The sequence below is a fragment of the Hemicordylus capensis genome, chromosome 1 (assembly GCF_027244095.1).
Source record: "Hemicordylus capensis ecotype Gifberg chromosome 1, rHemCap1.1.pri, whole genome shotgun sequence".
Classification (NCBI taxonomy): domain Eukaryota; kingdom Metazoa; phylum Chordata; class Lepidosauria; order Squamata; family Cordylidae; genus Hemicordylus; species Hemicordylus capensis.
In genome coordinates, this window is record NC_069657.1 from 376,908,923 (window position 1) to 377,197,280 (window position 288,358).

Below are 288,358 nucleotides of genomic sequence, written 5' to 3' on the forward strand. Positions count from 1 at the left end.
AAAGGAGGAATGTGCCAATTAGTTCAACAGGAAAAACAGATAAGGCTTGCAGAGGTAGATCTCCCCCGCCCCCGTCCCCCACACACAAGAGGTTGAGCAAGCCATACGAACTTAAAAGATACATCCATCAAAAATACTGATTAGATTACTGGACTTTTCCATTTCTGCAGATGTCCCTTCTCATGTCTATGCACTCTGTTTCCATGACAAAAGCCTTGGCATAATTTGGCAATTCCCACATTGTTACACTCAGGTAGATCAGCAACAATGGGATCTCTGTCAGTTCCGCCCTACACACCTGTCAGACAGCAACAGTCAATTGGAATTTGCCCCTAGGATATGATTTTGGGTATGAGTCCCAATTTCATGATCCAGTGCGCTCCCTTGTACCCTTCATGTGGGATTCCATTGCATATTCCTTGTGATCTTCTTGCTCTCCACACACCAGCTACCTTGGGGTTACCAACAGCTTTTTTGGGTGATTTACTGTCCACCAGCCACCACTCAAGGCGGTGTTCAGTACTTCATGTCACTCTCCAGAATGGCTCTCTTCCCCAACCTGGTCTGCTCAGTCTTCCTTGCTACCGTGGGAAACTGGATCTAAGAGGGAAGCACCTCTTGGTGCTTACAAAATAGCCTTTGCATGGAGATTATGGGAGTTGTGGTCAACATCTGGGAATCCATGTTAGACGTTGCCAATCACCCAGGAGCAGTTCCCTTAACACTGTTCAAGAACGAGAGAGGATGAGGAGATGCCCCTCCCACATAGCTTTCATAAGCCTTTGCAGGATTGGCCCTAAGGGCAGGTGGGAGAAGCAGCCCAGCCTTGGATACACTTCCCCACTGAGGAAGAATATGGTCTCAGGCAGAATTCATTGTTTTGATTGGTTCCTGTTGCTGAGCCAGGCCTTTGTCCTGGTTTCCATTACTCAATCACCTGTCTGAAGTTAGGGCATGTGCCCTTCTCCTTCACATGTTAGGGGAACATTCAATCACAAGATGGTGTGACTTGGGTTCCTTTTCCCCTTTATAGAAAGAAGAGAACTACAGTCCTTGTGTTAAGCCTTCCTAGCTGAGCAATTTGGAATGGAAGTGTTACGCCAACAAAACAGTTTGTACCAGATGCTAGCGACAGATTTTTTTTTTGTTCCAATTCCCCCAATCTAGCATAGCCTCCCTGAAAGTATGCTGAGAGGATTCTTCAGAGAGCCAACATCTTTAAACAATACATGAACATCAATTAGGGGCCTTAAAAACACATACTCTCCCCTCAGAATTATAGTTAGAGAGATTAAAATCTAACTAATTAACTAAATTCCCATGTTACTGAACAGACATATTTGTTCCACTTTAACAGGTGCCAACATCTATCTATATATTTAATTCTCTAAGACGTACCTGTGGCTAATCCCATGTGTGGCAGCTTTCGCGAGAGTTTGGACAGCTGCCGGATAGTCACAGGATGGGTGGGAAGGAAGAAAATTGTGGTGGCGGCTGGCCAAAGAAAACTGGTGGGTGGGTGGCCCCAACTGGGCAACAGGCGGGTGGCTGCAACCAGGCAGGTGGTGGGCAGTGGCAGAGACCAGCAGCTAGCTGCGCGGCAGGCAGGCAGAAAATGGCAGGTGGTGGCGGCAGACAATAATATGGCGGCTGCGGGTGGGAGAGAAGACGGCAGGCAGGCAAAAAAGGGGTGGGTGGGAGAAAGCTGTGGTAGCATACTAGGGACACAGATGCTCTGTGCCGGCTCAGCTAGTTTTAAATTTAATACATAAAATCAATGTCATGTTTTTGTATAAACCCACTATTAAGATAGTATTGGCTGGTGGAAATCCAGGTGATAGTGCAGACTGATATTATGATCTTAGCAATATCCCTACATGCTTTTCCATTTAACAACAAATAAACCACCCTGAGCCATTTTTGGAAGGGTGGTATAGAAACTGAATGAATGAATGAATGAATGAATGAATGAATGAACGAACATTACCATTTATTACCAGATCATGTCCTGGGTATGCATCTTATGACTCATCAGTGATGGGAAATCAGAATCTGTTATCACAATATTCAAATTCCATTGTTACAAGCAATGAAATACCAATGACAGACAACTTTGACTTTTAATTTTTTTTAATACATCAAATGTCATCCTACCACTAAATAACCTGCATAAAAATTAAGGTCACACATTGAAGACCGTTAACTGAACAGTGTACCAACTTAGTCTCTGCGCAATGGAACAGTTTCCTCTTTAATTCCATCTTTAGTAATAATGCAGATTTTCAATGCATCCCCAGTGTATACATCTCTCTCTGCAGCAGAAATAAAGACATCCTTTACTAGCTGCAAAGCCTTTTCCAGGGACAAAGCCACTTGCTCTACATTTTGCATATTCTTGAGGCCAACCTATTTAAAAAAAGAAATGACATTAGTTTTTCACTTTTGACACTTAGGATGACTCTCTACTGTGACTTAGTAAGTTCTACAGTGCTATACAAAAACACCAAGATGAACAGATGGTTGTTTTAACTGGCCAAGCTTTATCACTCAAAAATACAAACTATGTATAAGGAAGCTGCCATACAATACCACTAATAAATAATCACAGATTAATTTGTGGGAAAGTGATGCGGACAATAAAACAGAGGCCAAAATGATAGTTTACCTTCAGTTCTCATTGCTAAATATTAATGAAGTGATAATTGTATGAAATGACGACAAGCTGCAGCAATCCATGACAACTGATCATGCGATTACAGGAATTTCACATATTCTGGCAGTCAAGAGAGAAATCTAAACTTTTTCCTCATTTCCAGATTCAACTGAATATCCTAACAGGCACCATTTTTCCTCCTTCTACTCAGGTGACCTTCTGAAAAGCCAAGCATGGCTACTGAAAGCCAAGCATGGAGGCGATCAATAGCACAATTTTAATGCTTCAGAAACTAAGCTACTTACACATTAATGTACCACTGACCAGAGAGAGTAACGCCAAAACTATTTTACCTGGTTGTCCAGAAGAGGCTGCAGCATGGCACTAGCTGATCCACCAGCTTTGAAAGTATCTCTCTGGTAGGAACCTACTGGATCAAAGCTGTATACTGCACCCTTCCCTTGAGAAAAAAAGACATTAACTTTCTTAATAATAAAATAATAATAATAATAATAATAATAATAATAATAATAATAATAATCTTTGTTAGCCACTCCATAACAAATTGTTCAATTAACAATTTGGAACAAATTGACCCAATTAATATTAGGATCATATGCAGCAATAGTGAAACTAAGCTCAAACTTCACTTGTTCAGAAAGGTAAAAAGTTATTTATCCTTCAAGAAGTACTGAATGCTCTTGAAAACAGAACTCTTGTGCAATGAAAAACTGAAGTTGGAGCTCTTTTCTATAGGAGGTTTAAAGTTACCTACTACAACCCTTTTTATCAAAACTGTATTACTGCAGAACTTTCATTTTTGCCCAGTCCAGTGAAAAAATAGATCACAACCTTTTTTCCCCTTTGTACCTCATTCCAAGAGCAACATTTGTACTACAGTTCAGGAGAAGTTAGAAAGCCTATCATTTATAGATACCTAAAATCAGAAAACTCTTAGATAAATGTTATTAGTGCGGAAATATCCTCAAAAAGCATCACTTGACTGAACACTGTATTGTTCTACATCATCCACAATGCTAACTGTATCATACTGTTTTCCTTCCCCAACCTAAACCTATTACCCAGCATCTTCAGGAGAAACCTCTAGTCTCATATCTTATTGGGAGCACAAAGAAGATCTTACCGTCTTCATCCAATCCACCAATTATGTTGTAAACATAGTAAGGGAAGAAGCGGCGTGAATATAGGATTGTCGAGAGCATGGCTGCAATAGCCCCTGAACTCATAGACTTATTATTGGAATGCTTGTACATCTGGAAACAAAGTGGCAGAGATGTTGCAACAGAAAAGGGAAGTTCATGTTAAATGTCTCAGCTGAATGAACAGCAGAGCATGTAGTATCAACTTAGAAAGTGGCACAAGAAGACCAGCCCCACTATCAAGCAAAATGGCCACTTCAGCCTACCTTTCATTAAAAGGGCAGCAAATTGTCAGTTTGTTATACTTTTGCTGCTCAGAAAAGGAACTGAGGGAAGGAGTATTTGAACATTCCACCTCAAGAACCAACATGACTGCATAACATGGTTTTAAACTAAAACCATTTAACTGTCACACAAAAGGTTTTTGAGTTTTGGGGGGTTCTTTTAAACTTTCACAAAGGATAGACAAAGAAAACAACACATTTACCATGTATCTAAAACAGTACTTCACTAATACACTGAAGTCAAATAAAGTGCTTCAGCCAAGGTATATGGGGAATAAATTCAGAAATACTGGTATTTCATTACATTTCATCACCACACCTAGAGGAAATTCTAGACTTAGATTATTGCTTTCATTGCTGATCTAACGTTTGGCCACCTTCAATTACAAAAATTCATGATAATCATCTACCTTTAATCTTGCTTCAAGAATTTTAGTAAGTGTAAGACAATCTCCATGAAATCCACTGCAGCCAATGACTGTTGTGTCTGTCCTGTAAAATGTAGCATTGATATGATTTCAGTAATCTTTATAATATGTGCTGAAGCAAGGTATTTTCTCAACTGCAGATTTATGTTAAGAGTTTCAGTTGTATATTTCAGTTGGTATACCATTGCCTAAACACACATAGATCTAAACATTCCCAGTCAGGTGTTTTTTGGTTTTTTTTTTAAAATAAACCAGTGTAGCAATTATAAGCTTACTATTTGACATGCTAGATTAAAGGTTGATATAGATTTAAGTGGACCAGTGCTGCTTTTACTTGACATGATGGTAGCTGGCACATACCCATGAACACATGTAAACCAGCCACAGTGCGAGCCAGTAAGTACTTGCATATATCAGTACACATAACTCTAGCAATTATGTGGTATTTACTGGCTGGCATACTGCACAAGTCACAAATTCAAGAGGGACACAGGCTCGCTACTTCCGTGGCTGTGCCAGCCAACAGCCTGTACATGCAGCTGAGGGACTGGCGAGGCAGGGGGCTGCTGCAACCAATTCCCAAGAGTTGGTTGCCTTCAGGAGCTGTGTGCGCAGGCTGTTGCTGATACGGAAGCAGCAAGCCCACATCCCTCTTCTGTGCGTGGTTCACTGTACAATAAGTCAGTCACTTTCACAAAATGTGTTAATGGCCACTAAAGGATTAGAGCAATTCATGGAGGATAGATCTATCAGTGCTCACTGGCCATGATGTAGAACTTCTGTCTGCAAAGGCAATATGCTACTGATTATCAGTTGCTCAGGAGCAACACCACAAGGCGCCTACTGCCTTCATGGCCTGCTTGCATATTTCTCAGAGGCATCTGGTTCGCCACTGCAGGAAACAGGATGTCAGACTAAAGAGACCTTCTGGTCCCAGCAGAGTTCTTAATTCCATGAACCAGTTCCAAGTGTTTTGGTAGTTCACAGGATGCATCTTCCATGAGATCACAAGCACCTGCAAGTACCACAATATTCCATGGAAGAAACGCAGCAGTCTTGCACATCTGAACCAGCCCCAAGACTAACTGTATGAATAAGACCACACCCAGATCTCACCACTTTCAATTATTGCCAAGTGGTTCTCAAAAAAGGGCACCAAGCATGGCTACTACACAACCTCCATTCATTTCAGAAGAGTTTCAACAATTAAATGTTTGACTTATACCACTGAAACCCCAAAGCATTTTGTAAGTGAATATGCACCATGACCAGGATACAACTGTGAAACTAATTCTATGAGTCTAAAAAGGAACTTAATCTTGTTCTTCCTTGTGAAAGAAATTTTTTTTAAGCTTGTGACTGGATGAGTGGGTGTCAGAAAAATCAGCAGGCATGTCCTTTAGCACCCAGTCCATATTAGCTACATTATCAGCAGTTTCACTTTCACTATCAAGCCTGTCTAAGATTGTCAGCATATTCCTTTTGGATAATGCTCTTAAAATTTATTCAGAAATGTATAATGTAGGCTTTGTAGAAATTTCAGGCTGAGCTCACTGTGCCTACTTACTTTTCTTGTCTTGTGTTTTCTAGCATTACCTTGAAATAATCCGTTTGTACTATGACATTTATTGTTATTATTTATTACATTTATAAACTGCCCCATCCAAAGGATCTGGGTGGTGTACAACTTTAAAAAGACCTTCTAACTTTCAGACACAATTCAGACACAATTAAAAACATTTAGGCCATTAAGATTTAAAAGCCTGATTTTAAGTTATCAGTAGTAGTGTTCCCTCCAACAGGGATTCCCAGATGTTGTTAACTACAACTCCCAGCATCCCCAGCTGCAATGGCCTTTGGCTGGGGATTATGCGAGTTGTAGTCAACTACATCTGGGAATCCCTGTTAGAGGGAACACTGATCAGTAGTCCCTCTTGTCTCACTTTTCTAAAGTATTTTTTCATAGTTTGTGGTCAAAAGAGAAGTGCTAAACTGGAGAGAAGTTTAAAATAAGATATTTGACCCACAAAACTACGGGTGGGGTGTGCATCAAATATCTTGATATACAGCTGTATAAGACTCAAAGCAATAAAACTAAGACTATTAAGTATGCATCCCCAGTTGAATACCATGTGAGCCTTCTGACAGGAAAACTAGAAGGGTACTAACATAAATTAAGTGAAATTTATGCAAGGAGTAGTGAAGCTAGAGCTACAACTTGCACTGCAGGGCAGCAAAATTATCTCCAGTCTAGCACTTCTCCTTTGACTTAGCAAACTGACAAAATATTATGGAAAAATGTAGTCAAGAGAGTCTACTATTGTTACTTTCAAATCAGTCCTTTTTACCATAAGAGACTAAATATCAAAGTATACCCAGATTACATCAAGGTAATGCAAAGTAATACTAGAAAAGAAAAAAGAAAAGTAAACATGGTGAGCTCATAAAAATTATTTTACTTTTGCAGCCTGAAATATCTACCACATCTGTAAGTATGAAATGGTGTAAGTTTCTAAGTTTAAAGAGAATTATCCAACGTGTATGCATTGGCAATCTTAAGACAGGCTTGATAGTGAAAGTGAAACTGCTGATAATTTAGCTACTGTTACTTCTTGGAGCAAATGGGTCTTTGCTCACCTACCCAACCTACCAAGAGGCAGAGACAAAGATCCAAAGAGTTACTAGTAGTGCCCACAGATGTGTGCTCTGCAGGACTTTTGACTTGAGCAGCAGACAAATGCCTACCCATGTTTTCTGTTTTTACAAATTGTCCTCAGTTTCAAAAACTGCTTGCCATATAGTATGGGGTGTGCGTACTGCTGCTTGGGAAACATAATCCCAAAGCCGCCTGACAGAATATCCGTATATTAGAATTGGATACATGTCATTTCAAAAAATATACCAGGGATAGGAAAAGTTCTTTACTACAGCAGTATAATTTGGTAATTTTAAGTAGTTCTAAAAACTGAAACTTATAAGAACTCTAATCATATTTATAAAAATATCAAGTGTCAATAAAATTTCATTTCAAAAGAATATTTCTTTTAAAAAGAGATCTGTAACAAATTAAACTAGCAAATTATATCACCACCAAAAGTAACTTGATATTTATCACTACGAAGGACACTTAAATAGTTGCAGGCTTTCTAAAGCCAAACTTACAGCTTGTAGCATTTTGGACTGTCCCGGCTATGGACTGCATAGTCTTCACTCAGTCGGGTGTCTGAGGCAACAATAGAATAGTCTGCACCAGCAATTGCCAAAACAGTCCTTTAAAAGAAAGCAAACAGATAATGTTTCTGAATTCAAAATTTACTATCTTTTTTTTCTTTTGGGGGGGTGCTTTTTCTTTCAACAAACAAGTTTGCTGTCTTAAATCAACTCTGGAACCCAAATATTATATCTTGCAAACATGTATCTTAGGTTTTGCTTTCAGTTTTGTTTCAATACTGTAGAGTTACAGAGGCTATCCTGAAACAGGACACTTATCACAACCACAGGAACACACAAGATTTTTGTTTAGGTGATGTATTAATTTTCTTTGGAATTTTCTTTAAGTTCTTTTCATTTGTGTTTATGGAATGCTATTATTAGGCAGCGTCAGTGTTCTCTAATTTTTTACATCTGTGTGCAGAATTGAGTTTTGTTTTAGGCGACAATATCAAACCCTTGGGAGTAGATGGTCCTTTAGATATTCAAGGCCCAACTCTTAAGGGCTTTAAAGGTCAAAAACAGCCCCTTGAATAGGACCCGGAAACAAATTGGTAGCCAGTGCAGTATGATCCTAGTGGGCAGCTCCGGTTAAAATCCTAGCTGCCACATTTTGCACTAGCTGCAGTTTCTGATTATTCTTCAAGGGCAGCCCCATGTAGAGTGTGTTACACCAGCCATGCCATGACTAATATGTGGGTAACTATGATCAGATATGCCTTCTTGTGAAAGAGACCCAGCTGGAGCAGTAGCCAAAGATGTGCAAGAGCACCTGCAGCCACCACCTCCACAAGCAGAGCCAGGACCAGCAGTACTCCCAAGTGGTGCACTTGCTCTTTCTTCTTTTCCAAGAAGAGCCTTTTATACCAAACCTCTGTATTATAATGCTTTATGTTAGATTATGTTAGACAACACCCTGGCAATGTTCAGAAGATGTTTGTTTAGCATTACGGAGCTTCTGACTGGGATAGCACAAGTTCCTGGCAGGCAAAAGCCCACTTGTACAGAACAATCTCAGAGACATAAGGAGAATCAAATGCATTCTGATGGCAACTCATTACCTTGAGCCACAAAGTGCCTTAGGACCATTTTGCTGCAACTCTGCTCAACGACAGGGGGGGGGGGGGAAGTAACAATGTTTACACACTTCCCTCCATGTAGAACTATACCACACAGCCAAGAATTCTTACTACTTTAAAGAAACAGTGTATAGGAGTGAGCAAGGCAGTGTCAAAGGAGCACACCCCCAACTTTAGACCTCTGAAAAGCATTTCGAAAAAGCCTCCAGAGTTGGAAGACTTGCATGAAAGAACATCGCTCTAACCTATAAATGAAAACTGGATATTCTCAAACTACCTTTGTACTGATACAAGAAAAGAAGCAGGAAACTGATCTGTGGCAAAGTAAAATAATAAAACGGAAAACAACTCTCGTCTCGGGAATGGGAAGCCCCAGACTCCACGAGGAGAGACTGCCCCGAAGGGACCGAAGGGTGGGGGGAGGTGCGGTCAATCTTGTGCCAATTCAGCGCCATCAGCTCTCTTTTCACGTCCTGGCGCGGGGTCGTCGCAGAAGCGGACGGCGGGCGCAACCCCGATGCCCCGCCCGCCTTCAGTGAACGTCTGCTCGGAGGATGCGACCCGGGGCTGGGGGGGCACCAGAGAAGGCCCGGCCAGACTGCGCGCGTCTGCGGCGCAAAGAACCCTGTCGCGGTTTGGCCCGCAGGCCCGATAGCAGGGTCGGCGTTAGGGGGAGAAAGACTCGACTCCGAAGCGAACCTACCCGCCGTTGAAGGTGTAGGGGGAGAATCGGTGTTGCATGGCGGGAACCCGCTTAACCTCGTGCCCCAACCCGAGAGCGGAGTCGACGTAGCCGGCGGTTGACAGCATCATCGCTTTAAGAATCCGCCGCTGCCCCGACTACTCCTGTGCTGTCTCATGGAAAGATGGCGGCCCCGGATCCGGAACTGGGCTCTTCTTAGCTCCTCCTCCTTCCTTCCGCTCGCTGGCAGAAGGTCAATTGCGCGCGACACAGCGCGTGGGAGGGATGGAAACTAGGAAAGGCTGTTCCGAGTCGGTGTCCGCTCCTGCTTGCCGACCACAGAGCCCTGCAGGAGGGATTTGTCACTGCCATCTCCCGCGGGCAGTATGAGATGATGCCTTTCAGCACCTTCTTATATCGCTGCTGCCCGATTTTGGTGTTCTCCATAGTCTGGGAAACACACCAGCGAGGATTCAAACCAGCAACCTCTTGCTCCCTAGGCAAGTTACTTCCCAGCTGCGCCATTAGGTGGCACCAGACTCCTAATAGTCCTATTGAAAAAAACCTCTCTCAAACGCAATGTAAGAATCGTCAAAGCCAGCGAAACTCGAGTTTGTGGGGTTTCTGGAGGACTGGCGAAGAATACTCAGTCTATGAGAGGATTCGCACCACTGTGGGATACACATCCGAACATGCGCGCGCTGTAACTAGACAAAGATTGTAGGTGCCTTGATCATAAGGTATGGACAGAGCTGTTAGTAGCTGTTAATGAACGCTCTGCAGCCTGCCCGCCCCCTTGGGCTACGACGAGGCGCGCTCAGAGCACGGTGCGCCTGCGCATTCCCTGCGCTTCCGCTATCTGCCTCTCCTTGGACGGTTACTGCCCGAAAGAAAGTTGGCGCCTGAGGTGACCGAAAAGGGTCGCTGCGGATGGTGCTGATGACGTGCTAGAAGCGCGCCGGCCGCTGGAGGAAGAGAGAGCGCGGGGGCGCCGCTTGGGTGTCGAGAACTTCTGGAGCGGTAAGTCGATGGCCTGGTGCTGCTTTGCCTCCGCTCTCCTCTCCTCAGAGCAACGGCCGGGGACTGCGGGCCTCTGAGGAAGGTCCCCGAGCCCCTTCGCCCAACGGGCCTGGCCGGGCGGCGGAGGAACCGCTGCAGGAGACGACAACCCGCGCTTCGCCGCTCCTCGTCTCTCTGCACGCCTGTAACGTCAGGACAGAGAGTTGACGGGTCCGTGCACCGTGTGAACCCCGGTCTGGGCCCAGCAGCCGCGGCTTGCTCGCCCCCAGGCCTGTCTCTCCTTTGCCTCAAGTACAAGGGCGGGCGGGAGGCGGCCCTCTTCTCGAAGGCTCTTCGAGTTTTCTGGGGCTGCCTTTGCGGGGTGGATGGTCCGGCTCCCGTCGGCGTCCTGCCTCAAGTGCTGCCTCTGTGGTTCCCCACCCGTGAGAAAAAGCCTGGGAGGCTGAGAGGTGGTGGTGGTGGTGGTGGTGGTACTGCACCTCGATTAGATATCAGCTCGATGTCCTGCATGTTTCCTCGGAAGTAAGCCTTGCTCTCTTCGACGAGACTTACGGGAGGTTGTACACAGGGTTGCAGCTTCTTGGTGGACAAGATTTGGACGGTGAAAAGACGCCCACTCGTCTTCTGTGACTCTTTCTTGTAACACAGCGCGACTTGCGTCCGAGTAAACCTATATACAGTTAGAGCATGTGAGGCTGAAGCTGGGGGATCGCCCAGCTTCCTTGAAATCTCTGGAAGGCGCACTCTAAACTGGAGGGATAGTGCGGTGTGGTTTCTGACATTTTTAGTTAAGTTTCAGCGGGTCTAAATTAAATTTGGATACTCTGATTTAAATGGGTTATCCTTCTCTGGACCAACATAGCAACAAGGAGTCAGGTTATTGTTTAGTACGGTCATGGTTGCACAACTTCTGTCCTCCTGCATATGTTGGACAACAACTCCCAATCATTCTTGACTACTGGCCATTGGGGATGATGGAAGTTATACTCCCAAAACAACTGGAGAGCCAAAGTTGTGCAGTCCTGGTTTAGGCGTTAATACTATACTAAACTTTCTTATTATGCTTAAATGCCATTTAAAATCCTGCTGCAACTGGTAAAGCTTATTAGTAAAACTTCTCTGGTGCAATGTAAATGTGTTTGGTGGAAGTTAAATGAATGTAATTTGCAAGACCAAGTACTCTTTCTGCATGTATGCTGTGCTCAGAGTCTGGATGCAGAAATGAAAGCTACTCATTTGTTATGCAGCAGTATAATCACCTCTGTGGAATAGTTTCTGGGAAGAAGAAATTCTGTCTATTTTTTATTTTTGCTACAAATTGAAATATTTGGTGCCACATTGGCAAGACCATTATATATTCCTGGCACAGTCCTTTGTCCACAAAAAAAAAGTGCTGTTGGAAGATGGCCTTCAGTTACTACTACTGTAATGCAGCCCTAGAGGAAACAAGGGCTTAATAAACTTATTACTGAATACAATGAGCTATATAAACCTGTAGTTCATGAGAAGCCCTAAGCATGTAATGTGTTGCAGAAATGACTGAACTTACAGTGAAGTTCTTATTTTATAGTCATTACATATTACTAAACCCCAGAGATGTGAATTTTGGGCAGTATAAAAATTGTTAAATAATTAATATTTTATAGTGATGGGGAAATGCTCCCCATTACTAGTTTTATCAAAGAAATAACAGCCTGGCCTTGAAATTCTGCACAAGCATATTGTCTAGTAGTGTTGCTACACCATGATGTTGGGAAGATGAGAGATAAGATCAGACTAGGTCTATCTCGTATGGCAGCCAGATGCTTCTGGGAAACCCACAAGCAGGGCATGAAGGCAAAAGCTCTCCACCTCCTTTGCCCCCACACCTAGCAACTGGTATTGGGAGACATACTACTTCTGGACCTGAAGGTTCCATTTAGCTTTCTTGGCTAATTGTCATTGTTTGACCTATCTGGCTTTGTCTTGTGAAGCCATGTAAGTTCTTGGCCATCACATCTTGTGGCATTAAACACCATAAACTTGTTTTATGGTGTTGGGAAGAAGTCCTTTTTTTGGTCTGTCCTGAATCTAGTTTCATTGTATGTCTGAATTCTAGTGTTATGGGGGAGGGGGTGAAATCTGTTCACTTCTTCCAACACCATGCAGCATTAAAAAAATCATGTATCTCTTTCCCTCCACCCCTAGCTAAAAAACCACCAATGCTTTAGCCTTAACTCATCAGGAAGGTACTTCTTGGTTGCTCTTTTCCAGTTCTGCAGTATCCTTCTAGTGACGGGACAACTTGAACTACATGTAGTACTTCATATGGAACTGCACCATAGATCTGTACAAAGGTATTACGAAAATTGTCCTAACCCTGTTCTGTGCACAGCTTTGTTCCATACGTGCATCACTTGTCTAATACGGATATGTTCAAGTTGCCTAGCAAAATAGTTTTAGGGCATGATGAGGTATCGTAGTCAGTCATTCTATTCATTTCTCTCACAACCTTGACAGTTTTGTGTCTTTAATAGTACTTTCTACCAGTTTGCCCTGAACAGATGTAAAGCCAATTGGCTTGTAATTTCCTAGTATCCTGGACTTGCTTAAATGTATTGTGTTGGCTACTTTCCAGTTCTCTGGTATGAAGGCTGATTTCAGTTACAAGTGTTACATTTTTGTTGGACCAGAAATTTCGCATTGGAATCCTTTAAGAACTCTTCTAAAGTCCAACAGCTTCCCTTGGTTGTTTCCTGCTTTGATATATTTCAAGAAATTCTTGTTGTTTTGTCTTTAGCAATGTGTTCCTTTTTTTCACTTGACCAATTTTGATTTCATTTGTTTTGCCAGATTCATATATGTTTTTTTGTTCTCGTTTGTGCAATACTTCCACATTTTCAGTGAAACCACCCTGCTTTTTATTGTTTTCTTGGCTCTACTTGTTAACCATGGCATGCTCTTAGGCTTGTTTAGTATCTTTCCTGATCTGTGGTGTACAAGCTTGCTGACTACATTGTTACTATTATTGTTAGACTTTTTAGAAATGAACATTTCCCCACAGAAAAATATGAAATTCTTATTCATTCAAAGAAGTTTCCATTTTGGAAAATGTACAACCCCACTTTAAATAACTTCCAAGTATCCTGAAGAGATATATATTGCATAGAACAGCAGCCGGATCTGTACAGTTTATTCCAAGTAAAGCCTTTATGAACTCCTTTATCATATTTGAAAATTAAGCCATATGAATCACAAACCTGTACAAAGAATTTACTCTGAGGACCTCTCCTTTCAGTACTACTACCAGTCACCCCCCACCCCGCAAAAAGGTAAAGCACAAAATAAGCAAATAATAGCAAACAAAAACTGGCATAAGGACTATAGAGTGTTGGAGCTACTTGACTATTTTGGACTGGCCTGGTTTCCAAGCTGTGCCTGTTAGGGTGCCCATGAAGAGAAGGCAATCTCAGAATTCTTAAATAAAAACACATTTGTGCGTTAGAGAGACACATTTCAAACAGGATAAGTTTGAAGATGTCAGATTAATGTTCATTTAAAATGCCTTGTTTTATTTGAAAGCTATAACATCCATTCCTCTCTTTTACCTGCCAGAGGTGAGAGTGTAAAAGAAAGATAAAGGACCTAGCAAGAGGCTTTGCTTAAAGTCCCAGAAAAACAGGGAAGGCTGCTTGCTTGTTAGTAGAATAACTATGCAGAGGAAGTGCCAGTCCTCACTTTCCCCCTCATTCTCTACATCTCTGAATTTTGCTATGATTTGCCAGTGGCATTTTTAAAAAGAAAAGAGCTTCCAGCAAATGCTGAACAAATCCAGTACCTCCTGAGGGCTTGGTCATGGTGCTGAGTGAGGGGGAAAGGGCTGGCTTCCCTCTGGAGAAAGGGAGGCTGAAAAACGTTAGCCAGGGCTCCTACCTGTTCTGAACTCTGTTTGCTTACAGACTGGGTGCTCCCATTGTGCACATAGATCTACAGAGAGCCTGCCTAGAAGGACCCTGGGAAATCTGATGACTGGGCTGGCCTTGTTTACTGGCTATTGGTCAGAATGGGTGCCTGTAAGCTATTCTGACTTCTGATTGAATGGGGGCTGGGCTAGCCCCTGCCCACTCTTAGGGAGCGGAGAAAAGAAAGGCACATCCTGATTCGTGCTGAGGCACTAAATTTTCCATTTGGGTAGTGACGAAGTATGGTAATTACTTCATTTGGGGGCAATGGATCCCACTGAACACCCTAAGACAGAGAGCCAGTGCTATCTACTGGCAAGCAGTGTGAATGCAAAAGCAACATTCATGCAAAAGAGACAGACACACAGAGAAAGTCAGAGAGGAAGAGATGGTATGTTTGAGAGAATATGGTGTGTGTGGCAAGAATGAGGGACTGGCAAGTTGAGAGGCAACACCCCCTCTGCCCCAAATGAGGATCCTCCTCTGTACTGAAGGAATGATGTAATGCAATTTAATAAAACAAAACTCAGCTTGCTGTCATATGCTTAACTATAAACAGTCTTTGTTCTAGTATTACTGGGCTTAGGAAGAGACAAAGATCAAGTATCTGCTGTCTTTACGAGAGTAGATTTCTCATTCTTCCAAGGTGAATGATTTAGTTTAGAAAATTGTGGGTATGTTTTTTAAAACAAACCGGGGGGGGGGGGACACCCCATGGCTATCTATCTGTAGGCTTAAATGTAGTATTAGATCTATGTAGAGAGCAACATACAGTTAAGTAATGTGGGAGCTCTGGAGAAAGATTTGCCAGTTCAGATATGTAGGTCTAGAATGCAAGAGCTATCCTGCAAAGGTCTCAGCTGATGTCACTGATAGGAATCTGAAGGAAGCATACTTGCCAGGACAGCATAATCTGAATAGTGAAAAACGATCTGATCTGGTGCAGAGCATCTGCACCCCTAGTTCTCCCTGTCTCTCCTTCCCATCTTCATCCGCTGCCCTGCAGCCCCAGTTCGTTCTCCCCCTCCCAGTCTACTTTCCCTCACCAGCTTGCGCTTTCCCTTGCCAGACAGCCTGGCTGGTGCTTTCTAGTTCTCCCCACCATCATCTCCTCCCTCGCCCTCCCCATTGCCGCCACCATTTTCTCCCACCCACCCCCGCCCTCTCCTCATGCCCTCGCCCACCATTTGCCCGCCACTGCTGTTATTTCACCAGCCAGGTGGCTACTGCTGCCACCATTTTCTTCCCCCTTCCCGTTCCCGTCACTATCCAGCAGCTCTCCAAACTCCCATGAGAGTTGCCACACATGGGATTTCCACGGGTATGCCTTAGTGAATTATATATAAAGAAGATGTTTCACAGGTAGCTGTACAGCAAAGCATTATATGTAATGACTTTTACTGTAAGATAGGCACGTCATGAAGCTGTTTCCCTTTCAGGCTTGGAATCCTTACTTTAGACACCTGTGAGCTGGTATTCTTCCAAATATGACAAGACTCTCTGCGTAGCTAATAGCTGGGATGTTTTAGGAAAGAGTTCCCCTTAAGGCTGATGGTGTCCAGCTGCTTTTTGGACTAAACTTCTGGAAATTCTTGCTGCGTGACCAGAGACGAGACTGCTGCCATGGATCAAAACAACAGGTTACCACCCTACGCCCAGGGTTTAGCATCTCCTCAGGTAATGAATGTGCAGCCTTGGGAATGTCTGGAAAATGAAACCTTTAGAGCAAATTATTTATTGGTGCCTGGTTTAAAGACTGATACAGTTGAAGAGGTTGGCCTTTCTTACTTCCCATCATTCAGTGGGAGAGGTGTTGCTAAGTGCTGACACAATTGCTAGGAGTCAGGAGCCTCTCCAGCAGTGTCTACATGGTTCTCAGATGAACAAAAGCAGTACGGCCATTCTGCTCTTGGGTCAGTGGAGTGTTGTGTTTTATGTAAACCTGACCTTGTTTCCCCTGAGCCACACTTTAAACCCTCTTGGTAGAGGTGTAACTTTGCCCCACCTTTGCAGCAGATGTGTTTGGATCATTCTGTCATTCCTGATGTGTTACAGCAGAATTATATGCCTTCAAAGGAAGTGCACAGACATACAAGGGTAGAATTCTTCAGGGAGCAAATTGTTCTTTTATACACTGTTAAAAATAAACTTTTACAGATATAAGGGTAAAATGTGCCTCCAGTTTTTTAATTTTAGGGAGGAGAAGGATACTTTCACTTTCAGAAGTGTTGCAAACACTAGCTTAAAATGATTTCAGTGTTAGTGAAAGCATCTTTGGGATAAATCCTCTTTTGATAGTATTTTTTAAGTTGAAAATTTGATTCTGGTATTGGTACCCAAGAATGACACAAATTCAGATTTCTCATATAGGATTCAGAATGAAATAATGTGACTCCAAGGAGCCAAAAATGACCTTGTGAACGAAGTAAGGCACTCTTCCCTGAGGATTGTAGTTAACAGTGCAATCCTAGTCATGTTTATTTGAAAGTAAAGTCCCATTGAGCTCAGTGGGGCTCACTTGCTCGTAAGTGTACTTCAGTTGCTTGTGCATTTGCATTCTGGTCATACAAACTTGATCCTCTTTATGAAAGTTGAGAAATGTCAATGGTCTGCAGCATGCTTAATTGTATTCTTTGCTTGTAGAGTGCAATGACTCCTGGTCCGATGATTTTTAGTCCGATGATGCCTTATGGCACAGGGCTTACACCCCAACCTGTTCAAAGCACCAACAGCTTATCTATTCTGGAAGAGCAGCAGAGGCAGCAGCAGCAGCAGGCAGCAGCACAGCAGTCTACATCTCAACCAACACAGGGAGCATCCGGACAAACACCACAGCTCTTCCACTCACAGACACTTACCACAGCTCCTTTACCAGGAACCACACCCCTCTACCCCGCTCCAATGACTCCCATGACCCCAATAACTCCTGCAACACCTGCTTCTGAAAGCTCTGGGATTGTACCTCAACTACAGTAAGTGCTTGTCCTCTTTTCTCTCCTGCCACCTCACAGTGGTGTTTTGATGTTTGCATTAGTCAGCTATTTAGGCAGTATGAAGGCTGCCTACAGAACTTGGCTAGCAAAATATCTCTTGATGGCTTGGGTCAGGCTAACAGCACAAATAAAATACTCCATTAAAATGGTTAAAGCCATTTAATCACTGACCCCCATCCTCACACCAGCCCAAATAAGTCTTGCAGATATTCTTGGGTTTAAACAGGTATTCAGGGAGTCACTGAGATATGGCACTGTTGCAGAGAACTTATCTACATGCACTTGCTGTCCAGATCTGGTAAATGCATAGAAAATTCACAAAGGTGCTCTTGGTCATCTTATAATGGAATATAGGACGGAAGGTGACCTTTTAAGTATACAAGTAAGACACAAGCTATTAATGCACCTGCATGTTGGACTGAATGAGCTTCTATCGTTTTATGATAGTTCAGTTCTTCTTCATTGGCAATATTCAGACTATGGTTTGCCATCACAAGGAGCAACAGCAAGCCTTGGATCCCTGCATAAGGGACAGAGATCAGATGCTTTCACTTCCAATTGGCAGCAAACCATAATTGGCCACTGCTGCTGAATACAGCCATGTTTCTGAACCTTAGAATATTTTGGGCTAATGTTTTTCATGGTAAAAGCAAGACTGGTAAAAACTGTAGTAAATATAAAGTTCTTATTGTCACAGCTGTCTAGTGAATTCTAGGCAGTTTGACTTAAAAATGAATAAAATGAAAAATATTTATGGGAAGAAGATACTGGCTAAAGGATTTTTTGTGTACATCTCTATGTTCAAGAAAACCTAAAAAATACCGAAAGAAGGAAGGAAAGAGTTGGAATAAACCAGAAACTTATACATTTCATTTCAGGTTTTTAAACAGAAATTCCTGACTGCTGCGTCTGTGTCTCTAATGTCCTGTCAATACTGTAGCTACAAAGTTGTGCCTACTGTGTTCATAATCACCGTAATTATTAAAGTCTGTAGGATGTATGTTCATGTAGATGGGCACAGGACAGTTGCTCTGAGTCATAATAATCCCAGATGTAAATCTGACAAGCCAGAGTTGTTGTACTTTCATTGCTTCAACTGTAATGGCAAAACATAAATTCCAAATATGGAGTAAACCTAGTTTGGCTAACATGTTTCCAAATTGTTTCTAGGAATATTGTGTCTACAGTAAATCTTGGTTGCAAACTTGATCTAAAAACCATTGCTCTTCGTGCTCGAAATGCTGAGTACAACCCCAAGGTAAGAGACAATGGAAAGCTGTTAACACATTTTGCACACTGGCCAATAGTGCTCAGTGGTGATTCTGCTTTTGATAGCTCATATGGCTTTAACGTGAGTCTCCTTCAACTTATCTTCAACTGCAGTCACAAAGGAGGCGTCTTTGTGTCAATCAATCGTCTTTATTTACAATCATAGACCAGCATAAGAAAGAAAAACTACAACACCATCATATTTATGCTAACTAAACTAAACTATAATTTTAAAACCCATGCTAGCTAAAAAATAATTTTAAAACTCAATATGATTTTAAGATGCTTAAAATTGATAAACCAACAAAGCACTACAAATCTCAAAAATAGAGAATGGATAAAATATCGTATAAAAGCCACATAAGGGCAATATAAAACACTGTAAGATAAGAGAGCAGGCAGAGATTATAATTCTGCTGCTGGGAATGTTACCTGGCTATTACGTGCATCTCCACATAACAATATAAAAGACTGTGATATAAAACAAATTTAGATTAAAATTATACGCGATCCCGTAAAATACTCAGTAATGGAAAAAAGGCCTGCTGCCAGAGATGTTAACTGGCTATTAGACCCCAGCGAATCATGCATGCTTCCCCACAGAACCTGGCAACATTGTATGTGAGCAACCGATTGTCACCAGAGAGCAGTAACCTGGTGCAGTCTTGACTGGAGTGGCCAGGGGGCGTCTTTGTATGCATTGTGAATAAAAGTTGCAGGAAAAGCAGACCTCCAGATACCATGGTTCAATCCTCCTGGCTGGGGTTGTAACAGCAGCATTAAGAGACAGTTATGCAAAGTTAGCAGTATGATCAAGACTTGAAGTGCTCAGAAGCAGGCCTTGATAAATTTTATTTGGATCTGGAGCCAGCACAAAAATGTAGGACATTTTTACCAGACTTAGTTACCGACATTGCAGAAGGGGAGTCAATAGGATTTTCTTTATTCCCTTTACAAGTAACATACTTAGAACAGAAACAAGGCTGAGACAAATAAATGATGCCTAGACTAGAGCTTCAGAGGTAGCGTTAGTTCATACAATGACTCTACCTCTGAAGCTCTAATCTAGGCACCATGGTTAAATTTCTAAGCTTCCTGGTACCTGAGAATGTGTCAAGCATTGCTAATGGCTGTTCTAATAGAACAAACAGGGTTTGAGACAGACCCATCAGGACAAATGTTCACTGCTAGGTGCCAACTGTACAGACTATACAAAGGAAAAATGAATTGATGAGAAGTCAGTCAAAACGGTATTAGGGTACAGTGAATATAAAGCAGTGATATCAGTGAATATTCCTTGTCTAATACCGTGAATATCAAGCATAAAGAGAATTGCAGTTTGTTCTTCTTTCTTAAGCTTCTTGAAAAAGTAGTATTCTGGTTGTGCATAAAATATTGTCCAACCCAGACATTTCCTCTCAGCTGTACTTGTGGAAGCCAGGAGGGGAAATAGCTTTGCTGTTGGGGAATGGGAAAATTGTATTGGCCACTTCAGTGGGGGCAGGGAGCACCATTCCCTCTAAGCTGCATGCATGCGCACACACTCCAAGCCCCCCCCCCCGGCACAGTGATCCCTAAGGGCCACTCATTCACTGCTGCTCCCCTCCTCCCATAAAGTGCCGCCTCCTCTGTGACTCCCTCACACCGCCGTTCCCCGTTGCCTGGTATTGCTCCTGGACAGTTGCTCCTCTTCCTGTCCCTGCCACTTGGGAATTGGCTTGGCTCCCTCTGAGTCCCGTTTGCTGTCACCGCTGCCACACAGGCTCTTTCCAGAGCAGGATTGATCTTGCAGGGACAAGAGCCCATGCCTCTGCCTCTCCCTGCAGTTTGAGCTCTTGTGCAGGGAATCAGCTCAATCAGTGTCTCGTTTGCTGCCACTGCAGCCAGTTTTATTTTAAAAGGTTCCAGAAGTAAAGGCTGGTGTCAGCATACTGGGTCAGCTTGCGGGGTAGGGGTGGGCAGTGGGTGGGGAGGTATCAAACACAAGGCAGGTTGCAATACATATCTGGCATATTGAATTTGGCCCCGGGACTGCAACACTGGTACAGTGCATAATTGTTCTATAAATGAGGCATGAATTTCTGGTCATTGGATTTTTCTATTTAGGGAACTAGCTGAACCTACACAGAGCATCTGTGCGCTAGGACTTTGTTAAACTCCTTGCCCTCTACCACAGCCCCTGCTTTAATGCTCAGTGTCAGCCACCCACACTGAGCTGCTGCTCACTCGCCCCCTCCCTTGAGTTAGTGGACTTGCAAAACGCCCACTATCTTAGTGAAATATTTTTCTAGGACTTGGTTTGCCTCTGCAAGTATTGCTTGGTTGACTTATGGGTCAGGGTGCATTCAGAGTTCACCATAATTGCAATTTTGCAAAGGGATTAAGCATTTTTACCTCTTGGCACTTAGCAATGACTACCTCTTGTGTAACGCCTCAATGTGTTTTGTAGATGACCTATTGATCAGAGTGCATTCAAAGTTAACCATAATGGCAACTTTGGAATCTCACCTAGCAATGATTACCCCTTTAATACCTAACAGTGTTATCTGACTCCTGTGTCACTCCTGGACACAGGAAAAAGTCATTATCCACTGTTCTCAAGAGGAAGGAAGGAACCTCTTCTTGACCATGGCATTCTTGCCAAGTCACTGCACTCTTTATCTTTCAAAATAAGAAGTCCCATGTCAGCCAGTCATCATTGCCTATAAATATGGGCTCCATTGCCCCTTTCCTACCAGCAAGGGCCAAAAAGTAAATAAGTGTGAAGATCAAGCAAGAGAGGAGGAGGAGGAGGAGGAGGAGGAGGAGGAGGAGGAGAGCAAAGCATAATGGATGCCCCTTCAACAGTAAATATGACTTTGTACCTTTCCGCCATGGTTGCCAAGGCTGGCCAGTATGGGCTACAGAGTTACCCCTTAACAGTGTTTGCATTTTATGACATCCAGTGAAAGTTAAAATAACCTGAAATGATTTAAGACAGAGTATACATCTTGTGATAAGTTTTTTCTACAAAATCTGCTGGACAATCTTCTATAGTGCATGTGAAATAACCGCAATAAAACCAGTATGTATGTATGTATGTATGTATTTATTTATTTGTAATCCCAAGGCGGTTTACAGCAAAAAAAATTTTAACACAAGATGGTAAAAAAGACACAATTAAAATATTAAGTGGGGAAAAATATTAAACAAATCTGATTAAAAATTTAAAACAAAAGCATAAAAGCAATAAAAGCTATAAAGAGCAGCAGCAGAGAATCAATTAAATACCTGGGCAAAAAGCCAAGATTTTACACTTTTTCTAAAAGCTGTGATGGAGACCAAGGAGCGAATAACCACTGGGAGAGCATTCCAGAGTCTGGGGGCAGCAACAGAGAAGGCCCTGTCCCGCGTGCACGACAACTGAGCCTCACTCATTGTCGGCACCCGGAGCAGAGCCCCCTCAGATGACCTTGTCAAGCGGGCAGCAACCCTTGGAAGCAGGCGGTCCTTCAGGTATCCCGGGCCCAAACCGTTAAGGGCTTTAAAGGTCAAAACCAGCACCTTGAATTGGATCCGGAAACAAACGGGTAACCAGTGCAGCTCTTTCAAAATGGGTGTGATGTGCTCCCACCGGGCAGCTCCAGATAAAACCCTAGCTGCCACATTTTGCACTAGCTGCAGTTTCCAGATAGCAATAGCACTTACATTTATATACCGCTCTATAGCTGGAAGCTCTCTAAGCGGTTTACAATGATTTAGCATATTGCCCCCCAACATTCTGGGTACTCATTTTACCAACCTCGGAAGGATGGAAGGCTGAGTCAACCTTGAGCCCCTGGTCAGGATCGAACTTGTAACCTTCTGGTTACAGGGCGGCAGTTTTACCACTGCGCCACCAGGGGCTCATGTTCTTCAAGGGCAGCCCCACGTAGAGCGTGTTACAGTAATCCAGCCTTGACATGACTAAGGCATGGGTAACTGACCAGATCTGCCTTCTCGAGAAAGTTAGCTGGCGCTCTAGCCGAAGCCATGCAAAGGTACCCCTGGCCACCGCCTCCACCTGAGCTTCCAAAAGCAGAGCCGGGTCCAGTAATACCCCAAGCTGCATACTTGCTTCTTCAAGGGGAGTCCAACCCCATCCAGAACCAGTAAAATCTCCTCATCCCAATTGGCTCTTCTACGGACCAACATTACCTCCATCTTGTCTGGATTCAATTTCAGTTTATTAGCCCACATCCAAACTATCACAGCCTCCAGCCCCCTCACAGCCTCCACCACCTCCCTAGGATCAGGTGACAAGGAGAGATAGAGCTGAGTGTCATCTGCATATTGCTGACAACTCAGTCCAAGTCCCCGGATGACCTCTCCCAGCGGTTTCATGTAGATGTTAAACAGCATGGGGGACAAGACCGAACCCTGCGGGACCCCACTGGCCAATGGCCATGGAGCCGAGCAGTAGTCCCCCAGCACTACCTTCTGGACCCTCCCCCCAAGAAAGGACCGGAACCACTGCAATGCAGTACCTCCGATTCCCATATTCAAGAGGTGGCCCAGAAGGATACCATGGTCGATGGTATCGAACGCCGCCGAGAGGTCCAGCAGAACCAACAGGGACGCACTCCCCCTGTCTAGTTCCCGGCATAGGTCATCCACTAGAGCGACCAAGGCAGTCTCAGTCCCATACCCAGGGCGGAAGCCAGATTGAAAAGGGTCCAGATAATCTGTATCATCCAAGACCTTCTGCAGCTGGGATGCCACCACACGCTCTATCACCTTGCCCAAAAAGGAAGTTGGGCTGCAAAATGTGTCATCTGGTCTTATAAAGTGAAAATGATGGCTACTCTAACTACCTTACTAAACTCTGACAAGGAAAACATCTTTGGAATCTGAACCTATTGTATTAAAATATTGCACAAGTTAACTCTCAATGCTTCCAGAATTAAGGCGGCAATGAATTAGTATAGTACAGAAGCAGTTAGTGGCAGTGTTCTCTCTAACAGGGTTTCCCAGATGTTATTGACTACAACTCCTCCCAGAATCCCCAGCTGCAATGGCTTTTGCTTTGGGATTATGGGAGTTGTAGTCAGCATCTGGAAACCCGTTAGAGGGAACACTGGTTAGTGGTAGTACAAAATAATTTACTAATACCCTTGAGATTCTAATACTAATAACTTTTTTCTGTTCCTTTCAGCGTTTTGCTGCTGTAATTATGAGAATAAGAGAGCCACGTACCACTGCCCTTATATTCAGCTCTGGGAAAATGGTGTGTACAGGGGCTAAAAGGTATGAGCATCAATACAGTACAGGCAGTCTCCAAGTTACAAATATCTGACTTATATCCATCCATAGAAACAAAGCTCCATAAGACATTACAGAAAGGAAGCCCCCAACTTACACACACCAGTCTACACATACAAACAAGTTGTTACTCTTGGGAACTATATATGTTCCAGGTAATGAATCTCTGGCTTACAAATGGGTTGTATTCCAGACATTTGTTTGTAAGCTGGGGACTTCCTGTATCTGTGCTATATCTTTATTCAGCACTATTGTTTTCATTTGATTCAGGATCCAGGAAACAAGCACACTTTTAACACATGCAGTATGTACAACACTTTACTAGTATTTACTTGGTGGAATGATGATCTCTCTCTCTCTCTCTCTCTCTCTCTCTCTCTCTCTCAGTGAGGATCAATCTAGGTTGGCTGCCAGAAAGTATGCTCGAGTTGTGCAGAAGTTGGGCTTTCCAGCCAAATTCTTGGACTTTAAGATTCAGAATATGGTAGGAAGCTGTGATGTAAAATTCCCCATCAGGCTGGAGGGATTGGTACTGACACATCAGCAATTTAGCAGGTAAACAAAAGGGAACTGTTCTTCTTGACTGAAAGCTGCTACTTTGTACAAAATAGTGATTAGTAGTGTACAAAAAATACTCCTCTTAGTAGTTAAATTAGTGAAATCTATATCAACCCTGTTTGGGGGTAACAAGTACCCTGAGTTACTCAAACACTTAAATCTGGGGGTTGCATTAAGCATGACACCAGTGTAAAAAAAAAATCTACACTTTATTCCCTATTCTACTTTTATGGGGAGCAGTAGAACAAAGAAGAAAGCATTGGAGCATGTATTGTATTGCCACGGTGCTGTTAGCAATACTAGTACAGAAACGGTGGGGGCATAATGTACCCCATCACTATTAAATATGAAAAGACTCATAACATGAACATAGGAAAACCATAACCTGAGCTGTAACATGCAGTAACATAATTTGTCCATGCTAAATAGTCGAAACACAAGCAACACAATTCACCACTGTGTGAGTTTTTAAATGGGCTGTGATCTACCCCTGTTCCTCCCAAGCAGTAAAACAATGTGTTGGAGTCATTGTTGGGTGAGGTAATTTGGTGTAATTTCTGATTCTGACTTCACTACCACCACCCTGGCAGAGTAGACCCCAGAAATATCCAATGAGCATCATGCCCAAGTGAAGAATTACATACCTTCAATGTTGCTTTCATGTTTGTTGTTCTCTTCTTTCAGTTATGAGCCAGAGTTGTTTCCTGGTTTAATTTACAGAATGATCAAGCCAAGAATTGTCCTGCTTATTTTTGTTTCTGGGAAAGTTGTTTTAACTGGTAAGACAATGAAATATCTACATTGTTTGTACTTAGCTCTTTAAGTTGTAGTAGCAAGGGAGAATTCCCAAGAGTAATTAATGACTTAAGGAAAATTTAAACTGTTTGTGTTGGTGTACACCTATAATATTTATTTATTTATTGTTAAATTTATATATCGCCTCTCATTAAAACAATCCCAAGGTGGTTTACAGCAAATATAGTACATGTTGGTGATTTGGCTAGATATTATCTGGGGTATACCACTCTTCAACCAAAGTTCTCCAAGCAGTTTACATTGTAGTACATTACATACTACATTGTATCTAACTGTAGTAATAACATGCTGTAGAAGTTGGTGAATGCTTTCCTCTGCATCAACTATGCTAGGCTGTAAAGTGCTTGAACTGTGAACCTTTGCCATACAAAGAAGGTATTGAGGTCATTCACACAATCAAAAACTGTGTTATACCTGGATCTGTGAGCTGCTTGTGCTTCCGATTTCCAGTTGTGTGGAAGCAAAGTAGGAGGAAAAGCTACCCAGGCTTTCCTCCTACCTTGCTTCCACACAATTATTTCTACCCAGGTTTACCTCGTACTGTGCTTCCACACAACTGAAAATTGGGAACACACACAGAGCTCCCAAACCTGACAACTGTTTTTGATTGTGTGAATGACCTCATTGTCATGTCTCACAGGAAAAGAACAAGCCAGTGAAACCAGTAGCATCATGTTCTGTAAAACAAATGTATGCATTGGCTGTCATCCCAATGGTGCACATGTGCTTTTAACAAGCACAGCTGTTTAGCCCACAGATGTGTTTCTGTGTGTCAAAGAGCGCTTCTGGAGCAAGAAGAGAGTGGTGAAAATAGTCTCCCTCATGCACAAGAGCACCCATGCTTCAGAAGCAGGAAGGTTAGCACATATGCACTGTTGAGAAATTGGCCACTTATTTTTCAAAGATTTCTGTATAATAAATGTGTCTTCCTTCTAGGTGCAAAAGTCAGAGCTGAAATTTATGAAGCATTTGAAAATATATATCCTATTTTAAAAGGATTCAAAAAGACAACGTAACAGTTCCCTGTGCTTATCCCAGAAGTTGGGGCACATTAGAAAAGGTATTGATTATGGCACAGCAGTAAGAGACTTGCAGACTGCAACATCAGGACTTGGAGTATTTTTCCAGTTAGTGCCTACTTCCCTGATCTTCATGGGAAGGGAAGTGCTCTCTCTGTATTACTTCGGTATTGAATTACTGTGACTTGTTTCGGTGAGCTCTCTGAAGAAACAATTGTTTTATTTATATTTTAGCTTTTAAACATCTAATCTTTATTTGCAAATCTTACACTGGCAAGTTGGTTTAAGACAAACCATGTTGTCCAATACTTAACCCATTTTGGTTACAGTATTAAGTTCTTTTAACCATGGATTTTATAACCAGAAATTTTAATATTATGTTTTTAGACCTACCTTGTGCCAGATACATTCCCTATTTCCAGTGTTCAGCAGGACAGAATAAATTTGCTAATGAATACAGATGGCTGTATATATTTCTCCATTTGAGTTCTTAATGTATAGTAATTGCTGTTTCTAAAATGGGGTGGGGGGAATTAAATAGTAAAATCTGACTGCCTCATGCTGCTGTTTAATGTGCTAAATGCATGCTTGTAGAATGCTTAAATGTATTGAATTGGTTTTTATAAGACTTTTTCTTAACAGTGCAGTATTAAAGCAATGTGTTTTGACACTTAAAATCACTTTTTGATTATGTTACTTAACTTTGTGTTAGTATATAAACAGTTAGGTCTCAGTTCATACTGGCCCAAGCTGGTGCTCTGTCAACTAATTCTTCCTCACAGAGACAAGGTTTAATGAAAACTGGGTGCCTTGTACAAACACCAGATTTGCACTAGTTGCTACCCCCAAGGTGAGGAGGTGGCGGCAGCAAACTTACTTCATTACCTGAAGGTACTGCAGTGTTAGTACAAATCCTAAGCATGTCCCTGGCTTGGCTTTCAACTTGCCACCTTCTGGTAATCAACTTAGTGTAGACATGACCAAGTAGATAGACTTAATTCATATGACTGCTGGGTCATGGGTTGCAAAGATGGATCTTATAGAAGAGGAAACATTTCTAAAGACAAGTTGCTAACCTGATCTCCATGACTAGAATGCAGTGAGATCTTTTTTCCTTTTGGTATCTGTATATAGTTTCCTACATCCTGTCTAACACATAACCATAAATTATCACTAGCATTAAACACTAAGCTTTTCCCTGGAGTATCAGAGGTGAAAGTTGACTCAGATGTACTAAGCCAGCCCAGGTTTTGTTAAGCTAAGTCACATGAAACGGAACAAAAAGGCTTTACTTCCTGGTATTCATATTCCTAAAGAACATGTTAGCTTTCATGCTTATAAAGTAATGCAAGCGTCCAGAGTATGATCCACATACAGTTCATGTTACAGTTGAATTGCAACTGAAATAGCAAGACACCAAAGACTTGGGGCGGGAGGGACAGAATGTGTCTAGCCAAGAGACTGGTAACCTCACTTTCAATAATTGTGCTAATTTTATTCCACATTTTGGAAACAGATTACAATAAAGCATAAAGGACCACTGTAATATCCTCAAGCATGTCTTCTATCCATCATGTTTCATGTCTTGGTTCACATGTGTGTAGGTGATTAACATAATTATAGTGTTCTTCCTGAAGTGAGGGTTGGTGTTTATTCTTTAGTATTGTCCCTCTGAAGTTTAATTGTATAGAAATTAAACAGAGCTTGAGATGTCCTGCTTCCAAATAAACTCTTCAGTGTAATGGTTGCCCAAACTACAGTTCTCAGCACAAGTATAAATAGCCAGTATTCCCCAGTCAATACTTTCTTCAAGGCTGTCGACTTTTAGGTGATTCAGGAGTTGTGGCATGACCTTACAAACATAAGACAGAACCGTTAAATCCATATAGAGAAAGCTCAGTTGTCTGACTGCATATATATTCTTCAGAATCCTAACATTAAGCTGTGTATGACTAACACTAAAAAGTTTCAACCATACACTTCAAGCAATAGGTACAGGGTTTAATTTTTTTTAATTTAATTTAATATAGCCACTTTAACTTTTGCCAAAGTTGCAGAAATTAGCTGTACTACGTAGTTGTCTGAGCATTCCTTATGTCAGGACAAATGCCTACGGTTACAATCCAATACATGGTTATACTTAATTGTCAGATTTACTTCTGACTAAAAATGCAGAGGATTGAGCTGCAAGTTGATTGCTTAGGTTTCCAAAGACCTTTAAGATCTAAAGAGCTATGCAACTAATTCTACCCCTAAAGAGGCTCTTAAGTTTCTCAAACAATAGCCCTGCTCCCCCAAATGTTATAAGGACAACTATAGCAACCTTGGCAACTGCATTGGGTGGGGTGGGGTATCCTCTTGAGGGAAAACTGTTCAAGTCCCACTAGGCTAGTAACAAGTCCTGGATCCCAGAACCAGTTTCTTGCACTGGAATATTCTGTGCTCTTAGCTACACCCTCTAATGTAATAGACACAAGAAATGTAACTTAAATATGCCTTATTTTGAAACATATTAACCAATTGCATTGATTATTCCAATGTATTGGTTTGCAATTAATAGTTTTTATACAATTAATCCCTTGCCGACTGCGTGAGGGGGGTCAGAAACCATGATCACAAAAACACCAAAAAATAAAGGGGGAAATGCAAAAAAAAAAAAAAAGCCCCTTAATATTGCCAAGAGTCATCCAGAGGAATTAGTAGATTGAACCTCTGGAATTTTTTGACCCCTGCCCCAAATCACTCAAAGGCGTTTTAAATCACAAGGAGTGGGCAAGGGTCAGCAAAAGGAATGAGTGGATTGAACCTCTGAACCCTCCGAAATAGCTAATCCTTCCCCCATCGCTAAAAAAACCCTTATCCAACTGCAGATACTTAGGGTGCAATTGGCGAGACCGGACACAATTTCCCAGTCACGGATCCTCAAAACTGCAGTTGGCGAGGGATGACTGCCGTTTAAAACCTTCTGGCATGAAGCCCACAACTAACTTCCAAATTTTCTAAAAGCACAGGCTAGGAGTTACTGGACAAGATAGCTTTTCTTAATGTAAAGTTGTGCTGTCGAGTTGGTGGCACCCACAGAGCCCTGTGATTTTCTTTGGTAGAATACAGGAGGGGTTTACCATTGCCATCTCCCCTGCAGTATGAGATGATGCCTTTCAGCATCTTCCTATATCGCTGCTGCCTGATATAGATGTTTCCCATAGTCTGGGAAACACACGAGCAGGGATTCAAACCAGCAACCTCTTATTCCCTAGGCAACTTACTTCCCTGCTGTGCCATTAGGTGACTGCTTTCTTGATTAGACTGAAAAAATATATCTATGCTGTTTCATTAGTAGAGTCAGGTACTCAGTTTGACAAACAGAAGTATAGATCATTCAGTTTTCTGGTAATGACAGAGTTGGCATATTCTGAATTCTGGAGCTACAATGACTCCTTCAGTAAGAATCCCCACCAAAAACATAGTGGGTTGGATGTAGTTTTTGCTCTGCTCCCAGAGCAAAAACTTTAGTTCCAGCTCAATGTCATTCAGAAGTCTGGAAAGAGCTGGTCTTGTGATAGCAAGCTTTACTTGTCCCTTAGCTAAGCAGGGTCCATCCTGGTTGCATATGAATGGGAGACTTGATGTGTGAGCATTGTAAGATACTTGGGATGGAGCCATTCTGGGAAGAGCAGAAGGTTCCAAGCTCCCTCCCTGGCATCTCCAAGATAGGGCTGAAAGAGATTCCTGCCTGCAACCTTGGAGAAGCCGCTGCCAGTCTGTGTAGTCAATACTGAGCTAGATGGACCAATGGTCTGACTTGGTATATGGCAACTTCCTATGTTCTTCCCCACCTCTTTTTAAAAAAAATGTAGAAGAGAAGCCTTCGGACTGTATTATCGCCTTCTATCAAACAGGTTACTCTTAACACAATTTCCACATCTTTTAAAATCAGGTTATTTTTAGACATTCACTGAAGTTCAACACAAATAAAATTTTGATTTAATATTTGGGAAAGGGAGCTGCTAGTACACCTTAATTAAGTTTAGTCCATCTGTGTTCATGTTAACAGGAAGGTGCATGTTCTCCAAATCACTCAATCTCCTAGAAATAATATTGAGTTTTAAAGGGGTATTTCTAGTGCCAATGCTGTATTAATTACATTCACATTCAAAAAGGTATTAGCCAAAAAAAGTGGTGCCACTTGTGAAAGCAAGTTAGTTTATTGGTTAAAATGTAGCTCTGCCCTTCAATTCTCATGCACACAATTTAAAAAATAAATAAATCAATTTTACATACCTGGAATTCAAATACTCTTTTACTACCACATGGACAGTTTGGGATCTCTGTCTCTTGAGGAACATTTTCCCCTGAAATCCAGATGGGACCCTCTCCATCTCTGCAGTATCTGATTATCTGAAATTCAACAAATCAGGGAACAGGAGATTAAACTAAGTTAACTGCATTTCAGCTCCACTGAAATCAGTGTCCAACATACAGACTAAATATACACTGACGCACCAGTGGTTTGTTGCACCAGGGGCAATTCTCTTATAGTGGAGGAGTATATCCAGATATGGGTTGCTCCTCCCACTTGCTCCCAGGACAGGAACAATCAGAACTTGAACTTTAGCTTTCACAGATATGGAGAAGTTCCCCTTGAGCCCCAATTCTGGCCCTGTCTTGTTCCAAGAGCTGGATAGTCACAGTATTATTATTTTTACATTTATATCCCGCTCTTCCGCCAAGGAGCCCAGAGCGGTGTACTACATACTTGAGTTTGCCTTTAACAACAACCCTCTGAAGTAGGTTAGGCTGAGAGAGAAGTGACTGGCCCAGAGTCACCCTGCTAGTTTCATGGCTGAATGGGGATTGGAACTCAGGTCTCCCCGGTCCTTGTCCAGCACTCTAGCCACTACACCACGCTGGCTCCTGTACAGCACTCTACTGGTGTCTAATGTCTTATTCCTCCCCTTGCCTACTGTAGAATAGACAGAATGGGAAGGGAGGACAATCAGATCACTAAGAGCCTCTTAATCCATATATCTTTGACCACACCCATAGTGGCAAGGGAAGGGATGCAGGAGAAAGAAAGCAGCCCTCTCTAATGAACTGTCCTTCCCCACAATGGGGAAAGTGCAAGGTGGAAGTGGAGATGACGCCAGCAGCAAAGGAGAGGCGGGAGACAAAGGTGACAGCACACACCTCACCTCCCCACCCCCACCCCCGGCTGATTGGGGTACAAACTTAAGCCTAGCAAATGCTGGCAGCCTCTTTGCCCCACAGGAACCAGGTGCTATTAGGGATTCACAGCAGCCTGTGGCCCACACCCACAAGCAGCATGCATACAACCCAGAGAAGGTAAGCTGCACAAGGCTCAAAAGGGAGAGGGAGGCAGCTTGCATCAGAGCCCCACACAACACAGCTCCAAATGGGCGGTGGCATCATCTCTAATAGTACCTGTGCCTGGCTCAAAAGGATGGTGGCATAGATAGATAGGGATGTAGAGGGTCTGATGTTTGTGTGGTGCCCCACCGTACAAGGCCGCTGATACCTCACAATGGGGCAGGCTGATTTTAGGCAAAAAGCCTCACTGACACACACCTACACCACAGAGGTGCAATCAACCAAAGAAAAAGGCAAAAGAAATCTCCCTGTCCCCCCATTCCTCCAGTGCACAAATCCACTGTGAAGGGTGGGGGGGAGGAGGATTCACTGCATTGTGAATTGAATCACCACTTGAATAAAGGGGCTGATTTGATTGCAGATTAAATCACCCCTAATTTGCACTGATCAATTCACTAGCTTTTCGTTTAGTGGATGCCATTTTGTCTCCGTACTTTTCAAATGCTAATTGGTCTCCTGGCACTGGCTTCCAATTGGCTTGAGATCTCCTTGCTTCTTGGTTGGCTAGTTGTCTTTCGAATCAACTGTGGCCCCATTGGTTGGGGGGAGGCCAAAGGAGGGAGTTTCAAAATGTATATATAAGGGGCTGCTTGGGGGCAGAGAGAGCCATGGCTTTTGTGCCTCAGGAGAGGAGAGAACTCCTCTAGAGACAGAGAGAGACTGGTCTGGGCCTGCCTGGCCCAGCAGTGAGAATTTAACCTTTTAATTGCAGTGCCTGGCAAGTGCCAACTGCTTTATTCCCCCCCCCCCCGCCACACACACACACACACACACACTTGTTTCCAGCAGCACCAGTGCCTTTAACTGGGTGCTGCTTGGAATTTTATTATAATCTTACTTATAGCCAGCTCCACACCCAGTGACAAAGCCTGCTGCTTTGTTTGGGGTGTGTGTGTGTTAATTTTTCAGCCTTCTATGTGCACCACAGTGCTATAAGTAGTGCTGTGTGTGGCACAGAGCATACATATACCATCCCTGACACCACACCCCCTTAAAGGTGCTTCTTCTCCACCCCAACCCACCACCATCAGGGCTAAGGATTAAAAATGGTAAAGCCCTAAGATGTCTGGGAGGGTGCGAAGCTATGATGAGAGGGACCTACTTTGAGTTGGCTGCAGGCTCACCTATCCGGTGGAGCCTCACCATGCAGTACAGCCGCCTATGGAGCCGGAGGTGAAAATCTTACCACCAAGCAAGATGCTATTCTTCCTGTGGCAGCAGCGAAGGTGTCGATGGCTGCTAGACGAGCCAGATTGCACTAGCCATCCTCCCCAACCCCATGCGCGGTGCAAACCCCCATCCGGGACTGAGGAGGAGCAGGAGAAAGTCATTCCTGTTGTTCCTGGACCTCAGCCCCAGATGGAGGGTGGTGGTGGTGGTGCGGCCCCCAGAATGATTCAGCAGCCCCAGTACCACCACCAAAATGGTCTTGGACTGATAGCAGCATGGTGTGGGACCACTTGAGCTCTGCCCTGCTGACCCACAACATGCTGTCTGCAGCAACTGCAGGACACGGGTCAGCAGGGGTGAGGACCCCAAACATCTGGGAACAACAAGGATGCTGCAGCATCTGTGATAGCATCACCCAAGAGTCCCTACTCCTGTTGGCAGCCATAGGCCTGGCGTTTCCTCTGCTAGTGGCAGCAAGGCACATGCTCCTGCTCTCAAGCAAGGGAAGTTGCCTACACAGTGGGTGCAACCAATGGGCAAGCAGTCTGGGTCACCCAGAGCCTCATCTCATCACCCAGGCCACTGGGGAGATGGTCGCTTTGGACAACCAGCAATTCCAGGTGTTGGAGAACGCCGGCTTTTGCCAGCTGCTCTAACTGCTTGCCCCTGACTACCAAATCCCCTCACGCACCACCTTCAGCGGTGTGTGTATGTGGGGGAGGTGCCCTCCCTGTACCGGGTGTGCAGGGAGGCCATGTTTGGGCAGAGATCCAGTTGGCAGGGACTAGAGACAGGGCCTTTTCAGTTGTGGCCCCTCAGCTTTGGAACGCCATCTCTGAAGAGCTTCGCCATGAATTGCCAGGTGGAGGAAAGGTTGACTGGGCAGACAAACCTTTGCTGGGAGGTTGTGGTGTCAGACAATTCTGCCAACATCACTAAGGCAGGTGAGCAGGGTCAGTTTGTGTCCATCCGTTGTATGGCGCACACGCTGAACCTAGTCATAAGGGATGTGCTTGGTTCTTCTGGGGCTGCAGCCAGGCGAGACATCCCTGCTGAAGAAACTGAGTGCCAGTCTGTTGCTGCCACGGCTGCTCTTGTGGAGAAGTGCTGCAAGACAGCAGCTTACTTCCACCGGAGCAAGAAGGCTAGGCAGATGCTCAAGGAGAGGCAGCTTTTGCTGGGCCTACCTGAACACCTGATCCCTGAGGATGTTCTGAGCGGGTAGAACTCCACCTTTCTCTTGCTGTAGCACCTGTAGGACCAAGAGCTGGCCATCCATGCCCTGGCAGGGAGCTGTAGCTTGGAAGCTTACGACCTTTCCAAAGCAGACTGGGCGCCTGCTTTCTGAGGTTTTCTTGTCACTCAAGCCATTCTATGTTGCCACAATCAGCTTGTGTGCCGAGACAGCAACAGCGAGCCAGGCTTTGCACCAGCCGCTCTTCTCCTCAAGAAGACGATGGGTGAACTCCAGACCACACTGACCACTGAGGAAAGAATCGCCTTGGCAGGTCAGCTGAAGACTGGAGTGATGGATCGTCCCATGACAACCTTGCGTTCATCAGCAGCACATGTTTTGTCCTACCTATGTGACTCAAGAAGGAAAGGCGAAGCGGGCACCCCTGACCAGCTGCAAAGGTGGAGGGACCTCCTGATTGCAGAGGTTAGGCAAGGAAAACAGGCTTGGGTGCAACCAGGAGGGTGGTACTGGAGTGCCTACTCCTAGTACGCATTCCACCCCTAGCAGCAGCACTACTATCACTGCCACTTCCAGGTCCAGCAGTGTGGTGTCCCTGGCAGGGCCAAGTGAGCGGCCGGCAGCCCCGCCTCTGCAATCCACCCAGTGGTTCATGGCGGGGTTTGTTGGCACCTTGCTGGGGGTACAGGAGGAGCCCACCGAGCCCTGCAGTAGTGCTCAGCAGTGTGGGAAACCGGTCCGGCGGGGTGGCAGCGTACCTCCAGGCCGCCCCTTCCACTCCTCGGACCGGAAGTAGCATGTGCTAATAGTCTTATATTTTGTCTAAAGAAATGGCAATGTTACCATTCAGTTACCCTTCGCTATAGCAAAGTTAAGTCCCACTAAATCTATTTCTATTAAGATCTCATTTGGGCCAAAAATCATGTATTTTATACATGTATTTTAGTGTCACAAAGGCCCAAAGTCCATACTGATGGTGAGTAGTTCAAAATCAAAACACCTCTCAAACAGTGTCAAAATTAGGCATTCATAGTATGTAATTACTATTAATCAGATTCAGCACCAATATTTTAAATCAGGCAAAGGAGAATGTCAAAAGTGCAGATTAAAAACCTGTTCTGGTTCCAAAGAAATTCTCTCCTTGAATTTTTGAAAAATCTTGTCTTCCTGGGTTTCATGTTTTGCCATTTTCTCCAACAATTTCTCATCCAGGGATTCAGATATTTCATCTAAAAAATAAACATAGATTTTACAGTTTTAAAACCAATATCAGTCAGTATGTCTTAACATGGGTCTATTGCTTCAGACACAGCTGAAATATGTAGGCACTAGGTACTGTAATGAAACTTGATCTATAGAAAGCTTGAGAAGTAAGCAACAATAATCCATATTCAACTTGGCAGGTTGCAATAAGGTGCTGCCTTTTTAAAGTCTATTGAATTAGCCAGCTCTATTAGAAATAATTAGCTTTTTTAAATGTAAGAGCATAAAAGATAAGTCAAGCTGAAGACAACTAGTTTAAAGAAAGTGTGTACATTTTGTACAGGAAGCTTATGTGCACATACATACATGATCCTTATGAATTTTCTTAAATTATCATAGGACCAGTTGTCAGTCTATCAGACCCTACTGCATTAAAAAAAATGCGAGTTTTATAATGGCTAATCAAGATCACATCAGTATCTTGTGCTCACAAAACCATACCCTGCCTTTGTCAATTAAATAGATACCTCAACTTTTATTCATCAAAATATGCCACTCCTCTGGCCATTGTACTGTGCGCCATTTTCAAATGTTCTTCAAAGGCAGTCCCATCCAGAGCAAATTGCACTAATCAAGTTTGGATGTCTCCAAGGCTTCTGTTACTAGGACTAGATCTGGTTTCTCCAGGAAGGATCACAGCTGTCACACAAGCTGAAACTGCACGAAAGCGCTCTGGCCACTACTTGTGCCTAGGAACATGGTTGGGTCAAAGAGCACCCTCGGAGTACAACTCTGTCCCTAACAGATCAAATGCCCCAAACCTGGTTCAGCTATCTTATTAAGCAGCAACATCTTTTCCTTGTCTGGATTAAGACTTCTTAGTCTTCTTCATCCAGCCTATTACAGTCTACAGACACTAGTTAAGGGTATTTATTGCCTCCTTAGGATCAGATGGGAAACAAGGTAGAGCTGGGCATCACTTACATATTGTTGGCACCATAATCCAAATCTATCAACAACCCCTCCCATCAATTTCATATAGATATTAAACAGTACATGGGACAAGATAGAACCTTGAGATGAAAGAGCAGTTCTCTAGTACTACCTTCTGAAATTAGTACAATATTATGCCACTCATTCTCAAACCAGCCTTGGTCCAGGAGAATATCATGGTTGGCGCCAGTACTGAAAACCACTGAGAGTTCCATCAGAACCAAAAAGGACTCACTCCCAGCTAGCTCTCAAGACAGTTTCAACCCCAAAGCCAGGTCAACCAATATCGCAAGTGATTCGTTTCATCCAAGACCAGGAGTTGAGACACCACTACATTTTTGAGCATCTTGCTCCCAAAAGGGAGACTGGAAAGTGGCCAATAACTATCCAGGGCAGAGGAATCCAGAAAAGGCATCTTCAGCAAAGATCTCACTTTGTTCAGCCTAGATGGTACTTTACCCTACTGAAGTGAAGCATTTCCCCTGTAGCCAGTCCCCCACTGACAGCTTTAATCAAGGCTCAAAAGCAAGTGTTGCAAACCTCCAAGATAATGCTCCAAGCTGAACTAGATGAAACATAGCTATAACAATAGGACAAGTAGTTGCACTGGTATGATTCAGTGGTGCAGGCAACACTGCAAAATAACCACATCACTTTTTCAACTCCCATTTTCAGAACCAACTTGCCTGCCTCAAGCAGGCAGGAGCTGAGATGCAGTTAATGATTTATTTTTAATGCATCTTAATCACAAATTGGGGGTGAAGGGCACCAAAAAAACTAACAGCCAGTCTGGGAAAGTAAAAGCTGAAACACATGATCAAGAAGATCAGAGAGTTTGATAGCTCCCATTTTAAAGAGGAACTGTCACCAAGCTCCACCATCTGGAATCTGCCTGAGAGATAGGAGCGGAACCACTGCAAACCAGTGCCTCCTATCCCCAATTCCCCCAGGCGATCCAGAAGGATACCATGGTCGATGATCTCAAATGCTACCGAGAGATCCAAAAGAACCAACAGAGTCACACTCCCTCTGTCGATTCCCTGGTAAAGGTCATCCATCAGGCCGATCAAGGCAGACTCAATCCCATAGCCCACTCTAAAGCCAGTTAAGGTCTAGATGGGATCTAAAACCAGTTTAGGTCTATTATCAGCCAAATGGGTCTAGATAATAGGTTTCCTCCAAAACTGCCTGGAGCTAGTTAGCCAATCACTAACCAATCACCTTGCCCAACCATGGGACATTGGAGACTGGCCTATAACTATCCATCACTGAGGGATCTAGGGAAGGCTTCTTAAGAAGTTGTCTAATCCTTGCCTCCTTCAAACAAGGAGGCATCCTACCCTCCCTCAGAAATGAGTTAATGATATTAACAAGGCCATCTCCAACAATCTCCCTGCTAGATAAAAGCAGCCAAGTCGGGCAAGGATCCAGAGAGCAAGTAGTAGGCCACACTGCCCCAAGCAGCTTGTCCACATCATCAGGCATCACAGATTGAAACTGATCCAATCTAATACAACAATAGGCAGTCCAAGTCGGCCCAAATACAGGAGATTTTGTCCACAAAGAACCCATTAAAAGCATCACAACAGAACAAAGTCCCTGGGGATTGGTTTGAATAGGAAGAAGCCTGAATCAAATGCCTCACAACCCGGGACAGCTCTGCTGGACTCGAACCCGCAGAAGCAATGCACACAGACCAGAATTGTGTTTGTGCCTCATGCACCGTCTCCACATAAACCTTCAAGTGGGCTCTATGCTGTGTCCTGTCACATTCAAGCCGGGTTCTCGTGCACTTGCGCTCCAGTCGCCTGCCTTGCTGCTTCAGACCCCATAACTCCAAGGGGCCACTTTTAAATCAGATTGGAAGGGACGCTTAGGAGCAATTGTGTCTACTGCCCTGGTGAGTTCCCTATTCCAGGTTCCCCCCAGGGCATCGACAGAATCACTTACAGGACCAACATCAAAACCCTCCAAGGCTTTTTGGAATCCTACTGGATCCAGCAGCCATTTCAGGCGGACCATCTTAATAGGTCCTCCACCCCTGCAGGACTAGGCTGTGGCTATGAAACCAACCTTAACCAGGTAGTGGTCCGTCCATGACAATGGAGAAACCACAGGATCCCGCACGCACGAAACACCCCCCTGATCTGAACAAAATACCAAATCAAGTGTGTGGCCAGCAACATGAGTTGGTCCTGAAACTAGTTGGGATAGGCCCATAGTTGTCATGGCTGCTATGAACTCCTGAGCCGCACCAGACAAGCCAGTCCCAAAGTGGATATTTAAGTCCCACAGCACCAAGAGCCTGGGGGACTCCAACACCAACTCCGCAACCAGCTCCGTCACCTCAGTTAGGGAGTCAGTTGGGCAGCGGTGTGAACGGTACACCAACAGAATCCCCAATCTATCCCTAGTTGCCAGCCTCAGAAAGACACACTCAGTGTAAGTCAACTGTTGCACGGGGGCCCTGGTAAGGGAAATGGTATCCTTATGGACCACAGCCACTCGACACACACACACACCCGCCCACATCCCCTAGCCTGCTCCACAACAGAGTAGCCTGGTGGAAGAAGCTGGGCCCAAACTGGGCCACTAGCCTCCCGCATCCAGGTCTCAGTTATACAAGCCAGGTCGTCTCCCTCATCCATGATCAAGTCATGGATGATTTCAGTCTTGTTCTGAACCAAGCTGGTATTGCAAAGGAACAAGGCTAGGTTCTGCGGGAAGTTGGAACTGCTCCCCGAGGCCAGAGAGCTGACAGGGCAGCTGGAAGTTGAAACAGTTACTAAATTACTGGTTTCCCTTCTCCTGTAACAGCCAGCATTATGGGAGTTGAAATCCAACAACATCTGGTGACCCAACGCTGAAAATCCCTGCTCTAGAATAGATGCAGAGCTAGCACTTCCTCTGATTAGTTGCCTCGGTGCCATTAGAAGCATATGTTGCCACAGGTGCTTCACCCTTGGATGCACACATTATTAAGGGCTACTGCTCACCCAATAGGCAAATACCTAGATGAGATGGGCCAGTGTAGTGGAGTGGTTAGAGTGCTGGACCAGGACAGGGGAGAACCGAGTTCAAATCGCCATTCAGCTATGAAAGTCACTGGGTGACTCTGGGCCAGTCATGTCTCTCACATGCTAATCTACCTCACAGGGTTCTTGTGAGGATAAACATAAAACCATGTATACCACTCTGGGCTCCTTAGAGGAAGAGTGGGATAGAAGTGTAAAAAAGAAAAAAATATTTTCACCAACTGAAACCACATCTGATTTCTATTGAGCTCTAAATCATCAAGGCTTGCATAGTAAATTAGAACAGCAGAACACAAACAATAGGATTAAGACTTTTCAAATTACTTTTTACTTAAAGGTCATACTAACATTAAGATTTTCCTGTATATACAAGTGTATGTAACAACGTTATGAAGATAAATGTATCGAAATCACAATTCCACCAGGGTTCCCCCGGCCACCTACCGCTATTATTTTCAGCAGTATCCTATAGCAGCGATGCACCACTCAAATGCCCCAGTAGGCCAGAACCAACCATGACTTGGTATGCAGGGGCCAAGGTCAATTTTCAGCACATTTATTATTACATTAAAATTAATATAAGCAATTATTAGGTACTTGTGGTTCTTCCGCCTCCACATCAAGGACCCACAACTTTAAGCAAGCATAGGGGTCAGAAAATAGGTCCTGTCCCTGCTCAGTCAGTGGGGCACCTGGAGGGCATGCCAGCCCTGAACAAATGCAAAGTCCTTTTCTCTCCCTAGATCACTTTTGCTGCGATCCTAGGCATCGGTACTTGAGAATAAGCCTCACTAGATACACTGTGGGGCACGTGTACCAAGTTCCAAACAAACATGCCTAGGATGGTGCTGGAAGGCAGTTTCCAGAGAGGACAGAGGATGGTCCCACACGGAGAAGAGGGAACTGTCCAAAAGAGTGAGCCTCGGCTTTTCTGGGGCACATTCTGCCTGTACCCACCTGATGCTACTGCTGCCACTGTTCCAGCCCACTCCATCCATTGCTACTACAGCTGCTCAAGCAGCAGCAATGGGCTCAGCTTGTTGGTCCATCACTGCCATGTGCATCTCATCTGGTTCTAAACAGCCAAGTGCACTGAGCTGCTATTGCTTGTTAGTGGGATAATCCAAAAGCTCTTTACAACTTCTGCTGCTGCTGCAGAATATTCCTACCTTGGAGCCAGCAAAAGCGTCCCCGTGGCCCTGATCCAGCCCGTGGGCCTTAGGTTGTGCAAACCTGTGCTATAGGCATACAGCATTTTAAAATACTATGCAAATATTTCAATATGCAAAACGAAGTAGGTTTATTCTAAAATACCTCTTGGAGCATTGAAACTTATTCTTACTTGTAATATCTGCAGATGTCAGTTCTTCATTTTTGTCTATATCTTCCTGTTTTGTTTTACTGGCATTTGAGTCTATTTCTTCAGGCTCTATTACAATTTCATACTCGGGGAAAATAAATTTATGGTCAGGAATTGCAACGTTCGTTTGAGCTACAAAACAAAAATCCAAATGCTTTTTGTTATTTTTTTGGTATTAGTCTTTTGTATTGTATATTAACCAATTTTAAAATTATTTCTTGAAGGTAGATATAGAATGAAATAGTGAAGAAAAAATATGCACAACACAGTATAAAGGATTTAATTTAGTTTTGTTTTAAAACAAACTTAATTTTAAATGAGCCAATAGTCTTCTAAAATTTGAAATTTTTTAAAAATGTAATTTTAAATGTGGTTTTAGCTTGCCAAGTAGATAGTAACTGGAGGACTCTGAGCTTAATCTGGTTCTTTGACCTTCCCAGTTGCATATTCATCCTTTTCCACCCCACCTTTCCTCTATGCTTCTTGATACTGCTATGAGGAACTGGAGAGAAAGAAATTAAACAGAAATATATATTGGTTTCTATCCCTGCTAATCAGAGAAAAAGCTTAAGAGGACAGTCAGAAGATGATAGAAACAACAGGACCACCACATCTTGCTCACTCAAATGCTTCCATTCCCTACAAACTATTTCATACAGTTCAGAGAATAAGGCGGAAAGTGGTGGTGGTGACTGACCTTGCTAGCAAACCATGGGGGGCGGGAGGGTATCTTCCATCTCCTCCAAATAGAACCAAGGTGGTAGAATAGTTAGAGAGTGTCAAACTCAGTCATATAGCTCACCAGATGGCCAATCTGCCTCACTGAGTTGTGAGAATATAGTAGGGGTTGGGAGAGGGAAAGAATGACCTTGTATGCCACCCTGACCGCCTTGGAGGAAAGGCAGGATGCAAAATTCTTTTTTGTCAATATAACAACAACAACAACAAATATCCTGCTGAAAAAAATGGCTGCTGAAACACATAAGCATATCGTTGCAACAATAGCACTATTCACATGTTTTTGTACGAGTACAGTGCATACAGATACAGAGCTGTACACAGGGCATCCTCCAAGTGCCCCTGCCAAATGAAGTAAGGCGGGTGGCTACTAGGGAGAGGGACCTTTTGGTGGTTGCAACCCACTTATAGAACAGCCTCCCCAGTGAGGTTCAACTGGCTTCATCACTTTGTTCTTTTAGACGCCAGGGAAAGACCTTTTTGTTCACTCAGGCCTTGGTTTCATTTTTAACTGATTCCCACTGGTATGTTTCCCAGACTATGGGAAATACCTATACCGGGCAGCAGCAATATAGGAAGGTGCTGAAAAGCATCTCATACTGCGTGGGAGATGGCAATGGTAAATCCCTCTTGTAGTCTATCAAAGAAAACCACAGGGCTCTGTGGTCACCAGAAGTCAACACCGATTCAACGGCACAATTTTATCTTTAACCTCAGCAGAGCCAACAGCTTAATTTTAAATCACTTTCAGTGGAAATAAGCTGTTTCAGGAAATAAGCCAACCAACATAAACCCAAGTGCTATAGATTAATTTTTAAGGTGTCTCTTGAAGTTTCGTTTTGGAACACTCTTGTAGAAATTCATGTAGTTTTCTGAAGATCCAAGACTACTTACCAGACTCTGTGCATGATACTTTGTGTCCTGCTCTCCAGTCCATAGCCTGGTGGTCTTTACTACAGTAGTGAGCTTTGTGACATCTGGAGCATCTTTTAGAACCCAAACACCCACAGACTCTGCACAGATGAGCTCCACATTTAAGCTGCAAATTCACACATGTCTCCTCTTCTACAGGTGGATCTTCAGGTGGGGGGTCATAAGAGTAAGTGTCATTCTTCCTTGGTAACTGATTTCTAAAAACTTGAAAGAGAAGGAATACAAAAATAAATGCTCAGCTATCTGAAACATAATATGACATATAATTTCATCTTTCATATTACATTTTTATTCTGCCTGTCTACTGAAGAGGAAAAAGCAGAGGGCCCCAACAGCCTAACCGATTTATTGTGACAATAGCTTTCTTGGACTAGGGACACTACATCCAACACCATGAAGTGGTATCCTCAGTTTGCCAGTACACATGGGTACCTGGGAAGGAATGTAAACAGCAGGGTCAAAAGGCCACAAAATACAAGGAGTATAGGGATAAAAGCTATCACAATCCGCCAATCACAATCCACCAAATTAAAACAACATTTCATGCATTTTAGGATCATCCATGAGAGCTTCCGTCATCCTAAATTTGCTAGGCTTGAAGGTATCAGATGACTGACGCAAGACATACTAACTAGGGAGTAACAACAACAACAACAACAACAACAACAGGCCTTGCAGAATATATCAAGGACAGTGAAGAAGATGCACTTCAAATGGTCAATAATGAGAAACTATTCAACACCAATGAAAGAAAGCAGGCCTACAAGAAAGAACAAGTCAAGAACTGAGCAGAAAAATGGAAAAATACGCCACTGCATGGTCAATATTTGCACAATATAAGTGGAAAATCAGACATCACCAAGACCTGGCAATGGCTTAAGAATGGCAACTTGAAAAAAGAAACAGAGGTTTTAATACCGGCTACACAAGAACAGGCACTAAGAACAAATGCAATAAGAGCAAAAGTTGAAAAGTCAACTACAAACAGCAAGTTTTGTAAAGAAGCAGATGAAACAGTGGACCACCTAATCAGCTGTTGTAAAAAGATCACACAGACTGACTACAAACAAAGGCATGACAAGGTAGCAGGGATGATACACTGGAACATCTGCAAAAAATACAAGCTACCTGTAGCCAAAAATTGGTGGGACCATAAAATGGAAGAAGTTGTTGAAAATGATGATGCAAAAATATTATGGGACGTCCGACTACAAACAGACAAACATCTGCCACACAATACACCAGATATAACTGTAGTCGAGAAAAAAGAAAAACAAGTTAAAATAATCGACATAGCAATACCAGGGGATAGCAGAATAGAAGAAAAAGAAATAGAAAAGATCACAAAATACAAAGATCTACAAATTGAAATTGAAAGGCTGTGGCAGAAAAAGACCAAAATAATCCCAGTGGTAATTGGCACCCTGGGTGCAGTTCCAAAAGACCTTGAAGGGCACCTCAACACCATAGGGGTCACAGAAATCACCATCAGCCAATTACAAAAAGCAACTTTACTGGGAACAGCCTATATTCTGTGATGATATTTATACCAACAGCAACAACATTGATAATAAAATTTAGCCATCCCAGGTCCTTGGGAAGGACTCGATGTCTGGATAAAAGAAACCAGTCAATAACACAGTCTGACTGTATAAACAACAATAACAAACAATAATAATGGGACATCTACTTCCATTAAGAAGTCACCGGCGAGTCCCCGTCGCTTTCTAGTCCTCACCTCTCAGGCAGCCCGGGGCGGAGCCGACCGAGCGATAGCAGGAGGGCCGGCGGCAACCAAAGAGGAAGAGGCTTCTGTGAAAAGCCTCCGGCCGGCCTTCGATGGGCGCGTAGAGCTGAAGCAGGAAGGCGCACGGCTGCTCGCAAGCGCCGCACCGCAGCTCCGAAGGGCCCGGCAAGCCGGCCTCGCCCAGCCAAGCGGGCCTCCCCCCGACTTTGCAAGGGAACTGGTCGCTGCGCAGCCGCCAAGCAGCAGCCACCGCCTCCACGAAGCCCAGCTCGACCGGCCGCCGCGAGCTCATTTTCCTGCCGAGCAGCCCCGGCACGCGCCCAGCAGAGCGGCGGAAAACAGCGCGAGAAGAGAAGAGGTTCGAAGGGAGAAAGTGGAGTCGCCGCCGCCGCCGCGCTTCAGGACTCCAGCGGAAAAACAGCGCCGCTGGTGGATCGGCGGTGTATGGGGCTGCTCTTTGCGTGGCGAGGTTATTAATTCGATCTCTTCCCGCTCCACAGTCACGTCACCAAGCCACCCACCGGAAATTCACGGTTCAAAACAGTTCCCGCAAACAAAGCACCGAACTCCGTCTCTCCGCCCGTCTTGTAGCGCTCTGCAAAGTCGTGATCCACCTGCGTCTTTGCACAGTCAGCCCCCGCCTGCCCCCCGGCCATGAAGGGACTTCTCCCAGCCCCAAACTGACATGCAGCCAGTTGGCGCTCACGTCCCGTAAAGCTTGACAACCCCTATTATCCAGCCGCGGAAGCTGCTCTATCGCGCCGTCGAAGAGCCTAGTGGCCGAAGAGAGCTCTTGTTGCGCAGGCGCAGCCTCTGCGTGGGTCTTCTTCCTCCCTGCCTGCCGCTCGGGCTCTCGCTGCTGCTCCGCGGTAGTCATCATGGCGCTGCTGCTGGGCGAGCTGGTGGCGGCGGCTGCGGCTCCTGCCGGCGGCGGCGGCGGCGGGGGGAGCCGCTTGAGGCGGCAGCTGGAGTCGAGCAGCTACGCGGCCGAGGAGTACGTGAAGGTGCTGTCGCAGCAGTCGGACGGCGACCGGGACCTGCAGGAGCACCGGCAGCGCATCCAGGCGCTGAGCGAGGAGACGGCGCAGAGCCTCAAGCGCAACGTCTACCAGAACTACCGGCAGTTCATCGAGACGGCCCGCGAGATCAGCTACCTGGAGAGCGAGATGTACCAGCTGAGCCACATCCTCACCGAGCAGAAGGGCATCCTGGAGACCGTCACCCAGGCCCTCCAGCTGCAGCTGCAGCAGCAGCAGGCCGGCGCCGCCGCCGCCGATGAGCCGGCCCTGCTGGGGGGCGCCCGCGGCCGGGCTGCCGCCGCCGCCGCCACCGCCGACCCCTTCCTGCTGCCCCTCTCGGCCAGGGACGCCGCCGCCGCCGCCCAGGAGGAGGGCGGCCAGCGGAGCCTCACCACGCTGCTGGAGAAGGTGGAGGGCTGCCGCGACCTGCTGCCCGAGAGCCCCGGCAAGTACCTGGTCTACAACGGGGACCTGGTGGAGTACGACGCCGACCACATGGGGCAGGTGCAGCGGGTGCACGCCTTCCTGCTGAACGACTGCCTGCTGGTGGCCGCCTGGCTGCCCAACCGGCGGGGCGCCTACCGCTACGACGCCCTCTACCCGCTCGACGGGCTGGCCGTGGTCAACGTGAAGGACAACCCGCCCATGAAGGACATGTTCAAGCTGCTCATGTTCCCCGAGAGCCGCATCTTCCAGGCCGAGAACGCCAAGATCAAGAAGGAGTGGCTGGAAGTGCTGGAGGAGACCAAGCGCGGCAGCCGCCTGCTCAGCGAGAAGCGGCGGCTGCGGGAGCAGGAGCAGGCGCCCCCCGCCGCGCCCCCTCTTCCTCGGGCGGCGGCGGAGGCGGCGGCGGCCCGCAATCCTTTCGAGGAGGAGGAGGAGGAGGAGCCCGCCGGCCCGGAGGCGGCTGGAGGGGTGGAGGTGGACCTCTCCCTCGAGTGGATCCAGGAGCTCCCCGAAGACCTGGACGTCTGCATCGCTCAGAGGGACTTCGAAGGGGCCGTGGACTTGCTGGCGAAGCTGAACGAGTATCTGGCCGAGCAGCCGGCGACTGCGCCCGTCAAGGAGCTGCGCGCCAAGGTGGAGGGCCGCGTCCGGCAGCTCACCGAGGTGCTGGTGTTCGAGCTGAGCCCCGATCGGTCCCTTCGCGGCGGGCCCAGAGCCACCCGCCGGGCGGTGTCTCAGCTCATTCGCCTGGGCCAGTCGACCAAGGCGTGCGAGCTGTTCCTGCGCAACCGGGAAGCCGCCGTGCGCACAGCCACCCGCCAGCTGCGCATCGAGGGCGCCACTCTGCTGTACATCCACAAGCTCTGCCACGTCTTCTTCACCAGCCTGCTGGAGACGGCCCGCGAGTTTGAGACGGACTTTGCGGGCCACAGTGGCTGCTACTCCGCCTTCGTGGTCTGGGCCCGGACGGCGCTGCAGATGTTCGTCGATGCCTTCAGCAAGCAGGTCTTTGACAGCAAGGAGAGCTTGTCTACTGCTGCCGAGTGTGTAAAGGTGAGAGGAAGCCCGGACTTCAAAGGAGGGGAAGGGGACGGTTCAAAGCTTGCTTCACATGCTCAAACAGGCTCCAGTCTTTCCAGGACACTGCAGCACTTGAACCAGGGATCTGATGCAGTCACCACCTCTGGCAGAAGATCCTGTGCTGTCAGAAAAGAGCAGCCTAGATACCCTTGCGGTGTCTGCACAGCATGATGGGATCTAGATCAGGGATTCTCAACGTTGGGTCCCAGATGTTATTGGACTTCAACTCCCATAATTCCCAGCTACAGTGGCCTTTGGCTGGGGATTATGGGAGTTGAAGTCCAATAACATCTTGGGACTCAATGTTGAGAATCCCTGATCTAGATGACCTGCTGGTTTAGTGACATTAGATTAGTAAGTTTAGTGACATTAGATTAGTCACAACTGATAAAACTGGCATCAGCTTATTACATATCATATGGAAACAGTACTGCCTACTAGGGATATGCATGGAACCAGGCGGTGGTGGTTCAGGGGTGGCAGGGTGCTGCTTTAAGAGCATGGGAACTTAGGTGCACTTACCTCTCCCCGCTCTTCCCTGCCGGTGCTCCTTTTTTCTAAAGTTCACCGGGGTGGCGGCATACCTCCCTTCTGCCCCGTTGCCCCCATTTACCGGATACTGGAAGTATCCAACACGCCTCAGTCAGATGCTTCCGGTTGTATCTGGTAAATGGGGCGCTGGCAGGAAAAGAGTGGAGGGAGGGGTAAGTGCACCCTCCCCTGTTCTTAAAGCAGCACACACACACACCCGCCATCGAACCGGCGGAACCAGCTGCCTTTCAAACCAGTTCGGAGGCCCATAAAGGGCCTCAAAACCAGTTCTGTGCACAGCTCTGCTACCGTCTTTTCTCATCACTCTTTTTTAGCTCTGTCCCCAAATCAGAGAAAGTTTGCCACTTGGGTGCTTTCCTGAGTATAGTTGCTGTTCATGCCAGGCAAGAAGACAAGTGGCAAATTGCAAGTTGCCAAAAAGATTTTTTTTTTAAGCCAAAGAAATAGATTCCATAACTTCGTTAAGTAAGGACAAAATGGCTGTGGGGAGTAGACTTAAACTGCTGATAGAACAAGACATTTCTAAAATTATTGAAGCCTTGTAGTCAGTGTTTTGTGTTTGTCTTGTTTAACTTGTTTAATTGTTCCTACTGTTCATACTGGTATGCAATTATCCACCTTTTGGGTGTTACGATGCCTCTCTGTTGTGCAAGAGCCTAACAGTGTAGTGTGATTAATAATGCAACTTGTTCTTGAAGGTGGCAAAGGAGCACTGCAAGCAGCTTAGCGAGATTGGTCTGGACCTGACCTTCATCATTCATGCCCTGCTAGTGAAGGATATCAAAGGTGCTTTGCAAAGCTACAAGGATATCATCATTGAGGCCACGAAGCATCGCAACTCTGAGGAGATGTGGAGGAGAATGAACCTGATGACCCCAGAAGCTCTAGGCAGACTTAGAGAGGAGATGAGGAGCTGTGGTGTGACCACTTTTGAGCAGTACACGGGCGATGACTGTTGGGTGAATCTCAGCTACACTGTGGTGGCCTTCACCAAACAGACGATGGCCTTTTTGGAGGAAGCTCTCAAACTGTACTTCCCAGAGCTCCATATGGTCCTGCTGGAAAGCCTAGTAGAGATCATCCTTGTGGCTGTCCAGCATGTTGATTACAGCTTACGGTGCGAACAGGACCCTGAGAAGAAAGCATTCATCCGGCAGAATGCATCTTTCCTGTATGAAACTGTCCTTCCTGTCGTGGAGAAGAGGTTTGAGGAAGGCGTTGGAAAGCCAGCAAAGCAACTGCAAGAGCTGAGGAATGCTTCAAGACTCATGCGTGTTAATCCTGAAAGTACCACCTCTGTGGTGTGAAATCCCTTGGTTCTTTTCATACATCTTTGATAGCAACACACACCATTAACACTCTTTTTTAAGGGATCGTGGCCAAATTGATTTGACTTGAATCAAATAATTTGATTTGAGTGATTAGACCTCTAATCGAATCACCGAGGACCATCTTGAGGATGCTTACGAGATTCGAGGTTGCATCGAATCACCCTTGATTCAAGCTCAAACTGATTCGTTGATTCAAGCCTCCATTCCCCCCCACCCCCCAGCGACTTCCATTTTGTCCCTCCAAGCTTTTGCCATCACTGCCGGGTGAATTTTTAGGAATTATGTGCGGATTCTTGATTGTGAAATGACTTCTTCATAAGAATTCCCTATGAAGAAGTTATTTCACAACTGAGAATCCACAACACATAAATATTCACCCCTTTGCCCGATTCTTTTGGGGGGTTGGGTGGCAGTTGGCACCCATGGGGCCCCACCACCCAACCTGCTTTGGTGTCCCCTAGCTCTTAAAAATTAGGCTGAATCTATTCCACTTTGAATCAAATCTATTCAAATATGAATCGAATTGACACAGATTTGAGCTCAAATCAAATCAGGCTGATTCGATTTGAACTAGAATCAAATTGCAAAAATCAATTTGTGCACATCCCTACTTGCTTCAGCTAATTATGCCCTGCAAGTAACTTGGAGGGCAAAGAAAAAGGGAGAAAAATGAAAGCAAGTACTGTAGTTGGGAAGCCACATACAGCAGACCGTTATTGTAACGGTCTGGTTGTGGCATTCTAAGTTCAGGAGATTGCTTGGGGACAAAAGCTAATGTAATATTTAAATATGATAAAGAATACCTTTAACAAGTATTAGTTGGTTTTGCAGAAATAGAAATAATGGGATATACCCAGTGGTTCTATTGCAGGGTTTCTCGACATGTGGGTCCCCAGATGTTATTGGACTTCAACTCCCATAATCCCCAGCCCCAGTGGCCTTTGGTTGGGAATTATGGGAGTTGAAGTCCAATTACATCTGGGGACCCACACGTTGAGAAACCCTGTTCTATTGTACTGAATATCAGAACAAGCGTGGCAGATGTTTAATGTCAGATAGCTCTGGCTCCCCCTGCTCATTTACCCTGCTAACTGTGCAAAGAGGCGCATTTTAAAGTGGTGGATGTCTTCTATTAAGCAGGGGGAGATCAACTGTCCCTATCCGACCTAACACAGCATCCTTTCAGTGGCTGTTGCTAGTGTCTGCCTTATGTTTCTCTTTAGATTATGAGCCCTTTTGGGACAGGGAGCCACCATGTATGTGCGTTTTGAGAACTTTTGAAAAGCAGTATATAAATGGAAATAGTAGTAGCTACTTGGAGGCTTTGTTGCAATTTTACCACAGCAAAGTTTGAAATCCTATATATAAAACAGCACTGAACTCCGAGAGGTGCTGTGTCAGAAATTGCAGAAGACTTGGTGGCTGCACATACAGTTCTCTTAGCACTGGTTGCAGCCCAAAGATGTGTGCATTTGTTGAAGGAAGCGTATATAACCTCAAAATTATTTGCTTGACAACTCTGAAGCGGAGGGTAGTTTTACGTGCTGCCTAGTCAGCCTGATAAAGGGACTCCAGGAGTTGATTTCAAGATGTGCAAAATGACCAATTTATAATCAAGCGGTGAAGGGTGCAACTGGGGCGGAGATGTGATCTTTTATAACTAGCAAGCAGCTTTGGGAGTAGAGCCACACATGGGATGAAGGAGTGAAAACCTAAAAGCACTGTAACTGAGGCCTAACCACACCAGCCTTATCTTCAGCTCTGCACACAGTTGTGACTGTGTACAATATGGGTAAAGAATTTTTTTTCTTTTAAAAGTAGCTTGGGCTCTGTCTTCAAGCCTCATCTTGCTTACTAGAGGGGGAAATTCTTACCAAACTGCAATACTATGATTCCCTCATTGGCTTGTACCAGAATTAATGACACCAAAAACATATTCAAATTAGCTGTTAAAGGAGCCTTATGGCCAATGTTCTTCAACAAGCTATAAAATGAAATGCGTGTTTCATTTGCTGAAAGGCCATTTATTCATTTACTTAATTACAACTGTGTAAGTAGATATTATACTTTTATAGCATACCTTTCAATATTATGGAAATCTGTTGCCCCTGGACATGAGGGATATAAGCTTCATCTTTGAAACAGCTGTTTTCTGAAAATGTACTCTGAAAGATAGAACCTAGTTGTCCCAGAACAAGGAGATGGGAAATCTTTCTTCCCCAAATTTGAGAAATATTTGGTCCAAACAGCTGCTTTGTGTGCTGTGTATTACCACCATAGGGCAAATTGAATCTTGTAAAAGGAGGACTAATCTTGTCTCTTGCTGGCAGTGGCTGGAAGGCTACCATGATCACAAGAGTAGCTTTCATCTTTATTTGCTCTCCAAAGGAAAATGCTTTAGAACAGGTGTAGGCAACCTTGGCTCTCTAGCTGTTGCTGAACTACAACTCCCATCATCCCCAGCTGCAATTTATTGTGAGTTGTAGTTCAGCAACAGCTGGAGAGACAAGGTTGTCTACCCCTGCTTTAGAGGATAGGGAATCACTGGCACAGACACTGATGGAATATGAGCATTTACTCTAAAGGAGACTGGGTAGAATTGGGACTACAAATTCAGCCGCCTCGTTATACCTGTCATTTAACTAATGGACAAGATCCTCATCTGATGTTCACCCAGTTTCTTGAGATGAACCCCCAACATATTGTGTATAGAGTGGTTTGGGGTATCTGAACACCACTAAATAGTGTTGGTGTTTTGTAATTTATTATTTTGTTATGCCTGAGAATGTATGGAGGACAAATTCTGTATGAATGAGAACAATGATATATCCTTAGACTTGCAGTCTTTGTATGTTAACACAAATTTACTACCACAAGTAACTATGGATTAAAATAATCCTTGAAACTTTTTAAAAGACACTTTTGTTTTCTTAAGTCTGTGCATGTAAGGACAATGAGTTTTAAGCTTTTGGTTTTAATCAGATGCAGTGATATTTTACTGGCACAGTTGTGCCAGTATATTGAAGATGAATCTTTTCAACATTCTGCCATCATGAGCCCTGAATATTGTATTGCTTGTAAAGTCAAAAGTATCCAGCCAAAATGTCTGAAACTGTGCACACATCAACTAGGGGACAAGGGATACCACTCCATTGCAAAATGACTGGGATATAGCAGTTTAGGTTTTTTACTCCTAAAAAGAGGTTTCAAATTTTGGTGACCATTTTTCACCACATTATATGTATTTATATATTTTAAATGTCTTTTTAGCATTCCCCCAAAATTCATGTCCATACAGGACAGGGGCCTTTTGCTGATTTGAAAAACATCAATTACCAACTGCCTGCCTGCCTGCCTGCCCTCTAACTAAAATGGTAATTGGAGTAAATCAGCCTAGTCCCTCTCTGATTGGTTTACAGCATGTTTTATGACATGTCATTTTGGGAATGGGCTTTGCATACAGTTCAAAGAGAAAAGGAGAGAAAGCAGAGATTGCATTCCTCCCTTTCAAAGAAGCCAACAAAGGATCAGATTTCACTTTGCAAAAACAAAAGTGAGCATGCTTATTGGCTCCTGCCTTATTAATAGTAATGTTCTCGGCTGGTGTAGGAGGTCACCCAACATGGGATTACATCCCTCCACGTGCTCCAGAAGGCAGGAAGTAGTCATACTTAGAAGATCCTTAAACCCTCTGCATGTGGGTGGATCCTCTCAGTTCTACTTCCTGCCTTCGCTCCAGAGGTAGCACTCGCTCTCAGCTCGCTTCTCCTTGATATAGCTTCCTTCTTATTCCTACCGTCAACCTTGTTCCCTCGGCTCTTTCTTGTCCTTCTAGTTTTCTCCCTCCTCTCGCCTTAAAAAAAAAAAAAAGCTTTCAATCTTTTTCTCCCTGCCTCTCCCTCCCTTCCTCTCCCCTCCCTGCTTCTTGGGCGAGCGCCTCTATCGAATGGCTTCCAGAAAGGGAGTAGGTCTCCTCGCAAGGAGGGAATCCGCAGCACGCCAGCGTTCTTTCCCGCCCAAACGGGGCGTTGTAGCAGAGGAGGATGGCGTGTTGACCTCCAGGGGGAGCCGCTCCGCAATATCTGAACCGCAGCGTTCCCCTCACCTTCATGGCAGCCGGGATCTGGATGCTCGCGCTCAGGCCGGGCACGACGATCCCCACACCCCGCTCTCGGCCAGAAAGAAGAAGAAGACGCGGCGATCCCACAGGGAGCGTTCCCCATCCTCCGTTGGGCGCCAGCGGGCTTCACAGCCTCCCACGGCCGCGAGACCTGTTCTGGAGGCGGCTGCTACTCCTCCGCCCCACCTCTCGCCGGCGGCCGCCCGTTCGGCTCAGCAAGTCGAGGGCGAGCCCAGTTTTGAGCGCCTTGGATCCCCTCCTCCACTCGGGGACGATAGCAGCGCTGAAACGCAGGCTGCACGAGCGGCAGCAGGGGCGACTCTCGGACCAACATCCGGCAGCCAGGAGCAACTGCAGTCCGGACTAGAGGTGGTGAGAGCGGGACCTTCGAGGGGGAGCGGGGAAGAGCTTAGTCACCCCCCTCCCCGGGATCGGCAGGGCTCCCCCCGGCTGGGCGAGCAGCTGACTGGGGCCAATGTTGAACTTAGCTCTGCAGCTTTGAAGGGCCTTATTGAGGAGGCAGTGTTAAAGACAGTTACTGCTGCTCTTCAGAAGCGCCCCCCTTCAAAGTCCTCTAGGAGACGGAGGGCTAGGTCCCCCTCCTCCTCCTCGGGTGATGGGTCCCCCACCCGTAAGCGCCTTCGGCGCGCCTTGAGAACCAAGCCCTATTCTGGCCCTTGGGACCGCCATTCCTCCGCTGTTTCGGGGGAGGAGTCCCCTGATGTGTACCGGCCCGATCCTCCTCCAGTCTCTGGCCTTGAGGGCGAGGAAGTCTCTCTCTCGTCCTCATGCGAGGAGGGGGAGCTCCCCCAGGGAAGGGAGCAAGGATCCAACTATCAGAGGCTGTCCCTATTGGAAGAGGCACAACCCGTCATCAACCAGTCCCTTTTGGCCCTGGGCCTTAAGCCTGTATCTCCCCAGGAGCCGGACGCCTTTTCTAAGGGTGCGCTTGTGCTTCCTCAGTCAAAAGTTCCCCAACACAGGGCTATTATGCCTGAGGGTTTTACTGCCTCCATCAAGGAGGAATGGGAGGCCCTGTCATCCGCCAAGCGTGCCACAGCCTCGGCTGCTAGGCTCTATAATTTTGAGGATGACACCATTCAGCTCTTAAAGCCCCCCCTCACTGACGCTCCCTTTGGGGCTCTTCTTAGTGGGGTGGTGGTCCCTAAGGATGGGGATTCTACATTTAAGGACCCTGCCGATAAAAAGGCGGAGGCTGCCCTTCGTAGGGCGCACGAATCTGCAGCCATGGCCATTCGGGCCGACACTACGGCATCCCTCGTGTCTAGGGCTTCGGTCCTGTGGCTGGATGAACTCCTTAATGACCCCCCCGGCGGATCAGGCTAAGATGCGCAAGAAGCTGCTACGCCTTCAGAAGGCCGCCGCCTTAGCCGCTGATGCCACGTTTGACAGCGTGCGTTTTTCCGCTAGAGCCATAGGTGCCGGTATTTCAGCCAGGCGTAATATATGGCTGAAGTATTGGAAGGTGGACAATACGTCCAAGTCCAACCTCGCAGCGGTCCCTTATACAGGAGGCAAGCTCTTTGGCGATGAAGCCCTAAAGGAGGTATTAGTTGAAACCAAAGACAAAAAGAAGGTGCTCCCCGTGGCGCCCCGTAAGGAGGATAAGGGCTCCTCTCGTAGGTCTCCCCAGGCGAATAGGGGTTTCAGACCTCAGTTCAGACAAAGGGACTCCTTTCGCCCCTTTAGGTCCCAGTGGGGTAGGACCCGGGCCCAGGGTAGACAGGGTTCCTCCTATCAGGGCCGCCAGCCCTTCCCTCCCCAGGGTAGGGGTGCCAAGCAGCACTCCTGACAATCAGGGCATCAGGGTGGGGGCTCGCCTCTTGGAATTCTTGCCCGCCTGGAAAGACTCCATCTCAGATCGGTGGGTCCTCTCCATCATCGCCCAGGGCTACGAAATAGAACTCACAAGGACTCCAAGAGACAGGTTCCTGATCACTCCTACGTCAAAGAACCCCGTCAAGCACAAGGGCCTATTGCAGGCCATTCAACACCTCCTGGACTTAGGGGCAGTGGAACTGGTGCCCCGGTCCCAGAGGGGAGCGGGGATTTACTCTATCATTTTCACCGTTCCAAAAAAGGACGGCTCGGCCAGGGCGGTTCTAAACCTTCGCCCAGTCAACAAGTACGTGGTAAAAAAGCGCTTCCGGATGGAGACCCTAACCACCATTGCAGAAGCCCTTCAAGCCGGGGACTTCTTAGCGTCCATAGATCTCCAGGACGCATATCTGCATGTCCCTATCCACCCCCGCAGCCGTCCACTTCTGAGATTCTGTTACAAGGGGCGTCATTACCAGTATCGGGCCTTACCCTTCGGCCTGTCCTCGGCGCCTCGCGTTTTTACCAAGGTACTGAGCCCCCTGGTGGCCACCCTACGTATGGAGGGAGTCCACCTTTATTGCTATTTGGACGATCTGATGATCAGGGCAAGATCAGCGGAGGAGGTGGAGTTAGCTCTAACCAGGACAGTGTCTCTTCTGCAGGCCCACGGTTTTCTGATCAACAAGGGCAAGAGCCACCTCGTTCCGGCCACGCGTCTCCGTCACCTGGGAGTGGTCATAGACACTTCCGCCTGCAGGCTTTTCCTTCCCCAGGACAGGAGGGAGGTCCTCATCTCTCTGGTGCGGGAGGTCCTTCGTCGTCCTTCTTCCAGCATCCTGAAACTGGCGCGTCTCCTGGGCCTCATGGTGGCGGCAATGGACTCAGTCCCCTGGGCGAGGTTCCACCTACGCCAACTCCAATGGGTGTTGCTCCCCTTTCAACACAGGATTGCTGCCAAGCGGGACAGGTGGATTCAGCCGGAGGTCCGTCTGCGGCAGTCTTTAGTTTGGTGGACCCAGAAAGAGAACCTTCTGCGAGGGAAACCTTTCCTAGAGCCAGCCCGGGTACTGGTGACAACGGACGCCAGCCTCTCTGGCTGGGGGGCTCACTGCCTCAACAAAACAGCGCAAGGTCTCTGGTCCAGAGAGGAGGCTCGCCACAGCATAAACTGGCTCGAGCTGGGGGCGGTCTTCCTAGCCCTACAGGCTTTTCTCCCAATGGTGGTGGGCCAGCATGTGTTGATCCGCACGGACAACGTGTCTACAAAGGCACACATCAACAGGCAAGGGGGGACGAGGTCGAGGTCCCTTCACCTTCAGGCGGTGGAACTCCTCTCTTGGGCGGAGACGAATCTCCTTTCCATTCTGGCTCATCATGTCAGCGGAAAGTCCAACGTTCAAGCCGACTGGCTGAGCAGGCAGCGGATACACCCGGCCGAGTGGAGTCTTCATCCGTCAGTCTTTCACTGGGTGACCCAGATCCTGGGCTCCCCGCTAGTAGACCTGTTTGCCACCCCTCAGAATTCCAAGCTGCCCAGATTCTTCTCTCGTTTTCCGACTCGGGGAGCGGAGGCGTCAGACGCACTTTCGGTGCAGTGGCCACGGTCTCTACTGTATGCTTTCCCCCCGTTTCCCCTTCTCTCCCGTTGCCTGAGGAAGCTGCGAACGTCGGGGGCCACACTCATCCTTATAGCGCCGTACTGGCCCAGAAGACCGTGGTTCTCCGAGATAGTAGACCTAGAAGGGCCCTTCAGGCTACCGTCGCGCTCAGATCTGTTGCAGCAGGGTCCAGTGTTCCACCCGGACCCGGATTGGTTACAACTGACCGCTTGGAAGTTGAAAGGTCGTTGTTAAGGAAGGAACGTCTGTCAGACAGTGTCATCCAGACTATCCTAGCCTCTCGTAAGCCTTCAACCAATAAGATCTATCAATCCACCTGGCGGTCTTTCCTGCGCTGGGCTGCCAGGCGCTCCTTGCAGATCAGGGAATGCAAGCTTCGAGATCTTCTGGATTTCCTTCAGGATGGCCTGACGTTGGGTCTAAAGCCTAACACTTTGAAGAGACAGGCGGCTTGTCTGGTGCAGATGCTATTTCCCCAACGCAACTCCTTCCAAGCCAGGCACCCCCTACTGCGAAAGTTTCTGAGGGGTGCAACCCACCTGTCCCCTCCAGTGTGTCATCGTTTTCCATCTTGGGATCTCCACATAGTTCTGAGGGGTATGCAGTTCCCACCTTTTGAGCCTCTCCGTTCGGTGTCCTTACAATTGCTCTCCTGGAAGGTGGCCTTCCTTATCGCCATTACTTCAGCTAGGAGGGTGTCGGAACTTCAAGCTCTATCGGTCAAGAGCAACCTCTGCATTTTCTCCAAGGACTCTGTGAGATTGATCCCGGACCCGTCATTCATTCCTAAGGTGAACTCGTCATTTCACAGGTCCGCCGACATTTATCTTCCATCTTTTTGCCCGGACCCAAAGCATCGGGCGGAGAAGGAGTGGCACCGCCTGGATGTCCGCCGGGCGTTACGGATTTACCTAGACAGGACGGAGGCCTTCCGAAAGTCTGATGCACTATTTGTGGCGTTTAAGGAGGCGAAACGTGGGTCCAAGGTGTCTTCCTCCATCATTGCTAGATGGGTGCGGTCATGTATCCTGGAGTCATACAAGGCACAGAATCTACCGCCGCCAGGCCATGTCACGGCGCACTCTACCAGATCGGCGGCTACATCGGCCGCACTGTCGTCTCCAGCCTCCTTGGATGAGATTTGCAAGGCGGCAACGTGGTCTTCACCATTCACGTTTTCAAGGCATTATAAGCTGGATGACCATGAGGCTTCCAGGGCTGCTTTTGGGCGGAGGGTTCTCCAGAGGGTCCTTCCTTCCCAGTGATTTTCTTCTGCCTTTTTTCTGTCCCGCCCGTGGTGGGTGCTTTGGCATCTCCCATGTTGGGTGACCTCCTACACCAGCCGAGAAAGGTACATTGGTACTCACCGTGAAGGTGTCTTCTGGCTGGTGTAGAAGAGGTCACCCAAGGCCCACCCGGGTAGTTCTTCTGAGTCTGAGTTCTTTGTTGGGTCCTTTGCGGCCTCGTAGTTCTGTTGTGTGTGTTGCTGCTCTTGGTGTTTTTTCTGTATGGGTGTCTCTGAAGCTTGAGCTGTTCTAGGTACTGAGAGGATCCACCCACATGCAGAGGGTTTAAGGATCTTCTAAGTATGACTACTTCCTGCCTTCTGGAGCACGTGGAGGGATGTAATCCCATGTTGGGTGACCTCTTCTACACCAGCCAGAAGACACCTTCATGGTGAGTACCAATGTACCTTTTTAAAAGGTCTAGGGCTTTTCATTTGTTCTGTGCAACCGTCACCCATCCTCACAACTCTTAAAGCAGCAGCAGGAAACGGGGGGGGGGGGGCAATAGGAACAAAAAAAAGAGGCAGAGACAATATGGCTGACTTAGAAATGTCAGGTGTGTGCTGCCCACTTTGCCCATGGATAAGATCCACCACTGCTTTCATGGGCATTTGTTTTCTCCCTCTGCCCCCTTTCACCCCTACCAAAGGGTTAGTAATGTGCGCGGAGGTGCAGTTCAATGCCGGCGGGGGGCTCTCTTTAAGGGTGGGGGGGTTGCACTTACCCTCCTGCTGCTTTTCCCCCACTGGTGCTCCGTTTTTGAAAAAGGTTTTCGGGGCTGCAGCGTTCCTCCCTGCCACCTCTACCCCCATTGTTGCCTGGAAATAGTAGAAGTACGGGCTGTGTGCGTGCCTGCCGTGCACATCACGTGTTACGTGCTCCCATCACACACGCAACGTGCAACATGTGCAGCAGGCGCACAGCCTGTACTTGCAGTATTTCCGGGCAACAATGGGGGGCAGGGGTGGAAGGGAGGAACACTGCCGCCCCAAAAACATTTTTTAAAAACAGAGTGCTGGTGGGGGGAAAGTGGTGGGAGGGGTAAGTGCAACCCCACGCCCTTAAAGGGAGACCCCCCCCCCCACTGCCTGCCGGTGTCGAACTTCGAGCTGGCACCAGCACGAACCGGTTCAAAGGCCTCTTGCATGAGGGTGAAGCAAAGTTCTTCAGCACTCCCAGAAGGGTGGAGGGGATCATTTTAAGGGACAGGGAAGGTTCTTCCTACCTATCCCTCCCTGCCCCACCGGTCCCCCCCCCCGAGCTTGCTTAAACCACGTGGGCATGGGACTACAGATCCCTGCTTGCAACTCCGTTCATCCTTGCCCAGTGTTGCCATGCTCATGGCCAATGCATGCATGCATCGGCCATGAGTGTGGCGATGCTGAACGGGGCTGAAAGCAGGGAGCTGCAGTCCTGTGCCCATGCAGTTTAAGTGAGCGGGGGGGGGGGGGGTTGTAGGGAGGGACAAGTAGGAAGAACCTTCCCTGTCCCTTAAAGTGACCCCCACCCTTCGAACTGGCTCAAACGCCAGCTGATCGGACCGCTTTGGCACGCCAGAAGAGGAGCACCGAACTGGTTCCATGCACATCTCTATTGGTTACTCTTAAAAATTAATGTTATGAGATTTGGGGGACCAAGTGTGTTAAACAACCATGACTGTGGCGTGGGGGGGGGCAGAGTTGCTAGTATCACTTAAGTGGAAGCAAAATACCTTTATTACAATTTCCAGCTTACAACTGGGATAAACATTGTACATCTTTCACTATACGAATTGTGCTGATATCACTGAAACTTGAAATGGCACATTAGGTGCTTCTAGTAGTAGTACTGGAAATTCCAGATGAATAACATTAGCTGTGCCTATCATTTACATGCCCATCACTTATTCATTTATTTGATCAGAATAATTGCCTACAGGAACAACTAATTGGAAAGTGACATGTACTTGCCTTCTCTTATGGGGGAGGCATCAATGGAGTGTTTTTACCATAGGGAGTGGTGCTTCTAATTTTAATATTTGACAGCTCTGAAAAAAGCAAGGACTTTTAGTCTTGGAACAGTAAGTGGAAAGACAGGCTTCCAACAAAATTAATTTAATATTCACTATATATTATGTAAAAACATTTGTTTTGATTATTTTGTTTTGACTGATTATTTTTTATTTATGATCAGCAACTACATTGGCTCAGATCATGTTGGATTAAAATGGATGTATAATTTTAATGGGAAGTACTTTTCTATAATCTTAGCATTTCGAACTTGAGAAAGTTTTTAGCTAACACAAATCCTCTGCATGCTTTAACTGTTATATTTGGCCTAGACCTTATTCACATACTACACTTCAGGATCTTGCCTCCACGAAGCTTTTAATTTGTGAACAAATAGGGTATGCATTGAGTTACCCTTTACTCCTCTCTATAAATGAGTGCATATCAGTTGCAGGATTGGATAGACTATTATGCTATGAGTGTTACATAGTAGGGCCCCAGCAAAATCGGCTTCAGACAAAATTTATGTCTTGACACTTTCTAATAAAAATAACATCCAGATGATCTTTTTTGCTGTATGGTGTTATATTGTGATATGGCAATCTGTGCAAACAATTGACTAGTAAGGGTAAAGAAAAAACCCCACAAATGCAACATGGGTACAGATGAAGACAATGGACATTGTTTCTAAGTTTCAGAATCCATTATGCATACAATACTTATAGAAAAAACAATCAGTCCATGAACTGTTATAGTTTTCCTTAAAAAGTACTTTAAAGTTACCAAAAACTGCAATCCTGGAAACAGAAAATACACCCCCATTGGCTGATGCAATTATGACATTACTTTCCCATCTTCTCTGGGGCAGATATGCTGCAGTTCATTCTGCTGTGTTTTCTTTGCTGCCAACAGCCCCCCCCCCAATTATTAAGGTGATAAATTACATGGGGAGGGGATGGTGGAGGATTCATCAAATTTTGCTACCTACTAATGAGGTGGTTGCAACTCTGATTTTGGTGCAATACTGCTGGGGTGGGGGAACTGAGGAACTCTCTCTGATACTGCAGGCCCTTTGGGAGTGAGGCAGTGGCAGTTCTGATATGGGGGGATACTGGAGTGGGGCTGAGGAACTCTCTCTACCACCATCTCTAGTAATTCTGGGGGTGGAATTGGAGAGGGGGGAAGCAGAAGGCAAGCAGCAAACAGCAGCTGGGCAATGGGGTAGTTACACAGAAAGACCAAGGAAGCTGTGTCTTCTGAGTCTCTCCTTTGTTCCTAAATGGAAAATGCCCTGAGCTGGGAGGGCTAGGAAGATGAAGAAAGGAGCAGAGAGAAGGGGGCTGGCTGACAAGTGTGCAGAGAACAACACCTCTTGCACCAAAGGCCTGCAGTATCTGAGAAACAAGGAGTTCCTGTTCCCCTGCCCCAAATGCTGTCTGTTGCTTACTTTCTGCTCCTCCCATCCATCCACCAAAATTCTTTGGACATATGTCTCCTTTTTCTTAACTCAGGGTAGTAGGCTGTACACTGACATGTTGAAGGTTCTCAGAGGAGTAAACAGATCCTACAAGGAGTAGGAATTGCTTCCACTGTTACAATAGATGCTCATGATACTGCAAGTTGCCAATCTGAACCTTGAGCTATATCTTGCTGTAGGAGTAGGTCCCTATCCTCTGAGAGCCAAAGCGATTTGTATTCCAGAGACAGACATGCAAATCCGTCCTTAACTATTGCAATTAAGTCGCAGCATGGAAAAAAAGTGATTCCTTCAGTAACTCTGTTCTCTATGATCAAAGATTTTCTATGTTTCCAGCTGTAGCATATCAGCCAAGTGTGGCACATCTCGATCCTACGCACATTTATTTAGACGGTAATGGGATTTACACTCAAGTATGTCTGCAGAAGACTGCAGCCTCAAAACAAAACCCCAAGAATCAACTTTGTAATATTCATATATGAGACACACAGAGAGAGCTCAGGAAGAACATAACTGGCAAAATGTTTTTTATAAATCTTCACAGCAATAAAGGAACAGCAATGCTGCACAAATTATCACACAGAAGTCATCAAAATGCAACAGCTGAAAGCAGCAGAAGTTATTCCTTTATTAGTTTTTAAATGGTTAGAGAGTTGTATGTACAATTGCCTTTTAAAAAACAGTTTAAGAATTGGGGTTTCGTGGGATTAGTTCCTTTAAAGGAACATAATATCTTCATAAGTACAATAGCAACCAATGACTTTTTCCTTAAATATTCCTTTCAATGTCACATTCTTAGTTGCTTAGTTACATTTTTAACAACACAATTGTGTATATAAAAACCAGCCATTTCCTTATCTTGACATAAGTTTCAAATGTTCCTGTGCAGTTCTCCCAAATACTAACTGTAGATGAAAGAGAGGAGCAGTGCTTAAGAGAACATCAGTGTACAAATAATCCTAAATGTCAATGTTGACCAAGTTCTTAGAGTGGGGATGAAAACATTCTGACTCTAGGCATTCTTCCCAACCTTATGTAATGGGAACATTTCAAGGTAGAGTGTTCTTTAGTCTTCTGTAACCTTTTGTCTATAATTTCCTCCACAGTTGCAGTGTGCATGGGGCAAGTCACTCAAGACTCCAATTAAAGTCTTGCAGCCACCAGTTTCCTTACAGGCATCCTAGATTCTAAAGAATGGGAATAAAGAGCACAATAGTTCTGAGGCAGAGATATTAGAAGGGCTCACTCTATAGTCCTTTACAATTATTTTGTCTCACCTTCCAAATATTTGGATTTTGTTCCAAATTTTGGTTTTATCTGCCTCCTATCTCTCAATGTAAAGATCTCACTTAATTTTGTAAACTGGCATTTATTTATTTTTAAAGACACAAAACAGAACAAAAATAGTTTCCAACATCCAGAGCAAGGACTGTTCGCAGAAAGACGCTGCACTAGTGAAAAACTGCTAGCTGTGTTGCACTACTGCAAGCATCCTTGTGGTTGCACAACAACAGCATGCCTGATTTGATTTAATTGGGACATTTGTGCAAGAGAACTCTAGCACAATAGTGTAATTCTGCAACTCCCCACTTTTAACACCAATACTGTAAGCTGATGTCTTACACTAGCACAATTTTGCTCATTCTGCCAGAGGTTTGTTGCTCTGGATGTCAGCCAGTAATCCAGTAGGATTACTAAACAGCCTCTGAAGACATGCAGCTAGTGTCTAGAGTCTCAGTGCTCTGTAGGAAAGATTTCAGGACCCTGCACTTCAGGACTCCCCATCTCTTGCCATGTTTCTTGTTTGCACTGCCTTCCATCCCCTTTCTCAGCCTTACACTGCCTTGACCTTTACAATTCTACACTTTGCCAAAATATTCCAAGTTCCGTGGAATATCCAATAAGACCATACATACTGTATATAAACAAGAATCTGGATTCTCTTGCCAAATCCAGCTCAATCTTTCATTGCTGTGGGCAGGAGTAGAGGTGTGATGGCCTGATGGAAAAGCTGGAAGTTCTTTCCCCAAGCCTTCACATCTCTAAGCAGGAGAATGAGGAGCTTCTTTTTCAGGACAAGTAGCCTGAGTAGCCTTGCTGTATAAAATGGCATGAACATCAGTCTGCGGCTCAGTAGCCAAAATACTGCACACAGGGTTACAGCAGTCAAGGTGGGACACAAGGTGCCACATTTCCCTCTACAATGAGGAACAGCACGTTTTTCTACTAGAACTGGAAATAAACATACAGTGAAGAAATATGTGAAGTCATATAACAGGATGGGGCATTTGTACTTTAATTTGTACATTAGACCCTTGCTAACTGGGCAAAGAGGCACCTTTTTAACGTGGTGATTCTCTTTATGTAGCAGGGGGAGAGTAACTGGCCCTATCCACCCCCAGCACAGTACTTCCAGTGACTGTTGCTGGTGTCTGTCTTATGTTTCTTTTTAGATTGTGAGCCCTTTGGGGGACACGGTGCCATCTTATTTATTTATTATTTCTCTAGGAAACCGCTTTGGAAACTTGTTGAAAAGCGGCACATAAATATTTGTTGTTGTACTGACAATCATTTGCACTGATTCTCATAGAAGGATCAATGGAAACATGTGCTCTTAAGGCCCTGTCTCTTTAGAAAAATCTGCCTCATATTTCACAGTACCCCACTCGTTAACAAGTACACTTACCAAACATTCCTGCAGTTTTACTCAGAGCCTCTTTACTTACACTGTAAGTAAACCCTTTAGTCCTGTGGGGAGAGAAAAAAAGAACAATCTTCTAATTCTCTGGCCAAAAACAAATACAAAGTGAGGAATACTTTCTTGAGCATCTGAACAACAGTACAGCAAGACTGCCTTTCTGCATTCAGTTTTACACACCAGCTGATGCAGTATGGCCACTTAAAGCCATTCCTCTTAGGAATAATTAAGTTTACTGTAATTATACCTCCCCGCATGTTTGGTACTCTGACACAAAAAGAACTGCCAATATTTATTTTGCCTACCAAAGTTGTTGAACAATTGTATGCCTAGTTAATAATGCCTTGAGAACTATCCCGAAAGGGAAAGTGATAGCAAGTGTAACTACTGATTGCAGTCTGGAAGAGTTCAGCATGATCAACCGACAAGACCCCTTTAAATTCACCATCTGTATACATAACTCAGGGGGTAAGGACCCCAAGGATTGTCTAAAAGACTGTCCCATCTCTGCATATCTCCCTAGAAAATGGGCAAAGGAAATGTATTTTTAGGAGCAATTCAAGCAAAAACCTTTTTTAAAATCGGATTTCGGTAGGGAGCCAAAATAACTAGTAAGCTGCTATCCAGCAGTTAAACTGATGAGCACTTAATGTTATTTGTCATATTTAATCTTTCCTTCTGCATTTGATTAGGTATTTTTACATATTCATTTTTCATTAGGGATTTTGTTTATATCTTCTTTAATAAGTCAAAATCATTTTTACAAAGTTTTTTCTGGTTGGTATTCTGCAACAAAGTCCAATTATGAAAGGCCTTACACCTTAACTATCTTCTGAACAATTCTGAATACAGAGAAGTTGGGTCTTCTTCTGTGAGCCCCAAACATGTACTCACATCTTCATTCTGGTCACAGCACCAAGTCGCACAAGAGCTGCCAAAGCATTTTTCTGCATATCTGAAGATAGCACCTCATAACACTGTGTGCTTCCTAAGCAGGAAGAAGAAGAGCAATTAAAACTTAGTTCTGATACTCAAGAGCAAATAGAAGTAAGATGTTGCACTGTCCAAAGAACACACACCTCTCTCAAGAAGCTGAGAAACAAAACTTCGAACTCCAAGTATAAACTGCTGCTCAGTAAAGACCTCATTTGCTTCCTTAGAAAGGTACCTGCAGATTATCTAAGAAAAAAAATCAAATTGTTGTAAATGAGCAGTTTTTCTTTGTTTAGACCACTGGTCATCTATATTATTAATTCTCCTGGGTGAATTAATTCTCCTTGGAATGTGTGTCCCAACACCCAGCTGATTGGCTGAGGCGCACCCAGGAAGCAAGTGGCGGAGTTGGACGGGGTGAGGGGGGGGAAGAGGGAGGACAAGAGAGAGGAGGGAGGGCGGGCAAGAGAGTGGGGTGGGAGGGAGGGGAGAACAGCCGGCCCCAAAGAGCACACAGATGCTGTGTGCGGGTGGGCTAGTAACAATGAAATCCTTGCATTACTAACTACATTCCTTTCCCACTAGGAAAAAGGTTCTTTAAAAACAACATAACATTCGAGCTGAATGATAAATTCTTCATGGCATTTTAACAAGCTGAACCGGGTTTTAAAGAGCTACTTTAAGGATCTCCAAGAGCTTGGAAATTCCTAGTAGGATTTTTTTTTACTCCCTTCAATCTTTTGAACTGCAGACCCCCATTGCCACTGTACAATGTATCACAATCTGCTTTTGAAAATCTTCAAGTTTCCAGAGTAATATGCCATGTGATATGGGGTGAGGGGTTGGAGAGTTGGTGTTGGAAAAACAAGATTTCTTGTGGAATGAGGATTCAATCACATCAACAATATAGCATGAGTCAAAAATAAGAGGAACTAGTCAGTTAATCAGGGAATGTAACCCCACATAAAAAACAGATGTATTTTTGTTTCCCTCCTGGTCATATCTGTGCTAATCCTTAGCACACCTGTGGTAGAAGTTTTAAACTTTTAAGGCCCTAAAAAGCTTAGTTCTCTAAGGGATCTGCCATTCTGCTACGATTGCCATTGGAGGGCCTTCTCCAGATGCCCCTGCCATCCCAAGTTAAGTGGAGGGCAACCAGAAAGAGATGTTAAGAATATGACTCCCATTATTGTGGTGGTGCCCCAACTCTGGGACACTTCAAAAGCCTCAGGGAAAATAATCTGGTGTTCAACGTGATGAGCTTTTAGGTGCCAGGCTAAGATTTGCAGTGCATAATCTGACGCTGCCAAGATTGTGTTTTCTCTGCATATTTTATTGTTGCCTTTATTACTTACGGCTTTTATTATTTCAAAATTGATTTTAGAGACTTTTGGTGTCATTTTTACATATATTACGTGCTTTGAAAATTCTTAGGATTATAAAAGTAAGATAATTTTTAAATTAAATACCTAATCTTAACACTAAACTGTGTCAGATACTTCTCACAAAAGGAAAGGAATGGAGACCGGAGGAAAGAACTTGCAGTTAATTTCATACCTGGTAACCTTCCACAAAAGGCTTGAACATTGCTGTTATGAAAGTGATTACAGTGCTCCCTTTCTCTGTAACAAAGATTTGCTGTGGTGTGATTTGAATTGCATCACATTTGGTAAGCAGGAAACAGCCTTCTTCAAAATCCTAGTGGTTAAAAAGAAGATAGGTTATTGTTTTCCCTAGTGGGCCTAATGCCATGTTGGCAACTACAGGCATGCAACACCCATATTTCTGCCAAATAAGATACAATAAGTGGGTCTAACAATTTTATATATATATATATATATATATATATATATATATATATATATATATATATATATATATATAAAACTAATTTTAAAATTATATTTAATTATGCTTCCATTAACATTTTATTTCAGTATTTGGGGGCAGGGAGGTTGCAAATGTATCAACTACCCTGAAAAAAAAGAGTGTATAAGCAGTTTAATATTCTATTGTAATTAGCCTCTTTGGAAATATCAAAATGTGTATGATAAACTGAGTTGAACTGTATGCACTTGAAGCAAAATCATATAATGGGAAGTGGAGTTTGGTTAAACAGTTCCAAATCAAAACCAATTTTTCAAGATGAGAGTATCTAAGGCACATATCTTGTCTAATATGGTGCTATTATTTTATCACCTCTGTAGATCACATTCATAGTGATTTATTTTTTTTTTAATTCTGTTTCATCTCTGCTAGGGTGATCAATTTTCAAGTTAAAAAAGAGCTACAGATTACAAATTGGATTACAACCCAAGATTATTCAGACATTGCACAAAAGGTTTCCTGTACAGTGAAAAGAGAGTGTCTGGTAGAATCATAAAGACCAACAAATGTATTGTGCAAGAGGTTTTCAAAGGATGGAGCTTACTTGATCAGAAACAAAGTATTGTCCTCAGTTGTCAGATATCTATATCCACACACAGATGCAGAAGAGGGATGGGGCAAATTTTTACTACAAAGTGAAGTGAGAAGGTCCAGCAATGAAAGGGATAGGTGTACCACATTATGGTCAGAACACAGAGATCCAACTCAAAAACTAAAAGCTCCAGTCAGAGTGCGTGTGACCCACCCCCCCATCTCCACTGGTAAAGAATAGCAAAGCAAGATTAACAGGGTACAAAACCCATCCAAAGAGGGACAATTACTTTCTGTAATGAGATAACCACTCCCAGTCTCATCTAAGACAGAGTAAAATATTTGCAAGTAAGTGCTAGCAATGCCCTTCTGCCAATGACATTGGCCAAACTGGGCACAATTTAATTTAATTGGATATTAAAAATGGTTACACTCAGAAACAACGGGGAAACATTTTAATCTCTCTGGATATCCAGTAAATGCGGGCCAAACCAGATGAGATATTCACTGTACAATTAGGGCCTGTTTATATTATTTTTTAATGTAAATAGCAGACATATGAGGCCACCCAGCTCCCACCATGGTTGCAATCTGAATTAGGATTCCACATGGCTGCTACTTGCATTTGAATAACTAAGCATGCAGGCCTTGCTCATACAACAGACATATCATCCCATGCAGAGGTGCTCAACTCCGGTCCTCCTGTAGATGTTGGCCTACAACTCTCATCATCCCTGACTATTGGACACTGTGGCTAGGGATGCTGGGAGCTGCAGTCCAAAAACAACTGGATGGACAAAGTTCAACAGCCCTGATTTAATGAAATATATTATTAGTTGGGATTAGACAACATCCACACTGATTGGATATTTCATGCTTTGGGCTGGATTTTATTTTCATTTCTGCTTTGCATTGTTATACAACATGCCTATATATTGCATTGTTGTGCATTATGTGCCCACCACAACCATTACACACATCTTTCCCCATATACAAATTATGAGTTTGGTGGTCTATCAGTATAGTAGTGAAATGGACCCACCCATAGTCAAGTTAGAGTTTTCAGCATCCTTAGGAGACTCTCCAGATATGCAGAAAACTATTACTGTAATTCTGGGCAGAAACGCCACATGAGCGTGAATGCCGCAGTAAGGGGGGAAAAGGCTGAAAAACTGCAGAAACGCCACATTGGCATTTCAGTTAGAGGCATCATGCACTATTTTTTTGGTTGTGTTGTACGCTTAAAATGTTACTACAGTTTGATTCTGAATTCTAGTGTAAATACCAGCTCCCATAATCCCCAGCCTCAGTGGCCAATTGTCAGGAATTATGGGAGTTGTAGGCCAACATTTTAAGGAGGGCCAAAGTTCAGCAGCTCTGGGCTAGATAATGGCTTATGCGATACTATAAATAGTAGTACTGAGTTTATGAGACTTGCATGGAGAAAGGCAAGACTTGCATTTACCAAATAACCCACTAGATTTTAAAGCAAATGCTTCTTTTTAAAGCCAAGAACATAACTCCTTAGTTGAAAAGAGTGAATAGTAAAGATCTGCCAAACAAATAAAACCAGAACAAAAGAGACCCCTCCAATAGGAAAAGCGAATACATGCAAGTTCTTCTTTCTCATTTACATTTGGCACAATTCTCTGATGCCAATGAAGTTAATGAGAAAGTTTAATAAACAATAGCTCATGATTTCACAGAATATTTTACCTTAAGAGGTATTCCAGGGAAAAAGATGAACTCATCAGAAAAAACATCATGCCAGAAAGCAAAATTGCTATAGATTTCCTCTGAAAAACAATTTTTTTCTTTTCGTAAATTAAGTTCTTACATCAAAGCACTTTGCTATTAAGAGAGAAATTCTGTAAGATGCCATTTTAAAGAAAACAATTGTTGACCCGATGACAAAAAAACCTGAACTATACTATACATGAATGCCTGGGCCACTAGAAAACAGAAGGTTCAATCCATTAGATGTTTCTCCTGCACAGGCCCTACTGAAATGGGAGCCGCACTATTGTCACAGACGAACTGTGCTTAAACAACGAGAGTTTGCGACTAAAGTTTTCAGCATCTGAGCCATCTCCATGAAGAAGTGGCTACTGCAGAATGACTATTTGCTAAACAAAGGCTGGAATCCTGATCACATGGCCTAAGCAACAAGAGCCTCTCTCCATCACTATAATGAACTGGAAACTGATGCATGCTTCATATTTTCTTTACAGTAAACTAAAATAGTTTGCACTCATGGTGGACACCAGGTCATGGTGAAATGAATACATCCAACTTGATAGCTTCCAAAATAGCTTATAAAGTGGTTTTCTTTCTATAACATAACCATATTCAACATTGGCATAGGGCTGGTTCAGACAATTGTATGTCCACACATGTGAGCAAGATGGGGCCTGTCCTGATGCTACTGCAGGACATCCCAGCACACTGCCGGGACGTCCTTTAATTGTGCGAGAGGGATGTGCATCTGAATTGCACCTCTACATGTGTACCAAAAACCCAGGGTTTGGGTGCACCTGTAGAGGGCCGATTCCGATGAAAACCCATCTCGCACAATTAAAGGATGTCTCATAGGATGTCCTTCAGTGACATCAGCCTAGGTATGACCCTGTGCTGCTCACCTCACATGTGCTAGTCAGCTTTCACCTGCACCAGCCACTAATCTGTTCTGTAAAAAGGCAAAAGGACATAGACCCTTATTGCACAAGGAGATCGTTCTGCACTAAAAATTCTTTACCACCATTCTGAATGTGTAGTTCATGGAGACCTACTTCAGCTCTCCACAGACACAGAGCCCTCCAAGGCTTTGTTACCCAAGTAACAACTGAATAGCCTCAAAGTCTCAAAACCTGTCTGTTTAGGAAATATCATAATGGAATAATGGCATTCATTTTCAGGGATTCATTTTCCGATGTATGATATAACACAGTGAACTTGCCTTTTCTGGAAGAGTGGCTCATTTGCAATGCAAGTGCTACAAGGGCTGGTCGCACAAAGATATTAAGCAATTGGTTCCTGTAGGACCCACACAGGAGGATCGAGAGGGCTTGTTTAAAGACAAGATCCTCTACAGCAGCAGGTCCCATTTCTTTGTCATTGAGAACGACTTGACCATTGACAAGGCTTGCAATATTTGCGTGTAGAGCAAGGCTGGATCTCACTGCTTTGTTGGCACACACGTTATCTAGTAAAAAAACAAGTAGTCAATATATATCAATGGGTTGGATCCAAACTAGAATTTCCTCCACTGGAATGGCATTTGCACTTGTAGAAAAGGGGGGGATTTTCACCAACAAACCCCTCCATTGGCAGCCCATTGCACCATACCCCGCACTATTCCCAAGAGTCCCTCGACTCTCAAGACTGATTTTTCAGGGGATGCTGAGGGCTTCAGGCCAGAGGAGGGGACAGGAAAGCTCCATTCCATAAGTGGCATACTGTTCACAATTCTCTGGATCCATGCAATATCTAACACATATGTTTTTGCTTCCTATTGTGCAGTCATAGTGGTAACCCAAGACCACAGCACCAAATGCTACCTCCCCACTGTGGGCTTCCTTTTTTACTTGCCCTGGCAGCAACAGCTACCACCACTTCACGAGACATTTGCGCAGACACAAGTGTGAAACACTCTCCTGTGCCTCCTGCCCGGAATGCACCCTCTTATCTTCCTGTGCTAGGCTAATAATAACAAGGAGAAGAAAGAAGAGGAGGACATTTCTTTATATTTAGGAAGGACCATGGTCATACACTGGCATCCTATAGCGACCTCATGTTGTTGTTTAAGCTAAGAAAATATAGGTTCTATAGTTCCCAAAAGAATATTTTACAGCAGCAATTCTAGTGATCCACTGTCCAATAACGGATTCTGAAGAGTGACACACATTGCATTGCCCTGAAAAATGGAATGTAGATATGTGATTCATTTCATACCAGGCCAATCAAGAAATCCTCCAAAGGCCTGAGTTAAACCTTTCAGCCAAAGAGTTTTTTCTACCAGAAGCTCAAAGTCTATGGCTGGTAAATTCTGGAGCAGGACAGCAGCAATTAATATCCATGGACTCAGAACCATGTTCTCTATCTGTAGGAGCTCCATTTTGTAGGCTACATCACTGACAAATTTTTGGATTTCCTCAGATGGCTTTTGGGGAATATGCCTGAAAGGGAGAAGAAAATCTCATTTCAGCGTCATTCAATGTGAGCATCTTGCTTTTTGAAGTAAGGGAACTTTTAGCACATTTTCCCCACAACAATTCCTCATCTATCCAATGGTCCCATGCATTGTTTTGCATATTAAAGCACATCTTCTGGATGGATTTTATGACACTTCAGTAATAGCAGGAAAATTAGTCAACTAAAAGTACAAGCATTTAAGCTTACACAACACATTTCTAAAGAGAAAAATTTCCTCCCAGCAAGTTGGAGGGGAAATTTTTGGAAGAGACTGCCTGGTGTTGGGGACTTTAAAAAACAAAAAAACAAAACCTGACAACATTCTCCTTATTGGAAAGGAATTTTAAAACACTTCTGAGAGCTTCAAGCAAAGATGATGTTCAATTTCCCTTGGCTCTGAATAATATTCATGGACTAACATTTATTTCATCATTTACAAAAGAAGGCTTAATTAGGATAAGTCAAGGCTTTCCACAGATTGCACTCCTGTGGCTAATATGGGACAGCTTATACTTTCAGCAATGACGACATTTGTATGCTGGGGAAATGCCATCTCTTCCAAAACAGAAGTGCTTCCTTAAAGACGCAACACAAAGATGAACCACAACTGTGCATTCATTGTACTATTGGAAAGTCCCATATCACCTAAGCCAGCAGGAAAAGCAAGGCGGTAACACAGTAAGGAAAACTGAGATACTGCAGTGGTTCATGAAATCTCCAAGTCATATATTTAGTATCATCCATCATCATCACTAAGAACTGTACTAACTCCTACATTTATGTGTCATACTTGATTGTATTAATGGAGTTAGTTTACATAGTCCCCCCGCTCCCCATTTCGGGAATATTTTCAGCTTTGGGTCAGTACACCCATGATGCATTTAAACTAGATTTTGTTGGCACTGTGACATCTCTTAAGCATCCAGATCTGGCCAGTGTTTGAGATAAGAGAATGAAGGTTGGATGAATAAGTAGATGAACTGGTCTAGCAACACAGCAACAGCAGTGTTGCGGTTCCTAACAATTAATTAATTATCATACTTTTATACCACCTGATATGTAAATCTCTAGGTGGTGTACAAATCCCAACATTAAGATCACAAGTGAAAATACATAGAACACGATAAAATAAAACAAATTATTAAAAGTATTAAAATCTAATTAAAAGCTTGCAACAGGAAAGTCTTGAGGGTCTTCCTGAAAACAAACAGAGAAGGAGATGCTCTTATTTCAGCAGGGAGCATATTCCAAAGCCCTGGGGCAGCCACAGAGAAAGCCCAGTCCCAAGTTGCCACCAAACAAGTAGGCAGCAACTGCAACCGGACCTCTCCAGATGACCCTAATAGGTGGCAGGGTTCATGACAAAGAAGGCGCTCTCTTAAATAACCATTGCATTAAAAAGAAAAGAAAAGAAAAGAAAAACCTCACTATCTAAGTATCTTGTAATTTTAGAATCTAGTGAAAAATGGACCCAAATCTAATGTTGTTCACAAACCATTAAAAAAAAAAAAATCAAGTATTGTGGTACCTTGGAACCAGGTTATATGGACATCTGTGGATTCTCCCTGCTGCCAATGTTCTGAGTGATACAGGTTGTCCAAAGTACATATGTATACTTCCAAAATCTTCACTCAGAATTTTTCTAGCTTTTAACAATCCCTATGCAGTAAGGATAAAAGTCAGCTTAGGCACTGCAGGTATGCTACATATATTATCATTGTTTTTATAGCACCACATCACAATTTTCAAAGTGCTTCATGCTTCTTACCCCAGTCATCTTCACACCAGCTCTGTGAGTTTTGTCACTATTACTTCTGTGTTTTATAAACAGGAAATCAAGGCTGGTGAGAAGCAACTTACCCAAGATACATTGTGGCCGTATTGAGACTTAACAGTGGACAGAGAGAAACTGTTATCCTGTTCTCATAACGCTAGAACCAGGGGTCATCCCATGAAACTGAAGGCCAGGAAATTTAGGACCAACAAAACTTTTTCACACAGTGCATAATTAATCTATGGAATTTTCTGCCATGGGATGTGGTGATGGCCACTAGCTTGGATGGCTTTAAAAGGGGCTTAGACAAGTTTATGAAGGACAGGTCTATCAATGACTCACGCACACCACAGTTTGTCTAAATGTGACCAGTGTGTTTATGGCCAAGCTGAAGTTTGGATCTGGAAATATTTATAACATTTCATCAACTGGGCTATACTAACACAAGCCTGTTTTCTTACCGATGTAGATTCTTTTGGTTTTGGGACTCCTAAAAGTTCATATGTGTAAAGGGATTCTTCCAGTGTTCTCTCATAGCTGATACTGATTGGAACAAGGTAAATATCAAACACTTCCCTTTTAAGAAATGGATCCATCACAATATTGAGGAGACCTGTAACAAGAAAAAAATGCTATTTTTAAACTAAAATAAATGCATATCTTCAAGAAAGGATTATACCAAGGTGAACTGCTTTCACAGCTCAAGATATATTTCAGCATCTTGTGCTGAACACATTAATGACTCCTGACTTTGCATAAATCAACTAATTCAAAGGCTTTAACATTCTGACCAACTTACCATACTTTGGAGTCAAAGTCTTTGCAGTGCGGCTTCTTGTTCCTTCAAGATAAAACTCAACAGGGGCGTACCCAGTCTTCAGGGGAAGAAACACAAGACGGTTACAGTAAGCAAAATATATATTCTTTTTTTAAAAAAATCAATTGCTAAGCTGCTGTGCAGGGCACATTTGCTAGAGAGCAAGTCTCACTGAACTTAGAGGGACTTAATTCTCAGTGCAAATATTTAGGATTGCACTATAAGAAATGCTTATTTTTGCAAGATACAAGTTTTTAAGCAGCAGCTACATGGGTCCAACAGCAAGCAGCACAAAATTCAACATCCCTCACAAGCAAAACAATTGCTTAATCAAATACAAAAATAAATAAATAATGGCAGTGGCCTAATGTTCACAGCAGAGACATTTTTATATATTGCAATGACCAAAGCTAAAAAAAGAGCAAACCTTAAAACTCATTTTTAAGTTATAGACAATTGTAATGATGTTTACCTTTAACATAGTTTTCACATATTCAGCAAATACTGCCCAATACAGTTTGTTCCCACCAAACGTACGTCGCATAAAAAAGCCACCCCCTTTTCGTAGCAGCTCACCGACCACTTTCATTCCCAGGAAATCTAGCATGGACACATAATGCAGAGCAGCAAAGTTAATCAGTGTCCGTCAAGCAGTCACTTCAGTAAGTAGCATAAAGCATGGATTCATTTTGGGAATTGTCAGTTTGGGAAGTGCATTGAAAGCAAAAGAAATACACAATAATAAAGTTATTATATTTACATCTCGCCTTCCCATTTCATGTTAAAATGCTTAAAGTGATTCACAACTTGAAATAAAATATGGTAACCGAATATATAAAGGAATTATTTTTTTAAGCATATGCAGACTATGTATCTCAATCATCTGGACTCTCTCTGTGTGTGTGTGTGTGTGTGTGTGTGTGTGTGTGTGTGTGTGTGTGTATAAGAGCAGATAAGTGGTGTAGCATGTTTTGAATGCACAAAATTCCAGGTTCAATTTGATAAAAAGTCTCTCAAGTTGCAGATCTGGGAAAAACCTCTGACAATGCTGATCAAGAGGAATCACTAGTCTTAGGATATGCTATTTGGATTCTCTGGATTCTGTTTGGGGCACTGGGAAATCCTGCCTTTCTTTCATGGCACACTTGACTGTTTATTTATTATTATTATTATTATTATTATTATTATTATTATTATTATTATTTCTTGTTTACACAGTCAGACAGGTGTTATTGTTTTGTTTTATCCAGACATCGAGTCCTTCCCAAGGACCTGGGAATAATAATAATAATAATAATAATAATAATAATTATTATTATTATTATTATTATTATTATTAATTCAATTTATATACTACCTGACTCCAAAGGCTCCAGGTGGTTCACAAAATGGACTGGTTTAGACATGTCAGTAAAAGTCTAATCCCATCTAGTGCTCCTAGTATATAGCAGTCAACAATCCAAATAATCCTGCAATTTTAAAAAAAATTCTAGACTATTAATAAACTATACTTGTTTGCATCATTTCCTTTTTGACAGGTTATCTTTAAGGCAAGATTGGAGTAACTATCCACTGCATCCAGTGCCTAGAAGTTTTAGCATCACAAGCTATTTCATTCATTTGATTATTTGTATACCTCCTTTGAGGCCCAAGCTTCTCAGAGTCCAATTTACACACAGCGAGAACACCACCAACAAAATAATCAGCTTTCTGGCTGCAGCTGCTGGAGCCTTGGTGTAATTAGTCCCTAAGGAAGTGGTCCAGCCTGGTAGGATCACAGGCAGCATCCAGATCTTTAGCAGAGTGGTACTTTGTTGGCAGAAGATTCTACCTTGATTGAGGAGAGTTTGATTGTGCAAGGTCTCCTTAAATTAATGTAACTCTCCTTCCAGTTCCATTCACAGAAAAGGTTTCCACTGATGAAGCACTGCTCTGCTAAAGGTCTGGCCTTACTTAAATGTCAGCCTTACTTCTCACATTTAAAATACCTTAAGATGTTTTCTATACAAAATGCTTCAACTATCTGTTCAGTAAAAATAACTAAACATGGATGTAGTTGCCTCCTTTCCTTCACATACCAATGCCAAATCTTGGCCCAAATGTTACTGTAAGGTACACATTACTGTACTCCATGATACAGAATATTCAGTGTTCTACCATGGCTTATTGTTGTTTGTGATACGTTACATGATCATTTGCCCCTCACTTTTATTAACGCTTACAATCTCCTCTGTATAAGAGAGAATCATCTTGAAGATCAGCATAGATGATCCCAATCACAGGCCTGAATAATGAAATCCTACTATAACTTTCTCAAGAAGGTTATTGCCCTTCTTGTTCCAGGACAGAATTATATTCAGTGAGCTTTGAAATTTTGGCACGCCTCCTGTAACCCCTAGTTATGAAAAGATGTGTAAAAGATGTGTAAAAAAAGTTTTGAAATCCTATTTGCTGAAATCCCACCCAAGACCCTGTTGGCCAATCCAATTTCAGCTAGTACAAGATTCTGGCTGTTGCAAGAGCAAGTTGTTAAAGTAAAATATTTACCAATTCCTGCCGCAATAACAGGCAAAGCCATGTCATACGTGTACAGCACATATGATAACAATAGAAAATCTATGTAGCTCCGATGACTAGGCAGCAGGACAACTGGATGCTCTTGAATTGCCTGTTGTAACTAACCAAGAACATAAAACAACTGGTTATTGTAGACATCAAGAAGGCTTCTGAGTAACCTTTATTTCAATACAATACGTTTTACAATTATTTCAGGATTTTCAGAGATAGTTGGAAGAATAAATTAAGATAAAAAGTTTGCATACAAATACTTACTTACCTGTGTGGAAATGCATACTGTACTTCAAAAGCATAGGGGCAGACAACTCTTTTCTTGGACTACTGATTGACTGATTGATTGACTGAGTGCCATCAGCTGAATCATTAGGGTATTCACTGCCCTGTCATCCATTCCTCTACAAGGGAACAGCCACAATGCTGGACTGCCTTAAAGATATCTTAGAGCAGTTATAAAATTGATTCAGAACCACCTCATGAGAAACACCACCAAAAAGAAGTACCCTTGTGCTTTGCCTTTCAAGAGCAGCAAAGTGGCAGTAGTTTACAAAGACCACCCGCATCTCCTGCAATGAGAGGTGCAAGCCATCACCTTCTCTTTCAGAGAAGCAGAACCACACTGTTGCAAAACACTTTTCACAAGGAATCCATTCTACCCACATGCTGCCATGGAAACAGCAGATGTACTGACCTGGGGAACATCAAGCTGAGGATGGTTCAGAGGGATCAAAAATACCTACTCTGTCCAAATTCCCAGCCCTCTGGGGGCCATGGTAACACAATAGAGAGGGGAAGGAAACTTAAGGATAGATGCAACAGAGGACAGTTGCTGATGTCCTCACTAAATAAGCCCATAGAAATCCTATTAACACGAAACAGTCCTTTACAGTATCTCCAGAGTCATACTATTGAGCAACTTGGTCTGGATGTCAATCAGTCCAGTCTTTGTACAAGGCTGAAACGGAGAACTGCTCCCAGATCCAAAGATAAGATGTTGAGCTTTCACAAGGCTTAACTGCATGTTTCTCTTCTGGGATATCTCAGTGGAGATTAGTAGCAAGTCTAGTAGAGACTTTCATAGATTCCTCTAAATATGCATGCATGCCTATTGCTTTAATTCATCACACAGTACATCCCTACTGCTTGATGAGAAGCAGATTATTTGCTCCATTTTCCTTTTTAAACACAATGGGTAAAGTAAAAGGAGTGTGTGTTTACTGCTTCCACAATGGGTGTGTATGGCAATTTCCAGCAATTTCCTCTGCAGCCCTCAAAATACATCTCAGAGGGTTGGAAGGCACCTCCCCTCACTGCACAAGTGAAAGGGTTCCTCTGACACAACCTTTACTCTGGATGCTACCCAATGCTAAACAATCACTAACTGGTTGAAAAATTGCTTTCAGATGTCCAGTTTATTATGGAATCATTTTTCAACTACACCTGGCTGTTTTCTATTCTCTCTTTGTTCTATTTGCTCAATTTCTGTGTCCAATATTGCAAGTTCCAATGTCATTTTCAGACTTTGCTCCATAATTACTAGAACAAGAACCTGTTTTGCCTACCTTATAAGATGTGGTTTCCCCAGCCATTACAACAGACGGACTTTTGTACATGTGTTTAAGGAATGTGAGTCTTATTAAGCAAATAAAATCCATAGTTGACACAATGCCATTTTATCAGGCACACACACAAAATTGACTCTAAAATTATTTTAGAGGTTCCTCCTCCATAGTCACATCACACCATTTAAGCAACGATGAAAACCATTAATATTTAGTGGTTTCGTGGAAATATCTTATACAACATAGGAAGTATTAATCTGTCACAAAGGGGATTCTGTCTTAAACAAACTTTGTCATTTTAATACAAATTATTGATGATTTTATAATGGAGATAATCTAACCAACACTTAAACCATTTTTACTCATTACAGTAAATAGTATAGCATAGAAATAATGTACAAAGCATACTGTAAACATAACCAGTTCTCTCCACACACTGATTATCCCAATACATTTATATATAGGTATGAACTGCATGTTTTTTAATGACAAAAGACTGTGAAAATGAAGTAACAGGCCTCTTCTGGCACATATGACAGAAGTGAGTTGCCATTTATCCCTTTGATTGCAACCACGGGATGGTTTCCCTTGGGTTTACATTTTAAAGAATTTATCCAACCTGAACTCATTCACAATGATACAGTTTTCTTATACACAGTATAGACAAATTTCTCAGTCTCTTGACATACATCCTTTTCAGTTGTACCCAGTGAGACAAAGACTTTCTAAGCCTTTAAATTCTTTTCAAGGATGGAAGTTAGCTTCACCTTTGCTTTTGCTGAATAGTAGTATAATCACATCCAGTCAACTGCATGAACAGCAGAAGCAAAAAGTTGCTTCTGAGATAGAGCGTCTAACAAAGGGCATCTATCACCATTCAACATCTTCTTGTGCAATGCAAACACTTTATCCCTTACATAAATATTCATGTCCTTCTGGTTCAGTGAATGTTTCTTTCACAGCTTTGTCTATCTTGTGAAAATCTTGGAGGAGATACATCCTGGGTTGAAATTCAACATTCTTCTGTATGGCATTTCCAGTGTGTGCAAAAAAATTCAAGTGCTATGGAGTGAACATTCCTGCTGCATTTTCCTATTCCAGCTATCCCACATTATTGAAGTCATGGACTACAAATATTCTTGAGCAGAAAGGCTTCTTCTTGAAGGATTTTCTCATCTATAAAAGCTCAAATTCTGAGAAAAATACCTGCCTGATCTCATGCCACAGTGCTTTCTGCTTTACATTTTGGTCGTGCTTTTCAATTTGCTTCTAATACTCAAGTTGAAAGATCTTGTGGTAATAAATCACATAAAGCTAACATCTTCTCATGGACTTGACTTCATTCTTAAGAAGCTCTGTATAAGCCTTCACATCAACCTTGAAATTCATTTCTTCACATGGGATTATTCTTCGTTTCTCATGAATTTGCCTTGTTGTAGTCGTAGCACAGAAAGCAAACCCAACAAAGATATGGAAAACACTTGCACAGAAAGTGTGATCAGCTTCAGTCATATACTGTATGAGGTGCTCAAGAGGGCATCTGACTGGGGGAAGCCCCACTAAAATAATGCTGGGTTTTAAATTAGGACACATTTCCACAATTAGCATTGGTTTCAGCCAATGTACTGTATAATATAAAAAGAGCTTATTGGAAACAAGAACAGTCTGAGGATGTCCAATTTTGGCAAACCTCACTACTTTTTTTTCTGATTTTATACTGAAAAGAAAGGACACATTTCTAGACAAAACATTACAGATCTCGAACCTCGAAATTGCTTAAGACAATTCAAATTTCTTGTATACATGTAAAAGAGGCCAGCTGTTGCAATGGTTAGAATATACATATCTTATCAGGTACACAGAACCATCATGGGCTCTTGGATTATAAAAAAGGAATTAAAAGCAAAGTTTACATTGCATACATATGACAATATTAAGTCTAGATGCCCAATCAAACAACAATATAATTTAAGTATTAAGTGTTTGGTGGAAAAATGCAAATCCTTCTTGCTGAAGAACACTGACTTGGATCCAATGATGCCTAGCACAAACAAAAAGGCAGTTCTGCTCATGCATGGGGGGGGGGTGGTTTTCATGTTTTCTGCTGACTCCTCCCTCCATCAGCTACCCCCTACACCATATCCGCCACTGTACCCAAGGGTCCTCTGAACCACAGAATTTGCTGGGGTGGGTGGGTACTGGGGATACAACAGGGAGCAGAGAACCCCATTCCACAAGTGAAATACCACTTGTGGTTAGAGATGTGCACAAACCGGCCAACGGCCAGTTCAATGGCGGGGGGGGGGTTACCTTTAAGTAGCAGGGAGGGTACTCTTACCCACCCCCGCTGCATTTCCCCTGCCGGCACTGTGCTGAAAATTGCTGGTGCGGGGTGGCAGCGTACCCTCTTGCTGCCCCAGTTAGCATCAGACCAGAAGTGGCCGGTGCGCATGTGCCACACGCACCGGCCACTTCCAGTCTGACACTGACTGGGATGGCAAGAGGGTATGCTGCCACCCCGCACCAGTGATTTTCAGCACAGTGCCAGCGGGGGAAATGTGGCAGGTGGTGGTGGTAAGAGCACCCTTCCTTCTGCTTACAAGGTAAACTCCCCCCACCGCCAAACTGGTCCGGACATCTGGAAAAGGGCCTCCAAACTGGTTCATGCACTTCCCTACTTGTGGTTCTTAGAATCATTGTGTTGTCTCAAGTAGTAACAATATGCTTCAACAGGGACATGCAAAACATTTTGACAGCGAAACGTTTCGACTTCAAATGGGCTGTTTTCAAGTGTCTCAAGCTCGAAACAAGATGTCCTTTAAATTAAGGGACTGTTTCGAGCTTGAAGCAAAACAACCCCATCTCAATTTGAAACATTTTGAGTGTCATTTTGGAGGCCTGTTTTTCCCTTGCTGATTGATACTGATGGTTAGCCCCACCCACTGCAATATCACTGGCAGTTCGCCCCACCTTGGTCAACTCGAAAACCAGATGTATCACAGACTGCCCATTAGTGCTGCTGACACACACAGACACGCACTCATGCCACTGCCATGGCCATGATGAGATGGACTGGTGCCCTAACCCATGTGTCAGGCTTTCAGCCGGGGCCCAGCACCAATCTGAGGCCATGGTGTTATCCAGACACAGGCAGACAGTTAGGCAGCAGTGCCACGGGATATATGCTGGAGAAGAAGAGAAGAAAGAAGAGTTCTTCCCATGGTAAGAGTCAAGAAGCTTTGTTTCTTGTCAGAGCATTGCTTCATCTAGCTCCGTATTGTCTACAGTACACAGAGTCAGACTTCTCCCTGCTTACAGGCAGGAGTCTCTCCTTCAGCCCTATATGTGGAGATGCCAGGGATGGAACCTGGAACCTTCTCCATACACCCAAGCATGCAGATGCTCTTCCTGGAGTGGCCCTATCCCACATCTATCTTGGAGTGCTGTACACATTTCTTCCTGCTCCTTCCATCCTGTTCAGAGTCTTCAGACAGCTGAGCTCAGGAATGCCCAGGCCATGACTGCTCCATTTTCTTGTATCTCTGTGGCAGGTAGGCAGGATGGAAGGAAGGTTTGATTTTCTGGTTTTCTCAGCACCGAGTATAAAATAGTGCTATTGCTGCTATAACTATCTGGTTTTGCTAGATCTCAGAACTTGGATGTCTGCCTTCCCTGAGTTGTGTTTTGGTTTAGGGATGTGCACGGTCCGGAGCAGTCCGGACCGGCACCGAAGGGGGGCCTTCCTTTTAGGGCAGGGAGGGCTTACTTATTCCTCCCGCCTCTTTGTCCCCTCCAGCGCCCGTATTCCACAGAGTAACGGGGCGCTGGAAACCAGCCGCCCCCACCGCCGCGAGCAGATTAAGCCAAAAACTAACACTGCCGCCGTCGCCCGCCAGCCAGCCAGCCAGCCCTCCCTCCCTCCCAGCCGCCCGCCCGAGTCCTCACCCATGCTGCTGAAAACAAGGAGAGGAGCTACCGAACAGAGCTCCTCTCTCTTTCAAGTCCTGTAGGCTAATGAGGCTTTGTGCGCGCGCATGCGCGCGCCGCAAAGGACTTGATCGCCGGAGGCCCGGTCTACCCGCCGGGAAAAGGCCGGGTAGACCAGGCCTCCGGCGATTGGAGGCCCGGTCTACCCGGCCTTTTCCCGGCGGGTAGACCGGGCCTCCGGTGATCAAGTCCTTTGTGGCGCGCGCATGCGCGCGCACAAAGCCTCAGTAGCCTACAGGACTTGAAAGAGAGAGGAGCTCTGTTCGGTAGCTCCTCTCTTTGTTTTCAGCAGCATGGGTGAGGACTCGGGCGGGCGGGCGGCTGAGAGGGAGGGAGGGCTGGCGGGCGATGGCGGCAGTGTTAGTTTTTGGCTTAATCTGCTCGCGGCAGGGGGGTGGGGGGTGGCAGCTGGTTTCCAGCGCCCCGTTACTCTCTGAAATACGGGCGCTGGAGGGGGCAAAGAGGCGGGAGGAGTAAGCAAGCCCTCCCGCCCTTAAAGAAATACCCCCCACCCGGACCCGGACCAGCCAGGACCGAACCGGTCCGGCAGTTCGGCCATTCTTTAGAATGGCCTCCGGACCGGTTCGGACACACCCCTATTTTGGTTTGTTTGTGAGATAGTGCTGTGGCAAGAAATGGACAGTAGCAGCTCTGTGTATATGTGTAATATTTCTTAGTGATTGCTGTGAAGAAGCTCCATGTCTGGCCTTGAGACTAACTTGTGTTTCACTCACTGCTCTGATCTGCTCTGCAATTTGCATTGCAAAGTGTACACAGTCAAAATGTAACTGAAGTTGCTCTATGCTTGCTGCCAAGGGCCCTGCTGTTGCGATGCTAGGAAGTAAGGAGACATAATTGTGTGCGAGAGCGCAACTGGTTCCAATGAAGTTACTGCAGCACAGGCACAGCACAGCTTTGGGTCAGTGATTCTTTTTTGCCATTTTTGGACTGTCTTTGAAATGTGTGTTCTGTGTTTGGAGGGACAGATTTCCTTTTATTGTGTGCTTCTGCATTGTTTTTCAAGGCAGGGTTGCAAAACACATTACAAATTGCAATGCAAAACTTGTGTGCAGTGCACTCTGAGAGTGCAGCTTGTTCCGGCCATAGGGAAAAATGGGGAACTCTAAACACCCCATTGTTCTCCATAGGTAGTTCCTAGGGACACCAAAGCGGGTTGGGTGGTAGGACATAATGGCTGCTCCCTACAACCCAACCCACAAAAGAAAAGGGCAAGTGGGTAATTTTAAACAAAATTGTAACCTTTCCCACAAAACCCCATTGGTTCCTATGGGAGTTTGAGGAAAAGGTTAAAAATTGCCAGCTTGCCCTTTTTTTGTATGGGTTGGGTGGTAGGTAGCACTCATCATGCCCAACTCACTTTGGGGTCCCTAAGAACTACCTATGGAGAACAATGGGGTGTTTTGAGTTTCCCATTGTTCCTTATGGGAAAACACTCTAAACATTTCAAGGTTTGTTCTGTCAAAACAACTGGGTTGACCGGTTGTCAAAACAACCATGTTTCGACAAAATGTTTTGGCTGTCTGCATTTCGTTTTGAGCTCAAAACAAAAACACAAAATCTGCTTCGTGCACATACCTATGCTGAAATACTAATCCAGCAGAAATTCAACATACCAGCTGAAATTTTTTTTAATAATGGAATCACACAGCATATTCCTGCAGCAAACCCCCAAAAGTCTTTAGTACTTTTACACCTTCATTTTAAACATATTTTTATCTGAGTTTGTTTACAAAGTAAGTTCCATTGAGTTCAGTAGGACTTATTCCCTAGTAAGCATGCTAAAGATTGCAGTCTTTTCTGAAAATAAGTCCCACTGATTTAATGGAACTTGCTTCTAAGAATTTATGTTTGGGATTGCATGTCGACATGCATGAAGATTTTAAAAATGACAACAGATATACACAAACATATAGGATGAGAAGTTATTTTTTAAAGGATGATACGAGTTTTTTTTACAGCCTCTTGGAATCTCATATGGACACCTACATGTTAATAAATAACATTTACAGCTGTTGATGTTTGTGAATGAAAAGCTATTGAATGCAGAAGCTCCTTTTCTTTCTTTCTTTCTCCATTGCTAAAACAACTATCTAGCCCATTTCAGATGCTATATGACTCCAGAGGGAAGCAGGAACGCACGGGTCTGACCTCTACGTGTTAATGTGGAAGCTCTTCACAGACCACAAAATGAACGTGTGGAGGTCAGGCACATGCAATTCCATTCCCCGCTTCCCCATGCATTCACAGAACGCCTGAAAAGAGTTCCCATCTTCAATTATACTTTTATCTAGTCACTTATTTTTACATCTTGAGGTGAAGAATCTAACATTGTTTTAAATTGTTTTAATGTTTTAACTTTGTTTTTAATCTGGGTTGTTTTATTTAAAACCACCCAGAGATGCAGGTTTTGGGCTGCATACAAATATACTAAATATCACCCCAAACATATCTGCATAGAATTCTACCTGTTTATGCAAGTGTTCATACCATTACTTACTTTCTGCATGCCGTCTTCATTCACAAAAACACTCTTGAAAAGGCATTTAAATAGTTTGCTCAGTGTGAAAGCAAAAAACCGTATAGCTCCCATATGCATGCTGTGGCCCATCTCATCCAGAATTTCTGTTGCTTCTTCTTGTATAATGTCAGGTGATTCACCTGTCTCTTTTGACAGCTAAGCAAAAAATGGACACAGTCGTGAATATCAAGACACTCCTTGTAGTCATTTTGGCCCAGAGCCTTAACAACAAGACTTGAAAATGGCTACACCCCCAAATCAGAATTGTCTTGAGGGAACCAAAGGTGTCTTTATACATTGCTTCCTTCCTTCCCCACTTCCCCCACTCTCTCTCCCTGTAGTTCACAAATGAGTAACATAGATATCTATAGGAGGGAGACCTTTTTGTGAGCCAGTAGGTTTTGTGGACGCTGTTGCAATACTTTTAATACAGTTGCCTGAGCCCAATTTCATACACAAACTTGCAGGGCATTATCTTGTTAACCCAAGGTGAGCATAGTTGTATATATCAGGAATTAAGTCTAAATATCGTATATCTGCGCTTCTCTGCAAAACTCTTTTAGGATCTGGATATCCATTGTGTTACTAAGCTAACAAGTGGTTGTTTTCACCCATTAGCATATGAAGTAGAACCGGTCTGTAGGCTTTTCCTTGGCATTCCTCAACAAGTGACCATTTCAGCCTCAATGCTGAATTCCCATTAATTCTTCCTCCCAGCAGCATAGTAACAGCCATGTTGGATGAGGCTCAAGGCCCATCTTGTCCAGCATCCTGTTTCACACAGTGGCCCACCAGAAGCCTTTCAGAAGCTCACAGGCAGGGGGTGAGGGCTTGCCCCCTCTCCTGCCATTGCTCCTCTGCAAGTGATATTTAGCAGCATCTTGCCTCTGAAGCTTACTTTTTACACTTTGAAACAGCAAGGTCAATTTGACTAAAGCTGAAACTGTTGACTGGGTTTCCTAAGAGCAACACAAAACAACAACCTAATTAGTAAATGGGACATTACAAAGAGAAGATTCATTTTTGCCTAGCTAGACTCAATCTCTGTTTATTGAAGGAGGAGGAGATGTGTGAGCATTCCATCTAGCAAAAAGATATCACCAGCCTTTTCACTCTATCCAACCAAAAGACCATAACAGGAAAATTATGCATTGCCCAAGTAGACCATCATCCTGGAATGTAACCTCTATCTTGGCCCAGAAAACTGCCACATGAATCTGAGTTTGTGCTTTGAGGGTCAGCTTTCTGGCAACTGAGATGGTCAAATTGGTAGGAAGTTCACCTAGTGCTCTTGCATTTTTGATGAAACCAAATTGCCAGTCCTGCAGGTATAGGTCTTGGAACAATGGGGAAGTTCCAACTGCCCAACTGACTACACTCTAATGCAGTCAGAGCAACTCCTAGCCACTGATTGAAGCGGCATGCCTAGAGCCCTGCTGCCTTTGTGCTCCTGCCAGATGTCACTGACCACCAATGCAAGTAGGGGTGTGCACAAAACCGCAGAGCTGCGGTCCGGCACCGGGGTGGGGGGTTCCACTAAAGGCGGGGGGAGGGTTTACTCACCCCTCCCGCGCTTTCCACTTTAGTGACCGTATGTATTGTAGTGATTGGGCGGCAGGATATCGCCCTGCCATCCGTTTCCCCGCTTTGGCTGCTGCTCCTCTGCTGAGAAATCGGGGGCAGTGGGGCAGGATATCGCCCTGCCGTCTGTTTCCCCGCTTTGGCTGCTAGCCTGCTGAAAAAGGCTTTGCTGAAAAGTAACGCAATTCTAAAGGCGGCAGCGGCAGCAGAAGAGGAGGAGAAGCCACGGGGAGCTAGGACTTCCCTTCTTCTGCCTGGGCAGAGACAGAACGCGCGGGAGGCGCTTGGCCGCCTCGCTTAGAGCTGAGGGAGCGCGTGTGCACGCACAAAAGGCTTCTCCCCGCTTGGCTCCTCTAATGAATCAAAATATTGTCTTAGAAATAAAATCAGAAGTGCCTCTCAGCAATGTGATGGATGTACACGCCCTGCCTGCTTTAGGTGGTTGGCAGCAGCGCCCTACCCTCTTCCTGCCATCTCATGGGCCGCTTCGGTGCTGTTGCAGTCCTTGGGATCCATTAGTGAAAAACCAGGTGTTTCCTCGGAGGAGGAGGCTGCTTCCTGCAACCCAGCGCTGGAACCCATGCAAGAGATGCTGCATAACTTGCAAAAGGGCTGGCCGCTGATGCACATGGGTTCAAATGGCTGTGCAAGAACTCCAGCCAGGTTGCTAGAGGGTGTGTGCACAAGTAGTTGAGGCAAACTGAAATTTCAGAAAGAGTGCAGGCAGCCGCAGCTTGGGGAGGGGACACAACCAAATTCCCAGCATCTGGAAAGGGGGAACCAAACTGCTTCTGTCTGAAGTTTTCCAAACTAGGAAAACCAACTTTACTTCCAGGAGGTAGAGGCATTACCCTCTGTTCCCTGGCTGGAAACATTAGTCGCTCCGCTTCTGTCTTCAAGCCACTTGCAGAAGTGAAGAGCATTTTTTGCGCGTGCGCACGCGCTCCCTCAGCTCTAAGCGAGGCGGCCAAGCACCTCCCACGCGTTCTGTCTCTGCCCAGGCAGAAGAAGGGAAGTCCCAGCTCCCCGCGGCTTCTCCTCCTCCTCCTCTTCTGCTGCTGCCGCCGCCTTTAGAGTTGCGTTACTTTTCAGCAGGCTAGCAGCCAAAGCGGGGAAATGGACGGCAGGGCGATATCCTGCCGCCCAATTACTACAGTACATACGGTCACTAAAGTGAAAAGCGCGAGAGGGGTGAGTAAACCCTCCCCCCGCCTTTAATGGAACTCCCCATCCTCCCGAACCGAACCACCCCGTGTCCGGACCGGTCCGGAGGCTTATAGAATAGCCTCCAGACTGGTTCGGGCACATCACTAAATGCAAGTCTCCTGCAGCCCTGCTGGATAAGGCCCGCCCATGGCCCATCTAGTCCAGCATCCTGTTTCACACAGTGGCCCACCAGATGCCACTAGGAGCCTACAGGCAGGAGTTAAGGGCATGCCCTCTCTCCTGCTGTTACTCCCCTGCAACTGGTATTCAGAGACATCTGACTTTCAATAACAGTTTACTAATACAGATTGAGTATCCCTAATCCGGACATCTGAAATGCTCCAAAATCCGGAAACCACCACGGCGTACGTCTGCAGCACCAACAAAACATTATTTTCACATGAAATCTAAATTTCATCTCCACCTAAAATGCCATGTTTGAGTCTAACATTACCAGCAATATTATTGCGTTGAAAATTTTCTCGCAATTAGTTTCATTATATTTACAGCTACCTGAAGTTATCATAAATTCAATGTTTGTTTTATACTTTAAATAAAACCTAAAAAAAATAAAGTACAGTGTACAGTAACCTTTCGTGTTTAGATCTGGATCCCATGCCCAAGATATCTCATTACAGTATGCAAATATTCCAAAATCCAAAAAAGTCCGAAATCCAGAACACTTCTGGTCCCAAGCAGTTTGGATAAGGGATACTCAACCTGTATGCCTTGTTTTCAACTTTCAGAGCTCTGGAGCTCTAGAATTCAGCAGACACCATGCCTTTGTTCTTTGCTGCTTTGAACTGAAAATTGGACCAAGCACCCGAAATTCCAGATCGCTTTGCCTGAGATCCACTTATTTTCTTTGGCTCAATTTACAGCAAGCTAGAAGAGGTTTAAACCACTCTTTCTTTCTCCCTCCCACCATGCTACTTTTTTTTATTTTTCCCCACAAGCAGCTTGAATACATCCCCCACTTTTTATTAATTATTTATCGTTCAATTTATGTACCGCTTTTCATTAAAATCTCAAGACAGTTTAAAACATAGTTAAAACAATACACAATTAAAATACAGAAAGTACAGTGATTAATATAAATATAAAAATAATATCTATTTAAAATTTTAAAAACTGATATAAAACAATAATACAGAAAACACAGAGCAGCAGGAGTAAAAATTAATCTCATTTAAAAGCCTGGGTAAAGAGCCACATCCTTACTTGTTTTCTAAAAACTGTGGTGGAAGCGGAGGAGCGGATGCCAGCCGAGAGAGCTTTCCTCCTCTTTCTTGGAACAGCCTTCTATCTCATGATTGCAACTAATGCTCATTTATTGTGTTGTGGTTTAGGTAAGACTAATTCCATTCTTTGAAAAGGTCCTTGCCTTCTGACTCCATTTGCACCTCTAAGGAATGTCTCCACTGCCAAATTCGATGCAAAGTTGCTGGTTTTGTGCTGGTCAATCTGGGCTGACTCTACCAAATGGATAGAAGCCTGTTTCCCTGGCTAGTAGAATTGATGAAAAGGGGTCCTCTGGCATCAGAGTAATTCCCCCAGCTTCAAAGTTGAAAAATTTCCCTGAAAATCTGTGTTGAGTTACAGTAGCCATGTGTTTATGAGGCACAGATCTGATCTAGCATGGTAACATACATGCCATTGATATGTATGTTACCAAGCTAGATCTCTTTACCATGTTAAATCCCTTAAAACAACAAGTTTGAAAACAAAACTCAGATGAACCACAATTACACAACTCTCATCTGACTCTCTCCAGCTAACTTTCCAAAGGGCCAGAGCCTGGAAAACAGCATGGACAATTATCCCATCTGAAGAATCTCTATTACCTGCCTAAAGAGAAAACAGTCAGCCAAGGGGAAAAGTATCTTAGCTGAAAAATACTGTTCTATTTGGCAATTAACAAGGATGCTGCTGCTCAAGTCACTATTAAGAGAGAACAACAAATACATTAACCATTGAAGGAAGTTTATCCAAAGCTTTGCCCACCTGTTTGATAACATATTGAACTTGTTCAGACTGCAGAACAATAGTTTTAATGGCACTTGGTTTGCAGGGAGAAAGTCCTTTATAAACAACAGGAGTGTAGCATCTCATGGCATATCTGAGGTCACTAGAATGCCTCCTCTCCTCCAAAATGTCTTCAAAGTCATATTTTTTCTTTGATGTGAGATTCTTCTGCTGGGAAGATAATGAAGAATTAGACAGTATCTTGAGCCACAATGGCTTTCTCAGGCATGTCAGAAGATGATTTATTTCTTCTGTCACGTAATACCTTTATATCTGTTTATCATTTGTACCAAGAGTTTATGAGCCACAAATGAGCCACAAGGCATACAGTAAGTAGGCCTTACAGAACCTGAGAAAGCTTCTATTGATACTAGTATCTGGGCCAGAAGGGTTGAGTGGTACATTTTGACTGAAGAAATGGAGTAGTGTTTTTTTAATTGCTTTCGACCCTAGTAGAATTATTAGCCATAGTGGCATTTGATAATGAGTAGCTTCCCCCCTCCCCAAAAATAGCTTATTATGTAAAAAATAGCTTTAAATGTGTAATAAGCAATAGTAATAAGCAATGCATAATAAGAACACGGCAAACATACATGAGTTACCACCTCTAATTGATGTGTTACCCCGTTGGCCCCGTTATAGCTGCAGAAATAATGAATTTAATAGGACATTTAAAAATTGGGAAAGCCCCTGGTCCAGACCTTATTCTTCCCGAACTATTAAAAGCTAATATAGAATGGTGGGCCTTAGTTTTAGCCAATTTATTTATATCTATTAACAGCACAGGGATTATAGCAGAGCAATGGAAAACAGCAATAGTTGTTCCCATATTTAAAAATAGTTCTTATTTAGATCCATCTAATTATAGGCCCATAAGCTTGTTGTCCGTGGTTGCTAAGCTATATGCTCTTTATCTATTGGACAAGCTTGAGGCATGGATCTCAGAGAACCAGATTCTTGGGATTGAACAAGCAGGTTTTAGAGAAGGCCGCTCTACTCTTGATCACTGTATGATCTTGTATCATCTAGTGAAGAAATATTCTAGTGGCCCTAAAGGCAAACTTTTTGTTGCTTTTAGAGATTTAAAATCTGTGTTTGATTCCATTTCCATACACTTATTACGGTCCAAACTTGAAAAAACTACAAAAGATAAGCGACTGTTATTTCTGATGATGCAGCTTTATTCCGTATCTTCGTTACGGGTTAGATATGCCACTAATGGGGCTCTAACTGATTTAATTCCTTCTGCTCGTGGGGTCAGACAGGGCTGTGTCTTGGCCCCTACACTGTTTAATCTCTTTATTAATGATTTGGCCCAATGTCTGGGAAAGGTGGATTCACATGTACCTAAGCTGTCTGATAAACGAGTGCCAGCGTTGTTATATACGGATGACACAGCTGTATTATCTCAGACTAGACTAAGTTTGCAAAGATTGCTGTATGCTTTTGCCTGCTATTGCAACGATAACAAGTTAGTTATCAATTATAAAAAAATCAAAGGTCCTGGTTTTTTCTAAATCCAGAAAATCATATAAATGGGTAGTAAATCAGAACCGTACTGAGCAGGTTTACAAATATAAATATTTAGGCATTTCCCCCCCAATATAATCTTAACTGGAATACTCACAGGCTGTCCTCCATCCATATAGCCAGTAAAACTCTTAGTGCCTTTTTGCGCCTCTACTATTCTAAAGGAGGCCAGTATATAACTATGGCACTCCAGGTATTTCGGGCTAAGATTTACTTACTTTTTCACTTACTTTTTGGAGCCTCACTATGGATACAGGGGGTAACAACTGAATTGGAGAAAGTACAGTCTATATTCCTAAGAGCAATCTTTGCAGTGCCTAAGTGTGTGTCATATTCTGTTCTTTGCCTGGAATCTGGGTCTTTCTCTATAGCCTGTAAAGCTTGGGAATTTACTTTTGCTAGATGGATTAAACTCTGTTTAGAGATCCGGGAACTTTCTTTCTTCCGTTATTTATGGTTGGACTCTTATCCAAACACCTGGCTATCTTATGTAAACAACAAAATAATGCAATTGGGACTTTCTCCTTCTGAACTACTTACTCTGGAGAATAATACGGTGAAGGAAATACTATTTCTACAGTTCAGGGGCGTAACTATAATAGGGCAAGGGGAGACAGTTGTCTGGGGGCCCACTGCCTTGGGGGCCCCCCAGAAGCAAGTCACATGAGTGACTGCCCCAGCCACGCACTCACCTGGGCTTTCTTCAGTTGTATTCATCCTCTGAAACTGATGTGAGTGTTAAGACCTGGAGTTACCAGAACAGCATGTCTTTCTCTAGTACCATTAAATGACTTGCATCATCCACAATTTACAAAACCTTTTAAAAAATAATTTAGGATGATGTTCTATTGTGGCACATAGGAGATATATATATAAATTTTACTATGCTTTTTTGTTACCACTATTCAGCCTCATTTAAGATTTCTTTACTTCATGAGGTGAGCTTCAGTGAGGGGGGCGGCATTTTAAAATCTTGTGTCTGGGCCCACTCCAACCTTGCTACGCCCCTGCTACAGTTGCATGACACTGAACGTCAGGAACTTACGTCTTCGGCTAACAGGACCTGCTCTCCCCTACATTTTGGGATTCCCCCCCCCCCCCCCGGGAGACAGAGGTGCAAATTATCTAACAATGCTTCACTTTTCCAAGTTTCGGGTTGCGTTTGCTTGGGCTCGCTTAAATGTGCTGCCCTCCTCTCTTTTGGCAAGGAGGTTCGCTAAGGATTCTTCAGCTACGGTTTTCTTCCCCTTTGGCTCTGGCCTCCTGGAAACTGTTACCCATGCTCCGTTATATTGTTCTTTGTATCGAGGTGTCAGAGAAGAACTTATTCCCCCCCCCCCTTTTAGTTAGATTTCCTGGAATGTGTGAGATTTTTATACACAATATTGCCTTGTGGATACAAGCTGTGAGATTACAAAAGTGGTGGCCAAATTTTTTTATATTGCTATGAGATTAAGGTCTCAATTTTAGAAGCTGTTTTACTGTTTTTAAAGTAATCTATCCTGGATGCTTGTATACTGTTTTATTGTGTGTTATTATCAGTTACTATTTGTGTGTATTAGTTATATTTGTTATTCTGATTTTTATCTTTTGTCTGGCCAATGGCTGTAATAAAAAATTGATAGACATACATGAGTTACACTATATAGTCTTCTGTGCAAAAAAAAAAAAAAAAAAGTGTAGTAGAGGGGTAGACAACCTTGGCTCTCCAGCCATTGTTGAACAACAACTCTCATCATCCTCAGCCACAACAACAAAAGTTCAACAGCTGAAGAGCTAAGGTCCCCTACCCCTGGTGTATAGCATCACATCAACTGCCACCTTGTTGTGACTCCTTGCAACAGCACATTTGCTATGTTAATTACCAAGGTTTATTTGGAAAAACTGCTTGATCCAGTTTCCAGAAATCTCTAGTCCAAACAGCTGTGGGTGGAAGAATAGTAAGACAGACTTACTATTCCTGTTTACTAGCTCCTGTTTCAGTTCTTGAACTGTTGTCTTGCAGGTGCAAACAGTCTTGTGCTGGTCTCACATGTATTTGTATGAAGAATGGTTTGGCATGCACAGCAATATGCCACACAGAGAAACGTGACAACCAAGCTGGCAAAGATGAGGTTGACTGGATGATGACAATGACTTTTATGATTAGCTAAAATAACTTTACTTGAAAACTTTGCAATTTCCTACAAATTTCTATAGAAACACTGATTTTAATATTTTCTATAGATTAATGTTTTCAAAATACTAATAAAATAATAAATATTGCCATGGGAAAACCATCTTTTTCATTTTTAGCCACCAGTCTGTTACTTCAGAGAGCAAATGTTGGATTAGTAAATTTGTTTGGCCATCTTACAGTCATTGTTGCTTATTATGCATTTTAAAGCTATTTTAACATAATAAAAATGCAAAAACTACTCATTATCAAAGACCATCATGGTTAATAATTCTACTAGGGTCATAACTAATCCAAAAAACACTACCCCAATTTTTAGATTGTGAGCCCTTTGGGGACAGGGATCCATCTTATTTATTTATTGTTTATCTATGTAAAACACTTTGGGAACTTGTTGAAAAGCAGGATACAAGCAAATCTCGTTATTCACGTTTTCACATATTCATGGGTGTCTAACTGGCACCCGATTTCATTATCAGCGGATACTAAAGGGTTAAAACCTGCATATTTGCAGTTCCTAGAGGACCAAAAGTGACTGCAGAGATCACTTCTGGCCGCCATTTTGTCTGCAGGAGCCATTTTTGTGGCTTATTTTTATTTTTAAAGCATTTTTCCCGTGGTTTTTCACAGTTTGGGGTAGCATTTTGCAGTTTGGGGGGCATTGTCAGGTACAGGCAAGGCACAAGGAGATCCCATGAACCACAGTACAGTAAATGCCTTTCAGGGTTTTTTGGTCCTTTTTTTTCATCCAGAAACCTAACTCCCCATTTTCCATAGGCAAAATGCCTAGTTACTTGTGGTAGTAGGCAAGGAACACAATCCACATGAGTAACAAGGTATACCTGTATAAATATTTGTTGTAGTAGTAGCAGCTGTAATAGTAATAAACTGTTTATTCACTCAAAATGTACTGATCAACGCATTTTTAGGCCCTTGGCCCATAGACTATACTGCCACATCTTCCTTCATAAATAAATCCATCACACTTCAAGCACACAGATTAGCTACTAGTAACACAGTAGCAGCATAGAACTGAAAGTCAGTAGCACAGACCTGGCAAACCAAGAGTAGCATATACCCGATGTATTTAGGATGCAATCTCCCGAAGAACCTTAAAAACCAACTTCTTAAAACATGTAAAAATTATGGAGCAACGCAAGAGTAAAGATCCATGGCTCCCCACCACCTGAACCCTGACCATTTAATCTGTCTGGAAGATGTTGCCTCTGGCACTATCTCAGCATCTACTAATTTAAGCAGCATTTTACAGACAAACTAGAGAACAAACAAGCAAGCAAAGAACTGGCTCCTTGATAAATCAGTCTCTGAAATTCATCCTCCTGGTTCTTGATCCTCATTGCCAAGAGTTATTATCGGGGCACAATGCTGTTGTGACAGAAGAAGTCACAACTACCCAAAATCCCCTTCTATACAAGTTTTAAAGGGCTCACAGAATGTGAGCCCTTTGGGGACAGGGAGCCATCTTATTTGTTATTTCTCTTTGTAAACCGCCCTGAGCCATTTTTGGAAGGGCGGTATAGAAATCGAATTATTATTATTGTTGTTGTAGTAGTTGTTGTAGACATAACAAGCCATTGCCATCTTGACTCCATGATCCTCAACCCTTCATTATTTCCTTGTATGTCCATTTCCTTCTGCCTTATGTGAGGCTTTACTTCAATCTCACTTTCTCTTTGGCATTTCTTATCGTCAAGAAATATCTCCCCCACCCATGGATTCTTCAGGTCCCCCATTTTTCAGCTTACTTCATCCCACATCTTTTAGCCACATTTTCTAAAACTCCTAACTCTCTACCCACTATTAGCACACAGCTCATATGAAGCTGCCTTCTACCAAGTCAGACCACTGGCCCGTGCAACTCAGAATGTGCTCTATGACTGATTAACAGCCAGCTTCTCCTGTCATTTAAGCACTTCAGAGCCTCCTCATTCCCTACAAAAATCTTGACAGCATTTCCCCCGCAACAGTCTGGAATGTTCACACCAAGGTAGCCAATTTTTAGAAAAAAGGTAGCATATAAATCAAATAAATCAATCAGCAGATTTCTCTCTGCATGAAGATGTTTTATATCAGGTGGTTTATAAAACCAATAAATAAATAATACAAAGCAAATTATGTACCCCCAAATATAACACACTAAGGGCCATCTAGATTCTACAGACAAGAATGCTGTGTATCTGAAATTATTCTGTGCACCAATACAGGTAGACTTACAGATTGCTCAAACTTTGAAAAGAGGCCATAGCTCAGTGATAGGGCACACTTTGAAGGTTCCTCAGTTTCAAATCCTGGCATTTCCAGTTAAAGGATAGCAGGTACCATTGCTGGAAGAAGTCCCCTGCTTGAAACCTTGGAGTGCTACTACCAGACAAGAGAAGACAGCATTTGGACTAAGTGGACCAATGAAGTGACTCAGCATAAGGATACTTCAGTGTAAGTAATTGCCACCCACACTGTGCAGTCCTCAGGAGTCTCAGTTCCATGTTGTTGAATCCAAGCACAGAAGGTAAATGTTGATAAGCGGAGCGGGGGGCTTAGCACCAGGTCTTCTTAGTTTGTTTTGGATAAGAGCAGTTCTGCACAAAAGAACTGCAGGAGGCAATAAAGAACTAGGGATGTGCACAGAACCATGGCGGAAAGGCTCAAAGGCAGCGGGGGTCTACCTTTAAGAGCGAGGGAGGGTGCACTTACCCCCCCCCCGCCACTTTCCCCCCACCAGCATCCATGTTTTTCAAAGCCCATTGGGGCGGCAGCGTACCTCCCTGCTGCCCCGCTGCCCTCATCTTCCGGATATGACTGGAAGTCGCCAACGTGCCTTAAAGAGGCAAAGGCCAAGGAACATCGAGGCCTCCCTCCTAGAGGCCTGCTGCTGCCATGGCTGCTTTTATGGAGAAGTGCCTCAAGATAGCACCTACTTCCACCGGAGCGAAAAGGGCAGGCGGATGATCAGGGAGAGGAGTTCAGGCACCTACCTCAAAACCTCATCCCTGGAGTTGTTGGGCCAGGGCTCGGCCAACATTCTGAGGCCAACTCATTATCCAGAAATGAAGAGAAGAAAATATGTAATTTTCTCTCTCAGCACTGTTTATCATATGCTTGCTGAACTACTGCTGCTGTGATGCTTGCTTATGCTTTCTCATCTTATGCTGGATCTCAGATGGAGAAAGGCAGAACTTGGGTGCCTGCCTGTACATTCCTGGAGTTGTGGTGGCTTCAGGCTTAGTTTGTTTGTGAGATGTCATGGTGAGAGATGGACAGTGGCAGAGGTGTGTGTGTGTGTTTGATTTTTTTGTGGTCACTGCTGTGAGCTCCATGTCCGGACTTGTGCTTCACTCTCTGGTGGCTCTGCTCTGCAATCAGATTCTGCATTGGCATTGCAAGGTGCACTATTATTCTTAGAATGTGGCTGAAGTGGAAGTTGCCCTCTGGTGGTCTGCATCATGCATTCTTCTGCATTGCAAGGTCAGGTCACGTGCACTTAGTCAAATCTGGCTCTGAAAAGATTGTTCCAAGTTAGGAACATAGAAAGCTGCCTTCTACTGAGTCAGACCATTGATCCATCTAGCTCAGTATTGTCTACACAGACTGACAGTGGCTTCTCCAAGGTTACAGGCAGGAGTCTCTCTCAGCCCTATCTAAAGATGCCAGGGAGGGAACTTGGGACATTCTGCCTATAAGCATGCAGGTGCTCTTCCCAGAGTGGCCTCATCATCTTACAGCACTCATATGTAGTCTCCCATCCAAATGCAAACCAGGTCAGACTCTGCTTAGCAAAAGGGACCATTCATGCTCGCTACCACAAGACCAGTTCTCTTCCTGCTTGCAAAGGGTGCTGTTGCAATGGACTGGAGTAATAATTGTGTATCAGTGTGTGAAAGCAACATGTGCCAATGATGTAGCGGGCACCTAGCACTGTGGCTTGCAGATTCTGGGTCAGATGCAGTGATGAGCTGGCTGCCTCCTTTTCTGGACTGTGTTTTGCACCGTGCTGGATGTTCTGTGTTGGGATATTAGCCTTTTCTGTACTGTCTTATGCTGGTGTCGCAGTGTACTGTTTCACCCATAGGGAATAACGGGGAATTCAAACTGCCCCATTAATCCCCATGGGTAGCACCTATGGATACCAAAGCGTGTTGGGTGTTAGGGCATGATGGGTGCTGCCTACCACCAACCCACAGAACAATCGAGCAATCAGGTGATTTTTAATGTATTTTTATTTTTATCTCTAGGTCATTACAGGCCATTGACCTACTGACCCAGATAAAATAAATCATTTAAAATTGTCCGATTACTTTGCAGGTTGGGTAGTAAGGGTAGTAGACACTATGCATTGAAGTAATAGGGTGGTTTGAATTCCCCATTATTCCCTATGGGTGAACTGGTTCAACAACCAGACTAGGGGCCAGTTCAGTTGAACTGGTTCGCAAACCTGTGGTCCAGTTTGATTTGAACCGAACTGTGGAAAACTGTTCAGCACACACTCCTAGTGGGTGAGGATGTTATTTCAATGACTGTCAGGTTGCTACAATTTAAGCTTTAGGCTTTAAGCTTCCTCATTCTGGAAGGACAAATACCACAGGTTATAAATTATAACTGCTGCAGCTTTTATTCTTGTGAGAATTTCTCTTGACAGCACAATGGAAGATTATTACTGTAAGTCTCAAAAACTGAAATTTTCAAAGTCCTAAAGATATGTAATGAATGGGTAGAACTTGAAAGTTTTCTTGGTTGCTGAGTATTCTTATATGCACACAGATAATATTACTCTCACCAAGCCTTTCCTATTTTTAAGTATTTCTGAGTTGCAGATAGTAGGATATTACTACTAGCATATAAGGATAGCTACCAATCATAACAGAAGTACACATACACTTCCACATATTTCAAAGCAACATTTTTGAGATCTTGTTAAGTCAAGTATTTGCAGTTCTCTAACTAGAGCACACATAAGCTCAAATTTAACTATACTGAGTGGGAAATGTACAACTGTTAATCAGCTATGCCTGTGGTAAAAATTGGTTTAGGACAACATGGGAAGAAAATGGAAAATACTGGCCAGTATTGTCCATGTTCTTCAACAGATCAAAAGAATTCAGATAGTTTGTGCCGTTGGTGGAGAATAGAAGTTCAACGGGGCTTCTTCCCCAATAGGTGTGCTTAAGAGCGCGGCTTTAACGTCATCAATATCTCAAAATGCTAATACTTATTCCCAGGCTAGGGAGTCTACTGCATTTTTGTCATAAAACATTAGAACACACGGAAGCTGCCGTCCCGCTTTCCAAATGGAAGTCTTTCACAGCACCGGCGTTCCAGAACTCATACACTGAGCTCGAGTAGACTTGTACTGCAATAGCCCAAAAAGCATGTCTGGCATGTCAGCGCCACGACGTCGATTTGCCACTTGTTTATCAAGAACGGCTCTGTGTGCGTTTAGCAGCAGCTGCTGAACAGGCAGCAATGCAATAGGTGCAGCAGCTTCCCCTCCCAGCATCTCCATGCCGAAAGCGGATGCACCTACTGATCTGCTACCTGTCAGGCAGCTGGAACGCCGATCTTCTACTCACATGCAAGAAGAAATATATATATATACACACACGCAGCCTGCAATCCCAAAGGGAAAGGGAGGCCCGCCGCCAGCTCCGTGGGGTCGGTTTCCTCCGCGACCATTCGGTAAGCGCAACCGCGCTTGCCAATCACGACGCAGCACCGCCGTCGTCCGAGGTGCTGCCGACCCTGCCCCTGGTGGGCAGGAGGTACCTACCGAGTACATGGGGGTCCCTCGCTGGGCTCTGCCGGACCCCGCGACTGTTGCCGTCATCGCCAGCTTCTCCTGCCGGCGGCCGTTGCTGGCTGAGTTCACTCCTTCCTAATCGGCTCCCTCAGTGGCGTCCATTAACCCGCTGCCGCCGTCTCCTCCTGCCGCTGCCGCCCTGTCTCCTCGCCTCCCTTCCTGGCGGCTCCTCAAGCCAAGCCCAAGGAAGAGGGGGGGAGATATCAGCCGTGGGGGAAGGGCGGAAGTAGCCCATGGGTGCCGCCATCTTGGTAGAGACGGTGGTCGCGTGAGGCCAAATTGCATTTTGTGCAGTCACATGTCGTTCTGCTCCCTTTGGAGAGTTAATTGAACGGGGCCGCATAAGCATTTTTAGCATGGCAGCAGGAAGCCGGGCAGCTGAACAGGAGCTGGAGAAGAAAGAAGAAGATCTCGCTTCCGCAAGCTGCCTGCTGGATACTGTCCTAAGTTCCTTGTATGACTTTGGTGCGTAAAATGCCGCGTAGCTCTTTAGGCAAGGAGTTTGTGTTCCGTAATTTTCTCCAGACTTACTTGCCTCGGAGCTTTTGCAAGTTTCTCCCGGATGCCAGCCTCTCTCTGCACCGTGCAGGGAGTTTGTCCACAGTGCTTCAGGCGTTACAAAATTGCTACAGGGAAAGCAGTCTCTGGTGTAACCACTGAAGTGCGATCTCGATGTAATGATCGGCTAGGATTTGTTGTTCACACTAGCTTTTGGGAGGTCTGGGGATCTATTGTGCAGCATGCCCTGCGACAATTGTTTTATATTATGTGTTATATTATTATTGGGCAGGCTCCAGACTAACTTAGTCATGAATAAATCCCGTTGAAATGAATGGGACTAATAAATAACTTGTCTCATTGATTTAATTAGTCTGCGTGGATGCGACTCAGAGGCCTGCCTGGAGGCCTGCAATCTGAGGCTGCAATTCCGAGCACACTTACAAGGGAGTAGTAAGTTCTATTAAATTCAATAGAAGTTACTTTTGAGTAAATGTGGTTTAGATTGGGCTCCACAAATTCATTTCCCTGAAGGAAAATGCTGTGCTAACTGGGCAAAGAGGCACCTTCTTAACGTGGTGATTTTCTTTATTTAGAGGGAGAGAGTAACTGGCCCTCCACCCCCAGCACAGTACCTCCAGTGACTTGCTGGGGTCTATCTTGTGTTTCTTTTTAGATTGTGAGCCCTTTGGGGACAGGGAGCTATCTTATTTATTTTATTTATTTCTCTATGTAAACTGCTTTGGAAACTTTTGTTGAAAAGTGGTATATAAATATTTGTTGTATACATTGAATGGCACAGTGGGGAAATGACTTGATTAGCAAGCCAGAGGCTGCTGGTTTGAATCCCCACTGGTATGGTTCCCAGACAGTGGGAAACACCGACTCGATGGCACACTCTACCTTTATGCATAAAGTAAAGGTATGCTGTCGAGTCAATGTCAACTCCTGGCAACCACAGAGCCGTGTGGTTGTCTTTGGTAGAATACAGGAGGGGGTTTCCATTGCCTCCTCCCACACAATATGAGATGATGCCTTTCAGCATCTTCCTATATCGCTACAACCCGATATAGGTACCAGCGGAGATTTGAACCGGCAACCTTCTGCTTGTTAGTCAAGCATTTCCCTGCTGTGCCACTTAAGGTGGTTACGCGTTTTTTATATATATATACACACACACGCACACACATCCGCACGCACACACGCGCATACACATACACACATTCATAGGGTAAAGAAACTCTAGATTGCAAAATCCCTTGTAGTTTTTATTTTTAAAGTTAGAGATGCATTTCTATATATGCATCTCTAAGTTTAAATATAAATATAAACTCTAACTCTACAAGGGATTTTGCAATCTAGATTTTCTTTACCCTATATTTTTGTTATATATAGAAACAATAGTGAAAACAGATCCAAAAGGCTTTTAAAACTGGACTCTTAAACCACCTATTCTAAAGTAGCTGCTATGCTAAAGTCAGTGTGAGGGTGATTTTAAGAGTTGTCGCTTAAATTAGATCTTCTCCCCACCCCACCCCCCAAAAATTGAAACAAAAAATCCCAAGGCTGGTTTTTTGTTTTGCTAATATTAGAAAACATAACTGAAGTTGATAGCAAAGTACTTGCAGTGGCTGGAATACAAAAATTTCTTTTGGCATGCCCCATGGAATATTTGAGAGTTTGATTTGTTTGTTTGTTGCGAGGAGGTGGCGAAACCTATGTCATATTGCTTTGAGAATCTCAGTTTCGAGAGAAGCTTGCATGGCTGTTTGAAGCTGGGGTGGTGGTGAAAAATAACCCAAGTCCCTTTGGGTGTGTGGAATTAGCTGCAGGATTCTTTGTATTCCAGTGGATAGAATTTTTAGGCCACTGCAAAGATTTGGTTTTGAAAGGCGAAAACCTAATCATGTGCTCATTACTCCTGGCCCCGCATGGAGGCAGCCATTTCTGCCAATTACCTCTGTGTAGTGTGGTCCCGTGCACAGCACCAGGGATTTATTCCTTAATAAAGGAAAATAGAGTGCTGAGAAGCCTCACTGGAGTCTTGGAAGGATTGCAGGAAGGCCCATGGGGAGCACTGGAAAATGTAGTCCTTCCCAGCGCTTTCCCATAGAATGCTCATTCTGCCTATCTGCCCATCCACCCATCCTTCCTGTATGGTTTATTTATTATTTTATTTTATTTTATTTATTTGTTCGATTTATATACTGCCCTTCCAAAATGGCTCAGGGTGGTTTACAACAAGATAAAAACAATTAAAACAAGCAACAGTTAAAATCAGAACTATAAAAACAAAATAAAACCAATTAAACAATTCAACCGCTAAAATGCCCTGGAGATGTAGTGGTTAGAGTGCTGGACTAGGGGAGACCCGAGTTCAAATCCCCATTCAGCCATGATACTAGCTGGGTGATTCTGGGCCAGTCACTTCTCTCTCAGTCTAACCTACTTCACAGGGTTGTTGTCAGGAGAAACTTAAGTATGTATTACACTGCTCTGGGCTCTTGGAGGAAGAGCGGGATATAAAATAATAATAATAATAATAATAATAATAATTGTCTGTAAATACAAAATATATGGTATCCAAATCCCTTCCATGTTCTTTTAGTTTTAAAAAAGAGATTAACAAATGTTTCCTTTAAACACAGGTGAATCAGTACTGGATGCAAACAAAAAGAGAAAAGGCAAAAAGAAGAATTCACAAGGGAAGTTGGGAGGAAAGACCGGCAGTAATCTATTGGAAGACAGAGACATGAATCTTGAATCTGACACGGTAGCCTCGGGCAAGAGGAAAAATGCCTCCAGCTTCTTTGAAAACCTGAAAAATGAACTGGCTCATGAGTGTGCTACTCAGAAAAGGCCTGTCTCAGAATCTCATACTCCTGATGGTGTCTCACCTCCACCTTCTCGGCAAGGGGCTGCAATCTCTGTTGTGACATTCCACAGTCGAAAGAGAAAGAAGAATCCTAAAGCTGAAATAGCTGACAACGGTGACTCCAAGGTAAGGTGGTCCAAGGAACATCAAATAAGTACAGGAGCAAACAATCCAGTAGCTAACACTTTTTTAGTGATGGCCAAAAGAGTTGCTGGCATGTTGGTGACTGGAGAGACAGAGAGAAAAGAACCAGCTATTTCCATTGACAAAACCGTCCCTGTCAGGTCACCTAGAGCAATTCTTCCTTCAATTCCACCTGTTTATATGCCTATTATACAATAGTTGAACTACAGTATAGGGCAGTATAGGGCAGTCTTAATTATGTTTACAGTAAAGCCTATGCACACATACGTGGGAATAAACCCCATTGAACACAATGGGACAGACTTCTGAGTAAACAAGCATAGGATTGCACTGCTGCTCTCTAGTAAATGGGCTTAGGTTTGTAGCTAAATTGAACTGGGTGTCCTCCAGCATGAGCAGTCCTTAATACTGTAATTCTGAGCTGTATTTAAGGGTTGTTTAAGGACTGTACATATTTTGGGATTTTGACAGAATTGAGCCTTTGGGAGACTGGTATTACAGAACATAAGAAGAAATGACAGCAGAACTCATATAAGCTTCCCAGCAGAACTCATAATTTGTTTTATTGCATTTTTAAAATATATATATCCAGAAGATTTGGAATTGATAATGAATCCTCTTTACATTAGAGAGATCTTTGATTTTTATGTGGTGGGGAGTAAAGATAATGCACTAGATCTTCAATTTCATTATAATCACAGGCACAGAGGGGCTTTCTCTCTCTCTCATATAGTCTCATATTTCATATCTAACAATGTTGATGGTAGGCTGGAATTGTAATTTGGCAAAAGGTCTCCAACTAGGTAAATGCCAACAGATACTTTTGCACTCAATTGGTAGTTTTATATTGATGGTGCCTTTCTGAAAAATGAATATTTTGGATTTTTACTGGATATAAACTAGCATCTTACCTAACTACATTTATCTATGTCCAGTTTTTTAACGCATCTTCACTATCTATGAAATTAATGGCCCATGTGTTCTGCAGCATTGAGAGGGTGAAGGAAGAGCCACAGCTTCACGAAGAGGGTGCTACGGACCTCAGCCAAAGGTTTGCTCCATAGCCAAGCACATTCCAGGTGGATAGTGGGGAGATTTTCACTGCTCTCTCTTTCTTCCAGAAGTACTCTTTAGCTTCCATAAATATGTCCCTGAGGGTCTCATAGCATGTTGGCCAATAGAATCAACCTCTTACATTGTTTAGATCAATCATACACACATACATATGGAGAGAGAGAGAATTAATAGTTTTCAGGAAGAATCTGCAATTGCCACAAAAACAACATTGACCTCTTCTGTGCCCTGGCTTTCAGTAACGGCAAGCCTACCATGGTCGTCCTCATTTTAGCTGGCGTGTTCATCGGGCAGAGTAAGCAAAGCTGTAAGAATCTGATTTTGTAACTTCTCTCTAGCATATAAATAACTCCATGCCTGTATTTTGGTTCAGTATAACAACTGAGCAAGAACGTTCACAACACATATGTGTTACCACATTTGCTCAGATGTGTGATTGTTATCATGCTTCACGACTATCCTTTGGCTTAAGTGGGCAAATTAACACAAATTAGATGCAAACGTGCACACTGCCGTGTTGTTTTATAAGGTGAACAAGAAGCCATAAGATCCCCACCATAATATGCACAAACCATACAGTAAAGAGCATGCAACAACTTGGTCCAGTATAATTTTATAATTGTATTCTCAACCTAAGATAAAACAAAGATAACAATAGAAAATCACATAGATGAAACTAATCATATGGCATTGAAGAAATTGTAAAGTCCATTCATTGTGTGGAGAGTGTTATAGTCCATTTTAAACAAGTCCACAAACCCACAGTGGTGACACGGCAACCTCCATTTCGATGTTAAAATTTGTCAAGTGAAAAAACAGTCTTGGAAGAGTGACAACACTTGTCCGAATGCTCCAAAGTCCAATACAGTGTACAGATACCTCTGTTATCTCTAGGAGTACCAAACTACTATAACATTCTAACAAGATACAAGTAGCTACATCAAAATGGAGGTCACTGGATCGCCATTGTGGATTTGTTAATAACGGACTATATCACTCTCCGCACAATAGACTTTACCTTTTTTTCAGTGCCATATGATTAGTTTCATCTATGTGATTTTCTATTGTTATCTTTGTTTTATCTTATGTTGAGAATATCTTTGATCATAAAATTGTTGCATGCTCTTTACTGAATGGTTGTTTTATGGTGGAGATCTTAGTGATTGATGTTTGCTTGATTTAAGAGACCCCAGTATGCATTATTTCTCTTTTGTTTTATAAGGTAGACAGAAACCTGGATGTGGGTAAAAGTGACTTTAGAGTTAGGGTACTCAGAAGGAACTTAGGGAGTCAAGACTGGTTTCTTGAAAAACAAAGACAAGGTTTATTAAAGAACAGAATTTACAAGACAAAAGCAATAGTTGTCCATCTCTCGGAGAACCAAGACAGAGATCCCAACTACAGGATGCTGGTCCTTAAAAATAATACTGAATTCTAGCGAATGCAAACTTTGAGAAGATCCTAGCACAGAGGGGCAGGGAAGAGAGGGATGATAGACAAAGAGAAAGGGATAGTCAGAATAATATACCTATCCTAGGCTGTACTGCAGAGCTGAAGACTGAGGATACCAAGGTTGCTGATGTCCTTCTTTGGGATGGAAGGAGGCAAAGGCCTTTTGTTTCAGGGAGGAGGCCTAGTCAGCCAGGCTTCTGGCACAAGGAAAAGGCAGTGTGCCTTAGGCTCCCAATTGCTAGAGTCTGCTAACTTGGGGTGTGCTGAGGTATCCCAGGGACTTAGGGGAACAATTACAAATCACCCTGTGGAAGATAGGATTTATCTCTATAATGCATGTTGGCATTGTCCATCCAAATCACGCCTCTAGTTTAAACTAGTATTTGGAGCATGTGTAGAGGGGCAGTTTGGAGAACAAATGCAAATTTATCCCATCCCTGTCACGCCCATGTGCATGATAAAGGGATGTGCCAGAAGGGCGTCAAGATGTACATAGATGATTTCATGACAGTCATGCTCTTGGTGTATCCCCTTCTTAATTGTGTGGGCAGTGAATTTATCACTTATACTGGCCCTTAATGATACTGAATTTATTGTGTATCCTGACCCTTTTCCTCTATTAAAAAGTCTGTAAAAAGGCATTGATCATCCCAGTCCTGACTCTGGAATAGTATCTGTATACATTGCCATAATCAAACACAGAGCTAAAAAAAATAGAGATAATAATTTACTCCAAAGCCCATCACATCAGATACTGCAAGCAGATCAATAAAAGCAGCATAAACCTACAGGTTGGTTTTGTTGGTTTTTGTTTAGTTACTTAACTTGTGATGGAGAATAATACACTCTATTAGAGTAATTTTTCCTGCCTTTTTCTCTGCAATTATCTGATGACTCTGGCTTAATTCAGCAGTATAGAACCCCATATAACAATCTGAAGACCACACAGAGCAGGATTATTGGACTCATAGTTCCTTGGTGATATTGATACCAGCAACAGGTATTTACCTGGTTGTGAGTGTGCCAGAATAAACCAACTAGGCAGAGACTATTTCCAAGAGATTTATTGTTCTGCAGAACAAGCAAGCAGTGATCCTGTGAAACCAACAGTTCCAAAGCAGGACCCCCTCATGGAGTCCGTTCCACTCCTTTATACATGGGAGTATAACTTGCAACATTTCAGCACAACAACCCAGACAGGTAGTCCATGCATACATCATCAGAGTAAGCAAAAATAGAATCACAGTAAGGCAGGAGTGTAACAAGGCTGGAGTGGGCCCAGAGACAAAATTTCAAAATGGGCCCCTCACTGATACACACACACACTTCACAATATATAGTCATGTTACTTGCCTCTGGGGGGTCCCTTGAGGCGTGGGGGCCCCCAGGCAGCCGCCTCCCCTTGCCTAATAGTAGTTATGCCCCTGCAGTAAGGTCTTTGTGCATAGAAGATCGACATCAACTACAAAGAGCCACATCAGCCCTTATCAGGGTACATTCCAGCCGGGGCAATATTCCCAGACTGGAAGGCATATTCTTTGTCTACTATGTTGCTAATCGTTAAGGTATCAGGAGATGAGACTGAGAAGCTTAAGCTAATACATGCCTCATTGTTCTTCATGATAAACATTGCTAACACATGTCCAAGATGGCGTTAGTCAGGTTCACCCTAGTATCAATACGATTTGCATGTATGCCCTTTTAATGTGTGACTTTGGGCTAATCTTGACCATCCAAAAGTGTTTGCTATTTAATAGCTAAACTGAAACTCCTTGATAATTAACAGGGCTGGAATGAAAAGAAAGATGCTTTTGGATAACAAACATCTGTACCAGTAAGGTCCATATTTAATACAAAGCATGGCTAAACTTTTGCTATTTAAAAGTATATGCTGAAATTTCAGGGATAATATCAGCTGTGGAAAATGGTAAAATAGGAAAACATATGGATAATTTTATTTTTATTTCAATAAGATTACAGCAGTACATATAATCAAGGATAGCAATTGTATAACTGGAAAAGAAAAGGGGGTGAGGGGGAAGAAGATCCCTTAAACATAACTTTAACACAATAAAATACAACCTACTAGGGGAAAAGAAAGATAAAAGGACACCTTCTTCTAAGGATATATATGTCTCTTGTTTTCAGAGCATAAAGAATTCATTAAAATTTGACGAAATAGCTGAAAATTAACTTCTTTATCTTTCCATCTAAATCTGAAATAAAAATATAAGAGACACCAGCAACAGTCACTGGAGAGTTACTCAGCTGGTGGTGGATAGGGCCAGTTCCTCTTCCTCTGCTAAATAAAGATAATCACCACTGCCTCTGCCCAGTTAGCAGGGGATTTTGGAGACAACCCCCCGCCCCCGAATGAAGAATCCACAATTCTTGATGTAATGCTACATTCCATATGCTGGGGATATACCCCAACAAAACATGAATGCCCTTGACAGGCAATTATTGCTGTAACGGCATGTTAACAACCTTATGCATTTCAAGACAATATGGCACAATAACTGGACAGGGCCAAACCATATGTGTAAGTGCACCCTCATACAAATTACACCTACAACATCTAGAAGTCTGTAACCGTCCCTTGTTAAACATTCTCTGACGTGTCCAATAAACACGGAATAAAAGTTCTGCTGTATAAGCCTCATTTTAAGATCCAAAGAGGCATGTTTCACTGCCTTCAAAGCAATCTGCCATTGATTTATAAGATGCAGTATTCAAGATCATTGTTTCAAATATCTCATATATACAAATACGACAAATATGTATATACAAATATGACAAATATTTATATACTGCTTTTCAACAAAAGTTCTGAAAGCGATTTACATAGAGAAATAAAAATAAACTAGCTGGGCTGGGCGCAGAGTATCTGCTCCTCTAGTTTGCCTCAGCTGTTCTCTCTACCCGCCGCACCTGGTGGCACTTATTTTCAGCCGGGTGCCCACCCTTCCGCCAGCTGGGTGTGGGTGGCTCACCGTGTCATTGATGTAAAAGTTGAATAGGAGCAGGGCCAGGCTGCAGCCCTGTTTGACTCCCTTCTGTGTCAGGACAGGGTTTGTAAGGTGCCCTTGTGGGTTATACCTTACCTTGAGGGTAGTATCTGCATGAAGAATGGAGCACCAGGCATTGGTCAGTTGTGGATCTACCCTCCCTAAAGCCAGCTTGCTCCTCTGCAAGAAAATTTGCTTGGTCTAGCCAGTCACTAAGTTTCCTGTGTAGATGTCTAGCATAGAGCTTGCAGTTAAAATTATTAACTGATTTTAATGGTGTTTTAATGTAAACTGCCCTGAGCCTTTTGGAAGGGAGGTATAAAAGTTTTAATAATTAATAATAATAATAATAATGGCCCTTCTCTTTTCTTGCGTGCCAGTATTTATTTATTTATTTATTTATTTAATACATTGCTATACCGCCCAAAAAGCAAGTTCTCTGGGCGGTTTACAAAACGATAAAAACAGCCAATAAAGATTAAAACATTTCAGCAATTAAAATTAAACAGTTAAAACTATTAAAAACACAGTTAAAACATATCTAATTAAAAACCTGGGTGAACGAATGTGTCTTGACTGCCCTTTTAAAAGTTGTAAGAGTTGGGGAGGCTCTTATTTCTGCAGGAAATGTGTTCCAAACCCTCGGGGCAGCAATGGAGAAGGCCCGTCCCTGAGTAGCCACCAGACAAGCTGGTGGCAACTGCAGATGAACCGTAGGTGTTTATATTGTCTCTTGAGGTACAGGTGGTGTGGGAAGACTATTGTGGAGTTGGTTCCTGTACTGGTTTTGTGGATATGGTAGATGGAAATAAGAGTTTTCCTTGCATCAACAGAATCCTTGTCCAACCACAGTTTGGATGGATACACAGGCAGCTTTGAGAGGGGTTCAGCCCTATAGATTAGATGCACTGGGGTTTTGTAGGTTGCCAGGGGGCACAAGTGTGATCCATTGATGTTAGGGTTAACTGGTAGCTATGAAAAGGTTCTGCAGCAATTAGCTCCTTAATTGTTCTAACTGGGGGGACTGTTTGGCATGACACCTGGCTCGGCCTGCAGGTAAAATTGTGTGTATGTAGCAGGCCCCCAAGTGGGTCTGCTGGGTGAGGGACAGTAATTGGAGGCAGATTGGGATATGGTCACTGTCAAGGTGAGGTATTACCATAAAGTTCTCTGCAAAGGGAAGCAGGTTTCTGGAAACAGTGATATAGTAGGTTGTAGGTTGCCAGTGGGGCACGAGTTGCTTCCTGTACCGGTTTTGTGGATATGGTAGATGGAAATAAGAACTTTCCTTGCATCAACAGAATCCTTGTCCAACCACAGTTTGGATGGACACACGGGCAGCTTTGAGCGGGGGGCGGGGGGGGCGGTGATCAGCCTTACAGATTAGATGCACAAGGTTTTTGTAGGTTGCCAGGGGGGCATAAGTGTGATCCGTTGAAGTTAGGTATAACTGGTAGCTCTGAAAAGGTTCCGCAGCAAGCAGCTCCTTAATTGTTCTAACTGGGGGGACCATTTGGCACGACACCTGGCTCGGCCTGCAGGTAAAATAGTGTTTGTGTGAGTAGCAGGCCTCCAAGTGGGTCTGCTGGGTGAGAGGCAGTAACTGAAGGCAGTCTGGTATATGGTCACTGTCAAGATGAGATATTACTATAAAGTTCTCTGCAAAGTGAAGCAGGTTTCCGGAGACAGCGATATAGTCAGTAGCACATGTTTTGGAGCCAAGTAAATAAATAAATTGCCCTGGATGGTTATCTGTGAATTAGCCATTTAATATATGGAGGTTGAGCCTGGCAGTCAATTTTGCTAGGCAGAGACCTATGTAATTTGATCTCTGGTCCTTTGAGAGGTGGGAGAGGGGGAGGTGCTGGGTCTCCAAGCAGCGGGGAGGAAGCTGATGTCGGGAAAATAGGGTGTAGTCATCAGGCCACAACCTGGCATTGAAGTCGCCCCGCAACACCACCAGTGCGTCAGGGTTGGCCAGAAAAAGGTCATCTGTATAGTATTCGAGTTCAACCCGTACAGAGCTGATTTTGGATTTTCATCACTGTGGCGGGAGGTACATATTGATTATCAATAGTGAGCTGGGACCAAGGTGAATTAGAATAGCCATAGCATATTGTTTAAGCGAAGTGAGGGGTGACATTGTTGCACGCAGGGTAGTGGAGACTAATATCCCCAGGCCACCTTTAAGTCTCCCTCGGATTGCCCCAGGAATTGCCCCCACTGTGTATGAGTGGTAGCCATTAAGCGTAAGGTCATCCACTGTCCAGGTTTCCTGCACCAAGATCATATCTAATTGGGAGAGGAAGTTGGTGGTGTCTGTGTCTCTGAAACAGAACCACCCAGCCACATTCCACGGCAGGTTCTTGATCTTATACTGGTCTGTGAGATGTCATAGGGTTGAGGTGGGAGTTGAATCCTGGGCAGGAGAACTCCGTACAGGATTCAGGAAATAACCAGCAGACAAGTTGGGAGACTGGGGCTCTTGCCAAGATGGGGAGGGAGGCACCTGCTAGCACCCGTACTTCTGACCTGGGGGGCACTGATGTGGCACTCGGATGGACCAATATTTCCATCACAGAAGCCATCTATCTTGGTTCCAGTCCTGGGAGTTCAACAGGGACGTCCTGAGTGCTCACTGGCTCAGGTAAGCTGCCTTGGGTGCTCAACTCACAATTGTTCTCAAGATGAGGGTCACTGTCCAAAGGTACACCAGTACACAGACCCTGCAAGGCGGTGCACACTTTCACTGTTTCAGGGCCCTGGGTGGGGCTAAGCAACTGGGCCTCTTGATGAGTGTATGCTGGAGGTAGGGGGGCTACTGCATGGCTCTGCACATCATTTTTATTGGATGCGAAGGAGGGGCTTGTGTGAATTTCCTCTTCCATTGTAGAAGACATCAGCCTTGGAGTTTGACGAGGGGGCACCACGGGGAGGACCTCGGAGACCCGTGGCAATCTATCTGGGGCGAGGAAAGCAGTGACACTGTCAAAGTGTGCATCAGTAGCAAGGAGCACTCCCAACAGTATGACATGACTGCTGCCCGATTGCCAAATATCAGCATTGCTTAACTCAATAATTAAGCAGGAAGCAAATGGATATACTTCTACATATTATCATCCTGCATTGTACAGGCACATTCTGTGGTCAAATTCTTAGGACATGCAATATTGACTCACATTATGTAACCATTTCAAGTAGCCTTGAAAAGGATAGAATAGAATTGGAGTAGAGAAGCTGAAGGAAACGACTTTGTACACAGTTATGAATATTGTGATATTACCCGCTTGTTCTGGTTCCCCCTCCCCAGCTTCCCTTCTTCCCCTCAGTTGTACCAGTTTAGTAACTACTCATACATTCAGTCATTGACATTCTAACATGTTCAAACCAGGCTTCATGTTTTTGTCATGTCTGTAACTGTGAGCTGTGTATCCTGAGCCATATCATCAGAAATTTTCCAGGAATTCCCACGCCTGCTATCTCCTCTGTATAAGTAGATCCAATAACCTGTATGGAGTTGTAAGAAGAAATGCAAGGAGCAACAGGCCTTAAAACACAACTGTCTTTCATTGTTACAACATGAAAGATGAAGCTCTGCAGAAACTCCACCCTCAACTCCTGCTCTCAAAACCATATGAGCTCCTAACCCTCTTCTGTGTAAAGAATGCTATATAGGGAAATGTGCGAAACAGCCATCGAGCTCCACTGTTGACCAACTCTGGTCAAAAAAGTAGAGTTTTAACATTTGTACTCCCCCCAACATTTGAGAATTGTGTCCAGGAATTTTCTCCGACAAATGTGGAAACCTTAGGCATGTCCTCCAAGACACTAATTATTTTTGATAAGGATGGGCATAGGGTCAAACTTCGAGCCTGATACTACAGGGAAATGGTTAATATATAACTATTGGCACATGAATCAAGCATATTCCAGTTGCATGCCTGGTACCAGTGCCGCAAACACCCCACACATAATGAATGATAAGCCATTTAGTTTCTGTTAACGTCTTCATCTTTCATACACGATTAAGAAGTTGGTAGTAAAAATACAAGAGATGGAGATGTATTTTACACGTTCTGGTTTGTTCACTTTTCAGCATGCCAAATTCAACTTTTTGTAAGTGTAATTTACTTTCCAAAGTTGTAGATCTTAAAGGGCACGATCCTGTCAAAGTAAAGCATATTTACCTGTAATGGATTTCAGTGAGAGAATTAAGCACTTTATGTGTTTTGTTTAACAAAGAATGTCATTCCCAAAGTCCATATATTCTATAAGCAAAAGTTCTAGAATGTTTGGTTTTTCTTATGTAAAACTATGTATTTGGAAAATTTATCTTGCCAGAAGCATGCAAGTCCATAAAGCTTTATATAAGAAATTAATCCATGTGTAGACCTAATGGCGCAGTGGGGAAGTAATCTGCCTAGAGAGCAGAAGGCTGTTGGTTTGAATCCCTACTGGTGTGTTTCCCAGAATATGGAAAATTCATATATTGGGCAGCAGCGATATAGGAAGGTGCTGAAAGGCACCATCTCATACTTCATGGGAGATGGCAATGGTAAGCCCCTCCTGTATTCTACCAAGAAAACTGCATGGGTCTGTGGTCGCCAGGAATCGACACCAACTCAACGGCACAACCTTTCCTTTCCATCTCATTTTAGATTTAATGGCTGACATGTAGACTAGTGTTGCACTGGGGTAATGAGTTGTGCACACCAAAGAGGTTTGTGGAGCTGTACAAAGTTGTGGTGCTCTGTGATATTGCACATCCACTAATGGAAGACCTTTTCCAGGACACATACAAGATTGTGCAATGCACTCAGCCGGAGCCCATCTTTTGTGTCTGTGTGCAGCTTGAAAGTCTCCCAGGCAAACTTCTTGAGCTCCTCCTTTCACCACCTCTCAGCTGTTCGGTGGGTGGGCGAGGCTTCCAGAGAGGCCTCCCTGAAGCCTGAAGCTCAGGAAAGAAGCAAGCAGGCAGGCAGGCAGAGAGTGTCCAGCACCAGAGCTCTCTGCAGACCCTCTGCCCAGCCCAGCCTTAGTAATGGAGGTGATTTCCTTTTTGTGGTTATCTCTCCCCATCTTTGAACATTTAGGGATTGGCTTGCCATAGGGCTTTGGTATTGAGCAGAGATGTAGGGCAGGGTGGGAGGTATATGTATCTTTAAATTGAAGTGGATTGGACAAATTGTTGTTGTTTTTTAAAAAAACACATCCAAAAAGTCCTATCAGTGGCTTGTTTCATGGCAAAAAATTACAAAAAACTACTAGAACAAATATATAGTTTGTTTGTTTATTTATGAATGCACTATGCTCAAGTTGATTTGCAGCCCAAAGGTCTGAGAACTGTGAAGCATGTGTTGTGCTTTTTATTTTTCTTTATTTAGAAATGCATTTTATGTCCAAGCTGGTTGGACATGTCCAGAAACCTCACTCACACTATTTACACTGTCTGTCATCAATCGATATGATTCTGTAATGATATGAAATGTTAAAGAGGCCCCGCACATGCTGATTCACCCCATTCCCTGCACCCCCCTATGGACGGCCCTGTTTGCTAGCACAAGACCTAGCCTGAGCTACAGGTTCCTTTCTTTTAGAAACACAATTATGCAGTGTCCTTGTTCTTATGCAACAGCATTAGGCTGGCACAACACTAGTCTGAATGTAGGCCATTATGCTGATTTAAATAATGTATGCTGGAAGTTGTAGTTCAGCAACATCTGGAGGGCCACAGTTTGGGGATGCCTGCATTAAGACATTAAGAAATGGTCAGGTACCATTTTAATGAAAGCTTTTGTTGTCCTCTTCATTCTGAAATGTAGTAATTTAAAAAAATTGGTTGAAGCATAGGCTGTAACACTGAAGTAACTTGTCTGGACTTATTGTTATGGTTCAGATGTAACATTTTCCTGGTACATGAATAATCCCTAGAGAGCCATGAGCTCCCACTTTCCTTTCTTCTCCTTTACATTCTCACTTTTGTTTCTAAACTAATCACAGTTCCATACATCATCCAAACTCAGGGAACTGTGGTTTATTTTAACTATGATAGTGGTTTGCCAGAACAAACCAAATTCTGGTTACAATCAGATGCTGATTTGTGAACAATTCATAGCTGAAACCAGCCACAGTTACCTGAGTTCAGACAACAGACAGAGCTGTGGTTGGTTTGAAATGCAAAGAAGCTTTGAATCGCCAACTTTAAGGCATGAAGGAGGAGGAGAGAAGTGGACATGCCTATGACTCTCCAGGGCTCATTCACATAATCTGAACTGGGCTATGGTGTGGAATTAGTTTGGAATGAAACAAAATATTCTTGTCTTTTTGTTTTTGTGTGTTTTCAAATATATATATATATAGGCAAAGACAACTGTTCAAGAAAAGCTTGTGGATGACCAATTTAACCTGGAAAAAGTAAGTCGTGTTTTTATGTTCTATGAGAGCCAGCGTGGTGTAGTGGTTAGAGTGCTAGACTAGAACCGGGAAGACCCGAGTTCAAATCCCCATTCAGCCATAAAACTAGCTGGGTGACTCTGGGCCAGTCACTTCTCTCTCAGCCTAACCTACTTCACAGGGTTGTTGTGAAAGAGAAACTCAAGTATGTAGTACACCGCTCTGGGCTCCTTGGAGGAAGAGCGGGATATAAATCTAAAATAATAATGATGATGATGATGATGATGTTTAAATAGAGGCAAGTTATCAGCAACTCTAAAAGACATGCAGATGAAACTCCCCAGAATTTAATATCTAATAATGACTCTGTCCCTAAATAATTACTCTGCAAATCTTCAAGAGGTGCAGTATTTTGTTAATTGTGTATGTAGGTCCTGGTTTGTTAGACTTTCATAATGATGATCCCCAAGTTAAGAAGAAATTGTTTGAGCCTCCCAAAATGAAACCTAGGTCAGATGTATGTGAGAATTGTGTCCCAAAGGTATCATGTTTGTTCAAGCTATCCAGATTAATCCGACAGTTCTTTTGCAGACTTTCAAGGCCTTAGTGTGGAATGTGCAAATTTGCAGAGATGGGATGCACAGAATATGAGTCCTAAAGAAGAACCTGTAAGATATGCTCTCCCCCACCACCCGCCCCACAAAAAGGCAGGTGATTTGCTTAATAGCACTCACACGTTCTTTCTTTCTTTCTTTCTTTTCTTTCTTTCTTTATTTATTTATTTATTTATTTATTTAACATTTATATCCTGCTCTTCCTCCAAGGAGCCGAGAGCAATGTACTACATACTTGAGTTTCTCCTCACAACAACCCTGTGAAGTAGGTTAGGCTGAGAGAGAAGTGACTAGCAGTGTGCACGGTTTTGGTCTGGCCTCATTGGCCAGACCGCTGGACCGGTCTGGAGGTTCGGAGTCCCCCCCCGGTCCGGGGGGGGGGGACTGTGACTTTAAGCGGGGGGGTGGTAGTACTTACCCACCCCCGCCGCGCTTCCCCCTCCGGCGCTGTTCCTTGTTAAAATCTTCTTGGGGCGACAGAGCTCCGCTCTGCCGCCCCTGCCCCCGTCGTCGCTTGCAAGGCTTTTAGAAAGACGAGCGCTAGTGGCGCGCAGCGTGCGCGCTCGTCTCTGACGCTGCGGCGCGCGCGCCACAGCGTCAGAGACGAGCGCGCGCGCTGCGCAGAGCGCGTGCGTGCCACTAGCGCTCGTCTTTCTAAAAGCCTTGCAAGCGACGACGGGGGCAGGGGCGGCAGAGCGGAGCTCTGTCGCCCCAAGAAGATTTTAACAAGGAACAGCGCCGGAGGGGGAAGCGCGGCGGGGGTGGGTAAGTACTACCACCCCCCCGCTTAAAGTCACAGTCCCCCCCCCTCCAGACCGGGGGGGGACTCCGAACCTTGCACACCCCTAGAAGTGACTGGCCCAGAGTCACCCAGCTAGTCTCATGGCTGAATGGGGATTTGAACTCGGGTCTCTCCGGTCCTAGTCCAGCACTCTAACCACTACACCACGCCTGGGACAGAGAGAACAAAACAAAAGGGTGGCTCGGGGCCACTTAGTTGTTGGATGATAAAATATCTGGGGACAAGTTCTCTAAGGAATTGAGACACAGGAATATAGGAAGCTGCCTTGTACTGATTCAGGTCCTTGGTCCATCTAGTTCAGTATTGGCTCCTCTGACTGGCAGCGACTCTCCAGAGTTTCAGAAAGAGGACTTTCCCAGGCCTACCTGGAGACAGATTCTGAGAGTTACAGCATTCAAAACGTGTGCTCTGCCACTGAGGTACTTTCCTTCTCCAGCAGACCACTTTATATTAACCGTCGTTTAAAACCATACTAGGGTTTGAGCTTCCAAGCACAGCAAGTGAACTATGTTGTAGAGCTGTGTGTCTCCTTCTGTCTTCCATCTGCTCCGCATTCAGCTTCATTAGCTCACTCCTGTCTCCATCGTGCAGCAAGTTCTTGAGGAGGAGTAATGGACCTTCATTGTGGCCTGTGAAATTAGATGTGGCAGTAAACCAACATAGGAATAGTGACTTGTGACCCAAATCCAGGCCATAGTTTGATATCCTACTAGGGCAACCCCCTCACAAACCATATTTTGTGAGATGATGTTGGTTCAAACCTAATGATAAACTATGGTTTTGGTTCATATTTGAATGCAGCCCGTACAGAAAGGTTTTGCTCCGCCCCCCCTTCAACTGTTGAGAATCGAACACAAAGCATTGAGGGGCCTGGAAACCAAGTCTTATGAAAAATGATTAAAGGAGCTGGGTGTGTTTAGCCTGGAGCAGGGATGTGCATGAACCGTTTCAGCGCCTCTGTTTTGAGATGCTGAAATGCTTTGAGCTACTCCTGCTGAATCATTTCAGTGGGGGCTAGGGGGTGCTTTAACAGGAGGAAGGCTGGTCTTACCTGGCCCTCTCCACCCCAGCATGGTCAGGATTAAATGCCCCATGCGTGGCTGCAGTGCTGCAGGCTGCTTTTAAAGCACCCACTCTCCGCCCCTGGATGTGTACGAAACACTTCGTGCACATCCCTAGCTTGGAAAAAACAAAGGAAATATTCGATTGCTGTCTTCCAGTAACCAAAGGGCCATTACATGAAGAAAGGAGCTGACTTGTTCTCTGTTGCTCCTGTGGGCAGGACTAGTACCAGTGGGTTGAAATGGCAAGGAAGAACATTTTGGTGAGACATTGAGAAGAATTTCCTAACTGTAAGAGCTGTGTGGCAGCAGAACCATCTGCCTCTTGCAGTAGTAGGCTCTCCTTTTCTGGAGGATTTCAAAGAAAGATCATCTATTAGGAATGCTGTAGCAATTTCCTGCTCTGAGTAGGGGGCTCAGCTAGAAAATCTCCAAGGTCCCTCCCAGCTCTAACATTCTGTGACTCTATTATTTATGTTGGTGAAGACAGTGGGTTGATGCTTGAACACCTTGTTCTATTAACACAAAACACCACCTGGGGATGGTAAGTGGGGACCTCGTGTATCTCCTGGCAATTTTGTTTCCTTCTAGAGTCCTCTGATTGATTGATTGATTGATTGATTGTTTAAGTGCGGTGTCGACACTTAGCGACCTCCTCTCATAGGAGATAGTAATTCTGACACTTCAGCTGAAGCTACAGCATGGTCATCCTCCTCAGCAGTTGCAAAGGCTGGTGCGCTTAACATGTTTCAATGGTATCTTTATTATGGGGAATTATATTGGACATTCATAAGCCTGCCCCACAAAGCTGCACGTTGCAGTAAACTCTAGCTCAGGAGTGTTGGGACACCAATCTGTGCTATTTCTGTTTGTGCTTCTGTATCTTTTTACAGCTGTGTGATTCTCCTTGTTGGTCTAACTCAGGGGTTCCCAACCTGTGGTATTCCAAATGTTGCTGAACTACAGCTCCCATCATCCCCAGCCATAATAAATTGTAGCTGGGAATTATGGGAACAGTAGTTCAGCAACTTCTGGAGTACCACAGGTTGGGAACCTCTGTCTAACTCCTTGATCATTGGGACTGAGGAAGCTGGGAGCTGCCATCCAACAATATCTGGGGACCTCTGCACTGTGGTTGTTTTGTGTAATCTGGCTGGGACTTTCTGCTTAAAAGTAGGTGGAACCACATTACCTGGTTTTACTCAACAACCTTAGACTGAAAGCATCATCTGCAGAGGCAATTTAGTTGTTGCTAGGTATACAAATGAATATCTCACCTGTTTCTCCCATGAGTGCCCTGGCGCTGTTTAAATGCACATATGGGGGATAAACAGCTAGCAAGACGTTTCTTCTTTCCACATAGTTCCAGTTATATATGAAAGCAGGCGATTCTGGAGGGATGGGTTGGAAGTGCTCCTTCAAACCTCAAAGACAGAGATGCTCATACAGATGGAGTGATATTTTCAGTGTTTCGAGTGAATAGTTACTAGTGAGTGCCCTATTATAATTTCACTTTGCATTTTTAACACTGCATATTGTTATTCAAATGTTTCTTGAAAACATAGTTTCATCCTGCTAAGCAGATGTTTGCAAATGTTTAAAGACCGATTAATTCTCGCCCCCCCCCCCACTGCATTAGGCCCGTTTGGAAGTGCACCGCTTTGGAATTACTGGGTTTGAGAAGAAAGAACAGCGGGTTTTGGAACAAGAACGAGCAATCATGCTGGGAGCCAAGGTATCCTCCCCACCTTTCTGTTGAGAAGTGACCTAAACAGGAACAAAAGGAGGCATCTTTCCCCTTCCCTCCCCACATTGTGACTTTGGGTGGAAATAGACCTGACAGCAGCATACCTGTGACTTTGAACAGAGATCAAGCCGCAAAAGAGCCCAGGCCGGGGTGGGGGGTGGGGCCTCTCAGCTGATGTGAGTATTGAACGCTTTCTTTGCCTGTTTCCATCCCCCTTCCCCCAGTTGGGCTAACTTTCAGTCTCAGACCCTACTGGGGAAGGGGCTGTAGTGGGAGGGAGTGGCAGATGGAAGAAGGGTTCAGCACCCACTTCTTTTCTGCTAGAAAACATAGGTCTGCTGCCCTTGAGCTCCATGGGTCAAACCTGTCTGGAAGCTTCTCCTTATTAGCATTACTTGGAATTCTTCAGCGGTGAAGGAAAGACACTCTGCATGTGCTCTGGGGCACTCCTGATTCTCACTTCACATATTCAAGGTGCTGAAAACCGATTCCAGGGCTCAGTACTATTCAGTCTCCAATTCTGTTGAACCTGCAATATCAGCAGGACATTCATTTTTAAACAAGAAATGGTTTGTATTCTTCATATCCTATATAATAAAAGGCTAAGTGAGTGGCCGTGGCCTTGGAATGTTGGGGATCTGCGTCCCTGCCTCCCTGGGCTGTTCTGGGCCTGCGCAAAGCGCAGGCCCAGAAGAGCCCAAGGGACACAGGACCTCAGACACCAGTGTCCCACAGCCACGGGCGGCCATTAGCCGGTGTGTGGCGGCGGGGGAAAGTGGCCGAGGCGGCGGCAGAGCCGCCGCCTCGGCCATGAGCTGCGGCACGGCGAGAGGAGGCCGAGACAACCAGAAGCGGCCGCCCTGAAAAAGGCGAGGGCAATGGCGGCGGGGGAAGACCGAGACGGGGGACAGGGAAACTGGGCAAGGTGGCGGCGAAGCCGCCAACGAGGCCCCCGCCTGCTCACAGCCGTCGCCCCCGCCTGCTCACCCACCCTCCCAGCTGCCCAAAATGAAGCTGGGCGAGGTGGCGACAAAGCCGTCAACGAGGCCCCCGCCCGCTCACAGCCGCCGCCGCCTGCTCACCCGCCCTCCCAGCTGCCCAAAATCACCTTCCCCGCTCCCCCCCCAAAAAAGATTAAGGGCCAAAATGGCCCATGAGAAGGTCGCCGCCCCCGCCTATCGCCCTCCCAGCTGTCGAAGACCACCTTACCCGCTCCAGCCCGAGGGAAAAGAGAGGAGCTCACGAGCAGAGCTCCTCTCTGTGCTAAGTCACTGCTCAAACTGCCGCTATGGATGCAAAGGACACCTATTGCGTCCATTGCGACAGTATGGGCAGCAGCTTAACACAGAGAATAGCTCTGTTTCCGAGTTCCTCTCTTCTCCTTTGGGCTGGAGCGGGTAAGGTGGGCTCCGGCAGCTGGGTGCGCGGGAGGGCGATAGGCGGGGGCGGCCACCTTCTCATGGGCCATTTTGGCCGTTATTCATCCACCCTCCCTCCAAAAAAAGTAAAAGCAAAATAAGGAAGAACAAAAACAGAGACAACAACAAAACAAAAAGAGAGAGGGGACAAGGGGGGGGGGGAAGAGACAGAAAGAGAGAGAGAGAGACAGAAAAGACGGGATAGAAAGCTAGCGCCCGTTATCATAACGGGCTTAAAAATACTAGTTTCTGATAAAATAGCTCACTTTTGTCATAGGAGTTCTATTGACTTCAGTGAAATAAGTCAGAGTGGTTTGAAGACTGTGAACCAAATTAATACACATGTGCACACACCCCCAAAGTCACAGCTGCATCAATCCAGAAAAGGCTATTCTTAATGGTATTCCTGCAGTAAATAAGCAGAAGTCCTAATTTTTTAATATTTAAATAAGTCAAGACGCCTTCTCTTCTAGAGGAGGATGCTGAATCTATTATTACTTTTGCAGGCTCCCAAAAAAGAATATGTGAACTACAAAACTCTTCAAGAGAAAATAAAGAAAAATAAAGCAATGAAGAAGGAAGAAACTGTAATGGTTTGTATGAAGCGTTTTCCATATTCAGCTGTTTCTTGGACAAAAATTTCAGGTTTTCACAAGGCACCCAGCAGAATGGACACTGACAAATCTGCAGTGTAATAGTTTACTAATGAAGTCACAGCATGTCCATCTGGCTAGAGAACAACTCTGTAATGCACCTAGTATCTATCGCTAGTTGCATTTGGAGCCATGACTTGGTTGAATCAAGAGGCTGCTCATCAAAGTATTCTTATTGTTCTTCATTAACAGGAAAATAAATCTGATTCTCTCAAGCGGAGGAGGAAAAGGGGGCATGAAGACGGGTGAGCCAATATTTTTCACAACTAATTACACTGATAATAAGAAATTTAATTTGGTTTCAGGCTTCCTAATGAAATAACTGTAGTCAGACATGGGTCCTAAAAGCTACTTTAGATGTGCTCCATGGGATTTGGGACTTTTTCTTTGAATATCAGGTGCTATGCCATTTCACAACCTGCTTTTGACAGTCCCCTCTGTTTGACAAGTGCTTGCCCTGTGGCCTAGAAATCTGCAGTCAGAAAAGCACCAAATCCCCAAGTCAAAGAACTAGTTGCCTAGGTCTTTGAATCCTGATCTGAAGTTGTTGTGTTTTTCCTGAGAAGCCCTGCATTTCAAAGCAGAATGAACTCTTCAGCACAAAATTGAAGACATTGGTTTTTTCCCTAGCAATCGATTTTGTTTTCTCAACAGGTAATTCCAGCTCCATTGTTGTGTTTGGCTTAAAATGTACCCTTCATAAAGCATCCTTAACAAAAGCTAAAAATAGTTAGGGATTTTTTGTTTAACCCTCTCACAATGTTTAGCTTTATTTCTTTTTAGGACCAGAAAATCCAAAAAGAAGACAAAGCACAGCATACTGCCTACAGGACAGGTTGGGAAATTTAAAAATGGAACTCTAATTCTTCGTAGTTCTGACATAAAGAAAATAAAATCTTCCAAAGTAGCCAAGTGACCTCAATCCATCAAACTACATATAACATGAATAAATGTTTGTTGCCCAAATACTGTAGCTTTGGTTTTTATTATTTAACTTTCACCTGCTCTGCTGTGTAGAAAAGTGTGGTGACAGTACATTTAACTGGGAGAAACAGTATTCCTATTGGTGTCCTCCTCACTAAAGCATGTTCACAACTTCATAAAGCTTCTTCAAGGTAGCATTCTCAGAAATGCTACCTGTTCCACGTGCAGGTACAGTGAGACAGGCAAAGCTGAGGGGTTTCAATGCGTGGATGAGATGGTGCCAGGAGGAGGGGTTTAGATTTGTTAGGCACTGGGATACATTTTAGGACAAGCAAGGCCTGTATAAAAGGGATGGGCTGCACTTGAACCAAGATGGAACCAGACTGCTGGCACTTAAAATCAAAATGGTTGCAGAGCAGCTTTTAAAATGAAGCCTGGGGAATAGCCGACAGGAGCTGGACAGTATCTGGTTCAGCAAATGCAATCCCTTAAAGTGCGAGGATGCAGAGGATTCAGATAAAACAGGGGACAGAGCAGAACAACATGAAGAGCAGACAGAAGGCTGTGCCAGCTGGTCAGAATCAAAAGAAAGATAGCATACACCAGGTAAGAGATTCAGCATATAGGTGCTTATATGCCAGTGCCAGAAGCCTCCGAGCCAAGATGGATGAGCTGGAGTGCTTGGTTGCTAATGCAGAAATAGACATAGTGGGCATAACAGAAAAATGGTGGAACAGTGAGAACCAGTGGGACACTGTTATCCCTGGATATAAACTCTATAGAAAGGACAGGGAGGAGCGCCTTGGGGTTGGAGTAGCACTATATGTTAAAGAAGGGATAGAATCTAACAAGCTAGAAAACCTAGAAACACTGGAGTCCTCCACAGAAACCCTGTGGGTGACAATACAAGGCCTGAAAGGGAATGCTACTGGGACGTGCCATCACCCTCCAGATCAAAATGCTGGCAGTGACTGGGAGTTGCAGGAAGAAATCAGGGAGGCATCAAGGAGAGGCAGGGCTGTAATAATGGGTGACTTCAATTACCCAGATATAGACTGGGTAAATTCACAGTCAGGTAATGACAAAGAGGTCAAATTCCTAGATATGTTGAATGACTGTGCCCTAGAACAGCTGGTCTTGGAATCAACCAGAGAGAAGGCGACCTTGGACGTAATCCTGAGTAGCATAGTGCCATCAAATTCAGCATACATGCGGGGAGAGAATCACCAGGGGAGTCTAACACAAACACTTTGAATTTCAGAAGAGGAAACTTATCCAAAATAAGAAGTGTGGTGAAAAGAAAGCTGAAAGAGAAAATCAGAAGAGTCACTTCGCTCCAGAATGCATGGAGTTTACTCAAAGCCACAATACTAGAAACCCAGTTAGATTGTATACCCAAAAGGAGGAAAGGTACCACTAAGTCCAGGAGGATGCCAGCATGGCTAACGGGTAATGTCAAGGAAGCCATAAAAAGGAAGAAGACTTCCTTCTGAAATGGGAAGGCCTATCCAAGTGAAGAGAAAAGAACACAAACTCTGGCAAAAGAAATGCAAAGTGACAATAAAGGAGGCAAAAAGAGAGTTTGAGGAACATTTAGCTAAAAGCATCAAGGGGAATAACAAAAACTTATTTAAATACATCAGAATAGGAAACCTGCCAGGGAGGCGATTGGACCATTAGACAATGAGGGAGTGTGGATATGGAGGTTGCAGAGAAGCTAAATGAGCTCTGCATCCATCTTCACAGCAGAGGATAATGAGCATACACGTGTTCCTGAACCAGGCTTTTCAGGGATGGAGGCTAAATAGCTGAGTCAGATAGAAGTGACGAGAGATGATGTTCTAAACTGTCTGGAAAAACTGAAAACTAGCAGATCACCAGGGCCAGATGGCATCCATCCAAGAGTCCTCAAAGAACTCAAATGTGAAATTACTGGCCTCTTTGCTACATTATATAACTTATTCCTGCAATCAGACTCTGTACCAGAGGACTGGAAAGTAGCAAATGTAACCGGTTTTCAAAAAGGGATCCAGGGTGATCCAGGAAATTACAGGCTGTTTAGCTTAACGTCCGTTCCAGGCAAATTGATGGAAAGCATCCTCAAGGATACAACTGTAAAGCACATAGAACAACAGGCCTTGTTGGGAGAGAACCAGTATGGCTTCTCCAAAGGTAACAAACCTTTTGGAGTGCTTTGAGAGTGTCAACAAGTGTGTGGATAAGGGTGGTACACTTGACATAGTATACCTGGACTTCCAAAAAGCTTTTGACAAAGTTCCTCATCAAAGACTCCTGAGGAAACTTAGCAGTCATGGGATAAGGGGACAAGTACATGTGTGGATTGCTAACTGGTTGAAAGACAGGAAACAGAGGGTAGGTATAAATGGAGTTTTCACAATGGAGGGAAGTAAGAAGTGGGGTCCCCCAGAGATCTGTACTGGGACCAGTGCTTTTTAATTTATTCATAAATGATCTAGAAGCAGGGGTAAGCAGCGATGTGGCCCAATTTGCAGATGATACCAAACTCTTTCGGGTTAGGGATGTGCACGGTCCGGAGCAGTCCGGACCGGCACCAAAGGGGGGCCTTTCTTTAAGGGCGAGGAGGGCTTGCTTACCCCTCCCACCTCTTTGCCCCCTCCAGCGTTCGTATTTAACAGACTAACGGGGTGCTGGAAACCAGCCGCCCCCGCCCCCCCCGCCGCAAGCAGATTTACCCCCAAAACTACCAATACCCCTGCCACCGCCGCCGCCCACCAGCCCTCCCTCCCTCCCTCCCAGCTGCCTGCCCGCCCGCCCGCCCGAGTCCTCACCCAATGCTTTAGTAAAAAACGAGAGGAGCTACCGGACAGAGCTCCTCTCGCTAGGAAGGCCTGCTGCATACTGAAGGCGCTTTGCGCGCGCAGCAAAGGACGCCGATTGCCGGAGGCCCGGTCTACCCGGCCTTTTCCCGGCGGGTAGACCAGGCCTCCGGTGATCGGCGTCCTTTGCGCGCGCAAAGCGCCTTCAGTATGCAGCAGGCCTTCCTAGCGAGAGGAGCTCTGTCCGGTAGCTCCTCTCGTTTTTTACTAAAGCATCGGGTGAGGACTCGGGTGGGCGGGCGGGCAGCTGGGAGGGAGGGAGGGAGGGCTGGTGGGCGGCGGCGGCGGCAGGGGTATTGGTAGTTTTGGGGGTAAATCTGCTCGCGGTGGTGGGGGCGGCTGGTTTCCAGAGCCCCGTTAGTCTGTTAAATACGGGCGCTGGAGGGGGCAAAGAGGCGGGGGGGTAAGCAAGCCCTCCTGCCCTTAAAGCAATGCCCCAGACCCGAACCAGCAAGGGCCGAACCGGTCCGGCAGTTCGGCCTTTCTTTAGAATGGCCACCGGACCGGTTCGGACTCACCCCTATTTCGGGTAATGAAATCCAAAGCAGATCATGAGGAGCTCCAAAAGAATCTCTCCAAACTGGGTGAGTGGGCAACAAAATGGCAAATGCACGTCAGTGTTTGCAAGTGTAAAGTGATGCACATTGGGACGAAAAACCCCAACTTCAAGTATACGCGGAAATCTGGATCTGAGCTGTTGGTGACTGAATAGGAGAGGAATCTTGGGGTCAGCTTGTTGAAAGTGCCGACTCAATGTGCGGCAGCTGTGAAAAAGGCCAATTCCATGCTAGGGATCATTAGGAAGGGGTTTGAAAATAAAACTGCTAATATTTAGTGATGTGCACGGATCAGTCCGGAGGCCATTCTACAGGCCTCTGGACTGGTCCAGACATGGGGCGGTTCGGCGGTTGGATGCCACTGGGGCAGGGGGGAGGGTGTACTTATCCCTCCCGCGGCTTTTCCCCCGCAGGTACGCATATTTTAGAAAGCATTTGGGGCGGCGGGGCACCTCCCTGCCACCCCTTCCCCCTCTCGGCAGCAAAAGGCTTCAGAAAGCCTTTTGCGCATGTGTCACGTCTCCATGTTTTTCCAGAGAGAAAAAGATAACAATAGACATCAGCCTTCTCATTAAGTGTTACCTTTTTCCCACTGGTAGGCCTACTGCAGGTGAAAGTATTATGATGAGTGCAATATGTTTGTGAGTGAACATAGTAAGCTATTAGAAATAGCTGCAGTTTTAATACCTCTTGATATAGAAGTTTGACTCCCAAGAGCCATAGGCTCTGTTAAAAATGTTTAAAATGTCTTACTTATGCAACAGCTTTCAGTGACAAGGTAGTAGTCCACATAAAGGAAAAGGTGGAGAACCTCTGCTCTAGGAAGAGCCAATACCTAAGTGCCCCTTCAGATAGGAGTAAAACCTAGACTCTTTAGTACATATTTGGATTGCCACAGGAGGTTTTTGGTTCAGTTCACTGAGCTCTGCGTAAATGTATAACCCAGGCTTCGGTTTCAGTTTTCCAGAGCACCCAGAAATGCTGGAAATATTATTCTTTCATAAGGAAATCCCAAGGGAAGGTTTTTAGTGTCTTCAAAAAACACCTAGTCATGGGGAAAGGTCATGTGACATCTGATTTTCCCCCTCAAAGATTTCTTCGTAAAAATATCAGTAAGGCATCAACCTGTATGTCTGTTCTCTCCCACAAAGGCCAAGATATGCCAGGATGTGATATTCTCCATGTAGTCCCTGTTTCTTACCTGGTGATAGCCTTGTGCATTGGCTATTTTCAAGCCACCCACATTCTCATGTGCAGTATGTCAATATATGGTGTTTGCATTGCTAAAATATATAACTTATCCCTGCAATATGTAACTTATCCCTGCAATCAGGTTCTGTACCAGAGGACTGGAGAGTAGCAAATGTAACACCGATTTTCAAGAAGGGATCTGGGAAATTACAGCCCAGTTAGCTTTACATCTGTTCCAGGCAAATTGTTGGAAAGCATCCTCAAGGATAAAATTGTAAAGCACATAGAAGAACAGGCCCTGCTGGGAGAGAACCAGCATGGCTTCTGCAAAGGTAAATCTTGCCTCACAAAATTTTTGGAGTGCTTTGAGAGTGTCAACAAGTGTGTGGATCAAGGTGATCCAGTTGACATAGTCTACCTGGACTTCCAAAAAGCTTTTGACAAAGTTCCTCATCAACGACTCCTGAGGAAACTTAGCGGTCATGGGATAAGGGGACAAGTACATGTGTGGATTGCTAACTGGTTGAAAGACAGGAAACAGAGGGTAGATATAAATGGAGAATTTTCACAATGGAGGGAAATAAGTGTGGTCCCCCAGGGATCTGTACTGGGGCCAGTGCTTTTTAATTTATTCATAAATGATCTAGAAGCAGAGGTAAGCAGCGAGGTGGCCAAATCTGCAGATGATACCAAACTCTTTTGGGTAGCGAAATCCATAACTGATTGTGAAGAGCTCCAAAAGGATCTCTCCAAACTGGGGGAGTAGGAGACAAAATGGCAAATGCGGTCCAATGTTGGCAAGTGTAAAGTGATGCACATTGGGACGAAGAACCCCAACTTCAAATATATGCTGATGGGATCTGAGCTGTCGGTGACCAACCAGAAGAGGGATCTTGGGGTGGTGGTGGACAGCTCGTTGAAAGTGTCGACTCAGTGTGCGACAGCTGTGGAAAAGGCCAATTCCATGCTAGGGATCATTAGGAAGGGGATTGAAAATAAAACGGCTAATATTATAATGCCATTATACAAAACTATGGTGTGGCCACACCTGGAGTACCGCGTACAATTCTGGTCATCACATCTAAAAAAGGACATTGTAGAACTGGAAAAGGTGCAGAAGAGGGCAACCAAGATGATCAGGGGCCCCTAGAGCACCTTTTTTATGAGGCTAGGCTACAACACCTGGGGCTATTAAGTTTAGAAAAAAGACGACTGCAGGGAGACATGATAGAGGTCTATAAAATCATGCATGGTGTGGAGAAAGTGGATAGAGAGAAATCCTTCTCCTTCTCCCATAACACTAGAACCAGGGGTCATCCCATGAAATTGATTGCCGGGAAATCTAGGACCAACAAACGGAAGTACTTTTTCACACAACGCATAATCAACTTGTGGAATTCTCTGCTACAAAATGTGTTGACAGCCAATAACCTGGATGGCTTTAAGAGGGGTTTGGATAACTTCATGGAGGAGAGGTCTATTGATGGCTGCTAGTCGGAGGGCTGTAGGCCACCTCCAGCCTCGGGGGCGGGGTGCCTCTGGGTGCCAGTTGTGGGGGAGTAACAGCAGGACATGCCCTCAACTCCTGCCTGTGGCTTCCAGCAGCATCTGGTGGGCCACTGTGCGAAATGGGATGCTGGACTAGATGGGCCTTGGGCCTGATGCATTCTTAATCATGTTTTCTCTGCAGCAGAGCCCTGCAGCAGAGGGAGAGACCACTGGCTTCCTGGACAGCCCACAGGGTGAGAGGCTGGTGTTGGTTGTGTGTTGCTGCTGTTGAGTGCCTGCCTGCAGAAGAGGGAGAGGGTGAGACCACCTGCCAGGCCCTGCTTGACCTGTGGGAATGTGGCCTCTGGCTGTGGCTGTGCGGAGTCTACACAGGATCGGGGCCCAGGAGTGACTCAGCAGCCCCTGCATACCATCTGACCAGAGTGGCCATCTCTGGGCCTGTAGAAGGGACACTGCTTGTGGCAGCAGATCCGCCACTGGTGGGATTGCCACCAAAGGAGCAACACAAAAATAGGTTGACCCTTTGGGGGTGCCACTCTGGGGGTTAACAAGGGTGAGGGCCAGGCCTCCTGGCCCAGGAACCAGGGGCGGAGCCACCATTGGGCCAACGGGTTCAAAGAACCCGGGCCGGTGACCAATCAGGGGCCGCAAGAGCAGCCCCGACACACACACCCTCCCGCGTCAGGCATCAGACACAGGGGTGGTAGTTTAGCTCCCAAGTGGGGGCAGCGCAGCCCCTTTGGGAGCTAAACTAAGGCTGGTGCTCCCTACAAAGGCAGGGAAGAGTCGCTCCTGGCTGCGTGCTGTGAAGGCAGCGCCAGCCTAACTAACTCCTAAAGGGGCTGCACGGCCCCTTCAGGAGCTAAAACTGGCGCTGCCTTCGCGACACAGCCCAGGAGCGGCTCTTTCGAGCCGCTCCTGGGCTGTGTGCGAAGGCAGCGCCAGCCTTTGTTTAACTGCCGAAGGGGCCGCGCGGCCCCTTCAGCAGTTAAACTGCAAGCAACTCCCGAACGGAGCCTCAAGGCTCCGTTCAGGAGCCAGATGTCAGACGCGGGGGCGTGGCTATCCCCTGCGTCTGATGTCAGACGTGGGGGGGCAGGGCTATCAGGGCACCCGCCGTGGCTGCACACGGGCCTCCGGCCGGCTGGCTACGCCCCTGCCAGCAACTTTGTATGTAGTGGTGGTGGTTGGGTGGGTATATAACACTTTGGCTTCAGTTTTAAGCATTTCTCGGGTGAGACACATTTAATGTGTCTAGGTCTGTATGGAGATGGGGAGACAGGGGGCGTATCCACTAATTATGGGGTGGCAATTCCGGTGGTGGTGGGGAACAGAAGAAGTAACATTGGCAGGTCAGCGGGCCATTACAGAGGAAGGAGAACTGGAAATCTAATAGCTGTTTCCCCTTCCAGCTGTCCTGCCAGCTCTTTGACCTTGGGGAGCAGTTCCAACCACATTTGGAACCTCATCTTGCTCCTTTGTAATGCCAAGTTGGTTCAGAACAAATCAGAAACCATCCATGATCTGATTCTGGATGAAGGCACTGACCTGATATAAATTACAGAGACCTGGCTGGGGGAGGCTGGTGGCCCAGTCTGGTCTCAGCTTCTTCCTCCAGGGTACTCTGTTAAGGAATGGGTGAGGGACCGTGGGCATGGAGGTGGAGTGGCTGTGGTCTATAAGAATAAAATCTCCCTTACCAGGATCCCTGTGGAAGTGTCAGACCATATCAAATGTGTGTTCTTAAGTTTGGGGATCAGGGATAGATTGGGACTATCTTACTTCCCTGCTGTCCCGTTTGCTCCATGGCCAGAAGTAGCTGGTGTGCATGTCGGGCGGGCTCACACGTGAGTTCAACGTGCACACGTGTGCCAGTTACTTTCGGCCAAGGAGCAAATGGGGCAGCAGGGAAGTACAGTACCGCCCCGTAGGACGTATACCGAGCACCGGCAGAGGGAAAATGGTGGGAGGGGCAAATGCACCCTCCCCTGCCCTTAAAGTGATACACCCCACCCCCTGCTATCCAGCCACCCCCGCCTGGTTCCATGCACATTCCTATCCAACACCAAACCCAAAACCAAGTCCATCAGCTTAGTTAGAGACTCTGTTGAGCAGTGGGTTGCCCAAAGACGTAAGATGCCACCAGGAGAACCTTCATATGCTGCTCTGAGCTTCTCTGTAAGAAAAACTGGGATAAGAATATGACATAGACAGATGTGAAGGCAAGCTTGCGCTCCTGCACTTTTACTTGTTATGTAAAACAGGGGATTTCAGTAGGTACAATCACTGCCATATGCTGTAGAGCTTGAACCAGCTGTTTCTGCCCCCAAAGACTAGTTCCCATTGATTTTAACAGAGTTTACACTGGGGAAGTTGCCATAATCCTTAACAGGAATCACTAATAAATACTTTGTCACCGACTGTATCCATTCAAATAATAGACAAATACAGTCAAACTTTTGCAGAAAATAAGTGAGGCGATGACATTGAATTTGTTGGCAGTGTAATAAGAATTTATTTAAAATCTGTAAAACAGCATAAACTCATACTTCATGTTTTCCAAAAGGGTAATACACAAAAGTTTGACTTTTGAGACAATAAGACAAAACATTTTGTTTCCAATTCAAAAAATACAAACTTTGCTACAGGTAGAAAATTAGAAAAAGTTAATTTTTTGTCCTCCTTTTTTGATCTGGTGACATATATAAGAGATGTACATTCCACCAGGTCTAAGGATATAAACGATGGTACATGATAAAACCAAAAATGTCATGATTATGGAGGGAAACCAGAGGAAATAAATTTTTTTCTCTTACTTAACCAGACATGAACATAACGTGTGACTTTCTTTCTAATTGTTTTTGCCAACATTTAAATTAACGTCTTTCATGCTTCTTATAACAACTTGAGAAAAAAACAGCAGTTCTACCTCATGCATTAATTCTATAACATTTTCATCATACTGTGTCTTCTGGCTGTGCTTCCATTCACTATTTTTAACAGCTTGGTATTTTTATTGACAGCATTTATGCAATTCAGGATTTGCAACACCTGCAAAATCCCAAAAGTGTCTTTTTAATATATCGTGTGACAGAAAGAAATTCCACTGAACTGCTTTCCCCATCAAAGTGTTGTAATGACAAAGAATTTGTGTCCATGGACCTTCTCTCTGCCAGGCAGCTATTAAAGGCAAAGGATCACCTTTGAAAGCAAACCTCTTGACAAATCTAATGAAATATGATGTTCACTCGCAAATTTCCGGGGAGAAATCTCAGCCTGGTACGAGTCTCAGGTGCATGTACACTCCTGCCCCTCAGTACGAAGAAAGCAAGAAATGAGCCAAGGTGGACTCTTTTTCTATTTAGAACATCCTACTAACCACTTGTGCACCTCCTCTTATTCTTTCCAAAAACATACCGGGTGGTCATGGGAGACACAGGGGAGAGCACAAGACCCTGACATGTACCAGTCTGAGATTTCACACTGGAAAGGAACATGTGGCCTGGTGCCTTAGACCAAGACTATGTGTACTCTGTCAAAGGAAATGTAAGCTTATGACCATGCATACTGCCCTTCAGTTTTTGTTTTAAAAGGGTTCTTGGAATCTTCCATGTGAGAAGGACTTCCATTTTGACTCTTGGTGTGTTCTTGGCTACTACGTCGCCTAAAAACAGTCATGCAAGCCCCTCCCTGTAAAAATATTACAAACACATGAAGGACGTGTCGCAGTTCTTATGTAATGCGTTTTTCCACATGGTGGTGATCATGCACATGCTTTTAAAGGCCTATGTGTGCGCTCCAATTAAAGCTGAAATGCAACCAGTGCTGGATTACAAGACGTGGGTGCCATATGCCTTAACTTATTTTAGATCCACACTTCTTTGATCTGTGTGTCACAAGCTTGCCTTTGCTTATACTCACATAGACATATGGAAGCCATACAGATGGCAAGAAGATTTACATGTGCCATTAGAGGGAGGAAGGAAGTATGTGTGCAGTGTCTCCATCTAAAACCTATTGCCATATACAGAATAGGATTCTCTTTTCTTATCCAGGGTAGATGTCCAGTATTTAATTTTTTATTTATTATTTAGGCACATGGTGGCTGATTCTTTGTTATCTGTTATGGAAAGAGCTGGCATGCGCAGAGCTATGGTAGATTTTAAAGGTCCCCATTATATAGAACAGACATGAACACACTCTCTTTACTGCTTTTGGATAATTAAGGGGGGAGAGTTGGTCTTGTGGTAGCAAGCATGACTTCTCCCCTTAGCTAAGGAGGGTCCACCCTGGTTGCATATGAATGGGAGACTAGATGTATGAGCACTGTAAGATATTCCCCTTAGAGGATGGAGCCGCTCTGGGATGAGCAGAAGGTTCCAAGTTCCCTCCCTGGCATCTCCAAGATAGGGCTGAGAGAGATTCCTGCCTGCAACTTTGGAGAAGTTGCCACTGCCAGTCTGAGTAGACAATACTGAGCTAGATGGACCAATGGCCTGACTCAGTATATGGCAGCTTCCTCTGTTCCTAATTATCCCACAATCTGGCCCAGCTACTATTCTAGTGTAGACAATACTGAGCTAGATGGACCAAGGCTTTGACTCGGTATAAGGCAGCTTCTGATACAGTATATACCATGCTGACAGTTGATTCAAATGTTGTATACATATGGAAAAGATTGAAAAGGGCAGTTTTCCATGCCAAAGTGTAACATTTAAAATCTGATTACTGCATGGATGGCCCTGATCTGTGTGGAAAGTCTGCCATGGGAATGTGTTTTACTGGAATGAAAACTGCACCCAGTTGGGCCATGCCTATGGATGGGCAGGTCCAACTGTGTGGGCCTTCTCTCATCTACTGATATCCTCCAGGCAGAGTGCTGACTGTGTATGAAGGGAACTGCGGTGGCTTCTACACTGAGGTTATTGTGTTAGGAAAAAAGATACAGGTTCGTTCAGCCCCAAGCACAAACTTATTTGAACAAAGCATATACAGGAATTAAATCCATCTTCAACTCTGGTGTGAGGTGCAGATGTCTTGGTATATATGCTCTTGAGTTCTGAATGGGTTTCTGGCCTAAAGAAGCCTAGATGTGCTAATTTCACATTAAAGAAATTCATGTAAGGTTTCACTCTTTAATGCTCAAATAAATATTGTCAATAAAAATAGATAACTGTTCATTTTTTTAAAAAAAGAGATTTAAACATTAGCAACAATGAGCCCCCTTTTACCTCCCCTATCTTGTGTTATTCATTTTGATAATTTAAACTGTGGAAAGACTCACTGGGATTGTGAAGAGGGTGTTATTGTTGTTTTGTTTTTACTACATTCTACTGCATTTCCGACCTTAATGTTTCAGTTTTCTATTGAGGGATGCTGTGAAAGTAGTAAAAGATTAAGCCTAAAAGGACTTTACTGTAAGTCTGTCCTGCCTCCTTGCTTCAGTCTCATGAGCAAGCTGTACATGGAAGAGACACACAGGAATCCTATCGGGATCCTTGTATATTTCTGCTCTGCTGTCTAAGGTCCAGGTCATCCCATTACTGAGCCAGTGATCTTGGTTGCATGAAGATTGTTGCAGTTCTGCTCCTCCAGAGAGGATTGCTGGTTCAGTAAACATGTGAACCAGGCTTAGTTGTAGGCAGGAAAGAGCTGTGGTTGCAAAGGTCTGCAATACATTGGTTGCAACCACAAGCAAATCACATTGCTTGCACTGCAGTGTGTGACTGACCCTTAATCTTTTTCTTCTTCTTGGTAATCATTATCTATTTTAAAAGAGGAGGCTAAAAGTCAAAACAGCACATTTCCCTTTGTTCTAAAACATATAAGAAACTTGGAAAACAAGTGCTCTTTTTTTAAAAACACATATTAAAAAAATCTACAACACTACAATGGAATCTGACCACTGACCAATAACTGACTACGCCAGTACATTACAATGCATTATTTACACTAAGATGGTTTGGTATGTATACATAATACATTACATTACATATTAATACTCTTTCTCTTAAACTCTAATATAGCTCATCTCACTTATTTCTGCTCAGTCCAATATATTCCGACTACAACCTGAGTTAGGCATGCTGGAACCCACTGAAATCTGTGGGTTGTAGTGCACCTAACGGTTGGATTGTAGCATTTCCCAATATATTTTTTTTTCATTATTCAGTGGGAAATGACCTGTCTTTGGCCTGTCTTTCCCAATCTGAAGAGTCCAATTTGCATACAGACCTAGAGATATCAATTCCACTGCCTTTCTTCAATAAGATTTCTCTTTCCTAGAGAGAAAACAATTTTTGCCCAAAATCAGAATGAATGACAGATTGTCAGACAGAACGACATCACCAAAATGTAGGCTAAGTTTCTTGGATTTTGTTTTTTGTTCTAAATCAATCAGAAACAACTGCATAGTCCTACAACATCACACAGTTCCATATCATTTTTCCAAATTAGTTGCAGTAGGTATAATATGGGGCAATTTTGTCAAGGAAAACCCTTAAGAGGAAGAAGGATAAAGGATTATTCTCTGTGCTGCACAGTGGCATGCTACTGATGAACAGCTTCTTATAATTTTCCAGAGCATATCCCATTTTTTACTCAGCAATAAAGACAATCTAAAGATGTAGATTCAGCATTCAAGGCTTTGGTTTGGTCTTCAAAACCCTTTGCTTATTTACGTCTAAATCCTTTCACATTTCTCTGTAGTAGCACATATAGTCCTATACGTGTAGCAGATGAGATTAAGCAGAATCCCATCCCAATATAATTCAGTGGCGGAAGAAACTTCACAGGGAAAGCTTTTCACAGAAGAGCTTCTCTTGGCTATCAGATCCACCAATATGCCATAGAGGTGAAGAAGGAAAAGGGCATTCAGATCAATAAGGGACAACCAACCCCACTCTGCTCTCCAGTTCCCCTGTTTCTCCAGAGTCATACTCTCCATGTATCTTGGTCTAAGCTATTCATAGGGGTTTGCTGGTGTTACAACTTGTTGCTCAAGCTTGTATTTAGTTTCACCTCTGCCCCAATGGGTCAGGCCACACAGAGGCCCATTGAGTGTGTGTGGCAGCTTCCAAAATGGCCGCCACCATGAAGGTGAGGCCCGGAATGGGCTGAAGACCACCCGACCCAGGTGATTTGCCACATAATGGAGGCTAGCGGGGAAGGAGAACCTTCTCCTGCAGCTTCAGAGAAGCCCCCCGGAGGGGGTGAATAATTAAAAATAAAAATAAAAATTAAAGGACCGTGACACACACACACCCCCAATGGCCAGGGGTGATGGTGGTCTGATAGCAAACTGAACTGCAGGGGTTCAGTTCAATATCAGACCATTGGACCAAACAGGTTCAACCACATCCCTACTGAGGGATAAAAGTGTCAAGAAGAGAAAATCAAAATGGCCTCCACAGACAGGCACTTCAGTTTGCCACTTACAAATAAACTCACTCATGGGTAGGCACAGTAGTGTATCATGGAACCTGAGGGGCAATATCCTTCAGATATCTATCCAGACATTATGAGGGACTAACTTTCCCTTGACAACCTGGAAATACCACCTGAAAAAGGACCCAGGCTCCACAGCCAGCTCTGCAGTCCAGGACATATCAAAGGACAAACAAGGTGAACAAATACATGCTTCTGGTCCCTTCTGCTCCTTACGTCATCTTATTGCAAGCAAATAGCTGGTTCATACCCCCACATTTATGCCTTTTTAAAAACTGTGTAGCCTTTGTTTTTTCCTGCTCAGATTGAATGAGTATGTGGTAAACTAATCACATGCATCAGCCATCAAGAGCACTAATCACATCAGTGCAATTACCCCCCTCTCCACGCCATTGTTCTATGTGTTCAGAACAGTAGTGAGTGCTCATAGCATCTAGTTCACAAATTTGTCCATTCTGTTCAGAAAAAAAACAAAATACTTCACTGCCTTTCTTTAAAAAAACAACTTCAAGTAGCTGCATGGATCAGGTCATTTTGTACCCCTCTAGATACAGAGAGGATGGGGATAATTAAAAAGATGATCATTTAATATGGATTGCTTTAATATGCATTTCTACCCGCTTTTTTTAGCACCGACTCTTGAAAATTACATCTTTTTAGGTACACTCCTGTGATTTAAAAAGTGTACCCCTAGAAAAGTAAAGTGTAAATGCGGCAGAGGTGTTTGAAAACAAATGTGCCACACAGGTACACTCATCAGAGAGCTGAAATTTGCTATTACAAGCACATTCCTTAAGGACTTCCAACCTGGTGGCAAACCTGTTCCTGTGAAATGGCCTGATAGATAAAGAAGGCTGAGGTTATACCCAGCTTGTTCCTCTCTTGAAATAAGAATCTGAAGAAAAACAGAGATGAAAACACCCATTTGTTTCTCCACAGCTATGAGAAACAATACCCCTACTCAACTGCATGCATTTTCATTTGGCCTTCTCAGGGTGTATTACATCTTCATTACCTACAAGAAAGGTCTAGTGCAAGTACACCACAACATGGAGTAATACAAAAATATACAAAAAAGAACAGAAAGAATTCAGCAATATTAGGTGTACAAAAGTTGTTTCAAATCCCTTTTCGAACTGGATCACAAGGATTTAAGCTGCTAGAAATCACTTGGAGTGAAAATGGAAGTTCACTCTTAATGCCATAATCAATGCTATTTTTTCCCTAATAAGAGGCGTCACTGCTCACTGATATGACAATTGTATAAAAAAATTACATACAGAACTTAAATGCAGCATTCAAATCCACCAGTGATTCCCAAGCATTTTACTAAAAGGGACAGACACCTGTGAGATCACTATGTTAAGCCTACCTCAGGCGTTGGCCCTGAGCCAGAAGCAAAACCCTTAGTCTAATTATTCTCAGAACCCACCACCAACTGCATGATAAGCCACACTCATCAGGCTCTTGTGACTTACAGGAGCACAATGGCAGTGTGGCCCACCATTTGGGAATCACTGCCATATGCTGGCCTATTAAGATGTACTTCCAAAGTCAAAGTTATCGCTACAAGTTAATAGAAGGCGAGTTCACAGTGAACAGGGTCCATAACTTGCTGGGTGAGGTAGGCTTGAAGCAGACTCTGCTAAAAACATTTTTTTTAAAATCCTAGATAAAAATATGCTGAAATGTTTTAACAAGAAAACAAACACAACACCATTCTTTGCTGTTTTCAATACAGAAATATAGAGTTTCAAATTAAAATACCCTACAAAAGGTAGCTAAGATAAAGACTCAGAGAAAAGAAAGCACCTTTGCTTGCAAGCTGAAAAAGGAAAATGATTTGTAACTGTTATTCTTTCTTTGCGTATAAAAAGAAGCTCCTTCTGTGTGCTTCTCATAAGATTGAAAAAGGAAGAGAAGACAGGATGGAAGAAACGGTGGCCCCAGCTACTGCATGGAGATGCTACTTATTCTTCTCCCCATGTCCCAATGCTCCCCACTTTTTAATCCCTCCCCAACAAATCTTTGCTGTTATGGCACTTTTTTCTGTATATACATGGGAGGTATATCTGAGTTCCAAATTGAATGGCATGTCCTATGATAGAGATGCATTTTGACCAAACTGGTCCAATTGTCATGAAGTGTTTTTGTGTAATTGTATGAAGCCCAGCCTTAAAATCCTAGTGGTAGTGTTGTCAATATGGCAACCACAGATTAACAGAAGCATCACATGCAGTTTGCATCCTATTATGTATGCACATGAATGTGCTTTGCCAAAGATTTCCATGCAGATGAATCTGCACCTGTGATAACTGATATATTCATTGCAAGTATGAAAAACTGACCCCATTTATTATCTAAACTGATCAAGAGCTACCCAAGAAAAACATACTAGGGATAGTTGTATCCTACACTTAAGGATTTGAACAAGAAAGAAAGCTAGACTTGGAATTTGTAAGGTTCTTGGATGTACTGCAGACATAAACACATATTCATACACCTACAAGAGTTTAAAAAGATTAGAAGAAATCTCATGCGATGTATCATTCCTGAGCTGTACCATTTCAGACTGCATGTTTGAATGCTTCCAAGCACAATACTCCCCATACATATAAACCTAGCATGTCAGAAAGAAGGTCCTAGACAACCTTTTTTACCCAACATACCAGCTTTGTATGTATAAGGAATACTTCATGCAAGGGAGCATTCAAACATTCCTTCTCTCACCTGAAGTCTGGAGGTGGGAGGAATGGTGCAGCTTAGAGCTTAGCAATGGATTCATCATTTGGGATTTCAGCTTGTGTGTTTTAACTTTCAGGGTATATGTATGTAATGTATCTCAATAGTAGTATTAGCAAGTAAATAACTAATAAAATAATAGTACGCAGGAAGGGTTGGTGAAGTTAGACAAAGACTTGACTGTGGTATCTCTTGATTTTAAAATGCCCTTAAGTCTAAAGCTTATTTACTTGCTAAAGTTAAGCACAAAGTTCTTCATATACAAATCCAAATATTATGGATATTTCTATACTGCTTTTCAACAAAAGTTCCCAAAGTGGTTTACATACATACATACATACATAGGCTCCCTGTCCCCAAAGGGCTCACAATCTAAAAAAGAAACATAAGATAGACAACAGCAACAGCCACTGGAGGGATGCTGTGCTGGGGATGCATATGCTCAAAGGAGGACACAGAACCAGCTGCTGAGTTATGATGCCTTCTACTGGATCCTGTTTAGCCAACTGGTTTGTCTGGCCATCATTTTGTTTGCCCAATACACACTATACTCTGTGGAGAAGAAAAGTAAAGAAATGGTCGCACATGGTTGACAATGTTTTCCATCCCCACAAAAGCTTAGGCCAGGGGTTCTCCATCTTGTTGCAGTCCAAGATATCTGGGGACCCAAGACTGAGAACCCCTGGCTTGGAACATGTGGTAGCTACCCAGACTGTGGCTCATTTGTATGACCCTGGGTTTCATACTGTTTCACATTTCCATACTGTTTAGCAATCCACTCAACTGACAGCTTGGAAAGTCATGGAACAAACAACCCCAAAAGATTTTCCTGCAACCCAAGAAAGCACAAACATGCATGTTTAACGTTTAACTCTGCATAGTACTGAATACAGTAAGAAGAGACACATGCTTAAATGCTTCTTCCATTCAAAATACTGGAGTGTGTTCTCACTAGGGTTGCCATATTCTGGCTTTCCAAATCCAGGTGCCTAATTTGCATATTATGTAAATTGGCTTGAAAATAATGTTTGAATAGAATAGTGACTGCATGTTTGGCTCCATAACTCCGCTGCTACAAGGGCTAGAGCTTAGCTTGAAAGAAAGAAAGAAAGAAAGAAACCCAGGCACATCTGAGTGGGCTAAGCAATCAGGGTGAGATGCTTAAAATCTGGATGAAACCTGGAATTTCGGGGGGCATGGCAACTCAAGTTCTCACCAGCTGTTTCCCTGCCATACATCCTGGGAAACGCTGTCATAGTTTGTAGTGAGTCTGGGGAGGAACTACTGTTTAGTTTTCTGCTTCTTGATTTGGCAGCAGGAAAGCGAGTTCTTTATTAAGGGTGTGTAGACAGACACCTCCCAGGTCTTTTCTGGGAAGAGAAGGGATGAACTCCTCCTAGAACAGTACTCTGCTAGTGCTGCATTTTGCAAGTGAGCAGTTTACCCTTGCAAAGACTAGCAGGAGGGGCCAGGGCTTCAGGAGTAAGGAGTGTGCCACCCTGCCATTTTGCCAAATTGCAAGAGGATTAGTGAGGATAGGAGTAGCATAACAAGAAGAAGGGCATGTGATAAAATATGGCACAAAACCACATAAAGATGTTGAGAATGTATTATTATTGAGTATATTGGGGATCTGCTTTAGTTGCTCCATGTCTCCAAATCTGTGTTGCAATGAGTAGGTCTTTGGTCTCTTTCAAATATCAGTTGCACTGTAACTGCAAATTATTTCCTTTAAAGGTAGTATATCAAATGCCACCCGAGCTCAAAGTCACAAGCCATGAAGTTACAACAGCTTTGCGTCAGCCTTACTCAAGTGTTGCAGGCAGATATACCAAGATTATGGTATTTAGGATCAAAGCTGCAATCCATTGGAACTATTCTGGAATAAGTAGATTGGAGGATTGCTGCATATATTGCTTTTAAAAATTAAATCCTTGCTCACAGTGGATTCAGTAAGAATTATGCTACTATGGACCTCAATGGGTTCACAATCCTTTTTATTCTGGTTCCATCATGCCTGAATTTGGAGAATGGTCTAGTGGCCGCTTAGTCCAAACATCTACACTGATGCAGGATCCTCTATATACCCAAACTCCCCAAACAGATTGGCCCAGCATAGTGTGCGGGCTGTCATTATCTACATCTTTGCATCACAATCAGAAACCAGGATGGAACAAAATGTACCTACAATGAGTTTAATCCAGAGAATGTTACAGGTATTTAACTCCCATTGTAATCAGTGGAACTTAAGTACTATTAACATTCTCCAGCCTGTGCCACGTAGTTAGGGAAACTGAACTATATGGGGAAAATGAATAGTGAAAAGGAACGTGAGGTAGAAAAATGAAGGTTAAAAACACCACTCTCATGTATGTTTGTCTTTAGGTGGTCAGATCAGTCAGGTTTTACACAATGACATAGCCAAAATAGCCAAAAGGAAATCTGGTGATTACAGTATTTAAGCACTCTTGAAACCATGTACAATTTTAAAAGGCATGTAGACTTAAAAATAATCACCAGGTTAGCTAAACCTAATAGCCAATTTTGATCTTGATCTAAACTATGGATACTTTTAAAAAGACTGATTTATGCCAAACTGAAAGATTACAAAATCCAGCTTAGATTCAGGTAGCAGGAGCTCAGTTGCTCGGCAGCTTTGGTGGTCTTACAGTGTGGGGTATCTCAAGTCCTGTGTGCAGAGTCACCTGTAAGGGTGGGGGGAAAGAACAAGAATTTAGAACTGAAAGTAAAATAAAAGCCAGGAAATCCTTAACAATGACATTAAGCATCTGTTATTGTGGAAGGTTTCTCCATCAGCTTGGAACACAAAAAATGGACCATACATTCCTTGCTAAGGGAAACAGCCTGCATGACACTGAGCAATTTGTGTGGGATTTTATTTTTCTATCTTTCCAAATACAGTGGAGGATTTGGAGTAAGGCTGAATTAAATACTTTAATTTTTTTCCATCCAAAATTGCCCTTTCAATAAAGCAGAATCTTTTGTTCAAGTAATAGGTAGCCTCTATGAAAAACCGATATTTTCTAGGCTGTTTTGAAGAAAGCAGCTTTCCGGTTTTCCAGTCTTGGTGTCACTAAGTTCCCAAGGCAAGTCCTAAAGGAGCATGCCTGGAAAAAGCTTCACAATTGTGGCTGGAAGAATACAATGAATATAACAACATATATTTATAAACTGTTTTTCACAAAATGATTCCCAAAGCGGTTTATGTTGATATCAATATATAAATTAAATTAAATAAAAATGGCCCCGTGTTCCCAAAGGGCTCGCCACTGGAGGGATGCTTTGCTGGGGATGGATAGGGCCAGTTGCTCTCCCCCTGCTAAATAAAGAGAATCACCACTTTCAAAAAAGTGCCTCTTTGCTCAGTTAGCAGGGGACGTGAAAAGCTATGCAGTCTCCATGCAAATCCTAAAGGCAAAATCTCCACAGCCTCTGCTTAAAGAATTGTACTGTTCCTACCGAGATAGAAAGGGACACACTGGAAGAAACTACTCAGCCTCTGAAGGGGCATGATGTAGTATGTGATTTAAGCCCCAAAGGCTAGATCAGGGGTCAGCAATCTTTTCAAACCAAAGAGCCAAAATTCAGAACAAACGGTCAACAAAGAGCCACTATAAGAATGCTCATTTGCATGAATGAAAATATGCAACCTAATATTATTGATAATTGACATGGTGGTGGTTTTTAGCATGTATTTCTTCGTGTAATTCCTGACAGTGAAAGGCTTGCCCTCACAAATAATAATAATCTATTTATTATCACTATCATCATTATTATTATTGCTGTAGCTGCTTGCAGGGTTTTTTCATGTATCACTCTCAGGGTATTTTGCAGCAAATGCTGCATGTTTTGTCATAAAATGCCATTCTAACCCCCCCCCCCCGCCCTTTTCTTGCGGACAGCTTCCCATTACAAATGAGCCAGTGTACAGATCCCAACCTATCCACAAATGCATACAAGTCTATCCACTCCTTTGGAACATTTCAGTACATGTCATATACTTTTCTCTTTGCCATTTGTACTGTTAGGGGCCATACAGTTTACTATCACATATGATTATGGAAAGATTTCTTGACCAACCAGATAAAAAGAGAATATACTCGTAGGCATCTATAGGTGTGTGGTGCTGCCAGTTGGGAACACACCTCTCCTCCTCCAGTCAGTGCTAAGCTTCCAGTACTTGACTGTGTAAGCTGTGGTATGCTGAAAGATGAATGGCTTAAAGGTGGGCAGGTCAAAAGAGTCTGTCTGCACTTCCTAATTTCTCCTGTGTGGGGATGTGGGGTGCATTTTTGTCAACTGAGTTGTAAAACACCATAGGCGAATCCAAACTGAGTGGGGTTTTTTTTGGGGGGGGTGGCAATTCTAATTTTTTTTTTAAAAAGCTCTCTCTAGAAACCACCCCCCTTCTGTGTTTCCTGCTGCTGCTTTATTTATTATGCAGAGGGCATGCTAAAAGCCTTCCTTTCCTTATCAGTGGTGGCCCTTCCTCCCTATCCCTGCATATCTAAGCTGCTTCTGCAGTCCGGCCATGTGTCTGCAGTCCGGCCCCCTCAGAACCTGAACAGAGGGAGGGAGCAATTTGAGCTGCTCTGAGAAAGGAAGAACATCCTCACTCTTTTTCTGTTGGAGTGGTGTGTGTGATTTCTCTCTCTGTGGTTTTGAAATCACAGTCTGTCCTATTACTCTAGCAAAACTGAAAAGTTTTAAAATGAAACCAAGCCCCACCTCCTACAGTGGCTTCCAAATGAGAGAGAAAAGAAAATATCTCTCTCAGAGAAAGGCACACAGAGACTAGCTCAAACATCGGGTATGTTAGTTCAGTTTTAAAACATTTCGGTTTCAGCTATAATCTGTCTTCAGGGGCATTTATTCAATAATTTTATAGGCGATCTCTCTATTTAAAAAGAGAACTCTCTTTAAAACATGAAGATTGCACACCGTTCCCAACATCCTAAGACTTAGTCTTTCCTATTGCTTTTTCATTTGATCCTTCTTTCCTGTTGTTGTTGCCTTCAATTTTGCTAGACCAAAATATGGTTTTTGTGTGTTTCTTTCTGATTTTGAGTTGCCATGTGGTTACTGATTGTGTGGGTGGGTACTAAATTGTGTGCTGGCTTTAATCTGGTCTGTGTTTTTTCTTGTTTTTTTCTTCTTGTTTAATATATATTTATATACTGCTTTTCAACAACAAAGTTATGAAGCAGCAAAACATTTAAGAATATGGTTCGCTGCCCCAGAATAGCCCACAATTGGGGGCGGGGAGTGGAGAATCCTGGATTAAAGATTTTGATAGTAGCATGTATACAGTGTTGATAAAAGCATGTTTGTTTGTGTTTAAATGGCCATGGTGATGTGTATAACTTGTACCAGAGATGCTAGGAGCTGTATATCATGTGTAAACCCAATAATTGATTTTATCACACAGGCTAAAGTTCAAGAGACTAAAAGTATATATTCCTGTGCATCTTTTCTCAGAAATATGTCCCATTTTCCATGAAGCTTACACCCAGGCAAATGTGTAGAAGGTTCTGGATGGAACATTTTAATGCCAACAACAATGATGGGGAAAGCTTAGACCACAGTTCTTGTTGCTTGGGCAGTGTTTTGGTAAGGTATATTTCCCTTCCAGTTCTCCGTTCATCTCTGGTAGTCATGAGGAGCCAGTGTGGTGTAGTGGTTAGAGTGCTGGACTAGGACCGGGGAGACCCAAGTTCAAATCCCCATTCAGCCATGAAACTAGCTGGGTGACTCTGGGCCAGTTACTTCTCTCTCAGCTTAACCTACTTCACAGGGTTGTTGTGAAAGAAAAACTCAAGTATGTAGTAAACTGCTCTCGGCTCCTTGGGGGAAGAGTGGGCTATAAATGTAAAAATAATAATAATGATGAGAAAGGGCAGGACCTAAACATAACATTTCCAAAGTTATAAACACTTTTGCAGTAAATCATAAATCAATCTGTAGACTGATTTACTGCAAAAGCTACTGTCTGATATCAGTGTTTCCCACATACCAGTGGGGATTTGAACCGGCAACCTCTTGCTCACTAGGCAAGTTACTTCCCCTCTGTGCCATTAGGTGACTCAGTGGAAGAGCATAATTCCCTCCCCAAAAGACTCTTGCCTATAACCTTGAACAAGCCACTCTCAGTCAGCATAGACAATACTGAGCTAGATGAACCAAGGGCCTGAATCTGTCTAAGACAGATTCCTATGTTCCTTTGACTGAGGCAGGCAAATTAATGGAGGGAGGGGTTGCATACATTGCTTCTTGCTCTCTGAGTATCTCTGAGGTAGGGCAAATTAATGTTTGGAGTGGGGGGAGCAGGCAGTTAAGGCATGCTGTGGTGTACTGGCTAATTTAGCTGACATCTGTACCAAGAATTGTTAGGCTCACTCCTAAGGTGGCTGCATGGCCTGTCTATGAAGCAAAATACCCTTGCCAAGAGATCTCTAAACTCTGTATGAACTTGCTGAATCCTGGGGAAAAGACCACTTTGCTTAACTTGCCTGTAGTCATTCAGAATTTACTGTTTCAATGTCTTTGGGAGATGTATGCCTTTTGAAATGTCTAGCCATAGGGCCCCTGTTGGCCTATACTCCTTTCTGTAGACATGTATATTTATCCTGTAACATGTAACCAAATATTGTGTGTGTTTCTTTCTGATGCATGCATATTAATACTTTGTAATGTTAGGCCTGACTGTCTTTTTGGCATAGCTTCTATGCCAAATTACTCGCAAGAGATACTTGGGTCAGAGATGTATTGAACTTTCATTGAACTAGTTAGACTCTGAGAAAATTGACCAGCAAGATGCAGCTCTGGAATGTGTATGGCTTTATTGCCTTGTTTTCCCCCTTGGTAGAGCTGGTGCAGTTATTCATGGTTTTATTGCTCCTTGGAATGTATGATGCTTGTTTTTTGGTATAGCTCTGTTTTTGGAATACAGTTGTATTGCATGCAGTCACAAAAAGTATTCTTCTTTAAATGTGTGTAAACCAGGGTGGATTTGATTTAAATCAAACTGATTTAAATCACGATTTAAATCACTAGCAGGGTGGATAAAAAAAAAATCCAATTTAAATCAAAAAAATCCAATTTAAATAAAAAAAATCCGATTTTTTGATTTAAATCAGATTTTTTTGATTTAAATCAGATTTTTTTTATTTTTATCCACCCTGCTAGTGATTTAAATCGTGATTTAAATCAGTTTGATTTAAATCAAATCCACCCTGGTGTAAACTATTACTGAGAAGGGAATCTATGTACCTTCTAGAGATACATCTTGTTTATAGTATCTACCATATAACTTATATGCAGTATTGTAAGCTGGCAGGCTAGATATTTGAATGGTCTTGAGAATACTGATATTTAGAGGATTGTCTTGAGAAAGAATCCCAATCTCCTTTCCCTTCCCTTTATACTGTGAAGACATTGGTATTTGAGAACTTGCAATTAGCAAGAGATTGCAACTGGAGCAGGTGTGTTCAGTATTAGGAAGATGCATGCTTTTTTGGAATAACTATAAGCTTTACCTGTGTGATGAGAAAACACACACTTGTCACATCTTTAAATTAAAAGGCTAGCCACGAGACAGAAGACAGCTTGTCCTGGGTTAGACTCCCAACACCCTATATAATGATATTTCAGGATTTATCCCACCTTTGTTTATCCCACCAGCATTCTGTTTCCCACAGTGGCCCACCATATGCCATTAAACTGTTGCAAACTGTTTTAATTGTTGTAAATGTTCAACCCAGTTCTCCAGGTTTCTTAACTGTTTAATGTTTTAACTGTTCGTTAGTTTTATGCTGTTTTTATAGTTTTGATTTTAATGGTTAATTGCTTTTAATTGTTTTTATTTTGATGTAAACTGCCTTGAACCATTTTTGGAAGGGTGGTATATAAATTGAATGAATGAATGAATGAATGAATGAATAAGCCTCTGGGAAGCCCACAAGCAGGAGATAAAAGCATCCTGTGGTTCTCCTGTAACTGGTATTCAGAGGCACCTTGCCTCTGAGCCTGGAGGTGGCCTATAGCCATCAGATTTGCAGCCATGGATAGACCTGTCCTTCATGAATTTTCTAAGCCTCTTTTAAAGCCATCCAAGCTGGTGGCTATCACCATATCCCTTGGCAGAGAGTTCCATAGATTAATTATGCTCTGTGTGAAAAAGTACTTCCTTTTGCCAGTCCTAAATTTCCTGGCAGTCTGTTTCATGGGATGATTACTGGTTCTAGTGTTGTGAAAAAATGAGGAAAAAATCATCTCTCTCCATTCTATGCATACTTTTATAGACCTCTAACATGTCTTCCCTTACTCTTTGAAGAAAAGGGGAAATTTGGGGCAGGTTTATTTTTAGAAGGGTTGTTTTTTTTAACAGCCTGCAAAACAATAAAACTTCATTAAAATGTAAACGTAGTGGTATTTGTGTATTGGAGGTGTGGTTATGGAGAACTGTCATGGAGAGCACCCACACTTCTGAATTTGCGACTACACCACTGGAGTTGAATAGTCACTTTTCTTCGCTCAAGTGAAGAAAAGCAGCCATTTAGCTTCCTACTGGTGAGGAGTCAGAAATGGAGACCAAACATGCCCCCTAATGCCAAACACATATTTCTCAGCTGGCTTATATAGTACTAAAGGGTTTTGCGGCAACCTCTGGCTTGCTAGTCAAGTCATTTCTCCGCTGCACCATTAGGTGGCTAGCTTAGCTTTAGTAGCTCAATAATAAGATTTTCCTAATCCAAAACTTCTGAGAAAACTGTTTCTTCCAGGCAGGCAGGCCCTTGCCAGTGTACTCCTTAGTGGAAAGAGCACTCGAGCTTATCTGATGGTCTTGATGTCCTGGAGATTAATCAGGCTATTCAAATAAAGAAGATTGTACCAAATGGTCTTTTGATTTTTTCAATTTAATTCACTTCCTACTGACAGATAAAAGATGTACTGGCAGTTAGGTGCATCTTGCATGTGCAAGATGCATGTGTCCTACGAAAAAGTAATTTTACCTGCACATTTCGGTTGAGGCTTAATGCAGGCATGAAGACACCCTCCACGTTTTCGAATGCTGGAGGTCCCTGCTGCTGCCCATTTATATAAAAGGTCAGGGTGTGCTTGTTGAGGTCCAGAAGAACACCTACAGTTGCTCCTTTAGAAACACCCCCTTCTGTCCTGAGAATCAAAGACAAATGAAGTTATGTGAGTTGCATCATGTTTCATTGTACCTTTCTTAGTCCAACAATCTCTTATGAAACTACAAGAAAATAAATTATGGCATGCAAAATTATCATCACACTTCGATTATTATCATCACATTTCAATTACTGTCATAAATATTCGGTGGAACTGAAACAAGTTCTGGGTGCACTGGAAATAGAGCAAAATGTTCTAAATTTGAATCCAAGTTTCACAAACCATGAATTTCAGTGTTATTTATTTATTACATTTATAAACCACCTAACACCTGAATCTCAATAAAAACAGTTTAAGAAACCATAACATTTAAAAATGTTTTAACAAAAGCATTAAAAAAAATAATTTAGCAAAAGGCCTGATAAAACCGGTGTGTCTTAAGTGATTTTCTGAAGGCAGCCAGAAATGGAGTAGCTCTTATATTGACAGGGATCACATTCCAAAGCCCTGGGGGTGGCCACAGAAAAGGCCCGGTCCCGCATCACCACCAAACAAGCTGGTGGCAGCCATAACCAAACCTCCTCATGAGATCTCAGTAAGTGGCAGGGTTCATGACAAAAAAGGCGCTCTCTTAAATACCCTGGACCTAAGCCATTAAGGACTTTATAGGTATTAACCAGCACTTTGTATTTTGCTCAGAAATATTTTGGCAGCCAGTACACTTATTTTAAAATTGGCATTATATGGTTTCTTTGGGACTCTCCAAAGACCAATCTGGCTGCTGCATTCTGCACCAACTACAGTTTCTGAATTACGTATAAAAACAGCACCACGTACAGCCCATTACAGAAGTCTAGCCTAGAAGTTAACAGCATTTGTGCCACTGTAAATATGTCATTAACCTTCAGAAATGGGAGTAGTTGGCATATCAGCCAAAGCTGATAGAAAGCATTCCTGGCCTCAATCTGAGAAACCAGAGAACTGTGGGTCCAGGAGTACTGCCAAACTATGTACCTGTTCTTTCTGGAAGAATCTAACTCCATGCAGAACAGGCAAATCTAAACCATCTCCTGAGTCCTGACCCTACACAATCAGTACCTCCATTTTATCTGGATTCAATCTCAGCTTGTTATCGCTCATCCAGCCCATTACCGCCTCCAGACAGGCATTTAGGCAAGTTATGCCATTTCATGGTGAAGCTGATATGTAAAAATAGATTTGGGTGTCGTCAGCATATTGGTAGCATCCTGCACCAAATCCCCTGATGATCCAATTTAATGTAGATGTTAAAAAGCATTGGTGATGATATGGAATCTTTCAGGACCCCATCCAGTAGCTCTCACTTTGAAGAGCAACTGTCTCCAAGTGATACCATCTAGAATCTGCCCAAGAGATAGGAACGGAACCACTGTAAAACAGTGCCACCTAATCCTAACTCCCTAAGGTGACCCAGCAGGATACCATGGTTGATGCACTGTGGAGAGGAGAGGCAGTTTTGCCTATGGTGAAAAAATTCCCCTAGTGACAAATTTTGGACTTGAGTTAAATGGGGGGGGGGAATGTAACCTTTAAAACTCCTTGTGCACCCGCCTGCTTGCCTCCCAAATTATGATGGTGCGGTGGCAGGTGTGTGCTGGATGGCAATGGGTGCACTGGCAGAGGTGAGAGCAGGCAGGCAATGATACCTCCTAATACAAGCCTGCTTACCTTCCAAATGCCAGCAATCGCCTGATTTAGGGCCCTTCCACACACAGAAAGGCTCGAAATTGGGTGATTGCTGACATTTGGGAGGTAGGCAGGCTTGTGTTAGGAGGTACATAGGAACATAGGAAACTGCCATATACTGAGTCAGACCACTGGTCTATCTAGCTCAGAATTGTCTTCACAGACTGGCAGTGGCTTTTCCAAGGTTGCAGGCAGGAATCTCTCTCAGCCCTATCTTGGAGATGCCAGGGAGGGAACTTGGAACCTTCTGTTCTTCCCAGAGTGGCTTCATCCCCTGAGGGGAATATCTTGTAGTGTTCACACATCAAGTCTCCCATTCAGATGCAACCAGGGCAGACCCTGCTTAGCTATGGGGACAAGTCATGCTTGCTACCACAATCACTGCCCAATCTGCCGCCAATTTGTGTTAGGAGGTATCGCTACCTTCCTGCTCTCTCCACCACCAATCAACTTACCCAACCATGGGAGATTGGAGACAGGCCTATAACTATCCATCACTGGGGGATCTAGGGGAAGGCTTCTTGAGTGGTCTAATCATTTACTCATTCAAACAAGGAGGCATCTACCTTCCCTCAGTGAAGAATTAATGATATTAACTAGGCCAGATCCAACAATTTCCCAGCTAATAGAAGCAGCCAAGTTGGGAAAGGATCCAGAGAGCAAGTGGTAGGTCGCACTGCCCCAAGCAGCTTGTCCACGTTCTTAGGCATCACAGATTGAAATTGATCCAAACTAATACTGCAAGAGGGATTGCTGGACACCACCTTAATAGACTCTGCAAAAACAGTGGAGCCCAAGTTGGCCCAAATACAGGAGATTTTGTCCTCAAAGAACCCATTAAAGGCATTACAGCAGAACATAGTCTTGGGAACTGATCTGAACTGGAAAGAGCCTGAATCAAACTTCTCACAACCTGGGACAACTCTGTCAAACACGAACCTGCAGAAGCAATGCACGCAGACCAAAATTGTTGTTTTGCTGCACACACCACTTTCTTCAAACCCAGAGGTGTAACTATAGGGGGGGCAGGGGGGGCACATGCCCCAGGCGCCATCTTTTCTGGTCACGTGGGGGGCGCCGCCATGACAATTTTTTTTTTAAAAAAATTTGTTAATACAAATGTTTCCTGCTCAGTGCAGCAGCGCTGCAACAGTCAAGGGAGCGCGTTGGCGCCCCTCCCCCATGAGCGGTCCCTTCCGCGCCGCCCGCGCCCCCCCCCCATTGCTTTGCTGGCGCCTGGCGGCCAGTCAGTGGCCTGGCTTGGTGGCGGCGGCGGCGGGCGCTTGTGAGGAAAAACCTAAGTATAATGTAGTATGTTGGGGGGGGGGGGCGGGGGCGCCATTTCAGTGCTTGCCCCGGGCGCCGTTTTCCCTAGTTATGCCTCTGTTCAAACCTTCAAATGGGTTCTATGCTGTGTCCTGTCAAATTCGAGCTGAGTTCTCCTCTACTTTTGTTCCAGTCACCTACCTTGCTGCTTCAGATCCCGTAACTCCTCTGTATACCAAGGGGCCACTTTTAAAGCAGGTCAGAAGGGACGCTTAGATTTCTGATCTATTTAATCAATTTTAAAATATTTATGCCCCACCCCTCCAGTACACTACTGCTCAGGGTGAGTACACTACTGAATTGATCTGAATTGAGCTATTGAGTAAAAAATATTTGGCCAAAGCACATTCTATCATCTCCTGAACCTGTTTAGAAAACTCGAACTGAGGGGATGATTCAAATATTCAGGAGTGGGATTACACCACATCAGATACAGGTATGTGCACCAAGGGCATGCTATGTATAAACACTACAGTCAAGCCCCAACAGCCCCCTCTCCTTTGCAAAGCATGTGAGAGCAGAGGCTTTGAAGCTGACAAAGACTGAATGGTTTACCCTTCCAGTGCCAGCCCTGTTTCCCTCTGAAACCTCCCCGGCAGCTTTTGCTCCCATCAATATTCTGGACCTGTGTGTAAACTCTGATCTGGCACCCTGAAGAACTGAAAGTAGGTTGGGAGGGGATCAGGAAAAGCAGGGGAAGTGTTAAGGACTCCTTTTCCTTCTGCTCCTTGTCCACTGTCCCAAAAGTGTGGAAAGTCTACTTTGGAGCTGAAATGAATTTAGGAGAAAATTCTCAAGCAAATTCTCCTAATTCAAATTTAGTTGCAAACATCTGTCATTTCTATTTTCCTTATTTTATTTTAAATACATTAAAAAAAATTAGGACTTTTGAATTACTAAACCTGGCAAAATGGCATAGTATGAATCTACTGTATAAACTTGCCTTATACCATACAGTGTTAAACCACAGGTCCATCTATCCCATTGACTGATAGCAACTCTCTAAGACAGTGGTTCCCAACCTGAGTTCCTCCAGATGCTGAACTACAATTCCCAGCATCCCTAGCCATAATAAATTATAGCTGGGGATGCTGAGAGTTGTAGTTCATCAACATCTGGAGGAACCCAGTTTGGGAACCAGTGCTCTAAGGACCCAGGCTGCTTCTCAGTTATACTTGTTTGTAACTGAAAAGGAAGATCTGGTGATCTTCTACAAGTAAACCATGAGGTCATTCACACAATCGAAAACTGTGTTCTACCCAGATTTGGGAACTGTGTGTGCTCCAGTGGTGTGTAAGGTTGTGTGGAAGCAAGGTAGGAGGAAAACCTGGGTAGCTCGGGGGTTCTAAATGTTATATCTATATGTGGAGGAACAGCTATCCCACCGTGCTACCATGGGTGACAGATCCCACCTCTACCACCACATGTGGAGGAACAGCCTTCTATTCCTCCTAACATTTTTACCTCTGCCACCAAGTGGACTTTTGGTATGGCAGGGTCCACTACAAGTACAATTTTACTTAACAACTTTTAAAAGTAGTAACACAGTTTACTTTTCTAACAATCTAGTCACCATTTTTTGATTTTTATTGTCAGAGGCAGGATTAACTATAGAAGATCAAAAGAACTGCAGGCTAGGGGGCGAGTCACCCGATCGTCCTGGGTGGGCTGGGAGGATGTGGGGGAAGGCTGCACTTAACCTACCTCCCCCCCCAGACAACCAAACTTTCTTCCATCAGTGTGCCTCCCACACGCCCACATGGACAGCTCTGCTCCTTGCAGCTCCATGAAGCACGGAGCAGGATGGAGGGACTGGTTGTTCCAGACTCCAGGCATCCCTCAATGCAACGCATGGCACACACATTGCATTGGAGATTCCCCCATCAGACAGGCGCTCTATGCGTCTGTCTCTGTGACTCACACGAATCACACAATACCCAGTTGCTGGGGTAAGGATGCAAGAGCGCCCTTGACCTCAGCTAAAACCCAGGTTTGTTAAGGGGGTTAGACAGGCGGGGAGTGAAGGGATCCGCAAGGATCCCATGGCTTCTCGTGACCAGCTTAACCCTGCTTGGGGTAGCCCAGGGAGAGTTAGACTGGTCGTGAGAACAGCCTCTAATTCAACTTCGTAAGAATGTCAAAAATCTGGTCTAGTTTATGAATCAAAAGGGTTCTTGATCTAATGGGATAAGGAAAAATTACATAAAAGGTTGTGTGTCTGTCTGTCTATCTGTGTGTTACAAACTTGCAGCATGTAGAAATTTGATTATTTTGTGAATGTATGTCTAAGGGATCTTTTATTTATATATGTTTTTGAAAAATAAAGCATTTTTTAAAAGGGGGATCAAACTCCTACACCCTTTTAAAATATTATCACCCTAATTATATGTTATATAGCTATTTGTATTGTTTTAAATGTATTTAATTTTGATTTAAAGGAAAAAGGGAAGAGGTGTCTTGTGTGTGTTTTGCAAAAGACCTGGCTATTATGCAAAAACAGTGTTTAAGGGGGAAATAATTCAAGGGGTTTTGGATTGGCTTATGATATATCAGTGTTTGTTACTAATAACCCTTTGTCAGTTGGTGTGACAGGAACAGCTGTTTAAATGACAGGATCTAACTGCAATGATGGATGCAGCCGACTTTTATGCGTAACACTAATTTGACATTAATGAACTTTTCCTCAGGGGTGCTAGGCTAGTCCAACAATACGGCACATAAAAAACACTGAGCCAGAAATCCACTGAATATGTTCATTGACCATAGGCACTTAAGCTTCATTAATGTCACTGGACCATTGCAACAGAATTACAATCTGACATGCAAGGCATAATTTTAGCATCAATTTTAAACAAGTCCACAGCAAAAGGAAAACTAAAATTCTCTCAGTTCCGTACAATGTTAAATAAAACCTTCTAATTCATGAAAGCTATAATCTGTACATCTACATACCAAAGATGTTTTAAGGGGCCATATAATTTAAGGTGACTTATATAACTTATATATATATATAACATGTAAGCTTCAATGCCAATGTAGGTCTTTTGTATACTTTAAAAGCATTTCATTTGTATTCAACTGGAGATTATTAATCTCCACCTTTGGCAGGCTAATTCTTTTAATGGATAAGGGAGTGAAGTAAACATAACATACACTTCAGCAAGTATAGCTGCTGTTCTGCATGATATTATCATAAGAGGAGCAGAGGATCATGGGTAGAAACAGAGCACGTACTAAATGCAGGGCTGGCCCATCCATTAGGCAGAACTAGGCACCAGGTTTTGGGTGGCACTACAGCCACCTGGGTGGAAGTCAAGTGAACATGTTTTCAAAGTGGGCATGTTGGCCAACATGTAGGCACTAGGAGGCATCAGGTTTCGGTGGGTTGTGTTTTGGGCTATGAAAGAGAGGACGACGTCAAGTGTTCTTTAAAGAGATCTCATGATCAGACTTTACCTATTTAAAAAGAAAACACATGCTGTATGGAGACAGTATTTTTTATGAACAATTGGTCCCTTCCAGGGTGCATACTTTATTCTCTTTCCTCTTTTGCGAATTCATTGCAGTCCTCTTTTTATTTGCTGTAAAATCTAGTATTTGCCAAAGAGACTTGCACAACAAAATTGGATTTAAACAACAGCTGGGACTGAGTCATAAAATTATTCCATGAGACTAAGACAGAATTTGCATCTCATTTAAAGTGCTTTATTATTATGTGATATTAGGACTGAGGAAATTTATAATGCTGTTTTATTAACAGATATGACTGTGATGGAGTATGCAATCATCATCATCCAACCAGAACAAGAGGCAATGAGCAGTAATAATTGTTTTTAAGAAATTTCTCAAAGGATTATGCAATATGTACTATAAACTGATAATAAGAGGGAGCATGTTAACATTGTCATATATATCAAATGGGACAATAATTGTAGCAGGATTAAGAGAGATTGCACAATCTCTCTTGCAAACGACTATAATTAATTCATTGATTACAATCTATTAAAACAGGAAGGAATGTATACTAATAATTGTCATTATAGTGTCTCGCTCTTTATAAGGTTAAAATTGTGCCATCGAGTCATTGTCAACTCCTGGTGACCACAGAGCCATGTGGTTTTCTTTGGTAGAATAGAGAGCCATATGGTTTTATTTGGTTTCCCATTGCCATCTCCTGCGCAGTATGAGATGATGCCTTTCAGCACCTTCCTATATCATTGCTGACCGATGTAGGTGTTTCCCGTAGTCTGGGAAACATACCAGCGGGGATTCAAACGAGCAACCTCTTGCTCCCTAGGCAAGTTACTTCCCTCCTGTGTTTTTTATAAGGTGCTAGAACATAAAAGACACTGCAATATTTTTGAATCATTGCTGAGATTATGAAGGAATCTAAGATAAACTTATCATACATTAGATGAGTTGTTAGGAGCATGTAAGATGCTGCAATATTTACTGTAAAATAATAAGCTTATCGGGAGCAGAGCACTTTCCCATTTGCCAGTTGTTTACAATTGGGTACAGCTGTTGGGTAGGACAAAAGCTTCTCCTACCCAGCTGCTGTTTCTTCGCACACAGTCACTTCCTCCCACCCCAATCCCAGCTTTTAAGTTATAGATGAACGACAAATGGGAAAGTGCTTATCTCCCAGTTTAGGGTATGCAGTTTCTCCTTCCCTAATTCTGGTCATGTGAACAAGCTGATTAAGGTTTTGTTAAGAACAATAACAAAGTATATTTTTAAACAAACAGGACTAAAATACTGCTAATATTTATTTACTGATTTTCAACAAAGTTTACAAAGGAAAATAAACAAATAGATAGTGCAGCATCCATTAGAACAGGCCTGCTCAACTTAGGCACCCCAGCTGCTTTTGGACTACAACTCCCATACTCCCCAGCCACAGTGGCCAATAGCCAGGGATTATAGGAGTCAGTCACTTTAAGTGGCGCAGCAGGAAAATGCTTGACTAACAAGCCGAAGGTTGCCAGTTCAAATCCCTGCTGGTACTATATCGGGCAGCAGCGATAAAGCAAGATGCTGAAAGGCATTATCTCATTCTGCATGGGAGGAGGCAATGGTAAACCCTTCCTGTATTCTACCAAAGAAAACCACAGGGCTCTGTGGGAGCTAGGAGTTGAAATCGACTTGATGGCACATTTTACCTTTATGGGAGTTGTAGACCAACATTAGATAGATAGATAATCTCCAGGAATCTATGTGGTCGCTAAGAATCGACACCAACTTGACAGCACTTAAATCAATCAATCAATCAGACCAACATCTGCAGGAGGGCCAAAGTTGAGCAACCCTGCATTAGAAGCTACCATATTTATGAAGGAACATGCAACTATTAATTTCTAAACTAAGAGAGAGGTGCAATAATAATCTTAAGGATTAAAATAAAGAAGTAGATAATATTATTTCCCCGCTCCCTCTCATAAATTGTGCAGTCATAATAGTTTGATGCTTATATAGTGGATGTGAAGAGCTATGTTGACCAAAATATTAATACCAATTTTTTTAAAGGTACAAGTGATGCAGAAATTTCAGTTATAATGATCAAAGAAATCAAAGCAAATTCTGAGATGCAATTCAAAAACTTTGAATAAATGTTGAACATTTAAGAATCCCTACTCAGATGTTGTTGTAACTGTGTACATGGTTGTGTTGAATATGGCTTTAGTGATAACATAGATGGGAGGAAAAGATTTAGAGAGTAAATGGGTAGTAGCCATATGTGGCTTCAACCGCCAGTTGATTAGAGCAGAATTGAAGCACTCCCTGGCTTCTGCCATCAATCAGAGCCCCTGGAAAGTGGCATCCCTGGTCTCCTAGGGGGTGAGGGAATATCTCAGCAAGAGGAAGATTAGCTTGGCCCCAGCCACCAGCCAGAGAAAGAGTGCAGCTGCAGAGAGTCCACTATTCCCCTGCCTGCCAGAAAGAACCCTCCTCTGCTCCAATGGCCAGTTGCCCAGGGACAGCAGCCCTGAAGGGAAACACTCTGCCATTGATTAGAGGACTAAAGGCTGCTGGGCTGTGTGTGTGTGCTGCAATCTATTGTAAGCTGCCTTGAGGATAATTCAGTCAAAAGGGACGTCTTTTAAATAAGGAAATAGGCCAAACTAGAAATAGGATTATTGGACCCAGAAGAAAGCAAATAACTTCTTATGCAGCATATAAAGACAGTAGATATGTTGCATGAAAACAAAAAAATAAATATCAGAATAGGCAATATAGGATCCAGTATCACATATGCAGAACTCTCTCAGGCTGTTAGTACTATAAAACTTCTTTCTTTAGAAGCTGGAAGAATTTGACAATACAATGAGATGTAAGAATATTCAAAACAAGGGTTATCAAATAAAAGACTAAAGGGAAAAACAGAATTTGAAGATTTTTAAACCTATTTTAGAATCAAATTTTAATGAAAATGTGGGCTTTGAAAGAGCATATAGAATTAATCCAGCTATAACCTTCAATACCAGTCTAAGTCATATTTTAATTATTTTCAAATGTATGTCAAAGACAATGTATATAATCTATATGTGGAAGTATAAAAGTGAAAATTGATACTTATACAATACAAATCTCTGGAACTCTTTGTTCAGAGCATATATCACCTATTCTGAAAGAGCTGCACTCGTTGCCAATTTGTTTCCAGATCTAATTCAAGGTGCTGGTTATTACCTTTTAAAGCCCTTAACGGTTTGGGCCCTGGATACCTGAGGGACCACCTGCTTCCAAGCGTTTCTGCTTGCCCAACAGGATCATCAGAGGGGCCTTTGCTCCGTGTGCCGACATTGAGAGAGGCTAAATTGTCATGCACACGAGACAGGGCCTTCTCTGTTGTTGCCCCCAGGTTCTGGAATGCTCTCCCAGTCAATGTTCATTTTCTGACATCTGTGGCTGCTTTTAAAAAAACAACTAAAGATCTTTTTATTTACTCAGACTTTTACCTCTTCGAGGCTGCAAGGTTTCTCAGCTTTCTTGCTTCTCTTTATCTTTTCATTTTTTGGTGTGTTTATCGTTTTTAATGTTTTTAATGTTGATTTTTAACATTTTAAACGTAACTTTTATGGAATTTTATTGTATTCACTTTTGTAAACTTCCTTGAGATACATTATGAAAGGTGGTATAAAAACTGAACAATAAAATAAAATAAGACATATCAGATCAGAGTTTATTTAGTAACATGGCAGACAAGGAAATATTTCATGGAAAAGAGTAGCAAAGAAAGGGATATAATAAACAAAGTATTTCCCATGTAAAATATTAGGGAAATATAAGATAACATGCACAACTATTAGAATTAAGAAAGAATCTGAAGATACTTTGCCCATCTTGCATTCACAAGAAGTTGAGGCAATTACATTGTCCTCTGATGACAGCATAACAAATGTTACGGATCATTAGAACAGAAATTTCATCTGCATTGGAAGTTTCAAGAGTAGTAAAGTAATGCATTATAGAAACCAATGTATTACTTCAGCTATGTAGATATGAGACAAATTCAAAAGTTATCTCTGACCATTTGCTAATAAAACATATAGCAAATTCAACTTTTTATGGCTGAAATATCAGGTCATAAAGTTCACTGATGTGCTGAATGATGAAAAATATCAGTTTTAATGAGCATAAATGTCAAATGCATTCTGAGTTTGTGTTCAATGTGTTCAATTGTTTTACTATTTTCAGTTAAATAATTATGTAACTGATGAAATTAGAAATGTACATTTAAGGACAACGTTACCTGAATTTGAAAATCTAGTTCTTGCTACCAAAGAAATAATTTTTTAAAAAATACTATAATCTTATTATGATAATGTTGAACCTCCCCTTCCCTCCACACTGCCCTCGTGACCCCCTAAATATAGGAGGAGATTCTCAGGAGCAGATAGTTTGAAAGTGCAGAGGGCAGCAGAGGGAGTGGTGGGGATCAGAGAAAACCACCTCTCCCCCTTTGCATGGCTGGATCTTCTTCCATGCACTGAAATACTAGTCTGGATGCTATCTAAGCCTGAGAGTAGCATTCCTAGTAGTGTTGCATTGCTGTGTGCTAGCATGAGGGTGTTAACACATGGTTACTGCATAAGAAATACAGATCTGTCCAGACAAGTTCTTGCGCTAGTGCAACCTATTGCACAACTATTTGTTTAACTTGTCATGTAGCCCTCATGGACATATTTTTGGAAGGAAATGTTTTTGGAAGAGTGCCTGTGGAGGCAGGGGAGAGTTGTGAGAATCGCTTGCCCTCCCTCTGAGCGCACACTCTGCTACTCAGCAAGACTCTGGCCAGTCAGGAGCAGCTTTTCTCTACAGTGACCCAGTTCGGTATTTCCCCAGACGGCTGCTCTGGATGTCAGCCAGTGTGACATCCGTTGGAAGTGAAGGACTTTGCGCTGTCTCATGTCTCAATGAGGGGGACAGATTAGTGAGTCAGAAGGCTAGAGGGGTCAAGACATTGGTCATCCTTTCTCTACTGCTCTGACACTATCCCTTTGATATGTAGAATGCTACTCTTAGGGACTTCCTTCCTGCCTGCCTTCCACTTCCTCGTTCCCTTTCTTCTCCCTTGCAACACCCACGCTCCTCTCTCCCTGCACCGTGTGTGCAGAGATGCAGAATCCATCCCTCTGCATCCAGCTAGATAGAAAGATTAGAGATCCTATCTCTCCACTTTACTATCTAGAATGGAGTTCACTAATAAAGATTCCTTATATTGATTTGAAACTATGAACTGGCTCCAAGTTTCTTTTACTCTCAGCATACACACATGCCTAGGCAGACTCCGCTGTGTTGTGCCTCAGTGCACTCTTCTGTAATAGAAGGGTATCTCTTACCAGAGAGAATTCCCAAGATAACCGTATCTCTGAAACAGTATTTGGATTTTCATGAAAGGTTGTACAACCTGGCAACAGGCTTATAAATAGCAGCAAACATTGCTATTGCCAGAAATGGGTAAAAACCCCAAATGTTCAGAATTAAGGAGTGGATTTCATGGGTTTGGCAAACTGCTCAGTTATCTAAATTGAGGGGGAAATGCCAGATTGAAGGATGGTAGACAGAGCTTACTAACATTTGCTAAGAGTTGGTGACCTTTTATTGATTCCTGGAAGCAAACACATGGCATTAACATGAATGCATTCAACTGTTTTTCTGCATCATATTTTTTTTTTAACCTGGCTTCTTTTTTGTTGTATTATGGGATATTTCTTCAATAAATCCAAATGTCTTTGTATGTTTACAATATATAATTTGAATTAAAATGTATATGGAAAACAAAGTGCTCCCTTTATGTGTTCTCCACAGAATAGCTTTTCTTATGCTCTTGTTCTGTTTCACAAATAGGCTATGTGCCTAAAAACCATATGCTTGAGAACACATTCATAAAATAGGTTTCCAGGGCATTGATTGTAGGCTGCCATTTTGTAAAAAACAAACAAACAAAAAACACACAGCAGTGGCCTGAAAGTGGAGGCTATTACACAGTGCCCTAAATTTAACACACACATTATTTCTGCTCTAAATCTAATCAGGGTTTTAAAGGGAAAGAGGTTTGTGCTTTTGATTTTGTTCCTGATTTTGTTTTGTTCCTCTCTACTGGGTATTGGATTTTTTAAAAATCCAAACAGACTAAAGGAAGTAGAAATACTCGCATTACCCTAGTAGCTTCTGAGCAGGCCTTTAAATATATTTTCCCAGCATATAATGGAATGAAAACTGGCAAGTGTTTGTTGTTGATGATGATGATCTATGATGTCTTCCCATCTATTGTGACTTTGTCTAGCCAACATAAGACGTCAAAAGTCTAAAGTAGTTGCAATGATTCTATCAGTGCCTCAGTTGTGGTCCATGGAACTTAAGGAGTCCATGAGATAAAGGGTATAAGGAAAGGAAGAAACAAGATTACATATCTCACTGCAAATTCAGAAGGAAAGCAACTTATCCAATTTCTATCTCTGAAATTTCTATCTTAATTCTTACCTAATTTATATCATTAATTATATACATACATTTAAAGTCCAGAGTTTTGATCTAGTGAAAGCTCAGTCCTGAAACATAGGGACACTTATGCGCAAGCATGCATCTATGATCTGGTGGATGAAGAAAAGGCTGCAACTAATCCAAGCCAAACTGCTTGGCTCAGTCAGCAAAGAGGTGATAGGTCAGGATCTGAACGAAGGAAAAAGCTCCTCATGAGTGGGTTCTTCTTTATTTGGGGGAGGTGGGGGGTGGAAATCTTGGGCTTCAATCTGCAGGGTATATTATATAGATAGACTATGGGTTAGTGCAGACTGAATGGGATTGTAGACTAATAAATATGCACCTTTCCCAAGTTTGGCCCTGTCCCCCACCCCCAGGAAATTAAAAGATCTATGCTCTGAACTGTTTTACAGGCTGGAATGGGGAATCAGGTTTGGTGGAGCTATAGCCATGGCTTCAATCAGAAGGACTGTACTTATTTAATTTCTTTTCCTTTTATTTATTTAGCATTTATATACTGCTTTTCAGGCAAACCTCCCAAAACGATTTACAAAAAACCTGAATTAAAAAACAATATAGCAAGCCATATGTTTACATTTTTACATGGGCCTTAGTCTAAGTTCTTTCTTCTCTCTTCCCCTCAGAGCAAGATGGTCCCTGATCACTCTGTGATGGCAATTGGGGGTGAGAGGGGCCACTTTAGCTGGATGGTGGCAGCTCCCCAGCATGCCTCTCCTTCTTTTCTCCTCCCCTCAGAGCAAGATGGCCCCTGGTGGTCTTGTGGTGGCAGTTGGGGGATCTTTTGCTTGAATTGGACAAGTTTAAACAAATGGGTCTGCCACCATTATATCTAGTTTGACCTTTAGGTCCGGTATTTCTCAGCATCAACAGAACTACACAGGCTAAGCCACTAACCCATAGGAGAAACTGGCAGTGACTAGAATTTACAGGGTGCGTTCTTGAAATGATGGGAATGCTCACTAAAGGCCTTCCCAAATAAGTGATTCTTCTCACTCAAGCAAGAGAAAAGCTTCTTTAATGCTTACCGATTGGTGTGTGAATTGCAGTGCATGAACCAGCTGCGATTGTTGTCGACATACATAGCCCATGCCTTGTCATCCTTTCCCAGCATCATGTCCTTGACAACATTGATTCTAGCAATTCCAAAGGCTGGATCTGGATGGTTATCGTAACGGTCTACATGCAGTTCCCAGTAATGGACTCCCTTTGAGAAAGCTGCTGTGCCCAGAACAACACGATCATCATAGCTACTGCAGGTAGCCGTCTGGTTGTCATTTGACAGGACTATGTCCCTATGGGCTGAAGAGGGATCAAATGTAAACCAGGCCACTATATAGAGAGAAAGAGTTTGCAAGTTAGAAGAATGCAACCAGGACCGATGTGTTAATGTTCCATCTAGGAAAAGTAACATTGTACTATCAAGGGAAGCAAACAGGACATGATTCTGCCACATTTAATCACACCTAGTCCCATTATTTCAACAGCTGAGTGTTAAGCGCATCTACTTCTAGGGAACCTAGGAGACTATATGGACAATTAAACTTCACTCACCCCAGGTAGTGAGAGGATCATCTTTATCAAATGGCAAACATCAACTGCCAACATGGGGTAAAATGTGAGACAGAATGTATGTAAAATGGTAAAATCAGAACAATAAGGCATAGTAATAGCCATTATGAATTTCCATTCCATTTCATGGCTGTTCCTTATGGGAGCAGGGAATTTCACAACATGATGCGTTTACACATTGTGTAGATATTACCAAGAGAGCAGCAAGTAACAGCTAGTTCTGGGTTAATCAACTAGATTTCTAGTCTGATGCAAAACATTCAGGTTGTACCACATAAATAATAAACATGATTTGTTGGAATCCAACCAACTGCTTAACTCAAACTGTATATTTTATTTCACCAATTACCAGGTTTATTCAAAATGAGTACTATTCTCTGTAAGCTTTCAAGAAAGGATCCTTAGGAGCAAATGATTTTTCCTGACAGTTTGGCAACATTAATATGAAGAGAGGGTGTGATTAACAATTGTTTCATGATTCATGAAAATTAAGTTATGATTATATCAAGATTAATTTCTTTGGTTACCAATACGGATAGCATGTATAATTACAGGGAAACGAGGCATAGATTAATATCCATATTTTATCAAACTTTGCTGGGAAATTATTTCCATAGAGAAAAATGTAATTAACCCCGGAAGTCTTCACTGGTATAAAATGGTGAGGGGGTGCTGCAAAAGCAATAGGCATCTCCATCAGTATCCCACATGAGTTGCAGATAAGCAGACTCCACATCTGTCTAAAAGCATGTGAAATGGGTCTGAGATGGAAATTCATTCTGTGTTCACACTCAGACCTTAGCTTTACTGCAAAAAGCATAAGACTCTCCATTCACATCTCACTAAAGACATCCTTATCAGGTCTGAAGTCACAGCTATTTCAAATTACGAGGTGTCTCAACTTTTGGGGTGGCAACTTCAGATTTTGAGGCACCAATTCTACATGAGCTATGTAAAACATTGTGTTTCATGGACACCAGCATTTTCCTAGGATCAGAGGATCCAAAGTCTTTCCAGCCCTGTTTGAAGGGTTGCTATGCTAAATACTGACAGCCAGAAGCACTAATTAATGAAGTACTGAAATGAACCCATTTCACAAATCGAAATGTGGATGTTTGTTCCTTAAGCAATGTCTAAATTACTTTCACATTGGAGTCTATCTCCTCCCTTGCAGGAGCAGTTGCTCTTGCCAATACCATCTTAATTTCTGAAAATAGTCTGAAGAATGTTAGGCTATGACTTGTTTCAAGCTGTTGAGGATTAATTCATGGCCGAATTCCAACAGGTTGCATAAGTATGTGAGGCTAACATGATTGTGAACTGCCCAGGGACTTTTTGTATAGGGTGGTATATAAATGCACTAAATAAATAAATAAAATTATAGGCTGGCACAGATAAAGCTTTGTTGCATTGCACTATGATGATTCCTTGTCACAGTGCAGTATAAACAAAATTGAGGATTGTTTAATATGAAGCATTATGTAAGAAAGTCTTCTTCTATGAAATGTTTGCCAAGCGGTTACAACAGCAGACTTCAAAAACATGCATGCAAGGTTGCTTCCAATAGTCACTTGCAGGCTGATACCAATTCTTGGAGACTCCAGGCTAATTCTGGAGGTTTGGCAAACCTAGACCTATTATGGACCCATACAAATCTCTAGAGGGACACTCGCACACATGCAGTTAAGCCTAAACGTCCCTGGTCTTCATCAGGTTCCACTGAACACACTCAGAACTTTACAATACTTCTCACAGCATGCTGCTGATCCACATCACATGCAAGCACAGGAATGTAGGAGACTGCCTTATACTGGATCAGACCGTTTGTCCATCTAGCTCAGTATTGTTTACATCAGTGATTCTCAAACTTGGGTCCTCAGGTGTTATTGGACTTCAACTCCCATAATCCCCAACCAAAGGCCACTGAGGCTGGGGATTATGGGAGTTGAAGTCCAATAACACCTGAGGACCCTAGTTTGAGAATCCCTGGTTTACATTGACTAGCAGCACCTCTCCAAAGCTTCAGGTGGGAGGCTTTCCCAGTCTTAGCTGGAGATGCCAGGGGACTGAAGGTCCCAGGAGATTGAACCTGGGACCTTCTGCATTCAAAGCAGATGCTGTACCACTGAGCTATGACTCAATGGTATGGCAAAGCACATCAAGGCCTTGTGTTTGGTCTGGACTCTGTTTTAGAGCTCGGAGCAGCCATTCCAAAATCCATGGAATCTAGAAAGTTCAGCAGATTCTAGATAATGGTGAAATCTCTGGAAGGAATTTTAACATGCTTAGCATTACTCACCATCAGAAGTCTGTAAAACAACAGTCTTGCTATATGGGCCCACTCCTGATGAATTAAAGGCTTTGACTCTTGCATTATAGGTACTATTGAAATGAAGGCCGTCGATAGTGCATAGGGTCTCCTTGCCAACATATACTTCCTAAGCAACAAGAAAGACAAATACTTGTTATCCTGGGATCTCATAGCAAGACTTTTAATTGTGAACTGCATGCAGTTTTGTAGTACAAGCAAATTCCTACAATAAAATTCAGTAAAGGTGAACTCAAGGAGAATTTGTAGTGAGAAAAGCATGTGTTGTTAGAAAAGAAGCCTTAGAAGGTATAACTTCAATGTTCCCATCTGGAATTTAGAGAGAATCGCCAAAGTAAACCAATAAAAGGACTGAATGGAAAGATTAAAGAGCTGCCCTACTTAGTGAAATAGCCCCATGTGACTAAATAACATGTAATTACAAGTTAACATCTCCATCGGCCCAACACATGATGTTTACAAGCTGAACTTTCAATTATATGCAGGATGACTTTTTTCTAACTGGTTTATTCAAAGTTTATTCATCCATATGGTTCTGCATGACAATTCATCAACAGTACACACTAGAAGCTGTCAAGATGCTCTCCCAAACAAAACTCTGCTTGCTGTTCCCCAAATGATAATTCAGTCCTCATCATCTTTCTGCACCTGTTCCCATCAACAGTCCCTTCTGCCCATTGGGTGGGAAGTCTTTGTAACAGGGCAATCCTCCTCAACTGTAGACAGTTTAAGCATGGGTTAAATGCATTTCCCCCTGCTAACTGAGCAAAGAGAGATCTTTGAAAGGAGTGATCTCATATTTTAGCAAGGGGAGAGCAACTGTCCCTATGTGGCCCAGCATAGCATCTCTCCAGTGACTGGTGCTGGTGTCTGCCTTGTGTTTTTAGATTGTGAGACTATTTAGGGGCATGTGTTTGCCCAAACATGTGTTTGCCCAAGAATGCCAAATACAATGTCACAACACTGGTATCTCCCCCAGGCAGGGCCTCAGAGTTTTTGAGGGGAAGGGGTTTGGTTCACCCGAGTTGTCCTCCAGACTCCTTGGGGTCACTGTGGCAGTCTCTCTCCAGAGGCCTCCACCAATCACTCTCCAACTGCCCCTCATCACTGGCCAAATCCGACTTAAATTCCTCCTGACAAACTGATGCATCCCACACCCCAGCTAATTGGACCTCCACCCTGCCAAATCAGGCTGCTCTCACGCTTATCCCCCTCAGCTGTGCCTCTTTCTGCTGCTGTCTCCTCCCTCACATAGGGAAGTAACAGCAGGAGAGAGGGCATGCCCTCAATTCCTGCTGTAGGCTTCCAGCGGCATCTGGTGGGCCACTGTGTGAAACAGGATGCTGGACTAGATGGGCATGGGCCCAGTCCAGCAGGGCTGTCCCTATATTCTTATGTTCTTATGCCCCCGCTCTTCCCCCTGCCCCTCTAGCCCAGCTCCTTGGTCCCACAGTGTTTTGGCTGGCCACTCACCTGGCTGCCTGACCTGCCTGGGGCCTCTCTGGTAAGGCCAGCAGGGCCCCCTGCCTGACACATAAATACACGAGAAACCAAAGGACTCACCCGGAATTGTCCACCATCTCCATCATCCAGTTCCAAGATGTAACCCTCCACTGGGTTGTGACTGAAAGGAGGCATCCTCCATGCTAACGTCACACTGTTGTTACGAGTGCAGCACTTCTCCAGCTGCAGTAGCGGGACTGGCGGCACTGAAACCGGAACTAAGCACAGATTAGTGCAACTCTGCCCTTACCAATCAGGCTGTGTGACAACAGCAGCACCACCATGCTCAGTCATGGCCACTTGTAATCCAAATCATTGAAGCTTGAGCACTTGCACCACTCGGTGGGGTTTTCTGGACGTGGGCTGTGATCCTATGGTCAGTTCACAGGACCCCTTTATCATGGCGAATGAATGTTCATAACCAGTAAGCGGTGAGCAACGAATCCACAGTAAAGCTATTGTCCAATTGTTTCACCACATATCCAAATTGTTCGATGGCACTTCTGAACCCATCTCTTGAACTATTTGAGGTAGAATAGTTAGCCACAGGCTGGGCACATGATCATACAAGTGGAAAACAACTTTGACGTGCATTCAGCACTCACTGTTCCCCCAGTAACTCTCCATCTCAACGTACTAAATAGTCACAGGACTTAGCACATAGCCAAGCCAAATATGATTTTACATGCAACACACCCTCTTCTGTGAAGGGTAACTTTGGTTTCATTCATTTAGGAGATATCTAGAGCAATACTTCTATTATTTGTGAGAGAATAGCTTCTATGGGTTGGCTGAAGGGAAAATATCACCTTGGTTGATATTCAGCAGGGTGACATTTCAGTGGTATACATAAGTGTACTAGAGCATCTAATGTTCTGTTTATCTGCTGGGTAAAAGGTGACACACAATGAATGCATGTCCTGATCTACAGATACAATTCTCATTACAAAAAACTGAGTCACAGTGTGAGAAATTTTGCCATTTACAGCTACTGCATTGTTCTATCAACCCCCCTTCTGGCATTTTCCTGCAAGAATACTATGGGTGAAACCTGTTTTCATGTAGAGAGGACTAGCCTAATCTTAAAACCATAACCCAAGCTAAGAATGTAAGAACAGGTGGGTAGAAAAGTATCTGGTGAGAAATAAATCTAGCAAATGGTGAGGACAGCAATATTTGCAATAGGGTGTGGTTGGCACAAAAATCTTCATTAGGTGGAGCACCATCAAAACTAAGCCAGGTCTTAGGGACAATAGGGTTGCCAACCGTGACTGAAGTCAAGGCAAGCTATGTTAGATGTTGCTGCAAAAGAAGATTTTGAAATTGCCTCTGCTAAGTAGGCAAAGAGGCACCTTTCAAAGAGGTGATTCTCTAGCAGTGGGAGAATAGCTGGCCCTATCCAATCCCAGCACAGCATCCCTCCAGTGGCTGTTGCTGGTGTTGCCCTTAATTCTTCTTAGACTGCTTAGAAGCTCTTCTCACGAGCAAGCAAAACCGAGCTAAGGGAGCCCAGACTGATTTTACTTGCTCGTGAGAACCACTGGGCTAGAGGGTGAGCTCGGTGGCTCCACGGCAGCAAGCCCACCTAGGTAGCCACCCCCTTAAACAAGGTTAACGGAACAAGAGCTCTGTTGACCCCATTTTCTGGATGATGTGTCAGCTGCAGCAGCTTGCAGCTGCAGCAGACATACTCGGAGTGGGAGGCGGGATCCCAGAAATGTACCACACACTCTTGCAGTGCATTACTGGGGCTCTGTGGGGTGGGGCACCTGCGCCTGACTGGGTGCCAGAGCTTCCCTGGAGCTGCTGGGCAAGCTGCGACTGAGCTCCAGAGCGCCGAAGACAAGCCACTGCTCATCTGCGTGGGCAATCTCCCACCCACCCACCCGAGCGCTGGGTGAGTGATTGCCCCTGCAAACCTCTTCTTTCTGCGCTTTACACTGCTTGTGTGAAGCACCTCTAGTCTTCTTAGACTTTGGGGACAGGGAACAACATTACTCTTATTATTATTTTTCTGTGTAAACTGTCGAGAGAGCTTTTTCATAGAAAAGTGGTATATAAGTAGTAATAGTAGTACAGAATGCATTTGTGACTGGAATCGGATAGGATAAAAGTTTCAAAGTTTATAAGCAATTAACTGTTTATTATGTGCCACTATCAATATTCCAATGTGTGAATCAAATTCCAGTTAAAATTACTGTCCACACCAAACCCAGTTGAGTATTGGCATCACATCTCTGATCTGAGACAGAAGCTGTACACAGAAGGCAATTGCAAAATTCACAGAGACTTTTTAATGGATCTGGATTACATCCATGTAACAGAAAGGACTAATCGCTCAGAAGAGGCATATTTTGAGCAATTAAATATAATGGAGGAAAACAGCAGAGATAAAGGGGAAAGGTGCATGTGATTTCGAAGTATTAGGTAGGAAAGCAGTTATGAAGAACAAAGCATACACACACACACACACACACACACACACACACACACACACACTAGTTTCAGGCAGCAGGATCCAGAAGTTAGTCATGACTACGTCACAATAAAATTAATGGGAAATTAATTATTTCAATGATGCTTAGTCATTGCAGTATTAATAACCTAAATCCTGTTGAGCATTGCTGGGTATGGAATCCCATGTGGTACCCGGATTAGAGCATCACAGACAAGAAGCAACAGTTTGGGGAGCCAGAAGCATGCAACATAGTCAAAGGCAGGCAGCAATCAGAGCCAGCAGCAGTGAGCAAAAAGAATAGCAGGATCTGGCAAGATCTTTTCACTAAGCAACAACAGGATGGGGCTGTAGCTCAGTGACAGAGCATTTGCTTTGAATGCAAAAGGTCCCAGGTTCACTTCAATCCCTGGCATCCCAAGATAGGGCTCAGAAAGACTCCTGCCTGAATCCTTGGAGAGCCACAGCCTGTAGACAATACTGAGCTAGATGGACCAAGGGTCTGATTCATTATAAGGAAGCTTCCTATGTTCTTGTGTTTCTAGCGTGCTCAGACTGAAAATCCAGGCCCTGCAAGCAAGATTTGTAATACTGTATGGAGCTGCATTGCTCCCTGGGTCATCTGACCAAGTGTTAAGTCAGCTGGTCGGGCATGTAATACTGCCTAAGGTGCTTCTTAGCAATCCGGTTCAGTTTGTAAGTCTATCAGCAGACACATGATGCCTCAGAGGTACAGAAGGGAAAATGTTGGATTCTGTATCTGAGACCCCTGGCACCTTCCAGCTAGTGAACTAGTTACTGATAAATCAGCTGCTAAAAGGCTAGCAAATGGGCACTGCTGCAAATATCCAGCTGATTTAACAGTTCTAACTAACATCAAATCCAAGCATTTTGTGCAACAACGTTGCCAATGAATCTGTTTCTCGAGCAATGCTAATTCCCCTCTCCATCATTCCTTACTAATGAGATTATTGGTTGAGAGAAGAGAGTTATTTTAGCAATGGCAAGAAATTCATACACATGTTGCCAGGACAATTTTAATACATTCTGATCCTCATTTTCATTCTCCTTTGTCTAAAACGCTATGTAGCTAAGGGCAAGTACTGCCTTCCCAGTGACCCATGCAAGTTCAATAAGGTCAAATAAGGACGGATGCTTGGATTTTTTTTTAAAAGATAAAGTTCCAAACAACCATTTACAAGAAGATAGGATATATTTCCAGTGAAATAGAAAGTGCTGGTTCTTACCTATAAAGCCCTTAATGGCTTAGGTCCAGGCTATTTAAGAGAACACCTCCTTTGTCATGAACACTGCCGCCTTTTACAATCTTCTGGAGAGATCCAATTACGGTTGCCACCAGCTCATTGGGTGGCGACCCAGGACCGGGCTTTCTCTGTGGCTGCCCCAGGGCTTTGGAATATGCTCCCTGCTGAAATTAGAGCATCTCCTTCTCTGTTTGTTTTCAGGAAGAACCTCAAGACTCTCCTGTTTTTGCAGGCTTTTAATCAGAATTAATTTTAATAATTTTAAAATGTGTTTGAATATCTATTTCATTCTATTGTTTTTATTGTCATGTATTTTAATTTGTAACTTTTAAATATTTTAAATTTTGTACACCACCTAGAGATGTATATATCAGGCAGTACAGAAATATGATAGATAGATAGATAGATAGATAGATAGATAGATAGATAGATAGATAGATAGATAGATAGATAGAACTTTGTGACTTTCAGCTTAGAGTTATCTTGGTGTACCAGTCATTCCCTTCTGTGGCCAACACTAAGCAGCCCAACCTCCGGAAGCCCATCACAAAACAGCTTTCCCCCCACTTCCCGACATTGCATTGGCTGGCCAGTCCTTCATTCCCACCTGCCATTCAGCCCACACTCAGCACAAGCTTTTGGCATATATTTACATACTGGAGACTGCCTTGCAGAGAGGCCCAACTCCCTTTGCCTGCCAATTACTCTTCCCTGAGAGGGTGGTAGCAGAAGACCACTTTGGGAGGAGACCCATCTAGAGACTGGTGTTGTCCTCTTCAGAAAGCAAGCAGGGGACGAGGTCCCTTCAGGTTAGCAAACTATTATTTTTCAGTGGTCAGAGGATGCTGCTGCACTAGCTATGGAAGCAATGTTGTCCACTCCAGTGCAGCTACCATGCTCCATAGAACCAGGATGATGGAGAACATATATATTCCATCTGCTAAACCAATGTCGTAGAGTAATCAACTTGTCCCATTTTTTTCAGCCCTATCCCATACATAGGTAGGGAGTCCACCTAAAAGCTCGCCTAAAGTAATCTTTGGGTGTTTTAAATTGTTTCAAATTGCGGTTTGAACCATTTGTTTTATTTTGTCTTTATTGTGTTTATTTTTGTGAACTGCCTAGAGCCTTTGGAGTCAGGCAGTATATAAATGAAATGAAATGAAATGAAATGAATATCAGTAAGAGGCTACTTACTGCAAGGAAAAAAATAGCAACACTCTGGTGACAGAGAAGGGGACGTTGCCCCCACAAGGAATATGCCTGCCATCTAAAGAGATGGCCGCCACTAGTGTGACTGTCCTGCCCACTCCTCCCACACCATCCATCGCTAAGGAGGCCCCCCAAAGCACTTGGCCAAGGAACCCATGAATCTGGTGCCATGAACCTCCAGCATTCATGGAGGAACCCATGAACCTCCAGCATTGTGACTGGAGATACCCGAGGTTGTTTATATACCTTCGCAGAAGTCAGTGTGGTGAAGTGGTTAGACTAGACTAGAGTATCAGACTTTTACCAAGGAGTAGCAGGTTCCAGTCTCCACACAGCCTTGAAGCTCTAGCTTAACCTACCTCCAAGTGTTGTTATGATAACATCGGGAAGGGGAGAACCACGCTGCTCTGAGCCCCTTGGATAAGTAATAAAGCAATAAGTAGGTTTACTTAGGCCCCATTCTACGTAACTAAGTATCTGGGGCATAGCTAGCTGAGAGGAGGCCCGTGTTCACCCCTCTCTCTAGCGGCCCCTCAGAGTGAGGGAGATAATGAAGAAAATAGGGAGGGGTGGAGCTGGGGGCCCCGGGTTCTTTGAACCCATCCTCTCAGTTATAGCTACACCCCTGCTAAGTATTGTCATGAGTCATCCAGCACTGTTCAGGTTGAAGATTGGACATTGTTCATAGTAGGGCATTGTCTAACTTCGTTTCCATGAATCTGAAGAAATCAACATTATCAAAAATAAGACATTGCTTAGGATGGTGTCCAGCTGCAGGAGGGAAGGAAATCTCACTGCTCTGATAAATTCATTAAGGCTATTCTCACGAGCAGCAGAAACAGGGCTAAGGGAGCCCAGCCACGTGGCTCCTGGCAGCCAGCCCTCCTAAATGCCCCCCATTAAATAAAGTTAGCGGAGCGAGCAGTCTGCTAACTCCATTTTTAAAAATCATATGCCTCACGAGGAGACCCCCAACAGGGAGGCTTCAACAAGCCTCCCAGCATTGGGAGGCCCCCAATCCCTGCCGCCCCAGCTGGTTCCATGACGGAGCCGGTAATTGTGTGGGCGGCTGATCCGGACACCCAGGGAGGTCTTGGCAAATGTCTGTGGGGAGAACGGGTCAAGCCCATTCTCTCCACTAACCCCCTTACGGCTCTCCAAACTGCTCATGTGTAGAGCCTCACTATGTGCTGTCCAAGTTAAGGCTATCAAAGTGATCAAAATGTTTCCATGTTGAGAACAGACGCTTTTGCAAATCTATATTCAGAGAGGTTTCATGAGATGCCTTTTACATCGTAAATCCTCTTCATGTGCGTTTTCTTTTCTGGCTGCTCAGATTTTTGATGCTGCAGTTTACCAATGTTCTTGCAGTAGCTTCACTAATACAACTCATTTAGGTCAAGATACAATAGCCCTTTGGGAGCAGAGTTTTGCCTTTAGCTAATGTAAATTCAAGCATTTTCTCTTGTTCCTCCAAGGAGTTAGCTGTCAAATTAGCTGGCCTAATTGCTTTAGAGTGAGCTTTTTGAGTTCAGAATTAAACCTACTGAAATCAAATTAACTTTGGCTGAACAGAAATCATCGTTCTGAACTATTCTTGTGGAGATGAACAGAAAAGGCAGTTATCTATGAACCATATAATTCCTTCAAGCAGAAGTTTCCACGTCTTCTGTGTTTTAGTGAGGGAAATCTCTATATCACTGACCCCTGTTGCCTTTCATTTCATTTTTATTGTTGTTCCTTGTTACTATGCTGACTTTGGGGGACTTGTACACACATTCAAAAAAACAGTTCAGAGAAGAATGATCAAGCGATAGGAAATACAAGCGACGTGGCAAGTGAGAGTAGACACTTCTGAGTAAAGGCAAACCTCATTATACACAGAACCGCTATTTGTGGTTTCGCGTATCCGCGGGTGTAAAATAGAACCTGACCTCCTTATCTGCAGATACGAAAGGGTTAAAACCCACGTATCTGTGGTTCTTAGAAGGCTGGAAATGACCGCATTCGCAGCATGGCCAGGAGCGGCTCTTCCCTGCAGCGGCTCTTCCTGGCTCTTCCATGCGACCCCTTCAGGAGTTAAATGGCCGGCGCTGCAAACGCAGTGCCGGCCTGCCTCCCAACTCCCGAACGGAGCTGCTGGGCTCAGTTCGGGAGCCAGACCCCCACCCCCGCGTCTGATGTCAGGTGCGGGGGGGTGGGTAGCCTCCGCATCTGCCATCAGACGCAGGGGGCGGGGTGAGCAGGGCTGCCGCCGCACACGGGCCACTGGCGGTCAGTCTCCCGGCCTGTGTACTACTCATCAGTTTGTCAAATAACATATTCCAGGAAAAATTACTGAATTTAAACTTTAGTTATTATTATTATTATTATTATTACATTTATATCCCGCTCTTCCTCCAAGGAGCCCAGAGCGGTGTACTACATACTTGAGTTTGCCTTTAACAACAACCCTGTGAAGTAGGTTAGGCTGAGAGAGAAGTGACTGGCCCAGAGTCACCCAGCTAGTCTCATGGCTGAATGGGGATTTGAACTCGGGTCTCCCCGGTCCTAGTCCAGCACTCTAGCCACTACACCATGCTGGCTCTCGTTAGTGAAGCATACACTGGCTCAACCAAGATGGAATTCAGTGATCTAAAACTTTCAGTTTAAAATGAGAGTTAAGATGCTTTACATTTTCACTTGTGCTCTAAAAAGAATGGAAATTGGAAGCTAAGGTGCCATTATATAAGCTGCAAAGACACTGTACAGTCTGTTGTATGATGATGGTATTAGAAATGAGGCTCCATGCAACCACACGTTGCTTTGGTGTTTTAGTTGGACATTGGGCTGGGGAGGGATGCATCCAGGCAGACATTTAACAAGTGAAGCGTTCACAATCACTTCCTAGAGATGCCCCTGATGAATTTCTGTCTGATGCATCTCTGATCAAGGCAAAGTGTGGGTGCATGGAGCCTCATTTCTAAAGCCGCCATCATATACGCCTTCTTCTAAACCAGTGATTCTCAAACTTGGGTCCTCAGGTGTTCTTGGACTTCAACTCCCATAATCCCCAACCAAAGGCCACTGAGGCTGGGGACCCAAGTTTGAGAATCACTGTTCTACACGATCCCCACCACACGTTAAGGTCATCTGAGGTCCGTCTCCAGTTGCCACCGGTTCGTCTGGTGATGACCTAGAGGTGGGCCTTCTCTGTAGCTGCTCCTGGGAAGTGGAATGAACTCCTGGCAGAAATTAGTAATTTCAGATCATTACTGTTCTTCAGGAGGGTCCTTAAGACCAATCTGTTTGGCCTGGCCTTCCAGGGTTTTTAAATGATTGACCAACTGTTTTAAATTGTTTTAAATTGCTGCCCTGATTTCCAGGTTTTAGCTGTTTGAATTGTTTAATTGGTTTTATTCTGTTTTTATAGTTTGATTTTAACTGTTAACTTGTCTTAATTGGTTTTATCATGCTGTAAACCGCCCTGAGCTATTTTGGAAGGGCGGTATATAAATCTAATAAATCTAATAAATAAATAAATAAATATAAATAAACCAGACTGTAAAAAGTCTTTACGGCTTATATGGTGCGGAAGTTAAGATGGGCACCTTAGCTTGCAATTTCCATTCTTTTTAGAGCATGAGTGAAAATGTAAAACATTTTAACTCTCATCTTAAACCAAAGGTTTTTTAGATTACTGGATTTCCAGGTGTTTTTAAAAGGGAAATCTGATTAGACACTATGGGGGAGAGCTCACTCATGCTGCTTAAGGGGAGTCTTCCCATTCTTAGGCAGTATACCTTTGATGCAAAACCTCTGTGTTCAAAGGCAGTCTGCCGCAAACTTATATATGCCACCACAAGGCCCTAGTTATCTTGCCTCCATCTTGCATTCCCTGGTAAGTACAATTGCCACCTCATTGCTGCCATACATGCCTTCACAAGTCCATTCGACACCCTGCCCCCACTTCCTTATATAGCTTGTAAGGACCCCTGTTCCCTTGCCACCAGCTTGTGCTTCCTCATAAGCACCCACCCTAGCTTGAGTTCTCTTCCACAAACTGTAGCCACCTCCTTGCATTCCCTCACGGGTTCATACACCACTCCACCGCAGCCATGGAAATCACGCTGGGAGGACGTACAGTTCCCAGATGTCCCCATGTGCTTTCCCAATGTCCCTGTGTGGATTCTCAGCCCCATGGACTCTACTTCCTGCAGAAGAGACCCTGCCAGAACCCAGAACGTAATTAAGTGCAACAGAGATGGCCACGGTGGAAGCAACACCAGGGGGATAATACAGATTCATTGGGATTGCAGCACCCAATGAACAGCCCTAGTAGCCAACACTTGTTTCTTATAGTTTAAGGGTCAATTTTTAAACTGCTGAATCTTAAGCCACCTTCTGCACTAGATCTAGGGACACATTTATACCCTAGATTTTGGAACATGGGAATATAGGAACATAGGAAGCTGCCATATACTGAGTCAGACCATTGGTCCATCTAGCTCAGTATTGTCTTCACAGACTGGCAGTGGCTTCTCCAAGGTTGCAGGCAGGAGTCTCTCTCAGCTCTATCTTGGAGATGCCAGGGAGGGAACTTGGAACCAGGGGCGTAGCAAGGTCGTCGTGGGCCCAGCGACAAGGTTTTAAAATAGCGCCCCCCCCTCACTGAAACACAGCTCATGAAGTAAAGAAATCTTAAATGAGTCTGAATAGTGGTAACAAAAAGCATAGTAAAATTATATATACATATCTCCTTTGTGCCACAATAGAACATCATCCTAAATTATTATTTTTAAGGTTTTGTAAATTGTGGACGATGCAAGTCATTTAATGGTACTAGAGAAAGACAGGCTGTTCTGGTAGCTCCAGGTCTTAACACTCACATAAATTTCAAAGAATGAATACAACTGAAGGAAGCCTGGGTGGGTGCACAGCTGGAGGAGTCAGTCATGTGACTTGCCTCTGAGGGGGGCCTCCAAGGCAGTGGGCCCCCAGACAACTGTCTCCCCTTGCCCTATTATAGTTATGCTACTGCTTGGAACCTTCTGCATGTAAGCATGCAGGTGTTCTTCCCAGAGCAAGTACACTCCAGCCCCAAGACTTTACAAAGCAAGATTTTATCTGGGGCACAGGGCCTCCAGGTTAGTTTTGCTTATGTTCCTGGAAACCGGTTACTACTTATGTTCCCAAAGGCCATAGATCAAGGTTTACAAGGCACATATCTTGATTCAACCTCTCTCCCTCACCTCACACACAGTTTCACATAGACTATCCTCATTATTCCCTTTCTCCTCATTTTATACAAGTGTTAAAATAAAATTCTGATTTGTTGTCTTTAAAAAAAAATATTACATTTGAATTTTGAAATAAAAAATCTGACTTCCAGTTCAAAAATTGTTTGCTGTCTTCTCTGTCTCTTTGGGTTTTGTGGGTTCATTGGGGTTTTTTGGGGTGTGTGTGTGTGTGTTTTATGAGGCAGGGTAAATAGCAAATGCCATACATACTGTAAGTTGTCAACTATCAACTATTGTAAGAATTGAAGCAAAAGCTGCCAAATATCAAATATTGTTGCATGTCAGCTGTCAAATACTCTCAGAATTCAAATACCACTGAATACTATTTCAAATCATTTATCAAGACAAACAGAGATACCAGCCCATAACTGTTCAGAATGCCGAATACTAATTATTGTTGCATGTCAACTGCCAAAGAACTTAAATACTAATCTAATTGTTTGCCAGCTGTCAAATATTGACACATACCTAATTTTGAACTCACATACTGAAACAAAATATCAAACACTCAAATCAGATATTGTCATACATAAAACACTAGCATACAAATAAAATTTTCAAATATTTAGAGTATATTAGAGAATACTCCACACTAAAATGCACACAGGAAAACTCTGAGGATCAAATTAATGTCAGGTCAAGATCCATATGATTCTTCTACATGTTTTGGGAAAGGTCCATCCTATATTTCACATTTGCTCTCTTCTTTGCTTTGCTCTTCTGGTTTGGCAAGAGGAAAGGAACAATGGTGGGTCACAGGATGGTTCCACTACTCCTCCAGACTAGGAGTTATGGGGACCACCAAACCCATACTGGTCAGGTTTAGTGACATTCCTCATTTTATAGAACTCTTCAGCAATAAACAGCTAACTGTTGTTTCCATGCTTCTCTACCAGTCTTTATTTTGGCATCCTGGACACCAGTACCTGTCCCAAGCCTGCTCCCCAGTAGAACTTCTACCCAGGAAGAATAGACTTTGTGCCCATTCTTGCTTCCAGCCTGAATCTGGTGTTGATTTCAACCCCCACCCCCAATCTAGGTCTTAATTCCAACCAGTGTTCCCTCTAACTGGGATTCCCCAATGTTGTTCACTACAACTCCCAGAATCTCTAGATGCAATGACCTTTGGCTGGAGATTCTGGGAGTTGTAGTCAACAAAATTTGGGAATCCCTGTTAGAGGGAACAGTGATTCCAACCCTGCTGGTTTGCTGAGTCAAACCAGCCTTGGGGTTTTCTTTTAACGAAAGGCGGTATATAAATGTAATAAATAAATAAATAAATAAATAAATAAATAAAAATAAATCATGCTTACGGCCTTTGTCTGAAGAGGCAAAGACTGAAGTGTGATTGCAGGTGCTTCCATGATTTGCCTCTTCTGATGGAGTCTGTAAGTATGACAGACCCACCCAGAAGGGGAGAATGACTGGCGCTCAGGAAGGGACTTCTGCCACATTTTTGGAGGCCATGCGCAAGTATAGTCTCCTAGTTACAATGTCTGAATGAGGCTAAGGTCTCCCATGTTTTCTTCATTTATCACCCCTCTTTGTTGGAATAGTTGTTGGTCTAGGGCAGGGGTGTCAAACTGAGGCCCTCCAAATGTTGCTGGCCTACAACTCCCACCATCCCAGTAGGCCATGGTGACTGGGGATGATGGGAGCTGTAGGCCAACAACAGCTGGAGGGCCACAGTTTGACACCCCTGGTCTAGGGGAACATATTTTCACTTATAGCAATAGCAATAGCACTTACATTTATATACCGCTCTATAGCCGGAGCTCTCTAAGCGGTTTACAATGATTTTAGCATATTGCCCCCAACATTCTGGGTACTCATTTTACCAACCTCGGAAGGATGGAAGGCTGAGTCAACCTTGAGCCCCTGGTCAGGATCGAACTTGTAACCTTCTGGTTACAGGGCGACAGTTTTACCACTGTGCCACCAGGGGCTCTTATAGTGGTCTTATGGTGGTCCTGTCCTAGTGTTCTTTCTTGGATAGAGGTTTTCTCAGAGATGAGTAAAATAATAAGGCAGAGAGAAAGTTTGAGTCCAGAGCTGGCATTAATAAATATATGGAGGGGGGGGGCGGTTAACACAGAATTGTCATCTAAGGAACTGACAGTATTTATATTAACAGCTGCCAGACTGTCCATTGCACAGCACTGGAAAAATAAAATTATGACCCTTAATACTTGGTATCAGCACATGTGGCATATAGCTATATCAGAAAAACTGACCCATACTATTCATCTTCAATTGGATCAGGCCAATCCCAATTTTTTTTTAAACACATGGTCTGATTTTATTTTATTTACAAATTAGGAAAACTTTACTCATTCTCCATCTACCAATTACATTAGAATCTGGAAAGATTGTTAATTGAGGCTATCATGTACTTAAGTAGAAATTGGAGCTTATATGATTGTAGAAAATAAGATAATTGCTCGTGATGCTTGTGTTTCTATTATAAATGATTGCATGTTTTGTGTTATGTTTACCCAATAACATTTAAAACAAAATTTAAAAAAAAGTCTCCCATGTTTTGTTCATTTAAAAGCATCCATCTTGGGGACTATTGAGGTCACAATTATGATTCTGGGGGAAAGAGATTTCTCTCTTGTATATTTTGTCCTCTGGGGCAAATAGCAATGAGGGTAGGGATTTCAGCTGGGAAAATGGTGTGTAGGAAAATAATTAGATCCTCCTCCAAATCAAGAGTCCTGATCCAAATGGGGATGCACACACACCCCACCACTAGCAGCTGCCGTTAAAATTTAAAAATACCACAGGAGATCCTGATTACTGCTCTCCCAGATCAGGGGCGAAGCCACCATTGGGAAAATGGTGGCAGCGTGGATGGAATGGCTCTCCCTGCCTTTAAAAGATCAGCCCAACACAGCACAGGCCAATCTCCCTCCCAAATGGGGCCACGTGGGGGCGTGGCTAGCCAGGCCCCTGCGTCTGACTTCAGACGCAGGCGGCAGGGCCAGGGGGCTGTAGCGGCCGAACTCGGGCCACCGCCAGCCTCCCTCCACCACTGTCCCAGATCATACCTAGTCAAGCCCAGGTTGGCCCTAAAGCAGGGGTAGGCAACCATTAGTACTGCAGCTATTGTTGCATTACAACTCCCATCATCCCTAGCCACAGAGTAACTGGCCCTATCCACCCCCAGCACAGTACCTCCAGTGACTGTGGTGTCTGTCTTATGTTTCTTTTTAGATTGTGAGCCCTTTGGGGACAGGGCGCCATCTCATTTATTTATTATTAATTCAGTTTATATACTGCCCTTCCTAAAGTGGCACAGGTCACTTTACATTAAAATCAGAAACACATAATAAAACAATTTTAAAAAAACATATAAACCAATTAAAACTAGATATCATTAAAAGCCAGGTTGAGTAGATGGGTCTTTAAGATTCTCCTGAAGGCCTCCAAGGAAGATAATCCTCTTATATCTATGGGGAGCACATTCCACAACCGGGGGTGGCAACTGAGAAGGCCCAATCCTGGACCACCACCAGATGAACTGGTGGCACCCAAAGACGGACTCCACCTGATGATCTTAATCAGCGGTGGGAATTTTGTAGAGGAAGGCGCTCTCTCAGGTAACCTGGACCTAAACCTTGCAGGGCTTTAAATGTAATAACCAGCACTTTGTACTTAGGGGTATGCAAGCTGGCTCAGCTCAACAGGTTTGGGATCAAACCAGGCTGACCTCAGCTGGTCCAAGCTCGAACCAAACCAGGCCCGGTTTAAACCAAGCCGGCTTGGAGCCCTACTGTAAAGGGGAATCCAGTGAGGATTTCCCTTTACCAGTAAAGGGGCAGGCAAGGGGCCTTCCTAAAGGTAGAGAGGGAGGGAGGGGGTAAGCCACTATTTACAAGTACTGTCAACTGCAGCAGCTCCCCCACCCCCAGCCACCCCCAGCCTGGTTTGGACTTCCGCGCACACATGGAGGCCATTTTACTGGCCTCCACGTGTGCTCATTGAATTTTGAAATAAAAAATCTGACTTCCTGTTCAAAAATTGTATGCTGTCTTTGATTCGAGCTGAGCTGACAAAACCAGTTTTGGACACATCCATATTTGTACTTTGCCTGGAAACATATTGGCAGCCAGTGCAACTGTTTAAGAACAGGCATAATGTGATCTCTCTGGGATACCCAAGAGACTAATTGGATAATTGATTTTCATTACTGCCATTGTTGATCTTTGGTGCTCCAAAATGGAGCAAAGCTGTTTAAAAACCTACAGTTCCATTAGCAAACTTCTCAACTTTTGAAAAGAACAGACAGTCCTATTCTGAAGCTTTTTATCTTCTCAGATGCCTATCATTATCTAATGCTACTGTCTGAGCTTGTTAAAGTCATGGGAGGAGAAAAGAGTGATTTCCAGCATCAGAACAGTAGCTCACATCTGGAAAAGAGATGCCATGTTCTTCCCTATCACTGCCTCACCATCACCACCACCGCTGAAAATCCTAGTGCAAATGAAAAATGGGAAAGAATAAGAAAATCAGTCTACAAAAGCTCACCCCTACATTTCATCTGAATGAAGTCCAGCTGGTGAATCGACTGCAACAGTGGTTCACTATCCAAAGTCAGATCAAATTCAGCAGATACTTTTGGTTCCAGAGCTCCTTTCACCCACTGCTCCTGAGACACTTGAACGCGTTTGATTAAAGCATCTGAAATCTGAATGGGAAACATTTACTCCCCACATGTACAAAGCCAAGCTACAGAATAATCAGAATACTGCAATTAAAAATGACTATGGCTTGAGGGCTGCAGGCACTGAAGGTGGTAAGACGCCCTGAGCTGCTCCAGAATTGTGCCCACCACTGTTTATTGTGGTCACTCACTAAGTCTCAAGTATCTTCCACACCAAGTGGGAATCCTCTTCTCCAGTGCATCCTGATGGAGCTTCACATTATATAGTTGAGAACCCTGGTATTTCATCATAATGTTTCCTTTTAAGACAAATGCAAGAGTGGGGAGGCACTTGTAGGGGAGAATTGATGGATTGGGGGGGGCAATGCTTAGCCCTGCCACTTCCCTTTAATTCTCCCTTTAAGTGCCTCCCAGACATGAGATTTTAATTCCTCCATTTACATTGGGCTTTGAAACAAGAAGTAAAGCTGACTGAGCTTTAAAACAGCTTGGGAAAACAGCTTGGGAGAGGGAAAGTGTGCCATTGAGTCGGTGTCAACTCTTGGTGACCACAGAGCCCTGTGGTTGTCTTTGGTAGAATACAGGAGGGGTTTACCATTTGCCATCTCCTACGCAGTATGAAATTATGCCTTTCAGCATCTTCTTATATCGCTGCTGCCCAATATAGGTATTTCCCATAGTCTGCGAAACATTCAAGCGGGGATTTGAACCGGCAACCTCTGGCTTGCTAATCAAGTCATTTCCCCGCTGCGCCATTAGGTGACTTTGAGAGGGGATGTTCTGTAAATGATAAGGGTGCCTAGGTCAAGAGCAGATTGCAGGAGTGGGGCATTGTCAATAGGTTTTTATAAGCAGATGTGTCTTTTATTACTCATTATTTCTGCTGTACTTTTGCAATCTCTTTCTTTTTAAAATTCGAGGAGGAGGGGGTGGTGGTGATTATTATTAATACAGTATTTACCTTTCATCAATGGAAGAAAGGAAGTTGAGAGATGGTGATGTGACCAACAGACCAACTCTGCCCAGTGAGTTCATAACTGATGAGAGATCTGAACCCAGAATACATCTGCAAGGAATCTTCTAGCACTCCTACTTTGGCATAAGTTAATAGGATTTTGCAAAGAAAGTCCGTAAATTATCCAGAATTCTCTGGGTGGTCTGTTGTTGTCAGACCCATTTTGCAGTCTGTGTGAAGGCTGCAGAATCTGAAATGGGACCAAAAAGGTCCAAAGAGCCTCTAGGTCCTGTTATTTCTGTGTGTAGGGTTTTAGTGAGAGCCTAGGTCAGGCCTGCTCTATGTTGGCCCCCCATCTGTTTTTTTTAACTACAACTCCCATAATCCCTAGCCAGAGTGGCCAATAGTGAGGGATTGTGGGAGTTGTAGGCCAACATCTGCTGGAGGGACGAAGTTGAGCAACCCTGGCCTAGGCCATCAAGAGCAAGCTGTGACCTAGGCCCTCACCAAACAAAGTAAATTCAGACATCCAGTGGATATCCCTTTAATTAATCCATGTAAATGGACCACTTGCAATTTGGAGTCAAGGTAGTTCACTTGTTCCTAGCTTTTCACACTGAAATTGATGAAGTAGCCCAACTATGAAGGCATGAGGCCTGTGTGTACATTGGAAAACATGGGATTCTGTAGGTGGCCAGATGGATCACTTCAGAAATATAAACTGCTGTAAGATGTTGCTCAAGTACCAGAAAACTAGAAGAAAACATACCTGTAAAAACCCAGAAGGGTCATTTTCTTTGATTACTTCAAGACAATATTCCATAAGCCCTGTAGATTGACGCAGTTTCAGAGTACAGTGATTTATCTGGTCCCACACAACCTAGGGAGGGAAAGATTTGATATAAGGTGGATAATCCTCATGGCTTCCACTGAATTAAGCAAATTGTTTCAGAAGCAACAGCATGAAAGATAATAGTTTGCTGGAGCTGAATTTGCTGTAGCAGCCATATGGATACCACCTCATCTGCATCAGCTCCACTTATTTGCTCTGGATGGTAAATGCTGATAATTAGTTTGGCAAGATGTCATATATAGCAAACCTCAATTTGCAGAGGAGATTAACTGTTCAGGACCCATTTCTGTTCACGGTTGAATAATTTAGAACCTAATGGGTGTTGAATCTGTTGACTTCACACAAACTGAATTTCAAGCCTTTAATGAAAGTAATTAAATTCCAATGTATTAATCAAGATAGCTATGCAGATTAATGCTACTATGGAACAAATGATGAACTCTAAATCAAACCTGAGAGCAATTTTTTATTAACTAGCATGAGTTAAGTACAGGAGAGTTGACATAATTCTAATGGTACTGTCTGGTCTGAATAATTCATGCCTAGATATAAGGCAATCCATTCAAACAATGTAAAATGAAATTAAATTTCCATGTTCAGATGTAAAAAAAAAAATCCTATTACCATTTATGTATTTGTTGCTATTTTGATTTTTATACATTGTTTTATCCATACTTAAACACTTTGATTTTTCTTTTGAAAGAAAAGTAGGGAATAAATAAACAGGGTGAATGAAATGAATGAAACAACAGGGTGTAGCTGTCTCCATCATGCCCTGCCTGTGAGTTTCAAGAGGCATCTGACTGAAAAGCATCCTTTTCCTCACACCTACCAACCTTCCCCTGCAAGTTCCCTGCAAGTCCCTGCACTCATGCGATCTTAGCAGAGAGGGGTTTGGGAAGACACGTGTGCCCAGATAACCTGAGGCTGCCCTCAGTTTCATCATGGGGCTTGCTTAAGCTTGGGACAATCCTGAGGGAGTGGATACAGTGGGCAGGTGAACAATACTTATGGGTCTTGAATTTCCACTCACCTTTAGCTTGTGCTCACGCTCTTTGGTAACTTTTGTGAGCAATTTTGCCTTCTGACGAGTCAAAGCATCAACCAAGGCATCACACTGAGCCACCAAACAGGCTTCGTAGTCCAAGCCATTTTCCTTGAAGACACAAAAGGCCACATTCACTTTGGCAGCAGAAGACTCTGACTCCCTCAACATTGCATTTCCCAGAGATTATTTTTTCTTAAGGCTTTGGCAGGCCATGCTGCTTGTGTGATTCATTACAAGCTGTGGCATTAACAACTACTTGCTGTAAGATGTCTACAGGGATACTGTCGAGATGATTATGCCAGAAGATTGACATACTGTAAATCTTTAGCATATTTCATTATCCCCAGTATGGGGGGATTGTTATAAAAATACTACGCACTGTCACAAACAGTTGTTGAAAGTCCACTCTGTTTTCAAAATGGTTTACCATGTGGCCTGGTGAGCGGGTAGGCTGCTGCTCAAGATACAAAATCCCAAAGCAAACATTGATATTTTATGAATTTCTCTTTCACGTGGCAGGCTACATGTATCCAGTAAGGAAAATAAAATATTCTATGACACATTCCAGTGACCAGTTAGCAATCTCCGCTACCGTACAGGCATCCATTTCTGAATACCATTGTCTTACACAACAGCACTGAAAAAGCCAGACATGTTTATGGATGTTATATCTGACAAATCATTTTGCATAGCTGATCATTCAAGGAAGTTCTAAAAATTAAACCTGACACCCAGATTGCTTGGAAGCAAGTCCCTATAGATTTCAGGGCTGGGGCTGACTTTCTGGAAAGCACGCAGAGGATCATGACCTAAAACAATTGAGTTATGCATTAAGCATTCTGTTCCACTAGAGTTTGCATTTCCAAAATGATGAGCATTATATGCCATTCTATCAAAACATTTCATCTATAACCGAGCACAGTATTGTGATGGTTTGTGATTTTAAGCATTTGCTTTACATTAGCCAAAGAAAGGGACTCACTGAAATCAAAGAGAAAATGACAGAGGATGCTTAGAGTGCAATTGTTTGCTGGGGGTTTTAGGATATGGCAGAGGCCCCCTCTACACAGATGTATGCCTCTGACAATGCAGATATGCAAGCGTAATGCTGCAGATAAACTGGCACAATGCTATGCTGGTATATCTGCGATGCAATTCTTCTAGCAAAGATCCCAAAAGAGGGCAATGGATGGTTGTGATGAGGAGAAGTTGTCAGGTGCCATATCCTAAACCCCACTAAGACCCTGAACCCACCTCTAACTCTGGTATAAGATCATATGCCTATCTTCTAGTTTAATGATGGCCACTCTACAAAATCCATACTTAGTGTGTTCAAAACAAGAAGTCTAGAATTATTACCTGTATCTGCTGTAATATATTTTTCAGCTGAACCAGAAATTCTTTTGCTTCCTTTGCTTTATCTGAGATGCCATTTAAAGCCTGAGACAATTGTGCCTGTAAGAAATAAATCCCATGAAACAAAATTTGAGAGAGGTAATGCTTTTTTTCTTACAATAAAGGTACTTATTATCCCAAGCATTCTAACACTTTCTAGAAGTGGACTGTATTTTAAAGGAAAAAATAAGGTAAATTTAACATAGTGGGCAAGTTTGACAGGTAGCTTACCTTTTTAGTTGTTTTCATTCAAGATTGTTTTGTTCTTGTAGTAATCACAGATCTCTTGACATGCTTAAGTCAGAATCAGAGTAATTCTCAACAGAACGTTAGAAAATGGTTGTGTATTTTTCTCTCTGGATTCTACTATATAGGAATATTAACCTACTGTTGCTTGGTTTCTAGCTAGAAAAGTATGAACTTACATTTCAATTGAAAGTTTTACGGTCAAGCTGCACATCACAATGCAATAGTAATTTGACATTCCCTCCTCCTTAAAAAAAAAGAAGTTGAAAAACCACCTCAGAAGAGGTGATTGAGATAAAGAGGCAGTGAGGAAGGGGCATTTAACATGCATTTGAAATCCTATTAGACAGGCAGGATCAACATGAGGCTCTCCTGCTGTTTTTGGACTACAGCTCCTATCATAATTACAGCCCTACAGAATCAGGCCCAAGGCCTTTCTAGCCCAGCATCCTGTTTCACACAGTGGCCCACCAGATGCATCTGGAAAGCCCACAGGCAAGAGGTTGATGGCATGCCCTCTCTCCTGCTGTTGCTCCCCTGCTTCAACTGAGATTGAGAGGCATCCTGCCACTTAGGCTGGTGGTGGCTGATAGCCCTCAGACTAGTAGCTGTTGAAAGCTCTGTCCTCTGTTAATTTATCTAAACCCTTCTTAAAGCTAACCAGGCTGGTGGCTGTCACCTCATCTTGTGGCAGAGAATTCCATAGGTTAATTATGCGTTGTTTGAAAAAGTACTTCCTTTTGTTGGTCCTAAATGTACTGACAATCAGTTTCATGGGATGACCCCTGGTTCTAGCATTGTGAGAGAGGGAGAAAAATTTCTCTCTATCAACTTTCTCCACACCATGCATGCTTTTATAGACCTCTATCATATCTCCCCTCAGTTGTCTTTTGTTCTAAACTAAAAAGCCCCTTGGCTCATAAGGAAGGTGGTCTAGGCCAGTGTTTCTCAACCTTTTTGGAGTCAAGGACCGCTAAATTCGTCATGCTGAGTTTCAAGGACCACTACATTTTTTGTGTGCAGTTTCTAGTCCCAGACCAGCAGTTAGCAAAGGGGTTTCAAGTTTATCTATTAGTACAGGCGTTCACAGGTGTTCACCACTCAAATGTCCTGATGGGCCAAAACTGACCATGACTTGGCTCATGGGGGCAGAGGTCAATTTTTAGGGTGCTGATTATTAAAATAACACTTAATCAATCAATTAAATCAAAGTGAAATTAATGAAAATGAATTTAATCAATATTTAACTTTTGAAGTTCTGGCTCAAAAGGGGGAGGGAGGAAAGGATGATACATCATGGCTCCCTGGCACCTGAGATTTGTCCAGTCCAGATTTAACATTACCATATTTTAAAAATAGGTTGCAACCTTACACTCCATTCTTCCAATTCTGTCTTTTCTTGCTCCTCATCTATCTATTTTGCATATAAACATGCAGGCAGGAACTTGTGTCAAGTTCCTGTATACATAATATCTTGCTTCTTAAATGCATAAAAATAGTAATTTAATATTGCTTTTAAAATAGTACTCTCTCTTACACACACAGTACTCCCCCTCCAGCTTTCCTCCTCTCTTCATTTGGTAATCACTGCCCTTGCTCTCCTTAGCAAATGGGACAATGCATGTTTGCTACCATAAAACCAGCTTATCAACTTAATTGATAGGAAGCTTAAAACATGACATCTCATATCATACTGGAAGTCTGTAACCAAACATCATCCAAAAAACCTCCAAGCAGTACACTCAGAACTAAAACACTCATTACCTTGAAAAGGTAATGTTATGGTAATGAACTTTACACATCAATATGGCATCCACATTAGGAAAGTAAACCACAGGGAATGGGGTGGGAGATTTAACCCTTCACACCACACATTCATATATATCCAGGTTTTTACAACTGTAATGATTTTTAGGCAGAGGTTTAAGGGAGGGGGGGAGTAGTATGTACTCACACATGAGTGGGAAGACTTTTAGTGGGTCTCTTCTTCATCCTTCTTTCCCTCTTTCTCTCTCCAATATTCACCATTTCATACCTTGCTACACCCAGCCCCCACTCCATCCCCTTTCTCGTGATCTCTTTTTTCCACTGTTTTTCTCAGTTCACACACATTGCACTAGTTCTCTCTCCTGCCTGCATGTTTGCTTTTAAAAATCCCAGTTTATGTTAGCTTCATCCCCTTTTTGGTAAGTCAGTAGCTCACCCTAGCCACCCCTTTCTTCATCTCCCTCCTCCCCCCAACACATTTTATTTCTCAGTTCACACAGATTGTACTTGTTCTCTCCTGTATGCTTGCTTTTAAAAATCCCATTTTATTTGATCTTCATCCCCTTTTGTTGAGTCAGTACATGATCAGCCCGCCCCTCACCCCTTTCATCCTTCTTATCTTTCCCTTCTTTTTTCATTTGATCAGCACTGTTGCTTACTTTTGTTTGTTTTCTTATCTTTTGCCTGCCTGCCTTCCTCTGTTCCTCCTCTGTAGTCGTTCAGAACAGAGTTTATGCATGCAGCACTCCAGCCAAGCCAAGCACTCCCTCTCACTCACCCTGCTACCTGCCTCATGTGTTTCACCAGCTGCATACCAGTGACCTCACTCGCTCCGCTATCTACTCTCATCAAAGAGACGGGAGAGATTAGCTGGGAGTGAGAAAAGGCTGTCTGGGACTCCGGAGGAAGACAGAGCCCTCCAGCGAAGGCTGCCTGGTTAAAGATTAGCTCCAGGGAACTAATCTCCAGGGTGTTAAAGGACTGGCATGCTTGAAAAGGAGGGGGTGTTAAAGGACTTGCATGGACCGGCACTCAACCCCCTGGGGACCGGCAGTGGTCTGGGGATCGGCAGTTGAGAAACTGTGGTCTAGGCTTCTGATCATCTTGGTTGCCCTCTTCTGCACCTTCTCTAGTTCTATAATGTCCTTTGTGATGTATGGTGACTAGCACTGTACACAGTACTACAAATGTGGCCATACCATAGTTTTATGTAGGGCATTGTAATATTAGCAGTTTTATTTTCAATCCCCTTCCTAATTATTCCAAGCATAGAATTGGCCTTTTTCACAACTGCCACACATTGAGTCGACACTTTCAATGAGCGTTCAACACGACTCCAAGATCTCTCCAACACAACCCCAAGATCTTTCTCCCAGTCAGTCACCGACAGCTCAGACTCCACCAGCGTACATATGAAATTGGGATTTTTTTGCCCCAATATGCATCACTTTTCACATGCTAACATTGAACCGTGTTTGCCATTTTGTTGCCAGTTTGGAGAGATCCTTTTGGAGCTCCTCACAATCTGTTGTGGATTTCACTACCCTAAATAGTTCATTTATATCTATGTAAACCACTTTGGGAACTTTTGTTGATCAAATTGCCCACTAGAAGGAGCCCCCTCCCCCAAAGAATATCTCCTGTGCAGAGGATATGGGCCCATCATTCACAGAAGAGGTCCCTTCTAAAGGAGTGTTTCCCTCTTTCTCAGACTAATGCCCTCCTTCTCCAAGACCTTCATTCTCCCTGATAACAGAGGAGCCATCAGCCTGGGAGTAGGATGACTCTATCACATCCCTGAAGGTCTCATCCACATATCTCTCTGACTCTCTGAGCTTCTCCAGATCACCCACCTTGGCTTTGAGGAAACAAACTTGTTCCCTGAGAGCCAGGAGCTCCTTGCACTGAGCACACACCCATAACTTCTGCCCATCAAGAAGATAATCATACATGCAGCAATCTGTGCAATATACTGGGAAGCACCCTCTCCCCGGCTGGCGTTCTATCTTCATGAATGCTTTTGCTGGCTGTTTAGAGTATTTGGAGATTGAAAGTCAGGGCTTCGCTGAAGTTATCAGCTATTCAACAATTCAAGCTTTATTTCCCGAGAATATGAAAGAGTGAGTAGTATTTACCTTCTCTTTCCCCTGGGTTCCTTCCTTGTGATCAAGGGGGCTCCTTTCAAGCTCTCCTGCACAAGCTCTCCCCGCTAAATTTCATGCTAAACTCCTGTATACCAGTTTGCTAATTCCTTTTCACTAAGTTCTGGTTGGTAATCTCCCTGGCCACATCCTCCTACGTATAGAGTAGACTTCACCTCAGCTCTGGCTGGCTCCTCCCACTGTCTCTCTCCAGGCAAGAGAGAAACTACTAAAACTGAAAGCCACACAGCCACAAAAACAAGCTCTGGCAAAAACAAGAAACAGACACACACACACTGGAACTTCTTCCCTAAAGAGATACAGTACCAGCCCCTCAAAATATCCCACTCCTTCGTTTGTTTGTTTGTAGAAAAAAGTTGTTGCTGTCAAGTCTGCTTCTCCTCTTCTCAGCGTAGGCTCCAAAATATCACCCCCAGGTACAACTTATTGCTTCTGGGAATGATGGTAGTTGAAGTCCAACATCAGCTGGAGAGCCTCAGGTTGTCCACCCCTGCCCTAGGGGAAAAGCTTATGGGAATCCAGTGATTTGATTTGGAGAGGTAAAGCAATGGGCAGTAAAAGGAGGTTAAGTCACTAAAACCACCACTTCTCTGCTCTCAGCTATCCCCTCTTAAAATAGCTTTTAAAGTTAAAAGGAAAAAATGGCTGTCAGACTACAGTAACACAGAGTTGCAAAAAAAAAAAGTTGTTTGGACCTAAAAAAGTTTAGTTTATCAGGTTATGATGTGCAGATTCTCAAATAAAAATATGACATTAAGTCACAACATTTAAGGCCATCTAAATGATACTATTCACACACAGGGTTTCATTCAGAGGTTGCAATATTCCTCTGTATACCAGGAAGGCATACAAAACATGCACTTCCCTGCCATACAACAAATGAATAAAACAAATCATCCACTGGACAAGCCATGTAGATCTGGAGGACAACATTCCCTTCCATGCATGATGTCATCATCCTACACTAGGTGGGAGCAGCTGCCAGGGTCCCCCTTCCTGGCCAACTGCAATACTTGGCAGGGACTTATGGAACCACTATAACACCTTCCTTCAGACTTTCCTCTCAAGTCTCAACACTAAGGAGCTGCCTTCCCTTTGGGGCTTCCCAGATGTATGTACACACATGGAGAAATTTGTTGGTACCCTTACAGCTCATTGAAAAAGTGTTTTATGCCTCCTGAAAAGTGACTAAATGAAAAGCAATTGTCCCATGTAGACCTGCATGCCTTTGATATGTCATCGAGGAAAGCAAGGCAAGTGTGCAAAAAGATAAAGTATTGCTTATTCTACAAAGATATTCTAAAGTGGCCTGGACACATTTGTTGGTACCCCTAGAAAAGATCATAAATAATTGGATTAGAGTGATTTTCAAATTAGCTGTTTTCTTTAATTAGCATCACATGTCTCCAATTGTGCAATCAGTCATTCCTCTTGATCAACTCCAGAATGGGCAGAAGGATCGTGAGAATGGTAGACAAAAAGCCAAGGACAACTTCCAAAGAGATACAAGCTGAATTCCAAGGTCAAGGTCCATCAGTGTCTGACTGCACCATCCGTTTTGAGTGACAGTGGGCTCAGTGGAAGAAGACCCAGGAAGACTCCATTGTTGAAAGAAACACATTAAAAAAGCCAGACTGGAATTTGCTAAAATGCATATTGACAAACCATAATTCTTCTGGGAGAATGTCTTTTGGACAGATGAGACAAAACTGGAGCTTTTTGGCAAGTCACATCAGCTCTATGTCCACAGATGAAAAAAATGAAACTTTCAAAGAAAAGAACACCACACCTACTGTCAAACATGGAGGAAGCTCGGTTCTGTTTTGGGGCTGCTTTGCTGCGTCTGGCACGGGGTGCCTTGAGTCTGTGCAGGGAACAATGAAATCTCAAGACTACGAAGACATTTTGGAGCAAAACATACTGCCCAGTGTCAGAAAGTTCTGTCTCAGTCGCAGGTCATGGATCCTCCAACAGAATAATGACCCAAAACACACAGCTAAAAGCACCCAAGAATGGCTAAGAACAAAACATTGGACTTTTCTGAAGTGGCCTTCTATGAGCCCTGATTTGAATCCTATCAAACATCTATGGAAAGAACTGAAACATGCAGTCTGGAGAAGGCATCCTTCAAACCTGACACAGCTGGAGCAGTTTGCTCAGGAAGCGTGGGCCAAACTACCTGTCGACAGGTGCAGAAGTCTCATTGAGAGCTACAGGAATCGCTTGTTTGCAGTGAATGCCTCTAAAGGTTGTGCAGCAAAATATTAGGTGAAGGGTCCCATCATTTTTGTCCATGCCATTTTCATTTGTGTTATTATTTGAAATATTCTGTTGCATCAAAACTCTAAAGCAAAGTCTGATTTTTGTTAAACGTGGAATAAACAATGATGGGTGCCAATTACTTTTGTCAGTTTCAAGTTATTTCAGAGCCAATTGTGAGTTCTTCTTTTTTCATGTAGGGGTACCAACACATTTTTCCACGTGTGTAGATAGATAGATGACAGATAGATTAGATTAGATTAGATTAGATTAGATTAGATTAGATTAGATACAGATATATTTCTGCACAATTTTTGACTTTCAGATAGGCCATCATGTAGCTTGATAGACAGGTGTGAGTGTTGTATAAAAGGAAATATTTAAGCAGCTAAGTACACCCTTGTAAACCATCATATACATTCCTTGCAGCCCACAAGTTCTTCCTTAACAATATTGAAAAGGTTTTATTTGAAGCTAAATTGTTATGTTGTAAAAGCCATTGACGAGAGCAATTAATAACTCCTGACTGTAGCTGTTTTCCCAAGATTTTTCTTAACCACATGTGCCTGGATCTGTCAATAAGCATCGCATGCAAGGATGGGTTCCTCATTGATTCTGAGAATAATCATTAATTCCACAATTCCTTCTCAGATAAGTGTTCATTGTTTGTTCGGTTTGTAATAGCAACAACAGATTGATATTGATTTCCCTCATTGGATCTGATTGCTGACAGCAACTGAAAGACCTTACAAATTGCTGGGGAGAGGAGACTGCAGGATTATTGAGCTCTGATTGCTGTTGATCCTAACTTCTAGGCACACAAAGGGCTGATTTATACATGCAAGTGGGCTGCTAACCCTCTCCCAACAAAAGACATTCACACAATCCCTCCCATAGGTCTGAGGTTCACCTAATCCAGCATTTTGTTTTCAGTGGAGGAGGAGAGCTCTCAAGAGATCAAACTGCATTGGGTTTTAACAGTGGTGCTCTTACCCCTGGACTTTGGGGCCAAAGTCCAGGGCCTCCTCATCCCCCGGGAGTCTCAAAATCTTCTTTGGTCTGTCCTAGGTGGTGTGGTCGCCACTGGCCTTGACTGCACCATGCGGCCGAGTGTGATTATATGACCTGTGCTGAATGCTTTAGAGACAGAGGGGGGAATGGGGAAAGAAATATGTGGGATGAGAATAGGGGGATAGGAACACAGGAACATAGGAAACTGCCATATACTGAGTCAGACCATTGGTCTATCTAGCTCAGTATTGTCTTCACAGACTGGCAGCGGCTTCTCCAAGGTTGCAGGCAGGAATCTCTCTCAGCCCTATCTTGGAGAAGCCAGGGAGGGAACTTGAAACCTTCTGTTCTTCCCAGAGCGGCTTCATCCCCTGAGGGGAATATCTTGCAGTGCTCACACATCAAGTCTCTCATTCATATGCAACCAGGGCTGACCCTGCTTAGCTATGGGGACAAGTCATGCTTGCTACCACAAGACCAGCTCTCCTCTCAACTTGATGATGGTGCTCAACTTGCAGGGTGGGGGCTCTAGCAAGGAGGGGGCCTCCAAAGGCCTTTAGGTCCAGGCTCCAAAATTACCTAGGTGCACCTCTGGGTTTTTAAATAAATTTATGTTTTTACCTTTATTGGACCAGCTCCTTGATTTGCATCTGTTTGGTGTTATCTTCATGTTGTACAAGCAACCTAAAACTCAGCTACTATCCGCTGCTTTGGCCCTCTATTGTGATAACTGAACTCTGCTAACTGAACAAAAGAGGCACCTTCTAAAAGTGGTGATTCTCTTTATATAGTAAGAGGAGAGCAACTGGCCCTAGCTATCCCCAGCACAGCATCCCTCCAGTGGCTGTTGTTGGTGTCTATCTTATGTTTCTTTTTTAGATTGTGAGCCCTTTGGGGAGAGGGAGCCATTATATATATGTAAACCGCTTTGGAAACTTTTGTTGAAAATTGGTATATAAATATTCATCGTAGGTATCCATCATATTCATATACATATATGTGGGAGAACTGTACTCTCCCACAGGTGGGAATTTCATTGTTATTTCTATAGTAAGCACTAACTTGCACTATTGAAGAGGCAATTACTTTTTAGTTTAAATTATAGAATTTGAATGGTAAAGTTGCTTGCCTCTTCAGAAAGTGGTGGGAACTTCTGGCTCTTCAACATTTTCCTCTGTAGTTTTTAACCATGTACTTTGGTGTCACCTGAAAGGACACCACATTGTGCAGACAATAATGTTCAAGAGCGGATAAGGAGATGAAAGTAAGGTTCCCTATGACAAAAGGTGCCTGTAGGACAAAGTATTCATTTAATACCTTAAGCATTTCAACTACACACTTGCTGTTTAAATCAACATAGCTAAACCGGACCGATGCTAAACTACACCATTTGGAGACATGGCACTAGATCTGCTTATTATTGAATGGCTTTCAGTTTATTCAAACCATTATTTAAGCATGACAAAAAGGCTGGCTTCCTAGACATATGGGCAGGAGGAGGAATTCTTCTGTAAAATACTTGTGATGAGCATATGCTCATGAGACCGAACACTCTCCACCCCCTCCCACAAATGACATCTAGGCAGGAACACATAAAGCATGATGAAACGCAGCCCAGTTCAGCACATGGCACTTTAATTTATGATCTAGCTACTATTATGTGGCTCAGGAAGCTGTAAATAATGGAGAATAGCGGAATGGAAAAAACTTGCTACAGCCAGTTTCAGATCTGTGATTTTAACATGCAGTTCATTTGAAAGAGAACAGACAGTGAGGAAGGATGCTGGCTCTGTGACGCCACATTTACCCTCTGCCAAGGATATTGTAATTGTACAAGAATAATTAGCACTTATTTATGTTAGAGCAGAAGATAATCACTATTATCACAAAAATGAGTTAATGGTGGGTTTATTTTCCTATTCCCTCTTTAGCATTTACAACATGAGGATGAAATAGCAATGGGGGAAACTGCTGTGCTCCCAGAAGTACAGGGAAAAGAAAATGCAAACCCCCTAGTTACACTGGGTTTTTATGTCTAAGTTAGTAATTAAAATGGAGGAAATCATTGAAATGGTGCCTTGGTTAGATCAGCAAAGCATTTTATCCCAAACATTTTGAAAAGATTGTTTTTTATCAAACATTGCTCAAGGCATCATTTAAACCAGGATTTCTTAACCTTGGGCCCCAGATGTTGTTGGACTACAACTCCCATGATCCCCAGACATGGTCTTTGTGGCTGAGGATGATGAGAGTTGTAGTCCAACAACATCTGGGGGCCCAAGGTTAAGAAACCCTGATTTAAACTATTGGTGACTCCTCCCAAAAGCTATTTATCCATGAATGTCCAAGTAATTTGATTAACAGTCTATCGGATTTTAATCATGTATACAGCACTTTTGCTGTGTATACATGCAGCCCTTCCAATCTCATTTGTCATCAAAACATACTGTACATTAAACATTTATTATTATTTCACATGGGTAACTGAGACATAATTACTTTGTATGGCCTCCAAGCCCACCAAACTGGTGTAGTGGTTAGAGTGCTGGACTAGGACCGGGGAGACCCGAGTTCAAATCCCCATTCAGTAATGAAACTAGCTGGGTGACTCTGGGCCAGTCACTTCTCTCTCAGTCTAACCTACTTCACAGGGTTGTTGTGAAAGAGAAACTCAAGTATGTAGTACACCGCTCTGGGCTCCTTGGAGGAAGAACGAGATATAAATGTAATAATAATAATAATAATAATAACAACAGAAAAACAAGTCAAAATAATCGACATAGCAATACCAGGGGATAGCAGAATAGAAGCAAAAGAAATAGAAAAAATCACCAAATACAAAGATCTACAAATTGAAATTGAAAGGCTGTGGCAGAAAAAGACCCAAATAATCCCAGTGGTAATTGGCACCCTGGGTGCAGTTCCAAAAGACCTTGAAGAGCACCTCAACACCATAGGGGCCACAGAAATCACCATCAGCCAGTTACAAATAGCAGCTTTACTGGGAACAGCCTATATTCTGCGACGATATCTATAACAATTGACAATAAAATTCAGCCATCCCAGGTCCTTGGGAAGGACTCGATGTCTGGATAAAACAAACCAGTCAATAACACCTGTCTGACTGTGTAAACAAGAGATAATAATAAATAATAACTGATCTCTGCCATCTAAATGTTTAGCATTTGTATAGTGCTTTCAAGTGTTAAAAGTGCTTTCCAGACATGATCTCAGTAACCTTTACAACCGTCCTATAAAGTAAGTCAATAGTATTATCTCCACACTGCAGATCAAGAGTGGGGTGGCAGGCAGTGAGACTGGGAGGCTTGCCTAAAGTCACCTAACACATTTTTGATAGAGATGGGATTTGTTGCAGAAGCAACAAGTACACCTGTAGGCATACCTGCACTCTTTTTTACCTCCCTGGGCGCACAAGTACTTTCTCCCATCCATAATTGCCTATAATGTCTTTGTTTTATGGCTTTATAGTTTTTTGGCTTTATAGTGCAATCCATTCTATGCATGCCTACTTAGAAGTAATATTGGTTTCAATCAGATTTCCTCCCAAGTAAAGCCACCTAATGGCACAGTGGGGAAATGACTTGATTATCAAGCCAGAGGTTGCCTGTTTGAATCCCCGCTTGTATGTTTCCCAGACTATGGGAAACACCTATATTGGGCAGCAGCGATATAGGAAGATGCTGAAAGGCATCATCTCATACTGCGCAGGAGGAGGCAATGGTAAACTAGGTAAAAATTTTACCAAAGACAACCACAGGGCTCTGCGGTCGCAAGGAGTTGAAACCGACTTGACGGCACACTTTACCTTTAAATGTATATAGGATTGCAGCCTTAACTGAAAAGATCCATGTATTTTGTTTTTATTTTTGTTTTATTGCTCTATTAATATCTCAAACTCAGTTTATTTTCTATAGACTTCATTTATTTTCTATAGATATTATTTTGTTTTTGTGTTTTTTTTAATTTTGCATTAAGCCACCATGAATTCTCCCTGCCCCCTTCCCTTTTCCAGCCTATACTAGTATTCTGAATCAAACGGAGTCATTTTGGTGAAGCATGAAGCCTTAATCCCTAGCGCCAGTTTTGTAGCGTCAATTGTAGAATTTAGTAGTGATGAAAATACACTCAGCGCTGCTCCTCACTGAGCATGAGCTTTGATTTTGTATCTTCGCTGGTCTTATCTGGCATCTTCACCTTTACCAATAAATAGCATATTTAAATTAGCATATTTAAACCAATAAAGTGCATATTTATTTACCAATAAATCGCATATTCAGGCATTGGAAAATGGAGTGGGGTGGGGTGGTAGCCTGCTGTTTGTTAGGCATCCATGACAACACTACACACAGTCCTTTCTCACGATCCTGTGGCAAGCAGCTAGTGCTGACACATGAGCAGTTAGATGTGGTTAAGGGCACAAGCACGCCCGTAACCTCAGCTAAGTTGAGGGCTTCTTTGGCAGGTTTGCTGTCCAGGCACTGCTGGGATCTGCGTGGATCCTAGCAGTTTGTATGTGCAGCCTAACCTGGGCTGGGCATCTCTAGCCTGCATTAGGCTCTGTGTGAGCCTCAAGGTTAAAAACTGAACTTGTATTTCTATCTATTGTTGGTAGATATCCAGAGCAAATACACGTGAATTTGCATAACGTGCAAATTAGGTCGCCCAGATTAGGAGATCTTGAATATGGCAACCCTACCTGGATTTGCTGTCCCAAACAGAAGTTCTTAACATCTGTTGCTTCTACAGTAGGAACTCTCTAATCTCCAACCCAGCCCCATTGGTCGTGTGAAAGGCTCTAGTATCTTTTTATTGAAATCAGGGGTGGTGTCAGGAATTAGGTGGGTTAGGCATGATCCAGGATCCCACACCCATCACAGGAAGTCCACTTTCCTGTGGCTGAACTGACCAGTGACAGCTGTAGTATGAATCAGCTGAGAGACTGTAAACCTAATCTACAAATGGGCTCATATCCCAGAGGGCCCTATATCATCATGGGGCCTGTAGGGGATGCTTGGTGGGAGATGCTTGGTGGAAGAAGCAAGAGCTGCCACATGTGTCTTGGCTAAAAATCATCTGTAGCAGCTCTTCCTACATTATAATCTACATTATTATTATTGATATGCCTCTTTTCAATGGAGAAAATCTCAAAGCAGTTTACATGGGAGGAGGAGGAGGGGGGAAGGGGGAGGCAGCGGTGGCGACTCTCTGTCTCCAAAGGACTCCCATCCTTCCCTTCAGTCAATGGGCTTTCTCCCAAAGGCCCATGTGTCACATTAAGAGATGCAGCAGCAGCAGTTCCTCCTGCTCTTCCCACCCTCTAGCCTACTGATTCCCCCATCAATGATTGGGGGTCATGACAATGGCTCCTCTTTCTCCTACCCTCTAAAAGTGGGAAGGGGAGGATCTGCCCCTGCTGCCAAAGATGTCTCCCAGTCACCAATGAGGAGGATGGAAAGAGTTGCCTCCTTTTGCCTGCCTGCCACCCATTCCTTATAGTTGGTGAGTCCCCTTCCCCATTCACCAGTAAGCTTGGGGTGTATAGAGACCCAATGCACCATTAGAGGACAGGTGGCAGTCCAGTGTCCCATGAGGGTCTCAGTGCAGAGCTTTGTCCGAGCACCTCCTGCAACCTGGCACCGCCACCAATGCTGATGGAATAATGTATGTCACTATGGGCATGCATTCACTTGTACAATTCGGGCACACATTTTTGTTTGATATTATGTTGGGATTTGGAGGACCTGGAACTTTCTGTTCAGTTCCTCACCAGGAATATAAGAATGCTCTGTTCTTGGGAAATGGGAGGAAAGGAGGAAGGAATACACTGTATACATTGTATTTGAAATAGGCATCCAGTGTCATAGGACTGGACTTGGTCTTGGCCTTGAGCTAAGTGAGGTAGAAAGAAACATTTAACCACTCGGGTCTTTGCTAAGTCTAGTTAGGAGCTGATTCAGATATTTAGAAAAGACACACATCACAATCTGCAGTGGGGTATACCTCCTCAGAATACACATAGCAGATGTATTCTGAATATAATCCCACATAAAAATCTCTGTGGCCCAAAGCTGGCATTTGAGAGGGGAAACTAGGCTACTAGTTGTTGGGTTTTTAAAAAAAGAAATCATCTACTAGTTTTTCACATGCAGGGAAATTATAATGGGAGAGATCATTCAAACTTACAATACCACATGTGTATATCTGACATAGTAAAGTCCCCTGAGGATTGCCTGTAACATGCATACATTATTTGTAGTAATTAAAAAATACACTTAATCAAAGTGCAATATGAATAATCAATACAGACTTGGTTAGCCTTGCTTCCCAGCAAGAATGGATGGACTAAATTTCAGATCAGTGTCAAGATTATCACTTCCTGTTTAACTGTAAATAAAAGATAATTGCATTCATATAAGCCCTACCAGTATCATACTTCAACTCCATTGATCAGATAAGTATCAACCCCTGCAAACTGGGCCGAGGCACATTTTAAATGGTGGCGCTATTTATTCCAGCACAACGTCCCTCCCCATAGCTGAGCTGATGTGTTTCTTTTGTTTCTCTTTAGAGAAGTTGTTCATTCATTTTGCTATGTAAACTTATTTGAGAACTTTTGTTGCTGAAAAGACGTATGTAAATATTCTTAATAAAACAACAGTCACCACCACCACCCATGCCCTATGATGTCATGTCAAAACTGAAATAATTTGATTCAAATTCTAAAGCCTTATTAAATGTTTTAAATGTTTTAATTGTTAATGGTTTTATGCTGTTTTTATATTGTTCTGTAATGATTGTTTTTAAACAGGTTTTATGGTGTTTTTAAATTGTTTTGTAATGATTGTTTTTAAAATGATTGATTTGTGGGTTTTATTTTTATAGTTGTGTACCACCCAGAGCCATTTGGATGGGGCGGTATATAAATGGAATAATTTTTTTTAAAGTGACTAATGCTCAGATTAATATAAAATACAAGCTAAAGAAGGAAGTACTATGTAATATGTATGGGCCAAAATATCACTTATTCCAATTCTTGACCAAATTATCCCCATTATGTAGAAGCCTAGATAAGAAGCCCACATCTTGTTCTTCAAGTACAGCACATCTTGGTTACACAGTTATATGAAAGAATGACTGAAAAGGAAAAGGAAAGGCAAAAAGGGAATCCAGAACTATTGGTGTGTTAGCAAGAAAGAGCCATGTGGGTTTTGTGTGGATTTTTAAAACAAAAACAAAAAAACCCTTTGGATTTTAATGGGCAAACCCTCACAAATTCTGAATAAGAACGAATTATTGGCAAATCTCCAAAATCCACCAAAAAACCCACCTACCATTATTTTCCTCCTATTGTGCTTCCTTGACTCTTTATCATTCTGCTGACACAAAGTGACTATAAAACTGCTAGCTGAAGTTTTACCAGAGTGGCGATCTTAGCCAGCTTTTGACAACTCCACAAGACATTGGTGATGAGCGCTATCTAGGCAAGAAGAAGCTATATTTGATATAAATGTTATTTGTCATTTACTGAGATGTCCCTGAGGAAATAAACCTTTATTCCTCAACTTTAAAAAGGAACTAAGAGTTACTGTAGAAACAAACACAATGGAAATCGTAGAAAAACAATGAAGATCTCAGCTTCAAATAATCTTTAAAATGTTTGGAGGTACAGTTGAAAGACCTTAGAGATGATCCTGGGATGCACACTCAAAATCACTTTGTAAACACACATAGTCAGGATGGTTAAAGTACAGTGACAAATTTCTCAAATGAGGAGTGCCTGTACTAAATCCAGCCTGGGACCCAGATTATATGCAGCAAATACGCTTTGCTCCCCACTCCTACACATCTGTGGGTTGGCACAGTGATGGATGAGTACTCTGCATGTGCTCAGAGGCACTCTTTTGTTCCTGACTTCTTCCTGTGTTCCAGGACTGTGTGCTGGCATTCTATTCGTGTTCATTTTTAGACTGAGATTTAAACCCTGCCACTTTCATCCATCTTTCAGTGCTTATTATTTGTGTGTGGTTTGGGGACTTTCACTTGCCAATACAGCACTAGTAAAGGGTGGTCATTACTTCGTATCAATTCATGCGATCTCGTGCCTGCTTCCTGGCCCTAGTTTGACATCCTTTGCTGTTTGATGCAGACGAGGTGAGATTAGGATGAAGGAGTCGGAGCACCGCCCCGCTTGGCTTACCTTGTGCTGCTTCCACATGGCCCCCAAGGCCTTCACCTCGTGCTTGGCGTGCTTGCCTTCTTCCAGGCACTGATAGCAGACGGGGGTCCGGCAGGTCACACAGTACATGCTGTAGTTCTCCAGCTCATGATCCGTGCAGGTTGGCGGCTTGCGGGGCGCCCCCGGTGCCTTGCTCCCGCCACTGCCGCTGGCCCCTACGCCGCTGGCCCCGCTTGCACCGCTAGGGGCGCCCTGCTGGCTGGGTGGCGGGACCAAGCGGTGCTTGGCGAAGGGCCCCCGGGACGGGTGGCACTTGACCTGGCAGGCAGCGCAGTAGAGCACCTCGCATTGCTCGCACATGACGGCGGCCGGCTCGGGAGGGCTGCGGTCGCACAGCTGGCACTTGGCGGCGGCCGAGGCGGCGGCCCGGCCCTGCTGGTAGCGCTGCACGATGGCCTCCAGCAGCCGGTTGCGTTGGAAGCCTCGCAGGCCGCGGTGGTCGAGCGAGGCGCTGCGATGGCATTGCGGGCAGGTCAGCGAGGAGCTGGTGCCTCCTCCCCGCGGGGCCGCCGCCGCCGCTGCGGCCGCAGCCGCCGACGATCCCGGGGGCGGCGGCACCAGCGGCAGAACCCGCACCCCGTTGGGAGATTTAAGGCTCGGGGTGTAGGAGCCGTAGCCGCTGTCGGTCTCGCTGTGCAGGCTCAGCTTGTCCGCAAGGTCCACGCCGCCTCCGCCGCCCCCTCCCCCTCCCCCGCCGCCGGCCCCGCAGTCGTAGTCGAGAGAGGCTGGCCCGGCGGCGGCCCCGGCCCCTGGAGCCGCTACAGGGCCCCGGGGGTGCAGCATGGCCGGCAGGTGCTGCTCGGTCTCTGGCGTTTGCACGGCGATGGTGCGGGCGCAGGGTAGGCAGACATTGTGCGAGCAGGGCAGGATGATGGGCTCCCGGAACAGCGAGCCGCACACGGGGCATTTCAGCTCCTCTTCCATGGCCGCGGGCTGCTTTGTGTCGAAACCGCAGAGGGCAGGGGGTGGGGGTGCGATGGGACCGATCAGAACAAAAGCAGCGGGGTACAGTCAGACTTCTTAGTGCTCTTACCGGCGCCCTTTCCCTCCATATTCCACAGTGGCCGCCTCCACTTCCTCCTCCTCCACCACCACCTCCTCCTGCTGTTCTTGCCGCTGGAAAGATGTCGGAGTGGAATCAGATTTCAGCACCACGGCAGGGGTGGACAGCTCCTTGCTGCGTTGACGCTGCTGAGTTCAGCACCACGGCGGGGACCGAGAGCTTTTCCAGCTGTGTTGCTCTCGCTCGGTTCAGCACCGGCAAGGAGATGGACAGCGCCTGTCGGCTGAGTTCAGCAGCACTGCTGTGGTGGTCCGACTCCTCTTGGTGTGCAGCTGCTGAATTCTGCACTTACAGTGGGGTTGGACGGCAATTGGAGGAGGGGAGGGGGTGCTTTTCCAGGCTCTGCAGTTGCTGCCGCAGCGGGACTGACCTTGCCTAGTAGCAGCCAAAGGGATGGAAGACGGCTATTGTTTATTGCAAAGGAATTTCCTTGCCCATGATCCGTGCAGTTAGTGCAGTAGTCCGTTTGCTTGGATTTCTGTTGCATAGAGTACAGGAGAGAGGGGAGGAAAAAGAACCGTAAAAGGGGGCGGGAATAGTCTTTTCAGCAAATAGGTGATCACTTGCTATGTGACTGAGAGCAGAGAAAGGGTTTTATTTAAAGGGAGATGTCTTCATACATTTTAAATCCATTATTTATAGACAGGATTGAACATGGTGGGGGTTTTCTTTATCTCTAATAGCTTTCTTCCCCCCAGAGGAGAGAAGGGAGTGTTCAAAATGAGAACACTTGAAAGAAGAGAACAAGCCCCAAATATGTTTTTCTTTCCACATTCCTTATGAAGCTGGAGCACAAATTCGAACCACAAAATGTCAGACACTGTTAGCTAGAAGAATAAAAGAGGGGATTGTTATTCTTCCTGTTATGGACAGTACACACGGTGAATCGTGACTGTACACAAGAGAAAGAAGATGAGAGTAGAGTGCACCACATCACCAGGAAACAAATCCAAATTTGCTTCAAAAATAAATCAGAGTTGACAGCTGAGTGTTTTGTGAGTTGGAAGTAACCATCATTACAAGAAAGCACTAGCAGTGGGAAATCCCCATCTGTTTTCCCTTTGCTCTACATATGTTTAGAATGGATGGAAGGATGGACTGTTAAAAGATAACAGAGATTATAAAGAGCCATTATTTTCTGACTTTGTACAGATCACAGTGGTTTTGAAACCCAGGCATTAATGGTGTAGAAAATAGGTTGTTCCAGAACCTTATTAATAATAAAATCAGCATTCTCCTTTGACTTCTTGCTTAAGTGCTTATGGTTGATTAAAAAACAGCCACAAAAACCTTTTGGAACCAAAGGAACAAAGGTGATAGAGAGGTGGGTAACCAAGAAACAGAATAAAACCAGAATAGACTAGAATATAATGCTATATATTGCTTTTACTTTAAATTCACTGCTCTGCTCTTAGATCTGAACAAGCTGCATTCCATTCAGGGCCAAAGAGAAAGGGGAAGGAATCAATTTATATTAGAGAAGGGGCACTAACCACTAATGTTTTAGCCTGCAAAACAGCTCATTTCAACCTGAGGATTCAGACAACACAAACAAGGTCTTATCAGTACATCGCCATCCCATCCCTGGTATGTCAGTGTGAGTGTAGCTGTGGAAAGAAGGTGGGGGATTTTCCAACACATGATCCAAGAAGAGATTTGTGAAAGTGTTCAAACAGTTCTACACACACTCAGAACACCTTTGAATTATTTTTATGCTGCTTCAGCTTGGTCCCAGACCAGATGTTCCATGAATTTCATGAGCTGCTCATTGCATGACACCAGGACTGTGAACTAGAGAGGATATTGAAACTCTCACAGAATCCCTCCCCCACCCCATGGATATTTGGATCCTAGCCTCTGTCTGGATCCCCTTTTGATGGCCAATATACTAAGAGTTGGTTGGCACAGAAACACCTTCTCCAATACTGATCGTCCTACAACTGCTGGTCGCAGTCTAAAGGCACATCCACATAGCAACTGCCCACACCATTAACTGTGAGAGCACTGCCTGAGCTCTTGCACAATCCCTTGTCATTTTGACAGATCATACACCAACAAAAGCCCAGATGGGTTGTTGGCCCCAAATAATTACAATGGTCTACATTAGTTGGATAAGGTTTCTATCTCAACAATCAAGACTTGTTTAGCAACACCTAAGCATGTACTCTGTGGAAGCAGAGTCACCACAGAGCCATTCATTGCAGGACCCAAACACCTCTTGGAAATTTATTTTATTCCAATGGAATTTGGATATAGGTGGTTTCCACTTGCTTAATAATCTAAGCATGCTTCTATAAACCACTGCACATATTGTCACTCCATGCCTACCTACACAGAATTTTTTACACAGAATTTGGACTAAACTTTAAAGGGTTCCTGTTCCTGTAAAGCGATTATGCTGTAGAGCAAGGTTTGACACATGACCTCAACATTCCTTTCTGCCTGCTCTTCTACAGAAAAAGTGAGGGCTTCTAGTGAAGAAGGGAGGTCACTCCATGGCTCCTAATTCCCTTGTCCTGGAAGCAGCTCCATCTCCTTACTGCCAGGGCAAACTTGCACTGACAATTTAGAGTAGCAAAAGGGGGCAAGAAGAGCAGAGGTGAACAGCCTTCTGCCTGAACCATAACAGCTACCGCAGAGGGAGCTATGTGAAATTGTTACAGCTTATTCAGAAAGGGGGTGGTGTAGTGGTTAGAGTGCTGGACTAGGACCAGGGAGACCCGAGTTCAAATCCTCATTCAGCCATGAAACTAGCTGGGTGACTCTGGGCCGGTCACTTCTCTCTCAGCCTAACCTACTTCACATGGTTGTTGTGAAAGAGAAACTCAAGTATGTAGTACACCGCTCTGGGCTCCTTGGAGGAAGAACGAGATATAAATGTAATAATAATAATAATAATAATAATAATAATAAAAAAAGTATCCATGGAGAAGCCATTGCTGTTCTCCTCAAGGCACAGAAAAACAACCTGGGAAGCAAGGAAGGCCTTTCCTACCTCTCCTGTCCTGCAAACAATGACAGCCCCCTCCTCCTTGGCAACTTAAGGAAGCAATAATCAGCTCCATCTTGGCAATACGACTAAGCCAGAAGTTCTGAGCTACATTTATCAGCTTCTCTCTCGTCACTGAGCTCTTGTTTGAGAAACTCCACTGAAAAAGATACTGAAACTCTGCTGAACAAGATACCCACTAGAAATCCCAGCTCTGCTTGACATGATCCATGCAGATGGGGATGAAGCTAAGGCTAAAGGCAGATTGGAATCAAATCAATGCAGAGCATAGGTAAGTTGCAAGGTAGCAGTTGCCATCTGGCCTCTTCCATCTGTGAAGAACCAAGTCCTCCTCCACAGTCATTACCATCAGGGATCAGCAGAGGGTGAGGTGAGCAGCAAGGCCCCTCCATCAGCCTGAGAAACACCAAGTGCCTTCTGAACCCTCCCTTCAGGCAATGTTCCCCCTTTTAAAATTTCTTTCATTTGTTTGTTTTTAAAAAAATTGTGAGCTCCTTTGGAACAGGATTATTAATTTTTTTTTAATGTTGTAAGTCGCTCTGAGTTGGAAAGAGCAAGATATAAATCTAACAAATAAAGAAATAATAAAGAAATCAGGTGAGGGTCTGGTGTGGCACAATGGCCATCAGTTCCCTGGTCATGGATTACCCTCTCATGTTGGCTAATACAGCAAGTCTGGTTCAACAGAAGGTGGTGATGCTTGAAAAAAGACATCTACTTTATATGACGATGAATACAATGAATGTTGTTTATATACCGCTTTTCAACAAAAGTTCCCAAAGCAGTTCACATAGATATAAATAAATAAAATTTTATTTATTTATTTATTATTTAATAAATATATCTTTATTTATAAATATATTCATATTTATCCATTCATTCATTCTAAAATGTATAACACACTGCCCTATAACTTTACCTGGAGAAAAGCCCCTGCTTTTCTCTAAGACAAACAGACACATCACTCCATTGCACATTTTCACAAGTGTTGTTGGTGTGGAATCAAAAGAGAGCCATTTCCAGACTAAATGTTTATTCTAGCTGAAAGAGACTTTGCATTCAAATCACAGATATGGAAATGCAACAAACTGATTAATTTTTTCAAAGTGTTGCCTTTGTCCTGCAGTGAATCTGGGAATGTCTCCGTGTATGCCTTTGTAGTTGGAAACAGAACTTGGAAACAGAACCCTGGAAACAGAACTTAAGGCATAATGAATATATTTTGAAGAAAGCCATCTCTCGTGCTGTCAAGATTCCTTTCCTGTATTTTATGTTTGTGTCCTTCATTCAAGACTCTTTCTGCAGATTTAAAGGTCAGTGTTATACATTAGGCCATGGCAGAATGGCAGCTAAGCCTCAGCAGGATGAAGCAAATTAACCTGATGCACTCTTTTGAATATTTTACTTGCTTACTTAAATCTCGAGAGCTTTTGATCCAGAAGAATTCCAGAGACTGATTGCATTCTCACTCAACAAAACAGGTTGGCGATGGGAATGCCATGACAGGCAGTGGAACAAGAACTTCCCCCACCTTTGGCAAGCAGATGCACAATTATCTTCCATTAGAAATGCAGAGGTGAAGGATTATAATCGTGTTGTCATGCTTAATGCTCCAGAGGCCAGAAGAGAAACTAATGAAATCAAAGAAGAGGAATGGCCTTCTAGCCTAAGAAAATACTGCCTGTAATCTCCAGGGAGAAGCCTCTCATGCCCTTACTGTAATATTGAAGAGGCTGGAGTAGCTATCTAGCAGCTCTTTTATAACCTAACATGCTACTGTGGAGGCAGAGCAGAGTTTTATTCATTCCCTCTGCACACACAAAGAGAGAATGCTCTTTCACTGCTCAGGAGGACAGGTTTCCTGTATTTTACCTAAATCCAAGACTAGGAGATCATTCACACAATCAATGAGCCTTTCTCACGAATGGTGAGAAAGGGCTCAAGGGAGAGCGGGGAGGAAGTCTGCTTGCACTTACCTCCCTTCAGACGACCAAGCCAGTCGACCTTGGCATGCCTCCCACATGGGCAGCCCTACTTGGAGCTGCATGGAGCAGGGCAGAGGGATCCAGGGCTGGAACTTGTTGTTCTGGCCTCCAGGCACTGCACAATGCGATGGGTGGCATGCACGTTTCACTGGGGATTCCCCCATCAGACAGGCACTCTGTGAGTCCATCTCTGTGTCTCCTCGGACCAAATTCAGCCAGAGGAGACACACAATACCTGGTAGGCAGGGTAAGGGTGCGAGTGCACCCTCAGCCTTGGTTAAAAGCTGGGTTCATTAAGAGAGTTAACAAGCAGACAGAGAGGGAGGAATCCGCAAGGATCCAGCCGCTTCTCGCAACCAGCCTAGCTACCTGGGCTGCCCCAGGCAGGGTTAGGGTGGTCATGAGAACAGCCTCAAAAACCATGTTCTACCTGGGCTTGGGAGCTGTGTGTGATCTCAGGTTCCGGTTGTGTGGAAGCAAGGTAAAAGGACATCTTGGGAACAAATGATTGTGGAAGCAAGGTAGGAGGAAAACCTGGGTAGCTTTCCCTCCTACTTTGCTTCTACACAATCACTTCTACCCAAATTTCCCTCCTACCTTGCTTCCATACAATCACTTCTTCCCAAGTTTTCCTTTTAGCTTGCTTCCACACAACCAAAACTTGGGAGCACACACAGCTCCCAAACCTTGGTAGAACAGTTTTTGATTGTGTGAATGACCTCAAGGTTTTTTTCAAGTGGGGGTTTGTTTGTTTTTTGGTTGATATTAGAAATTGTGTCTTAAATTCAGAGTCCTATTCCTTTGTAGTAAATGCAGGTATAACCTGTATTTCACCTCTACTTTTTAAGGGGGTTGTTTTAAATTCAGAGTCATCTTTGATATGGGTAAATATGGTGAATAATCAGATTTGCTGTTGGGATGAAGCAAGCAGGTCATCTATGGGGCCTTAGAGGAAGATAAGTCCTTCAAGAAGCCCATACCCTGGAGTTATTCCTAGTTGCCTATTCCTCTGCTTCACTGGAGGCCAATTTTCATTTGTTATTAAAGTCTGAGTTGATTACTCAAACCAACTAACTGACTGAAGCTTGCAGTCCAACTTTTTACAATGGAAATGGTGAAGCTGTGTGGAAATGGCTTAACTCTGAGGCTCTCCAGAGAATTTGGGGCTGGGCAAGGATCAAGGAAGACTTCCCTGGTTTCAGTCCAGCACTATTACACCATGCTGGCTCTCAAAGAAGGTAAACTGCAGTTTCCTGATTGGAGAACAAAGGAAAGCACACAATTTTAAAATAAGTTTTGAGGTGAAAATATCTCGCATTTTCATTATCAGTATTTTATCCTCAGCTCTTTGCCTTACATTTTTCTCCAGTGCATTAAAAAAAAAAAAAAAAAAAAGAATATCTGAAACATTCTGGGGGAGGAGGGTTCTTTCCAGATGATTTCCCATTGTACGGAGATTGTAAAAAAATAACGATGTTGTTGCAGAGTATCTTTCTCTCAGCTAGGAACATTTCTGAATGATTCCAGTATTGATCACTATCTTTGCTACCAGAGTTACACCAGCTTCACTTCTCAGCTCTCCCCCCCTTTTATCCCCATTGAAAAACCCGGATGGGGTGCGGAGTACTACCCAGTTGCTTGCAGGGACTTTGGGGTAAATCTGACTGATATGTGAACGCACACCCTCCATTCCGGAGGAGAAGCGAGCTAAAAGCCCTGTCTGGAAATGCTCCCGGAGGTCAGTGCATTATAAAATGTAGAGGATGCAAGAATCTCCCTATTACATGTGGTATATCACTTTGCTTATAGAACTGTATATGTCCTATTTCCTGCTGTAGAAAGGAACTTTGATCTGATATCTTGCCTGTAGACCTCTTTTCTGGCAGCTAAGGCTTTGATCCTGAATCTCTAATGACTTGTTCAATAAATGCCTTTCCATTGTTAGATTGCTGCCACCAGATTCAAATCTCTCTCTCTCTCTCTCTCTCTCTCTCTCTCTCTCTCTCTCACACACACACACACACACACACACACACGAAAGACCAAGGAGGTGAGAAAGAACTGCCATTTAAACAAAAGATCAAGCATATAGTCTATAGTCACATGGTTGCCCCAGGAGTCTTGCTGGGTGACCTTTGTCCTGTGCATTCTTTCCTTATATCTACTTACCTGCTTCCTTTTCTTCTTCAGTTTCCTTTCAGTTTTTCTCTCCTCATCCCTTTCCATCACATCTTGCAGGTCCTCTCTGCTTTCTTATTCCTTTGCTTTGGCTGATCCACATTTAACTGATTTTCTACTCCCCACCCCCCACCCCCACACCATCCAGTTCCACAGTTTTGCAGTACATGAAAATATTCCATCTGGGCATCCCCCCCGACCTCCTATGAAGAATCAACATGAATGCAAATTCTTCATTACTGCAGTATTTGAATTAAATGTTAAATTCTACCATTCATGCCTCTTCATTGGGTATATTAGTGCAAATTCATTTAAGAAATGCTTGAATAATGAAGCATTTTTAGGATAATTCATACAATCAGTTAATAGAGTGGGACAGCCTTCTGTATCAACAATTATCATTTATGTGAAGTCATTATCACAGATCTATTAACAAAGATTATTTTTTCTTATTGCACTAGCCGTCAAGGAAAGTATTAGGCTGGGAAAAGATGAGAAACATAGGAATATAGGAAGCTGTCATATACTGAGTCAGAGCACTGGTCTATCTAGCTCAGTATTGTCTTCACAGACTGGCAGGGGCTTCTCCAAGGTTGCAGGCAGGAATCTCTCTCAACCCGATCACCCTATCGCTCTCTTTAAGGAGAAAAGGGTCCCTTTCCATTTATGGGAAACGAGGTGGCATTTATACCACCAAGTACTACCGCTTAATGCGGCTAAGCCATGGCTCCCAGAGGACCAGCAAGAGTGTCCTAAAATCACCTGCAAACAGAAAGCTAGTGAGCTAGGCAAAACATTCAGGGAAACCCATTCACATTTCTTAAAAGAGTGTGTGGTAGCCAAAAGAGTGTGGCAGGGAGTAAGCAAGCTGTTAGAGTGGCCTGATTTGGAAAACAGACTTGGGAAGAACTAACCTCGGGTTTGAGCAATAGAACCTCTTTTCGACTTCCCAGAAAGAAACTGTCAAGGAAACGGGACGGAACAGGTGCCCTCATACTAGGGAATTGGAACATTCCCCTTCTCGTAATCAGGTTAGTAAACCTGTATGTCATTTATGCAATGCTCCTGCATAGGAATAGGGAGGGAAGACGCGACCAAGAGGTTCACGTGGATGAGACAGTAAATCTCTTCTGGAAAAGTTTGTATGGTTATGTGCAAAAAGACAAGAGTATCTCTTCTAAACAGCAATGGGACAAATTATGGAAATGGACGTTGGACGTAAACCCTCCCCCCCCATTACCTGATGTGCCTTGTAATCCCCCACCCCCGAGTTACAGTACTACCTGCATATACTTCATAGCTTGTGTGTTTCCAAATCCTTGTGTGTAAATCTTTGTAGATATATGATGTACAAACAACCACTTTGTATATGATTGTGCTTTGGCAATGTACTGTATGCTTTGGTAGTTTGTTGGTTCAATTAAAAAAACTTGTCCTATAAAAAATAAATAAACAAATCTAGTCCTATCTTGGAGAAGCCAGGGAGGGAACTTGAAACCTTCTGCTCTTCCCAGAGTGGCTCCATCCCCTGAGGGGAATATCTTACAGTGCTCACACTTCTACTCTCCCATTCATATGCAACCAGAGCAGACACTGCTTAGCTAAGGGGACAAGTTATGCTTGCTACCACAAGATCAGCTTTCCTCTCAAGACGGTCCATGATAGTGGATTTCTGATAACATTGCACAAGGAAAGGATCAGAATAGTACAAACAAGGGACAATACAAATCTAAGAACAAAGGCTCTGGTTCTGGACAGCTTCTGTTCCTGGGATCTTGAGGTGTTGTAGTTGTGGAGAGGCTCCATTGTGTTCCTGTTCCCACATGAGTGTGTGTTTCTGTGAGAGAGAGAGAGAGAGAGAGAGAGAGAGAGAGAGAGAGAGAAGGAATCTGCACTTCAGCAAACAAAACACTAAGTCTGGTAATTAGAATGGTGACAAAATTGCCATCAGAGATTCTGTTTGCTTCTGTTCTTATGTATGACCTCTTTAATCTCTTGGATTCAGATGGTCTTTTGATGGTCCTCAAAAGACACCACTATTGTGCAATGACATCATTATCAATTTTCATATTTCAGTCCAGAGATTGACAAATCTTCACTCTTTTTCTAATTTGTGTAGTCAAGAGCCAACTATGTCACACTCGATGCAAAAAAGAGAACTTCAGTGCTTGTGCCCAATGCAGAATATACCAAACTGATGGTGCAGAATATATCAGCAGAATGCTATGTTTGTTTTATGCTATGCAACCGCTAAAAAACCCCAACTTCAATAAAGAGAATGTTTAAAAGAAATCCAATGTGTTTTGACAATGTATCTTCCAGGGATGTGCCCGGATCATTTTGGTGCCTCATTACAGAGGCAGCAAAACAATCTGAGCTGCTGCAGGTGAATTGTTTCAGCGTGGGGCAAGTGGTAGCTTTAAAAGGAGGCATGCAGGTCTTACCTGCTCCTCCTCGGCCCTCGCTGCCTCACTGCGGCGCTGTCAGTTCTAAAAAGCTGAGCCATGCAGCTGCGGTGCTGCTTCCAGTAGCCTGTGCACATTGACGACCCGCACATGCAGAGGCGTAACTAGGAAAAATAGCGCCTAGGGCAAGCACTGAAATTGCACCCCTGTCCAAACAGGAATAATGGGACTTGTAGTCAACAATATCTGGAGTGGAAATCCCTGTTAAAAGGAACACTGTACCATCTAGACATGGTTGTTGATCAAAACCTTAAAACATGAGCCATCTCTGTACAAGACTTAGAACAACAGTCAGGAGTTATGCGAGGATTCCAAGTGTCATTTTCTCTGTCTCATCTCATTCTTTTTTAAAAAAAACATGACTTTGCCCTAGAGGATCACCTGCCTAAATAACCACTAGCAAAATAGGGGAAGAAGGTGGTGGTGGTGGTGGTGGTGGTGTGTGTGTGTGTGTGTGTGTGTGTGTGTGTGTCTATAAACCAGTGAATGATTCCTGCCAGCCTTTGTCTTATGATGACTGTTGGCTCATGATGGGGTATATGTGCATTCACCACACCAGTGCTTACTTTGACACCAAGAGGGAGGAGGATACATTAGTTTGCCACACTAAACAGAAGAATTTGCAACAGGAGCAGACAGACAGCTTCTGCCAGGGCCAAAACCAGCCCTTTCCAGATGAAGAAATCATTGTAATTTGCCCCCTTCATGTCACAAGCAATGTGCTGTTCTTTTATTATTGACTCTAACTCTCAGATATCCCAGTCATGGATGGAAAATTCAGGGTCAATTTACAAGAGACACATTTTCTACATGGAAGTTTCTTCTGTGCAGGTGTTGTGCAGAAACCCATGTGTAGTGACCGCCAGGGGCATAGCAAGGTTGGAATGGGCCAAGATGAGATTTTAAAATGGGCCCCCAGCCCCTCCAAGTCCAGGGCCTCCACACATCCCAGGCCCCCAAGGATTTACGTCTGATATTTCAAAATAAGTATGCTGCCTGGAAATACATTTCACTGAATACACACATGCATACTTCACAGTATATAGTGATATACATTGAGTACTATAGATTTGTGCTACTTTTAATGCGTAGAACACACTAGCAATGCTAATTATTAAAATGGCCCCCTCACTGCAGATTAGCAAAGGAGACTTTCAACCATGCAGGGTGAACCTATGTTTGTTTTCTCAGAATTCTGAACAAATTCAGTAAAGTTTGATTCCAGGAGGTTTTTCACACGAGGCTTTTAAAGCCCTTTAACACACATCTCCTCTGGAATGGAGGTGCTGCATTCACATGTTGGCCAGATGCACCCTGAAGTCCCTGCAAGTTATTGGAGAGCAGTTCACACACAAGAAAACAAAACAAAATAAAATAAAATAAAATAAAATAAAAGCACAACACATGCTTCACAGTTCTCACTCAGACCTTCCGGGTTGCAAAACAACTTGAACATAAGTGCATTTATGAATGAATGAATGAAAATAAATAAATAAATAAATAAATCTTGTTCCAGAAGTTTTTGTAATTTTCTGCCATGAAACAAGCCATTTATAGGCCTTTTTAGATAGTTTTTGTTTTTAAAGCCAGCTGTGCTGGATGGTCTGGGCAGAGGGTCTGCTGCTGCTGCAGAGAACTCTGCCTGCCTCCTCCTTCCTGGCTTGCTTAGCCTGCCGAGTTCAGTCTTCAGGGAGGCCTACTCAAAGGCCTCTCTGGAAGCCCCGCCCACCCACCGATCAGCTGAGAGGTGGGGAGAGAAGAGCTCTGCAGTTTGCAGGCTGCTCTTATCCTAGGCCTCATTGCCGATCCTAGGCCGGAACTGGAGGCAAGTGGCTAAGGGGCCCTGGGGCTGGGCAGGTGGGCAGTGGGGTGGGGGTGGCAGGAACTGGCGTGGCGCCCCCTCCTCAGTGGCGCCTAGGGCACGTGCCCTGCCTGCCCCCCCCCCAGTTCCGCCTATGCGCACATGGCTGCTGTCATGCATGGACTTCTGGGAGCCACACCACAGCTGCGTGGTGTAGCTCTTTAGAACCAACAGCACCACGATGGGATGGCGGCAGGTGGCAGAGAGCAGGTTAGACCTGCGTGCCTCCTTTTAAAGCGACTGCTCTCCGCCCGCCACCCGCCTCCACAGCTGCACAGAATGCTTCATGTACATCCTTAGTTGTCAGCAATCTGGCCACCTAGAAGGGAAGTCCAGGAAGATAGTCCACAATACAAACTGGGCTGCAGAAATGACACACGGCTTGTAATAGTTCTCTATATCAGCCTGGGCTGAAAGCTGTTGACACGAGGGTTGACAAATGCTGTCTTCCAGCAGCTAACAGAAAGCTGCTGACGTGCTTTATAGTCCAAGCTGATAACTCTCAGCTGGCAGGGATTCAAGGCTTATCAGCCCTCTGCAAGAGGCGTTTACTCCTCCTGATAGTTTCCAGCTGTGCTCTCCGCCTTGTGACACGCCGTTGCTATGGAGTCCGTGGGGGTTGCCTGCACAGCTCATCTTCTAGTCTGTCCGTCGCTGTCTCTGCTGCCTCAGACTGCTGTGTCTGCTCTGAAACATCAGCCGGCCCTTCCTCAGCCATCTCTTGGGAAGTGACAGCCGGGTTCTGCCCCTCAGGCACCCCTGCATCAGCTGAAAGGCTGTCAGCTTCCCCTTCCTCCTCGCTATCTGAGATTGAGGGTGTGACCCTAGTATCTTCAAGGGCAGATACAATGGGTTGCATTCTAGTCACTGCTGTAAATGCACTCCATGGCCTTATGCTCCTTCTGAGAATTGAAGAAAAGTTGTGCTCACACAATGGGTCTTCGAATAGAGGAAGCTTGGCTGTTTTCTACCTAGTCAAACCATTGGTTCATCTAGCTCAGCATTGTGTACACTGACTATTGGCCATTGTGATTGGGGAGAGCTGGTCTTGTGGGAGCAAGCTTGACTTGTCCATTTAGCTAAGCAGGGTCCAACAGGGTTGCATATGAATGGGAGACTTGCTGTGTGAGCACTGTAAGATATTCGCCTTAGGGGATGGAGCCGCTCTGGGGAGAGCATCTAGGTTCCAAGTTCTCTCCCTGGCATCTCCAAGATAGGGCTAAGAGAGATTCCTGCCTGCAACCTTGGAGAAGCCGCTGCCAGTCTGTGTAGACAATATTGAGCTAGATGGGCCTATGGTCTGACTCGGAAGATGGCAACTTCCTATGTTCCTATGATGATGGGAGTTATAGTCCAACAACAGCTGGAGGGCTGAAGTTGTGCAGTCCTGCTGCAGAGCCTTAAACAGGTGCTCATATATTTAACATCAGCTCCAAAAAATTTACTCCAAAAGCAGTACAGTTAAGGTTATTTTGAGCTCAATCCACTGGGTACTTGCAGTGTACAAGTCTCATTGAAAGGAATGGGAGTTGTACAAGAACCCAGCTAGAGATCGTGTCCATGATGTAATATGTGGTGTACACCAATATTAGTGTTAGTCAAATACATATAGACCAGTGCCTTAGCTGTTCACTTAGCTTATCTGTGAACTATGTAACAGCAGTCACTGTAGGGGCGGCGGGTGGGGCGGAAATCAAATATTTGTGTATTCATTTAGGAAGGTTTCTTTTTAACTGTTTCCTTGTGGGTGAAGTATTTGGTAGAGAGAGGCCTCCTTTACATTGCTTTTATACACTGTCCTTCTAACATCTGTTGCCTTTGCATGTAATCCTCACAGAGTTGTGTCAGATTAAGTGGTTGTTAGGGAACAAATAAATACTTAGCCCTTCTGTTACTTCCCCATGCTCAGAAGTCTCAGCCAATCTCTGTGCTCACAGATAAGCAGAACTCTCTCTGGCCATCAGCTGCACAGGTTAGATTTGCCATTATATATGAATGGGGGGGGGAGTGGAATTCAGGGTTGGATACTGAAGCTCCAATACTTCTTAAACTAGCCATACTGAGGCCGGCCCTGCTTTCAGATAATCTGCCATGCTCAGTTTAGTGCTGGAAGTACTCAAGATTATCATGTTTTCTTCAGATAATAATCTTGCAAGCCAAACCAGCTGCATTCTTGTAATATTGCATGTTAAAATGCAGCTTGCATTGAGGCACCCTCAAGACTAGCCACAGTGCTTTGAGCTCACCAGCAAAAACAAATGCATAATGATGTCTTGCATCTTTAATAACACAATGCTGAAGGAATAGCAGTGAGCAGGATTTCTCCTGGTAACTGAGCCAAGGGGCACCTTTTGAAAGTGGTGATTTTCTTTAATGAGCATCTTTTCCCCCCTTCCTTTTTATTTCTCTATGTAAACTGCTTTGGGAACTTTTGCAGAAAAGCGGTATATAAATATTCATTGTAGTAGTTCGTAGAAGTAGCAGTGCAAACAGAATGGACCAAATAAGCAGGTAGATTATTTGCAGAAAAGTACTGTCTGGGGCTCATAAAATGGAAATGGGATTCCTTCTCCTAATGCAGGCTTAGCATTAGCAGGGGAGTAAAAATGATGACGGTTCCTGACACAGTTAACGCAGCATATTGTTGTGCTTAGCAAATGAGCAGCTCTCGGGCTCAGCTCCACTTGTCTTGCAGTCTTTCCATGATAGGAAGGAAGAGGCTCAGAGCTGCGGGCTGCTAAATGGCTCTAATCATGCCATGTTGCAAGGCTGTTAGCGGCTTCACCTTCATATGTTGCGCTTCTGCAATATGGCTCAGTTCGCCAGCCTTTGATATTTTATATAGTACTGCAAAGTACACCACCACTTTTGTGATTTTGTGTTCACCTTCTGCATATGTTTATCACTTACTTTACAGGCTGCCATAGGCCAGTGATTATTTATTTATTGCTCAATTTTTATGCTGCCTTTCATAAAGCATCCCAAGGCGGTTTACAAAAGTTAAAATACAGTAAGGTTCCACAAAAGTCCTTTAAAACCTTAAAATCAGTAGAACAGTCAAAACCATAAGACACCAAAACACAACCACCATTTAAAAAAAGACAACAGAAGCAGGATTTTTGAGAGAGCTGAGAGGCCTGGCAACCTCTAAAGAGTAAAGCCTATACAAATAAAAATGTATTCAGTTGTTTTTTAAAAGCAGCCACAGATGTCAAGGAGCAGGCATTCAATGGGAGAGCATTCCAGAGCTTGGGGGAAACAACAGAGAAGGCCCTGTCCCACATGCACAATAATTTAGCCTCTTTCATCATTGGCACACAGAGCAAAGGCCCCCCGCCACCTTGTTGGGCAGGCAGAAACCCTTGGGAGCAGGCAGTCCTTCCGGTATCCAGGGCTCAAACCATTATTATCCTTCCATGTTCAGGACATCTAAAGTATCATCCAATGGAACAATATGGAAAACAGACATTATCTCATATATACAGCTAAGAGATCAGATTTAAAAAATGCTTGGGAAATTTTACTGCACTTCTCTTCATAAGAAGAGATGGGTTTTGTGCGAACAGGGAACTGTTAAAGAAATCTCCATTTTCAAAATATGTTGCTTAGTTGTATTTCTCGTGCCACCACACGAAATACTGTCCTCAAAGAGAAGAACACTATCTCTCAAATTCTGTGCTTCTTTGCTGACAACTTCCTCTGAAGTATTTGATACACTAAGCCTAGGCCCCCTTTAAAATGTTTCCTGTTTGCTTAATGTTTGCTAGGAATAGCAGAAAATGAAAAACTGCTGAAGGGAACAGATAAGAGATTTAATTGCCACCAGACACCATTCTACCTCAAACTGTGTTGCCTGGCAAGCTGCCCAGAAACCCCTCAGACATCCCTGGATATGTAAAGTTACTGAACGGAACATATCTTTCCAAAGGGAAGAGAAATATGGAAGAAATATGGTTGTACAGGAGCTGGGATTAAATTAGTCAAAGTTTCTTCCAGCTCTATAATGTTGCTCATTTTGAAAAAAATAAAAATGGGTATTTCTCATGCAGCAGTGATTAACAGGGTGATTCAGTTATTATTATTATTATTACATTTATATCCCGCTCTTCCTCCAAGGAGCCCAGCGTGGTATACTACATACTTAAATTTCTCTTTCACAACAATCCTGTGAAGTAGGCTAGGCTGAGAGAGAAGTGACTGGCTCCAGCTAGTATTATGGTCACACAGCTAGTATTATGGCTGAATGGAGATTTGAAGTCGGGTCTCCCCGGTTCTAGTCCAGCACTCTAACCACTACACCACGCTGGCTCAGTTCTCAAGTTATGACTGCTGGACAGGATAGGCTCACATCCTTGCACTGGCAGAGAATACTCTTATGCTAACAGAAAAAATTACACAGTGTAGTGAAGCAAAGCGATACCTTTGTGTCAGCAGGAGGCCACTGCTAGTAGGGTAGCCCCTGATCCACAAACACAAGGGGGAAATCAAGTGGAGTTGGAGACATAGGAGGAGGTCAAAGCAGATCTTCGTCAGGATCCTGTGCTCACTGAAGTGTCAGTTCTACCCTCAACAACAAAATGTTACACTTGCAAAAGAGGGGGCATAAGTTAAAACATTCTCATTCGAGAGGAGGAGCAGGAGGCGGAGGAGAGCAGATGAAAATAATGTTCCCTAGCTCCAGAATGGCCTGTAGTTGCCAGAAATTTGCATCAATCTCCAGGAGGAGACTACTGAAAGCAAATGTGCTTACTTTTTTTTAATTCTGAGCACATAATTTATTTACGTCAGACAAAACAATATTATGCTCTTGCAAGAGATATGAGACACTTTGTCTCTGTCTTCCTTTGCCAATGTAATAGACTATGAAGTCTAATTGTACCAGAATCATATTTCCTGTTCCGATGTAGGCCTGGTCTTCCTTTCTGCAATTTCTTTCTCTTTGACTTATTTTCCAGTTTGCTTCACATGTCTCCTTTTGACCCTATGAGAGGAGAGTGGCCCGATGATTTTATTGGCCCTTGAGTCTGTCTCTCTAGTGTCTTCCTCCTGCAACTCTCTGCTCTGTCATTATCAGTTTCTCCTTATTTCTCTTGCCATCAGTTATCACTTTGATACTTCCCTTCCTACATTTTATCCCATTGAATTCAGTCATGTTTATTCTGCTTGGAAAATACAACTTAAGGTTATTCTTGCGGGTACTTCACTATAGCAGTCACAGCTAGATCAATTACCCCCAGAACATTCAGTAGCATAGAAAAATATTCCCTATGTAGTAGTAAAGGGAGGGAAATCTAAGACTGCACACTTAGCTGAAAATTATCTTCATTGAATTTAGTGAGATTTTCTTCTAAGTAAGAATGCATAGTTTTGAGCTGTAGGTACGTAATATCTCTTTACAATGGATGGCAAAAGCAACAGTCTACAAAATGCTTGTTCCAAGACAATTTTGTTGAAGGCCTATCTAAAAACAATGGGATTACTCTGGATTTATGCTAAATTGTACCAAATTATTTGAATTACCAGGACGTTTACCAATCATATTCAGTATGTTTTCAGCAACCCACAATTATAACAATATTGCATTATGTACCATTTCCAGAAACAGGAAGCCGGGCTACGGGTTTAGTAGCTAGGCTTGGCTTCTTTTATACATTTATTTATTCATCATGTTGATATACTGCCTGATATATGTATCCTTAGTGCACTGAGGCTGCATGCCTTTAACCGCTGAGTGACAGGCAAACATTTAAACTAATGTTTAAATGTTTAAGGAACATTAAGAAACATTTAAAGGAATATTTCTTTCCTTTCCTGGAAGGGAGATGTCATAGGGAAAGCAATATGTGTGTTTGTCATTCATCTCTTTGAGGCTAAGACCCAGTGTCAGGGGGAAAGGTGTCAACCCTAGCAAAAAATATGCTGCCCTAGCAAGACATTAAAAATGATTTGGGGTGGTGTTTGTTCTGCAGCTAAGATCAACCAGAGTATTCTGTACTCTGGGCATTGTCTTGCCTGCTCTTGGGGATTGGGAAACTTCTTACTTGAGCATTGTTGCTCCTTCCTATGCTGTCATCTTTTCTTTCTGAAAGAGGATCTTTATCAGCTCTCTTGGATACATAAATTGAGGCAAAAATTGTTTTGACAGAGAAAGAAGAGATGTATCCACTAATTTTTTTTACTAAGATATTCTGTCACAAATAAAATAAAGTTGTATTTTATCAATTAGTACAGAACCAGTCCTATAAAGATATTAGTACTACGGTTGATAACTGAATCAGAAAGCAGCTTCTACTGGAAAACTCTGGACAGTGCATAGGGCGGGGATCAACTCCACAAAGAGGAAGTGTATTTCCTGTATCAAAAACTAACTAGAGGAACTGCTTTGATCACCAAAGACTAAATTGGTAGTGATTGAAATGAGCAAATGCCCCAGGAAAGCATTTGAAGCAAACCGTAGAGTCTTGATCAAAGTAAAAGTAAATTTGTTATTTGTCTTCCTGACTATGGTCTTTTGATGCGACACTGAGTAACGGAATATTTTATGGTCCTCGAGTACCCTATGTCTGAAAAACACCTTAAAAACAGGAGTTGCCTTCTTTCAATGAAAGTGACTTGTCCTTATAACTCTTTGAGAAGCAATATTGCTTGCAAAAGTATCTTGACCACAGAAGGACAGTGAACTGAGTTTGGAAGTGGTGACCAATTCATTTCATGGCTGAAGGTACATCTAAGTCTAAGCAGTATCTCCTTGATTTTCATGGGCAGTTCTGTTTTGATACAATTGTGGTACAAGGCCACAATTCAACAACAAATAGTCACAGCCAAGTGAAGACAACAAAATGGGATTTAGTTGTGATTTAAGGACCAATATTTCAATGGGATTTAGAAATAACTAGCTTTTGCTGGATAGTGCCAGTGCCAGCTAATTCTCTGTTCATTATTTTATTTACTTACTTACTTACTTAATACATTTATATACCATCCAAAATGCAAGTTCTCATTAATAGAATAGGTGACATTATATGTTAATAATTTATTTGTGTTTCAATCAGCCTTGTGTGAAAATAACACCTTCACGCTCTTCTCAGCAACTATTCCACAGTACACGATCCCCTCATGGTAATCTGTATGCTATTAGTCAGACTGCAGCAATGGGTGTGTGTCCTTTTCATCAACTCACCTACAGATAAGGTTCCACTTCTATAACCACCCACTTCTATAAGATCTGACAGCTGTCAGACCTGACTACTGCAATGCACTTCATGTATAAACTGCCCTTGAATACTTTTTGGAAACTGCAAAGTGTGCAGAATACATTAACCTACTCCTTCTGTTCAAAGAGTCACTCATCAGAAACACATTAAGTCAGTGCTTCAGAGTTTGTTATGACTTCCTGTGACTTCTCAGCACAATTCACAGCTGGTTCTGACTTATACACCTTAAATAATTTAAAGTCTGATCCTATGCACGTTTACATGGAAGTACTACTAAGCTCAGTGAGCCATCCTCAAGTAGGAGTGCACAGGACTGCAACCTTCTCCCCTATGATCCTTCATATTTCTTGCTGAGATGCTCCTACACAGAAGCTGCTAAGTAAAGGGAGAGAAGATTATGGGAATGGAAGAGCAAGAAATGTAAGGGAGTGAGCAACCTGCTGCCTGGGAGACAAGGCTACTGGGTGCCTAGAAGGCAAAGAAATATGACTGGGTGATGGGCCAAAACAGAGCCAGAATGGAAGACTACCAATGAGCATGAGAATAAAAGTGATATTAAACATTTGTAGAGCATTTTTTGAGTGTCCAGATTGCTTCCCATACATTATCTCAGCAGTCCTAACAACAGACACGTTAGGTAGATTGGTATTATTGCCAGAGTGCAGATGGGAGGTCAGGACAGGTCTGAGAGTGAAAGAGTACATAGAATGTGTAAGGCTACTTACTTACTTACTTATTTGATTTCTATGCCACCCTTCCAAAAATGGCTCAGGGCGGTTTACATAGAGAAATAATACATAAATAAGATGGATCCCCAAAGGGCTCACAATCTAAAAAGAAACATGATAGACACCAGCAACAGTCACTGGAGGTACTGTGCTGGGGTGGATAGGGCCAGTAACTCTCCCCCTGCTAAATAAAGAGAATCACCACATTAAAAGGTGCCTCTTTGCCAAGTTAGCAGGGGTTAGTTACTTAGCGAGTTCATGGCAGAGCAGAATGTTTCCTTAGGGCCAAACCACCCATGACACAGAGAATCAGTGAATGATTCTCCCAGATATTTTACTTTCACTAAAAGTAGCCGCAGGACTCCTCAAACTGCATTGGTCTCATGTTGTTGAGGGTGAAGTTAACCCTCCCTGCCATGCCATTTCCCCAGCTTAGCTGCTTTATCCTCTTCCCCCCAATGTCATGGCTCTGATCCAAATCAAATCCCCTCCCAAGCTGATCTTAATGAAAGATGTTGGGGATTTAACACAGCTGTCTCATATAAACCATCACTTGTAGCTTAGCCCTCAATTTCTTAGCACCAAGCTACATTAGGTCCTATAACACCACATTACTCCTTTGTTGATGGAGTTACACTGGCTGCCAATAGGTTTCCGGGCAAAATACAAAGTGCTAGTTATAACTTATAAAGCCCTAAACAGCTTAGGCCCTGGGTATTTAAGATAACATCTTCTTCACTATGAGCCCCACCGGCCGTTGAGATCACTTGAGGAGGTCCGTCTCCAGTTGCCACCAACTCGTTTGGTGGCAACACAGAGACGGACCTTCTCGGCTACTGCCCCGAGATTCTGGAATGTGCTCCCTGCTGAGATACGATCCTCCCCATCTCTGGCAATTTTCAGAAAACACCTGAAAACACATCTCTTCAACCAGGCTTTCTCAGCTTTTTAAAACTTGTTTTTAAATTGTTCTGATTATTTAATTGTTGTTTTATGATGTTTTTAATTGTTAATCATTGTTTTATGCTTTATAATTTTTGTTTTAATTATTAACTGATTTTAATGGTGTTTTAATGTAAACCGCCCTGAGCCTTTTGGAAGGGTGGTATAAAAGTTTTAATAATAAACAAACAAATAAATAAATAACAGCACCTTGTGCTAAAAGCTAAGAAAGCAGAAAAGGGACACAGCCACTTAACAGAGTGGGGAAGGGAAGGAGTGCCCCAGTCACTGAGGCCCTATTTGGATATAGTGTGAAACCTCAAGTAGATGAAGCTGTGGTTAATCTGTGAACCCAGGAACCGTGTTGCAGGCAATTGACTAACTGTGGTTTGGCAGCCTCTGGCTTCTGGGCAGAGGAACCCCTCCCTCTTCCTGGTCCGCCCAGACTACCCCCAGCAAGCTCTGTTCCAATCACATTGCTAGACTATTGGCAAAGCGTCAGCATGCTAGTGAAGCTGCAGCCATTGGCTGCGATGTTAGTAGAGGCATGCTCAGTGAGATCAAGGCTTTTTGGCAGTGTTTCCCCTCCTTCGGCAGGGCAAAGACATTTTAACCCTTTCCTCACAGTGCTTGCAGCTCTGTCTTCTGCAGTTGGAGAGGAAGGGTCTTGTGGGGCCCCCTCCTCTGGGAATAGAGAATTGGGCCCCTTCTCCTCTCTTATACTGGTTAAATATAGACTGCACAAGCAATCCCTCTACTTTTTCTCATATGTTTGCAGAATGAGTTTGTTATGGCAATGGCCATTTGTGACACAACCACACCAGCCCATTCTCCAGCAAATATGCCAGGAGATGCATGCCCCCCCCCCCATTTCTCTGGCAATTTCTATTTTTTCCTCCCCCTAGACCCCCATCTCTGTCTCGTGTATGAGTGTGTATGTACAAATGGATAGAATGAGACTGCTAGGAATAGGTTGAGATTACTTAGGATTTTTTGTTGGATTGTTCTATTCTTTGTAAAAGTTGATAGGGGAAGGGTGGCCCAGCCCCTTCCCCTGAGTGCAAGCATGCTTGGTCTTGGCCAAATCTCATGAGAAGAACCATCTATCTAGAGCAGGTTTAAATTACACAAGAGATTCTACTTGTGTGACAAAGATGGATTCTGCTCTGGAGCAGACCACTCGCTCATTAGAGTGCCTGGCCATAGACACATACATGCAGGCTGGAAGGTTTTTACCACCCAACCCAGCTGACAGTTCCACCAAAGCCCTGGGAAGGGTCCCTCGGCAACATCCCTCCCTAGTCCTGGCGACTGCCGGGAACTGAGAACATATGCACCTCTTAAAAGAGTCTGGTCTCCGCACAACACATCTCCATGTGTATTCACTGCAGCGTCAGGCCCAGCCAGTACTGATTAGCCTGGGATATTGGATTAATCCTCCATCTTTCCTTGTCTGCCCACCCAACTGAAGCGGCCTGGACTATTTTGAAGTCTGGGAGCGTTGGGTGCAAGGGGGAAGGTGTGGAGTATGAGTTCTATTTTTAACCAGTCATGCTGGGAGCACAACAACAGCAGGGCCCCCTATAGCTGGGAGGTTTACCTCATGAGAGTGCAGTCAAATGGAGAAATGAAACACATTGGTGTTTCTGTTTTCTCTGGTCGATTGGTCCACTCATGAGAAGGCTAACCCACCCACCCTAGCTGGCAGACTGGCACGAGGACAGGAGTATGTTGGGTCTTTCTCACTGCATCGCCTAGATCTGCATCCTTGGCTACAGTGAACCAAATCCCAGGATCCTTTGCCTGCCTTAACATACATATCCCCACCTAGGAAGCCAATAAGATTTGTTTCTGCAGTACCAGACGACCAGCCCCAGCCCTTCCATGGTTCAGCAACCGATGTCTTCTCTTGGAATTCTTGGGCACATCCCTTGGTCTGCTACCCCCCACACACACCTTTGTGTACATGAAGACCAAAGAAACTACACTCCATTGATAATATCTGAGAGCCCCAGAAATGGGGCTAGATCGGGTGTTAGGTCAATGAAAGGCTCCTTGCACGTGTGTCTATTCTCCTCTTATTTAAAGTGTGCTTTCTCCAAATCTGTCCTATCCCTTTAAATGCAGGAAATGCAGGGACATGGCATCCCTGTTGCCAAGCAGTGGCAGGAGGAGCGAGGAGACGGGCAGAGGGCGGGGCATCAGCTCTGAGAAGCAGCCAGCAGGAAACACAAATGCCCTAGAACTGATACATTTATGTGTTGCTCTAAGCCAACCTCTCTACTGTGGTGGGAGGAGCTTGCACACAAAACCCAGGTTATAGTGACAGCAGAATTCAGATGACACAATGCTACCTTCTAACCTCAGGTTTCAGCAGTAAAACTCACTACAAACTGAGGGTTCAAATTCAGGTTTGGAGGTGAAAATGGAGCCACATTTGGGTGACAAAACTGTGGCTTCATGCTTTCAGCCAAACACAAACTCAAACTGCTGGCACATTTACCTCTGGTATGGCATTATGTCCGAACGGGGCCCGAGTTTTGCTTCTTCCTTTTTCTTTCTTGTCCACTCCTATTTCCAATGCCTCCATTGCCATCTGATTTCCTCTCCCATCCCCACTGGCTTAGTTCAGCAAGCAGCATACTGTTAGTGCTTATTAATGTTATATAGCAGCAGCAATTTCTGTTCACTGCTGCTCTTCCAAGCCCCCCCCCCCCAGCTGTTGTGACTTGGACAAGTGTCCCCTTGTGCTGGTTCCTCTCCTTTCTCAACGCCACTCTCTGTGCTCGTTTCTCCTCTGGCTTCCTAGTTGTTTGCCAGGTCTTTTTACTGTCCATCTGTAGCTAGACCCTTTTCTTCCTAGAAAAAGAATAAAGGTAGGGGGCACATGTGTGAATAAAGAGACAATGAAAAACCTCGCAGGCCTGGAGATGGGCTTCTGCTTCTCAGCTATAAATCTTCCTCACACTGAACCTTGGATTTGCAGAACAAGAGCACGGAAACACTTCAGGGCCCAGCCTAGCCAAAAGCAGGCCTCCTGCTCCCTGAGTGGTTTTGATGTTAGGAAGAACAATGGCTGTTTTAGAAGCAGAAGAAACCCAGCTTTCCTGTGTGATCTGAAGGCGGAAGGATGGCTTTGTGTGATTCAGTTAGTGATAGCAGACTGACTGATTCAGGAGATGGGAATTGATTTTTGTAAATTGATTTTGAGATGGGGAATTGATCTAGGCTGTGGGCAATTTTGTTTGGACGAAGAAAATGGAATTCCTTGTACACTAATGTATGGATTTCTACAAGGGTGCTCAGTGTTGATTTTGTTGGGCAAGGAGCTTACTACTGTGTGAATGTGATTGATGTATGGTGAGGTGGAGATTGGAGGAGGGCAGATTGCTGAATAGGGAAAACATTTTGCTTGTGAGCAATAATCTCCCCTTACTCCCCAGGGAATCAGGCCCAAAGTTCCATAGTAGCTTTACTGGGAAAGACTTCACGGAGCAGAATGTGTTTATTTTATGTAAAATATTTGTATCCCACTTTTGGGTCTGTTAACGCAGCTAACAACAACAGAAATAAAACCAAATCGAAACAACAGATAAGCAGATACAGCAAACAGAACAATGTAACCAAATATCAGCAACAATAAAAATCAGGACATAGTCAGCCATCACTAGTCCCAAAGGTTCCCTGGAAAGGCAGGACCTATGCCAAGCAAATAGCAGCAACAGTACAGTGAAGGAGTCAAATATGTGGTATTTTGGGATAACCCATTCCTTGATCCAGGCCAGCTTTTGAATGGGGCTTTAGTTACTTGTATTCCAGTCCTGGAGTAGAGGCAGGGCTAACAAACAGCCAGCAGCAAGAGCACTGAAAAGCAGTCCGCACCTGCCTCTCTGTAAATAATATCTATTTCAATAAACCATTAATATACTTGATTCTACTCCACTGCCTTGTCCTTGCATGCCACAATTCTTTCCTCTGCATTCTACAAAATGGATCATCCACACAGGGAGCTCCAGAGTGTTACAAGCAAGGTAGCTCAGTCCTATGCAGCCACCTGGTGAATAGGAGGGTGGTGTGTGTGGACATAGAGCAGCGGCATATTAGAGGACCTGAGCAATCAAGTAAGTTCACATTGGCAGAGGGGCTTAAGATATCTTGGCCGCAAACCATTTAGTCCAGAAAGGTCAAAACCAGCACTCTGAGTTGGGATTAGGAACAAAGAGGGAGTCAATAAAGATGATGCAATATTATCAGATCTCACTGAGCTCTCTGACAGCTGCATTTTGAATGAGTGGAAGTTTCCAAACCATCTTCAAAGGCAGCGCTCTACTGTACACATTATAGCAATCGAAAGAAAGCAAGGCATTCGTGTCAGAGACCAGGGACTCCGTGGTAAAGAAGAGAGAAAATATATTCAAATGGGCACTTCTTTAATCATATGAGAAGTTTCAGTAGGACAGAATGATGGCTTTGGATTTTGTTATCGGCAACCTCCCATATACAAACCAGAAAACAATGGGGCTTTGCTAGTGCTGTGAAATACTATCAGCTTAGCAGAAACCACTCATACACCAGATCCCTAATGGGGAAAACACTCCCATCTGTTATACAGCTACTGAAGTAATGAAGTGTGTTCTGTGTTGTCCCCACAGAATGAGAGCTATAGAGTAGGCAAGGCAAAGAACAGATGATATATTTTTCATTGTGCCAACCAACTGATTCAAAGTGCTGTGAGTTCTCAGGTGCCAAGACATTATTGTTCTGGCAGGGTGATCCAGGGCAACAGTAAAATCAGATCGAATACCTTTTTATATATTCAGGTTTATGCCATCAGTCACCTGAGATGCTCAAGAGAAAAAGATGGGCTAGGAAATCAGTATGATCAGAAATTAAGTTTGGAGCTGCCTAGAGTTGTATATAATATGCCTTTAAATACTGGAATGACAAAAATTGGCTCAAACATGTATGTCTATGGCAGATAATAAGACAAAGCAACCTGTATTGTTATTTTCAGCTTAAAATGCTTGTGGGTGGTTCATACTGCCACAATAATTCCCACTAATTCCAGTGGAATATATACTTGAGAAGTGCACCGTGAACCTTCAGTGAGAGGTTCACTGTGCCTCAGAATTTCATTTATTCAGTGATTATTTATCATATTTTTATACTGCCTGATATGTACATCTCTATGCAGTGTACAAAATTTAAAACACAATATAAAACAGAATAAAACCAGTTAAAATGTCATAAAATAAAGTAAAAATAATTTCATAAGATAAAAAAAATTAAACAGTTTAAAATTAATTTCAGTTACAAGCCTGAGAAAACAGAGGAATCTTGAGGGTCTTCCTAAATGCAGAGAAGGAGATGCTCTTATTTCAACAGGGAGTGCATTCCAAAGCCCTGTGGCAGCCACAGAGAAGGCATGGTCCCAAGTCGCTACCAAACAAGTTGGCACTTGGCAGCAACTATAACTGGACCTCTCCAGAAGATCTTAATAGGCGACAGGGTTCATGTCAAAGAAGGCACTCTCTTAAATACCTTGGATCCAAGCTGTTGAGAGCTTTATGGGTAATAACCAATATTTTTTCAGAAACATATTGGCAGCCAGTGCAATTGTTTTAAAATCGGTGTTAAATGGTCACTTTGGGTTATCCCAGAGACCAGTCTGGCTGCCACATTCTGTATCAATTGCGCTTTCCAGACTAAGGCAGCCCCACCTAGAATGCATTAGAGTAGTCAAGCCTGGAGGTTACAAGCATATGCACCTCTGTTTTAAGGTCATTTACCTCCAGAAAGCATGGCTTGTCCCCTTAGCTAAGCAGGGTCCACCCTGGTTGCATATGAATGGGAGACTTGATGTGTGGGAACTGTAAAATAGTCCCCTCAGGGGATGGGGCTGCTCTGGGAAGAGCATCTAGATTTCAAGTTCCCTCCCTGGCAGCATCTCCAAGATAGGGCTGAGAGAGATTCCTGCCTGCAACCTTGGAGAAGCCGCTGCCAGTCTGTGAAGACAATACTGAGCTAGATAGACCAATGGTCTGACTCAGTATATGGCAGCTTCCTATGTTCCTAATCCTATAAGAGGAGTTGCTGGACACTTCCACAATAGACTCTGCAGTAATTGTGGAATCCAGTTCAGCCCAAGTATGAGATATTTTATTCTCAACAAAATCATTGAAGATGTCATAGCAATTGACTGATAATTCCAAGTTCATATTCAAGGGGGGGGGACATAAACTCATGACCCTTATGGCCATCGTGGCCCTAAACAACTCTGCTGGATGTGCATTTGGAGAGGCAATACCATGCAGCCAGCTGCCAATGGATGGCTTGCATACTGCCTCCATTCTGCATATCACACTGGTACTCTTAGCAACAGCGCTGGAGCCTCCATACAAATGGCATGCTGCATTGGATCCGTTCTGCCCAACTTCCAGCATTCCTAATGGGAGTCAGGCAGAGCTGCTCAAATGCAGCACGCTGTTTGCATGGAGTCTCCCGTGCCCTTGCTAAGAGTGCCGGTGTGGTTTGCAAGAGGACAGAGGCAGTGCACATGCTGACCACTTCCTTCGGTGGGTGGCTGTGCACAGTGGCAGCATCAGGAAAAAAAAATTGAGGGTGGTTACAGAAGGGGCAATGTGCATTTCTGGGTGGGTGTGATGCATCCCACATATTACATTTTTGAAAGAGAAATGAGGAGGCAGGTGAGGGGGCAACTACTCTTCTGAGGGGACACTTGTCCCCCTTGGCCCCCTCTGGAGCCACCCAGGGTTGTGCAGTAAGTCACATTTTAAGTGTAACAACAAACAGAAATGCTACCAAAGTATTTGTGGGGGATACATTCTTAAGATATCTGCCATTGGGTAGGTTATGGTATGACCACACCTATTATTTATGTATCAACTGAACTAAGTCTTCAAAACCCTTAAAATCAACATTTAACAACAATCTTAAATCCAACATCTAAGACAATAACACTGAGGAGGTGCCCATAGCTGTGTCCTGTCACTCTTGAGTCAAATACCTTTGAATAGATAAAGATTTCCACTACATTTTGCTTCTGTCCATTACTGTTGCTTCCACAGAATGCTGCTTTTTTCTTCTTTCTGGGTTAGTGGTGGTGGTGATCCCAGCCAATCAGGGTTGACATAGCAAAGAGGATGAATCATGAAGCTGTGCCACCAATCTCTTTTGACTTTGTGATGATGCTACTGAAGGGAAGACGAGTGAAGGAGATTTATTACAATTCTTAGCATATGTTTAACACTTGCAAGTGTCCAATGCATTTCTCATTAATAAACAGGTTGTAATCCTTACAACCACCCTGGAAGAGAAGTGTTGTTATCTTCACATGGTAAGTGAGAAGCTATGGGAGAGAGGCTTGCTTAAGGGCACCTAGTGAGTTCATGGCAGAGATGAGATTTGAACAGGAGGAGTCCCGATATGCAGCTCCATCTCTTAGCCACAATCCTACACCAGCTCTCACATCAATGGGGAATGAGAGTACATAAGAGCAATGTACATGAATAACTGGGGTTTTGGAGTTTATTTTTGGTTTTGCTTTTGCAAAGAGCACTAAACAATTATTGGAAAAGGAAAGTGTTTTCCTACACGGCTGAAAATGTTGTTTGTTTTTGCTACAACACAACTGACTGACACCGCTACACCTCTAGACTTTGAATCCTGTCTTCTGAGACATCTGAAGGCTGAAGCCTTTCCCTAACAAACCTTGGAGAAACATAGTTGATAATATGTCATTTCTTCACTCCGTGAAGGATTTTTTCAAACCAAGTACAAATCCTGTATTGTAGCCAAGGGATCACAAAAGAGAGAGTTCACTGGTACCTCATACCCTTCACCCTAATTTTTACCAGATACTTCACACTGATAAATAAAGAGCAGCCCTGGGCAGCTAGGGTGGTACAAAATAGCCCCCATTCAATTTGTAGACTGCCGTGATGCTTTGGGGAGCCCTCATTTGATTCAGGACTTCAGGGAGTTTCCTGACGGACTTCAGCCCTTCCCTCTTCCTGAAAACCCAGTAGATATTTACTAGCAATAGGCAGGAGGCACAACTGGGTGGCTTTTCTTGTATTTTTCCCAGGGGGGAGGGGAGGGAACGATGTAACATCTTCTACAGTTTAGCTTTTAAAATGAAACCCAGAAGACATTTCCTTTGCAGTCTTGAGAAAGGTGCAGGTTTTTCTGGGAAATGTAGCCTTTGGGGCAGGGGATTGTCACAGACTACAGTTTCCCCCAAATTCTGCACCTTTCCCAGGACTGCAGGAGAAAATGTCTTCCAGGTTTCATTTTAAATGTGAAGCCATGGAAGAAGCTATTTCTCCCATTCCCTCTGGGCAGGGCCAGATTAAGGGCAACTGATGCCCTAAGCACAGCCCAACAATGGTGCCCCCCTCAGCCCCCTCCATTGCTTAACTGACATTAAGACTCAAGCAAATTATCTACTTATACCATAAAATTTATTTAAATTTTGAAGTTTTCTTCTAGATTTTTTTTAAGGTAAAACAAAACAGTTCCACTGCCTAGAATTTCTTATAAATATCTGCAGCAGAAGGAATGACTGAGAAAAATATTTCATCTTCAAGGTCAGACACCATAACATATGACCATCTTTTATGTGAAGTTTTATCAATATTTTGTACTGCTCTTTACAGTAATCTTTTGCAAATCAATGATTTTTTACTTCAGATACATAGTTTAGTAATTTCTTGAAACTTTAGTTGCTCACCGAACCAAAGAAAAAAATTTCTTAACAATGCAGAGTAAAGTCGAACACGTCAGATAAAAACAATTTTTAAAAATCGACCAAGTTGAGTGTGGCTGTGAAATACAAGGTGGCAAAAGAAATGCAAGGTGACAATAAGGGAGGTGAAAAGAGAGTTTGAGGAACATTTAGCTAAAAGTATCAAGGGGAATAATAAAAACTTCTTTAAATACATCAGAAACAGGAAACCTGCCAGAGAGGATGTTGGGCCATTAGACAACGAGGGAGTGAAAGGGATTCTTAAGGAGGATATGGAGGTTGCAGAGAAGCTCAATGAGTTCTTTGTGTCCATCTTCACGGCAGAGGATATAGAGCATATACCTGTTCCTGAACCAGACTTTTCAGGGATGGAGGCTAAAGAACTGAGTCAGATAGAAATGACAAGAGATGATGTTCTAAACTGTCTGGAAAAACTGAAAACAAATCGCCAGGGCCAGATGGCATCCATCCAAGAGTCCTCAAAGAATTCAAATGTGGAATTGCTGACCTCCTTGCCAAAATACAGGTGAAACTCGGAAAATTAGAATATCGTGCAAAAGTCCATTAATTTCAGTAATGCAAATTAAAAGGTGAAACTGATATATGAGACAGACGCATTACATGCAAAGCGAGATAAGTCAAGCCTTAATTTGTTATAATTGTGATGATCATGGCATACAGCTCATGAAAACCCCAAATCCACAATCTCAGAAAATTAGAATATTACATGGAACCAAGAAGACAAGAATTGAAGAATAGAACAATATCGGACCTCTGAAAAGTATACAGTGTACTGTGCTTGACTGGCCAGCAAATTCGCCTGACCTGACCCCATAGAGAATCTATGGGGCATTGCCAAGAGAAGGATGAGAGACATGAGACCAAACAATGCAGAATTGCTGAAGGCCACTAATGAAGCATCCTGGTCTTCCATAATACCTCATCAGTGCCACAGGCTGATAGCATCCATGCCACGCCGCATTGAGGCAGTAATAAAAGAGCCCCTGGTGGCGCAGTGGTAAAACTGCCGCCCTGTAACCAGAAGGTTACAAGTTCAATCCTGACCAGGGGCTCAAGGTTGACTCAGCCTTCCATCCTTCCGAGGTCGGTAAAATGAGTACCCAGAATGTTGGGGGGCAATATGCTAAATCATTGTAAACCACTTAGAGAGCTCCGGCTATATAGCGGTATATAAATGTAAGTGCTATTGCTATTGCTATTGCTAATTGCTGCAAAAGAGGCCCAAACCAAGTACTGAATACATATGCATGCTTATACTTTTCAGAGGTCCGATATTGTTCTATTCTTCAATCCTTGTCTTCTTGGTTCCATGTAATATTCTAATTTTCTGAGATTGTGGATTTGGGGTTTCAAGGTGATCCAGTTGACATAGTCTACCTGGACTTCCAAAAAGCTTTTGACAAAGTTCCTCATCAACAACTCCTGAAGAAACTTAGCAGTCATGGGATAAGGGGACAAGTACATGTGTGGATTGCTAACTGGCTGAAAGACAGGAAACAGAGGGTTGGTATAAATGGAGAGTTTTCACAATGGAGGGTAGTAAGAAGTGTGGTCCCCCAGGGATCTGTACTGGGAACAGTGCTTTTTAATTTATTCATAAATGATCTAGAAGTAGGGGTAAGCAGCGAGGTGGCCGAATTTGCAGATGATACCAAACTCTTTAGGGTAGTGAAATCCAAAACGGATTGTGAGCAGCTCCAAAAGGATCTCTCCAAACTGGGTGAGCGGGCGACAAAATGGCAAATGTGGTTCAGTGTTGGCAATTGTAAAGTGATGCATATTGGGACGAAGAACCCTAACTTCAAGTATATGCTGATGGAATCTGAGATGTCGGTGACTGACCAGGAGAAGGATCTTGGGGTCATGGTGGACAGCTCGTTGAAAGTGTCAACTCAATGTGCGACAGCTGTGGAAAAGGCCAGTTCCATGCTAGGGATCATTAGGAAGGGGATTGAAAATAAAACTGCTAATATTATAATGCCCTTATACAAAACTATGGTGTGGCCACACTTGGAGTACTGCGTACAATTCTGGTCATCACATCTAAAAAAGGACATTGTAGAACTGGAAAAGGTGCAGAAGAGAGCAACCAAGATGATCAGGGGCCTGGAGCACCTTTCTTATGAGGCAAGGCTACAACACCTGGGGCTTTTTAGTTTAGAAAAAAGACGACTGCGGGGAGACATGATAGAGGTGTATAAAATCATGCATGGTGTGGAGAAAGTGGATAGAGAGAAATTCTTCTCCTTTTCACATAACACGAGAACCAGAGGTCGTCCCATGAAATGGATTGCCAGGAAATCTAGGACCAACAAACGGAAGTACTTTTTCACACAACGCATAATCCACTTGTGGAATTCTCTGCCACAAGATGTGGTGACAGCCAACAACCTAGATGACTTTAAGAGGGGTTTGGATAACTTCATGGAGGAGAGGTCTATCAATGGCTGCTAGTTGGAGGGCTGTAGGCCACCTCCAGCCTCAGAGGCAGGATGCCTCTGAGTTCCAGTTGCAGGGGAGTAACAGCAGGAGAGAGGGCATGCCCTCAACTCCTGCCTGTGGCTCCCAGCAGCATCTGGTGGGCCACTGTGTGAAACAGGATGCTGGACCAGATGGGCCGATCGACTGATCGAGCTGATTGGTCTGATCGAGCAGGACTGTTCTTATGTTCACTGAAAGAGTTAAGGGCATGATAGCTAGGGGGGAAACTCCATGGTGCCCCCTTCCCTTGGTGCCCTAAGCACATACTTGTTTTGCCTTATGGTTAATCCAGGGCTGCCTCTGGGAAAATTACAGGTAGAGCCAACCTTCCTCTTGCCTATGTTGGTAAACACCTACAGGAGCTGGACGAGGGTGGTGAGGAAAATACTAGGAAGGGCCAAAGTAGCTGAATCATTTCAGAAATCAATCAGTCTGATTTGCCAGGACTGCTTTGAATTGGACCAAACTGAGGGTGTGCTGTTTCAGGTCCGAATCAAAGCTCTGGTGATCAAATTGCACTTTGATCATTTCCGGACAGATACAGCCATTTCAGCTTCACACACTGTCCTACTATCCATTCCACATTTTACAGAGCAATTATCCATGGCCAATGACACAGCAGTTTGGTGTACATCAACGAGCATGCTATGACTTAAAGCAATAAATAAATAAGCAAACCTTAGACAGCCAGTTTTGTATTTAGCAAAACCTTGAATAAAAGTATGACCACCTAGGGCTTTGTTCAACCATCTGATAGCCTCCTGCCAAATCTATCTTGCAGATCCCCCTGCAGATTTTATGAAAGTGTGTGTGACAACAGAGAGCTTCTCTGAATGTTATCACTCCATGGCTACCTCTGCCAATTAGAAACAGCTTACAATAGATCCTGTGGAGGAGACTACAAACTGCATGGGCTCCTATGGAGAAAATGCGGTCCACAAAGAGGACTCCTGCAGTGGTTTGAGTTATGCCAACACTTCACAACCATAAAATAATTTATTATTTCAAAATAAATAAGGTAAATCAAATGGACATGGAGCACAGCATTAGAAGGAGTTTGAAGCAACCCAGCGAAATCCCTAAATGAAAACTTAATTGAAGCTGAAAAGTCACAGCCATTAATTAAACTTGGTATAAATCAATACTAAAGTATTTGATACACATGACCAGCTTGACTGACCGACTAACCCAAGCAATTCATGGGGCAACAGTATTACAGGACATAAGTAGCGAAGTATCTTGGAAAGTAGTGCAGATGCTTGGGACAGCAAAATGTCTTGAGCTGACCCTTCAGCACATAGGGTTTAGAGTACTGAAACGCCAAGGAGGCATGCAGTTCAGAAAGACTTTTTCACTAAAGGTGTAAGGGTAAAGATGCAGAGAGTGCTGTGGTCCCATAGCGGACAATGATTTCCATTTACAAAAGATCTCTTAGCTCTGTAATACAAGGTTATATTATACAAGTATTATATTATATACTAGAACAGTTCACATGATTGTAAATGGGGTAGCATCCTACCCAGCTTCGAGAGCTGTGAGCACTCTCTGTGGGCCAGGAGCTGGTGGGATGGCACCATCCTACCTAGCACTTGTACCCAGCATGTTATCATGCTGTTCTACCCAGCTCCTGGCCCACAGGCAATCCACATCCCCTCATCCTTCCTAGATTTTTGCTACCACACAATTGAAAATAGAGCATGCACACAGCCAGCACACAAATGTCCTAACCAATCTGCAAGTGTGTGAACTAGATGAATAAATGTTTGCTCACTAGCAATGCGAATCCCTTAATAATGCAAGTCTAACTTCATGCGAAGTAATGTTGTCAAGTCCAGACCTTTGCATGGACTCCTGTAGGAGATGTACCTTCTGCCATCATGCTTTACTCATGAGAGAAAACCACACCTGATGAAATTCTCCTTTCGATGCAGTTCTTAAAGGTGTAGCAGCCCACTGAGGAGCTGGAAAACTCAGGAAGGGAGTTTCAAAAGCAGTGCACCTTATGGCAAAGGAACCAGCTGTTAACCGGGGTAAAATCTACAAAGATTTCACTGAGCTTGCACCAAAACTTTGCATAGGCCTCAGTAGTTATTTAGATCCTGGCCCATTCAGAGTTATTAATTCTAGGGGCAATTTTTAAAATAATCACTTTCTGTTTAGAATGGGTAGCATCCACACTGGAATATACACAGGATCAGTCATGTAAGCCATATTCCTTGCCCCCTCCTCCTAGATTCAGCCTTCTGAAGCTTCTAAAAAGCCATTCCTGAGGATCAGGGGACCCTTGGCAATGGCATGAAATGTAGCCTAAGGAGCCCATAGAGGGAAGTGGGGGGGGGAATCTTTGGAAACTGCGCAGCGTACCCTACAAGTGGCCCTTTGCTTGCAAAAATGCCTCCACACAATTTCTAGAGATTCCACCCCCGCCCCCAATTTTCTAACATCATGTTATGTTATTACTCCAGCCATCTTCATTTTAGATTTAAGTTTATAATGTAAAGGTAAAGTTTTGCTGTTGAATCGGTGTCAACCACAGAGCCCTGTGGTTTTCTTTGATAGAATACAGGAGGGGTTTCCCATTGCCATCTCGCATGCAGTATGAGATGATGCCTTTCAGCATCTTCCTATATCACTGTTGCCCTATGTAGGTGTTTCCCATAGTCTGGGAAACATACCAGCGGGGATTCGAACCAGCAACCTTTTGCTCCTTAGGCAAATTACTTTCCCGCTGCACCATTAGGTGGCTCAAGTATATAACATATGTACCTTAAATACCGTATTTACCCAAATCCAAGACAAAGTCCCCCCCTTCTTTCCTGTTAAATATGGGGGAGTGGTCTTGAATTTGGAGTCCTCTTTCTTTTGGGTAAATACAGGTATAACTTGTATTTAACCTCTTTTTAAAGGCATTGTCTTAAATTCAGGGTTGCCTTCTGTTCAGTAAATACGGTATATGCAGTATTTTTGAGTGGCTTAGGTTTTTCAATATGATCATTGTTTAATTGATCATATTTAAATATTTAAACATGTAATCCAATGTTTAAGCAAACATTGAATGTGAAAAATAATTGGACTTTGTTTAGAGTGCAATTTTTGGGGACTTGAGTTTTATAGCTGCCAGTATCACAAGAAATAAATATTGCGTGTAGTGTTCTCTCCCTCTCCCTCTCTCTCTCTTTCTCCACACTTTATTTCATCAGTAAAATTAAATAGATAAATAAAAATTGTGCAGCAGCTTTGCTATTGCAAAAAGAGGGGAGAGGGGCCAGTTGCGGTACCTTTAACATCAATAAGCAAAGGACACAAAACACGGCATTCCTGCTGTGAGGGTTAACACATGGGGCCTCGTTTGAAGCAATCCGTCCATAACCGCTATTGCAAATTGAGCTGAGGGGGAGCTGCCTAAAGGGAATTGAAATTAGCTAGGCCGTTCTGCTGTTGCCATCTACAAAGACCCGGGAAGGGAGTGCAAGGGAAAGCATGCCAATGTGAACTGCCATCTGAAAAGCACTGCCAGAGGGGCTAAAGCCTTTTCTGGCCCAAGCTGTCCCTCTTCAGATCACATTAGTGTGGTTGGCTGAAAGAACAGTGGGGGTGGAGGGGATAGAAAACAGAATGGAGAGCTCTGGAGGTATACCTCTCTCTTTTTCCTTTTTGCCCTTCATCTGAGATTAATATGTTACCACCACACTGGCGATGGCAAAAGTCTCTTAATTTTATTCCACACTGATGCTTATTATTTTTGTATGTCCCCAAAATTGAAAATATCCGACTTCATGGGATTGCCAGCAACATACAACTACTGCCATAAGCTGGATCTACAAAGAGACATCACAGTTTGGATGATTATTAGTAATAATAATAATTACTACAGTAACTACAATAATAACAACTACAACAATAATAATAATAATTACAGTTTGGATTATTATTAGTAATAATTCAGAGCTTTTATTGTGAAAAGGATTTACACCCCTCACCTTGCTCATTCTACCAACAACATAGGAAGCAAATCACTATTATTAGCTCCAGTGTGAGGTAATTGTTGTCAATGCCATTTTATAGATGGGGCTCAATTCCTCATTGAAAAGGTTAGTAAGTGAAAGATCTATTATGGTTAGAAAGGTGACTCATATATTCATATCAATCAGCTCCCCCACAGCTCAGCCCAGCCTGTGTTTCAATGAAACACGGACTGGGGAGGAGAGGGGGCACGCCTCATGATCCCAGCCGTGAGCACTTTGTTTGCCAGCTGGGTGTGGAAGGGGCATGGGGCTGCCCTGGCCAAGAGCAAGGAGGTGACTTGGCACTCCCCCCCCCACCTATCCTGGTAGCCGAGGGATGGTCATCCTCCCTTGCTCCATTGCCCCCACGGCCCTGCCACCTAGCTCAGTATTGTCTACACAGTCTCCCCAGGGTTTCAAGCAGGGGTCTCATATAGAGATAGCAGGGACTGAGCTTGCGACCTTCTTCATGCCCAACTGGTGTTCTACCACATGGCAGCCCAAGCCCCTGTGATACCACAGGCAGGGGAGCAATATGCCACCTCCTCCTGTGGTGTGCAAAGCATGACCAAAATCCCTCTCTCTATAGATAGATAGATAGATAGATAGATAGATAGATATTCCAGTACTTACTCTGCTTCCACCCACACTCAACCCAGCCATCACTTCCTTCCCCTTCTCTCTCCTTTGACCCCTCCCACCTGTCACAGCTGTTCTCAGTCTCTTTTTATTTACGGAAACAAACACATGGACACTCAGCCACCCAGCCCATCGTCCCTCCTTCCCCACTTACCTTACCCCACTTACCTTCCCCACTTACCTTACAGCAGTGTGTGAGCTAGGTCACCCTCCACCATGCCCCTCCACTGCCTCTGCCTGGGTTTTGAAAGCCAGAGGAGAGGAGCAGAAGGCGAAAGTATTTTCAGTCAGAGAGCAGAGTGCTAGTCCAGGGTCTAGGTCAGCATTGGAGACACTATGGAGACACTCTAGGTCAGCATTACCCAACCAGTGTATTACTGGCCAGCGTGACTGCTCCAAGCTAAATGCCTTGCTTTTGGAGATGGCTTGCCCCACAAATGCCCTGGGAAGGGCACGTCCCCCCAAGTGCAAAAGGGAACAAGCCAACCCCTAAATAAATAAATAAAACTTTTGCAGCAGCTTTGTGACTACAAAAATCGGGGAGAGGGGCCACTTGTGGGGGCCAGTGTGCTACAATTTTGGGGAGTGGGGTTGAGTGTGCTGCCAGATTTTTTTTTTTAAGGGAACACTGTCATAGGAAGATAGGAAGCTGCCATATACTGAGTCAGATAGGCCCAACTAGCTCAGTATTGTCACAAACTGGCATTGTTTTCTCCAAGGTTGCAGGCAGGAATCTCTCTCAGCCCTATCTTGGAGATGCCAGGGAAGGAACTTGGAACCTAGATGCTTTTCCCAGAGTGGCTCCATCCCCTAAGGGGAATATCTTGGAGTGCTCATACTTCTAGTCTCCCTTTCATATGCAACCAGGGTGGACCCTGCTTAGCTAAGGGGACAAGTCATGCTTGCTACCAAAAGACCAGCTCTCCTAGGCCAGCACATTGCTGAACTTACTCAAGTCACTTCCCTTTGCTGGCTTTTACCTTTTTACAGAGCAGGAGTGGAGGAGTGTGGTGAAATGAACCACATGGGGTTAATGTGTTAATGTTAACTTGTGTCAGAGTTACATTAATAAGAAGATTATTAATCTTCTTATTCGTGAATTCTCGGGCAGATAGATCTTGTGAATAATTGATAATATATTCCAGGACTGTGGCATTTCGTACCCAGTCCTAAACACACTGTGGAGTTCTCTTTGAGCTTGGGAAGAAACAGATGGGCCTAAAGAGTCTTCTCCTACTCTAAACTTCCCTTCCTAAACAGGCCCATTTTTAGCACAGAGACACACTAGCCTTGGTTGCCAGGAGAATCCCAACAGCTGGAACTAGAATATGTGCTAGACAGAGTGGCTAGGGAGATAGCAGTGGCCTAAAAATAACTTTTCTGCAAGCCTGCAGTATCTCATAGCAGAAACTTTAGGATGCCTTTGCCAACCTTGAGGGAGGAGAGCTGGTCTTGTGGTAGCAAGTATGACTTGTCCCCTTAGTTAAGCAGGGTCTGCCCTGGTTGCATATGAATGGGAGACTACATGTAAGATGGGGCCACTCTGGGAAGAGCATCTAGGTTCCAAGTTCCTTCCCTGGCATCTCCAAGATAGGGCTGAGAGAAATTCCTGCCTGCAACCTTGGAGAAGCTGCTGCCAGTCTGTGTAGGCAATACTGAGCTATATGGACCAATGGTCTGACTCAGTATATGGCAGCTTCCTATCTTCCTAACCTAGCTTTGAGTCAACCGTAGCTTGGGTTCATTGCTGGCCTTTTAGGGTTTTTTAATGGTTTTTAATTGTTAAATGGTTTTAAACTGTTTTTTTGGTTTTGTATTGATTGTTTTTAAATGATCGAGTTGCGGGTCTGGTTTTGTCCTTGTACACTGCCCAGAGCCTTTTGGATGGGGTGGTATAAAAATTTAATTAATTAATTAATAAACTTTCAAATAGCCACCTTGACTGCCCACATACAATACTAAGATAACTACTACTTTTTAAAAAGACTCCTCACAGAATACCAATTTCTTCTAACCCTGACTATATGAGCAAATAATATATCTTGTCTTTTCAAAAGGTCAGTTCAAAGAGGCCACACTTTTAATTCCAGGAGATTAGAATGCACCCCTCTTCTTTTGTATTTGCAACAATTATTCTAATTCATTAGATAGACTTCTTTCTGGTAAAATATGACAAATGACAATGAAACCCTTGTCACCCTTATCTTCTGTTCATACAAGCATGATTCATATATGATACAAAATGGCTGGTGATAACTAAAAAGCAGGGGGAAACTTACATACGTTAAATTTTAATGTACACATATAAAAAGTGGTGGGTTTTTTTCCCAAGGGTTAAGCAGCTTTCAGCTGCTTGATGCTTCTTCTTCTCAGGGACCAATGAAGCTACTGACTGAATATATAATAACATTGTCTAGGCAAACGCTGTAGCTAGCATCCCTGTGAAGGGAAATGCACAACAGCTGTGACATGATTTCAAAGCTGGCAAATTTCCAAAACACACAGCCCAGTAACAAAGCCTGTGCATGGAGAAAAGGATTTGACCCTGATTGAACTGACTTTTCTACATACAAAAAGCATTAGGAGTGTGGGTAAGCAGCCTCTAAGGGTTTTTATTGTTATATTATTATTATTTCTTGTTTATACAGTCAGACAGGTGTTATTGACTGGTTTGTTTTATCCAAACATCGAGTCCTTGTCAAGGACCTGGGATGGCTGAATTTTATTGTCAATGGTTATAGATATCGTCGCAGAATATAGGCTGTTCCCAGTAAAGTTGCTTTTTGTAACTGGCTGATGGTGATTTCTGTGGCCCCTATGGTGTTGAGGTGCTCTTCAAGTTCTTTTGGAACTGCACCCAGGGTGCCAATTACCACTGGGATTATTTTGGTCTTTTTCTGCCACAGCCTTTCAATTTCAATTTGTAGATCTTTCTATTTGGTGATTTTTTCTATTTCTTTTTCTTCTATTCTGCTATCCCCTGGTATTGCTATGTCGATTATTTTGACTTGTTTTCCTTTCTTCTCGACTACAGTTATATCTGGTGTATTGTGTGGCAGATGTTTCTCTGTTTGTAGTTGGAAGTCCCATAAGATTTTCGCATCTTCATTTTCGACAACTTTTTCAATTTTATGGTCCCACCAGTGTTTGGCTGCAGGTAGCTTGTATTTTTTGCAGATGTTCCAGTGTATCATCCCTGCTACCTTGTTAGGCCTTTGTTTGCAGTCAGTCTGTGTGATCTTTTGACAACAGCTGATTAGGTGGTCCACTGTTTCATCTGCTTCTTTACAAAGGCGGCACTTGCTGATTGTGGTTGACTTTTCAACTTTTGCTCTTTTTGCATTTGTTCTTAGTGCCTGTCCTTGTGCAGCCAGTATTAAACCCTCTGTTTCTTTCTTCAAGTTGCCATTCTTAAGCCATTGCCAGGTCTTGGTGATGTCTGATTTATATTGTGGTGATGTCTGATTTATATTGTGCAAATATTGACCATGCAGGGGCTTATTTCTCCATTTTTCTGCTCGGTTCTTGACTTGTTCTTTCTTGTAGGCCTGTTTTGTTTCATTGGTATTGAATAGTTTCGCGTTCTTGACCATTTGAAGTGCATCTTCTTCGCTGTCCTTTATATATTCTTCAAGGCTTCTTTTCTCCTCCTCTACTGTTTGATGGACTTGCAGCATTCCTCTTCCACCTGAGCTGCGAGGGAGGTAGAGCCTTACTACATCACTGTGGGGGTGCAGAGCATGATTGATGGTCATGATTTTCCTGGTCTTACGATCTAGCGTCTCTAGCTCTGCCTGGGTCCAGTCTATTACACTTGCAGTGTATCTAATAACAGGTATAGCCTGGGTGTTTATGGCTTGTATGATGTTCCCGCCATTGAGTTTGGACTTGAGGATTTTTCTGACTCTCCTGATGTATTCACTTCCAATTTTTCTTTTAACTTCAGTGTGTGCGATGTTATCAGCCTGGAGAATGCCCAAGTATTTGTAACGTTCTTTCTCTTCCAGGTTCTTGATGTTGCTTCCATTGGGCAGTTCTATTCCCTCTGTTCTTGTTATTTTCCCTCTGTTCATAATTAATGCAGCACACTTGTCTGGTCCAAACTCCATTGCTATATCGCTACTGAATATATGGACAGTGTGTAGCAGTGATTCGATTTCTGACTGGGACTTTCCATACAACTTCAGATCATCCATGTACAGCAGATGGTTGATTTTACTGGAAGTTTTAGATGTTTGGTATCCGAGGCTTGTTTTGTTTAGTATTTGTGAAAGTGGGGTCATGGCGATTACAAACAATAGAGGGGATAGTGAATCCCCTTGGAAAATGCCTCTTCTAATGCTAACCTGTCCAAGTGTCTCGCCATTGATTGTTAACTGTGTACTCCACATGCTCATTGCTTTTTAAATAAATATCTGAATGTTTTTGCTGACACCAGTTGTTTCTAAACATTTTAGTATCCATGTGTGAGGCAATGAGTCGAAGGCTTTCTTGTAGTCAATCCATGCAACACTTAGATTTGTTTTTCTTCTCTTGCAGTTTTCTAAAATCATTTTGTCAATCAGCAGCTGGTCTTTTGTGCTTCTGGTGTTCGGGCAATTTCCTTTCTGTTCAACTGGAAGCTGTTTGTTAGTTAATAAGTGTTGTGCATCACTTCATCTGCTATTATTCCAGTTAATAATCTGAACATGGTTGGCAGGCAGGTTATCGGTCTATAATTACTTGGAACTGCAGCTTTTGCTGGGTCTTTCATAATGAGATGAGTTTTCCCAGTTGTTAGCCATTGTTCAATATCACCGCCTTTCATAATGTGATTGAACTGTTTTGATAGTTGTTTATGAAGGCTTGTTAGGTGTTTAAGCCAGAAGCCATGCAGTTCATCGTCACCTGGCACAGTCCAATTTTTAATTTTCTTTGCTCTTTCACTTATTAATTCTGGTGTTATTATTAGATCTTGCATTTGTTGGTTACATTTTTTGACCTATTTCATCCAGCCTGCTTTTTTATTATAATCTATTGGATTGTCCCATAATTTCTGCCAGAATTGCACTGTTTCTTCTTTATTTGGTGTTTCTACGTTTCTTGCAGTTTCTCCTTCTATGCTTTGGTAGAAACGTCTCTGATTCGACTGGAATTGGAGATTCTGCCTGTGTTGTGTAATTCTGGCTTCGTATCTGCTAATCTTCTTTGACACTGCTGTTATTTGCTGCTTTATTATTTCCAGGACTTCTCTAATTTTCCTTGAATCTAGGTGCTATTTTTGGATCAGATACTGTTTGGTGTTTTCATTCTTCAGCTTCTTGTCTTTCATATCTTTCAATTTACTAGCATCTGATCTAAGCCTGGAGATTTTATTTTCTAATCTAATCTTCCATTTAGGTGATGTACTGCTTTCTTTTTTTACAGGTCCACTGATCTTATATCCCAGCTCTTGTGTTGTTATTGTTGCTGCACTGTACATTAGTTGGTTTGTGCTCAGTTATTTTTTGCTTTAGTTCTTGTTGCTTTTCTGTTGAATGGCATTTGGGTTTTTGAGGTGAAGGCAAAGGGGAGGTTGCCTGGTTTTGATTTTGAAACAGTTCAGCAACGGTGGTATCCTCTATTTCCAACACTTCCTCCATCTGCGCCTGAGCAACTGCTTCAGTTGGTGGTAATTCTTCTTCCATATCTTGAGCCTGTGTTGCTCTTTGCAGTTCTTCCAGCTCAACTCCTGTGAATACTTTATTTCTTATTATGAATCTTCTCTGGTCTGCTAGCCTTTGTTCTGTAACTGAGCACATGAACCAAACAACCACCAGGGTTTGACTTCCAGCTCTAAAAACAGTTGCCAAAAAACAACTTGCTCAGGCATTAAAAGATGTCAATGCTGCACTTGCAGAAATAACAACCAATAATTTGCAAGAAACAAACCAACTAATGTACAGTGCAGCAACAATAACAACACAAGAGCTGGGATATAAGATCAGTGGACCTGTAAAAAAAGAAAGCAGTACATCACCTAAATGGAAGATTAGATTAGAAAATAAAATCTCCAGGCTTAGATCAGATGCTAGTAAATTGAAAGATATGAAAGACAAGAAGCTGAAGAATGAAAACACCAAACAGTATCTGATCCAAAAATAGCACCTAGATTCAAGGAAAATTAGAGAAGTCCTGGAAATAATAAAGCAGCAAATAACAGCAGTGTCAAAGAAGATTAGCAGATACGAAGCCAGAATTACACAACACAGGCAGAATCTCCAATTCCAGTCGAATCAGAGACGTTTCTACCAAAGCATAGAAGGAGAAACTGCAAGAAACGTAGAAACACCAAATAAAGAAGAAACAGTGCAATTCTGGCAGAAATTATGGGACAATCCAATAGATTATAATAAAAAAGCAGGCTGGATGAAATAGGTCAAAAAATGTAACCAACAAATGCAAGATCTAATAATAACACCAGAATTAATAAGTGAAAGAGCAAAGAAAATTAAAAATTGGACTGTGCCAGGTGACGATGAACTGCATGGCTTCTGGCTTAAACACCTAACAAGCCTTCATAAACAACTATCAAAACAGTTCAATCACATTATGAAAGGCGGTGATATTGAACAATGGCTAACAACTGGGAAAACTCATCTCATTATGAAAGACCCAGCAAAAGCTGCAGTTCCAAGTAATTATAGACCGATAACCTGCCTGCCAACCATGTTCAGATTATTAACTGGAATAATAGCAGATGAAGTGATGCACAACACTTATTAACTAACAAACAGCTTCCAGTTGAACAGAAAGGAAATTGCCCGAACACCAGAGGCACAAAAGACCAGCTGCTGATTGACAAAATGATTTTAGAAAACTGCAAGAGAAGAAAAACAAATCTAAGTGTTGCATGGATTGACTACAAGAAAGCCTTCGACTCATTGCCTCACACATGGATACTAAAATGTTTAGAAACAACTGGTGTCAGCAAAAACATTCAGATATTTATTTAAAAAGCAATGAGGATGTGGAGTACACAGTTAACAATCAATGGCGAGACACTTGGACAGGTTAGCATTAGAAGAGGCATTTTCCAAGGGGATTCACTATCCCCTCTATTGTTTGTAATCGCCATGACCCCACTTTCACAAATACTAAACAAAACAAGCCTCGGATACCAAACATCTAAAACTTCCAGTAAAATCAACCATCTGCTGTACATGGATGATCTGAAGTTGTATGGAAAGTCCCAGTCAGAAATCGAATCACTGCTACACACTGTCCATATATTCAGTAGCGATATAGCAATGGAGTTTGGACTAGACAAGTGTGCTGCATTAATTATGAACAGAGGGAAAATAACAAAAACAGAGGGAATAGAACTGCCCAATGGAAGCAACATCAAGAACCTGGAAGAGAAAGAACGTTACAAATACTTGGGCATTCTCCAGGCTGATAACATCGCACACACTGAAGTTAAAAGAAAAATTGGAAGTGAATACATCAGGAGAGTCAGAAAAATCCTCAAGTCTAAACTCAATGGCGGGAACATCATACAAGCCATAAACACCCAGGCTATACCTGTTATTAGATACACTGCAAGTGTAATAAACTGGACCCAGACAGAGCTAGAGACGCTAGATCGTAAGACCAGGAAAATCATGACCATCAATCATGCTCTGCACCCCCACAGTGATGTAGAAAGGCTCTACCTCCCTCGCAGCTCAGGTGGAAGAGGAATGCTGCAAGTCCATCAAACAGTAGAGGAGGAGAAAAGAAGCCTTGAAGAATATATAAAGGACAGCGAAGAAGATGCACTTCAAATGGTCAAGAACGCGAAACTATTCAATACCAATGAAACAAAACAGGCCTACAAGAAAGAACAAGTCAAGAACCGAGCAGAAAAATGGAGAAATAAGCCCCTGCATGGTCAATATTTACACAATATAAGTAGAAAATCAGACATCACCAAGACCTGGCAATGGCTTAAGAATGGCAACTTGAAGAAAGAAAGAGGGTTTAATACTGGCTGCACAAGAACAGGCACTAAGAACAAATGCAAAAAGAGCAAAGGTTGAAAAATCAACCACAAACAGCAAGTGCCGCCTTTGTAAAGAAGCAGATGAAACAGTGGACCACCTAATCAGCTGTTGTCAAAAGATCACACAGACTGACTGCAAACAAAGGCCTAACAAGGTAGCAGGGATGATACACTGGAACATCTGCAAAAAATACAAGCTACCTGCAGCCAAACACTGGTGGGACCATAAAATTGAAAAAGTTGTCGAAAATGAAGATGCGAAAATCTTATGGGACTTCCAACTACAAACAGAGAAACATCTGCCACACAATACACCAGATATAACTGTAGTCGAGAAGAAAGGAAAACAAGTCAAAATAATCGACATAGCAATACCAGGGGATAGCAGAATAGAAGAAAAAGAAATAGAAAAAATCACCAAATAGAAAGATCTACAAATTGAAATTGAAAGGCTGTGGCAGAAAAAGACCAAAATAATCCCAGTGGTAATTGGCGCCCTGGGTGCAGTTCCAAAAGAACTTGAAGAGCACCTCAACACCATAGGGGCCACAGAAATCACCATCAGCCAATTACAAAAAGCAGCTTTACTGGGAATAGCCTATATTCTGCGACGATATCTATAACAATTGACAATAAAATTCTGGCATCCCAGGTCCTTGGGAAGGACTCGATGTCTGGATAAAACAAACAAGTCAATAACACCTGTCTGACTGTGTAAACAAGAAATAACAACAATAATAATAATTAATTAATAATAGTGTCTTTGAGTATATACAATATGCATTTCTCTCACCATTAAGTGCCCACTCAATTTTTCTCCATATTCCTGAGATTATAGGGGAGAACATCTATGTCAGAGGGTCTTGAGCCTTATCATCCTTCTGTTTAGAAATTAACCATTAAATATAAGAGGCACAAGTCAACCACAGCTGAGTAATCTGAAGTACCATGCATTTCAATGAAAGAATTCAGCACTTGCTGAAATGTCACTCATTGAAATCAATGAAGCTTGAAGGTGCTTAACTTCAACTGGATCGGGCACAAGGGTTTAAAAGGCAATCAAGGCAAAGCGGCATGGCTTTACCTCACTGGTTACAGGATGTTACTCCAGCTGAAGCAGCACAAATCATTGTTTGCACTGTTCCAGGTAAAGTAACTCCTCAGGATCAAGTCATTTGTTCTACAGTGTCCAATGGAAACAAACCAGCTAAAACTAAGTACTCCAATATAACTGGATTGTGGATAAGAGCCTGTATGTTTATTTAGGGCACCAATGAGTATTTATTTATGGGTCAACAGTTAACTTGTTCAGTAGAATTTAATTTCTGGCATGTCATTTATCTACAGATTAAGTTTCTACCTCAGATAACCTCTGCTTGGCCCAGAGGCCTGGCCCTCACCACACAGGCCTCCCTGAAGAGAAAGGTCTGCTCAGTGTCACTGGATAATGAGACAAATACCTTTTTAAATCCTACAGCTCTCATCTCCTTGCTTATCTGCTTTCGGTAATCAGATTCTCCCAGGCTGCTGCTACACTAAGTCAACCTTTGCTGCTGACAGTAAAGAAGCATGTTCCTGCACAGCTCACAGACTAGGTCCTACATTGTAGCAGTGGCAAGAGATCTCCTTCAGCTGTCATTCTGCAGAGGCAAAGGGGACTTGTTCACCCAAAAATTATCCCAAGCAGATTGGAAACATCACTTACTCCTGTATTTCCAAAACAGCAAAAAGAGGTTCAGTGGAATTTGACCAAGAACTGGTATAGAATTGCTTCACTTCTTAATACTGGGTAGCACCCACAAGTATCACTGCACAATGTGCGCTAGCAGGAGGCAACTTACCCACCCCTTCCCCCTTACTGAAATTCCCTGAGTGCCTCAAAGACTGTTGCCAAGGGTTGGAGGACTTCAGCAATGGTATGGGATGCAGTGGGAGTTGCAGGGGGAGGGGAATATCCGGGAACTACAAGTTTAGTGGGCAATTGCAAGGGCAACAAAATCAGGCATATTATCACTTTTTCAATGACTGTGGCCATAAGCAAATTTTTAAGCTGATCCTGTGTGTAACAACTAGCAAGAGAATATCTATAATAAGGCCATATTTTTACAAACACTTAAAAGTCACAGTGTCTAAAATGTGCAAAATACACCAGGGACAGAATCAGAAGTTTTGGACAACTCTTCTGATTGCATTACCGATGCATTTTCATGTTTCAGGCACTGACACTGGCTGCCAGTTCACTTCCGGGTCCAATTCAAGGTGCTGGTTATCACCTATAAAACCCTTCAGGCCTTGGCACCTGTATACCTTCAGACCGCCTCTCCTGTCCAACTTTGACCTACCCTGTGAGGTCATCTCAGGTGGGCCTTCTCAGAGTTCCAGGCCCAGGGGAGGTACATGGGGCCCGGGCTCATGAAAGGGTCTTCTCTGTTGCAGCCCTTTCCTTATGGAACACCTTACCTCCTGAGATTCATAATGCCCCCTCCCTTTTGTCCTTTAAGAAGCTTCTGAAAACTTATCTCTTCTGCCAGGCTTTTAGTGAGTGTGTGTGTGGTTTTTTTCTTTTCTTTTCTCCCCCCTTTTTTCTTTCCGTCTTTCCTTTCTCCCCACTGTTGTTTTAATTTATGTAAACTGCCTTGAGTCTAAGGAAGTCAGGCGGTCAATAAATTTGCTACATAAATAAATAAATAAACAAATATTTAAGGCTTTTGTGAAAATATGGCCTTTTAATAGATGTTCTCACCAGTGTGTATATATAATATCAATTTCAACATTTGTGTATGGCTACAGACACTGACAAAGTGGTAACATGCCTGATTTAATTACCCTTGGAGTTGCCCATGTGCAGTAGCACCTTTGCTAATAGTTGCACTCATGGTTTTTCAGGCCTTTTTGTCACATCCCACATCATTGCCAAAGTTACTTGAACTCTCAGCAATTGCTTTTCTGGGGAATCAGGAGTAGAAGTGGGGAGAAAGTGCCTTGCGCTAGTGATAATTGCACCAGCGATACTCTGGATGCTAACTTCTGTGTTTGGATGTTGTCGAAATCTTCTACTGCACAGTTTTGTCGCTCTGGATATTCAAGCTCTTCAGGAGTGCGAGAGCATCATCATGAAATAAAATACCTTGCATCACCCCTGCTAACTGGGCAAAGAGGTACCTTTTAACTTGGTGATCCTCTTTATTTAGCAGGGGGAGTGTAACTGGCCCTATCCACCCTCAGCACAGTACTTCCAGTGACTGTTATTGGTGTCTATCTTATGTTTCTTTTTAGAATGTGAGCCCTTTGGGGACAGGGATCCATCATATTTATATGTTATGTCTCTGTGTAAACCGCCCTGAGCCATTTTTGGAAGGTTGGTGTAGAAATTGAAAGAATGAATGAATGAGATTCTGGTGGCTAGTAGAAGGACTGATCATGGAGAGGGGGTTCATCTTGTTTTGGATGGGGGTACACCCCCTTTGAATGAGCAGCTTCTGGACCCAGACGATTCTGGCTCCTGTAGGCAGAATCACCTTTTCACTGCTGTAGCCAAGATTCCCTTTTCACAACTTGTGCACCAGCCAGGACCCTTTCTTGAAATAACAGATCTGTCCACTGACATCCATACTTTGGTCATATTTGTAGATGGATTACTGCAATGCATTCTACATGGTCATGTTGTAGATGGATTACTGCAGTGCATTCTACATGGGCTGCCCAGGAAATGCATTCAGAAATGGCACCAGCCAGGACCCTTTCTTGAAATAACAGATCTGTCCACTGACATCCATACTTTGTTCATGTTGTAGATGGATTACTGCAATGCATTCTACATGTGCTGCCCAGGAAATGCATTCAGAAATGGCATAATACATAATATATTATAAGGGGCAACATGTAGAATACATATTAAGCCAATGCTGAGGGAGTTACACTAGCTGGCAATCTGTTTCTGGGTGCAGTTCAAGGTGTTAGTTTTAGCCTTAAAGTCTTAAATGGTTTGGGGCGCTCCAGGTATGTTAAGGACAGTCTGCTCCCAACTGAATCTACCCACCTGGCACAATCTGCTGGGAGAGCTCTGCTTCACATGCCGACGTGAAGGCATGTTGGCTGTGCACGTAGGAACGGGCCTTCTTTGCGATAACCCCCAGATTGTGAAATCCTTCCCAGAAGAAAGCCCAGTCTTTAATAAATGTTTAAAGCCCTGTTTAACTGGGCTTTCTGTTAGAATAAAAAGACCACTTACTGTCCTTTTAGATTGGCTTTATTGGCTGCTGTTCTGTTTTTCAATCCAATGTATTATTTTTAGCACCTTATGAAATAATTATTGTAATTATTTGTGCAGATTTTGCACACTGCCCTGGATCCCAAGACAAGGGTCAGTACATAAATGTAATAAATAAACAAGTACTTCTGACTGTTTAGTCTTCTTAGTAAAGAACTAGACTAAACTAATGACAACGGGTACAGCAACCACCCTCAAATTGATAATGAAGACATTGAAGTGGTAGATAACTTCTGCCTTTTAGGATTGACCATCAAAAGTAAAGGATTCAGCAGTCAAGAAATACGCCGCAGACTAGCACTTGGTAAGGTTGCAATTAAGGCCTTAGAACAGATATTTAGATGTTGTGACGTGTCGATATCTACAAAAATTAGAATTGTTTAGACAATGGTTTTCCCCGTGACACACTCTGGATGCGAAAGATGGACTTTGAAGAAGCAGGATAGAAAAAGTATTGATGCTTTTGAACTTTGGTGCTGGAGAAGATTTTTGAGGATATCATGGACAGCCAGGAAAACAAATAAATGGATCATAGAACAAATCAAATCCAGAATTTTCACTCGAGGCACAAATGACCAGGCTCAAACTATCATACTTCGGACACATTATGCAAAAACCCAGCTCACTTGAGAAATCCATAATGCTAGGGAAAGTTGAAGGAAAGAGAAGAAGAGGATGATCAGCAGCAAGATGGATGAACTCGATTACAACAGTGAATGCACCACTGAGAGACCTAAAAGGCCAAGCTGAAGACAGATCATCCTGGAGAGAATTATTATTATTATTTTTATATTTATATCTCGCTCTTCCTCCAAGGCGCCCAGAGTGGTGTACTACATACTTGAGTTTCTCTTTCACAACAACCCTGTGAAGTAAGTTAGACTGAGAGAGAAGTGACTGGCCCAGAGTCACCCAGCTAGTTTTATGGCTGAATGGGGATTTGAACTCGGGTCTCCCTGGTCCTAGTCCAGCACTCTAACTAAGAGTAGACACAGACTTGATGGCACTTAATAAATCAATCAAAACTTCTGACTGGCATTCGAGCAGGCATTAAATGCTGGCACTACTACAGAAAAGGGTATTCTCTGGCCATCTCTAGATCTCACCCAGGAAGACTGCACCCAGAGCAAGGTCCAGTGTTCCCTCTAACAGGGAATCCCAGATGTTGTTGACTACAACTCTCATAGTTTATCCCAGCTGGGGATGCTGGGAACTGTAGTCAATAGCATCTAGAATTCCCTCTTAGAAGGAATGCTGGCAAGGTCCCATTCCTTGATCTCTGAATTCAGCGAGGATCATAAGGGGACATCCCACAGTGCTTTGCTTCTGTACATCACTCTTGATGGGACTGGAGAATTTGCTGTAGTGACCCAGCATCAGAGGGCCTCCAGTCACCAGGTGTTGGGAACAGTAGGGGGTTAGCTATGCCCATCACACCTGTTTGTGATCATTCCAGGGACAGATGTTTGGTCTCTGTTGGAGACAGAGTATGGTTTAGAATGGGATAGGCAACACTGGCTCTCCAACTGTTGTTGAACTACAACCCTTATCATAGCCAGCCATAATTTATTGTGGCTAAGTTGAGGATGATGGGAGTTGTAGTTCAACAACAGCTGGAAAGCCAATGCTGCCTATCCCTAATCTTCATGAACCTTTGATCTTCATCGCCACACCTTTCCTTGGGTTGAAGACCTGGCAACCCTATATTTAGCAAGATTTGATCTTGTGTTCTAAAGTAAATTATGTTTGTCATGATGGGAGATGAAAAAATTACTTTGTTCATATGACATTGCAGAGAAATAACTGGTCACAATTCTCCCTATAGTGCTGAATGAAGAACCTTGAAAAGATCTCATTCTCTTCATTTAGTGCCATAAAATAGACCTGAAGCGAATTCTGATTCAGTCCAAGAAAAGTAAGAGTTCACTCCATATTCATTCTGCACCTGGTTGCATCCCCCATACAACAATCACAGGCAGGACTGGGAAAATATGTCATGCCCCTAAATCACATCATAATTTAAGGCATGAGTCCTGTACTCTATAGGGTGGGGGGGGAGGGGGATCCAGGCACAATCATCAATTTTTCAGACACTTGGGATTTTCCCAGCATTTCTCAAGGCTCTGTGGAAATCAATATGATGCACTACCTTCAGGTATCATATATCACAGAATGGAGAAAACTAGTGTAATTCCTGCCCTGAAAGCCTTCACCACATTATACTTACTGTTATCAAGAGGTCAGACAAAGGGAAAGCTTTACATAGCAAAGGATATATCTCTGAACTCACTCATATACTATTCCTACCCTGTGGCTTGGGGAAGAACGATATGCTGTCTCAGTAAATGCATGTTCCTAAACCTGTTTTCTGAGAGTCAAACCATGTCTATTGCAGTGAAGTGCTTGTTTTCTTGCTTCAGCAGGAGCTGAAGTGGCCCAGATCTAAACGGGGACCACGGGGTGTGAAGAGGAGAGCTTTAACCCATTGCCTTTGTCGTGGTTCCAATCCAGAGCAGACACCATGGCTGCTATGGAAGAACTGGAAAACTGCCAATGAATTTCCTTCCCAAGGGAAATAAAGTTGTGCCGTTGAGTCGGTGTTGACTCCTGGTGACCACAGAGCCATGTGGTTTTTCTTTGGTAGAATACAGGAGGGGTTTACGATTGCCATCTCCCACACAGTATGAGATGATGCCTTTCAGCATCTTCCTATATCACTGCTGCTATAGATGTTTCCCATAGTCTGGGAAATATTCCAGGGGGATTCGAACCGTCAACCTCATGCTTGCTATGCAAGTCATTTCCCCGCTGTGCCATTTAGGTGGCTTCCCAAGGGAAATAGCAGTGATTAATCTGCTCTTTCTCAGTGTGAGGAATCTTCACTGAAGCTGCTGCAACATTATGCCATGTATGGTACTTTACCCTGCATGGCTCCATTATATAAATGGCTCTGTTGTGTGAGTGTAGCTGTCAGGATATGAGCACACACCCTCACATGTAGTGCAGCTATGGTGCTGTGGCAGGTTCCTGTTACAAAGTTTCTAGGAAATTGCTAAAATTACTCACCAGACATTACTCTGGAGTCTAAGTTTGTACTCCTGCCAATTTTTGGGGAACTTCTTAAAGGAGGTCTCCATAAAGAACTGATTGGCCATCTCTTGATTGCTGCACATATGGAGACTGCTCAGCAATGGAAGGTACTTGATTCATGTCAGCTACAAAAAACTATATTCTTGAGTGAGCTACACTTATATATGGCATCTAACTCTTCTAAAGAAATTGGCCCAGCAGATTTGGTTCTCCAGAAGTTTGATCAAGCATGATACCCACTATGCCAGGGGTGCACAATTTCAGTCCAGCAGCTGTTGTTGGGCTACAGCTCCCATCAACCTTGACTATTTGCCACTGTGACTGGTGTTGATGGGAGCTGTAGTCCAAAAACATCTGGGAGCCTAAGTTGTACACCCCTGCTCTATGCCTGTATAGCATATCTCTATACATGTGTTAACCATGACTAATTTCTTCCTAAACCTCACATCAGCCCATCAGTCTTTCTGGAAAGATGCACTTGGCTAAATATATGTCTGTATGGTTGTTAAACCTGGTAACATTCCTTCCCTGTGGTTGTACTATAGATTTCTGCCTGAAAGCTGGATGTAGTCCCTTTGCTAATTTATGTATTCATTTTACCTTTGTAGAAAATTGAAGGGGGGAGGGGAATCAAAAAGAAATATGGCAGGGATGTTGGGGGTAGAAGAAAGTCTACACTACAACATAATACAGTTACTAATTATGCTAGTTCTGTCAAATAGTTCAGTATTGCTTCTGGCAAATGCCAGCCTAATTTGATGTTGCTGAGAAAGGTAGCAAACCCCTCCCTAAAGTACCAAGCTAATCCCATCATGCATTTCTGGTAGAGGGGAAAGTTCTTTTACAGTTTTTTGATAATTACTTTTGGGTAATTACTTCATCTTGATTTGTGAGAAGTTAGGACCTTTGGGAATTTAAAATGTTAATAGTCATTAAATTTGTGTTTTTATTTCATCATTACCAATGTTGTAAAAATGTGTGCTTAAACTGTAGGATTCTACAACCTTAAGGCTGCATTTGATCAATGAGTTTGCATTCTGGTTGGCCAATGAAACATGGCTTAACTCTTCATTGGAAAATGAGCTCTTTCCATCATTTCAGTCTTCTTTAAACTATGCCCAGTGAGGTGCCATTGGCTGGGAGGGCAGGGCAGTTACATATGCCAAGGGCCACTGTGGGTTTTAGTTTGTGCTTTCTGGACCTCTTCAGTTCAGAGTGGTAGCTGCTGGGCAGAGCTTCTGCGGAATCCTTCCTGTAACAATAAAGACACAATTTATAGGCTGTGTGATCCTTGCATTTTTTTCTGTTAACACACCAACGGACACAGAGATGGCCAAAAACATTTTGGTGCCCAGATGCCCCAGGTAGTCAAATTTTGGGGAGCCATCATAGCGTAGTGGTTAGTGTGTTGGACTAGGACTGGGAAGACCCGAGTTTAAATCCCCATTCAACCATGAAACTCACTGTGTGACTCTGGGCCAGTCATGTATCTCTTATCCTAAACTACCTCACAGGGTTGTTGTCAGGATAAAAATAAGCATGTATCCTGAGCTCCTCGGAAGAAAAGCAGGATATAAATGTAAAATGTAAATATAATGAACCCAATAATGTATCATTATTTGGTGCCCTTTAATAGTGCCCCCCCCCAATCTGCTTCCTTGCCCTGCCTTAAGTAGGCAGGCTCTGAGAGGAGTAGACGATGGAGGCATGCACAATAGGATCTTATCTTGGGGTTCTCCCTCTTTGCTTCCACCACCAGTTCCAGGTAACTAGAACAGTGCCCATGCAGCATAGAGACATCATGCATATGCCACTGGATCTGGATGCTAAAGAGCTTGTCTGCCTATTATCTTCCTTTGTGCATGCATGGGTGTAGAGAAGGGTCAGTTCCTGCACCAAGATCATCCTTGGAAGCTTGGTGGACATATTTATAGAACCATAACAATAAATCAAGCTCAGTTCATATTCCTCTGCTCACATCCCCCCATCTGTCTTTCATCATATAAATAGCTCCCCTCTTTTTCTTAAACTGTTGTATAATTTTCCAATCTTAATTGTTTTCTCAATGTCCATTAAATCTAACTGCTTAGTAAACTGAACTGCTTGTTTCTAAAAGACTTATGTTGCTGCATGTGCATTTTTCTGAGCAAATTCATCAGATTCCTAAACTTTTATCTGTTTCCTGCTACAAAACATCCGGGCTCCATGTGTCATTGAAATCCTGTTTCCTTTGCTTCCTGTGACTGAATTTGTGACACTTTGGGATTTCCTTCAGTAACTTCATCCAAAATGATTTGTTGTAAAATAAAGGACAACACCACTGACTGAATGAGATCACATTGTTCCTTCTCCTCTTTACTGCAGAACTACTGTACTGTAAAAAGGTTCATTCAGGATGTTAGAACTTGCAAAGACGTTTAAAGCAAAAGGAATGATCTCATCTTGCTAATTTCCCTGTTGTATTGTATCAGAAACATATTGATATGCTCCTGCATGTGTGTCATTGACAGGCTATGTAAGACAACCAAGATCACATAATTACCCAGACCCAAATGTGATATATTTTAATACAAATGTTATCCTTATCTAAGTTAATTTACTTTTCGATCATTCTATCAGAATGAGATCTTTCTGAAACAACCAGTTGGGAGGTTTAGCAGATTTCAGTTTTAATTTTGTGTTAGCAAACATATGGTAACACACATTCTGTTTTAATTATCACAACTGTGAACACCTATGATGCTTAAGGCACCACTTCCATGATTTTAATTTGTATGTCTACCTCTGTATTTCTGCCTCTCAGAAAATAGAAGTGTCAGACACCAAATCGAAATTCAGTGCATCTGATCATGGTTCTGGTGCTGTGGGATTCAGCACATGTTTGCTCCTTGTTTGTCCAGACAGCTTGATTGCAACACTATTGGGGAATCTTGGAGAGTTCAATGTAGTTTACACAGCTCTGGCTGTGGTATTATCCTGGGTATTTCCTGGGAGATTAGACCAGAGGGGAGCTCAGGTGACAGGGCTAAAAAACACTGCCAGGCTTGTACACTACATTTGGAATGAAAAGTGACACCCCACCATCACCAATTTATTTAATAATGCAGGTTGAAGGTCAGAACATGGTGCCCCCTTAAACCTTTGTAAGCTTGAAGCATCTGCTTCATGTTGCTTCATTGTAAAGCCAGCTAACCCTTTCTAGCGAAGACCTGTGTAGCTAAAAAAAAACAGGCGCAAGGATAGATCGCTTATTTGTTTTGGATTCCTTCTCTCCCCTCTCTGTCAGTTCGCATCCCTTATCATTATAGGTCTGTTGCCCCTAGATGAAGAAAACGAGCGAATTTTCCCTTCTCCCTAAAGAAGCACCCCATGATTTAAAAAACTTTTTATAGTTTCGTCTGCATCTCCGCCCTGCCCCATCCCCTCTTACTTCAGGCCTCTACCTAGCTGAAGAAAGCGTGTTATAACAGTTCTATTTGCAGAGAGCTCTATACAAATATCGGTTTGGATATTTCACATTCAATTGGACTGGATTCGATTACAAATCTCTTCCCCACCCCCCTCACATCCTCCCCTCTTCTTTTATTGCAAACCAGCCTGCCTGAAGCAAATGAGTTACCGTTTCCTTCTCTCTGATTTGCAAGCATTCTGTGTAACTCAAAGGCTTACCAATGGCTGTCATTTCATTTGCAGGGCAATCATTCGCCCCCGTCCAGCCCCGCCCCGCTACTTTTGCCTCAACTCGACCCAACTCCTCCTCCTCCTCCTCCTCGCCTTTCATGCCCGGTCCCTGCTGCGAAGGGCGGGGCGAGGCCGGCTGAGGGGGGCGGGCCCCGAGGAGCAGAGCAGACAGAGGGAGGCTTTTTGCACGGGCTGGCGAGGCGGCTCTTGTTTTCTCGCTCCGGGTTGCTCAGCTGTCCTGAGGCGGCCGCCGGCTGAGCCATGAGCGGGTCCGGGCTGCCGGGGAGCGGCGGCGGGTCGGGGTTACCTCCGCTGCCCAAAAGCCTGAGCGGGCTGCTGAATTCTTCCTCCAGCGGGGGCGGCCCGGGCGGAGCTGGGGGGCGCTGGCGGGACCTGGAGCGGCTCTATGCACAGAAATCCCGTATCCAGGACGAGCTGAGCCGTAGCGGAGGGGGAGGAGGGGGGCGAGGATCGCCGCGGCCGCCGAAGCCTCCCAACCTAGACGCCGCGTTGGCCCTGCTCCGAAAGGAGATGGTGAGTGCGCAGAGGGGCTGGCGGCGGCAGCCGCCGGGAGGGAGCTGCTCAAGGAGTTCCTCGATTTTGTGTGGATGTCTCTGTGTGTCCTTCCCCCCCCCCTCCTCCCTTTTGCATGTTCTTTATCTTCTGTATGTGTTACTTCGTAGAACTCCCACCCCCGCCCCGGAGCCAGATGTTAGTCCCAGGTCCTGATGACAAGTCTCTAGCTCCGTTCTAGTGTTCAGATCCTGACTCTGACCATGTGTGCCGCGAGTTTTCCTCCCTACCGACGACTTCTTCCCTCACGGCTGCTAACACGTGTGTGTATACGGGAGGGACAGGCTCTTGCCCGTCCCTGCTCCAGTGCGATGCACATAGCTGAAAACTTCCAAACTATGCACACTTACGTTTTGAAGGTGGACCTGTAAAATCCATTGCATAGCCATCTAAAAATGAAACCTGTAAAATAGTTCCTTCTGAGTAACTGCAATACTGCTCTCTTAAGTATCTCTTTTCTGGACAGGTTTGATCCCTAGTATCCCTTAATATAATATAAACTGAACACTGAAAATACACCACCATACTTAACTAATAGATGGAAGCCACTTCTAGTGGATGGGGAGCTGGGAAACTCTTGTGTCACAAGGGCACTTACAGATCCCCTGTGGATTTGATGCTCTGTTTAGCTTTGCAGCGTGTGAACATATGGAACTGCCTTAAGAGTGAGTCGGACCTTTGGTCCTTAGCTTCTTTGCACTGACTGGCAGCAGTTGTACCAAAGTTTCAGATGCAGACCTTTCCCAGTCATGCTTGGAGATGCCAGGATTGCCCCTGGTACTTTCTCCATGCAAAGCATGCGCTCTGCCACTGTGAATGTGAAATGCTGAGGAAAGCTTTGGCCTGACACACAAAACTAAGTGAACATGTTCTCCATCTTCTCATCTTGCCCCACCCCAGTTAACAATGCTGCTCTTGAGGTGCTGCTGCCAGTACTTTAGAACTAATGACTAAAAGTGTGAGATGTAAGCCAGGAAGTCATAATGGGTTCTACACACAATATAAATGCTAACTTGGCAAAGAGGCACCTTTTAACGTGGTGATTCTCTTTATTTAGCGGGGGGAGGGGAGTAACTGGCCCTATTCACCCCCAGCATAGTGACTGTTGCTGGTGTCTATCTTATGTTTCTTTTAGATTGTTAGCCCTTTGGGGACAGGGATCCATCTTATTTATTTATTATTTCTCTGTGTAAACCACCCTGAGCCATTTTTGGAAGTGCAGTATAGAAATTGAATGAATAAATAATAAATACTTTAGATTTCAATAAAATGCTGTTTCACCACATCACTACCACCCAAATCAAAATTCCTGTTTTCTAGCGGCGCCAGGAGTCAAAATCGACTTGATGGCACATGTTACCTTTAATAAGAGAGGAGCCTGGAAGCTATTTTAAGTGGAACTTAGTAATGTGGCCAGGGCATGGACACACTCAGTAAGAGTTCTTCCTTCGAAGAACAGATTTCAATATCCTGTGACAAACTGTTTTTAAAACCCTTGAGTTTCAAGAGTAGTTTACCATAAGACAGGCAGGGCTGCCGTTTTGGAAACATAATCCAGTGCCTTCTTGAGCATGTGGAAGTACTTGTGCTGCTGTTTGCATCTAGACTTATGGTGGTTTTCCAAGTTTTTATCCCAACAAACACCAGTTTGGGGATTGTGACTGAAACATTCCTCATGTGGTAGAAAGCAAAATATAGTTAAAAATGAAAATACTGTAACTCAGCAAGCCAAAAAAGACTTAACAGGCCCCGATAAGATCTGAAATATGCTTTCAAAATGCATTCTTTAATAGTCTTCCCCCTTCCTCCGTTAAAACCCACTTCTTTCCCTGTCCTCTAAGTTTTCTTTTAAAATAAGTAAGATTTTAAAGCTTAAAGGATGTGGTTTACTCTGAGTTCCTCTAGAAATTTTGTTTTAGCTGAAACTCATATTTCATTCTGTTCTCCTTTAGTGTTCATAGTTGCAGATTGTACGACAGACACACACAATTGATCCTCAGCATCTGGTTTATAAATGTGTTTTGTTCTGCTTCAGAAAGTGGAACTTGGCTGTAGCAGGCTGTTTCTTTCCCACCCTCACTTTGGTTTCTCTCCTGAAATGTGGGTTAATTGGCTTGATGGGCTTTCTGCTTCATCCATGATGGTGCTTTGGATTGTATACCAGACTGCTTATGCCAGTGAATTTACATAGGTTATAATTTTGAGTAATAGAGCTACTTTTCTAGACTGAAAAGATAATTAGTCATAGAAATACTGCCAGATGAGAGAAGAAACGTATGCAGAATGGCTAAACTCATTTTAAAAACCAAATATGGCTTTTAATGTCTTAAACTATATTTAATTAACAATGAGTTTTTTTCATTGCCCCCCAAAAGCTTTTAAAAATTCCATAGTCTAAAGGGTTTTTGTATTTGAAGTAGGACTCTTCAGTACACATGTCTTTAACAAGGGAGAGAATGAGGTTTAAAACTAAACAAGCTATTTTGCCCTCAGTAAAATAAGGCTTAATTATTAGGTACTGAACATCTTTGTTTTTCATCTGTGACATGAAATTCTTAAAGGCAACAGTGATTTATGCCTGTCTGGCACACACCCCTGCTTAAATACTCTGGAGATGTCTTTTTGTCCTTTTCTTCTGGAGGAAGGAAGTTGTAATGACTGATAAGCGTCCTTAGAATTAGGCTGTCAGAGCTCATGAATATGCACAGCATGTGATCACTCTAAACCTGGCTATTTCAAGATGTGCTCTTTACAGTATATTTCTCTTTACAGTATCTAGTGGGATAGTAGGGATGTGCAGAACATTTTGAGCTCGAAACTTTCAGATTCTAAACAGGCTGGTTCTGTTTTGAGCTGAGTTGGAACATTCCAAGTGTTCCAGGCATCGTTTTGGAGGCACGTTTTCCCATTGCTGACTGGTTTTGGCACTGGCTTGCAATCTCCATGCTGCTTCTCGTACAGATCAACTTGATTTGTATGATAACAAGCCAACCAATAGGTAAGGAGATCACAAGCCAATCAGAAGCCAGTGCCTAACCAGTCTGCAAGGGGAAAACAGCCCTCCAAAATGGCGCTCGAAACTTTCTGAGCTCATTCTGTCGGAACAACCAGTTTGACTGGTGGTTCCGACATAATGTTCTGGACATTTGCATTCTATTCTGAGCTCGGTATGGACACAAATCCCATTGTGTGCATCTCTATAAAATAGTGCTGCCAACCTGTGTGTGGTATAGTCTAGATCAGGCCTGCTCAACTTAGGCCCCCCAGCTGTTTTTGGACTACAACTCCCATAATTCCCAGCCACTGTAGCCAATAGCTAGGGATTATGGGAGTTGTAGGCCAATATCTGCAGGAGGGCCGAAGTTGAGCAGGCCTGGTCTAGATCCTGTACAACATAGGCTGGGGTTCCCAGCATGTGGTACTCCAGCTGTTGATGAACTACAACTCCCATTATTCCCAGCTATAATTATTGTTGCTGGGGATGATGATCAACATCTGGAGGATCCTTGGCAGGCACATAGCTATAATTGAGCAAAAGGGTTCAAAGAACACGGGCCCCCAGCTCCTAAGGGCCCTCCAGCTCCATCCCTCCCTATTTTCTTCATTATCTCCCTCACTCTGGGGGGCCGCCAGAGAGAGAGATGAACACGGGCCCCCTCTTCCCTAGCTACACCCCTGATTCCCCTGGTCTAGATTCTAGGATATGATGTACTTTGCTCTTCCAGCAGGACATCAGAATAATATCACTTTAAAACAGTGAGAATGTAGTAAACACTCCTAGCAACCATGGGAACACTGCCAACACACACCCTTAATGATGTGGCATGCCAACAATATGTTTGCATTAGCAATGCATGGAAGAAACCAGTCTGCTCATAGATTGATGATGGGAAGGTAGAACAGGCCTTGACAAATTTTCTTTGGCTAGGAGCTAGACTGTTCTGTGTTGCATGCAGGGGTGCATGGGGACTTACTGCTCATCCCTAGCAATGCCCTCTGCATTATGGGGCAGTAGCCTCCCCCAGCTTCCTCTTCCTGGTTGCATCCATCTGGCTGAGCCATGTGAAGGACTGATATGACTAGGAGGAGGAGTGAGCAAGCAAAATGGGGGTGGATTGCACCCCCTTCCTTGGGTTGGGTTGGTCTGTTGAATGCCTGAGCATCTAGAGACCACCAGGAAGAGGAGGGAGCAACCTGCTCCTGACTTGCTTGCTCACTCCTGGTCACATCCATCCATCACCTGGCTCAGAAGCCACATTTAAATTTCCAGGCATGCCACAGAGGAGTGCTCCAACCACACAGATAGCAAACCCATGTCATGGGACATTTGCAATCCCCCTGGAGCCCAGGCCATGGGACCAGCTATATAAACAGGACTGAGGGAGATGAAATTCATAGCTCTGAGGAGTGATTATTATTTCTGGCTCCTGCCTTCTATACCAGCAGATCTTGTTATCCATCTCTCCCCTCTCCAGTTCATCTAGTCCAGTTCTGTGATTTATCACACCAGAAATATCTGGGTGGGTGATGAACTATTTGAAGCCCGTCTCCTTACCTTGTTCTGCAGCTCAAGTGGCCAAAAGGTGCAGAAGTTTGCAGGTGAGCAATCTGAGTGCAGGTGAGGTGGGGTGATGGAGAATCTTCAGGCACCTCTCGCAGTGAGAGTGCCATTCTGAGGACGGCTGAAGTGAGTTATTGAATGTGCCAGAGGAAGGATACATATCTGCTAATCCCCATTCACACCAAAGGTTCTTGTGTCTATATTTGTTGAACTGCCTTGAAAGAGCCAAAGGAGATACAGGGCCAGTAAGGAATACTAGTCTGCAGCTGCAATAGAGTTGCTGTATCCAGATAATTTGCTCGTGGTAATGAGCGAGTGATTGAGAGAGTGGTGCCACCTGGGTATTCTTTCATTTCACTTCCCTTTTGACCATAGATCTTATGGCAACATACAATTTTATTTATTTATTTATTTATTTATTTATTTATATGCTGCCCAAAACTTACATCTCTGGGAGGCTTACAACAAGATAAAAACAACATTAAAACATTAGTTAAAAACAAAAACAAGAAATTTAAAACACAACAATTTAAAATTTTAAAACAATATTCTAAAACAACATTAAAAGCAATCAGAACAGTATCAGTTAAAAGCCTGGATGAACAGATGTGTCTTTAAAAAAATTGTCAGAGATGGGGAGGCTCTTATTTCACTAGGGAGCGCATTCCAAAGCCTTGGGGCAGCAATGGAGAAGGACCGTCCCTGAGTAGCCACCAGACGAGCCGGTGGCAAATGCAGACGGACCTCTCCTGATGATCTCAGTGGGCGGTGGGGTTCATAACGAAGAAGACGTTCTCTTAAACACTCAGGGCCCAAGCTGTTTAGGGCTTTATAGGTTATAACTAACACCTTGTATTTTGCCTGGAAGCATATCGGCAGCCAGTGTAACTCCTTCAATACAGGAGTAATATGGTCTAGATGTCCCAGAGACCAGCCTGGCTGCCGCATTCTGAACCAACTGTAGTTTCCAGACTACGTACAAGGGCAGCCCCACATAGAGCACATTACAGCAATCCAGTCTGGAGGTTACCAGCAGATGTACCACTGTTTTTAGGTCATCTATCTCAAGAAACGGATGCAGCTGATGTATCAGCCAAAGCTGATAGAAGGCACCTTTGGCCACTGCCTCAACCTGGGACACCAGGGAGAGCCTTGGATTCAGAAGCACCCCCAGGTGGCGTACCTGTTCCTTCTGGGGAAGTGTGACCCCATCCAGAATAGGCACATCAAAATCGTCTCCTGAGTTTCGACCCCACACAATGAGTACCTCCGTCTTATCTGGATTCAGTCTCAGTTTGTTATCCCTCATCCAGCCCATTACTGACTCCAGGCAGGCATTTATAGAGGTTATGCGTTCTCCCGATGATGCTGACATGGAGAAATAGATTTGGATGTCATCAGCATACTGATAACACCCTGCACCAAATCTCCTGATGATCTTTCCCAGGGGTTTCATGTAGATGTTAAACAACATTGGAGACAATACGGAGCCCTGAGGCACACCATACAAAAGTTCAGATTTTGAAGAACAGCAGTCTCCAAGGGACACCATCTGGAACTTGCCTGAGAGGTAGGAGCGGAACCACTGCAGAGCAGTGCCTTTCACTCCCAACCCCCTCAGACGCTCCAGACGGATACTATGGTTGATAGTATCAAAAGCCACTGGGAGGTCCAAAAGGACCAACAGAGTCACACTTCCTCTGTCAGTTGCCAGTTGGAGATCATCTATCAGGCCAACCAAGGCAGTCTCCACCTTGGCAGTCTCCACCATAGCCAGTGTGGCAGTCTCCACCATAGCCAGTCCGGAAGCCAGTTTGAAATGGGTCTAGATAATCCTTTTCCTCCAAGATTGTCTGGAGCTGGGAGGCCACCACCCTCTCAATTACCTTGCCCAGCCATGGAAGGTTGGAGACAGGCCTGTAGTTACTCATCTCTGAGGGATCCAAGGTAGGCTTCTTCAGAAGCAGTCTAATAATTGCCTCCTTAAGACTAGAAGGCATCCTACCTTCCCTCAGAGACACATTTATAATCTCTGCTAGGCCTTCTACAATACAACAACCCCCCTGCCAGATAGTATAAGCCATGTCAGGCAAGGGTCAAGAGGACAGGTGGTGGGCCGCACCGTTCCAATCAGCTTGTCCACATCCTCAGGAGTCACAAACTGAGGGTTTGTTAAACCAATAGTGGTTTAAAATAAAACCCCTTTTTAAACAGTTTGCAGTAAAATGGCAGCAAAAACAAAATTATCAGTCCTGCTGAGCAGTCACAAAAAGCTTGGTTGAACATAAAGGTAGTTACCACCAGACATCTAAGGACCATCTGAATGGATGGTCCTTACCCAGAAGAAGGAATATGGGGAGGGAGTTCTGTAAGTGAAGTGCTACAACCAAAACAATCTATTAAATGCACCTTTTTAAGGAGGCTTTTTAATGTTCCATTATTGTTTTGTTATATCTGGTAGGTTCTTTAGCTTCTTTAGCTTTTTGTAATTTTCAGTTTTAATTTGAACCTAATAATTGTGGTTTTTAACCTTTAAAAAAGTTAGTTAATTTTATTACTTTTATTATATCTGTGTCTAGCTTATTGTTGTGAGCCACCCTGAGCAGTAGTACACTGGAGGGGTGGGGTATAAATATTCTAAACAAAGAAACAAACAAATATTCCTGGTAGTCCCCACCTTGCCTCTGAAGGTGATGCCCCCAATGACCACGTTTCAAAAGGCACTTGTTGGAGATACTGTGTAGTCCATTGAGACAACACTCACCCATCCCCTGTCGGGAGTTGCAGTGGAACTCCCATCATGCTCCACATGTGCAGGTGCTGGTTTTTGCAAGGCAAAGCAGGTAATGAAGTTCAGCCAAAGTTAGAAGTAGGGTGTCTGGTGTTCTCCAACGAAGGTCTTTACTTCCTGTTGCCTTCATCAGTGTATTGTGGGAGATTACCTGCATGTGTGGTTCATGGTCAACAAGGGCCTCCCCACAGAGCATGCTTGCCCTTTGCCTGTCCTGGATGGAGAGACTGCCATTAGTTGTTAGGGGAAGAAGGGCTGTTCAGCCAATATACAGTTTCAGTATATTTCAAGGAATGGGAAGGAACATGAAAGAGATTTGCAGCAGGCCTACTTTGAAGCATGGAATTTCCCTGCCTTGTTCCGCTGTGTCAGGTGCTTTGTCCTGCATCCAGAGTTGGAGGAGCAGAGTTGAGATTCCTGTTTGTTTCTGTCTTGAGTCCTGAGGCATTATGACGGAAAGGTTTCTGAGGAAAGGAGTGTTAACGCTAGTTGGAAGTACATGTTATTTGAAGGACATATTGGCTGCTGTTTGGGCACATTCCTTTTTTGTGCCAAATGCTTTCTCACGTAGGGATGTTTTCAGAATTTCTCTCTGCTAAGGGTGTTGAGGTTCCACTTTACTGGATATGTTTACCGGAGAAGAACTCAGAATGTTAGAATCTATTATTTTCCCAAAGGTACATTTATTTAATATTCTGTCACCTTTCCTTAGAAAAATAGCAAAAGTTAATTAAAATGAAAAGAGATTCACCAAGAGGCAGTCAAGATTATTTGTTTAATAGTTTTAAATTGTTTTATATGAGCATTTTAAAAAACCTATACTTCTAATAAGCTAGGAATAGTGTATTTTTATTTCCTAGTTTTTCACATAAGCTCAAAGGGTAGGGGATTTTGTCTGTTTAATTACAATGGTCAGGCACATGTGGGAAATCCTTCTTTGACATTCCAAAATCTGGAAATCAAATCAGTCAGAACCCAAGGGATATTTAAATGTTAGAGCAATAGCAGGGTTCTGCTCATCCCTACTCCCACCCAAGTCCCCACTTCTGTTATGTATGTTCACTAGGCATGGGACCAGAGTGGTGGCATGCCATTCACTGTGCCCTTTTATCTGAGAGATGCACTTCTTGGTGGAGGCTTACATACTGGTGGTGGTGGGGTTGCCCTGATTGGCTGAGTAGTTGGAATTCTTTGCTCTGTGAAAAATATTAGTTAGAGTGAGAAGAGTTGGAGAGGACAGTGATTTCAGGACTCTCCATTAACTTTGGGAATGGTTTAGCTTGGACAACCTCTTTTTGTCAGTGTACTGTTACTGTTGCTTTGTCCTGAATCATTCTATGCAATCATCTCATACCCCCTGTGGAGAATCTGGGGTGCAGAACCCTGGTTGTTAAAGCCTCTACACCCTGTGATTCCTCCTGAAAGAGTTTTTGTTGCTACCACATAGGTTGGCCATATGTGCTACCCTGAACCCGGAACGTGCTACTGGGAACATGCCAACAGTGACTGGGAGTTGCAGGACGAAATCAGGGAGGCGTCAAGGAGAGGCAGGGCTGTAATTATGGGTGATTTCAACTACCCACACATAGACTGGGTAAATTCACATTCGAGTCAGGACAAAGAGGTCAAATTTCTAGATACGCTAAATGACTGTGCCCTAGAACAGTTGGTCATGGAACTGACGAGAGAGAAGGTGACCTGGGATCTAATTCTGAGTGACACCCAGGACCTGGTGTGTGATGTCAGTGTCATTGACCCTTTAGGGAACAGTGACCACAGTGCCATCAAATTCAGCATACATGCGGGGAGAGAATCACCAAGGATGTCTAACACAGACATTTTGAATTTCAGAAGAGGAAACTTCTCCAAAATGAGGAGTATGGTGAAAAGAAAGCTGAGGGGGAAACTCAGGAGAGTCACTTCGCTCCAGAATGCATGGAGTTTACTCAAAACCACAATACTAGAAGCCCAGTTAGATTGTATACCCAAAAGGAGGAAAGGTACCACTAAGTCCAGGAGGATGCCAGCATGGCTTACGGGTACTGTCAAAGAAGCCATAAAAGGGAAGAAGACTTCCTTCCAAAATTGGAAGGCCTGTCCAAACGAAGAGAACAGAAAGGAACACAAACTCTGGCAAAAGAAATGCAAGGTGACAGTAAGGGAGGCAAAAAGAGAGTTTGAGGAACATTTAGTCAAAAGTATCAAGGGGAATAACAAAAACTTCTTTAAGTACATCAGAAGCAGGAAACCTGCCAGGGAGGCAGTTGGACCATTAGACAATGAGGGAGTGAAAGGGACTATTAAGGAGGATATGGAGGTTGCAGAGAAGCTGAATGAGTTCTTTGCATCTGTTTTCACGGCAGAGGATACTGAGCATATACCTGTTCCTGAACCAGGCTTCTTAGGGATGGAGGCTAGAGAGCTGAGTAAGATAGAAGTGACAAGGGATGATGTTCTAAACTGTCTGGAAAACTGAAAGCTAACAAATCACCAGGGCCGGATGGCATCCATCCAAGAGTCCTCAAAGAATTCAAATGTGAAATTGCCGACCTCCTTGCTATTTAACTTATCCCTGAAATCGGGCTCTGTACCAGAGGACTGGAGAGTAGCAAATGTAACACCGATTTTCAAAAAGGGATCCAGGGGCAATCTGGGAAATTACAGACCAGTTAGCCTAACATCTGTTCCAGGCAAATTGATGGAAAGCATCCTCAAGGTTAAATTGTAAATCACCTAGAAGAACAGGCCCTGCTGGGAGAGAACCAGCATGGCTTCTGCAAAGGTAAATCTTGCTTCACCAACCTTTTGGACTTCTTTGAGAGTGTCAACGAGTGTGTGGATCAAGGTGATCCAGTTGACATAGTCTACCTGGACTTCCAAAAAGCTTTTGACAAAGTTCCTCATCAAAGACTCCTGAGGAAACTTAACTGTCATGGGATAAAGGGACAAGTACATGTGTGGATTGCTAATTGGTTGAAAGACAGGAAACAGAGGGTAGGTATAAATGGAGAGTTTTCCCAATGGAGGGAAATAAGAAGTGGGTTCCCCCAGGGATCTGTACTGGGACCGGTGCTTTTCTAGAAGCAGGAGTAAGCAGCGAGGTGGCCAAATTTGCAGATGATACCAAACTCTTCCGGGTAGTGAAATCCAAAACAGATTGTGAGCAGCTCCAAAAGGATCTCTCCAAACTGGGGGAGCAGGCGACAAAATGGCAAATGCGGTTCATTGTTAGCAAGTGTAAAGTGATGCATATTGGGACAAAAAAACCCAACCTCAAGTATATGCTGATGGGATCTGAGCTGTTGGTGACGGACCAGGAGAGGGATCTTGGGGTTGTGGTGGACAGCTCGTTGAAAGTGTCGACTCAATGTGCGGCAGCTGTGAAAAAGGCAAATTCCATGCTAGGGATAATTAGAAAGGGGATTGAAAATAAAAGGGCTAACATTATAATGCCCTTATACAAAACTATGGTGCGACCACACTTGGAGTACTGCGTACAATTCTGGTCACCTCATCTTAAAAAGGACATTGTTGAACTGGAGAAGGTACAGAAGAGGGCAACCAAGATGATCAGGGGCCTAGAGCACCTTTCTTATAAGGCAAGACTACAACACCTGGGGCTTTTTAGTTTAGAAAAAAGACGACTGCGGGTAGACATGATAGAGGTCTATAAAGTCATGCATGGTGTGGAGAAAGTGGAGAGAGAGAGAGATTCTTTTCCCTCTCACACAACACTAGAACCAGGGGTCACTCGATGAAATTGATTGCCAGGAGGTCTAGGACCAACAAACGGAAGTACTTTTTCATACAACGCGTGATCCACTTGTGGAACTCTCTGCCACAGGATGTGGTGACGGCCAACAACCTGGATGGCTTTAAGAGGGGTTTGGATGACTTCATGGAGGAGAGGTCTATCAATGGCTACTAGTCGGAGGGCTGTGGGCCACCTCCAGCCTCAAGGGCAGGGTGCCTCTGAGTACCAGTTGCAGGGGAGTAATGGCAGGAGAGAGGGCACGCCCTCAACTCCTGTCTGTGGCTACCAGCGGCATCTGGTGGGCCACTGTGCGAAACAGGACGCTGGACTAGATGGGCCTTGAGCCTGATCCAGCAGGGCTGTTCTTATGTAACCTTGCAAACCTGGGAATGTTCAGGCATACAAATATGGATATTCTTCAAAGCCCAAAGGAACCCAGCAATGGCAGGAGAGAGGGCATGCCATCACCTCTTGCCTGTGGGCTTCTCAGAGGTGTCTGGTGGCCCACTGTGTGAAACAGGATGCTGGAATAGATAGGCCTTTGGCCTGATCCAGCAAGGCTGTTATGTTCTTATTTATTTTTATTATTTATTTAACATTTGTCTACTGCCCAAAACGCAGTAAAGATCTCCTTGAGCTCTTAACTCCACCCCACCCCCCCACACAAATCCCAGGGACTTTGTATAACATGTAGCCAAAGTGGGCATCAGTAGGGTGAACATGATATCAAATCCCACACAATAGAGTATTTATAGTGTAAAAAAAATTTTTTTTAAGAAGTTTATTACAGTAAAATAAAAGAACAGAGTTCACAGGCAAATAGGAGAATACAAAAGAGCATCAAGCATTCCTTCCTACTTCCTGGTCTAGCTCTTGCCAGGAGGTCACAATTCTTGGTTCCGAAAAGGATGGATTCAGAATCTCAGGCCTAGAAACATGATTCTAGAAGTTATTTGTCCCTCACCGGGAGCAAAGGAATGAATCTTATATTTTATCTCTCAAAGAGAATGCTAAGCTCACCCCCACACACAAACCAGATTTTTGTTTGAAGTTCCCCATTATCTGGTTGTCTACCACCTCAGGTATATGAAAATCCTTCGCTAACAGGATTAAGTGTAGATGGAAAATACTCTTGAGTGTGGGGCAGAGGAAGAGTCAACCAGTCTTTAATCATTACAGCAACATGCAGACATATTGCAGACGAAAGGAGGAGAAGTATTCTTACACTTGCATCCAGGACTCTTGTCTGTCTATCTTATATACTGCCCTATTTAAAATCTCAGGGTGGTTTACACTTTAAACAAATGGCGACGAAAACCTAAAGATCATATAAAGCAGATTAAAATGGTCATAAATAAAACTTTAAAACATCATCTAGCTAATTAGGTATGAAAATATTAGGCCAGCAAGTATGTGTTTGCCTCGCCTCCGAGTGGAGTTTTAAAACCACAACTGAATTAAGATTCACACAGTAGGTCTAAAGGAAGCCTTTTCTCCTCACCCTCCATGTTGCCTATTTTTGCCAGTGTGCTATTTTCAAACTCTGCTGACCAAAGGGGACTTAACTGATATCCATCCTATACCCTGGTATACACCTCTGATCAGCATAAATGGAGTATAGGAAGGCACTGTAAATGTGTCTCTTTAAATCTGCAACTGTAGATTAGTTTTAGCAGCACTAGTAGTAAAGATAGCAGTGCTATATTTATGGGATCTAAAAGCCTAGCTGCTGTGGTGTCTGTTAAGTGTTGAGATTATATCTCAAAGATAGGGAACTAATTAGATGGGAGGATCACACTTCTGCCATAAATATTTTATGGCTGAGGTGTCTTTTGGATGGGAACTGAAATTGCATGCTCCCTTGAGAACTTCCTTGATACCTAAAGGTAAAGTTGTGCCATCAGGTCGGTGTTGACTCCTGGCGATCACAGACCTCTGGGGTTGTCTTTGGTAGAATACAGGAGGGGCTTACCATTGCCATCTCCCACGCAGTGTGAGATGATGCCTTTCAGCATCTTCCTATATTGCTGCTGCCCGATACAGATGTTTCCCATAGTCTGGGGAACCTACCAGTGGGGGATTCGAACTGGCAGCCTCTTGCTCGCTAGGCAGGTTACTTCCCCACTGCACCTAGCCTCCATATTTTCCTTGCTCCTCCTACACCTACTTCTTCGCTCTCCCCCCTCCCCCTTTTGTTTTTCGCTTGTCAAATTCTGCTGTAGCCGAACACTTCTCCTTAAAATGCCTGTGAGGAGTAACTAGGACAGAGCTATTGTGATAGCTGACTGCTTTCTGCAGGAAGCAGCTTTTTCTAAGGGCTCTTTAAGGGGCAAACGAGGCATGATCTAGGTCAGAATTTTTGCTGGTTTCCTATAGGGTGATGGAGTCTGTGGAATTTAAAGTGCAGCATGGATGGGATGTGGAATGGTGTTCTTTTCTCTCCCTTGAAGCTGCTTATCCTCAGCTGCTGCTTTCCTAATTGGGCTTCAGAGTCAGAAGTAGCCCCCACCAGGGAAAAAATGGCTGGGGGGAGGGAAAGCACTCCCCTCTTGTCAGTCCGCACCACATTTCAAATTGCACCTGTCCCCTCCCCACTTCATAGGAAATCTTTGACCTGATTCTGATGCAGGTCTGTCCCCACCCAGAGGTAAAGTAAAGGTAAAGTTGTGCTGTTGAGTTGGTGTTGACTCCTGGCACCAACAAAGCCCTGTGGTTGTCTTTGGTAGAATACAGGAGGGGTTTTACCATTGCTTGCTCTCACACAGTGTGGCCTTTCAGCATCTTCCTATATTGCTGCTGCCCGATATCATTGTTTCTGGGAAACATACCAGCGGGGATTCAAACCGGCAACCTCTTACTCCCTAGGCAAGTTACTTCCCCACTTTGCCATTAGGTGGCGTTACACCTAGATAGTTTTGGAGCTTGGACCTAAAAGCCTTTGAAGCCCCCCCCCAAGTTAAACATCATCACCTGTACTCCCCCCCCCCAAGGCCCTTAACATTTCCCCATCCAACATATTTTTTTCTCCACTCCCCACTCTGTCTCTCAAGCACTCGGCACAGGTCATAATCACCCTCAACTGCCCAGCGCAGTCCGGGCCAGTGGCAACAACCCCACCCAGGACAGACTAAAGAGGATTTTGGGGGCCCCATGGGGAGTGGAGACCCTGGACGTTGGCCCCAAAGTCCAGGGGTAAGAGCACCACTGCCCCCACCATGTCTGGTTCCCCCATTGTGAGCCCTTTTGGGACAAGGAACCATTGTTTATTTTTCTGTGTAAAGTGCTTTGTGAACTTATTTTGTTGAAAAGCAGCATATGAATATTTTAATAATGATTAAAGCAAAGCATCAGCTGATGATTACATAGATCTTTTGCTATGAAAGAGGGCATGGTACCATGACCCAAGCATCAGGAATGTGTTGCCACACTACATCCTGTGTAAGGCAGCTTTTTTCTTGTTCGTCCAGTAGGGTGGACTCTCTCAAGTAATGTAACTATCCTGTTGTATTGTGTAATTGTCGGGTGCAATGCTGATCTTGTGGGTTAAATCCACTGGAGCTGGAGAGGGGAGAAATGTGCAAGAGCCAGTTTCTTAGAAATAAATACTAATGTGTGTGTTTTTCCCCTCTTCTATAAGGTTGGCCTCCGGCAGCTAGATATGTCATTACTGTGTCAGCTCTACTCTCTTTATGAATCTATTCAGGAATATAAAGGTGCCTGCCAAGCTGTATCAAGTGCGGACTGTGCATATGCCCTGGAAAATGGATTTTTTGATGAAGAGGAGGAATATTTCTAAGGATACAGTGTCAATCCCAACAGCAGTGTGTGGATGGGGCTTGTATTTGTGAGATCATCGGTGTCTAAATGGAACTCTTAAGTACATCCTCGCCTTGTGCTGGAAGAAAGACGCTCTGCTACTGTGCAACCCATTTACTTCTGGCATGCTGTCAACACACGTTATACATTGTGCGAGTTCTACTTCAGGGAAGCAACGTGCGACAACCTTTGAAGAGTCCTCAAGCACGTTTGGCAGGACATGTCAGTATAATTTGTGCACTGGGTGTTTCTAACTTGCACATGTTGGCAAATAACTTTCTATATCCATAGCTTGGATCATGCAAGAAAGCAATTACATCCTGAGTATTCTGAAGTGTAAAATGGTAGTTAATATAACTCTATGGAGTTCATGCATTTTAATACATCATGAATCACCTTTGAAATTGTTCATCGTCTTTTTTTTTTTATGACATTAAAAACGGAGATCTGTAGGATTCTTGTATCTCAGTCCCAGTAATGGACTCTGGAACATCTTGAATTTACTCTAATAGCCTCTTTATCATATTTTGAGTTCCAAAATTTACATTTTAAGTGAAAATAGACTTTCCCTCCATTGATACAGTTCTTTCCCTTTACCACCATATGTCAAAATGAGTCTTGTTTAAACCAGTATAATCTAAACTTGTTTTGTAAAAGTTTGTATTTCTTACTCAAATACAGTAAAAGCAAGTTGGCAGTCTGCCTCATATTGTGTAGCTTGCAGCAGCACAAGCTCACACAAATATAATTTAGTTACTTGGCATACAACGGGTAGTAACATGAAATGTCATACGGACTGAAACAGCAATATTTTATACTCATTAACATGCTTGGAAGGTAAGCTGTGAACTTGTTATAAATCTTTGAAGAATTGACGTTCTTTACAAAGAATTTGTAGAGTATTGTATGCAGCCTTGTTTTTATACTACCATAATAGAAAGCAAACTTCTAGTATAATTTATTAAACTTTTTAAGATTAACTTATTCTTACATTGGGGTCTCTGTGTATACATTAGTGTTTGGAATCAGCAAAGGGCTATAGCCTGCCTTACCCAAGGACCAACTCGCCTTACTGGATTTTCCATTTAGGAATTTGCAGAATAACTATGTGTAGGGTAGGAAACCTATACGTAGTGTGTAGATAATCCTACACACTAGTTTCATGCTATGTATAGATGTGGTGAGAAGCTGATTGGCTGTGGCTATACACACCTGTGTATAGATGTGGTGGAAAGCATATGTGCACAAATGTACACATGTAGGAGGAAAGTGTCTTCCCTGAAAGGATTTGGTACATGGATAACTAATTCTCTGAATTTCAGTATCAAAAAACCACTGGAATGTTTTATTTTGGGGAATTCCGATAAATCCATGTTCTGCTTTAAAAAAAAAAAAGGCTTTTCTGAAGCTGGACAATTCAACAGCTTTTTCTAAACTTGTTTTACACATATTCCAAACTAAATCTAATTTGTGTACCCCTGAGTCTTGCTATGTTGCCTCATAGTGACTGTGTGTGTGTTCATGTTCCTGGGAGGGATGAGTGAAGTACACTGGGAGGTATACTCCCAGTAGGGTCACCCAAAGTGCAAAGGTCATCCCAGCTACCCAGCTGGGGTAAGCAAGCAGGCACCTATATTGGGCAGCAGTGATATAGGAAGGACAGTCTCTTTGTCACAATGACAAAGGCATCATTTCATACTGCGCAGAAGAAAGCAATGGTAAACCACTCCCGTATTTTACCAAGAAAACCACATGGATAGACAAGATAGAATGACTGTCGATGTAGTGTCTGATGATGGGCTCCTCAGGTTGGATGGTACTCAACATGCTACTGAGGAAGTGATCTTGAGAATGTACCCACTATTTTCAAGGAGAACACCAGGAACCACTTTGATGTTCTGATTAATAGTGAACCAGAGGAACTGTGGAATGAAATCAAAGAAGTTAAGGACGAATGTGAAAATAGACTGCCAAAGACCAAAAAACAGAAGAAAGCAAAAAGGATGTCAGAACAGGTGGTGGAAATTGCCAAGAAGAGGAGAAAAGCCAAAATAAAGAAAGAAAGACCTTATGAAGGAACTTATGGGGAATTTCAGAAAGCTGTTAGAAGAGACAAGGAGCAGTACTACAATGACATCTGTAAAGACCTTGAGGATGGAATAGACACGGAAAACAAGGAAAAGTTTTCCAAAAGATCTCTGAACTCAGGAGGTTCCAACCTCTAATTGGTTTAAGGGATGCCAAAGGACAGATAGTAACTGATTCAGAGAAGATCAAACAGAGTTGGAAGTATACTGAAAATCTGTACAGTAGGGACGTCAACATCCAAGATACTCTAGAAGATATTCCCAACTTGCAAGAACCTCTGGTACAGGAAGATGAAGTTGGATCAGCTACTCTGGTCAAGTAGGAAGGCTACAGGAATTAAAGAAATAGCTACAGAAATGTGGCAGGCAACAGAAGAAGTATCAGGCAAGGCTCTAACCAAACTATGCCAGCAAATTTGGAGAATGACACAGTGGCCAACAGAATGGTCAGTCTACATACCCATACCAAGGAAAGGAGATTTAACTGATTGTGCAAACCATTGCACAATATCCTTAATTTTACATGCTACCAAAATAATCCTCAGGATCATCCAACACAGATTAGGGCCCTACATGGAAAGGAAAATGCCGGATGTTCTAGCTGGTTTCAGAAAAGGCCGAGGAACAAGAGACATTATTGCTGATGCACACTGGACAATTGAGAAAGCCAAAGAATACCAAAAAAGTCAATATGTGCTTTGACTACAGAAAAGCCTTTGATTGCATTGACCATGTCAAATTGTGAAATATTCTTAGGAAAATGCAAACATAACTTGTCCCCTTAGCTAAGCAGGTAGCACCCTGGTTGCATATGAATGGGAAACTAGAAGTGTGAGCACTGTAAGATATTCCCCTCAGGATGCAGCCACCACAGTGGGAAGAGCAGAAGGTTTCAAGTTCCCTCCCTGACTTCTCCAAGATAGGGCTGAGAGAGATTCCTGCCTGCAATCTTGAAGAAGCTGCTGCCAGTCTGTGAAGACAATACTGAGCTAGATAGACCAATGGTCTGACTCAGTATATGGCAGCTTCCTATATTCCTATCTCATTGTTCTGAGAAACCTGTACACAGGACAGGAAGCCATAGTCCAGACGGAACATGGTGAAACAGACTGGTTCCAGATTGGCAAAGGAATAAGGCAAGGCTGTATACATTCTACTTTATTCAACTTATATACTGAACATATACTGAGAGAAGCTGGATTGGAAGATGAGCGTAGTTTTAAAGTTGGAAGAAGAAACACCAATAACCAGTGCTATGCTGATGACACTACTCTGATAGCTGAAAATGCAGAGCTGTAAGCTCTAGTAATGAAAGTCAAGGAGCACAGTGCAAAAAATGGGGCTATGACTAAACGTAAAGAAGATTAAGCTAATGACAATGGGTACAGCAACCAGCCTCAGAATTGACAATGAAAACATTGAAGTGGTAGATAGCTTCTGCCTCTTAGGATCAACCATCAACAGTCAAGGATCCAGCAGTCAAGAAATATGCTGCAGACTTGGACTTGGTAGGGTTGCAATGAAGGCCTTAGAAAGGATATTTAGATGCTGTGACGTGTCTATACCTACAAAGATTAGAATCATTTGAACAATGGTTTTTCCTGTGACACTCTGGATGTGAAAGCTGGACTCTGAAGAAGCAGGGTAGAAAAAGTATTGACACTTTTGAACTTTGGTGCTGGAGAAGACTTTTGAGGATACCATGGACAGCCAGGAAAACAAACAAATGGATCATAGAACAAATCAATGTAGAACTCTGACTTGAGGCACAAATGACCAGGTTCATACTTCAGACACCTTATGTGAAAACCCAGCTCCCTTGAGAAGTCCATAATGCTGGGGAAAGTTGAAGAGGACAGCTGGATGGATGGATGGACTCGATTATGACAGCAATGAATGCACCACTGAGAGACCTTAAAGGCCGAGTTGAAGACAGATCATCCTGGAGAGAATCTATCTATGTGGTTGCTAAGGGTCGACACCGAATTGACAGCACTTAATCAGTCAATCAATGCTTCACCAAAGTGTTCTTTTGGAAGTAATTTCTACACATTTCTCTTTGTCTTACCTCTTTGATGTGCATAATAATCCTTCCCCATAGCCCATAATGTTGTTTCCATCATCCAGCTAACCAATTTAACAGGATCGCTCAGTTAAATCCATGTGTAAAGCAAGTTTAAGAGATACCCATATTGTCCTAGTTGGAGCCAAAGAGATCTGTTTCACAAATGGAAATCAGTCCCATCTGTACTGCTTATTTTTAGCCTACTTTCCAGTAGGCTTATGAGATCACCTGGCTTTTTGTGTGTGTTTGTCCATATGTCCACCCCCGCATCAACTTTGCAACACCTGGACCTATTTGAACCAAATCGGGTATAGTTGTATGGATACCTCAACGGCATAGTTTGTGATGTCATTCACCCTGCTCCAAGATGTCGGATGTGTGAACTTTTGAGGCACCTGTGGGCTAACTTGTGAACTGCTTAACTGATTTGAACCAAATTTGCTACAGCTGTAGGGATACATAGGGATGCTCTAATGGCGTGGTGTGTGATGTCGTCCACTCCAGTTCAAGATGGCCACATAAACATCTGAGGTGCAAAAACGGGCTAATTTGTGGACTGCCTAACCCATTTTAACCAAATTGGGTACATTTGCATTGAGTGACACACAAGGACACCTAAGTGGAATAGTCTGTGGTGATGTCATCCACATCAATTCAAGATGGTGGATGTGTAAACTTTTGAGGCCCAAGTGTACTAACTTGTGAACAGTCTAACCAATTTGAACCAAACTTGCTACAGCTGTATGGGCACATAGGGATGTCCCAATGGTGTAGACTATGATGATGTCATCCACCCCGATCCAAGATGGTGAACATGTGAACTTTTGAGGCACAAGTGCACTAACTTGAGGACTGTCTAACTGATTTGAACCAAACTTGGTACAGTTGTAGTGAGTGACACACAGGGACACCTCAATGGTGTAGTTTGTAATGATGTCATCCACCCCGATCTAAGAAGGTGGACACATGAACATTTGAGGCACAAGAGATCTAACTTGTGGGCCTTGATTTGAACCAGATTTAGTCCAGTTGTAGAGACAGTGAAAGGAAAGTAGGCTGATAAGTTCTTACTAGAACAACTTGTGTCTTTTTGGCTGCAGTTCTTTGCATGACCTTCAGTGCTCTTCTAGATGGTCCCTCAACGTCCAAGAGAAGTATTTCTGGAATGCAAAGGGCTGCAGCTGGGATTTTCAATTTCTGCATACTGTAGGGTTTTGGAAGAATCCTGGTATGTGTACCAAGCAGTACATGCAATCCCAGCTTTCCTGTTGGTTCTTGACTTTCTTAAGGAAGTTATTCTGAATAATGTAAATTGAACCTCAGAGCAAGTTTTCATTTGGGGCATGCAGAGAAACTTTTGCTGACTGAGAAGGTTTGAAGGGTTAAATGCTAAAGGCTTGGCAAGGTTCACATCTGACACACATGAACTTTCCCTAAAGTTCAAAGATTTAATTCTGGATTTAATTTCCCTGTGTTGGCTTCCTACATCAATATCTTTAGTGAGCCACAATAACAAAGAAAATATTCGGGAATAGTATGACCAAAAGATCTTGTGTGGACTTCAGATTGGGATAAACGGTTAGATTGCTAGAGTCCAGAAGAGCTCAACTGCTCAGTAGTATAGGCTGCAGTTTGAGATAGACTTCTAAATTGAATGGCAATTAAGAACCTTCATCAGTTGCCACCTCCACCCTTCGATACTTTGTAATAGTTATAGCTTGGTATAATTTGAAGGTTTGAGATTTGACTATGACACAACAAGCAGTTGCTATAAGGTATTCCTTCTGTTTCAAAACCAAACAAAATCTTCTCCACTGCTTCAGTTGCATAATGCCTTTTAGAGGCATGGCTGAGCAACTCCAAAATTGTTTACTGTCCTGTATTGATTGCTTTTAATGGATGACATCTCCAGCATTCTTCTCCTAAGCCACATCGATGTAACAAACATGGCTTGCTGCTTATAAACTGTTTCACAATCAAGGCTGTCAGTACAGCACATGCTCTGCTCAATACAGGGTTAAAACTGAATCTATGAATCTCATATGAAAAGGCTGCTTTTCTTTGTGGAGAGAGAACTGGGGGGGGGGGACATCTTTGTCAGACACCATAGAGCATACTGTGCAGGGGCTAGGAAATGGCAAATTGCCATACATGTCATCCACTGATGCATTTGGGTAACCTTTCACTCCTCCTCAGTAATTATCTGAGCTCTATGGTTGGTGCAAGTCAGTACTATAGTTACAAACAGGATTCTAATTACCAGTCAACAGGGGCTATTGAAGTGCCAGTGCATCAGTGTTGTGTCCCAGAGTCAGAATAAGGCTGAGCTCGCACATGTGGGGGTGGGTGGGAAACTCTCCCCTTCTTTGCACAGCTGCCTGCGCTGCCTGAAGATCTGTTCCTATTCTCCATTTCTTAGAGAACACGGTTCTGCTCTTTAACTATCTGGGGAGGGGGGAGCAAGGCATGGCAGTTATGATAGAGGAGGTGGGGCAAGCGACAGCTGGAAAGAACACTAAAGCAGCAGCAGCATTTTTTCATGTGGATTCCAACCAGTACCTGCCTTCAAAAACTGTCATGGCTTCAGGTTGCAAGAGACCCCCTGTTTGGGAATACTTTTGAGTAACGCCTTTTACTAGGGTGGGGGTGGGTGGAGAATGTAGCAAATGTAAATAGTGGAACAAAGACATGCAATGCTGGTTGTCAGAATGAAGCAACATTATATTGATACCTTTTATGATTAGAGCAATGAATTCGTATGCACTTTTATATACAGTACGAAGTATCTAAAAGCATCTGATTCAAATCACTTATTTAAACAGGCCTTTTTCTTAATGATTTCAGCTGCTGAAGAATCTCCTGACTCTTGTTATAAGGAAACTCTGATCAGCAATAGTAGTAATAGGCTATTAACCTCAGAAGATTAATCTTAGTTACTGGATTTAATAAGGGTCTGGCTTAAATCCCTGGCTGGATAGAAACAAGGGGCCCATCTAGCCAGCATTCTGTTGTCAACAGTGGCCTGCCAGATAATTTTTGTTTGTTCTTTTCCTACAAGTCCAACAGTTCATGATATTTTAGGATTCCTTGAAGCAGCTGCAAGCAAGACGTGATTTTGATAACCATCTTGTTTGTACAGAGCATCTGCTAATTACAAGTTGTAGCCGATTTAAGCCACACTTCTCTTCCAGCCGCAAGGCCCTCTAGGTCCTGCCCACCATGTGCCTACCCACCATGTGGCTGTTTCCTAGCCTGTCAGTCAGAACAGGGTTCACATCCGGTTCACTCTTTAGGGTAAGGGAGGGCTGATTGCTACACAAGTATATTATAGCTGAGGGTTAAATGGATGGAGAGCTGCTGGACTCTAAAGCATGTAGGTACTTTGAGACCAATACGTCCTCTTTTACAATAAAAACCACACAAAGGTTACTTGGAGAACAAAACAGGACTGAAAACTGATAAACCCTTTCTAGAAACAAGCAATGATTATCAAGATGTCTAGTGGGTTTTTAAAAAAACATTCTTGCTATATCACGCAAAATGCAGTGTAATACTATAATACTATTTTATACTATTTAAAATAGCCTGGGTACAGTTCAATAACAGTATCCTTTTGAAATGCAATGTGAATATTAAAAAATAGAAATAGCCAAGTTGAGTGTGGTGTTGATTCTTTCATGACTTTTGATTAGCTCTTTCTCTTGCCTTTCCATCCTTGGTGCTTTCCCCAGCACCTCTTTCTCTCAACTGTTTCTCTCACCCATTTGCTTTTTTCCAGCCGCTCGCTCACGAACTCTCGTGAGAGCTGCCACGCATGGGATTAGCAATGGGTATGTCTTAGAGAAATCTATAGATAAGAATATAGATTTTAACAATTTAGATCTAGAAAACTGTTGCTATTGTTAAATGATCTGGAAACAGAAACTCTTACTTGGTCTACACCACATGCTCTAGTCGTGATCTGCTTCTAGAAGAGCCTGATCTATCTTGTGTCCACTCACTCACCCACTCCAAGCAGTCAGTAGGAACCAGCAACATTCCCTATAATGCAGGCTCCAGTTCAATTGAAGAAGCAAGCTCATAAACTTTTGAGACACTAGTATCTGTTTAGGAACTTCTCGAATTCTACAGGAACCTGTGTTATAGTAAGTGTCGCTGATTCTGTCTGTTCAGAAGATAGATCAAAATGAGTGAGCCAAACCACATGTGGAAGGGAAAGGTTAAAAAGAAATTCAATTCTCAAGGGTACTAACCAACATGAGCTGGAGGGGAAATTGTCCCTGAGCCCAAATAAGGCATTTTAACCCAATTGTTACACACAAGCTTAGCTACACATCTCCAAGAAGAAATAGTTTTGGCTGACTGATTATATGAGTCCAGCCAAACTAGGAAACTTTACCAGTATCATCTGGCTGAGTACGTATTAATAATATGGGTCTCTGGTTTTGCTCGAAATTAGAGTTCTCAATTAACTCCATCAAGGCCTTGATTTGGAGAGTCAGCCCTCTGTGGTTTGGTTCCTTAGAGATCTCCAGGCCCTGGTGTGTGACATCGGCAAGTAATGCAATGTGGAGGCAGTGGTGAAGATGCCATTTGCATCATGGAAGTCACAGAAATAAGTGACCTTCCATCACTGGGGTATGACAGGGCCTGAAGACTGGACCCAGTCCAGAATGCAGAGGAGTTTTCTAGATGTCCCAATGGCATCTGGGAAATCAATTGGCTTATTTGGAATTATTTCTAGAGTGGAGGAGGAGGGAGTTAGTTGGGTATTCACCAAACCCAGTTTTAAATGTCTAGATCCCTGCAGAGGCTATAAACAGGATAATCTCTCTCTCTCTCTCAACCCACATGTTAGGACTCTTACCCACTTGTTTACTCAGCAAAGGCTTTAACAATCCAGTGGCTTATGCATTGCCAAACAGATCAAAAGAATTTTTTTCTCCTTAAATGACACTCCAACTTATCTGTAAAATGAAATCCTGCTGCTAAGAACACATTCCTGTTAAACTACCCAGAGTTCAGATTGCTCAACTTGTTTTTGGCTGTTCTGTGTTCAGCTAGCAGTTTTGGGAGATTCGCAAGGACAGAAGAGGCTATCGTGGAAGCAAAGGAAATGACTTCCTGCTGTGGATTTCCCTCTGTTGTCCAAAAATATCAACATTTCAAAAAACTGGCCTGTATTTCTTTGGGGCTAACTACAGAAACTTCATTGGACAATGTTATATTGAATTCATTTACTACTGGCTTCTGTAGCAGGTTTAAGGATTATGAGTATGTCAATTTAAAAAAAACAAATCCTTCAGTTTCCCTACTGGGAACAAAAATACTATAGAGAAAATAATATAATTTAATCTTAGTTTTATTTGCAAGATAAGCTAGGCTGCTGTATTTCCCACCAAAAATAAGACTATAGACCAATAGTAGGGCAACAAACAAGGATGAACCATGGCTGGTGTGAGAAGTGGTCTAGGCTGGTCTGGTGGTCTAGGCTCCAAGTTCTGGAGGCTCCAAAGAGCTGACTGGGCTGTCACTTTAATTTTGCATTGAGCTCCTAAAATGGTCAAAATGGTACAAGTGTCTCTCCTACTGACTTTCCCAGGAGGCCAGTTGAAAGAGAGAACAACCTACCTGTTATCTTCTCCCGTCCATATTCTCCTGCAGTTGTAAGGGAGCAGGAAGAGGAAGTGGGGCTCCTCATGTCATGTTGGTCTCAAAGGAGTGGGGCCAAGTAACATGGGCTCCAATCAGAGACAGTCTTTATTTCTGGAAACCTGCACCTGGTGAATCAAAAGTCCGTCTTTTAGCCTCTTGAGTATTCCAGTTATTTTCATGTGATTTGCTAGAGTGTATTTATTCTTCAGGATTCAGCTGTCCCCAGAGTCTCTCCCAGTAAGTGGGGGGATGCATCTTGTTTCTAATGTACCTGCACGAAAATGGGTGCACAATACTAAGGCTGTATTGTACAGTGGGTGGAATCCAGTCATCAGCAATAGTGACTGGGGATGGGTGGGGGCTTGGGCTGGAATCCTTGCTAGGAGAATTGGTTCAAAGTATCACAATTTTCACAAATATCACAATTTAAGGGATGAGTTAGATCTTCCTGTGCTGGATGGGGTTACACTCCCCCAGAAGGAACAGGTATGCAGCTTGGGAGTGCTCTTGGATCCAGGCCTCATCCTGGTATCTCAAGTGGAGGCTATGGCCAGGAGCACTTTCTGTCAGCTTCGGCTGATTTGACAGCTGCGTCCATTCCTTGAAGTGAACGATCTCAAAACAGCAGTGCATCAGCTGGTAACCTCCAGGCTTGACTACTACAATCCGCTCTACGTGGGGCTGCCTTTGTACGCAGTTCGGAAACTTCAGTTAGTTCAAAATGCGACAGCCAGATTGGTCTCTGGGGTAACACGGAGAGACTATATTATGCCTGTCTTAAAACAGCTGCACTGGCTGCCGATATGTTTCCAGGCGAAATTCAAAGTGCTGGTTATTACCTTTAAAGCTCTGAACGGCTTGGGTCTGGGCTACCTTAGAGAGCGCCTTCTTTGGTATGATCCCCATCGCTCGTTGAGGTCATCTGGAGAGGTCCGTCTCCAGTTACCACCGGTACGTCTGGTGGCGACTCGGAACCGGGCCTTTTCTGTAGCTGCTCCTGGTCTATGGAATGCACTTTCGGCAGATATCCACAGTTTAGGCTCGCTGTCAGTCTTCAAGAGAGCCCTAAAAACCTATTTGTTTGGCCTAGCCTTCCAAGGCTTATAAAGTGTGGTTGTTTTTTAAAAGTATTTTAATTGGTTTTAAATGGTTTTAATCATTTTTGAATTGTTTTAATATTGTTTTTAGCATTGTGTTTGAATTGTGGGTTTTATGTCTGTTTAAAAAGTTGTTGTTGTCCCAGAGCCTCTGAATGGGGTGGTTTATAAATGTAATAAATAAATAAATAAATAAATAAAATTTTCATCTACACAGTGTTGGAGGGTAGGAAGTAAATAGGGGGTGGAGAGTGGATATAGAAAGGGCAGTATATAGGACACAGCTATTACAACATTTCATTGGTCTACATGCTTTGCCCCTTTGTTCCTTGCTTGTTAGAATTCACTGAGCAACAAACATGTTGTTAAATGTGTTATTAGAGGTGTGCTGAAGACCACCAACAGCTCCTTTAAAAGAAATATCAGCTCTGTGTGTGTGTGTGTGCATGCAAGGGTGAATCCAGTTTGGGACCATCATCTGCAGAGAGGGAGAGTTTAACCAGCTGTTCTGTTTTACCTGCCGGCAACCTCCTCCCCATTGCTATTTTACAAAGTAGCTATTTGTTGCAAATAGCCACTTTGGGGACAAACAGCAGCTTGAAGGGTACTTTTTCCACTGGGAAACAGTACACCATTAACCCCCCCTAGTTGCACACTGCGGTGCTGAACTTGATCAGGGCCTTCACAGCTAGTTTTTGATAACAAAGGAAGATTGCCAATCTTGAGCATGCTTCTTAACACATTGAACATAACATGTAGTTGGTTGTCTGTGTATGCTGCCAACTCCTAGAGTTGACTCCAGAAACAGCCCCAACTCCATCACATGGTACTTCTGTAAATGTTTGACCTGAACTAGGGAATCTTTTGTTTTCTCTGATCATATCTGCTCTTGTAGAACAGTTCACAAGCAGATACATTATCCTTCAACAATGAGCTTGCTAAATGTTTCTGAAAACCTCTCCTTAATGGACAAGGATCTGGATGAAAAAACCACGCAACTCTTCCTCCTACCTGAGGGGACTTTGGACTTTGCGTCTCCACCAAGAACTTGTCATGCCATGTAGCACATCCCACTTTTGAAACCAAGGAGAGTTTCAAAAGCAGAAAAGCCATTTGTGGCATGACATGAGGCGCTGCTGTTTAAATAAAAGTAGTGAGAACTCTCCCTTTGTCCTCAGACACACCTACAGTATTTATTTGGAGCCTGATTGTAGAATGTTTTTCTTTCATCCCATATCAAGGGTGCATTTTTCTTACTGATTAGCCCTGTCCAGACATTACATTGTACATGTGTTCAGGTGCCTATACACACCTACATGCATATATTTTAAAAGTGAGCCTGGGTATAGGCCCTCTCAAATGCAGAATAGAGATAGGAAATGTACTACTGAACATGCCTGAATAACTGTATGTGCCTGCAGTTCTGTACATGTGTGCAATGTACCCAGGCTGTACGTACATTCAGCATCTCACGGATAGAGCTATTGTTCCTCATAAATATCCCTCCTGCTGTTGCTTCTCTGAATTAGGTTTCCTTGGGTGATACACAAGAGACGCCTCCACTCCACAGCATCCTTTTACATGTGCAATGGGTCACGTATTTTTCCCATCTGAGTCTAGTACATAGGGAAACCATCATGGAAAGTTCATGGAAGTCACTATAAGCTCCTTTCTTTTCTACTCTTTGAAGGACAATACCTCACAGTAATACAAGAATCTCCCTATACTATAGTTTTGGATCTGTGTATAGTCTCCTTGTTTATGACTGACCTCACAAAGTACCTTGGTTAAACCAGAAAAAACACTTATTTATGTTCTGAATCTTGTGAGCAGTCTCACGTCCTTGAAATTAAACACGGATAGCAAGTGCCTGAATCTTAGGCGGCATTCACCTGAATAATGTCAAACAGTGTTAAGTACTCTTATGGCAGTTGTTCAGAAAAGTATCGTACTTCTGTATTAGCCATAGCACAGCTACACACACCTATAGCATACTTTACGCAATAATGTACCTTAAAGTTGCATTCCGAAGCCCACTTGGAGACAAGCCCCATTGAATGCTGTAGAATCCAAGGGAAAGAGTTGTTTTATGCAAGGACAAGGCATATGCAAGGACAAAGCAGTGGAGTGGAATCAGGAATATTAATAGTTTAACGAAACAGATATTGTGTACAGAGGCAAATGCAGACTGCTTTTCAGGGCTCTTGCTGCTGGCTGTTTGTTAGCGCATCCTGTACTCCAGGACTGGAATACATTTTATGTCGGTGAGCATTCAGGTTTCAAAATAATATTTTCTGCCCAAAATGTTTATTTCATCCCCTTTGCCAAATACCTGACAGAAGTGTTACCTCCTCATAGGTCAACGTCATCATTTTGGAGAGCACAGAGGGTTGGCCCATGTGTAATATGTTAAGATTTTATTTTAGACTCTCAGTTCTAGGCTCTGTCACAAACAATAATTATGCCTGTCTGGATTGTGCCTGCTATAGCTTAAACTGTTTTGACTGGTTAAGCAGGAGAGTCTTCTGCATAATTTAGAACAAAGCAGAACTGCTATAACCATATACAGGCTAAGTTGTACAAGATTCCAAGAGAAGGGGGTGGGTGGGAATTATCCCACCATAACTCTTTATGCACATGTTCATTTCATCTTGATCATTTGTTAAGACTTTTGATTTAGGATTAGCTTTATGGGAATTCAACTGAAAATTATTAATTCCTCACATTTAGACAGGCTGTTACTTAGAATTAAATAGCACATTTCAGGATATATTGAAGCAGATGAGCACAATAAATTTGAAATCCTAGCAGGGTATACTTGCATAAAGCAGAAACACAGAGCAAGTGACCCTGCATCTTTTATAAAGAAACTGGAAATGAGTGCTTGAGCTACATGTTATTAAGTAGGCTTAGATGTCCGGGGGGGCGGGGGAAATATAATCTTGTGCCATTTTATGGCCAGCGATGGTCTGGCCTTGCTGGAGGAAATTAGGTTATACAAATCACCCCCCGAGATAGCAGTGGAGTGAAAAAATTCAGGAACAAACTCTAGATGTTTTACTAATGCTGTATGTCCCATACAATTTGGTTTAAACTGCTGTCCTATGCACACCTACCTACCTGGAAGTAATATTGATTTGTTTAGAATATTTATATACATATATACTGCATTCCAACAAAAAAGTTCTCAAAGTGGTTTACACAGCCAAAGGAATGAGAGGATGCTTCCTTGTTCCAAAGGGGCTCCCAATCTGAAAAGAAAAAAACCTGCAACTGGAGGGACACTATGCTGGGCTGAATCAGGATGGTTGCTCTTCCCTGCCAAATACTTTAAAAGGTGCCTCTTTGCCTAATTAGCAGTGGTCATATTAAACTCAGTGAGTCTGTCTTTTTAACACAAACAAAAACCAGATCGGGTGCTAAGGGTCCTAATGATAGAGCCAGCATGGTATAGTGGTTAGAGTGCTGAACTAGGACCGGGGAGACCCGAGTTCAAATCCCCATTCAGCCATGATACTAGCTGGGTGACTCTGGGCCAGTCACTTCTCTCTCAGCCTAGCCTACTTCACAGGGTTGTTGTGAAAGAGAAACTCAAGTATGTAGTACACCGCTCTGGGCTCCTTGGAGGAAGAGCAGGATATAAAATGTAAATAATAATAATAATAATAATAATAATAATTCACTTCACTTGTCCTGTTCTGTAGTTTATACCAGTGTTTCTCAACCACCAGTCTGTGGACTGGTGCCAGTCCACAGGGTGTTGGGTACCAGTCCGTGAGCCATCACTAATAAAAATCACTCCCCCAAAAAACAATTTTGAGCCACCGGGAGCTCTTTGGAGCTCATTTCCAGGCAGCCCTCATTACACTTCTTCGAAATGAACATTATCTAGCAGAGAGGGCTGCCTGGAAATGACCTCCGGAGAACTGCCCGGAATTCTTGGGGGGGGGGAGTGCCTGCGGGTGGGGTTGGGGGTGAGGGTGGTGACCCCCTTACTAACTGCTAGTCTAGGAAACTGCGCACGAGTAATGTACTGGTCCATGATTCCAAAAACGTTGAGAAACACTGGTTTATACTCCCAAAAGACAGATAACTAGCATGTCAGAAAGGATAGGCCAGAAAACAACTCCCTGCACTCAAGCTTACTTTTTAAAATTGAGGGCATTTTTTTAAAAAAAGGGATGTTTACTACTTTGTTCTTCCTCAAACAGGACTCACCCGCACCTGCTTTGGCATTGGCAAACAGATTTTTAAACTGAAGTGAATTTCAAAAGCAGTTTTGATACAGTACAGGAATGTGCCAGTCAAGCATTACGTGAGGTCATTCCTGGCCTCTTTGGGGACCCTAAACAGCTCTTGGATCCCAGACAATATTCCTTGTCCCAGTTTTACAGTTAACAAGTGAGGAGATCTCAGACTGTCTTTATCATTTATTATGTTGATAATTGCTGGGGGCAGTGTCCTTTAGTGTTATGCACCACTTTGTGTATTTGTTGCATTGAAATGCAGTATGGAAATGTCAGAAATAAATAAGGACCAGTAAGAAAAAATATTTATCAACACAGGTGTCCACATTGTTCTGCCATTTTCAGTAGTCTGAAATGCATGTATCTGGATCTCTTAATCAGTCAGGAGCTGCAACTCCAGATAACTCAAGTGTGAGAATGCATCTGGTTGGTTAGTTATTAATCGCCAACATTAATCTTACCCAGCTTTAATCCTAGGTCTCTACCAGTCTAGCTGAAATTTGATTGACAATAAGTGTGGCTCTGCAAAGTATTAATTTAAAAAGTCACTACACAAAACTCCTTATACTACTATAGTTAACTATAAAAGAAATTGAGAGGCCTTGCTGTGAAGCAGAATTTCAAAACGCAAAGTGACTTTTATACTTCATTCCAGGTGGCACTTTGGGCAAATCGCTTCATTAGGAGAAAAGAGATGAATAGCATATAGCTTTCTAATGACAAAGCTATCGCTTCCTCTCTTGACAAGGGGGCAGCTAATAATTTTCCAAGATTAATTGTCATAATCTTTATCCCATCTGCCTTGTACGCATATTACTGCACCCAAAGTAGTATCGCATTGGCCAGAAAGAGAGAGCAAGGAAAGATCTGGTAACATTCTTGCATGTGAATCTCCAACATGTCATTTTCATTAGAAACCAGACATTATTAATATAGTCCCTGCTTTACCCATGTTAGGCAAATCAGATTTTGATGTGAAAAAGTAGTAACGTTAGTTTCACATGACTCAAAACATCTGTTTTGAGTCATGTGAAACTAACGTTACTTCTTTTTCACATCAGACACAGTTTTGATTTCTACTAGTTTCTTCTACACCCTTCATCCTTTATGTAATCTGATGTTCAACAGAATCATAAGGCTGAAGATCAGATAACTATCAAGTTA

The 288,358-nt window shown here is 43.4% G+C and overlaps 8 protein-coding genes and 1 long non-coding RNA gene across 28 annotated transcripts; 5 read left to right on the forward strand and 4 right to left on the reverse strand.

Annotated features, from left to right (window-relative positions):
* Positions 1 to 1,969: 1,969 nt before the first annotated feature.
* Positions 1,970 to 9,713, reverse strand: PSMB1 (proteasome 20S subunit beta 1). The gene is made up of 6 exons (XM_053297911.1): positions 9,518 to 9,713; positions 7,688 to 7,795; positions 4,508 to 4,589; positions 3,798 to 3,927; positions 3,007 to 3,113; positions 1,970 to 2,406 (listed from the first exon to the last, which is right to left on the reverse strand). The coding sequence occupies exons 1-6, from the start codon at positions 9,625 to 9,627 to the stop codon at positions 2,221 to 2,223; spliced, it is 723 nt and encodes a 240-aa protein (XP_053153886.1). The 5' UTR covers positions 9,628 to 9,713; the 3' UTR covers positions 1,970 to 2,220.
* A 133-nt stretch (positions 9,714 to 9,846) lies between these two features.
* TBP (TATA-box binding protein) lies at positions 9,847 to 27,072 on the forward strand. Of its 6 annotated transcripts, none has more exons than XM_053297883.1 (9): positions 9,847 to 10,516; positions 12,704 to 12,852; positions 15,897 to 16,134; positions 17,101 to 17,429; positions 18,621 to 18,708; positions 23,893 to 23,984; positions 24,387 to 24,554; positions 25,242 to 25,336; positions 26,310 to 27,072. In XM_053297883.1, the coding sequence occupies exons 3-9, from the start codon at positions 16,081 to 16,083 to the stop codon at positions 26,387 to 26,389; spliced, it is 906 nt and encodes a 301-aa protein (XP_053153858.1). In that variant the 5' UTR covers positions 9,847 to 10,516; positions 12,704 to 12,852; positions 15,897 to 16,080; the 3' UTR covers positions 26,390 to 27,072. The 6 variants fall into 6 exon arrangements, with proteins under 6 accessions (XP_053153858.1, XP_053153849.1, XP_053153839.1 ...); XM_053297874.1 differs by having other exon boundaries at positions 12,770 to 12,852; XM_053297895.1 differs by lacking the exon at positions 9,847 to 10,516 and adding an exon at positions 10,526 to 10,726.
* A 790-nt stretch (positions 27,073 to 27,862) lies between these two features.
* PDCD2 (programmed cell death 2) lies at positions 27,863 to 44,812 on the reverse strand. 2 transcript variants are annotated; one of them, XM_053297841.1, is made up of 6 exons: positions 44,146 to 44,585; positions 42,369 to 42,611; positions 40,719 to 40,868; positions 35,259 to 35,374; positions 30,674 to 30,790; positions 27,863 to 28,244 (listed from the first exon to the last, which is right to left on the reverse strand). In XM_053297841.1, the coding sequence occupies exons 1-6, from the start codon at positions 44,444 to 44,446 to the stop codon at positions 28,086 to 28,088; spliced, it is 1,086 nt and encodes a 361-aa protein (XP_053153816.1). In that variant the 5' UTR covers positions 44,447 to 44,585; the 3' UTR covers positions 27,863 to 28,085. The 2 variants fall into 2 exon arrangements, with proteins under 2 accessions (XP_053153816.1, XP_053153826.1); XM_053297851.1 differs by lacking the exon at positions 40,719 to 40,868 and having other exon boundaries at positions 44,146 to 44,812.
* A 94-nt stretch (positions 44,813 to 44,906) lies between these two features.
* Positions 44,907 to 51,500, forward strand: LOC128345608 (exocyst complex component 8-like). Of its 2 annotated transcripts, XR_008316543.1 has the most exons (3): positions 44,907 to 46,673; positions 47,951 to 50,989; positions 51,094 to 51,500. XR_008316543.1 is itself a non-coding variant. In XM_053297830.1 (2 exons), the coding sequence occupies exons 1-2, from the start codon at positions 45,033 to 45,035 to the stop codon at positions 48,557 to 48,559; spliced, it is 2,250 nt and encodes a 749-aa protein (XP_053153805.1). In that variant the 5' UTR covers positions 44,907 to 45,032; the 3' UTR covers positions 48,560 to 51,500. The 2 variants fall into 2 exon arrangements, 1 of the variants encoding a protein (XP_053153805.1); XM_053297830.1 differs by having other exon boundaries at positions 47,951 to 51,500.
* Positions 51,501 to 61,425: 9,925 nt separating this feature from the next.
* Positions 61,426 to 98,916, reverse strand: GNPAT (glyceronephosphate O-acyltransferase). Of its 7 annotated transcripts, none has more exons than XM_053297955.1 (16): positions 98,709 to 98,915; positions 89,200 to 89,388; positions 84,388 to 84,564; positions 76,294 to 76,423; positions 74,219 to 74,346; positions 73,729 to 73,804; positions 73,391 to 73,542; positions 72,684 to 72,814; positions 70,916 to 71,139; positions 69,921 to 70,166; positions 68,681 to 68,760; positions 66,104 to 66,244; positions 64,693 to 64,792; positions 64,508 to 64,601; positions 63,602 to 63,663; positions 61,426 to 62,102 (listed from the first exon to the last, which is right to left on the reverse strand). In XM_053297955.1, the coding sequence occupies exons 1-16, from the start codon at positions 98,763 to 98,765 to the stop codon at positions 62,059 to 62,061; spliced, it is 2,031 nt and encodes a 676-aa protein (XP_053153930.1). In that variant the 5' UTR covers positions 98,766 to 98,915; the 3' UTR covers positions 61,426 to 62,058. The 7 variants fall into 7 exon arrangements, with proteins under 7 accessions (XP_053153930.1, XP_053153919.1, XP_053153948.1 ...); XM_053297944.1 differs by having other exon boundaries at positions 89,200 to 89,391; XM_053297973.1 differs by lacking the exon at positions 98,709 to 98,915 and adding an exon at positions 98,542 to 98,645 and having other exon boundaries at positions 89,200 to 89,391.
* Positions 98,917 to 98,952: 36 nt separating this feature from the next.
* C1H1orf131 (chromosome 1 C1orf131 homolog) lies at positions 98,953 to 121,443 on the forward strand. Of its 3 annotated transcripts, none has more exons than XM_053298008.1 (8): positions 98,953 to 99,203; positions 101,885 to 102,237; positions 114,150 to 114,203; positions 115,895 to 116,017; positions 118,299 to 118,394; positions 120,331 to 120,417; positions 120,670 to 120,722; positions 121,261 to 121,443. In XM_053298008.1, exons 1-8 carry the CDS (start codon positions 99,095 to 99,097, stop codon positions 121,391 to 121,393), a joined length of 1,008 nt encoding a protein of 335 aa, XP_053153983.1. In that variant the 5' UTR covers positions 98,953 to 99,094; the 3' UTR covers positions 121,394 to 121,443. The 3 variants fall into 3 exon arrangements, with proteins under 3 accessions (XP_053153983.1, XP_053153989.1, XP_053153999.1); XM_053298024.1 differs by lacking the exon at positions 98,953 to 99,203 and adding an exon at positions 99,434 to 99,689; XM_053298014.1 differs by lacking the exon at positions 115,895 to 116,017.
* An 8,564-nt stretch (positions 121,444 to 130,007) lies between these two features.
* On the reverse strand, positions 130,008 to 201,217 carry TRIM67 (tripartite motif containing 67). 5 transcript variants are annotated; one of them, XM_053298066.1, is made up of 10 exons: positions 200,109 to 201,217; positions 184,410 to 184,505; positions 183,036 to 183,158; positions 181,919 to 182,029; positions 180,065 to 180,218; positions 165,378 to 165,523; positions 163,785 to 163,923; positions 160,942 to 161,245; positions 146,737 to 146,899; positions 130,008 to 140,409 (listed from the first exon to the last, which is right to left on the reverse strand). In XM_053298066.1, the coding sequence occupies exons 1-10, from the start codon at positions 201,069 to 201,071 to the stop codon at positions 140,344 to 140,346; spliced, it is 2,265 nt and encodes a 754-aa protein (XP_053154041.1). In that variant the 5' UTR covers positions 201,072 to 201,217; the 3' UTR covers positions 130,008 to 140,343. The 5 variants fall into 5 exon arrangements, with proteins under 5 accessions (XP_053154041.1, XP_053154022.1, XP_053154030.1 ...); XM_053298047.1 differs by having other exon boundaries at positions 165,378 to 165,535; XM_053298055.1 differs by having other exon boundaries at positions 180,059 to 180,218.
* On the forward strand, positions 200,501 to 202,453 carry LOC128345707 (uncharacterized). The gene is made up of 2 exons (XR_008316593.1): positions 200,501 to 200,619; positions 201,209 to 202,453. It is a non-coding gene; the product is annotated as an uncharacterized LOC128345707 (long non-coding RNA).
* Positions 202,454 to 256,609: 54,156 nt separating this feature from the next.
* Positions 256,610 to 279,848, forward strand: FAM89A (family with sequence similarity 89 member A). Its single transcript, XM_053298098.1, has 2 exons — positions 256,610 to 257,082; positions 271,865 to 279,848. The coding sequence occupies exons 1-2, from the start codon at positions 256,810 to 256,812 to the stop codon at positions 272,021 to 272,023; spliced, it is 432 nt and encodes a 143-aa protein (XP_053154073.1). The 5' UTR covers positions 256,610 to 256,809; the 3' UTR covers positions 272,024 to 279,848.
* Positions 279,849 to 288,358: the final 8,510 nt, after the last annotated feature.

Excerpts from the sequence above, each read along its gene's own strand:
- PSMB1 (XM_053297911.1), bottom strand. The coding sequence starts at position 9,627 with ATGATGCTGTCAACCGCCGGCTACGTCGACTCCGCTCTCGGGTTGGGG. Across the intron at positions 7,796-9,517 it reads CCCTACACCTTCAACGGCGG|GACTGTTTTGGCAATTGCTG; the intron begins GTAGGTTCGCTT and ends TTTCTTTTAAAG. Across the intron at positions 3,114-3,797 it reads TGGTGGATTGGATGAAGACG|GGAAGGGTGCAGTATACAGC; the intron begins GTAAGATCTTCT and ends TTTTTTCTCAAG.
- TBP (XM_053297883.1), top strand. The coding sequence starts at position 16,081 with ATGGATCAAAACAACAGGTTACCACCCTACGCCCAGGGTTTAGCATCT. Across the intron at positions 17,430-18,620 it reads GGGATTGTACCTCAACTACA|GAATATTGTGTCTACAGTAA; the intron begins GTAAGTGCTTGT and ends AATTGTTTCTAG. Across the intron at positions 25,337-26,309 it reads TGGGAAAGTTGTTTTAACTG|GTGCAAAAGTCAGAGCTGAA; the intron begins GTAAGACAATGA and ends TCTTCCTTCTAG.
- PDCD2 (XM_053297841.1), bottom strand. The coding sequence starts at position 44,446 with ATGAGCTCGCGGCGGCCGGTCGAGCTGGGCTTCGTGGAGGCGGTGGCT. Across the intron at positions 42,612-44,145 it reads CGCCCCGGGCTGCCTGAGAG|TTTTTAGAAATCAGTTACCA; the intron begins GTGAGGACTAGA and ends TTCTCTTTCAAG. Across the intron at positions 40,869-42,368 it reads AGTATCATGCACAGAGTCTG|CTCAAACGAACGTTGCAATT; the intron begins GTAAGTAGTCTT and ends TTTGTTTTGTAG.
- LOC128345608 (XM_053297830.1), top strand. The coding sequence starts at position 45,033 with ATGGCGCTGCTGCTGGGCGAGCTGGTGGCGGCGGCTGCGGCTCCTGCC. Across the intron at positions 46,674-47,950 it reads CTGCTGCCGAGTGTGTAAAG|GTGGCAAAGGAGCACTGCAA; the intron begins GTGAGAGGAAGC and ends TTGTTCTTGAAG.
- GNPAT (XM_053297944.1), bottom strand. The coding sequence starts at position 98,765 with ATGACGGCAACAGTCGCGGGGTCCGGCAGAGCCCAGCGAGGGACCCCC. Across the intron at positions 74,347-76,293 it reads TGTTATTGCGGCAGGAATTG|ATTTCCTGGGAATGAAAGTG; the intron begins GTAAATATTTTA and ends TGTCCATGCTAG. Across the intron at positions 68,761-69,920 it reads GAGCCACTCTTCCAGAAAAG|AGGAAATCTATAGCAATTTT; the intron begins GCAAGTTCACTG and ends ATTGTTTTTCAG.
- C1H1orf131 (XM_053298008.1), top strand. The coding sequence starts at position 99,095 with ATGGCAGCAGGAAGCCGGGCAGCTGAACAGGAGCTGGAGAAGAAAGAA. Across the intron at positions 116,018-118,298 it reads ACGTGTGCTCTGCCACTGAG|GCCCGTTTGGAAGTGCACCG; the intron begins GTACTTTCCTTC and ends CCACTGCATTAG. Across the intron at positions 120,723-121,260 it reads AAAAGGGGGCATGAAGACGG|GACCAGAAAATCCAAAAAGA; the intron begins GTGAGCCAATAT and ends ATTTCTTTTTAG.
- TRIM67 (XM_053298036.1), bottom strand. The coding sequence starts at position 201,071 with ATGGAAGAGGAGCTGAAATGCCCCGTGTGCGGCTCGCTGTTCCGGGAG. Across the intron at positions 184,506-200,108 it reads CCATGTGGAAGCAGCACAAG|GCACAATTGTCTCAGGCTTT; the intron begins GTAAGCCAAGCG and ends TATTTCTTACAG. Across the intron at positions 146,900-160,941 it reads TGCAATTCACACACCAATCG|GACAGAAGGGGGTGTTTCTA; the intron begins GTAAGCATTAAA and ends TTTGATTCTCAG.
- FAM89A (XM_053298098.1), top strand. The coding sequence starts at position 256,810 with ATGAGCGGGTCCGGGCTGCCGGGGAGCGGCGGCGGGTCGGGGTTACCT. Across the intron at positions 257,083-271,864 it reads CCCTGCTCCGAAAGGAGATG|GTTGGCCTCCGGCAGCTAGA; the intron begins GTGAGTGCGCAG and ends CTCTTCTATAAG.